The following is a 288,358-nucleotide window of genomic DNA, read 5'->3' as shown; positions in this document are numbered from 1 at the left end:
CCCCATTTTCAAGGTGAGAAAACAGAAGTGCGGAGAGGTTTAGTGGCTTGCCTAAGGTCACATACTTGTCAGAGCTAGAATTTCAATCCATGTAGTCAGCTCACAGTACATGTTGTGCATTTAACCATTATCATAACCAACAAACCATTCTACATTCCAGCATAAAGTCAGAAACCCTACTTTTCCATGCAGAAACATATTCATAAGCATTCATTTTAATGTCCATCAAACCACAATATCATGCATGGTTTCCTTAATCACTTCTCCTCTTTTGGGGCATTTATTTCTTTAATTTTTACTTCTATAAACAAAATGAGATAAATATCTTTGTACACAAAGTCTTTTCTGTGGTTAAGATTATTTCCCAGAAGTGCAGATACCAATTCAAAGGCAGGAACATGTACTTGGCGTCAGATCCTATCACTTAGTGACTTTCCAACTGGCCCACTCTCTGTCAGCAACTTCATGACCCAGCCCTGGATGTTCTGATCCAGTAGGTGCTGAGGGGTTCTCAGGAAGCTCTATTTTTTACCAACTCTTCCGGTGATTCTGATGCTGACCAATTTGGGGAACAGCTGACCTACCCAAGTGCCCTCCCTGCCCAAGCATATATTCTAGGGTTTATATGCATTCACTTTTTGTCATCACCTTCAGGAAAAACTCAATTGTATTATCTCCAATTATATAGATGTCATTACACACTCTAATTTGTTCAACCAGTTCCATAAATACATATGCAGTGCTGGTTTGGGTGCTGGATACACAACAGTGTACAAGACAAAGCCCCCAAAATCTCGGCAGTCACATTAGGGTATGATTTGACAGATATTATACAAGAAAACAAGTAAAGAAGATGATTTCAGAGAGTGTTATATGCTTTGGAGTCACCAAAATAGAAAAATGTGACAGAGAGTAGTGTGGGGGCACGGGAGAGCTACTTTATACAGGATGGTCAGAGGAGGTGACATTGTGTGAAACGGATGTGCAGATCTGCCAGAAAGTGTTCCAGGCAGAAGAAACTGCAAACTTAAAATGTTTGAGCAACAGAAGAAAAAAAGGTCAGCATGGGTGGAGTGTAGCTAGTAAATGCAAGAGTGTAGAGAAATTTGGAGAAGGAGACAAGGTTCGGATGACATAAAGATTGTGGCCTTTATAAGGAGTGACTCTGATTATATTAGGGACACCAATGATGGGCCTTAAGATGGGGAATGGCCCAATATGCTGCATGTTTTTAAAAGTTCACTCCAATCTTTATGTCTAGAAGACGGTAAAGACAGGGCAGGGGTGCATTTGAAAAACTTAGGAAACTCTTGAATTTCAGCCAAGAGATGATAGTGGTCTATGGAAATGGGAATGCAGAAAAGTGAATCAATTCCAACTATATCTAGAGGCAGAAGGATGGGGAGACTCTGCAGAAGAACTAATATCTCATATAGTTTGAGCCAAGAGCAGAAACTTAAGGTAATTCCTTTGATGAATGACTTGAACCTGAGGCTCTTACATGCTAGTCCTAGATGTCTTCTTGCCCAGCCATGTAACCTTGGACAAGATAGTTTATCACTCCTGGAAGTGTCTAGTTCCAACATTTTCTCATCCATTGGTGAATATAATAATCTCTACATCCCCTCCTTCTTTATTTCACAAATGTTTCTTGAATGGCTACTAAGGACTATACTAGATCCTGATGAATCACTCAGACACTAAACCTCCTCTGTACAGCTGACAGCTTGGGACAGGTGACTGATATTAAACAAATAATTGGGCAAATAATTATTTAAATGACTACTGGGATTAGGACTGCCAGGGAGAACCACAGGAATAAAATCACAGGGGACCTCATCTTGACGGGGGGTTATGGGAAGGTTTCCCTGAAAAAGAGGCATTTTAGCAGTGGCACTTGGTGAGGGCACAATCTGTTTAAGACAAATCAAAAACCTGATAGACCGTTTCATGAGCTTTGGATCCACAAGCACCAGTGACTTTAAGTTAGAGTCAGTTGCTTGTGAAACTGAAGGGACTCTACCTCAGGCCTGCCACAAGGGGCCACGTGATTCTGCGTACATTCTCTCCTGAGGTTAGCTAGTTCTCTTTGACAAAGCCAGGCATTTTTCCTAGAATTGAATGTCACAGGAGGCACATTAGATGACCTGATGTCATGATACCCAGAGTGAGGGAGGCACTTGGCAACACATAAGACAACTTGGCTTCTTTCTCTGCCTCCACCCCAGGGTTTTGGGACAGAATGCCAATTACTAAGTCTCCTAGGGTCGGATTTGGCCTATCCATTTGGAAAATAGGCACAGTCCCCAATTATCAATTCTGAGGGTTATCTCAGGAATTAATCTCTTCCATACAAGATCGCAAACAATGCTTGTAGTGTAGGTAACAATTGCACCCATATAAGAATCGCCAAGCACTAATCACTCCAGCATTTCCATCTTCCCCCATCCCAACACCAACTTTCACACAAAGACACTGAAACAGGATCTCCTTTAGGCAAGAGTTTCCAGGATCTTGGGGCTGCTGTCTTATCTGCCTTAGCAGCTGGAGCCCAAGAGTGATTACAATGGTTTTTTTTTTTTTTTTTTCTCCTCTTTGGAGGCTTCTAGACACTCTCACTGTGAGGGAGATCACCCACTGGTGAGATCCAGGGTATAGCCTGCCTATAAACACTGTGGAAGGAGGAGAAACCCTTTCTCAGAAGCTGGAGGGCATAGAGGAGAACTGGGTTTTGTCTCCAGGACCCTTTCCCAGAGTACCAAGGACAGCCACAGCTCCCTAGAAGGGTGCCCTATTGGCCAACTGGTTTTCTAATCAGGAATGCTGAGATTATTTAAAAAAAAAAAAAGAAGAAGAAGAAAAAGAAAAAGCAACTATCTTTATGGAATATTTCTATATTTCTGAGTCAGAGTCCATGGCCCCCACATACTCCTCCTAGCAAGGCAGTATGGTGCAATGGTTAGGTGAATAGATTCTGCACCTTGGGTTCAGCTATATCTGAAGGCATATAGATGGGGGAGGCTGTAGAAGAACTAATATCTCACATAGTTTGAGCCAAGAGCAGAAGCTAGAGGTAATCCCCCTTGATAAATAACTTGAACCTAAGGGTCTTTGATGCTAGCTCTAGATGTCAAATTTTAAACATGTGACTTCAGGCAAACCATGCTCTCAGCTCTACTTCCCACGTATTTATATTGAACCTAGGAAAACACACCTGTCATAGGCTTTGAATTTAAAAATTACTGAGCTGATGTAGGTAATGTGCATAGCACAGAGGGGGCTCAATCATCCATATCACAGCATAACTAGATGTCCACAGGAATCTGTATTTGCTATGCTGCTACCAATTGAGAGCTGGTCTAGTCATCAGCTACTGAATACAAGTGGCCATGTGAGCAGTGGAAAGAGCTACAGATAGGAGGCAGATCTGCCACCAGTTCTTCCTGTGGCCATGGGCAAGTCACTCGGGTCTGAAAATCCAGGCTCTGAAAAAGAAAAGCGTTAAATAAAACAAACTCCAAGATCCTGATTAGCACTTAACCATTTTTCAGAAGGGCTCTCATTAGGCACTAGGAAGAAGGTAAAAGCCCCAAATTAGTGGGGTGCTTTTCGAGTGCTTCCTTTGCCTTTCTGGCATCTTCACCCCCACCCCACCCTTCCCATGATGCGTTCTCAGCAGCTTCTGGTCGGAGATCTCCTGCTCTCACTGGAATGCTGTCTACAGAATGTGAGTGCTGTGGCTGACCCTGGAGATCATCTTTTCTGGCTTTCTCTTCAGGGAGATAAGAAAACTGAGGTTCAAAGACATGAAAGATTCTACCTACCATCACACAGTTAGAGGTCACTGGGCTCAGACTAGGACCCACCTTCTCCTATTCCAAGTTTGCCATAGCCACTGCTTCTCCTCCTCCATCCAAGTAACTGTTAGGGGCACAAGGAAGGAACAACAATGCCTAGACTTCCCAAGCAAAGGTAATTCCTCCCTGGGCCTCCAAAGAGGCCAAAATACAAGAATCAAGAGAACTGTCTTGCTTCCAGTCCCAGGGTACACTGGCTGTGCGCTTTTGAGTTAACTACCTAATTCCTCTGTGCCTTTTCCGTCACCTCAACCCCAGCTACTCTTAAAGCCTGACTTGTTGCTGACTAACCAAGCAATTATGCAGAAAGGCCCTCAGGTGAGAAACCTTGTTTTAGTTATAAAGTCACCAAAGGTATTACTCAGCCCCTGACTCCCATTGAGGGAATCCGCTGGAAGTTTTAAGCTCAGTTTCTGGGTTTTGTGCTCAGCTTTGGAGTTTTCTCTTCCAGTGAGTGAACAAAGCCCATTTAGAAACCCAAACCTACCCACCAGTCCCTGGGGTCTAGGCCCAACTCCTCTATCTGCACAGCCCAGAGAGGAAAGTGCCTGCTGCCTGATTCAATGGGCCCATTATGTATGGCTAATTCCACAGTAGAACACTGTGTCTTTGAGGACCTGGCAGCAACTGGTCGTACCTGTTTTAGAGTCAGTACATTGTGTTTGCTGGAGGGATGAAGGAGAGCAGCACACAGCACCATCTCATCATCGTAAATGCCATTTCAGGTTAATGATTACCACGTACAGTATTACTGTAGTCAAACTGAGCACACCAAGGGCCCTTCCCATGCAGCCTGGCAGACAGCATATAAAGGAGGTCATTGTGTGTGCCGGATAAAGGAGTGAGAGGTGCCTACATGCGCCAAGTGTGGTCTCATAGCTCATATGCTCAGGAGGGCAGAGGTTCACCAGAGGGGCGATACTGTGCACATATTTTCTCACTTTATAAGACAATCTATTTACATTCACATTGACACTGAGGTACTGTTACTGAAGCTGGAATTTGTGTCATTCAATAAAATACCCTATCAGCCTAACCTGACATTACAGAGCATCAACTAAATCCCACAAGAAACTTGCTTATCTCCGGCCAGAACTGGTTCTTTTGTAGCCAGAGACATCCTACTCCCGCTGGGGCGTTGTGTAGGCCTGCCTACAGGCCTACAGTTGGGGGGTGTTCGTAATCACCTGAATGACTGAAGTTGATGGCTATCAGGCCCCAGCCAGCCTTTTCTGTCTGCCAGAAACAAAGCAAGAATGTTCCCCTCCTGAGGTCTCAATTTACAGGCTTTTCACGTTGATAATTAAGCAAGGTTTGCCACCTGAACTTCTATTTAGCGGTTCCTCCCGAGACAGTCTTGACATTGCCTTTAATCAGCCCAGCTGTGACTACACCTGTTTTTATTGCCACCTTCAGCCAGGGATTGCTCTAGGGCTACAAGGCTATGACCTTGGTCATGTTCCTGGGTCAGTGAAACCAGTTGCATGATTTGGCAGAACCATAGAGACCCTCTTCTCCAAACAAAACAAAACACCCTAATACTGGAAATTCCATCTTTAGTTTCACAATTGCTTTGTGTCAAGCGTTGTCCTCTGTTGTAATTCTCACTTAAAGTCCAAAAAACGCTGGGATATATGTCTATATATACATATATGTAGTAATATATGTCTCCAGCATTGAAATGCAAATACATTTATCTGATTGGGACAGGTGGCATGAAAATCTTGGGTGTTGGAGGTGAGCGAGCTGCACTGAAAATGGGAGAAGGAAAATAAGTTGAGTGCTAAGAAAAAATTGTGGCATCAAAGACACAAGGAGAGTGTTTCCTGGTGGCCTGAGTTACCTCTTGTTTCCCCTTTCCTCTTAATAAATAAATAAATAAATAAGAATAGCAACAAATACCTAGCCTTTCATACACATAAAATCATAATGGCTATAATGGACTCTGTTGTTTGCCCACTAAGCAAACAGCATTCCCCTTTCTTTCGGGAAATTTTTCTTCCATACTTTAAGTGCATGTGATTCAGGTGAAGCTGACTTCACCCCCAGGATCCAGGCATCATCTAGGCCTAGATTATCAAATCACTGCATCCCACAGTGCCACTGGCTGAAGTCATTGTTACATGAATAGCCATGTGGCCTGAGCTAAGTCAATGAAACTCAAATGTAGGGATTTTGTAGAAACTCTTGGGGGAAAAAAAAAAAAAGGGCTTTCTGTTGATGGTGCTAAGCTGGTGGAATGCAGGCTTAGACCACTGAATGGACTTTATATCCTGGCATGTCAAGAGTCTGCCTGGAAGTGAAACCAATTCAGAGAAGCATGAACTAAAACTTTCAGAGAGCCATATTCCTAATGATATCATCCAAACACCTAGAACTGACTATACCTGACATTAACATGAACTCAGACTTTCTAGTTACAGCCAAAAACTTCCTTTGCCCTTTCCCTTGTTTCTGATGCAACAGAAGTTCTTAATATTACGATGACGTTACCATACAGTTCACAGTGGTGCTAGTTCCCAGCTGCTGGTAGTATTCTTCTCTACCTGATTCTGCTAGGTTCACTGAACTTGGCTCAAACCTGGGCTCAGTGTACCTCTCAGTGACTTGGATAATAGTAGGATAGACAGTAGGGAGGAAAAGAGAATTACTGATATGGAAGAACTTTGCTCTTCTTGGAAGAAACACGTTGTAAAACTCCCAAGTCTTATGTCGACAAAAGCAGACTTCCTCCTGTGGCTTTGAAAGTACTCTGGGGCTTTGCCACTCAAAGTGAGGTCCCTGGACCAGCAGTAGGCATCACCTAGAACTTGATAATTTGTTAAAACTGCGGAACCTCAGCCTTATCCCAGACCTATGAGTCAAACCTTCACAAGGTCTTCAGGTGATTTATATAACATGAAAGGTAGGGAACCACAGTTCAAGAGACTGCAGGAGGTCAGGACCCCAGGTACACTTATGTTTGTTTTATATCCTGGAGTACCATGTACGATCTCGGTTAAAAGTAGGTTCCATGCTTTCAAAAAGTTTGAAAAACACTGATCTACTTCAATCTTCACATTTCACAGAGGGGTAAACTAAGGCTGAGAAAGGATAAATTACTTGTCTAGCAACAGAATCAGTAACTGAGTCAGGATGAAAAGCAGATGTTCTGAAAATCTTTGTTGCCTTGGGTTAGGCAAAGATTTTTTAAAATATGGCAACAAAAGCATTATCCATCAAAGAAAAGAAATCGATAAATGACTACATCAACATTTAAAACATCAGCTTTTCAAAAGATACTGTCAGGAAAATAGAATGATAAGACATGGATTGGTAGAAAGTATTTACTAAATATACATTTGATAAAGGATGTTTATCCTGTCTAAACCAAATAATAAGAAAACAACCCAATTAGAAATAAGGAAAAGGTTTAAATCGATACCTCACAAGAGAAGTTATATAGATGCCAAATAACTACATGAAAAGATGTTCGACATCTTTAGTTATTAAGAAAATGCAAATTAAAAACAAAATGAAATACCTGTGTATACCTAGCAGGTTGACAAAACCAAAAAGCAAATAATATGAAGTACAATGAGGATGCGAAGCACTTAAATTTTCATATACTGTTGATGGGAATGCAAAAATGGAACAACCACTTGGAAATGATTTGGTAGTTTCTTACCAATTTAAACCTGCTTATCATATGAACCAGGAAATCCCCTAAATATTTATGCAAGAGAAGTGAAAACTTACATTCGCACACAAAAAAGTTGATACGTGAACGGCTATAGATGCTTTAGTCACAGCAACCAAATACTGGAAATAATACAAGTGTCCTTCAACTAGTGGGTAAATAAACTGTGCATCCATACAGTGGAATACTGCTCAGCAATTTTAAAAAGGAATGAAAAAGAAAAAAAATGGATCAATCTCAAAAGCTTTGTGCTGAATGATGGAGCTAGATTCAAAAGGCTGCATACAGTATGTGTGTGATTCCATTTATATAACATTCTGGGAAAAGCAAAACTATAGGGGCAAAAATCTGATCAGTGGCTGCCAGGGGCAGGGTCCGGGGAGGTGATTGACTATAAAGATATTGTGTTCATTTCCTAGGACCACCATCACAAAATACCCCAAACTGTGACTTCAACAACAGACATTTATTGTCCCAGAGTCCTGAAGCCTAGAAGTCTAAAGTCAAGATGTTGGCAGAGTTGGCTCCTTCTGAGAGCTGCAAGGGGAGGATCTGTCCAGGCTCCTATCCTTGGTGTCTCTTCGAATTATCTCCAGCCATGAAGATGGCTGCCTCCATGTTCACATCCTGTTCCCACTGTATGTGTCTGTGTCCAAATGTCCCTTTTTATAAGAGCATCAGTCATTTTGGGATAGGGCTTACCTTAATGATCTCATTTTAACTTGATAATTACCTCTGTAAAGACCCTATTTCCAAACAAGGAGACATTCTGAGGTAGTAGAGGTTAGGACTTCAACATAGGAGTTTTGGGGAACGTAATTCTACCCATGACAGGAGCACAAGAGAACTTTTTGGAGCCGGAACCATACTACTGTATCTTAATTGTGATGATGGTCCCGTGTATGCATGTATTTTTGAAAAGTCATAAAACTACACTTCTTAGTGTGAATTTAGGGTGAATTTTGCTGCTCATAACATAACTTGATTTTTTAAAGCAAAAAATAAAGCAGGTCTCCCAAATTTTTCCTCAAAAGATTATTACTCATTCTGATCTACTGCACTTTCCTGTCTATACTGTATGGTAAGAGATTGTTTTCCACAACCCTGAAGTAGGTCACAGTTTCATCCAAAAGAGGCTGTTTTGCGGCTCTATGAATGTCTCTGCAAGCAACATTCCACCAAAGCATAAAGATTTCATGAGCTGCCTTTCTTGTGAGGCATGAAGTAAGACAAAGTGAGGAGCAGCTGGGAAAATCTGGTTCAGGACCTGCAAAGGTGAGCTGGAGCTGCTCTCCACCCACTGCAGGTAGAAGCTGCACACTCTGCCCACAAGCCTCTGTGGTGTCAGCCCCCAACCTGAGGCCATTCAGAGGTCACCTGCAGGAGAGGGAGACAAGATATCAAATGACCTGCCAGCTATACTCAGATACACAGAAAAGAGCACAGCAGGTGACCTCATATTTTCACGGGAGGGGAATGTAAAGCAGAAGCCGGAGGGGGATGGGGATGTACTACATGTGGGTTAGACATAGACATCTTCACAAGGCAGGAAAAGCATTGGAAGGGGCCAAAAATAACAACCCTTGGGGCTCCTCTGTCTCCCCATCTCTCGCAGCTTCTCCTGCCTATGCATTCCCCTCTGTCTTTTCCTGCCACCATCTGACATGGAGCCATTCCCCAGGGTTACTTTCTATGTACCAGCTCAGGCCAAACAGAACCACCTGGCCAACAATGGAAGCAGAAAGAAAGACCAAGGTTTGTGACAGCATACCTAAAGCTGGCCCTCCACTTTCAGGAAAGGCATTCTCATTGCAGACAGCTCCTTCTTGGTCAGTCTGCACAGGGGTGGGGTGGTTGAGACTGGGGACTGAATGGGGAGTCAGTAGGAAAGAAAGGGGCACACAGCTTATCTCCCTCAAGGGGCTGGATCGGAATTCCCCAGAAGTGGGTGAGCTGGGTTTGAAGGCATATGGAGATACATGACTGTGAGCTAGGCCAGGCTGCTGTTGGCACTGGGCAGGCTGCCGGGAGGCCTCCGAGACACTTGACAGCACCACCTCCATTCTTTCCGGTTATCTGTCAGAAATGACATCACTGTTTTGTTAACCTTCTCAGCCTCCGCATGTTTGTGGATGCTCCATCTAGCTTCTATTCCATCTGGCCTTGCTGTTCTCTTTGTGTTTTTATTTCAGGTGCTTAAAACACACACACACACACACACACCACACACACACAACTCCTCCCCCTAATTTAGTTTCCTAAACTGAAACAAAAAACCTTCTATATTCTAAGGCTTAGTTTTCTCCTCTGTGAAAGGGGTAAAAGATGGGTATTTCTTTTAGTTCTATATTCAAAGAATAGATTAGACTCAGAGGGTCTGAATTTCTAAGTTGTTTTTTTTTCTTTTTTTTTTCTCACACGCTTATAAAGACTACTGGTAACTACTGTGTGTCACACACAACACACACACTCACACACGTTCATTTCATCTTCACAATAGCCCTGTCGGGTACTATGATTATCCCCTTGTGTGATATTCATTCCCTAGGGCTGCCATAACAAAGTACCCCAAACAGGGTGCAGTCACACATGAGGCAACCGAGACACAGAACTGAACAGATGTCTCTCACGTCACATAGCTGGTCCAAGGTGGCAGGCAGGCATGGATTCCAGGCTTCTTGACACCAGCATTAGTGCTCCTAACTATGCCACTCCGGTATTTCAAGGCCAGCTCGCATCTTTGCTGTGTGGTTGCTGGTGCATCATTTGGGCTGAGTTTAACTTTCCTCATCGGGCAGATGGAGACAGTCACACGGTTCTTGTCAGAAGTAGCAAGGTGCTCTGTGTGAAAGCTGCTGAGCCCACATAGATGTCCCCACTCCACAAGAACACTCCTTTTCATTCTCACTTGTTCTCTTCCCTTGCTTTTATGTTGGCTGCTATTTAGGAAATGATTGTGCTGCCTTTCCCTGGATATTCTAAATAACAAGAGCTAAACTTGTGGGGAACTCATTACACACCAGGTATTGCATTTAGCTCTTGGTATGCTTTGCCTCATCTGCCTTTTATTTAACCTCACAGGAACCCCAGGAGGCAGGTGCAACAATTATCCCCATTTTGCAGGTGAAGGTGAGGCACCAAGAGGCTGGGTAACTTGCCCCAGATCACACTGCCAGTTAGCGGTGGAGCCAGTACTCAAAATGATGTCTCTGTGACCCATTCTATTACCTAACTGCTGTTGCACCAAGAAAGGAACTAGGGTGAGGGCAGGGAGAAATTATGTGGCTCATGTTGGAGGCAGCTTGTAAGTTTCACCCACAAGCAATAGCAATAATCTAAGTTAGGGGAACATTCACACTTTTTAAAACTCGGCCCTCTCATCTTTTTCTCATCATTCATACTATTGATCAATAGTGGACTTCTTCACATATTCAGATATAAGAGAAGCCACTCTGATATGTAGTTCTAGATGTACAAACCCAGATATGTAAAGATATGGAGAAGAAAATAAACTTCGATGGCTCATAGCTCATTGATCTAAGTCAAACACAAGATTGAAAAGACCCCTGCTGCTGTCATTTAGATGTCAGGTCTTCACCTCCAAATCCCTGCTTAGCACTTTGCATTGTCCTGGGCAGAGAGAAAGTCCTTAATAAATTGTTTAGGGCTGGGTTTTTTTCTAGCCTTTTGTTCCCATTCACCACCAAAAATTTGAGTTTCCCATGTTCCAGGAAGTGGGGAGGCAGTGACTGGGAATGATCCATGACCAGCAGCATGGTGGGACCATTTTGCTCACAGACCCATGGAACCAGGGAGCACTTTTGGGTATGGGGTCACAGAGCTGAGCGGGATGAGTCAAGGCCTATCTCAGGTAGGGCCCCCTCCAAAACCTGAGATAGATAAGTCTAGCATCAATGCCTGGCAGCCTTCCTTAGCAAGCATCTCTCCATCCCCCTGTTAACTTCTCACCTCCAGGCACTTCTTCACCAGCTATTCCTGTGAGACCTTCTTCACCATCAACAATTTGCTACTAAGATAAGTAACTGTGGATTTGCTTACATGGACTAGCTACCTGAGAGTGTTTGAATTTTAATAAAGAATTTTTGGAGACTCAGAATCATCAAATTACAGTCTCTCAGAGGGAAAGCATTGAGCCATCAGCTAATCCAGGGATTACAGATTCACAGGTCTCCAGGGGCAAGCAGGTAACTGTAGACATGTGAAACAGCCTCCCAGCAATAGGGGATGGCAAAAGATTGTGGCAGAATAGAGAACCATGCCGCGTCTGAGGGCCTTCAAAGTCTGGCTTCTAAAACCACTCTTCAGGAAAATAGCAAACACAAACAGAAAGAAAAACAAAAACAAAAGCAAAAAAAGCTACACCCTATGTGCAATGTGGTTTGGATCCTGGAACAGAACAATGACAGTGAAACAACCAATGAAATGTGAATAAAACCTATCGTTTAGATAATAGTAACTGTTCCAATGTTAATTTCTTAGTTTTGACAAATGCACCACACTTGTATAAGATACTAATATTAGACGAAGTCGAGTTAAGGGTATATGGGAACTTATTGTACTATTTTTGCAACTTTTAATAAATCAAAATTATTCCAAAATAATATGTTTATTTAAAAAAATAAAAACAACTACATAGCAGGTGAGATCTATGGTAATAGCAGCTATCACTTAAACAGATGTGGTGCTTACTATTTCTAAGAGCTTTATATATATTAATCCATTTACTCCTCACAACAATTTTATCAGGTAAATAAAATTATTCTCCATTTGTGGGCAAGGAAACTTAAACACAGGCAGGTTAAATATTTGGCCCAGACTCACACAGCCAGTAAGTGGTAGAGCCAAGTTTGTAATCCAAATGCACAGTATTTTTTCCTATATCAGCCCAAGTGAGGGATGTAAAAACATGTCTGTCAGGATCAGAGGCTCAGCTGGGTGATGACTTATACCTAAGGGACAGAGCTGGAACTGCAGTGAGTCAAGTGAGACCCTCCCCTCCTTGGCTATAAAATCTAAGGGGGCACTACCATCTCACACCCATTAAGATGGCTACTATTTTTAAATTTAATTTTATTTTAAGGTTTTTTTTTTTTTTTAATTCCCTACCCCCTGCCAAAGAAAAGACTTGCTTTAACATGTTTTGGGGCAAACTGAGATCCAAAGAGGTTAACTTTTACTTACCGGAGGTCACCACTGTTTAGCAATATATATGCAGGACGTGCAGGTTTGTTACATAGGGAAAGGTGTGCCATGGTGGTTTGCTGCACCTATCAACCCATCACCTAGGTATTAAGCCCCGCATGAATTAGCTATATATCCTGATGCTCTCCTTCCCCTCCGCCACCCTGAGAGGCCCCAGTGTGTGTTGTTCCCCTCCCTGTATCCATGTGTTCTCATTGTTCAGCTCCCATTTATAAGTGAGAACATGTGGTGTTTTGTTTTCTGTTCCTGTGTTAGTTTGTTGAGGATAATGGCTTCCCGCTCCATCCATGTCCCTGCAAAGGACATGATCTCATTCCTTTTCATGGCTGTATAGTATTTCATGATGTATATGTACCACGTTTTCTTTATCCAGTCTATCATTGATTAGCATTTGGGCTGATGGCTACTATTTTTTAAAAAACAAAATAGACGATAACAGCATTTGAGATGCATAGAAACTGGAACTCTTTCACAACTGTTGATAGGAATGTACAATGGTTCAGTCACTATGAAACACTGTATAGCTGTTCCTCAAAAAATTAAAAATAGAATAACCGTATAATTTAGCAATTCCATATCTGTATATATACCAAAAAGAATTTAAAGTAGGATCTCAGATATTTTTACACCAATGTTCATGGTAGCATCATTCATAGGAATCAGAAGATGTAAGCAGCTCAAGTGTTTCTTAGCACATAAATGGATAAATAAAATGTACATACATATATGGGATATTTAAATGTACATACACACATAGCTACCATATATGTATACACATACATTCCATATATGGATATACATGTTATTTATCAATTTATTCAGCCTTTAAAAGGAAATTCTGACACATACTACAACATGGATGAAGCTTGAAGATTTTATGCTAAGTGAAACAAGCCCATCACAAAAAGACAAATACTGTATGATTTCACTTAAATAAGGCATCTAAAGTTATCAAATTCATAGAGACAGAAAGTAGAATGGTGGTTTCCAGGGACTTAAGAGGTGGGGAAATGGAGAGTTATTGTTTAATGGGCACAGAGTTTCAGTGTGGGAAGATAAAGAGTTCTAGAGATGGATGGTGGTGATGTGTGCACAACAGTGGGGACATACTTACTGCCAAAAGCTGTACTTTTGTGTTTTTTCTTTTTTTCTTTTGAGATGCAGTCTTGCTCTTTTGCCCAGGCTGGATGCAACAGCGTGATCTCTGCTCACCGCAACCTCCGCCTCTTGGGTTCAAGTGATTCTCCTGCCTCAGCCTCCCAAGTAGCTGGGATTACAGGCATCTGCCACCATGCCCAGCTAGTTTTTTTGTATTTCTAGTAGAGAAGGGGTTTCACCATGTTGGCCAGGCTGGTCTTGAACTCCTGACCTCGTGATCTACCCGCCTTGGCCTCCCAAAGTGCTGGGATTACAGGCGTGAGCCACCGCGCCTAGCCCAAGAACTGTACATTTAAAAGTGATTAAGATGGCAAATTTTATATTAGGAATATTTTACAACAATTTAAAATAAAATAAAATAATTTAAGGTGCACTGAAAAGCTCAGTCATCAAGATAAATAACATTTTGATGCAATATCTTATGAGATCAAAACTAATGCACCAGCCTGGGCAATAAAGTGAGACCCTGTCCCTACAAAAAATAGAAAAAAAAAATAGCTGAGTGCAGTGGCATGCTCCTATAGTCCCAGCTGCTGGGGAGGCTGAGGCAGGAGTATCACTTGAGCCCAGGAGTTTGAGGCTGCTGTAAGCTATGATGGCACCACTGTGCTGAAGCCTAGGCAACAGAGTGAGACCCCATGTCAAGACAAACAGCAACAAAACAAATGCAAAACAAATCATGAGGACAAAAATACCAAAATTTTAAATAAAGGCAAGTGTAGGGACAGTGTCCTTTCAAACTATATTGGACTTGAGACAAGAGGAAAAATCAGCAACATTGATCCTGAAGAACACAGCCCTTCCCATGTGTTTCAAGAGCATATGGGAAATTGAGCAGTGGATGGGACTTTGGATGTACAATAAAAAAACTCCCTAGATGATTCTGTTATTCAGTATTCCCTATTCCCTGCCAAAGAAAAGACTTACTTTAACATGTTTTGGAGCAAACCAAGATCCAAAGAGGGTAACAGTTACTGGAAGTTACCACCGTTTAGCAAAGAATTCATGGTGGAATGTCTGGGAGCTCAATGGCCAGCGGGGAGACCCTATTGTCCCATTCCAGGACAATTCTGCCTTAGGGGCCCTGTGACTCAGGCTGTGAGGTGCTCATTAGGACACCAAGCCTGCACAACACCTGCCAGATCTTTTGCACATTTTACCCAACTTCCAGCTCCAGGCTGATTCTAAAATGTATTTCAGGCCAGGCACAGTGGCTCACACTTGCAATCCCAGCACTTTGGGAGGTTGAAATAGGAGGATCGCTTGAGCCCAGGAGTTTGAGACCAGCCCTAGCAACATAGCAAGACCCCATCTCTAAAGAAAATTTAAAAATTAGCCAGGCAAGTGGTGCGCACTTGTAGTCCTAGCTACTATGCAGGCTGAGATGGGAGGATTGCTTGAGTCTGAAAGGTCGAGGCTGCAGTGAGCTGTGGTCCCACTACCACACTTCAGCCTGGGCGACAGAATGAGACCCTGTCTCAAAAAATAAAATGTGTTTCAGACCTAATCACTCAACACCCTGCTGCCCTTAGCCAACTCACTTGAGACATTTCAGATGGAAGGCAGCAGCGGGACAAGTCTCTGCAGCAACACCGGGTTTAGGTCCTGCCATTAACAATGCAAATTCAGGGGAGTGTCAGCTGATTTATTCAACAGCACCTTTGGCATGTCCTTGCACCTCACTCAGGTTCATCTATCATCCCCTGTCAGCCCTGGGAGCGGACTGGATGGGCTACATGTGCTAACCAAGTTCCACTAATATTATCTCAGGGTTCTGGATTTATGGAGGCTTATTTCTTAATTTTTGGATTCCAATGATTAGAGTTATGAGATCCTGTCATAGTCCTGTAGGCTCCCACCCTCTTTCCAAATGTTTCTGTTTTCTTTACCAAGGAGCAGACAATTCATTTCCTTCTTTTTCAGCCTGCAGGGTCTGGCCCTGTCTGCCTCTCAGAGTGCACTGCCAGCCCCTACTCTGGCCCCTCTCCAGCCTCCAGTAGTGCAGCTGACCCCGGGACCTTTGCAATGCTTCTCCTTTCTCCTTGTATACCTCTCCCCTTCCCACCTTTCTCCATTTCCCAGCCTTTTCTCCCAGTTCAGTGAGTCTCCACTGGGGGTAATGTTGCCCTGCAGGGACATCTGGCAATGTCTGCAGGCATTTTGACAGTCACAACTGGGGCTCGGGGGTGGTGCTACTGGCATCTAGTGGGTGGAGGTCAAGGCTGCTGCTCGATTCTACAATGCACATGACAGCCTCCCCTGCCTTCAAAGAATGATCCAGCCCAAAGCATGAATTAGGGGTGAGATTGAGAAATCCTGCTCCAGCTAAGCAAATCCACCAGCTGAAACTCAAGGATCACTTTCTCTCCCAGGGAAGCTGGCTCAGAGGGCATTCTCCTGCCATCCTCCCCCCAACACCACCACCATCACCACCCAAATTCACACCAGACTATGCCATTTTCAGGACATACCCCTTCTTCCCTTTAGGGTACTTATCTTAGTTTGTCCCCCATTACATTTCTGTGCTCTGTGTGATGAGTAGCTACTGCCACCCTCAAAGCTGCACAAGATTGGGGACTTCCTGCCGATCCTTTATCTGTGTCTGTGATAAAGTGTCTGTGTCTGTGATCAGCATTGGATCCCCAGAGCAGAGTAGGTTGCTTGATGCACAGTAGGTTCTCAACAAACAATTGAAACAATCAATGTATCCTCCTTCTATGTCCTCTTTGGAGGGCCCACCAGATTCAGGGCAGCCTCTATGACCTGCTGGACTGAAATAGTGGGGAAAGGGTCAGCCTGTGTGTACCACTGGAAGCTGAGAGTGAGGGGTGAACACATCTGAATAAACTTCCTCACCCCTCTGTCAGCAAATATTTATTGAGGCACTTATTTTATGCCAGGAACTGTTGGATATTAATTGCACAGTCATGCACAGGATGGACATAAGTCTTGATCTCACTGAGCTTCGATCTTTTGGAAAGACAGTCATCAAATGAGTGATGAATGCTTCAAAGGGAAAGGAAATGGGGCTGTGGACACCCATGCTCGGAGAATGTAAACTTGTCTAGGTGGGAAGGATAAAAGGGCTCTCTTTTCTTCTTCCTCTTTTGTGTGGTCCTTCTCTTTGGCCTCTACCTCCCACCTCAGGGCTGGGATTAATGTGACCTATGTTCAAAATTATCTTTGGGAATCAGCTCCAAAGCAGGTAGGCACAACCCAAGGGTGTACAAGACAACTACTGGGATATAAATACAAAATATTAGATCTTGTTATATTTATTTTAATGTCATCCTTGCTTGAATTTTTATTTGGGAGTATGTTTTATAATCTCCAAATTGGGTCTGTAGAAGCAGACTCTGAAACATAGAGTTGCAGGCAGGTTTGTTGGGGAGTAGTCCCAGTTGGTACGCTTGGGACTGTATCAACTTTCCACTATATGGAAGTGAGGAAGGCAGGACTGGGCATAGGGGAAAGCTGACCTAAAATGCACATGCAACAGAGGTCTCAACCAACCCTACAGGGAGCTCCAGGGCTGTGATAGCCCTTGAGAGTGCTCTTGCATTGAGGCAATGGAGTGGGGTCTTTATATCTCCATCAGACAGTCACTGGCTAGAAGCCACTATCTGGGAAGACACAGCCTTGGGTGAGCTGTTTATTATAGCCAAGGACAGTTTCCAATCAGGAATGTAGTTGTGAGGCTTTGGCAACAAATATTTCCAGTTGTTGGGAGGTGGTGGCATTAACTCTAAAGGGAGGGTCTAGACAGAGCACCACAGTGTCCACCACAAGAGTCTATTTCTACAGCAATACATGTGAATTTCACACATGTGTGCGCATGCACGTGCATGCACACACACACACTTCAAAAATTGTGTGTGTGTGCCCCAAAATGTTATGCTGGTAGGGGCATGCTGTATAGATAATTTGGTGACCACCAATTTAGAGTATGTGTACCCAATTGATAAAAGGACTTCTTTTTATCAGTCTGCCCCCACTGTCCCATTATCATTATGGGCATCATTTCAAAAACGTTTCTCCCAAGCTGTTATAATAAATAATGCATTTATTCCCTCATTTTGAAAATAATAAAAGACAAAACAACTGTGGGTGATAGAAAACAAGACAGAGAACAACCAAAACTAATGTGATCTGGAATTCTGATATGATTGTATTTTTGTTAGTGCAGTGGTTAGGAGTCTGGGTTTAAAACCTGGTGATCTGGGTTTAGATACCAGTTCTACTTACTATGTGAACTTGAGCAAGCTAGTTAATATGCCTCCTGCCTGTTTCTTCATCTATAAAACAAGGATTATAAAGCACCTATTTCATGGGATTATAATGAGGATTAAATGAACTAACACATTAAAGTGCTTAGGACAATGACTGAGACAGAGTAAGCACTCAATAGTTGTTACTCAACATCATTAGTCTACATGGCTTTCTTCCAGAAAAATGGAGGCTTGGGGCCCTTGAAACTATTATGGAGCTCTTTGTATCAGTTAAGAATAGGCTTGCCTGTGAGTGACAGAAAATTCAAAGCAAGAGGTAGAAGTTTATTTCCCTTTCATGGTAGGTTTTGCCAGCTGAGATGACAACCCCACAGTCTTGAAATACCATGAATCCTTCTAACTCTTAATGATCCTACCTCACAGTTCTATATAGCTGCTTCAGCCCCTGACATCACATCTGCATTCCAAGCCAGCTGGGAGGAGGAAGGCATGCTTCCTACCTTTAAGAACATTTCCTGGAAGTTGCACACCTGTTTCTGCATTCATTTTATGGACCAGAACTTAATCTTACAGCCAAGCTTAGCTGTAACTGAGTCTGGAAAACACAGTCTTTGTTCTGGGCAGCCACACATTTAGCTAAAATATGAGAGCAGCCTGTAGGTCAGAAAGAAGGACAGAGGAGGTATCAGAGAACAGTTAGCAGTCTCTGCCAAATGTCTTGACTTCGCTCTTAACATCAGAAGGGCAGGAAGGCGCAGCCCATTACCGACGATGCTTCACTGATAACTAACATTGAATCCATAACATCTGAACTATTCTTTCCTTCGGTCTGGAGCTGAACTCAGTGATCCCTTGGAGCTCACCTTTGGCATGGCACCTGGAACAGATTCTAACTAAACCACCAGTTGAAGGCCTTCTCCTCACTTGCTCCCTCAAGGGACCTCTTTCTTCTGCAGCGGCTTTCTAATCACACAACCCCTATAGGTCCCTGAATCCTCTAAATTATTCTACTTGTTCTCCCTCACCTGACCATTTCCCTTCTTTGGCCTTTAAGCTGGTTTCAGCCATTCCTTTTCATCCAGTTTTCAGTGTTGTGGTCATTTTTCCTGTCTCAAGATGGAGAGGCCTTGGAATGGCTGTGTTTCAGGAGAGGAGGGAACAGACAGACGTGTTCACGGCATAGGGGCCACCTCCTATAGCCACTCCTGTTACGCAAGGCCATCTCAGTGTCTTGCCACTTTGAGGTTCTTTTTACCAAAAGCTGCCTCTCTAGCCCAGCTAAGTGTAACGCCAGCCCCAGAAGGAGGTAGTGGTGGGTTGTGTCCTAGGACAGATTCCCCACTTCCCCTTCATGGACCAGTAAGGACTCTTCCTGGGAGCAGAGCACACGATGCCAGCGAGGCCCAGGTTACTCATGCAGCCCCTAGAGGGCAGTAGACTTTATTCCTCACCAAGGCCAGGCAATTAATTTCCTAGCCCTGCCAACACTTGCCTGATCTTTTACAACTTATCACTAAAGAGAATGGCAACTAAGAGTTACTGGGCATCCACTGTGTGCCAGGAATTGTGTCAGGGATTAAACTGGCTCATCAAATCCTAACAACAGCCCTGCAAGGTGGGGCAGTTTAACTCCATTTTACAAATGAGAAAATCAAAGACCAGAGAAGTTGAGTAACTTACCCAAGGTTATAGATCTAGAAAGTGGTAGGACCAGGGCTGGAACTCAGGTCTGATGCCCAGACAATGTTCTTTATCCTATGTGAGTTGTCTCTCATTAAATGCCTATGATTAGTCAGTGGTATGGAGAGTGGGGTATGGAGAATCAACACAATGATTGCAACGAGTATTTACTAAGCTTCTACTAAATGTCAGGTACCAGGGATACAAAGATGGATAAGACATGATAGGCCGGGCGCAGTGGCTCAAGCCTGTAATCCCAGCACTTTGGGAGGCCGAGACGGCCGGATCACGAGGTCAGGAGATCGAGACCATCCTGGCTAACATGGTGAAACCCCGTCTCTACTAAAAAATACAAAAAACTAGCTGGGCGAGGTGGCGGGCGCCTGTAGTCCCAGCTACCTGGAAGGCTGAGGCAGGAGAATGGCGTAAACCCGGGAGGCGAAGCTTGCAGTGAGCTGAGATCCGGCCACTGCACTCCAGCCTGGGCGACAGAGCCAGACTCCGTCTCAAAAAAAAAAAAAAAAAAGGCATGATAAGACATGGTCCTCAAGAAATGTCAGTTTAGCCAGGAATACAGTCATGGACATGGATTGCTTCAGGTCAGTGTATTAAAGGCAAAGATCTTATACTCAGCAGCATAATCCATACTTGGGTAGGAATTTAAGAGAGGGAACAGGAGGAATCACAGGAAGCTTCCTGGAAAGGACCATCTCTGAGCTGAGTCTTAAAGGGTGAATTTGAGTAGACAGGTAAAGAATGTAAAAGGCATTTCAGGCAGAGGACACAAAACATGCAAAGGTCAGGAGGTAGGGCCAGTGTAACATACCAGCCATAAACTCTGTACGTATAGGCTCCAGTGTAGCATTTGAGTATACACCCAGTAAGCTTTTTTCACCAAATAAATGCATTCTTCTCCTGCAATGGGTAGAAACACACACACACATGCACACACACACACACACCCCAAAAACCTTTCTGGTCACTCTGTTAATTTGTCAGTTACATTCTTCTTGTCTTTTCTCCTGCCTCAACCTGGCTCCCACTCCTGCCTCCTCCCCTGTTCTCAGATTCTCTATGTAGAATGTTCTCTTTTTCACCAGCAGACTTTTTTTTGCCATAGTCCTGAAACTCTATTTTGCTTGCATTCATTGGAAGCCAAATGAATGTTACACTTCTTGGAGTTCTGCTGAGATGCTGGGGGGCCAAAACCAGCATCTTGAGTGAGTGAGGTCTTCATAGAGACTTCAGGTTTAAGGAAGACTGAACCCATCTGTTTCCTCCATCCTTCCCAAACCTGATTCCCAAGCAGCACTGGTGTCAGCACAGCCTATTGAGGAGCTTTGCCTCCATTGGCTTCCAGATTTTAGTTGCCAGGGCACCTGAAAGAGAAGAAGGGTATTGGTCCTCAATTCCCTCCAGCCTCATGTTGCTGTGGTCTTTATCCACGCCTCCATGCTGGGTCCCAGCCTCTTGATTTCCCTTTCTCCACTTACTCCAGGCCTGCCTCCCCCATCCTCAGAAATAGTGTAACCTATACTTAGAAAATTAAGTTTTACAGGTTTCAGTCAGGGGCAGGCATTTCTAAAGGTGGGATTTTAATATCAGCGTTCTAGTTGTTCTCCCAGCATTTCTTGGGTTGGGGGCCTCCCCTAGCACCCCTGAAATAATACAAGCCTGTTAAGGCAGTGGAACTATATAGACTTGGGTAAATAACTCTCTCCTCACACAAACTTGAGTTCAAATATGGGCTCTGCTACTTCCTGGCTCGGGGACTTCAGCCAAGGAGCTGAAACTCTCTGAGCCTCTGTATTCTTGTCTATAAAGCAGGGATAATAGCACCATGATGTAAAGCACTTGGAGTGGATACTATTATTATAACACCCCTTGCTCGTTTGTAGGCATTGCTTGCTCATTTATTTATTTATTTTTTGAGACCGAGTCTTGCTCTGTCGCCCAGGCTGGAGTGCAGCGGCTCAATCTCGCAATCTCGCAATCTCGGCTTGCTGCAAGCTCCGCCTCCCGTGTTCACGCCATTCTCCTGCCTCAGCCTCCCGAGTGGCTGGGACTACAGGCGCCCGCCACCTCACCCGGCTGATTTTTTGTATTTTTTAGTAGAGACAGGGTTTCACCGTGTTAGCCGAGATGGTCTCAGTCTCCTGACCTTGTGATCTGCCTACCTCGGCCTCCCAAAGTGCTGGGATTACAGGCGTGAGCCACTACGCCCGGCCACATTGATTCATCTGACACAATTTTGTTAAGAGCAAAGTCTTTTTATAATTTAAAGCATATCAGGGAGTAATCAAATTTCCTCCTTAAAATAAATTTTAAAATGTTCAACCTTTTCTATTCTCTTTGGAAGTAACACCTTAATACATTGAGCATGCACAGCAGAGAGTAAGCTTCATTTCCATACATCTGCCTACTCTACTTCAATTTAAGGCAATATGTTGTGGGATGAATTGCTTTGGCTGGAAAGTTTCACCCAGTAACCTTCTTTCCTCGAACAAATTATAGTTCCTCTCCTCTGGGTCAATTTTAGTTGAGTGCTACAACCGCTAATGATTTCCAGAGAGAGCTATTGTAATTACTTTAAATCATTTTGTTTTTGCCATGGTTGTACATACTAATTTCCGGTAGTCCCCAGACACACATCTGAAATTCATAACTACATGGATTTTTTTTCCATCTTTTTCTATTTATCAATTAAAACTAGTTTACAAAGGGGACAAGCACAAGTTATTATTAAGAGGGAAGCCACTGCATTTTAAAGAATTACTGTTATTTAAGTCAGTAGCATTTCTCCAGGGCCAGCAATGCAGCCTCCTCTCTATTGTAATGTAGCTGTTGTGTTCCCCCTCTCATTAAACTTCAGCTAAGGAGAGGCATGGCTTTATTGTTAAGGCACCTAGTTCAATGTTTTCTTCTGTGTGGTAGGAATTGTCACATCAAAATATAAAGAAAAAAAAAAACCCTCAATTGTAACAAAATCTGTTTTCTTGGAAACAGGTTTTACAATTTTGCAAAGGGATGACTTTGTTGCTTTATAAAACAACCTTCCAATACAAAAGCTATTAGCCCAAACAAACCAATGTTTCTACTGCTAAAATGGTTACAATTAAAAATGAGCAAAAATCCAGCGCAAGTCCTGACATTCTGAGACTCTGAGACAATTCAAGGGAATGTCCAACAATGACAATAAAAATCAAGATATCTTGGGCAATGGAGTGAAGAAGAGATGATGTACCATGAAGTGATGAGGCCATCATAAGTCAATGTCTCCACAAACATCTCTGAGGCAGGAGAGCTCAGTGATATATATACTCCCTTGGTTCTCTCCTTTTATTCCCTTACTTGGACTCATAAACCTCTTTAAGACATCATCTACCTCCTCTAGAAGTAACTGAGACTTCAGTTATTGGGAGATAAGTGGGGCATAAGTTCAGAGATAGTGGCTTCAAGCAAATATCCCAGGCAGGAGTCAGGGTGACCCCCTCAATCTTGCTGGTGATCTCTGCAGTGACCACCACAAAGTCCTGCTAGTAGCCATCAAATTTAGGCAATGGGGAAGCTCCAGACTGACTGGCCCAAGCCAGAGCCTAGGCTGGGGCAGTGGCTATGCAGGGTGGAATCCTTGGGAGACACCCTCAAGAGCTGAGCCCATTTGACAAATATTGACTGGCTACTGTGTGTCAGATGCTTTACAGACCCTAAGTGTGACCAAAAGATTCCCTGGAGGTCCCTGGAACTCTTTCAAGGGGTCCACACGGTCAGAATTCTTTTCATAACAGCAAGCCACTATCTGTTTTGTTCACTCTTATTCTGTTATGAGTATACAGTGAAGTCTTCTAGAAGCTATGTGATATGTGATGACATCATTGGTCTAACAGCATGTGTGCGTGTGCATTCCTGCTTTAAATTTCCTTATTTTAATTTCGAATACAGTAAATACTGGTAGATACAACTCACAACAACAAAAATGCTTTGAGATCCTTAGTAATTTTCAAGAGCATAAAGGGATCCTAAGAGCAAGATGTCTGAGAACCCTTGGTTTAATGCTATGGTTTGGTTATAGTTTGTTTCTACCAAATCTCTTGTGGAAGTATTGGGAAATGGAGCCTAGCGGGAGATGTTTAGGTCATAGGGGATGACCCCTCATGAATAGATTAATGTCCTCTCTTGGGGGTAAGTGAGTTCTCACTCTATTAGTTCCCAGGACAGCTGATTGTTACAAAGAGCCTGGCACCTCTCGCTTCTCTCTCTCTTGCTTCTTCTCTCACCAGGTGATCTCTGAACAGTCTGGCTCCTCTTCACCTTCCACTATGAATGGAAGCATCCTCTGGCCTTCACCAGATGCAGATACGCAATCTTGAATTTTTCCACCATCAGAATCGTGGACCAAATAAACGCTTTTTCTTTATTAATTACCCAGCCTCAGGCATTCCTTTATAGCAACACAAAACAGACTAAGATATTTAGTGTACAGTAGATTTTGTTTTCCAATTGCTCTTTGGCGTATAACTATGTTTAATCATAAAAATTTGAGATCATATTATAGGTATACTTTGTATTTGTATAAACAACTGTGATAACATTTCTATGAGCCAGGCACTGCTCCAAGTACTTTCTGATAGCAACCCCTTGAGATAGAAATTATTGTAATCTCCATTTTAAAAAATTAATTAATGTTAATTGCCTTGTCAGGGTTACACAACTAGGGAAAGACAGAGTTGGAATTTAAGCCAAGGCAACTTCAAGGCATAGTATTTCAACATCTGGACCACATGTTCCAGAATTTATGTACTCATTTTATAATTTTGGGGCATTTAAGTTTTTAATTTTTCACCACTATAAAATAACACTATGGGAATGTCCTTGAATATACAGCTTTGTTGGGATCATAGATTATTTCTTTGTAATCAGTTCTTAGGAATGAAATTATTGGGTTGAGGACATATCAATTCTTTTCTGAATTTTGAGACACATCACCAAATGATCTTCCAAAATATATACTCCCATGCATACTTCCACCCTAAATGCTTAATTCTCGTGTAATTAATCCTCAGAGGTATTTTTACAAACATGAAGAAAACAGAAAAATATCTCCTATGCATTTTGAAAATCTCTAGGGAAGTCAAATACCATTTAAAAAATATTTTTCAAACATTTATATTTCTCTTAGTGTAAATTGTTTACTCCTTTTTATGATTTTTTTATTTGATGAGAATGATCTGATTTGTGTGCACACATTCATGAGCTTATGCCTAAAAGTGAGTTTTGCCCACATCAGGCTGATCAGTTAGACACTTAATCTAATGATAGTAACATCTGATAAAAGTATGTGGAACTCCTTTATGGGACTTACATGCAAAGTAGTTTATAAACCACATAAGAAAAGAGGAAAGTCTTTGTATAAAGCTTTGTTATCACCTTTAAAAAATGTTATTTGTATTTAAGAAAAACACACAACAATGCTATGTTGCTCATTCATCTTATTTGCCAGGTTGGATCCAAATAAATTTTTGGCTGTCTGCTAGTATCAAGTCTACTCTTAAGGGACTAGGAGTTATCATTACAGAAGTTATCTGTAGTGGACACTGTGGCTGTCCTGACTTGTTCACTCATCCCCCAGGGGCCATGAGTAAAGTCTTCTAATGACCTACAGCTGTCCTTCTTCATAGACTTCTCTGCTGAACAAGGGTGCCTGCCCACCAGGTTCTTACCCCCGGAGAGCAGCCAGCCAGTAGCCAATGACTGACACAGGGATACAAAAGGCTGACATCTTTCCCTCAAGGATGCCCAACTGTGTGCTGCAATTTGTGCTCCAAAGCTTTCTACTGGACCAGACTGATGCGGGTCTTCAGCTGAGACCACATCCTTACTTAGCTTTTCTTCCCTTGCTCTATTCTGCTTCCCTTACTTCCAATGTGTTGGGAACACTTTTCCAGTAAATTTTACAAGAATCTCCACCTCAAACTCTGCTTTTAGGGAAACCTACCTAAGAGTTGGTGTTAATAGTGGTCATAGGAAATGGACTGTAAGGTATGGGATCCTGGGGGTGGATCACTCACTGGCTGGATGACAATGAGGACCCCTCCTGGCTGTAGATAGAGTATTGATACTCTCTGATATGCTGTACCTTGGCTAAGAACTTCACGATGGTAATCTGAGGAAGGATGCAGGTAGAACGGAATGCACTGCTTAGTACAATGTCTCTGGCATTTGAGAGGTATGGATCAAATAGAAAATTTAGGACTGTGGAACTGGGAGACTGCTGTTAAGTGCCATTGATTCATTGAAAAGAGAAAATGCGAAGCTCAAATGTATTAACCAGCAATTTAAAACAGAGAACCCCTTTGATGGCACTTAGAGACACTCATCTTCTATAGCCAGACAGTGGACAGAGCTGAAGGGCAAGCAGATTGCTTTTCTAATGGCAAGGAAAGCAGAACTTCAAAACAGGTTGAATTCTTAGCTTAGGCAAATATCTTATGTGAATGTCAAGAACCTGATAGGAAAAGAGTGGGGCCCTAAGACAGGATACAGATATTGGGGTGGTGCACTTGAGAACCTTAGAACCCCCAGATTTCAGATTTCTCTGTACCTTCTTGGCATGCATAAATGGCCCACACCCCCTGTTGGAAGATAGAGCCCCCCTCCATTTTCTAGATAATACTGAGACATCAAATAAGGCAGATGCTTTATAATGTCTTATCTTCTTAGGATCAGTCATCACATTCTCTTCTGGACACAAGAGTTTTTAAATTAGGGTCAAATATCACCAAGTACTAGAGAGGTACCAGGCCTGCAAGGGGAGGAGAGAAATTATATTCCAAAGGAGGTGCAGGAATGGGTTCATGTATACTAGCAGGAACTAGATGAGTATGCCTAGAAGTGGATCATGAGGATTCTGGATGAAGGTGGGAAGATAAGGGAACGTTTGTCAAGATAGGGTTAAGGGCCTCAGGAAATATGCCTAATATACTGCTGGGGTGGTTGTTAGTAGCTCAGAAAAAGTGATTGGTTGCAATAAATGAGATAGAGATGCTAGATTGCCTGGAAGACTGAGAAGGAAGGGATTAAAAGTCTCAGAGAACTGAGTGTGCTAGAATGGGTCAACTAGATAATACTGGAAAACTCACCAGCTATGTTCCACTATTTACCAAGGTGAAAAGGAATGCACTGGGAGTGGCTGAGGGTGGATACCAGGACTGCTGAGAAGCGCTATAGAGGCTTTATCTTTAGGCTGGGGCTGACAGTAGAAGATGCTATTCCAGAACCAGGCTCCCTGAAGTCAATGAGAATAATTGGGCCTTGGCATAGCAGAGGCCAGGTGGGAACCCTTAACCATCAGAAGTAAGGTGGATATAATTACTATAACAGGCAGCAATATTGAAATGACATCCAAGGAAGCCTGACCTACAGGTATCAATGGAAGTGGTTAATGGGTCATATTGTTCCTAGGGGCAAGGTAGATTGTAGCTAATAATATTCACTTGAAGTGTAAAATCAAATGAGATTAAGAGTAGATGAACAGAAGGCTGAGGTCAGCTATCCCAATAGAAAACAGGATCTCTTGCCCAGTTTCTAGACCTAAGTCACTTCTCAGATCCCAAAACCCACTGACTGCAGAAAGGTTGGGTCCCTATGATATGGTTCAGCTGTGTCACCATCCGAATCTCATCTTGAATTTGTAGCGCCCATAATTCCCACGTGTTGTGGGAGGCACCCAGTGGGAGATAATTGAATCATGGGCGCGGTTTCTTCCATTCTGTTCTCGTGGTAGTGAATAAGTCTCACGAGATCTGATGGTTTTATAAGGGGAAACCCCTTTCACGTGGCTCTCACTTCTCTCTTGCCTGCCGCCACATAAGATGTGCCTTTGCTCCTCTTTTGCCTTCTGCCATGGTTGTGAGGTCTCCCCAGCTACGTGGAAATGTGAGTCCATTAAACCCCTTTTTCTTTATAAATTACCCAGTCTGGGTCATGCCCTTATTAGCAGTGAGAATGGACTAATACCATTCCCATGTGAAAAGACAGTGCAGCATCATAACAAGTATATACCAGAGTGATTCAGCAGGTCCTTCCCCAAAGGGACCCATGGCTATACACTAAGGAAAAAGAATACCCAGTTCTTTCAGATCCTGTAAGAACAGGTCAGAGATGATCCTGATACATGAGAACCCAAAGTGCTTTCATGACCGCTTTTATGCAAGTCAGGTAACAAGTGGAATTCTGACCCAGATTTGTCTCACAGTTGATAAACTGAGGCCATGGACCCACCCAGTGATCATGACCCCAGCTCCCGAATGTGTAAGTGAAATGAACATTCTTAGCAGTTGGTAGAACACTTACATTGGTTCTTTGACCTGTAAAGTAAAAGCAATTTTAATACAAAAGGCCATGTGAAAATTCCCAACACTTCACCCTTTGGCCAAGATAGGATATGAAACTGCACGGCATCCTAGAGGGGATGGCATATTGGTTCTACTCTTGAAGACATAAAGGATGTAGGAGTGGTGGGTCCCACAATATCCTCATTTAATATATCAGTCTAGTCCCTAAAAAAACTGGATCATAGGGGAAAATAATGTACTGCTACAAACATGACCAAGCAATTCCCCCAATTGTAGCTGTTTTTCACTAGAGCAGATTAACATATCCTCTTTTCCATAATATTAAGCTATTACCTAGCAAATATTTTAAATGCCCATCAGAAATAAGGATCAGAAGCACTTGATGTCATATGCAATGAACAACAATATACATTCAGAGTTTTGCTTCAGGGCTATGTTTGTTTCCTGGCTTCTCTATCACAAAATAGTCCAAAGAGACCTAGACCATCGGATGATTATGCAGAACTTTACATTGGCCCACTCTATTTGATGTCATCATGTTAACCAAGCCAGATGAGAGGTGGCAAATTATCTGAATGCCTTGGCAGGATACATATGCTTCAAGGGATGGCATTTGTACAGAAAAACACTAAAAAGATTCAGGGGTTCACTACACTGGTAAATTTTTTAGGGGTTTAGTGATCTGAGCATGCTGGGTTATGGGTTATCCTGCGCATGCTGGGTTATCCTATCTAAAAAGTTTTTGTGCTTTACACCTTACACAAATAAGAAAAAAGCACAATGCTTGACAGGCATCTCTGGGATTAGGAGGTAGCATACCCCATACAGGAATACTGATCTTTGTGTGGGGTGACCCAGAAGAATCCTAAATTGAGTGGGGTCTGGAACACTTCTCCAGTAAATCCCTTAAACTGGGATTCCCATCTCAGGCTGTGCTTCTAGGGAACCTGACCTGAGACAGGTGCTTCAGAAAAGACCAGGTTGTTTAGAGCCAGGAGACAGGACACCTGGGTCTTAGTTCTATTGTGTTTTTTCTGTCTGAATGACTGAGGCATGTTATTTTGCTCTCCAGGCTTCCATGTTCTTATTTGTAAAATGTAGAGTTTGTGTTGGTTCAGCATTTCTTAACTTTATTCCATCAGATAACAGACATGACAGATAAGATTTATATGCATGACACACTCCCAAGGGTGTGTCCCTCTGCACCCATAAGAGCAGCTGCAGGTTACGTGCAGTTCCCAGCAGGCTGGCTATAACTCCACCCCTCTTTTCTTTCCCACTCAGGAAAGGATATGGGAGTGCAGAGTGATAAAAGTGAAATCACAGGGTATGGACAACCTTGAATATGTTTTAGTTTGCTTTTTAAAACATCATTCACAATCTATCATACTTTAATGTGTTTTTAAAAATCATTTTAACAAACCTCACTATGGGTGTGTCTTGACAACAGAGTTCAAAACAAGTGGTTAAAAATACTCATTAAGGTTACTTTCTGTCTCTAAAGTTGAAATTCTGAAAACTAGTCCCCACGAAAGGACTTCTGAAATCTTTGCGTGCCAGTGCCCCTGTGATACCTGGAAGCAAGAGCACTCCTTTGTATACAGAAGTTTGATAAGCTGAATATGTATCCAATAAGAGCTTCATTCAGTCAATTACCTCCTGTTTACTGATTGCCTACTTTTGCACTATTTGTAAGATTCCAGAATTCCAAAATTTGCTTACTTGATTCAAATTTAGTGTCTTTATAGAGGCTTTTCAAGAAGTTCAGATTAATGAGTGTCAAAAGAGAAAAGGATTCTGTCGTTAAAGGAGTTTGGATAAATTAAGGTTAATCAAATGTCTTTGCTGCAGAACTTAAGTCCTTGAATCCGTTAAGATGCTTTGGGAATCTCTAGGAGACACATTTAGTCTGTGATGTTTTCCCAAGGTTTTGAACATGAAACCCCATAGAATAAATGCTCAAGGAACACACTTTAGGGGGAAAAAAAAAAAGGGGGGGGGCTTTACAGCAATATTAGGTTTCAATGGTTCCCAAGTAGTTTGAGATAATTCTGCAGTGATACTATCCATGCTGGCTTACCAACCACCAAGAGAAGTATGCTCCTGAGTGATATACAGTGTTGTCTACTCAGTATGTCTTACTCCCTTTCCCATCCACTGTCCAGATTCCCCAAAAGCAAACAGTAGCTCCACTCTAGAAAGTATATTGCTACCCTTCACAGGTACTGACAGGCTTTTTGTGAGAAAGTGAACCAGAGGTCATAAGATCCAGTTCTGCCCCAAAATAAGACCACACGTCTACAACTATCTGATCTTTGACAAACCTGACAAAAACAAGGAGTGGGGAAAAGATTCCCTATTCAATAAATGGTGCTGGGATACCTGGCTAGCCATATGCAGAAACTGGACCCCTTCCTTATACATATATAAAATCAACTCAGACAGATTAAAGACTTAAATGTAAAACCCAAAACTATAAAACCCGGAAGACAACCTAGGCAATACAGGACATAGACACAGGCAAAGATTACATAATGAATACGCCAAAGACAATTGCAACAAAAGCAAAAATTGACAAATGGGATTTAAACTAAAGAGCTTCTGCACAGCAAAAAGCAAAAATAAAAAAACTATCAACAGAGTATGCAGACAAGCTACAGAATGGGGAAAAAAATTTGCAAACTATGCATGTGACAAACGTCTAATATCCAGCATCTATAAGGAACTTAAATTTCCAAGAAAAAAACAACGTCATTAAAAAGTGGGCAAAAGACATGAACAGACACTTTTCAAAAGAAGACATACATGTGGCTAACAGTCAAATGAAAAAAAGTACAACTGATCATTAGAGAAATGCAAATCAAAACCACAAGGAGATACCATCTCACACCTGTCAGAATGGCTGTTATTTAAAAAGTCAAAAAATATTAATACCAGATGCTGGTGAGGGTGTGGAGAAAAAGGAACACTTGAACACTGTTGGTGGGAGTGTAAATTAGTTCCCCCATTGTGGAAGACGGTGTGGCAATTCCTCAAAAACCTAAAGACAGAAATTCCATTCAACCCAGCAATCCCATTACTGGGTATATACCAAAAGGAAAATAAATTTTTCTATTATAAAGACACATGCACATGTATGTTTATTGCAGCCTTATTCACAATAACAAAGACATGGAATCAATGTAAATGCCCAACAATGGCAGACTGGGTAAAGAAAATATGGTATGTATATACTACGTAACACTATGCAGTCATAAAAAACAATGAAATCATGTCCTTGGCAGGGATATAGATGGAGCTGGGGCCATTATCCTTAGCAAACTAACACAGGAACAGAAAACCAAATACCACAGGTTCTTTCTTATAAGTGGAAACTAAATGATAAGAACACATGGACACATAGTGGGGAACAACACATACTGGGGCTCTTGGAGGGTGGAGAATGGGAGGAGGGAGAGCATCAGGAAAAACAACTAATGGGTACTAGGCTTAATACCTAGGTGATAAAATATTCTGTACAACAAATCCCCATGACACAAATTTACCTGTGTTACAAACCTGCACATGTACCCCTGAACTTGAAATAAAAGTTAAACAAAACAACCCCAAACATCTGGTTCTGGACCTTGCTCTGGCACTAAGTAGCGAGGTGACCAGGAATGGGAGACTAAGAATTATATTAATGAAATGCAATATTTAAAATAAAAATAGTTGTGTTTGTGAAATGTGATGATGTTTTTTGTTCAGAGGTGCTTTTTTTTTCTTTTTTCTTTTTTTTTAGAGACAGGCTGATCTCAAATTCCTGGCCTCAAGCAATCCTCCCACTTCAGCCTCCCAAAGTGTTGGAATTACAAGCATGAGCCACCATGCCTGACCGAGGGATATATTTTTTAAAAGAAAGTCAAGCAAATACCACATTTCCAGGTACATAGTCTGTGAGCATCTTAAAGATGAGAACCTGGAAAGTAATATTAATTGTCCCATTTTTAAACATTCTATGCCTTAAATATGCTAAGTATTTTTCTTTTTTCTTTCTTTCTTTTTTTTTTTTTGAGATGGAGTCTTGCTCTGTTGCCCAGGCTGGAGTGCAATGGCATGATCTCAGCTCACTGCAACCTCCGCCTCCTGGGTTCAAGCAATTCTCCTGCCTCAGTCTACTGAGTAGCTGGGATTACAGGTGCACACCACCACGCCTGGCTAATTTTTGTATTTTTAGTAGAGATGGGGTTTCCCCATGTTGGTCAGGCTGGTCTTGAACTCCTGACCTCGTGATCCACCCACCTCAACCTCCCAAAGTGCTGAAGCATTTTTCATTCAGATCTTTGCTCATATGCTACCTCATCAAAGAGGGCTTTCCTAACTATCTTACTATATTTTATCAAATACTTTCCCTGCCATCCCTCTCTATCCCCAATCAGATTTATGCTTTGTAGACTGTATCACTGCCCAACATTTTATTCTATTATATTCCTGCTTATTGTCTATCTCCCCAACTGGAACTTAAGCTCCATGAAGACAGATATTTTGTATGTTTTGTTCCCTGTTGTATCCCTAATACCTAGAATAGTGCTTGGAACATTACGGATCCTCAATACGGTATTTATACAAGGAAGTAATCAATGACTGATCTTGTAGAATTCTAGCCACAACCCTATGAGCTAAGTCTGTTATTGTCTTCATTTGGTAATCAAGATGACCAGGCCACAAAGAGGTTATGTCACTTGCTCAAGGAGATAGTATGAAGGAGTAGGGCCTGTATTTAGATCCAGGTCTGACTTCACAGCTTCAGCTACCAGGCAATATAGCCTTTTAATGAATACATCGTTGCTTCTCAGAGGTTGGATCTGTGCTCCCCCCAGGAAGGGGGCTCATTAAAGTGTAGATTATTGGTGTTTACCTGATATAGTGAAACAGAATGGGTGGAGGGAGAGTAAATGGTAAGGAAAGGGATGAGGTGAAAATAAAAGAAAAGAACCATCTGTCACAGATATCAATTCCCAAATGGATGAGTCTGGCTCCTTGACTCCTGTCTAAACCCTCCCAGGGAGAAAGAGATGCAGAAGCAGCTGTTTTCACAGCAGACTCCATGAGATCTGGGATGCTTTGATGCCCAGGTAGGAAGATAAACACCAATTTGGCTTATTTTGAGTTACTGGCTCTGTGACTACCAAGAGACACAGCTCTGGCTGATACCAAAATTATTGTGAAGGGCATAGAGGGACTCTCAGGTATCAGACTTCAACACAGAGGCTGGAGTGGAAAACAATAAGGCTTTGTACAAATGCCTATGGAACATCACCTAGGACTCCCAGAAAGCCTTGGAAAGTGGGCAGAATTTGCCAGAATCTGAGTTTCCATGTTTAAGTAATTTGGGCAAGTGCTAGCTACTGACATTAGAATTATTATGGTGATTGTGATTTCATTAATAGCTACAAATATTATTTTTCCTCTTTCAAGGTCTTTTTTTCTTTGTGTGGTTGGATCTGGGGTGGTTCTGCTCCCTTGAGCCATGCTGGTCTACTGGGCTTTCCCCCTCATGTGAGCCAGAAGGGCAAGACCAAGGTGCAATATTAATCTTTTGTTCTCAGGGACTATCTGTATTTCCCTGGTGGTTTTAAACAGAAAACACACACACACAGACACACACACACACATACACACACATGCCTTGAATTACAAGTACACAGGAAGATTCAGAATCAACTCTAAAGTCCCACCTCCTAGTGTTCTCTCTCTTTGGACATGGGTGAACTGCAGAGAGAGAAAGGAGCCTTTTGTCCTTCCATTGGTCCAGGCCCAAGCATCTTGCTGTGCCTAAATTCCACGCAGTGTCACAGGATTTGAGTGAAGTTGCCCTTCATTTCTAGTAGCCAAGTTTTCTTGAGAGGCTGATTCTGCGTATTGGGCTGTTAACCCGCCACTCCTTTATTTACATATCAGTTAGATGAAGTTCACCCACTCAGATTGTGAAACACCTTTCATTGTTTTTGGCGAGTCACTCTTCAGGTGCAGTTAAGAAGTCTTCATTCTGGGGGGTTCAAAAGTGTTTCATACTAATGTCAACCCCATTGTTATGGCCTTAAATAAAAACCGTGACCTGAGAGATGAGAAAAAGTCCCAATAGGTGAGGTAAGTAATTAAACAAGTGACTGCATTTTATTGTGTAAATTACACTACATTTACTGTAAAGCTAAACTGCCAATAACCCTTATAAAGTCTCAAAGGCAATGACTTAACCATGAATAGTGAGTTCCAAAGATGCAGAACAGAACACGTTTGTCCTTTAAGTGCTATTGGGCAAGAGAAACTAGATTTGAAAAAGGCAGCTTTCCCAGTCTCCAGTCACTGAAGATTTGGCTTGGCTTCAGAGGTGGAATTCTGGTTTCCCCCAAAACCTCCCCAGTACTAAGTTATGCAAATCTTAGGTGTAGCAAGAGTTAGGCATGAAATCAACTGCAACTGTGGACTGTTAGTAGGTTACATGCGACTTGGTAGAATGTTCTTTCTCTTCTTCTGGGCCATTTTGCTCCTTATTTCCCTGGATATGATAGGCAGGTAATGATCACTCTCAGACCTATGTGTTTACAGAACTGCAGGGAGCACCACAACCATAGAATACAATTCAATGTTGCCCCCTAGAGTTCGACAATACACCAACCCTGATGCCTTTATAATGGGGCCATTCATTTGTCTGCCAAAAGTAATGTCTATAGCTGGTTGGATATTCCATTCTAGCATGCTTTTCTTACCATCTGGTTCAGGTTAAGTGATTCTCTTAGCCTCAGTTTTTTGTTTATCTTTTCCTGTTCTTCATTCAGATTGGGAGCATTCATCCAATACCAAGGGTTGTGATATGCAACATACGTCACAATGAAGACTGGTGGGGAGTGAAAGAAAGACTATTTTCTAAGCTTTTCTAAACAGGCTGGAACATTTGATCTGAAAAAGGTGTGAGATCTGGCTTTGTGATAGAAAGTAGTGTTTTGGATCCCAGATCTTGCACTGAGATGAAATAAGGGCATGGTGTTCCTTGCAGGTGATGGAAAAAGGCAATCTGTGCCCCCATATTCTCCAACCTAAATAGGCTGGTTTCTTTCAGCAGGCCTTTACTTACAATAACAGCTGGTTTCTTTTGGAAGCATGCATCCAACTAATCCTCCACACAGATACTTGGCTTCAACAGGGAAAATAAGTTTGCCATGTTCGGCATTAAACTTGATTGTACTTGCCTCTAGGCCTTTAAACAAGCAGGGTTGCTTTATCCATTAGGTTCTCTAGGCATAGTGCCTAGGCTGGGGCCCAAGAACATTTCAAGAGATGGTAAAATACTGGAGACCTGGAGAAGAAAAATAAAGAAATATTTCGATTCCATTGAACAATGTGATATCAAAATTTTTAAATGTGTAGTGACATAGCCGCAAATTATGACATAGGCCAGTTTCATCAATTATTAAATTCAGTATTCATAAACATCTCATTATCGTTGTAAGCAATTTGTGGATTAGTTTTTCTCACTTGAAATGCCTTATGGGTACATAGTGATTGCTAAGAAATCATAACCAATTGTGAATCAAAGGAATTACTAATACAAAAATAATTTGAAAACCAAATTAGAAAAAATTTTTTCTAATTTGCCCGCAAATTATATTGACCCCAAATTATATTGGATGTGTGTGCATTTGAATATGTCTCATAAGATTTGGGAGGAGCTGCTTAGGACTTAGGGACCCCCAAGTGTTCTCAGGAAGGGTCATTTCCCTTCCCTGGGATACTCTCTGTAATTCTCTCCATAGCTCATATTCTTTCTCTACTTTAAACTTTTAAAGGAAATTCCCTTTTCTTTATTCTAATCCACTGGGCTCCTTGACTATTTCTTTAGCAACCAAATGTAGAGAGACTTCACATTTGCTTGTGTTGTGGACAACTTACATTCTTATATTTTTATTTTGGGGGCCTTTCTTGAATCTATTATATGTATTTATGCTACATTTCAACTAAAGTGAGATACTTGGATGGAAAATCATTTATTTATTCATTCATTCAATGAAACTACCATGTGTTGGGTGCTAAAGTTGAGTAAAGCAAAATACTTGGCTTCTTCTTTCAATACATTCACAGTCTAGGAAAGAAGGTAGGCAGGAAAGCAGATAAATTATGGTACAATTGCCTCCTGGCTGTTGACTATCTGTTGCTCAGACTGCTTCTGCATTCAACAAGTTTTTATTTATTTAATAAGCATTTGCTGTGTGTCAGCACTAATCTCAACGCAGATGCTGTTTGACACTCTTATGAATTTATTTCTCAAAGCAGTCCTATGAGGCATTACCATTATTCCCATTTTGCAGATGAGGACATTGAGGCACAGAGAAGTTGAGTAATTTGCTCAGGGTCCTTTACACAACAAATAAGTAGCAGAGGTAAAATTTGAACGCAGCCAGCCTGGCCCCAGAGCCCATACTGCTGGCTCGTAGGTTATGAACTAAACCATGTGATCAGTACTAGTGGGGTTCAGAAAATGTTTCATAACAAATTAGGCACAGTTCAGATGAAATAGGCAGGGAAGTCTCCACTAAGGAAGTGATATTTCAATTGCTTTGTATGAACAGAAATTTGTCCAACAGGTACATTTGGAGTACAGGATTAAGGAAAGGCACTCCAAGTAGAAAGAAGAGCCTATGCCATAGTCTGTATAGCTAAAACAAACAGATGACAGTATTTGTTTTGAGAAATGCAAATAGTGTATATGGCTGGAACTTACTTTGCTTAGAGGGGATTGATAAAATCCTTTTTCTGCATAGTTAAACTGATCAATATTTTCTTTCATTGAAGGGATAGAAGGAGGGGGAGGCAATCAACATTTAACAGACCCAAATCAAAACTGAGCAAAAGCCAAACTCCTCACAATGATCAACAAGATTAGGTTTCCCTTGGTTTCCTTTCATCTCCCATCTCTGTTGATCAGTTTCATAGATTTAACTTTCCATAACACTACAAACTAGGATTCGGGGGAGAGGGAGGAGAGTGAAGAACTTGACCGCGATACGCTGGAGCTGCAGGTCAAAGATGGCTCGGGAGGTTACTGCTTCTTCCCTGCTGGTGTGGAGCCAAGGCACCAGCCTCCCTGCAGGACAGGCAGGTGGTAGAGAATATGGGTCTAGGGAAAGATGTGTGGTGGAGCTCCTTGGAAGACTTGTGTTTACACACCTTTCCCAATGCTGCCTTTTTGTTTAATTAAACCCGGAGATAAAGGTTGTGAAACTCCTGTCTGGCCTCAGTTTGCTTACAACCCTGAGTATGTGTCCCCTGACACATTCCAGCATGTAAGTAATCTTCACTGACCCTAATTGGAGCAAAGCTTTGCTGAAAGGGATGAATTATGTACCTATTTTTAGAGAAGTATCTGGTATCCGTCTGCTTTGGTTTAATATGCTTATGTAACCTCACTGAAGGACTGATTTCATCAGTTAATAAGGATGAGTGCAAAAGACCAGAGTGCCCACTTAAGAGAGACTATGTTTAGACCTCTCAAGGAATAATTAATAAAGGGAATCAAGGGTCAAAGATTATTTCAACTGACAAGTCCAGGCCCTTCTCATTAGTAAAAACTGCCCAGTTGCCTTGCAATATTTTCTTTGCCAAGAGACAACTCCTATCCTAAATGTTTAAGTGCCTTCTTGTTGAGCTGGTTTCAGAGGATTAAGCTCAGTGTAATTTCATCCTTCCCAGGTGTGAGACACTTGTGTGTGCAGTAATATGATTCTGTACTGTCAGGGAAAAGAGTGCGTCTTTGTCAGCAGTGTTTGACAGTCAAACCCCTGAATCATGACCTCACTTCCAGATAATCACTCTTTGCAGGCTTAAAACTCCTGGTGTTACCACTTGCCCTTACGCTGAGAGACTCAAAGGTTTGGTTGCTGGCACACGGTCCTGCTGGTCAGCAGAATGGAGATGATCTGTGCTGGCAACCCAGCTGGACTTCAGAAAGTATTCCCTTCCCAGCTGTTTGGAGTCAGTTTCTAAGTGCTGAGCAATACCATCTCTATGTTCAAGAAGGGCAAAAACCGAAATGAGTAGTAATTATTTGGATTTGCTTTAGCCAGTAGTTAGATCAACTCCTCTTCTGATGCTTTGGGTAATGTCCTCAAAAATGATTTCCTACTGAATGTTTACAATTTGGACATGTAATATATACTCTGGATAGAGCACTAGCTCACAAATCATCTGATCAACAAGGTGAATCCTATCTCTATCTTGGTCCACACGGAGACTAGCACATGTGATTGACAGGCAGATATGGACCATATTGTCATTTGGCTGCACCTGTCCATATGGTGAGGGATCAGAAATGAGAAATGGTTGTATTCTGAGCTGGGGATTATAGAGCTGTGTTACTCTAAGTCTTACAGTCTTACAGTAGCAAGGAGCAAGAAGAGTCTTAAAAGAATGACCTTAAATATCATAGGTCAAGTCCCATAGTTTCACCGATGAGGAACTATTGCCTCAGAGACAGAAAGCAATTACACAAAATCAGAGAAAATGCGAGTGGCCTTGCTGGGGTTAAAGTTTCCTGACACCCATCTAGTGGTCTTTCTGCTATACTTTTTGTTTCCACAGAGTTTTACTGGCCCCTGTATTAAAGAAAAAAAAAAAGATAAAGGAGGGAAATAAAAGCCTGTTTTGGCATGGCCCCTTATTCTATGGTTTAAGGTCAGTCTTGTTCTTCAGCATCAGCACTTTAAGGTTTTTTTGATCAGAAGTCTCCATATGGTTAGCCTGAACCAGATGAAATTGCTGCTTATATGAATCAAAAAGTTAAATACGGTAAATTTCAGATAGTTCTACCTGAGAGTTTTTCATTTAGAAAGTGGCAGTTAATATAGATAGTTGACCTTGAATTTAGCAAATCAGCAAATCATGTTCTCTTATTGGATTACTTATTTAACCAAACCCTGCCCCCTAAACCTACTTTTCCCTTTCCATCCAGAGGGAAACATGAAGCAATGTAAGAAGAATAGAGGAGGCTCACCATAGCTAAGAGTTTCACAAGGCTGCCAAATATAGGGTATTGCGAATGTCTTCTGTGTTCTTGGCCATTAAACTTTAAGATATCCCTTCATTAACTCCACTATTTATACCACCAAGACCAGGTCCAACTTCTTGATAGCACATTCTCATAGCACCTCATAGTTCTCTCTTGTAGCACTTCTACTTTTTCACTTACTTCTAAGGTTATTTTATGAACTTCTTCCAGATCCATGAGGGCAGGAACCTGACTGGTTTGCTTATGCTGCACTTGGAGCACTTAGCACAGTGTTCAGCATAAGATAGGTGCTCAGCAAGTATATGCTGAATGAATGAACAAAAGTCAAATGGTCTGATTTATTTCGATCCACCCCACTGAGTGAACCTTATGTCAGAACATTTTTGTTTATTTATTTATTCCTTTGTTTGTTTATAGACAGAGTATTGCTCTGTCACCCAAGTTGGAGTGCAATGGTACAATCATAGCTCACTGTGACTTTGAACTACTAGATTCCAGTGATCCTCCTGCCTTAGCCTTCAAAGTAGCTAGGACTACAGACACACACCATCATGCTTGGCCCAGAATATTTTATTTAAATTTAAATCCAATAATGGAAATTTGTGAGAAAACCTAATCATGTCACTTGGAGAGGTTTACCTGTCACAGGCCAGCCAGTGACCTATACCAGGTGCCAATGCATTCAGGAGGCAGGGCTCCCCTTGACATTTCTTTGTATATAAATGAGACTAATATGTAGAGTAACCTAAATTTGAATCTTAAGCTTTCAGGGACTTTAAAATCCATCAGCAAGCCATCCTCATAAACATTTGGTCATCATGCTTTCCAACTATTGGGAAGAGCATTCTGGAAGTCCTCATAACCCCCTTGGCTGGTACATATGAACATACAATGGGCCAAAGGAAAGTCCAGCTATGTGGACATCAGCTGGTAGAGCTACTTCAGCAAACAGAGGCAGGAGTTTGAAGTGAGAGGGGCAGAAATAGAAAGTCTGGTCTCCCCCAGTTCATGAGGGTCAGAGAAGTTTGTGTATATTGGGTGAAAGTTAGAGCCAGCTGGGGTATAGTAGAAGGTGCTCTATAACAGATCTGGGCTGGGGGGAGGTCCTTAGATTTTTGAGCCAAACCAGAGCCTTCACCCCTTATCACTGACTGGTCCTTTTTGAAGAAAATTACCTGACCGTAAGACTAATCCATAGACTGTCAATGACCTACGAAGGCCAAATCCACACAAACTAACCTAGATGCTGCCCTACCTACACTCCAGAGTGGGACCTGATCTCATACCTGATGTTCTTGGAGAGAATGAGACTTCTAGTGTTTGCTTGGTTTGCCTGATCTCAGGCACAGAGAAAGTGATCTTTTCCCAGCCAGAATAAGTACAGTGTGACCTGGTGCCTTAACTGCTCTTAACTACTTTATACTTTTCTGGTCAAGATCATTATCTGCAGGCTGGGCATGCTAGAAAGTGGAGTCTTCCTTACTGACATCTCAGCAGGGTTTATGATCCTTTCTGCTTGTGGAACACGAAAAAGCCAGACCTTGGGGTACAGCTGAGACAAAGTGCTTGCTTGAGAAACCAGCTCATCAAACAGGACTTATTTGAAATAATTGATCTAGGCTTCAGTTGAAATTGATGGTGGTATGGACAGAATTTCCTGTGTCTGTCTTTTCACTTCCAAACTTCTTCAAGGAGTGATCTATGTGGCTCCTCAAGGTCTTCTCCTTAACCCTCTAACATCTGGCTTCCATTTTTCAGTTGTCCTCCCCAGGTTGGGCAATCTATGCTGTTGGGTCTAGTTTGGTTGGAACTTTCTAAGGTTGCTACTGTCCTTGTCTTCAAAGTCCATCTAAAGGCAAGAGCAAATATTTTGCAGACTCCTGACTTGGGTTGAATCTGATGCTTGATTTATTTGAATGTTACACTGACTATGGGGGAGACAGATTCCAACTTCTGAGTTGGGTTGAATCTGATGCTTGATTTATCTGACTGCCACACTGTGGGAGAGACAAAGTCCAACTCAATCCCACATTCTGAATTGTGAGAACCAGGATATATACTTCATTTAAATTTCCACCTGTGTGATGGACCACATTCTCTAAATTAATAGGTAGAGGCAACTGAACACCAAATTGTAGCCCTGATTTGTTAAATCTAAAGTCCCCTTTGATTGTGCCCTTTCTACATCTTATCAGAGGGACACATAGTGGAAGATTGTTAGTCTGAGATTAATAAATACTGAAAGGTTGATAAACAGACACTGGAAGGTTATGTGAGAAAGCACGTGTTGGAGTTTAAAATTTAAGAACTTTAGGCAAATTTCCTAGAGTGCACCAATTCTCCTTTTTGCCAAATTCAAGAGTGAAATAGAAAAACAAAATTTAAAAATCAAACTACTGTTTATTAAACAGTATACTTGGACACTTTGCATATATTATTTTATTTAAACAACCCTTAAGGGAAGCATTTTTTGTCCCCACTAAAGGAGATTTGACCAAGGTCATATCACCAATAAATGGTGGAGGTAAGACTCAAAGTTAGGTTTTTCTGAAACTAGAGTCCATGTACTTAACACTACTATACTACACTTTTTTCCTGTTAGTCTTACTCTTGGTTTTTAGCAGCAGATGGTATTTTACATTCTCTCTTCTTTTTGAAACTCTCACAAGTTAAACTAAACGTTATGCTCCTCTGGTTTTCCACATACTTCCTCTTTCTCCATTTCCTTTGTTAGTTCCTATTCTCTCTCTTGAACTCCAGAATGTGCCCTAAAGCTTAGTGTTTCTTCACACCTTCGGAAAGATGACCTGTACACATGGCTTCAATTTACACTTCCACATCCCACCAAACTCTGAATTTCAGGACAATGGAGACCCGATCTATCTTATTCACTAGCAAATTCCTAGCATCTTGCAGAGTGCCTGATACATAGTAGATGTTTAATAAATGGTCAAATGAATGGATGCGTGAACCACAGATCTGCTGATAATTCTCAGATACTCTCCCAAAGTCCAGATACATATTCCTAGGTAACTATTAGATCTTTCCTCCTTAGTATCTTGCTATTGCTGTGAAATGGCAGTAAGAATTTGGTGAAGCCATTGAGGGTTTCAACAATTTGCTGGGGCTTCCACATCAGCTGGACTCTCTCATCTTTTCCCAATGGAGGTGGCTTTATTACCGAGCTGGGATATAGACCTTCTACAGAGGAAAATGGCAGACTGACTCCTTCCAATGATATGGGTTTGAGCTTCTTTGAGAGGGTCCCAGTGCAGCCTCTGGTTGGAGTCCTTGCTAAGTAGACATGGATAAAAGATGGCTGGATCCAAAGCAACTAGTAGCTCATTTGGGGGTGACAATACCACCACATTCATTTGGGTCAATACATGCTACTGTTAGGTGTCCAGGGAAGAGTTAATTCCAGGTGAAGTGTAGACATGGAAGAAGAATGAGCACCTAGCTGTGAAGAGTCACAGTCCTAGCAGGGCCTCCAGATCTGTCTCCTGGCTGCCTCCTCCTGCTTTGAGTCCTCAGATTTTCCAGGAAACTTGGCTGTGAATGCCAAAGTTGGTGGCTGTCCTTAATTACTAGGGGTGTGGTTCACTGAACATTTGCTTAGTCTGAAATAATCAAACGACTTTTTGTGGGAAGGATGATCAGAGAGGTCCTTAGAGGCTGGATGACCTCTACCTGCTGAGTCACCCTGCCCACCTAATTGCTTCATACTATTTCTGTACTATGGGCTCCCTGGTGGGCATTAACATGTGATCAGAGATCTTCATATTTCACGCTTGTTATCATATCTATTCTCACATTTTCTACCCTAAGACAATTTGATTCCAATTTTGCAATCTTTCTTCTTCCAGGCCCCTGATCAGCTAGCCAGGCCATTTGCCACTGCCAGTGAATCTGTAACTTTGGGCCATTTCTTTTGTCCGTACAAAGTGGATGACCAGATTCGTCTCTTGAAACTCTTTCTATTGGAAGAATTTTTCCCTGACCACTATCTTTCAAGGCCACCCCGAGGAGATATGTAGAGCAGCTGCTGACCATTTCTGGCTTGCACTACATACTGAGTGGGCCCATCTATAAATCAAGTCCAGGCTTTTTCCTCCTTGGTCAGCTGGTTGTAAGGAATCCCCCAAGTGACCACAGGGAGTTAAGCATGGAGCACTGGTGCAATAATAATGATTGACGTGAAAGCCTGGATAACTTGCTATTGCAACTTGCTCATGACCTCTGGCCCAGCTAAGGCTTGACCCCAGCTGTACCACTTCCATTCATGATTAATTGTGGCTGGGCCTGTCTAAACTATGACTTGTTGGGGTGGACCAGCGGCCTCCCACCACTGGGCCATAGGCTGATACTGATCCATTGCCTGTTAGGAACTGGACAGCACAGCAGGAGGAGCAAGCAAGCACAACTTTATCTGTATTTATAGCTGCTCTCTATCACTTGCATTACCTCCTGAGCTCCACCTCCTGTCAGATCAGCAGCGGCATTAGGTTCTCATAGGAATGTGAACCCTATTGTGAACTGTGCACTCAAGGGATCTAGGTTGCATGTTCCTTATGAGAATCTAATGCCTGATGATCTGTCACTATCTCCCATCACCCCAGATGGGACCATCTAGTTGCGTCTAGTAACGCAGGGCTCCCACTGATTCTACATTATGGTGAGTTGTGCTATTATTTTATAATATATTGCAATGGAATAATAATAGAAATAAAGTGCACAATAAATGTAATGCACTTGCGTCATCCTGAAACCACCCTCCTCACCCTGTCTGTGGGAAAACTGGCTTCCATGAAACTGGCCCATGGTGCCAAAAAGATTGGGGACCACTGGGTTTGACAAAACCCAGTTCATGATGATAGGTGTTCTGGATGCGGGGTCACTTGGTGCATTAGTCAGGGTTCCCCAGAGAAACAGATTCATAGATGGACACACACACACACAGAGTGCAGAAGTAGGTTTATTGTAAGGAATTGGCTCATGTGACTGTGTGAGCAGGCACCACCATAATTTACAGAGCAGGCCAGCAGGCTCTCAGAAACACACAGAAAAGCTGATGTTGCAATCTTGTGCAATCTTAACTCCAAAGGCAGTGTCGGTGCAGAATTTCTTTCTCCTCGGGGGACCTCCAACTTTTCCCTTTAGGTATTCAACTGATTGAATGAGGCCCACACTTATTATGGGGGGTAATCTGCTTTACTCAAAGTCTACTGATTTAAGTGCCCATCACATCTAAAAAATAGCTTCAAAGCAACATCTAGACTGATGTTTGCCCAAATATCTGGACACTGAAGCCTGGCCAAGTTGGCATATAAAATTAACCATCACCCTTGGTATCTCAGAGGCAAGTTCCATATTTATTAGGGCCCAGCAGCACACTAGAGTTTTTCAAAAGGCAAATAATTCTTCTTTGCAGATGGCATGGCTTTGCTCCAGAAATCTGGGATCTGCATAATGATTATCCCACTGGGACTTACCATAAACTAACAGGACATCTTTTCCCACCACAGGTACTCAAACATCATAGGGTCTTCTGGGTCACTGGCTCAAATGTTCAGGAGTTACTATAGAGCCCTCTTCTGCTCTGGGTTCCCTCAATGATGGTAACTTTCAAGACACCCAGAACATGGACTGGAGCCACATTCCCAAGTGTGAAATGTGCTGACTTTAGAACCTAAAGAGGTCCACAAGGCATTGTGCTTCCTTCTTCCTAATGGGGAGTACAAGATGTATTATCTGTCTTTCACTTTGGGTGGGATAAGCTAGCATGCCCCTAATCATTGGATCTTTAAAAAATTTCCCTGATGTTGAGCTCCTGAATCTTCTAGGACTTACTTCCCACTACTGGAGCAGATGCTAGCTGTTTCTTGATCATTCAGCCATTTAGTGCCATGTCATCAATGTAGTGGATCAATATGAGATCCTGTGAGATACTCAGCCCAAATTTCTTCAGATTGTATTACAAGAGTGAGAACTAACACAGCCCTGGAGAAAACTATAGCTCTGTTGCCTATTTCACATGAAACTAAACTGTTACTGGTCTTTTCTTTTTTTTTTTTTAGAGACAGGGTCTAGCTCTATAGCACAGGCTGGAATTCAGTGGTATAATCATAGCTCACTGTGGCTTCTAACTCCTGGGCTCATGTGATCCTCCTGCCTCAGCCTCCTGAGCAGTGGGGACTATAAGTGTGAGCCACTACACCTGGCTTCTGATCTTTTTACCGATAGAAATGGCTGGCTCCATGCTGTGTCTCCAAAGCCACGTTCACCTGCTCTAGCACAGTTGCCACAGCTGGCAGAGCAGCTGCAGCTGTGTTTGTGTAGTCTACTCTCATGCTCCAGGAGATCTGTCTAATTTCTGGAGGGGTCCAGACTGGTGAATTAAGTGGAGATAAAATGAGGATCTCTACTTTGGCCTCCTTTAGATGCTTAAGGGTAGCTAGCATTAATTTCTGTCATCCCTCCCAGGATACGAATTTGTTTTGTGTTTAGTATCTTGGCTGGGGGCAAGGTGGGAGTAGATGGAAAGTTCAAAGGCTGCTACTTGGCCTTCTCTGTTATGATAGGCTGCTTTTACCCGACAGGCCAAGGATTCAATGTGGGAGCTGCACCATCTAGCAACTGTGTCTACTCCAATTATATATTTGGATGTGATCAGTAGGTAGGCCCACTGTGAGCCAGACCTCAGTCAATAGTCCACTTGTAAACTGGTCTCATATGAGTCTCTTGTAATAGCGGGGATCAAGATGACATTTCAGGTCTCTAGCTGTCAATATCACCTCATATTCTATGTCCGACAGTAATCATATACTTGGGTATTCCCTCTGCTCCCACTGTAGAGTTATCCATAGGCCCCTTGGGGACAGGACTGAATCAATATCTCTTGTGTTGCCATGGTGTTACAAAGTCATTTTATCTGGAGACTATCCTCTCTTTTCATCAGAGGGTTCTGGGTCCAGATAACAGTTGAGGTCATGAAACTGGATAAGACATTGTGTTTTTACTGGGGTGACTGCACTCAGCCTCCTGATCATCCAGTCTTGATTTCTTCTGAAGGTACAAGTTGAGTGCCAGGCCTCTGAATATTTGCAGAGTTTATTTTGGGGTGACTTTGTTGACGGTCTCTCTGTCTTGTTCCTATGGATGCTGGGTTTTTTTGTTGTTGTTTGGGTTTTTCTTTTTCTTTTTTTTTTTAAACAGAATCTCACTCTATCACCCAGGCTGGAGTGTAGTGGCACTATCTTCGCTCACTGCAACCACTGCCTCCTAGGTTCAAGCAATTCTTCTGCCTCAGCCTCCTGAGTAGCTGGAATTACAGGCATGCACCACCATGCTTGGCTAATTTTTGTATTTTTAGTAGAGACAGGGGTTTTACCATGTTTGCCACGCTGGTCTCAAACTCCTGACCTCAAGTGATCCACCCGTTTCAGCCTCCCAAAGTGCTGGGATTATAGGCGTGAGCCACCGCACCCAACCTGAAGCTGTGTTGTTTTAATCATCTGTATAATTCTGCAGATGAGGCCCCCTTGGCTGTGATTTTGATCTTACCACTCATTATGAAATAATTGTATCACTTGGTTTTTGACGGTGAAAAGCTGCTGGCAGGTGTCTATTGATTTCTATTGTTTTGGGGTCTTATCACCATTGGTACGTGTGAGCTGAATGCTGTAATGATCTCTCCTACTTTCACCCTGGGATAGTTAGTAATGCTGGGATCCCTTTCACCAGTGCTTTCTGTAGCCTTGATAAATAGCATGTCCAGGCCTTCCCATGAACTGTAGTAATCTAGTGTGCTATCTGACCTTACACTGTACATCCACTCCAGCCTGCCCACGTCCCTACATCTTTCAATCTATTCTTCCACCATGTGCTATAGAAATTCTTATATCTTAGTTTCACTCAGCATGGGTCCTTGCTTTTGCCACGCTTCTAGGAGCCATCCATGTAGCAGACTGACCCCATCTGCTGGGATCCTAGCCAAAGTGTTAAATCTTGTATTTTAGGAAAATAAATGAACTCTTTCATAACCAGCCTTATGTCCCAGCTTTCTTGATTGAGCACTCTTGGGGTTCGTTTCCATGGACCTCCCGTGGCGCCTGCTGGTACCTGCTAGTTAGGTGTTGCAGTTTCTTTGGGGACTCTTTCCTTTCTTGTCAGACCTAGCACAATCGCGGCTGAGTTATTCTGTGACTTAACCCTCGTTATGCACCTAGTGGCCAGAAGGGGAAGTGAAACAGATACTGGGGACATTATATGTTGTCCTGAGCTGGAGAGGCAAGGAAGGAATGCTAACTCTTAACAGGGAGGGAATTCACTTTTGCAGGTTTGGGAAGTGCAAGAATCTGAGCATTAAAGATTTTCAGAGCCATCAATGCTGGTTTGCCCATCCCATGTGTCAGAGTCCTATTTTTTCCCGGCAAGGGCCTTGGCCTTGTCATGGTAGACCTGCCTTAGTTGGGAGTATAACATTCTGAATCTCAGGTATTCTGATGATTAAAACCTGAGCCTGTTCTTCAGCTTTCTCTGCTTTCCTACGGCAGAAGAGTCTCTTGGCTACCAAGGAAGCCCTCTGGCTTCCACTCTTCACTTTTAATTACCCATTAATCACTCTCAGCCTTTTGTTATCTTTAACAAAGCAACAATCACAGTAATCATCCGCTCCCACTGTCATTGTTGTGACTATTTCTTCCATAATTTTCAAATGCCTGATACATGGTGTGTACTGGTGTTTTTCCCTTCCTTAGTATGCTATCCCACTTCACCATTGGTGAAAGTTTCAATAATTGGACCATCACCTTATGCCAGGAGCTATCTATCCCACCCACCTCTAGATGGGGTCCTCAATGTCAACTTGGTGGTAAGATATTCAGCTCCAAAGCTATCTTACCACCTACTTTCTTAGACCACTCTTGCCATTGACTGTCATAGGCTAGTTCCCTAGGAAGCAGCCTCTGAGAGAAAGTTTAGTATGCAGGATGTCACCATTAGGTGGTGTCCTTGATATCAACACATGTGGATAGGATGACTCATTTGTCCCAGTTTTCCTCAAACAGCCTTAGTTTTAGCACTGAAAATCCAGCATCCTGGAAACCCCCTCAGTCCTAGGAAAACCAGGGCTGTTGGTGGCCCTGCCTGTGAAAGGGAGGAAGCAGAAGCAGGTTTGAATTGAGGGAGAAGTCAAGCTGCAATACAGGCCTGAGAGCCTCAGCTGCCCCAGGGAGAGTGCTGGAACTAAATTTGGCACATCAGACATGTCCAGCATCAGGGTGAAATGGCTGAGCCCTCATACCCCTGCTCCCAGTCACTGGATATGGGCTTCCCTGGGAAGGACACGGCCTTGGGTAAGCAAATCTGCAGCTGAGATCTCTGAATGGGGCTGACAGTACTCCTAAGAGTTGAAGCAATAAGTCCTCCCATGAAAAGGGATCTGGGTGGTGAATCCTTGTGTCCAATGCAGATAAGTGTAGATATATTTTTATATTTGCATAGACCATCTGTGAAGGGATTTGCAAGAAATTGATACTGAGGTTGCCTCCAAAGAGAAGAAGGATATATTTTAGATTTTGAATATGTACATTTTGAATTTTTAAAATCATGTCAAATGTACATGTTTATTACACACATGAATTTAAGCTGAAAAATCAATAAATAAACGTGGAAATAACTTAAAAGTTTTCACAGATCTAAATAAAAGTCTCTACCATATCCCTTGTTAACCAAAGGAGTAAAAATATTTAAATTCTCCTACCAAATTTATGCTCTTATTTTTAAATCTAACCCCAAATAGCCAACCTGATAGCATTGATACAGGAGCTAGAAAGAAATTCTTTAGAAATTATTTAGGCAGATAATGAAGGCAAAAGACTCCTTATCAAGATTACCCTTTTAACAAAAAGGAGCCCCCAAATAATTTCTTTTCTAACAAAAATAAGCCTGAAAAATTGAACTGCAGACATTGATAAGCAAGCTGGAAACTTGCACAGTGAATGCCAGCAGCTCTGCCAATAGAAAAGGGCTACCTGGGGCCAGGCATGTTCAACATGGAGGCTCCATCTTCCCTTTTCTTTGTCACCACATGTGCAGTAAAGGAACAGGCAACATGGCACCAGCCAGGTATAGAATCCATCTGCATAATAAAAGATTAAAGTGAGGGTGTAGGGTGGCCAGATTTTCACGTGCTATGCAAATGGCACACTTGGTCTGACCAATCTTTCATGCCCCATGTAAATCAAACACTGTCTACTCAATATAGGTCATCTATGAAACCTCCTGCACTTCATAACAGAAGTGCCCACTTCTCTTCTCTTTCTTTCGTCAACTATACTTCCGCTCTGAATCTCACTCTTTGTGTGTCCATGTCCTAGTTTTCCATGACCGTGAGACAATGAATCTCCAGTATTTAACCCAGACAATGACATTGTTCAGCATGAGATAAATAGTAATAGTAAAAAACTGGTTTGTTAAGGAATTGCCACTTTATTTGGCACAAAATCTGAATAGTTTATCTACTAACACAGGGCTTTAATTTTGTTTTAGCTTTAACCTCACCCTTCAACTTTAATATCTGTATTTCTGTTTCTTCCTTTCTTTCCCTTTTCCTCCCACATCTTATTATGTAAATTTTAATATTATCTTATCCTATGTTGTGAAATATATATTTTATCTTTGTCTCAGGTTTTCTGGCATACAACTCCTAAAAATCCTTGGACTCTTCAAAGTGATGTGTCTTTTTATATGCTAATGATTGCCTGATGGCTGGCAGTCTCCAGGTAGCTTCAGGATGGGGACTGGTCACCAGAAAGACCAAGGCAGGATTAGAGGGTTGAAACTCTCAACCCCACTTCCTAACCTCCAGGAAGGGAAAAAGGGGCTGAAGGTTGAGCTGATTACCAATGGCCAATGATTTAATCAATCATGCCTACATAATGAAGCACCCGTAAAAGCCCAAAAGGACAGAGTTTGGACAAACTTCCAGATACCTGAACACGTATAGAATTCTAGAGGATGGCATGCCTGGAGAGGATGTGGAAGCTCTGCACCCGCTTCCCCTGTGCCTTGCCCTATGCATCTCTTCATCTGTGCTCTTTGTAATATCCTTTATAATCAACTGGTAAACGTTTTCCCTGAGTTCGGTGAGTTCTGTGAGCCATTGCGGCAAGCTAATTAAATCCAAGGAGGGAATGGTGGGAATCCCAATTTATAGCAGGTCAGTCAGAAGCACAGGTCACAACCTGGGGCTTGCAATAGGCATTGGAAGTGGAGGGCAGCCTTCTGGGACTCAACCTTCCACCTGTGGAATCCGACGCTGTTTCTAGTTAGATATTGTTGAAATTGGATTGGCGGACACCCAGCAGATGGTGTCTGCTGCAGAACTGATTGGTTGCTGGTGGGGAAAAATCCCCGACATATGTCTTGGTAACCAGTAGTCACAGAAGTTTTCTGTGGTGTTATTGAGTGAGAGAAAGAAAAAACAGTTTGATTTTCCTCTGTATATCTTCCTCTCTATATCTTCAGAGATTCTCAATCCTTTTCAGAACGAGTATGCATGTATATAAATGTAATATAAATGCTTTAACACAGGGGTTCCCAACCTCCAGGCCATGGACCTGTACTGGTCTATGGCCTGTTAGGAACCAGGCCACACAGCAGATGAGCCACAGGTAAGCGAGGATTACCCCCCAAGCTCTGCCTCCTGCCAGATCACTGGTGGCATTAGATTCTCATAGGAGTGGGAACCCTATTGTGAACTGCACATGTGAGGGATCTAGGTTGTGCACCCATTATGAGAATCTAATGCTTGATGGTCTGAGGTGGAACAGTTTCATACTGAAACCACGCCCCCCACCCCCATCTGTGGAAAAATTGGCTTCTACAAAACTGGTTCCTGGTGACAAAAAGGTTGGGGACCACTGCTCTAACACCATATATGTGTTCCTGAAAAATCGATGCTGTACCAAAAATAATAAGGCAAATGGAGTAGACAAGGTTGAGGAAGACACTGAAAACTTATGAACTATATAACCAGAATACCAATAAAAATATTACTAATAAATATGTTAGCACAGTTAGCTTTCTTCTAGTATTCATGGCTGTTAATCATTTGCTTCCTTATAATTTCCTGGACTTGTGCTTCCTCCTTTAAGATGTAAGTATTAGAAGGCGTTTGCTTTGAAAAATTCAATGTTCATCAAATTTTAAAATCGTATCCAGTCTGTAGCCTTCCTAATTAATCCATTGTTTTATATAACTAGAAATAGCTTCTTAGTGTCTTTATCCATGCTTGCTCCAGATAGCTTAATAGAATGAAAAATACTGAAGGTCCCTAAAGCTACTAAATCAGGCTTTTTTTCCCCATAAAGAAGAAACTTCTGCAGATTTTCACCTTTTTTTTCAAAATGTTTTCATATATCTTTAAAGATTTCTCATTATGAGAAATCTTGCCCTGATTGCTTTAAAATAATGTGCTCAGAAAAATTGTGTATGAATCCATGCAATTTCCGTATTATACCAATGTACCAGTAACATTCCTTTATTTACCAGTTTTATATGAAGTAGTATGCATAAAAGGCTTGAGTGTCATCAAGATTAATGTGTTAGCCTTTTATTTCATACAATTGCATAGCATTTGGTTTGATATACTATTAGACATTGTGTAAGACTCTATTATGAAATAAATCATCTCAAAATAACGTTTAAAAAAGCAAATCTGTTCATCACTTCTGACTCAAAAGGCTGAAGGTGAATCCAAAGGTACTGCTAAATCCAAGTACTAAAACGCTGTAGTAGAACTATTTCTATATCTTGGCTCTGCTTTTTATACTTTTCTTTGTGTGTTGGTTTCATTCTCTTCAAACACAGATAGGTTTTCTTTATCTGGAAGTGGAGGTGGGTCCTGGCACCTCTCCTTGAGTTAGGAACCTAAGACTTGGAACCCCTCTGTAGGCAGGGAAACGGTGTGCCACGACTGGACAGGACTGGCCAGGTCGGGGTCACGTGGTTATGGCTGCAGCAAGAGGGCAGGTAGAACACTGTGACTGACATCATCCCAGAGCCTCGCGGGATGTGGGTGAGTGGAGGTGGGTCCAATGAGTGAGGGAAATTGGGTAGACACCAACAGCAGCTTAACTCTACACACGTACCAACACCTGAGCACTAAACAAGTACTGAGTACAAAAGAAGATTTGTGAAATTTGGAGTTACAAGACCCTTAGAAAATGCCAACCAGAAAATGAAAGTTAAGTGATTCTGCTCAAGGTCAATGTAAAATTATTAAAAATGCTAATGATATGGGCAGGAGGTGGGGAAATACTAAGTAGAAGAGGGCAGTTCCCCGGCAAAGGCCCCACCCTCAAGCCTGGAAACCCATGGACCTAAATGGGAACAAGCATTCCTGTTTTCACACCCAAATGTTGCCTTTTCTAAGACCACTCTGGCCTGCCACGCCCCTATCCTGTGCCCATATAAACCCCAAGCTCCACAAGCAGAGGATTAAGGCTTATAGTTAAGGCTTATACTTAAAATCACATTTATTGGTAAGCTTGATGAGTCAGAATCAATCAATGGTAAATGGTAAATGGCTAAATGGTAACATTTTTACCAAGTTACTATGGGCCAAAGTCATATCCTTCAAAGTGCCAGTTTTCACAACATAGCAAGGTTTTTAAACAATGTCATTCTTGGCTGCAAAGGGAGCCAGCAACTTGAAGTAGAAGTTCAAGTTTGCTTTCTGGATAAAAAGAAGTAAGGAGAAAATCAGAATAAAGTTCTGAAATTTAGGAAGATAGAGGAAAGAAGGGTTTTTCAGAGTGTTTCTATAAATGGCACACATTGATTGCTGATATGACATTGATTAATGTTGATCAAAATGAGTTAATTCATTCTATTGTGTGATAAGAGCACTAGAGATGTCATACAATTTAATTAACTGCAATAATTGCTAAAAAAAAAAAAAAAAGGAGATTTAAAGGACAGAATTATATCTGAAATCCTGTAAATGGCTTTGAAAGTACCTTTGGAAAGCATCACTTAGGTGCAAAGCCTTTAGAGGTTTTAATTTAAAGCAGAATCAACACATTTTTAAGCTACACTAACCAGTGGCCATCAGGATCTTCATATCTGTGAAAGACTACTAGAACAAAGTGGAAAGAGCAGAAATGTGCAGGCTTATCAGTTTAAGTTCATTCCTAAAAATTGTAGAGGGAGATAGAGAAATAATTGCTTCTATGATAACATCCTAATATTCTTTTTTTTTTTTTTTTTTTTTTTCTGTTCAGGATGGCTGGGCGGGGTTCTGCAACACAGCAGAAACCCCAGGCCTCCTGAGACCCAGGATCAGAACTGTATAATGTCCCTTCTGCCTCATTTTGTTGGACAAAGCATGTCACAAGATAATCTCAGTGGTGGTGAAATTATTATTGTTATTATTTTCAGACAGAGTCTCACTTTGTCACCCAGGCTGGAGTGCAGTGGCATTATCTTGGCTGCTCACTACAACCTCTGCCTCCCATGTTAAGTGATTCTCATGCCTCAGCCTTACCAAGTAGCTGGGATTACAGGTGCATGTCACCACGGTTGGCTACATTTTGTTTTTTTTTTAATGCTTTAAGTTCTAGGGTACATGTGCACAACGTGCAGGTGTGTTACATATGTATATATGTGCCACGTTGGTGTGCTGCACCCATTAAGTCATAATTTACATTAGGTATATCTCCTAATGCTACCCTTCCCCCTCTCCCTACCCCACAACAGGCCCCGGCGTGTGATGGATAACATCCTAATATTCTAACATGGTGATGTAAATCACCTCTATGCATATTGTTAAAATATGTATGCAGTTTTACTAAAATGTTAGAATACGCCTGAAATTTATGTAAGGAATAAAAACAGACAAATCAACCTGAAAATATCCCTATGTTTATTATCTTGAATAATTTGAAGATTCATGAATAAAATGCAGAGATGTGCATTTGCTGAGAGGGGTTCATTCATCCAGGTTGAGAAAATGCCACACAATTTACAGCCAAAGGCCTAGGACAAATTCCCCACTCCTGCTCACGGGTCTTGGGCAAGTTAACCTCTCTGAACCCGTGTCTCATTGTTAACATGAGGGTTTATTCAAAAAGCAAGTATTTTTTGGTTGTCTACTATGAGTAGACACAGGGCTATGGAAATAGGACATGGCCCTGTCTCTCGCCAGAAGCTTATGTTTTTTGGCAGATGGTGTTAACACTGACATCAGGATTGCTGAGATGACTAGAAGGGTGAAAGTGCTTGCTAAACTATAGTATTTCATGCAATTATTAAACACAGTTAACGTATAAAGTGATTCATAGTTTGCTATTGGGAAGACATACAAATTAAAGACATTTAGTAAAGAGATAGCAGATAAGCTCAACAAGATTTTATAATCCTACTCTTTCCAATTCCTTCCTTTGAGATGTAATACATTACTGATTTATTTATTAACCACCCCTTCCATTCTGGAATTTAAGACTTTCTCAGTCCTACTCCATTAACAACATTAACCAATTATGCCCCATAACATAAAAGTTAACATGACATTCATTCTTCTTAGGCTCAATTCTCTTACAATGGAATTTGGAGGAGGTGACCTAGACACTTCTTTTACTCTTCAATCCCGTTTAATATTGCTGGAGGGCCAAGAGTCATTCATTCAACATTTATTGATATCTACTTGCTAACGAAGGTTTACAGCAATATCCCTTGAGGGATAAAGATTTCCTACCCAGTCATAGGAAGAGATATTCAGCACCCTGAGGATGTCTACTCCATTCTCTTTCCTGTGCTGGGCCTTGCAGTCCTGCTTTAAAGAAACTTGGTGGGATAATTCAAATTGCCTCTTGAATAGTGATGTCAACATTATTAGTTCCACATCTGACCATCTTGACTACAGCTGCTGATGAGATATGGCAAAATTTTCTCAAAAGGGAAGTATTTGAACAAATTGAGATATAAAATGAACACTCCTTAAGATTATTACTTTACCTTTCTGATTTTGAGTCGTTCTCTGGGGAACTATGTTATTTTGAAGTATCTCTCACAAGAAAGCTGGGTGGGACCAAAAGGTTCTAGAATCATTTGAGAAACAATTGACAGTCTCTGGACTAAAATGTGTTAATCCTGATTTGTTTTTCTAAGACCACCAGAGCGGGCACAAAAGAACCAGCGACTAGGCAAGTGTAGGAGCAAAACTGCAAGTTTATTTTGGTCACCTAAGGTGTGGGGAAGAGGTCTGTCGGCCTCCGGCAAAGAAGGCCGACAGAGTCCCCCGGTGGGGCTCTCGGACGGAGTTCCTACAGTCCCAACATCCCGACAGGAGTGGGGCTGTGAGAAGTGTAGTTTTGCTCCTACACTTGCCTAGTCGCTGGTTCTTTTGTGCCCCCTCTGATGGTCTTAGAAAAACAAATCAAATCCCTTATTCAATCTGAGAGTGAATGGCATGTCCTGCACCTAATGAAATAAAAAATGTGTTTGATTTAGATCTCTTACCAGTTTAATCCTGCATTTGTAACCAAATTTTCCTCTTATTTAAAGAAGCTGGAATAACTGGGAGAACAACAGTCAACAAGGGCATGTAAAGAATGCCTGCTTCCCCCTCCCTCATTCACTGAACACCTATGTGCAGGCACTGAGGATTAGCTCCCAGCCTGGATTTGTATTCATCTTTGGACCTTGGCTCCTAGCAGTCACATAGAAAGGATCATATTCTTAAAAAAAAGGGATATTAACTAGGAAATATAGTCCTCCACCAGCTGTTCCCCCACTTCTAAAGCAGGTTTTGCAATCTTTTCTGCACTCTCAGGAAATATACAATTGGAGATGTGCTGCTGCTGCATACTCTAAATGGTTTACTTGCATGACAATTACTTTGAAGATAGCTAGGTGAGGGGTTTTTAGGAAATGAAGTTTATATTTTGAGTGCATACATAGTATATGACAGGTACTGTGTTAAGAAGTTTACCTATTTTCTCTTAAATTCTACATATTTATTATTCCTATCTGAGCCTCAATTTTCTCACCTAAGAAAATAGGTATAATATCTATCTCAAAAGACTATTATGAGGATTAAAAGGTATTTTAAAAAACACTAATATTTATTGAACATCTACACTGGATTAAGCACTTTATCTTATTCATTAGCTGCATTTTAAAACAAGGAAAATGAAGTTAACCAGAGGTGGCTAAAACTATTTTTCCCCAGTGGAAGAACCTCCGCCAAGAATCCAGAAAATAGGCTGAGGGCAGTGGCTCATGACTGTAATCACAGCACTTTGGGAGGCTGAGGTGGGCGGGTCACATAAGGCTAGGAGTTTGAGACCAGTCTGGCCAATATGGCAAAATCCTGTCTCTACTAAAATACAAAATTTAGCCGGACCTGGTAGCACGCCTGTGATCCCAGCTACTTGGGAGGCTTAGGCAGGAGAATCGCTTGAACCCAGGAGGCAGAAGTTGCAGTGAGCCAAGATTGCGCTACTGCACTCCAGCCTGGGGCAAGGTTGCAGGGAAAAGGGAACCCTTACACAGTGTTGGTATTATAAATTAGTGCAAACATTGTGGAAAGCAGCATGGCAATTTCTCAAAGAGCTAAAAGCAGAACAATCATTTGACTCAGCAATCGTATTACTGGGTATATACCTAAAGGAATATAAAGCATTCTACCGTAAAGATACAAGCACACAAATGTTCACTGCAGCACTCTTCACAAGAGCAAAGACATGGAATCAACCTAAATGCCCATCACAGAACGGATAAAGAAAATATGGTACATATACACCATGGAATATTATGCAGCCATAGAAAAGAACAAGATCATGTCTTTTGCGGGAACATGGATAGAGCTGAAGGCTATTATTCTTAGCAAACTAACACAGTAACAGAAAACCAAATACTGCATGTTCTCACTTATAAGTGGGAGCTAAATGGTAATAACTTATGACTACAAAGAAGGAAACAACAGACACTGGGGTCTACTTGATGGGGGAGGGTGGGAGGAGGAAGAGCATAAAAGATAACTATTGGGTACTGAACTAAATACCTGGGTGACATAATAATATGTACAACAAACCCCTTGACATGTTTGTCTATGTAACAAACCTTCATGTGTACCCCCAAACCTAAAATTTAAAACAATTTTAAAGAAAGTACTTTCTGATTACATCACTGGTTTGAACAAGATCTGTTTGGTTAAGGGAATTTGAGTTAACACCACCTGATCTGAATTTCACAACTGATCCCAATATAAAATGAGTGCCCTATTGCAGACTATAGGGAAACACTAAAGTTAATAGGGGAAATCTATAAAATTATTTTGACACTAACATTGAGGGATAAATTTGGACTTAATGTTTCACATATATTTTCTGACACCAACATTAAAACAAGAAAATGCTCATTCCACAATGAGGAAATTTTCCAATGAATTTTATTATCACCAGCATCTTTAAAAATTAAGAGGAATTTTCTGAGAGTATATATAAAAAAGAAATTAAAGGCAAATATTTTGCTCTTAAGGATTTAAAAATAAACAAAAACATAGAGTATAAAATTGTCATTTCACTGTCCCCTCATTTAAAATTATAAGAATGTAAGCAAATAACATCCAATGTCAGAAGAGATTCAGGGTGACCATTTGCAGTATTTAGTGGCAAATTAGTAGCATCATGAAAAATTTCAATTCATTAAAAAAATAGCTTTTATTTAAATAATAATTATGTTGAGCTTTATCTCTGTATATAATTAGACTTCCTTTCGGCTTAGACAATTCCATTTTCTCCAACTGGGAGCTGTGAAGGATCAAGTCCTACTTTCTTCATTGATATGGCAATATCAAATAAATAGTCATAACACTCACACCTGTAAAAGAAAAAGCAAAAGGAACCAGTGGTTATTGAACAACAGAGTTCTCCAATCCTAAAGAATCACATTTCTCCTTTCTTGCAGTTAACTCTTTGTTCCTAGTACGTATTTTCTCTCAATTCTAGGCCAAAACTTTATTTTGCCCTCAACATTTTTAAAACACAGAAAGGAATCATATTAAGTCATGCAACCATATTACATACCTCTCAGGAAATGAAAGAGAGTTTAAAATATACTGCCTACATAAATTTACATTTTTTTAAAACTAGATGTCACTTTCTGAAATAGAACTTTCGTAACTTGGGATCTGTGTCTTCTTCCTCTATCAACATTCCTAGAGCCTTGCCAAACAATAGCTCATCCAATCAATACTTCTTCACGAATGAATATATAATATAAATTAAGTATCTAGAAATAACGATAAACAATTTAAATTTAAACCAACTGACATACTTTATTTTCTTTCACATTTAGCGGGAGGTAACTTTTTTCCCCATGTTGATTTACACTTACATGGTTTTGGCCTTCTCCCATGTTTCCCCCCACACATATACTCCATGACGTCTGACCAGTACTGCACAGGAGTCTGGGTATTCATTCATTGCATGAGCCATTCGATCTTTGAGGTCTTTCTCCTCAGGTGTATTCTCAATAATGGGTACCACTAACATATCATCATATCTGTAAGACAAAACAAGCCATTTTTTTTTCCATTAAAAAAAATCAAGCATTGCTATGTGTATGATATGTAATTTTTTCAAGTAACCAGTTAGACACGCGCTTTGTATCTGGAAAGCCACTCCAAATTATGAACAGGATATTGCGTGTTATTCTATGTATCTTGTATAACCATCTCTATCAAACTTTGGGAATGTGGCAGGCTTGGTCTAATCCTAAACCTAAGTGGTAGAAATTTGTAAAATAAACCAAAACCTAACAAAGAAATCATCAAGATCATACAAACGTTTCCTCGAAGCAGGGACAATCATAATATTTACACAAGGATATGGCAAATGATATATTTCAGAATCAGAAGCATAGAAAGATTAAAAATTGAATTATATATTAAGAATTTCCCAATAATACAAAATCACTGTATTTCATTTCTGCGGAACCCCAAAGTATCTGAGATAGGCAAACCAATAAACACAAGCATGGTTTGTGGCACTAGTATCTCAGATACTTTGTAGTGCTAAAATTAAAAAAAAAAAAAATTCTAGCTAAAGTATTCAGAAATTGCTACTGCAGGGCAAGCATAGACTAAGTAGTCATCATGTGACTGATAACTTGGCCAACCATTATCATTAAGAGTATAGAGCTGCCCATTACTTCACTTAAGTAAAACAGTGGTAATTATAGAATATCCATAACTATGGCTGAGTGCGGTGGCTCATGGCTATAATCCCAGCACTTTGGGAAGCCAAGGCAGGTGAACTGCTTGAGCTCATGAATTCAAAACCAGCCTGGCCAACATGGTGAAACCCTGTCTCTACAAAAAATACAAACATCAGCCAGGTATGGTGGTGCATGCCTGTAGTCCCAGCTACTCGGAAGACTGAGGTGAGAGAATGGCTTGAGCCCGGGAGGCAGAGGTTGCATGAGTCAAGATCGAGCCACTACACTCTAGCCTGGGCAACAGAGCCAGACTTAGTCTCAAAAACAAACAAACAAACAAACAAACAAAAAAATACTATCCTTAATATTGAAGGAATGAATTGCTAGTCTCAAATCTTTCCTAATATTGGCCAAGAGAACCACAAACTTATATTTTTCTCTAGCATGCACTCAATAGTCAGATATATTTTCAGGAGCAAAATAATTTCACAGCAAAATAAGACCTGAAAGCGAATTCAAGCCAATCCTCCCACTTTACAAACATTGACACTGATCCAGACAAGTTAAATGAGAAAGAGAGCCAGGATAGCCCTTTGACCCTCAAAGAGTATTGTTTTCACTGTACCATAGATACGTTGCTTCTGAAAGGGAGTACAATTATGTTATATATATGTATACCATTATACAACTATAATATATGTATACATATATATTATATACACATGTGTATACGTATACATTATACAGATACATATGTTAACCTTCCCTGGTAAGAACTAGTACAGTCATGACAGAAAACATGTTTCTGTCAATGTCAGATCACAGATATGATAGTGGTCCTATAAGATTATAATGGAGCTGAAAAACTCCTAACCTGCACGGACCTGGTGGACTGAACAAAGGGGGTGAACGTGGGAATAAAAGATAAAGACAAGAGAGTACATTTGGAAGAAGGGGTCGGGGGCACCTTGCCTCTAGTGGACAAGGGCCCTGAGCTTTACATAGCCCTCCATATTTATTGGTAAAAGAGACAACGAGAAATAGGGGGTGATCGTGGGGGGGGTGATAGGCAGCTGTCAGGCAGCCGTTTGGTTCACAGCAGGCTTGCGAGACTGCATCCTTCAAACAATAGATGCTAGATTTCTCAACAGATAACTTCAAGGAGCCCTGCGCCAGGGAGGGATGTTCCTCAGCTAACCTTTTGGTGGCAGGCGCACGGTGAGTTTGCTCACATCCTGCATTCATGATAAACAGTTTGCTGTTTGATCACACAGCCTCCGGTGGAATGCTGAGTTGGTCACGATCCCTTTGGCATTTTCGGCTCCCAACAACTCCTATCGCCTAATGACTGCTTAGCTGTCATAAGGTTACAGCACAACATATTATGCAAATATCTGTGGTGATCCTGGTGTAAAGAAACCTACTGTGCTGCTAGCTCTATGAAAGTACAGCATATACAATTATGTACAGTATTTAATATTTGATAATGATAATAAATGACTATGTTAGTAGTTTATGTATTACACTATAATTTTAAAACACTATTTTAGGGTGTACTCCTTCTACTTACATAGTTTTTAAAAAGTTAACTGTAAAGCAGCCTCAGGCAGGTCCTTCAGGAGGTATTCCAGAAGACGGCACTGTTATCACAGGAGATGTCAGCTCCATGCATGTTACTTGCCCCTGAAGACCTTCCAGTGAGACAAGGTGTGGAGGTGGAAGGCAGTGATATTGATGACCCTGACCTTGTGTACACCTAGGCTAATATATGTGTTTGTGTCTCAGAGTTTAACAAAAAACATTTTAAAAGTTAAAAAAAATTAAAATAGAAAAAACTTACAGAATAAGGATATAAAGAAAATATTTTTGTATAGCTGTATAATGTGTGTTTTAAGGTACTATTACAAGAGTCCAAAAGTTAAAAAAAAAAAAGTAAAAGTTTGATAAACTAAAAAAGTTACAGTAAGCTGAGGTTATTATTAAGAAATGTTTTCAATAAATTTCGTGTAGCCTAAACGTACAATGTTTATAAAGTCTATAGCAGTGTAGTGTCCTAGGCCTTCACATTTACTCACCACTCACTCACTGATTCACCCAGAACAACTTCCAGTCCTGCAAGCTCCGTTCATGGTCAGGGCCTTAGACAGGTGTGACACTTTTTATCTTTTACATTGTATTTTTTTACCGAACCTTTTCTATGTTTAGATACACAAATACCTACCATTATGTTGCAATTGCCTACAGTACTTTGTACTGTAACCTGCTATGCAGGCTTGTAGCCTAGGAGCATTAGGCTATGCCCTGGGTGGGCAGTAGGCTATACCATCTAGGTTTGTGTGTGTATACTCTGCTGTTCAAGCAATGATGAAATCACCTAGTGACACATTTTGCAGAACATATCCCCATCCACAGTGACATGTGACTGTATTTTAAAGATGTTCTTTATATAAAAGATAAGCTTAAAAAAAATACAGTAGAGAATTTTAAACTCCATCCTTTCTTACCTCATCCAGCTGTCATTGCCCTTCTTTTGATTAGACTCAGGATTCTCTTCAAATTCAGACACAATAACACTGCCTCCTGAGCTGTGATAATGACTCTCTTACTCATTTCTCAGCTAGGCTCCAACAAAACTGCAAAGGGCCACCATGTTTGGCCTCTCTACAAAATTGCAAAGACTCTCTTATGCTCTGTTCCTCTACCTTACCTTTTCCCTCTTTTCAGAAAAACTGATTCTTCTGACCATTTTTATTTCTTCACCAAAACAATAAAATTCATATGAAACTGATAGCACCCGTAAGGCCTCTCCTTCAGCCCCAGATATGGAAGAGGCAATCTGGGACTCTACTTTCTTCAGTATGTACACTTCTCTTAATTTAAATATTTAACTTTTGTAAATTGGTGTTTCACGGTCCTGAGGAATGCTTTAAGCACACAATAAATATTAACTGAAATCAAATCAATATCTCAGTGCACTAGTTTAAACATGTACATTCCATTATGTGCAGTAAGAATACGATATTGTGGTAATAACACTTTAGTAAAACGGGCACCGTTTTCCTCTAAACAAGGCAAGGTAGAATCAAGCCCTTTAGGAAATTAAGAGTGAAGGTTCAGGAATGAGAATGCTAATAAACTCAAATGAAATGCTTAGCTTGTCCCTGAACACTGAGAACACATTTCTTCATGCCATTATATTCTAGAATTATGAAGAATTACTACACTTTTGTGGACCGGTGAATTTATTTAAACTGATCTAGAATGGTAATCTATACTTACTATCCATATCACCTTCCACAGTGAAAAATTCTAAAAATATAGAGATCTACTTTATTAAAAAAACTTAAATATGAAAATATTCCAAAAACACTAAATTAAATCATCATGAAATATAAACTTTAGTCACTGCTCAAATTTCTGAAGACAAAGTGAAGGTGAAGAGATCTTTGGGTGCCTCAATATAGGAACATAGTCTTTCCATCATGATAGAACTCTCAGTCAAGATTTTTTTCAGTTTACTTAAACAAACATTTCATTATTCATATTGCTAATAATTTACCATGGCTGGGATAGGGGCGGGAGAGGAGGGGAGACATCCCATTTGTGTCATGAGAATAGGTCTGGAAGTGTAATATTAAATGGAGTATTATTTAACACAGATCCCATGACATCTCATTATATGCATAAAAGAAGACATCCCATTTGTGTCATGAGAATAGGTCTGGAAGTGTAATATTAAATGGAGTATTATTTAACACAGATCCCACGACATCTCATTATACCCATAAAATGATCAGTGTTCTATTTATCAAAGAGAAGGAAGAATTCTTTTCAAATTATTTAAGAAAAGGAAAAAAAATACCTATAATACCCTCCGGAAGTACATTTCTTTATTCCTTTTATCATCTCTTGATGTGTAATTTTAAACTCCCGTCCTGGAAAGAGAAGGGTGGCCATCACAGCAGCTTTAGAGTGGGTATGAATCACTGCACCTGCTCCTGAAGGAGGAAGAAGAAAGCCGCATGCTCAATGAAGACCGAATTACAGCTTTTAAAGAAAAAAAGTCCATATAGTTATACATATGTATACATATGGTTATAGGCTTATTTTTCCTGGCATGGAATAAGTTGGTGGTGGGCACGAGGGTAAGTGGAATAATGGACCTTCCTCATAGGTTGATGTAAAAACTGAGTAAGTTCATGCACCAAATTCTTGCATATGGTGGGTATCCAAGAAATGTTAACTGAAATAATAATTACCATTATTTAGAGGAGCCTACTCTGCAAATATTCTTTATGTTGAATACATTTTCTGCATACCTCTCATTGTATAAGCATTCATGAAAAGAGGAGTACACTGGCTTTTTTTTAGCTTCTTAGATGGCAAAGGTCCACTTATGTCCTTTTCATTTATATCACAAACAAACATGTCTTCAGGCTATTTATAGAGGGAAAAAAAGAAAAAAAAGAAGGCTTATAAAATACCAACTAGAAATGTTTCTTTTCTTGTGTACATATACACAAGATACAAGAAAGTGTTTATAGTATACATACTTGTGTATATATTTAGTATACATATACATAGAGTGCTAATATATGTATATACTTTACATTTTAAATATATAGTTTCTCAAAATAACAATTTTGAGAAATAAAAAATGATTTCTACTAGTAAAAATATTCTCAAAAGTTTAATACAAATCTCAAAAATTAAAAAAAATTTGAAGACAAAAAATGATAAGGAAAATTACTATTTATGTAATGATTTTACTGCTGTCATTTCATCAATTTAGCTTCTCAACTTTGTCTTATAATTTCACAACTATATTTCAGAGAGCCTATATAAAGAAATCGACATTCCAAAGATGGGTGTTAATATTTTTTTCCCCACATTTTGTAAAATAAAACCAAAATTTTGAGTAAAATTTTCTAACTCTTGAGATCTACAGGTTTTTCTTTTTTTTTTTAACTTTTATTTTAGGTCCAGGGGTACTTGTGGAGGTTTGTCTTTTTTTTTTAACTTTTATTTTAGGTCCAGGGGTACATGTGGAGGTTTGTTACACAGGTAAATTGCACGTTACAAGAGTCTGGTGTACTGATTATTTTGTCACCCATGTAATAACCATAGTAACTGACAGCAGTTTTTCCATCCTAATCTCCTCCCACCCTTCACCCTCAAGTAGGCCCCAGTGTGTGGCCTACTTGAAGGCTCCCTTCTTTGTGATTGTATGTACTCAATGTTTAGCTCCCACTATAAGTGAGAACATGCGGTATTTGATTTTTCTGTTCCTGCACTAATTCACTTAGGATAATGGTTTCCAGCTCCACTCATGTTGCTGCAAAGGACGTGATCTTGTTCTTCATTATGGCTGCATACTAATCCATGGTATGTATGTACCACATTTTCCTTATCCAGTCTACTGTTGATGGGTATCTGATCCACATATAGTAATGCATGTGTACTTCTGATCTGTAGCTTTTATCTGCCAGGGTTTATCAAAAAACTACAACATAAATGTTTTATTAACAAAGCAGCTTTCCTTTTTTCTTGTATTAGAAGTTAAATAATTATGTGTTTGCTTTAACTACATTTGGGGTATTATTCCGGTATTAACACAGAATGAGACTTCTCAAAATCTGAAACAAAGTTTCACAACTTGAAATCTTGAAATTAGAGTAACTTTGCTATTATGAAATATGAATTAATTTGGTTCATCTGAGACCATCAATCTGATTATTCCACCAGCCTGATAAAGATCGTAGTGTTATAAAGCTGCAAAGTCATACTTGTTCTTTACTGTGATTTAAGATTGCACTATTCACTTTTGCCCCCTATAGGCTGAATAAGATTTCAAAACATACACTGGTTGTATGGAGGATATCTACCACCTTAAAAAACATTTAATAATTAATAAATGTTTGTTGATTATTCAAATTGTTGTGATAAAATGAACGTTTTCTCTTAAAATTAATTCCATTTCATAAAACAGTAATTAAGAAGATGAGACACTGAGGTTAAAGAATCCCTTTATCATACCTGAATTCGTTCCTTTTGCACTCCTGAAGGAGCAATGTAGATTTCATCGCTGGCAACACAAAACATACAAATTGGTATTTATTTATTTCCTGCTTTTGCACAAAGAAAAGTATATCTTCACAGTCCAATCATGCATGTTCTTTATAAATCAAGCAACACAGCCAGTTGCTTGATTTAATCATAGATTTTGGCTGCATAGAAAGAAAGTCAAACTACATCAATGCCTTTGTAGTGCTGGTGGCATAGTAGAATTATTAGTTGTTGCTTTTGTCTTCCACGTTTTCATATATATTTATTCTTTTTATAGTGCAAAGTTGGTGGTAACCAGGTTTTTATCCAGTTAGGGGAATAAAAATCTGAAAATGTAAGTCTTCAGTGTCTTTAAACATGAAAAAGCAGAGTTTAACCTATGTGAAATACAGTTATTCTAAAATCCAATCTGGAAAATATGCTCAATAGAAGTATATTTCTGTCATGCAAAGAATCAGGTTTGACTTATTGTTCGAAATGCTCTTATTAAACCATGAAGTTCAGAGACCTCTGCTGGATGGTTTCTTAAATTACTGTATTAACACTGCGCTACTTTTTGGATAGAATCACATGCTTCCCATTTGAAAAGCCATACATATCTTGGAAAAAATTTAGAAAAAATGTTAAAACAACTACAAAGAGTTCAAAATATAAGAATGGCTACATGTGAAGATTTCTTTGTTACAAGATGTTGGACTAAGGAAGATGCTATAGCCTACCATTTACCACAAGGTGCTCTCAAATTTGATTTGGAAATTAATTTCAAATCTTGTCTAAAGTCTCTCCACCCTCAACAACAACTAAACAAACGTCCCTTGGCTCACGTATCAGATTTTTTCTCTTCTCGTTGGATATCTTTGATAAATTACCAGTTTCAGTTGCCGCCAGAGAGTATTAATGAGCTGCCACGTATATGTAAACCAAGAAAATGCCAGTACCTGCATGCTCTAGTTTCTGCCAGTAAGGCACAGACATAGGGACATTGAACACACATCAAACATTTCATAGTGCAATAAGGATGATGGCCTATATATCAAGCTGCTGAAGTTCAGGTTACTAATAAACCTGTAGGCTTGGAATCGATAAAAATGTAGGGTGAAACAGAAGTTTCTTTAAGGTTCTATTGATGAAGTCTAGAAAACAAATGTCTGATAATGTGAGTGGAAATCCAATGCACTGTAAGCTGCATGCAAGCATTCGCTTTCATGAAGTGGTTATTGTTTCCAAGTTCTGCGACATAAGGATAACATAAAGGGACATTCCTCTGGAACCAGTGAGAATGGGTTGGGATCATACTATGAACAAGGGCTCTTTGTGAATACCAGTGATCCAAATCTTGTGTCCTTGTGTAACATGGAAGAAGCTCTAGACTCATGTATGGTACGTGGTCCACTCACCTGCATAGATAAGTGGACTTGTGAGTCTTCTTATGTGGGTAGAAATTTATGCAGTCCTGAGAATAGATTCAAATAAAGTACAAAATGGTCTGCTGGTAAGTAAAACTAATCTATAAAGTAGGGTATTCTGTTTATTCAGTGACTTGGTATGCTGAGTCCTGTAAATGTCTTTGTAAAACTGAAATTAATTTAGACTTTGATGAACTTTGGGTAATTAAAACATTAGCCAAATATGTTTTAGAAAAACATATTTATACCTACAAAGAACGAGATATCTGGATAAAAATATAAAAATGACAGTGTTTTTTAGAATAGAAACACGCCATATACTAAAGTGAAATATCTACTTGGTGCTTTAAGCCACACACAGAAAGCATTTTGAATTTCAAGTTACTAAATTTTGGAATATACTTCTCTGTACTCCTGCATTTTCACTGTGGTAAGCAAGGGCCAACCCCCAAGAGGTCAAAATACATCTATGTTCAGTTGCTTCTATTTTTATTTGCTTTCTGGTCATTTAAAAAATAATTTAAATCTTACAGTGCTTCAATTATTTTGTCTACAATATGACTTTATTAATTGTAGTCCTAATCACATGCAATAGGATCAGTCTCTTCGACACCTGTCAATATTACTCTGTGAAAATAGGAAATTATAAATTTGAAAGATAGGGATCTAACCTAAACCCAGTGGCTATTGAGTATCCTGGAATTGCCTTGATTACTATTATTTTTTCGGTCCTTTTTTTCCTTCTTGTGTCTTAATTTTTGGTACCACACACTTGTGGCATAAGCTGGAATGGCCGAGTCAAACCTTGGAATCAGTAAATCATTTTATGTTCCCAAAGAGCTTATTGTCTATATTATTCTGGAATCATAATTTATTGGGTTTGTACTTTATTCCAAATTTATTTGCCCTAGGCATCAAAGAGCCAAACTTTCACTAACAACATGAGAATAGTATTGCTGATAATGCTAGTGACTTATTAAGTCATTTAAATATTAGGGGAAAAAACCAACCTTTTACTACAAAGTATTCATTTTACTACATAAAGCACAAATTTAATAAGATTCCAAATACAGTTCGATATGACTGTGGCTCTTTCCATCCATGATCTCCACACCCATTAAGAACTAAGGATAAAGCATTTCACATATATGATGAAAATTTCCTATAAGCTGATTGTAGTGCTATAAAAACCCATTTAATTTTAAAAGATGTGCCAATGAGTGGTTTATGGTGGCCACATACAATGGTAGTGCATGGATTAGTAAAATTCTACTAGAAAGAACATAGTTCTTCATGTCTTTTTGATAAGAAAAGTTTCATCTTGAGTCCTGCATTCACCTATTTCTAACTTGGCTGGTTTTTTTAAAAGAGCCAGTTGGAAATGGTTATTTTAGCTCATTTGATAGAAAGCTTTATTTTATACATACATAAACTATTTCTGAACATGTAGATAAAAAGCAGTTAACTAAAGGCAGCATTTAGAATATGATTTATTATAAATAATACAGTTGGGAAACTGTATTACTGGGACTCAACTTCTAAATGGATACATGAAATAAGAATAAATGTTGTTATCATAGAGTTTGCTGTGAATAGGCCATCTTGAAAGTTTTGGCAAAATAATGTGAAAGCTCGAGCAATGCTGTATTTACACATCAGCAGCTAGGCTGATGGTAAGAGAGGAGGCACAGATGGATTTATTGATCTACCATGTGGAACATAATCTTACTAGACTGAGAGTACACTTATATCCCTAACTGTGCCAGAATGAAAATTTCATGAGTTAACTCAGTAATTTAAAGCAGATAAAATTATAATGGCATCATCTTGTGGTATACCATAGACTCCCTTTTGTTCAAAATGTTCTGATTATATTTAACATTCCATTCGTTAATATGTAATGCAGCCTCCTTGGGGGCATGCCTATATATACTTATCAGCACATAAATATTTTAATAATCCAATTTTGTTAAAGAAAGTGAATTAGAATGAAGTAATAAACCAACATCACTGAATTTAACACACAGCCTCCAGACAATAATATTCCTAACACATTTCAGGAGGAAAAAAAGATTAATCCTATGTTGGAAATCCTTGAATGAGATTCTATAATCTTAATTTCATCGATAGCAAGTTACTTCTTACTAACACTTACTGATACTTACTTTATTTCTTTATCTTCTTGAATAAATGACACTAAAGAAATACAATGAGCAATTGAATACTATTTATCCTTCCTGCTTCAATTTAAGTCCAGTACATCTTATTTTGTCCTCTGAGGAATACAGATTAGCAGGTATTATATTCATTAATGATACAGATGCTTAGAAAGCATACTCCCTTTCTTTTGATTCAATAAAAAAATTATTAGGATTTTTAATGATTAGTCATCTGTATTTAAGTGACTTTAAAATATGTATCTGGGAGTCCAAGGCAGGTGGGTTGCTTGAGCCTAGGAGTTCAAGACCAGCCCACGCAACACAGTGAGACCCAGTCTCTACAAAAAAAAAAAAAAAAAGAAAGAAAGAAAAAATTAGCCAGACGTGGTGGTGCATGCCTGTAGTCCTAGCTACCCAGGAGGATGAGGTGGGAGGATTGTTCAAGCCTGGGAAGTCAAGGCTGCAGTGAGCCATGACTGCACCACTCCAGTCCAGCCTGAGTGACAGAGCGAGACTCTGTTTCAAAAAACAAAGTACCTGAACCTTTGAAACAAATCCTATCTACCTAGAGAGGATCCGCTGGAATTTCAGGTATATGAACATACTTGGTAGCATGTTATTTAACTCTGGTACTCAAAAACTGAGGACTAAATTATTGTGATCTGAAATTGTGGTTCTTCAGTCTTTAGGTATTTGATATATCTGCAGCTTTTGTACATTGCTTCCATTCAGTTATACAAACGTCCACTTGTCCATTTAGAAACTAAAGACCTTCAGTATCACATAAAACTGACCATCAGTTGTTCTTTGGATATAAAACATTAAACTCGCTGTGGTCTACTCAAATGGAAAGTTCCTAGTAATAAAGGCTGCCAGAAACTTACCCATGCTTCAAGCTAATTCCTCCTCCAGTCCCAGTGACCCAGCCCAAATGGTAAAACTGTTTGCAAAGTTCTGGGATCAGGTATCTTGGATGCTCCTTGTCCTTAAAAAGAAGGCAATGATTTTTAAAACAGACATCATTTTATCAAGTAACTATTCCAGCTGGTGTTTCCAATAAGAAGCTAATTTAAGAAAGTTTAAGAAAACATACTATAGAAAGAGTACAGTGAGGGAAAAAACTATTACAGACATATTTTGTTTTTAATGTTTAGAAAGTGGATCTACTACATTATTTGGCAACCTGGGATTATTCAGTATAGGGCCATATAGTCCAACACTAAGGAACAGGCTGCAAAAACAAGGTGCGGAAATGCCCAGTATACATTACAAAGCATCAACTAAAATGGCTGAAAGAAAACAGAATCTCATGCTGAAGGAAGTCTGTCCAGAACATTTATTTACACAAAGCACCTTATTTAACTAAGGCTTGATGATATATATATATGAGATATTATGATAGTTACACGTTCAACACATACTCTGTGTGTTGGTTCAATTGTATTTTTATTCCAAAAAAGTCCTTTTTCCCATAATGATTTTAGTTTCTCATTGCAAAAGCAATATATACTCATTATAGAAAATAAAGTGAAGCAAATTACAAAAAACACTAAGAAACAATCTCAGTTAATACTTGCTTAACCCATTTTACAAAGATATGTGTTTATGAGTGTGTGTGTGTGTATGTATACAGACAAATACCAAGCCTTATTTTTGTAAGTCCAATGATTACCTCTCTAAAAAAAAAATCCATACCATTTTCTCCTGCTTTTTTGTGGTTTAAATAATGAAAACAAACAAAATAAATAAAGAAGAAATACAATGAATTCCATTTTGGGCAGTCTCATATACAATCCTTATCTTGAAAATAAGTACAAATGCTGAATAAATTATTTTAAAAAATATTTCAAAACAAGTTGTTGAGCTGGCAAGAAAGTAAGGTTTCACAGGGGCCATAAAAAATGAGAATGAGACTCTCACACTAGTTAGAACAGCGATCATTAGAAAGTCAGGAAATGATAGATGCTAGAAAGGATGTGGAGAAATAGGAACGCTTTTACACTGTTGGTGGGAGTGTAAGTCAGTTCAACCATTGTGGAAGACAGTGTGGCGACTCCTCAAGGATCTAGAACCCAGAAATACCATTTGACCCAGCAATACCATTACTGGGATTCTACTATAAAGACACACACGTATGTTTACTGCAGCACTATTCACAGCAGCAAAGACTTGGAATCAACCCAAATGCCCATCAATGTTAACCTGGATAAAGAAAATGTGGTACATATACACCATGGAATACTATGCAGCCATAAAAAAGGATGAGTTCACGTCCTTTGTAGGGACATGGATGAAGGTGGAAACCATCATTCTCAGCAAACTAACACAGGAACAGAAAACCAAACACCACATGTTATCACTCATAAGTGGGAGTTGAACAATGAGAACACATGGACACAAGGAAGGGAACATCACACACTGGGGCCAGTTAGGAGGCGGGGGGCTAGAGGAGGGATAGCATTAGGAGAAATACCTAATGTAGATGATGGGTTGAGGGGTGCAGCAAACCATGGCATGGGTATACCTATGTAACAAACCTGCACGTTCTGCACATAGATCCCAGAACTTATAAGTATAACAAAGCAACAACAACAACAACAAATGAGAATGAGACTACCTGGGAGAGAAGTGAGTTCCAAAGCCAGAATGTTCCTGAAGGTATTGCAAAACTCTGGTGACCTGGAGCTTCAATTCTGATAGCCATGTAAGCCACTAGAAGCATGAGATAAAACCCAGGCACTGATCAATTCGAGGGAACCTAATGAAAAATCCCCACATAAACTGGAGACCCCAATGAGGTCCACTTTCAAGGTAACAGTGAACAAAACAAGATTCACTGTGGAGAAAATCACAACAAGGAAGTATGCCTTTACAGGTCCAGTCACTGGGTAAAGGGGTAAAAACATCTCTGAGTTCAAAAAGGGATCATTATTTAACAGGCTGAATTCTCAGCTACTTAACTGAATACTTGAAATTGTGGTGTTTTTCCCCAGATTCAGTGCTAATGTTCTACTTACTCATTTTAAGTATTACAAATGATGACTGATGAAGTAACCTTCAAAACATAAAATTAGTAACATGAGAACCTAGAAACTGCTTAAAGTTCTGATTCAACTTAGACTTGGAGTTAGCTGACTTAAAAGTCAAATCCACACTACTGGATTTATTGCTTACATGACTTTGGGTGTCAGTTTACTTATCCCTACAATGAAAATGCTGTGAGGATTAAAATGAGCTACAATGGACATAACGCAATCAGCACAATATCTGACACCGTCAATGTCAGTTTCCTTCTCATTTTAAAGAGCTGAAAATTCCTGAATTAAAATAGCAGATTATAGGAATTATTAAGAAATTACTTTAGACAGAGAGGGTAAAGTTGGTAAGGTTTTGTTTTCTTTTAATAATGCAGCTTGGTAAGGTTTTTTTTTTTTCTTTTAATAATGTAGCAGCTTAAAGGGCCAGGTTGGCAAGCTTTGATATGCAAATGCCAGCCATTAGAAACTGGGTACATCCAATATGGTGATTCATACCCTCTTCTTGTCACCATGTGTGCCAAGCACCATAGTCACCCCAGATATCTTCACGTGTGCAGAACATCATGGTGGCCTGTATTTGAATATTAAAAGGCTAGTTTTGGCGTGGGCTACATGAATGACATATCTGGGCAAACCAATCCCTTGGGCCGTATGAAAATCAGACACCACCTCCTCCAGCCTCCTAATATAACCCAGAGTTTTCTGCTGCATGTGGGGTTTTCTCTCTCTGCTTAGAGCCACCTCCGTCTCTGTACAGGGGAGTTTCTTTCTTACCTATTAAACTCTCCATTCCTAAAACCACCCCATGTGTGTCCGTGTCATTTATCTAAATTGGTGCGAGAAAAAGGGCCCTGGTGTTCCCTCAGTCATCGGAGCCGTATCATTTTGGTGCCGGGAATCTGAGGTACAACATTTATCGGAGTGGTGAGTATAGGAGCAAACCTAAAATTTGTTCTATCATTCTGAGGGGCTCTTGGCCTCTATTTTAAAATCAAATCAAATCAATCAACAGACATCCTTCAGCTAGATAAAAATACGCTTATCATGACTGCCATTCTAAAGCCTCAGATGTTAAGCTTGCAGGTGAGAACATGGAGAATCCCCCAATACCCACGGGTCATTGGGAATGTTGGCCCTGTTTCGAATCAGTTTCCTTTCATGGGGAAATCTTACCATTGCCTGAGGCTGGGAAAAGTTCTGAGGCAACTGCAAATTTCTGGCCAGGACACACCCTGGCGTTATTCAAAGGCCTATGGATTGGACCCAGCCTCCAACAGCCCATTTCGGGTTTTGGCAGAGAATCCCCAGCTATCCTGTCACAAAACTTTCCTTCTTTTTCTATCCAGGGTCTCTTACCCTCTCTCTGTGTCGAATGTGCAGGAATTTAGTAACCAGGAGTTTAGCTCAGGAATGCTGTTGCAATCTTCTAGGAACAGAGGGTTCCTTTCCTCCCCCTTCTCCCCACCTCCACCCAGAGTGAGCGTCTCTCTCTCTCTCTGCCCTTGGTCTGGAGAGTGCAGGGTATTTCCAGGTCTCTCTACCGCTTCTCTGGCGAGCACATAGTATTTTTTTTTTTTTTTTTTGAGGCGGAGTCTCGCTCTGTCGCCCAGGCTGGAGTACAGTGGAGCCATCTCGGCTCACTGTAAGCTCCGCCTTCCGCGTTCACGCCATTCTCCTGCCTCAGCCTCCTGAGTAGCTGGGACTACAGGCGCCCGCCACCTCGCCCGGCTAGTTTTTTGTATTTTTGGTGGAGACGGTGTTTCACCGTGTTAGCCAGGATGGTCTCGATCTCCTGACCTCGTGATCCACCCGCCTCGGCCTCCCAAAGTGCTGGGATTACAGGCGCGAGCCACCCGGCCCAGCCGCCAGCACATAGTATTTCTAAACCAACAGTGCCACCTAGTGGAAACAGAAATCCTCTTCATGAGGCACTTTTTTTTTTTTAAACGGTAACACTGCAGCTTCCTTTTGCACCACTAGAAATCGGGCTCTAAGCCTCTTCCGTGAACAGGAAAATTCTGCTTTCAACAGATAGGGGTTAAATGTCTTCTGTGTGGCCAAATTTTAGTCTCAATATTGTCCCATCATCAGGAAAATGGTCATTTGGTTCCTACGTTCCTTAAAGGCACCTATTCTGTCTCCAATTAAGGTAGTACTTAACTAGTAAGGGGATTTTTAAGTCCAGAAGTTAACCGGAACCATTTTTCTAAGGGTAAATGTTTTAGCATGGGCCATAATAGCAGGATATAGAGTTCAATCTAGCACACCGCCTCCATTAAAGGGGCCTTGCCCCATTGCCTAGTTTTTCTTGAGATCCATTTCTTTTAGGGAGTTACACAGGTCACACAAGTCTAGGAGGTCGAAGGGAAATAATAAGCAGAGGACTAGGGCTGCTTGGGGAAGTGCAACTAGGCCTAAAAGTCTAGTTCCTCTGGTGCCATGGCTTGGAGGGTCATGCCTACAGTCATGGGCTGCACATTTAACAGGGAGGTGGGATCCAGGAACCAGGGAGGGAAAATAGTTGGGGGATGTCCCCACTGTTTTCTTCTCCACCCTGGGTCATATACAGAAAGGAAGGAGACTAAAAGGACACTTTTATTCTCACTTCTCTTTCTAAACGAGTAACAGATTGTCTTCAGCATGCAGTCCCCTGGAGAGGATTTTAAAACACTGGGACTGCTTCGACCTTGAGACTTTGAAGAAAAAGTGCCTCACAGTCTATTGCACAAGGGCATGGCCTTCTTACCATCTTGAGGACAGACAAACCTGGCCTTCTTGGAGGAGACTTGATTTTAATATCATCCAACAGTTAGAGCTTTTCTGTAGACAGAAGGGCAAATGGACTGTGGTCCCGTATGTATAGACGTTCTTTGCCCTGTGAAACCCAGATCTTTACAAGTTCTGCACAACTGACCCAGTTCCTTTACCAGCCATGGCAGGCAAGCCCATAGGCCTTCCCCAGAGCTAAAGCAGGTTCTGAAGGAGCAATCTGAGACAGCTATTGAATGTTCCAACCCTTCCAGTCCCCTCCAATTGTACCATCAGCTCCTCCAGCTCCACCATCTGCAGGATATCCTACTCTCCCCACTTCACTCTTACCTCTGCAGGAAATGCTTGATGGGAATGGTGCCATGAGGGTTCAAGTTCCCTTTTCATTACAGGACCTTAAGCAAATAAAGGGAGACTTAGGCCGATTTTCTGACAACCCAGGTACTTATATAGAAATTTTCCAAAATTTAACTCAGGTATTTGACCTCACATAGAGGGATGTTATGTTGCTGCTATGTTAGACGCTCATTGCAGCTGAAAAGCAGGCAGTTCTGCAGGCAGCAGAAAAATATGGAGACGAGTAACATGCCTCCTATAGCAGACCAAGGAGACAAAGAGGAGACAGGGAAGGTGAGGAAGAAGTGGAAACTCCATTCCCACTAGGAAGGGAAGCAGTTCTGGTAGACACCCCTGACTGGAACCCCAATAACTCAGGAGATGAATGGAAAAGGAAGCACCTTCAATGTGTGTATTAGAGGGCCCATGGAAAACCGGGGCCAAACCTCTCAATTACTCTAAACTGTCTATGATAGACTAAAGACCAGATGAGAATCCCACAGTGTTTATGGAAAGGCTGAGAGAGGCACTAATAAAACATACCTATTTATCCCCTGATTCAATCAAGGGACAGCTCATTCTCAAGGACAAGTTTATTACACAGGTACCTCCCGATATTAAAAGGAAACTATAAAAGCAAGCTACAGGGCCAGATAGTACCCTAGAAAACCTCCTGAGAAAGCCACTTTGGTCTTTTACAATAGGGATCAGGAGGAAGCCCAATAAAAGGAAAGGAAATACAAGAAGACAACAGAGGCTCTATTAGCAGTGGTGCAAGCTTGCAAAGTCCAGGATCCCCAAGGTGCATCCACTAGCTGTTATCGATGTGGCAAGTCAGGGCATTTTAAGAAAGAATGTCCAGGTAGCAAGACAAAGCCACCTCGACCCTGTCCAGCCTGTGGTGGAGGCCACTGCAGACAGAACTGCCCCCAGAGACGGAGGTCACTGGGTTCAGAACAAGTGTCACAGATGGTCCAGCAGGACCGATGGGTCCGGGGGCTTGAATCCCTGGCTCCAGCAACTTAGACTGCCACTACAGCATAGGAACCTCGGGTGATTCTGGAAAAGGGAGGGAGGGAGGGAGGGTGGAAAAGGGAGGGAGGGAAGGAAGGAAGGAAGGAAGGAAGGAAGGAAGGAACTCCTTCTGGATACTGGAGCCAGTCTCTCTCTCTTCTCCTCTCTAAACCTGGCCTCCCCTCTTCCCATAGTATGACTGTAAGGGGCATCTCAGGAAAAACTCTAACCTGATATTTTTCTCAACCTCTTAACCTGCAGATGGGAGAACCTACTATTTATACATGCTTTTAAAATCACAGCTGAAAGTCCTGCTCCTTTATTAGGGAGATAGTCTAGCTTGCATGAGGGCCAGCATCTGTATTGGCCCCAGGACAAACTCTGTCTCCCACTGATGGAAGCTAACATTAAGCTACAACTGTGGGCAACTCAAGGAAGAATAGGTCGAGCTATAACCACTAGGCCAGTCCAGATCTATCTTAAGGATCTCACTTCTTTTCCTAACCAGAGACAGTATCCCCTGGGCCCAGAGGCTAGGAAAGGGCTAGAAGCCATTATTAATAACCTAAAGATGCAGGGCCTCACCTCCTCAAACCCTTTCATAGCCCCTGAAACACCCCAATATTAGGAGTGCAGAAACCCAATGGGGAATGGAGACTAATTCAGGACTTTTGCCTCATTAATGACGCTGTAGTTCCAATCTATCCAGTGGTACCTAATCTGTATACCTTGTTAACTCAAATACTTGAGGGAACTAGATGCTTTACAGTCCTAGATTTAAAGGATGCCTTTTTCTGCATACCATTACATCCTGATTCTCAATATCTGTTTGCCTTTGAAGATCCCTCTGGCCAGACTGCCCAGTTAACACGGACAGTGTTGCCTCAGGGATTTTGAGATAGTCCTCATCTGTTTGGACAGGCACTGTCACAAGACGTTTCTGAATTCTCTCATTCTCAAGTTAGGGTCTTGCATTAGTTGATGATATTCTGCTCTGTGCCCCAACTGAGGAAGCTTCTCAGGAAGGCACTGAAGCTCTTCTCAACTTCTTAGCTAACAGAGGACATAAGGTTTCAAAATCCAAGGCCCAGCTCTGCAAAACCTCAGTGAAGTATCTAGGATTAGTACTGTCCAAGGGGACCAGAGTATTAGGGGAAGAGAAGATTAAGTCTATTTCCTCCTTCCCTCGCCCCCAAACCCTCAAGCAACTAAGAGGATTTTGGGGCATTACAGGATTTTGTAGACTATGGATACCTGGGTATGGTGAAATAGCCCGTCCATTACATAACCTCATAAAAGAAGCTCAGGGAGCTAAAACTCATCTTTTAACCTGGGAACCTGAAGCTCAAAACCCCTTCAACCAGCTAAAGCAAGCCTTGCTCAAGGCGCCAGCCCTCAGCCTTCCTGTAGGGAAGGCCTTCAATCTGTATGTATCAGAAAGGAAGGGAATGGCCCTGGGAGTTTTAACACAGGCCTGAGGACCAGCTCAACAGCCAATGGGTTGCCTAAGTAAGGAGCTTGATTTGGTGGCTAAAGGGTGGCCAGCATGTCTCTGAGCCATTGCCTCAGTGGCTCTACTGGTCTCAGAAGCCTCCAAACTAATCCTAGGAAATGATTTAACTGTTTACACCCCACATAACACGGCAGGACTATTGCACCCTAGGGGGGAGCCTTTGGGCTAACAGACAGCCAACTCCTTACACATCAGGCCCTGCTGTTAGAAGGTTCCAACATCCAATTAAAGACTTGTTCTCATCTAAATCCAGCCACCTTCTTCCCTGAGGAAACTGGGGAACCTGAGCATGACTATGAACAAATCATAGTACACACCTATGTGGCCAGGGAAGATACTGGAGAAACTTCCCTAGAAAACTCAGTCTGGGTTCCTCTTCACAGATGGGAGCTCTTTTGCAGAACAAGGAATATGCATATGCAGTGCATCTCTCCCTCCAGGCACAAGTGCTCAATTAGCTGAGCTAACAGCTCTTACAAAAAAAATCAAATTAAGCAAAGGAAAGATAACTAACATTTACACTGATTCCAAGTATGCTTTCCTGGTTCTCCATGCTAATGCTGCCATTTGGAAGGAAAGGCATTTCCTTAGCACCAATGGACTTCCTATAAAATATCACCAGGAAATTAACAGGTTATTATCTTCAGTTTTCCTTACACAAGAAATAGCAGTGATGCATTGTAAGGGACATCAAAAGGGAGCTGATGAAGTAGCCGAAGGATAGAGATTAGCTGATCAGTGGCAAGGCAGCCTCAAGGCATCAACACACTTCATAACCCTCTCATCTGGGAAGGCTCCATAAGAGAAATTAAACCTCAGTACTCCCCTACAGAAATACAATGGACTACTTTGTCTCGAGGGTATACCTTTTAGTCCTCAGGATGGCTACAGTCAGAGGATGGCAAACACCACTTGCCAGCCTCCAGCCAACGGAAAATCCTTAAAACTCTTCACCAAGCTTTTCACTTGGGAAAGGATAAAACTTATCAATGTGCCCAGAGATTGTTTTTGGGAGAGAACTTACTAAAAACAATCAAGCAAGTTGTTAATACTTGTGAAGTCTGTCTTAAAAATAATCCCCTGAACAGGTGACTCCTTCCTCCTCAAACCCAAAGAACGGCAAGTTACCCAGGGGAAGACTGGCAAATAGACTTCACCCATATGTCAAAGACAAAGGGCATTCAATACCTGCTGGAACAGGTAGACACCTTCACAACTGGGTAGAAGCATTTCCATGCCATACACAAAGAGCCTCTGAGGTAATAAAAATGTTAGCTAATGAAATAACTTCCTGCTTTGGTCTACCGAAGTACCTTCAAAGTGACAATGGGCCCTCGTTTAAGGCAGCTGTCACACAAGGGGTCTCGAAAGCACTAGGCATAGAATATCATCTCCACTGTGCTTGGAGACCCCAATTCTCAGGAAAGGTAGAGAAAACTAATGATATTATCAACAGATACCTCAGCAAATTATCCCAAGAAACTCACCTTCCTTGGATCACTCTTCTTTCCATGGCCTTACTATAAATAAGGAATACCCCTTCTAGGTCTTAGCCCTTTTGAGATGCTGTACAGATGGGCTTTCCTTACCAACGATTTTCTATTAGATCGGGAAACCTCTGAGCTAGTTAAGCATGTGAAAGAGATCAAATGAAAAGACTAAAACGCAGAAATGAAGTCCACAGGCAAAAAGCCCAGGCGGCGCCCTGAGCCTAGTTAAAGATCGACCCCGGACCTAACCGATTAGGTTATCTATAGATTCCAGACGTTGTAAGGACAAGCGTTGTGAAAGTCCCTGTCCTGCTCTGTTCTGTTCTAATTACCGGTGTCTGCCATATATCTCAGTCCTGGGCCCAGTACAAACACATTTCTCTATTTGTCCCAACTTCCTGAGCCCATCACAAACACATCCCCCCATATATCTCAGAAACACCACCTAGAGAGCCCCCGATAAGGTCACAACCGTTTGTAGTTTTACTAAATGCGTGGGAACAAATAAAAAAACTGTTAAATGTATAACTTAAAATATTAACCAATTGTGATGCTGCGACCAAAAGAATTCCTTTGTTCCTCTGTAACCTTACATATCCTGTATACATCGGGCTATAAAAAGCGGGCACATGCATCGTTCGGGGCCCTCTTGCATGTTGTGGAACGGAGGGACCAAGTTCGAACTTGCAGTAAAGATCCTTGCCGCTTGGCTTTGACTCTGGACTCTGGTGGTCTTCTCTGGGGAATAAACGGTCTGGGCATAACACATGTAACCTCTCTGGCTCACTTTCAACAGGAATTAGCACAACCAGCAAAAGCCCAACCCCAGGAAACTGGACTACCTCTATTTAATCCAGGAGATTTGGTACTGGTAAAGGCTCTCCCTTCTCTCTCTCTCTCCCTAAGCCCAAGCTGGGAAGGACCTTACACTGTTCCTCTTTCAAGTCCCTAGGCAATAAAAGTTACAGGAATCCACTCCTGGATATATTATATTCGTGTGAAAGCCTGGAGACCTGAGGGAGCAACCCCTGACAGCCCAGAGGAATGCCTTGAATATCAATGTAAAGAAATAGGAGATCTTAAGCTGAAAATCACAAAAGATAAATAACTGAATGAAAATAACTCATCTTAGTCTCACCCCTACCTCACCAAATACTTCTTGTCGTTTCCTCCTCTCCTTTTGAGATTCACTGCCAAATATTATATCTTCTTTTTGATGGGAATTATTTACTATGCCACCCCTGCAGGATTGTTTTACTCACTCTACTATTTGAAGTAGGACTATATGCTGTAGCACCCTCAGGGTGGCATATCAGACAGAGAATCTCAATTACTGTAGCATTCTGCTTAATTATTATCCTCATAGCAGGAATAACAGTTACGAAAAGGAAGTAAATATGAGCATTTTACTATCACTCAGTCTGTTAGGACTTTTTATCGGACTTAGCAATACCTCACACCCTTTAGCTCCTGCAATATCTGCCATGGTCCACTTGTACATCAAGACTAATGATTGGGTCTGTCCTCAGTGGTTTGCTCAGTTCAGTGACGCTAAAGAAACTTACAATGACCCGCAATTCACCGTCTTAGGATTCCCTTTATTGGCTTCACCTTTACCCTTAAAGACCTACCAGGCATAAATTGGACATGGTATGGGGGCAACACTCTGCTCCCAGTGCCGGAGAACACTCTGCCCAAAGATAAGCTTCATATCCTCAGTTGGGACAAAGCCCAGTAATAGCAAATGCCTCCCTCTGCTTTAAAAGCAGCGAGGAAGGACCATGCTTGGGGGATCTCAGATATTGTAACATCACACTTGTAATTGCTGATAGTTCAAATATTTTGGGAGGAGAGTGCAACAAGGGTGATCTAAAAGGATCAGAAGCCCTAGTTGGGGGGCTTTCAGAATCTAGCCTCTCATTCTGGTTGGAAGTCCTGATGGGAGTGGCACGCTCTAAGTAACCACCTTGACTATATTGTAAAGAATAACATGGGCCTTTCCGAATATGCCCCCTCATGGAATTCCAGGCCCTTGTATAATGTTTGCTAATAGTAACAGCTTACAGATCTGTGGGCGCACTGGAGGCATCTGGACTGACAGCCCCTGCCACAGGATCATCTGTGATATTGGCCAGGGCATATTATGTCTTTAATTTTTCGAAACTCCATTTGTCAGGTGGACGCTTCTCACTTGGCATGTCAAATTCCAAATGGCATCGTAAACATCATAACTATGGATATCCTCATCCTAAGGATGCCCCTATTATATGTAAAGAAGGAAAACTTCTAAGATACAAGAAAAATCTGCTGGTGTCTCTCACAAGCCACAACTTAGAACCGTCCCTTCAAGGAACAGTGCTATTTTTTTTTTTTTTTTTTTTGTGGCTCCTGGATATATTAATCCTCCCAAGGCATTGGAAGGAAACTTATACTATAGTAGCACTAGTATAAGTATAACTGAGCTAGTTAAGCATGTAACCTCTCTGGCTCACTTTCAACAGGAATTAGCACAACCAGCAAAAGCCCAACCCCAGGAAACTGGACTACCTCTATTTAATCCAGGAGATTTGGTACTGGTAAAGGCTCTCCCTTCTCTCTCTCTCTCTCCCTAAGCCCAAGCTGGGAAGGACCTTACACTTTACTTATTATTTTTAAATTCTACCAAGATGGCAGCATCATCTGGGGTCATCCCTAACTTAGGCTCTTTTCTAGAGACTACACTACATTGAATATGCTGGACAAAGAGATCTATCATTTCTTTGCCCTCATAGGGAGATTTAACTGAAAGAGCAGACTGGGGAGGGCATGCACAGGACTATCCCATCTTACAAAAACCATGAATGAGAAATTCTATAGCCAGATGTCTAGTCTGGATTATGGGCATCCCTCTCCTTGAAAGATCAGTACTTAATATTTCTATTACGATGCAACGAGGGTAGAAGGCAACTGTAGGTGCCATAGAGGCACAACAGCAATCTACAGACTGTTTCACCTCAGTAGTAGCACATGAAAGAAATCAGGCACATTCCTCAGTCCTGGGCCCAGTACAAACAACATATATCTCTCAATTTCCTGGGCCCAGTACAAACAACATATATCTCTCAATTTCCTGGGCCCAGTACAAACACCATATATCTCTCATATCTCTCAACTTCCTGAGCCCAGTACAAACACGTCCCACCATATATCTCAACTTTAGAAAAACACCACCTGGAAAAAATCCCTGATAACGACACAGCTGTTTGTAGTTTTACTGAAAGCACGGGAACCAATAGATCACCGCTAAATGTATAACTTAATATGTTAACCAATTGTAATGCTGTAACCTAAAGAATTCCCTTGTTCCTCTGTAACCTTACAAGTCCCATTTACATCGGGCTATAAAAAGCGAGCGCACGCATTGTTCGGGGCCCTCTTGTATGTTGTGGAACGGAAGGACCAAGTTCGAACTTGCAGTAAAGATCCTTGCCGCTTGGCTTTGACTCTGGACTCTGGTGGTCTTCTTTGGGGAATAAACGGTCTGGGCATAACATCTGGGGGCTCGTCCGGGATTCCCCAAGCCAACCAGACCCCTGGTCAACGGATCTCCCAGGATCGATCTGCTGATAGGTGAGCCGGCTCGTCTCTGTTTGTCTGTCTGTGTCTGTTCTGAACCTGTATCTGAGACTCGCGAGGTCTGTAACTGAAGCTGAAAGCTGACATAGTCCTGGCGGACGCGCTATAGGACAGCCAGCGGAGATCGGTGGGAGACGTCCCCTGGCTCTCATCTGATTCTTGTCTGAATTTATTCTGACCCAGATTTCTGGAGCGCGCCTGCGACTGACATAACTTGTTGTTGATATTCAGCAACTCACTTTCCCTTGCAGGACCTGTTCCAGCAACTCACTTTCCTTTGCAGGACCTGTTCCAGCAACTCACTTTCGCTTGCAGGACCTGTTCCAGCAACTCACTTTTCCTTGCAGGACCTGTTCCAGACGCCACTCCGGGCGCTACTGTTCAAGATGGGTAATGCCCAGAGCACTCCCCTATCTCTCCTTACAAGTAATTTCAAGGACGTTAGAGCGAGGGGCCATGATCATAGTATGGAAATCAGGAAGGAAAAGCTAATTACACTATGCCGCTCCGAATGGCCAGCCTTTGATGTAGGGCGGCCACCCGAGGGGACATTCCGCCTTCCTGTCATCAATAGAGTCAAGTCCAAGGTTTTCCTACCAGGGCGTGCTGGCCACCCGGATCATATCCCATATATCCTCATATGGCAGGACCTAGCTGAGAACCCGCCCCCTTGGCTGTCCCCTTTCCAATTAGCCTCTGAACCCTGTAAGGCACTGGTTGCTCGGCCGCTAAAATCCAAGCAACCGACTGCCCCCCCCATCCTGTTCTACCTGATAGCAGGGACCCACTGTCCACAGAACCCCCTCCGTACCCCTCCGGGCCCCAGGCCCCAGCCCCTCGGGCTAGGCCGCGGGAGGGAGCAGGCGGACGGGAGGCAGCCAGCGCACCCGGACCCGCTGAAAGTGAAAGTAACTCTGAAGGGCCAGCAGGGCGGACGCGAGGGCGCACTTTGCGGGCTAGCCCCCCCCCCCCCCCCCCGCCGCCTGACTCCATAGTGGCTCTACCCCTTCGGGAAATAGGACCCCCAGATGACACAGGAATCCCCAGGCTCCAGTACTGGCCATTCTCCACCAGTGATCTATATAACTGGAAGACTCAGAGCGCCCGGTTTTCAGACAACCCCAAAGATTTAATGGCCTTACTGGATAATGTCATGTTCACCCACCAGCCCACTTGGGATGATTGTCAGCAGCTCCTCCGAATCTTGTTCACAACGGAGGAGCGAGAGAGAATACAGGTAGAAGCTAGAAAGCTGGTCCCGGGGGACAACGGCCAACCGACTGCCAACCCTGACCTCATAAATGCGACTTTTCCTCTGACCAGGCCGGCGTGGGATTACAACACGGCAGAAGGTAGGGGACGGCTACGCCTTTATTGCCAGACTCTAATGGCGGGTCTCCGGACAGCTGCTCGCAAGCCCACTAATTTGGCTAAGGTATACTCTGTTTTGCAGGGAAAGACAGAAAGCCCAACTAACTACTTAGAAAGATTAATGGAAGCCTTTAGACAGTACACCCCCATAGACCCAGAGGCTCCAGGAAGTCAGGCAGCTATTGTAAAGCCTTTTGTAAATCAGGCAGCCCCAGACATTAGAAAAAAAACTCCAGAAATTAGAAGACTTGGAGGGAAAACAGATTCAGGGCCTCCTACAGATAGCCCAGCGTGTTTACAATAATAGAGATACTCCAGAGGAAAAAATGACCAAGGTCCTGGCACCAGTTGTACAAAAAGAGCATCTACAGCCAGAGAACACCCAACCTAAGCGGTCCCCCAGACATGATAACCTGAGCAAAGACCAATGTGCCTACTGTAAAAAAGCTGGCCACTGGGTAAGAGACTGCCCCAAAAAGAAACAACAAGGACGGGGACCCCCTAGGTCTACACCCGTACTAGTCACCCAAGACGAAGACTAGGGAAGACAGGGTTCGGACCCCCCACCCCAAACCTAGGGTAACTTTGCAAGTGGAGGGGACCCCAGTTCAGTTCCTGGTCGATAAGGGAGCACAGCACTCAGTCCTAGTTGAAACTAATGGAAAATTATCCTCCAAGTCCTCGTGGGTGCAAGGGGCCACAGGAATTAAGAAATACCCCTGGACAACACAAAGAACAGTAAACCTCGGAGCCAGGAATGTAACCCATTCTTTCCTGGTCATTCCTGAGAGCCCCTGTCCCCTATTAGGGAGAGACCTGCTGACTAAGATGGGAGCACAGATCCATTTCCTCCCTGAGGGGCCCATCGTGACCAATTCCCAAAATCAGCCCGTGCTCGTCCTGACTATAACCCTAGAGGATGAGTATTGGCTCCACCAGTGGGCAGAAACGGGGGGCTTAGGACTAGCAAAACACCGTCCTGCCTTGTTTGTCGAACTCAAGCCTGGGACAGACCCCGTTTGGGTACGGCAGTACCCAATGCCCCTAGAGGCCAAAGAAGGAATTACGCCCCACATCCGTCGGCTCCTCGACCAAGGGGTCCTTCGGCCCTGTCACTCACCCTGGAATACTCCCTTGTTGCCGGTACAGAAACCTAATAGCGGGGAGTACAGACCTGTACAAGACTTAAGAGAAGTCAATAAGAGGGTTATGGACATACATCCAACTGTGCCCAACCCGTATACCCTCCTGAGTACTCTAAACCCTAGACACCAATGGTACACTGTTTTCGATTTGAAAGATGCCTTCTTTAGCCCCTCAGAGCCAAAAGCTTTTCGCCTTCGAGTGGACTGACCCTGAAAGGGGCATAAGCGGCCAATTGACATGGACCAGGCTGCTGCAGGGCTTCAAAAACTCTCCTACCCTGTTCGATGAGGCCCTCCATGAAGACTTGGGTGAGTACCAACGCAAACACCCTGAAATAACTTTACTACAGTATGTTGATGACCTCCTGATTGCAGCCGAGACCCAAGAAGCTTGCCTCCAAGGGACCAAGGGTCTCTTGCAAGCTCTAGGTACTTACTTGTCTTTGTAGATACTTTTTCAGGGTGGATTGAAGCATTCCCAACCAAAAGGGAGACTGCTCAGGTTGTAGCAAAGAAAATCCTGGAAGATATCCTCCCCAGGTATGGCTTTCCCGTCCAGATAGGGTCAGATAATGGACCGGCCTTCGTTGCTAAGGTAAGTCAGGATTTGGCTTCCATCCTTGGGGCAAATTGGAAACTACATTGCGCTTACAGGCCCCAGAGTTCAGGACAGGTAGAGAGGATGAATCGGACCTTAAAGGAGACCTTAACTAAATTGACTATGGAGACTGGCGCTAATTGGGTGGTCCTTCTCCCCTACACTCTGTTCCGGGCCCGTAATACCCCTTACAGACTGGGCCTTACCCCTTATGAAATCATGTATGGCAGACCCCCACCCCTGGTTCCCAGCCTAAAAGATGATCTGCTCAAATCTGAAACAGAAAATGTCTCTGAACTCTTATTTTCCCTACAAGCTTTGCAGAAAATTCATCAGGAAATCTGGCCCAAGCTGAAGGAACTATATGAGACCGGCCCCCCACCGACACCCCATCCGTACCAGCCGGGAGACTGGGTCCTGGTTAAGCGACACCGACAAGAGACCTTAGAACCCAGGTGGAAGGGACCACTCCAGGTACTCCTAACCACGCCCACCGCCCTAAAGGTAGAAGGCATCGCGTAGTGGATCCACTACACCCTCATCAAACCAGTGGACCCGACCTCTGACCTTCTCGGACCAATCACGGCAGCGACTGAAGCTCCGACCACGTGGACTGTGGACAAAGCTAAGAACAACCCCTTAAAACTCACCCTGCGCCGGCAGCATAGCTCACTGCAAACATGCAGCTAGGTAGTCTAACCCTAACGTTAGTCACCCTAGTGGCCGCTGGGGCAAACACAAAACCAGTTCCTAACCCCTGTCTGGAGATTCTGGCTTTATGAAAACCGAACCCACCCTGGGCAACCTCGTAAGCCCGGGAAGCTATTGGCCAGTGCTGATTGCCCCTCCACAGGGTGCAGTGATCCAATTATGCTAAATTTTACTGGTTTTCAGATAGCCAAACCAGTGGTACCAATGATATGTTTTGAGTTTGATCAGACTAAGTACAATTGTAAACACTATTGGTGGCACCAAAACGCAGGCTGCCCCTACAGTTACTGTAAAATGCACTCAGTCAGAGGGTGGAACGAGCAATCCGGGTGGAACTTCTACCAGCAGGGTAGAGGCGGCATCTATACTTGGATAGTTAAGGATCCTTGGAACTCCCGCTGGACCATGCCTCAACATGGGGCTGTATACTATTCCTCTTCCTCCACGTGGCCTAGCAGTCACCTCTATCTGTGGCGTGGCCTAGTTCAGGTACGGCCCCGGTCCATGGGGATATCCAACGACAGGAAGACAGACTAACACAAGATTTACGTCCTTTCTCCTGGTTAGAATTATTACAAGAAGGATTAGAACTTGCTAACCTTACAGGACTTCACAGCTTGTCTGGCTGCTTTCTGTGTGCCACCCTAGGGCGTCCACTGCTAACCGCTGTCCCTCTGCCATGGGAATCCTTTACCCAAACTAACAACCTTCGGAATCTCTCGAATGCCCGTATTCTTAATGTGCCACTGTTCCGGAACCCCAGTCAGGAGAAGTTTCCCTACTGTTTTTCAGGCACTAACTCTAGCCTCTGCAACATCACTGTAACGCCCCCAATACCAACCTGAGGGCCCCACCAGGCATATTCTTTTGGTGTAATGGAACATTATCTAAGACCCTATCTGGTCCCTCTGTTACCAACCTACTGTGTCTCCCTGTCACACTAGTTCCCCGGTTAACTCTACTAACTGCCGGCGAGTTCCTGGGGTACACCGGTAACTGGACTAGCACTGCTATTCACCCAGCCCCTAGACCGAGACATGCACGAGCCACATTTCTCCCCCTCATTGCGGGAATCTCCCTCACCACATCCCTCATTGCGGCCGGACTGGCAGGGGGAGCCCTAGGTCACACCCTCATAGAAAGCAACAAGTTGTACCAACAATTTGCCGTTGCTATGGAGGAGTCGGCTGAGTCCCTTGCCTCCCTTCAGCGACAGCTCACATCCCTAGCTCAGGTAACCTTACAGAACCGGAGGGCCCTAGACCTACTCACTGCTGAAAAAGGTGGTACATGTATGTTCCTAAAAGAAGACTGTTGTTTCTACATAAATGAATCAGGGCTTGTAGAGAACCGGGTCCAACAGTTACGCAAGTTAAGCATAGAAGTAAAAAAAACAGCAGTTTGCTTCAGCTGCAGACCAATGGTGGAATTCCTCTATGTTTTCTCTGTTAGCCCCCTTCCTCGGACCCCTGCTAAGTCTACTATTTCTGCTTACCATAGGACCTTGTATTGTTAACAGAATTTTGCAGTTTGTTAGAGAGAGGTTTGACACCGTACAGCTCATGGTCCTCAGAGCCCAATACCAACCTGTACACGCTGAAACAGAATCAGACTTATAAGACCCAAGATTGGCTCTAGAGATACCTGAGAAAAGGGGGGAATGAAAGACATCAGGCACATTCCTCAGTCCTGGGCCCAGTACAAACAACATATATCTCTCAATTTCCTGGGCCCAGTACAAACAACATATATCTCTCAATTTCCTGGGCCCAGTACAAACACCATATAATCTCTCATATCTCTCAATTTCCTGAGCCCAGTACAAACACGTCCCACCATATATCTCAACTTTAGAAAAACACCACCTGGAAAAATCCCTGATAACGACACAGCTGTTTGTAGTTTTGCTGAAAGCACGGGAACCAATAGATCACCGCTAAATGTATAACTTAATATGTTAACCAATTGTAATGCTGTAACCTAAAGAATTCCCTTGTTCCTCTGTAACCTTACAAGTCCTATTTACATCGGGCTATAAAAAGCGAGCGCACGCATTGTTCGGGGCCCTCTTGTATGTTGTGGAACGGAGGGACCAAGTTTGAACTTGCAGTAAAGATCCTTGCCGCTTGGCTTTGACTCTGGACTCTGGTGGTCTTCTTCGGGGAATAAACGGTCTGGGCATAACACACAGAATAGACAGGGCTTAGACATCCTTACAGCTGAAGTAGGAGGTACCTGTGCACTTATAAATAAAACATGCTGCTTCTGGATTAACACCTTTAGTAAAGCAGAGGAAAATCTACAGGTACTTAAAGATCAAATCAAAATCATTAACTGCCTACAAGAATATGCAGGCTTCAGCCCCAGGTGCCTGTAATTCCTCTTTAATGAATTCTAGTCTTCTTTATGGAATTGGTTAGTCTTTATTAAGCCCCCTCTTACTTATATGTCTTGTATTAATATTTGGACCTTGCATACTCAATACTATGACTCAAATCATTTCCTCTTGCCTAGAAGCAATCAAACCAAATGGTGCTACAAACCGAGCCACACATGGACATGCCACTCTTCCGAGGACCCTCAGATCAACCCCAGGAGGAGCCCTAGCTGTTGTTCCCCACTTGATGTCCCTTTTCAGCAGGAAGTAGCCAGAAAGAGTCCTTGTCCCAAACCCCCAGCAGCAGTTAAGATGGCATCTCCTTAGGGAGGGAATACGACAGGAGTTATTAAGGAAAAACTGTTGGTATTTCTTATACTTGTCCTTAAGAAATCTAGCCCAAATTACCTATGCCTGCATAATTTCCTATTTCCTTATTTAGGGATATAAGTGATATTTTGATCATCTTAAAGTACAGCTAATGAGAAGACTCCTGCAGTCTTCCAACCCTTAAAACTATCAATCTGCACAGCAAATTGCAAACATTACAGAAAATGGTCTTTTATTACAGGTCTCCCCTTTCGCTTTTGTCTTTTCCAGTGCTGAGTATTACAGCAATTAGCCAGCTTCAAGCTACAGTAATAACAATGACAAGGCAGCTGCTGTTAATACATTTTCAATCCTTGAGACCCATAAAATTAAAATTTCAAAGAGAATTATCACTTAGCAGGCACCAACAGAGATATACTCGGTGAAAATGAAGTCATTTAAACTGTCCAGAAGAAAGGAACTGCCAGAACATATATTTTAACAAGAATTGACAAGAAGGAAAGGTTTAGTTGGTATCTAGTGCTCTACCGAATGTCAATATTACTTTCCTATTATTGTTAGATCTGGTTTTTAATTATAATAATAATTTTGAAATGTGTATCTAAAGATTGATTACAATCAACTATTTATAGTAGAGGTTATACAGTGAGGAGGAAACACATTTAACAGCATTTTATACATATCAAAATCATTAACGTCTAATAAGTTTTGATTCGGTACATTATTTTTCCAATTTTTCAATCTAGTTATTTTAAGGAAATCAGCCTGGCTTGTCTCTGAGATACTACTCACAGCCAACAATGGCTCTAATCCCTTCCCCCATCTTTTCTTTCAATTTAAGCAAATACAGGCATATATTCCTCAGATACATACATGTTTTCCTGGGAGACTCTCATACAAGTATAAAATAACATGCATGAAAGCTATTACTAACTCATCAATAAATGGGGAGACTAGTAAGATGTTACAACTGATTCAAAAGGAGAATTCAAAATATACATATATAAGTAATGAGGAATCCTGACTTAGCAAAATTGGACACTGTCCACAGGTTAACAATAATGAATCTCCACTGAACACAACTTGCATTTCCATAAACAATAATCACCTGCGTAACTGTCAGGATTTCACAACTGACAGTTGTAAAATAGCATAATGATAACTCCAAGACACCCAGTAAATACTCTTTTTGTTTGCTTCAAAGTCTTTCACTTATTTTCCTGACACTGGCCTCAGGAAGGGACTGAATGCAGGCACAGTAAGGATGTGTTGTACTTTCTGTCCTTGGTCTTCGTTTCACTCTGCACATTTGTTGCACTTGTCTCTCTGTGCATCTTGGTTTTCTTTACTTGAATGTCCCAGCTCTCCCTTCTACCTTCACTGCACTTAAAAACCCTCCTCCTCCTCCTTATCAGTCAAGTGTTGACTAGAAATCAGAAGACATGGAGCCTGTTTTTAGCTTTGACCCCCACTAGCTGTGTGCCCTAAGGTAAGTCAGTGATACTTTCTGGGCATCAGTCTCCTTCTATTAATAATCTGGATCAGTGATCTCCAGACTTCTGAATTAACACCAGTAGTTTGTTCTATGTAGTATTGTTTATGTCTGTCTTAATGAAGGACGGTGGGAGTATATGCTGGGTAGATGAAGAGGAGAAAGGGCATTTCAGTCAGAGAGAATGCTTAGTAGCCGGAAGTGGTTATAAATTACGTTCTGCAGGATGGAGGTAAAAGGGAGGCTAAGTCTAAAGGGTCTTCCATGCTATGCACAGGGCTTTGGCCTGTATTTTATGGATGACTGAAAACCACCAGGGAGTTTGAAACATAAGATATGTGATAAGAGTCTGTTTTTGAAACACTTGCACAATGGCAGTAAAAGAAAGAGGCTGAAAGGCAGTGGCCAAGAAAGCAAAAGCCCAGCCGAGCAGGGAGGCTGCTGAAAGAGTTTAAAAAGGAAGTGGGAAGGCAGGGACTCTGAAGATGCATTTGGAAGATAAAGGACTTGGGGTGAGAAAACTGAAGGAGAGAAAGGAAGGCTTCAAAGACTCCCAAGTGTGTGCTCAGCTGAGTAGCTGAGTGGATGTCATTCCCTGGGATGTGGGTCAGAAATATTACCATGTGCTGAACACTATTCTAGGCCCTGGGAATTCAGCCATAAACTAGACTTGAATTCCCAGGGCCTGACCTAAAAGAATTCACATTCTAGGGAGGAGTTTTTAAAAAGTAAACAGAAGAATTCACAAATAAATTGTAAAAAGTGCCAGGAAGGAAACAAACAAGGAACTTGGAGAAAAATGGCAGGGATCAACTTTGATTAAGGCAGTCAAGGAAGGCCTCTCTGATCAGGTGGCATTTAATCTAGGACCTAAAAGACATGATCTAAGTCAGCGTGTGATGAATGAGTATGTGTGCGTGTGCAAGGTTTTGTGCTGGGAGAGGCAAGAACACCAGGCAGAGGAAACAGCAAGTGTGAAGGCTCTGAAGTGAGGAAGTACTTCACAGGTAGAAGATCAGCTGGCTAGAGCAGAGTGAGGAAGTGCTGAGGGTGGCAGAAGATAAACTTGTAGGGGCCAGATATGGAAGGGCTTGAAAGCTGATAAGAACAGTCTTACCAGAAAGGAAATGATTCCTAATAGGAGACATGGGGAGAGGGAGAGAAATAATTATAGAAGGTGAGAGGGCTTGGAGATCCTGAGCTCTAGTGGAGGAACTGGGCTTCTTCCATTTCATGAAATAAGAGAGAGAAGCTGGGTTTACATTCCAGCAGATTGGTAGGTTTTCTGGTAGGAAGGCAAGGAAGTTCATTACCCAATGACTTCTACTGTCTTAAATATAAACAAAGTCATCAAGTCATCAGCTGAGAGTATGGCGACAGGGTATGAGAGGCCTGACAAGAGAATAAAAGGTATAAGATAGTCATCTTCGGAAGTGGAACAGCAAACTACTAAAGAAACAAAGAAGGGTTGTTGGGCAGCATTAAGTGCCGATCTGAGGTTGAAATCATGAAGCAAGGCCAGACAACAAAGTTGTGCAACATTCTCCAGCAATGTTCAGCTGCTCAACGCTGGCCCAAAGAAATGGGTGGCAGGGTTCATTCATCCTGGCTAAAGGTTTGGCTAGGCCAACTCCATATGTAAATTAGGTCAACCATGACCTTAAGTAACAACTGTTTCAATAGACTAGGTGCGGAAGCAAGACCACAGTGGGCTTCACTCACTTTCATTCAGAAGTAAATGAAACTTGGAGGCATGGAGTTCTAATGACTCTTTCAATAGTGTTGCTATAAAGAACGGCCAGACAGGGAAAAAGAAGGGAAAACTGGTTAATTCAGACAGTTTTCTACTACATGCTAAGGGGTAACATTAGGAGACAGGGAGAGATTAAACATATAGGAGAGCAGAGGTCTAAGAGGTCAGACTTTGTCGAGATAGAGAAGCCGGTATTAGAAAAACAGGAATGGGAGGAAAGGTAAAGATGCAGGTAAGTATGTAATAATATTAACAATGTAATATTAAATATGTAATAATACCACTGATAATAAGAATTGCTAACATTTCTTTATTGAGTGCTTATTTTGTGTCAGGCATTTTTCTAAAGACTTCATATGGACTACTTTACTTTATCGTTATAACAACCCTATTGTACTAAGAGAGATTAAGTAACTTGTCCAAGGCCACCAAGATAGCAGGTGGCAGAGCCAGAATTTGAACCCAGGCAGTCTGATTCTAGATCCTGGTCCTTAACCTTTACATTATACTGCATGTGGGAAGAGGAAGAAATTAAGAAGTTCACACCTAATAGCTTTCAGTTTCTTTGTGATTTTGGAGGAAAGGTCACCTTTGAAACAGGTGTGGGGTAAAGGATGAGGTGAAATGGTGAGGTTCTGGAACAGCTACTTGGGGGATTGTAAAAGGAAACTCCCCAGAGGACTGTCACATGCTACTCAGAGGCCAGCTGCAGTAGGACACCAGAATATTTGTAGAGACACTAATTCATATAGTTGAATATACCCAAAAGAGTGTATGGTAAAGGGGTAGGGGTTGGGTAGAGAAGGATATGACCATGGAAATGGGATGTTAGAGTGAGGGGGAGGTAAAGATGAACAGCACTGATGAGGTCGAGGAAAAAAACGGGCAAGGTCTTGGATGTCCTTGTGTTGCAGAAATATCAAAGAACAAATATTTGTTCAGCATCAACAGATATAGGACACTGTGATAGTTAAGGTAAAATTAAAAAACAGAAGTAGTCCCTACCTGGTTTTTCTCTGCAACTAAAAAGAGCTCCCTAAAGGGTAGGGAATGGGCTGTTGGTATAAGCTATACCTACCACAATGCTTTGCTCAGTAAACATTGGTTGCATTAAGATCATATCTCTTACATTTAAAAAAATCCTATATCAGAGGTTATGGTATTTTGTGGACTGCTTCAGGCTCACAGGAAGTTGTTTATTTGGTCTACACAATGCTTAGGAAGAGTCTGAGCCTAAATTTTAAAATCAAGAGATTTCATATAAAATCTGAGTTTCCAGTTTCCTTTAAAAAAGCAAAACTAAACAATGGGCTGATAATACTCCCACATAGCAAAAACGATCAGCGTTGTGTACTGCTGCCTTTTAAAACAGGGCATATGCTGGCCCTAGTATCTTCTTTTTGGTTTCCATCTGGCCAATCTAAAATGCCATAGTCTCCATAAAGTCTTCCATGAGTCACTGTATGAAATGACCTTCCCTTCCCTGTAAACTTGCAAAATACTTTGTCATCCTCTAACAGAACTCCGTACTTTCCCCCCATGCCCCACTGCCCATTACTCGTATATATTAATTATAAATATGCATTTGCAACTGCCCAAGTTTCTGAAGAGTAAGAACAACAACTTATTCGTGTTTGCATTTTTCAGCCTGGACTTTAATATACAGTTTCTGAGTAAATGCTTTCTCTTTTAGGGAAACACTCCGTGACTTTTGCTGATGCTAGAAAAAATCAGTTCAAGGGCCAGTAAGTAGGGATTTAATTTCAGAACTGTAAAGCCAGTTTAGAGATTATTGTTATAAGCTGAATCTGACCTGAAAATAACACACTTGACGCCTGAAGAATCTTTAGAATACAAGAAGAAAGTATATGAAACATAAATTACTTGGGAAAGTTACTGCAAAGGATAACAAAAATTACTGAAAGGGCTACAGAGGGAGGCAAATAATATGGGTTCAGAAAAGAGTGTTTATCAAAGACAGAATAATAAATAATGCACAGGTCTTGAGAGGGAAGGTTTTGGTGAGCAAGTCTTCCAAATCTTTATCTCCAATCCAGTTCTCTCTCCTAGCTTGAAAGCAATACCCAGTGTGATGATTAATACTGAGTGTCAACTTGATTGAAGGATAGAGTATTGATCCTAGGTGTGTCTGTGAGGGTGCTGCCAAAGGAGGATTAACATTTGAGTCAGTGGGCTGGGAAAGGCAGACCCACCCTTAATCTGGATGGACACAATCTAATTAGCTGCTAGGGTGGCTAGAATACAAGCAGGCAGAAAAATGTGATAAGGGAGACTGGCTTAGCCTCCCAGCCTACATCTTTCTCCCATGCATCAAACTCCAAGTTCTTCTGTTTTGGAACTCAGACTGGCTCTCCTTCCTCCTCAGCCTACAAACGGCCTAATGTTGGACCTCGGGTTCATGTGAGTTAATGCTTAATAAACTTCCCCATATATATACATATAATTCCATTAGTTCTGTCCCTCTAGAGAACCCTGCTTAATACACCCAGTGTATAGTACCACATGCTGAGGCTGTACCTCAAACTCAACATGTCCACAACACGCCCATGATAAACTGCTTCTTCCTCCTGTATTCTCTTTCTGGTGGACCACCAGGCCCCAATCACTAGATCACACACCTAAAAGTCATTCTTGATTTTTCTCACTACACACATCTAATCAACAGCCAAGACCTTCTGATTTTACTCCCTTACTCAGACCTCCAGCATCTCTTGCCTGGATTCTTGCCATGGCTTTCTAGTCTGTCTCCATGCCTCTAGTCTTTTTAACTCTAGCCAGCAATCCCCAGGCTTTCTTCAGTCGCCTTGCTGATTATCTCATTGCCCTTAGTTTAAAAATCTAAGATTTGCTTAGCAGGCCCTTTAGGTCTGGTCCTAGTGTGTCCAGAATTGGTTCCTTCCAATGGGTTTTTGGTCTTGCTGACTTCAATAATGAAGCCGTGGACCCTTGCGGTGAGTGTTACAGTTCTTAAAGATGGTGTGTCCGGAGTTTGTTCCTTCAGATGTTCAGATGTGTCCAGAGTTTCTTCCTTCTGGTGGGTTCGCAGTCTTGGTGACTTCAGGAGTGAAGTCGCAGACCTTCGCAGTGAGTGTTACAGCTCTTAAAGGTGGCGGTTCCGGAGTTGTTGGTTTCTCCTGGTGGGTTCGTGGTCTTGCTGACTTCAGGAGTGAAGCTGCAGACCTTCGCAGTGAGTGTTACAGCTCATAAAGGTAGTGCGGATCCAAAGAGTGAGGAGCAGCAATATTTATTGTGAAGAGCGGATGATCAAAGCTTCCACCGAGTGGAAGGTGACCCTAACCGGTTGCAGCTGCTGGTTAGGATGGCCAGCTTTTATTCCCTTATTTGGCCCCACCCACATCCTGCTGATTGGTCCATTTTACAGAGAGCTGATTGGTGCATTTACAAACCTTTAGCTAGACACAGAACTCTGATTGTTGCATTTACAATCCTTTAGCTAGACACAAAAGTTCTCCAAGTCCCCAGTCGACCCAGAAGCCCAGCTGGCTTCACCTCTCAGTAGCCTTTCTCTTTAGCTTCATCTCTTCTCAAGTCTCTGGCCCCTACTTTATGTTCCAGAACACCAAACTTAATATGGGAACACACCATGTCTATAATCAGAGACAACCCTGAGATTGTGTACATGCTACTTCCCCTACGTGGAATATCTTTACTTTCATTGCATGTGGTTATGTCTTCCTAATCCTTTAGGCCTCAGTAGATACTTTCACTTTGTCCTGAGGTATTCTCTAACCCATTCAAGTGTATGCTCCTAAACTACCTTGAACTTTCCCATCTAAGTCATATTGTCATATGTCATACTATGTCATATTGTCATACCATCCTTGTCTCTTTGCTAATTTGTCTCTCCCACTATACAGCATGTTCTAGGGGAGAAGGAACCAGATGCAGCTTGCACTCTTAAATCCACAATGCCTGGCACATAGTAGGCACTCACTAAATATTTGTTGAGTTAATCACTTACAGTTGAACGTTCCCCTTCCTTAAGGCCAAAGAGACTGCCTCTTTCAATTGCCCATGACCCCCTAAAACTACAATGAAATTTTATGACTTCTTAAAATTTTTCTTATTGCTGTTTTTATGTATTTGTACAAAAACCAGACAAATACAAATATCTAGAGGGGCTCATGTATTTAACTGGATATTCAAAGCCAGTGTGAGCAGTGGAAGCTGTGGTAACCTGGCCAGCACCCTCGGTAAAGGTAGTGTTCACTAGCAACCGCAATCCAGATCCCATGAAAAAATAAGGGCCCGATGTCACCGTATGTTCTGAGGTTTTAAAAGAAGCTGAAATGCTTCTGGATTTTGAAATGTTGACTTGGCTGGGCGTGGTGGCTTACACCTGTAATCCCAGCACTTTGGGCAGCTGAGGCGGGTGGATCACCTGAGGTAAGGAGTTCGACACCAGGCCGGCCAACATGGTGCAACCCCATCTCTACTAAAAATACAAAAATTAACTGGGCGTGGTGCCATGCGCCTGTAATCCCAGCTACTTGGGAGGCTGAGGCAGAAGAATCGCTTGAACCCAGGAGGCAGAAGTTGCAGTGAGCCGAGATCATGCCATTACACTCCAGCCTGGGCAACAAGAGCAAAACTCCGTGTCAAAAAAAAAGAAACGCTGGCTCAAATTTTTCATGAACATTGAGTTAGGCAAACGAAACATGCTTGTCCATCAAGCTGTCTGTGGGCTATGTTTGGTATGAGAATCCTAGTTTTTTCTGGGGTCCCTTAAGACTCTCTCTGATGCTCACATTACACTAAGATTTACTGATTGAGGGCATGAACACTTCTCCATACACACCTGCCTAGGAACGATCTCCAATTATCTGTCCTGTCTCCAAGATCTTCTCTCTCCCATCCAATCTTGCCTATCCACCATTCTATTTTCAGAGTAGTCTTTGCTAATTTGGGGAAGTCACTTATTCAAACAAGACAGTGGTTGACAAATACTTAGCAATGAAATCTCCTGCTAGTTACTACTTTTTAATTAGGATTTTCAACCCTAAGAAAGATATACATGGGAGGAATAAGATAGGGGGAATAAGGGAGATAATTTTGAGAGATTTCCCTGCCTCTTAGGTGGGGTTTATCATATTGTGCTGAAACTGCTTATTCGTCTACTTCTCCAGACCCTGGGCCATCTGTCTTATGTACCGCTATCTCTGAGTGCGGAGGTGCTCCATGAAACTGTTGGTTTGTGTAAATGACCGAAAACTACATGCAGAGTGAGGGTGGATTTCCCTTTGACTTCGGCTTAAGGAAGAATCGTTCCCATGATCATCCCACAATTCATCTAAAGGGAGATAGGCAAGGAGCAACTGTTCAAAGGCAAAGCGCTGGTAGCCGAGGCACAGCTCAGGTTCGGCAAATGTCTCCCGAGTGCCAAACGTCTCCCCAAACGCCTGACTGGTCAGGGCGCAGAAAAGAAGCTCGGGGAGCGCGGTCTTCGCCCCAGCTCCACTTCGGAGCTTCACGATTCCTTCTCTGGCCTGTCTTCCTGATAAATACCCGCTGAGGTCACCCAAACGCTATCCTCTCTCCGTTATTTGCTTCTTTCCAACGTTTGGCGCCCAGCTTCCGCCGTCAGAGCGCCCCGCCAGGGACCACTGATCGCCTGGGGCCGCAGCCTTGCTTCCCAACGCGAAGGCCGCGGTGCGCCAGGGTCGCAAACTGCCCGGCCCGAAGCCCCGCCCCGCACCCAAACGCCCGGCCCGCGACCCCGCGCCCAGCTCCCGCCGCCGGGTTCCGTCTAGGCCTCTACTCCTGGGAATACCCGGGACCGGTGGCCCCGCCCCTACCTGCGCGCCGCATCTCCGGGAATAACAGTCTCCCTCTCGAGCGTCACAGCCAGACATGGCCTAGACCAGGGACCCACGCGGCCTCCAATCTCCGCACGGCTTTGCTCGCGGCGCTCAGCCTGGGTTGAGGCAGCAAGGCCGCAAATGCAATCAGGCGGCGCTGAGGGCAGCCCGGGGGCGGGGCGAACAGGGTGGGAGGGGTCTGATAAGGCCCCTCCGGCTGGGGTATCCAGCAGCGCACCTGACTGCCCGGGAGGCGTGGCCAATGTGGTTGGAGGCGGGACTAGGAGGGCTTCAAGTCTGAGAGACCTAAAGGCACCTCGATCGTCTGGGGGCGCGGCCAACCATGTGGGGGGCGGGGCCTTGATGCTGGACATCAGGCTGTGCTGCGGGCAGCCGGTGAGAAGGCCGTGAAGATGGCGGCCTCCTGGAGGCTAGGCTGTGATCCGCGGCTACTGCGTTATCTTGTGGGCTTCCCTGGTTGCCGAAGCGTAGGACTGGTGAAGGGGGCTCTTGGGTGGTCTGTAAGCCGCGGAGCTTATTGGAGATGGTTTCACAGCACGCAGTGGCTTCGGGGTGAGTGGCCGGGGCTCGCTCAGCTTCTCTGTGTAGCTGAGTGATGGGCCTGGGACAAGGGCAGTCTTGATTGAGGACCTGCGTCTGGGTGTTGAGGTGCGCGGGCTCCCTATTCCTTTCCCTCTTTCCCTGGGTGGGGTCCGCTGACTCGGCCTAATGCATGCTGTGGAGGGCTTTCTTGGCAGCTGGGAGAACCCGACCCTACCCTAGGCCTCCTGGTTTGTATGACTTTGTGACCTTGCCTTGGAATTTGAGTTATTTGTGAGGCGCGGAGAGGGTTCCCAAACTCTCCTCCCTCAGCCCCCTTTCCAGTCAAGGCTCAGGTTTCTTTAGGGTTGTCAAACGTCTCATACGAGAAAAAGCTGCCCAAGGTTGCCGAGATTGAAAAGCCACTGTTGGGAGTTCTTACTCGTTCTCTAGGCCTCTCTCTTGGGAGGTGTTTTCATTGAGGCCAGTCGAGTTTTTACCCCACGCCATGACTCGTGGAAGACTTAAATTTGTAAATTCCTACGGCATCACAGACAAAGGTCCAGGAGAATGTTTCAAGCAAATATTCGCTTGAAAGAGCGAACATTTAGGAGATAAATCATACCAAAAAGTTTATTATAGAAAATTGTCGTTTAGTAATGATATTGATCGATTAACACAATTCTTGCAGTATTTAACAGTATGCAAAATGGCAGACTGGGTATTATTTTTCCTTATTTGGGGAGAGGGTTGGAGGGAGGCAGGGATGGAGAATAGGACTGACGTTTTTTAGTGTGACTATTACCTGCCAATCATCGTTCCTGGCACTCTACAGAATGAATTTTAATTTAAATAGGTCTAATAGACATTGCCTTCATATTCTGAGCTACCTGAGGCCCAGAAAGAAAAAAAAAATCACACAAAGTCATATAGTAAGATGAATGTATTGGGATTCCTAAAGATTCCGTAATGGGAACAATTTATTTCAGTTTTTTTGGTGTAATGTTTCATAACATATCCCTTGGAGCAGAGGTGCTTTAACAGTGTGTGCAGAATTCCCTCTCTTCCCTCCTCCAGGTTTGTTGAAATTAAATTTTTTTACGGCTCGTAGAGATTTGGTCTGATCTAGTGTGGGGCTCAGGAATCTGCATTTTACAAATGTTGGATGAGTTTTGATGTTTTATTTTATCATGGAATACTAAAAGTTTAGTATTAGATATAATCTGGGAAGAGTGTTCTTAATCTTGTTTATCAAGCAGATCCTTTTGAGAATCTTTGAAAATGCTGCAGACTCTCTATACAGAGAAGGTACCATAAATGGTTACACACAAAAATGTGCATGTGGTGGCTCATGACTGTAATCCCAGTACTTTGGGAGGCAAGACTGGAAGATTGCTTGAGCCCAGGAGTTGGAGACCAGCCCGGGCAACAAAGTGAGACCCCTGCCTCTACTTGAAAAAAAAAAAAAAATTAGCCAGGCGTGCTGGCATCCCCGCTACTCCAGGGGCTGAGGCAGGAGGATCCCTTGAACCCAGGAGTTAGATGTTTCAGTGAGCTATGATCCTACCATTGCACTTCAGCCTGAGTGACAGAGTGAGACCCTGTCTTAGAAAAAAAAAAAAAAAAAGAGTATACGTAGGCCCAGTTTAATGCCTTTAGGAACTCACTTAGGCAAGCAATCCTTATCTGCATCCTCATGATATTTTTTACCTATTGCCCATCCCCTAGACATATACCATGAACAACTTGTCTAACCCAGTTTGAATACCATCTGTCAGGAAGAAGGCACTGCATCTCAGGGAAAGCCAAATTAGTTTTCTAGTGCTGCTGCAACAGATTACCACCAATTAGTGGCTTAAAACAACACAAATTCACATCTCATAGTTCTGGAGGTCTGAAGTCCAAAATGGATCTTCTAGGCTAAAATCAAGCTATTGGTAGGAGCTGCATTCTTTTCTGGAGGCTCGAGACCCCATTCCCTTACGTTTTCCAGATTCTAGAGGTTTCAAAGATTCTTTGACTCATGGGCTTCGAAGTCAGCAATGACTGGTTCAGTCTTTATCACATTACATCACTTTTAATACTCCCCCCTGCCTTCTGCCACTTACAAGGACCCTTGTGATTACATTGGGCTCATCTGGATGATCCAGAATATTTTCCCCATCTCAAGGTTGAGTAGAAACCTTAATTCCATCTTTAACCTTAATTCCCTCTTGCCATGTAACAGCATATTCATAGGTTCTGGGTATTAGGACGTGAACCTTTTGAGACATGGCATTCTGCATGTGAAGCTGTGGAAAGTATTTGGAAATACTAAGTATTTAGAAACTTTGGACTTTTTTTCTAATACCGAGCCAAAATTTATCCGCTTCTGACTTGCACCTACATACAGGTTTTTGTTTTGCCATGCCGAAAACACATGACAATCCTTGGACTATTTGTTTTACAAAGTGTGAATTTACGATGGTATTTTTTCTCTGAGCTTGGTAGAAACTGTAGTTTCATAAAACTAATCAACTATTTGGATTACTGTAAACTGTATACATTAAGTACGTTTATTGAACTGTTTCCTCTTTCACACAAATATCCAGGATTTAAAAATTTGTTAGTTGGAACTACCTTTGGAGTTTTGGTTTCCTTAAAAGGTGTTGGCAGCATTTTTATTAGCTATGACATACGCCATTGTCTTAGCACTTCCTAGAATTTCTCATTCACTTCTCACATAACCTAGTAAAGTTGGCATCATCTGCATTTAGTTGGACAAAAACACCAAGACTTAAGAGAAATTGAGTCTCCTAAAGACACACAACTATGTTAATGAACTGAAGTGCATGTATGTATTTGTATACATATATTAATTTGCTTAACAAATCTTTAATTTGTATCATTCTCTCAATAGATTTATTGAGAATGTAGAGACTATCTTTCTCACCACTTATATTATTGAAGAATGGGTGAAGAAATTGGCATCTGTTAGCTGCCAGGCACATGGTAGCCTGCTTGGGAAGTAGTGGCCAGCTGAATCAAACAGATTCTCAGTATTTGCCACATGGCACATTTAATCATACTTAGTTTCTGGACATGCAATCCAAAATTCTATATAGGGCTGATCCTTAAGGTATTTGTAGTGTCTTTGGGAACGTAAACAATAAAGGCATGATTTCAGTAATGTTTGCAGTAAGCTCAGAGGGGGTAAGTTTGAGATGATCAGGAAATAATATATAAGGCAGCTTCTTAGAAGAAGAGGTGGCAGCCCTTACAGGCTGAAGGAACAGCATAAACAAAGACCCAGAGACCAGAGTGGTAGTTCTATAATTGACACAGCATCTGTAAACAGTTTTCAACCTACCCTAGACAGTTAACTTCAAAGAGTTTAAATTATGGTCCTTTCAGAGTAGGTAGTATGATTTGGCATATAATTGGTAAGATGTTAATTAATAATACTGGTTTTAAGTTGTCTCTGAAGAATAACATGTTGAATTTAAAATAACCTGTGAATAGAAAAATAAATGAGGTTCAATCTTGGTGGCGATTTGCCTAGTATGTAATTATAGGCCTTGCATATTATAGATGTTAAATAAACATACCTAAGGAAGCTAGAAATCTAGGAAGTTATAAAAGAACACTAGAGCCTACAGTAGGATTGCAAGTTGGCAGCCAGTGAACTGACCCACATTGTTTTAGCAGAAAAACTTATGGCAAAATTTTGAAATCAAGAGACTTTACAGACAAAACTAGATGTTTGTTTTCTCTTTAAAATTGGAAGTTAAACCCTATGTAGTGACAATTATCTAACACTATAATTGTTCTTTTTAGGTAGTAATAATTGTTCTTTTTAGGTAGGAAATTGCTTCCTACTTTGTCACTATCCCCCCTACATCTTAGCAAGGCTGAATGTCCCTTAGTATTTGCATCATCTCTAGTTGTCATTTTTTTCTTGTACCCTTATCTCTATGGAAAGCAGAAGACAAAAGACCAAGAAAAATGGGAGAAAGCAGATATTGTGTATTTGTGTAAAGGAGGAAAATGCTTATCCATTTAATATGAAAATAAAGAATGTCAGAATCTAAAGAAAAAAGCCTTAAGATGCTAGTCCTCTTTTCTCACCTGCCTGTTTTTTGTAGACATATGAGTTTTTGACAGCAGTGCTATAACAAGGAGAGAGGGAACTTCTTTGATAGAGTTAATGGTATGGTATTTCTGCCAAAACACAGATACTCTTTTAGGCCTGGTTCTTATTAAGTGCTTATACATTGATAACTGATCACATTGATACTGTCCTTCGAGTTCTCATTTACCTGTGGAAACAAACATGTAGAAAGCTGTAGTAAAAGTAGGATTTATTAAAAGGATAGAACATCACTTATAAAGTGCTGCAGGGCTATGGGGAAACCATAATTATTCCATCTATTTCTTCTAGAGCTCCTATTGTTTGTCTTCTTTCTCTTATTTACTTTGTTTTTCTGTGTAGACTTGTGATTATCAATCTGTTTACTCCTGGCTTTTCTTTCTCAATGTCAGCTTGCCTTGCTTCATTGGTGATTCAGGCCTTTATGCATGATGCTCTGTCAGTTCAGTTTAAGTGCCCACCATCATTTCTGTAATCTCTTTCCAAATTCCTTGAATAGAGTAACTGACTGACCCACTGTAGATCAGTTGTGCTATAGGGCCTGCAAGGCTTTCGAAGGCTATGATTTGGACATTTTCTTTAAGAAAGTAGCATACGTTGAGAATCGATGATTGACATGTCTGTTGCTATGACCACGTGACTAAAATAGTTCAGTAGTGCAGTAGTCCTTTATTTTAATTGTTTCTGTGCTAGGTAATGACCAAGCAAAATGCATCATCTAAGCAAAGCAGATCTAGACTACTCAGCTGAGATGTTTGCCCATCCAAAGAAAATAGGGCAGGGTAAATGAGATCTTACCACAGGCAGCAACAGGAGGGACTAAGAAGATTTAGATGATTAGGAAATATTTTGTATATGTTTACTTTGTTTTAAAGCATTTTATTCTGTATATGAAAGCAGCATATTAGAAGTAGCCATCATATACTGAGCTCTCACTATATTTGCATTACTTCTAACTGTCATAAAAACCCAGCAAAGGTTTGCCAGGTTTCATAGGAGAAGAAATAGAGACTCAGAGAGGTTTTAGCATTTTACCCAAGGTTAGTGGATAAGTGGATGACCACTTTGGAACTGTGCACCTGATGACGTCCAGAAGACATCTTCTTGGATGTCTTTTTTGCAGAACAAAGAAACATCTTCTGTTACCACAGCAGAATTTTCTTATATTGTATTGACCAGAATTGGGTCGTTTGCCCTTTCTTAAGTTAGTTACTGGCTTGACTTCACTGTGTGAAAAATGGATAAACTTTGGCTAATCATGGGGATGGGTGTGGAATCACTAACTCTTGAGTGTGTATGCCCAAGAAAAATATATAGCTGAACAAAGTTGAGCTTCTACCAGCAAGAAAGAAATTTGGGGAGTAGGTTTGGGAGTAATAAGTAGCATTTATCGAGAGCTTACTATATACTGTGCACTCTTGTAAGCACTTTACATGAATCAGCTCCATTTAATACTCACAACTAATGCTATACTCTGGTAGATAGTTCAAGTTTCAACCCAGATCTGACACCAATGCCTGTTTCCTTAACCATAGTTTACCTCAGTATCAAGTGATAGCTTGATTATAGATTTCAGCAGAACAGTGTCAGCATGCTGACATTTTGTTCACATGTGTACATTCTATATGAACATTTTTGCTTTTTTTTAAAAAAAATGAAATCAGACATAGTAATAACTGCATTGTAGACTAGCATTTCTGTGACAACCTGTCATTTTAGTACAATTAAGGACACCAAAATTCTTGAGTACGTATAAGGGTGGCATGACTATTTAAGAGAGAGTATATATTGACTTCTCCTACCTGTAAATTTCTAAGGTGACGTACTCTTATTGTTGTCTTGAGCTTAATTTGCCTTTTACAACAAAATGTGTAAGTTCCCATAAAGTATCGTGTGTGTGTGTGTGTGTGTGTGTGTTTTCTTTTGCTAGGCTATAAATGGAATGCTAATTTCTTTTTACTCTTCTCCCAAGATGGCAAAGTAAAGTGAGATTCATGTAGAATTTTAATTTTATAGTTTAATACCAAGAAGGCCAGTATTGCAAGCTGAAATCTCTTCTAAAATATTTGGTTTATTTCATTCCAAGGAAATGCATTCTACACCATATGCTATCTAAACATTCTGGCTAACCTCTTTTCTAATGTGCTGTTGGATACTAAGTAGAAGTATAATAATATGGAATCAGCAGATTCTATATTCTATAAACAAGATGGGGTATATGGTGATTCATTTTTTTGGTAGGCAGTACATTTACTATAGCTAGTGATCTGTTTGATACTTTTCCATTACTGTATAAATCAAGGACTTTATTATGTGAATCATTCGTAGGGAAAAATTAGGATCAGCAAATGTCTAATTCAGGAGAGATTGCTTGGGAATCTATTAGCCCTGGTTTTTGGAGGGGAAGAAATCTGTTAGAAAACTGATAAAAACTATACCACTTCTTCAGGAAAGCGTATACATACAAAATTTTATATATAATTCTGAGTCCAGAGGACTCAGATCTCCCTGTAATTTGTCCATAAGTACCACCTAGTCTAAAGCCTATTTCCATAAACATTTTCATCATTTCCTAGCTTTCTGTTTTTTGGATAATAGCCATCCTAATGGATATTAAGTAGTACTAGTACAGATTTTTTTTTGTTTTCCAGTCTTCATCAGGTAGAATCTCTTTGATTGTCTAATGGCACTTTTATCTACTACTGTCTAGTACTTGTGTATTTATCTTCTCATCTAAATTGTAATCCTTTTGAGGTGAAGAAGCTGGTTTGGTCTAGGGCTAGGATAACAAGTGTTCAGTAGGCATTTGTTGAATGCCTACTGAGTTTAATGAGATCTTGGTTTTCAAATATGAAATGTAGTTGGAATAGAGATTAAGAATTAGTGTACTTTAGTCATGAGAACACTGCTGAATTAGGTAGAGGAGAGAGTAAAAAGGGAACCTTCAAGTTTGGGCTGGGAAGGTGAAAGGAACCTGTGAATGCATCTCTCATTACTCCAAGTAGGAACTGTGATATTCTACAATACTGTGACATCTTAACAGTATTATAGGATATTGTGATACATCTAGCCAGCTATCTGAATGCCTCCAGCATATACCCTCTTAATTGTTTCTATGCAGCCCATCAAAAATAAATAGCTAACATTTTTGATACTTATTCTCTGCCAAGCCCCATGTGTTACCTTTTTTTTTTTTTTTTTTTTTTTGAGACGGAACCTTGCTCTGTCACCCAGGCTGGAGTGCAGTGGGGTGATCCCGGCTCACTGCAACCTCTGCCTCCCAGTTTCAGGCCTCCAAGTGCCACCATGCCTGGCTAATTTTTGTATTTTTAGTAAAGATGGGCTTTCACCATGTTGTCCAGGCTGGTCTTGAACTTCTGACCTCATGTGATCCACCTGCCTCAGCCTCCCAAAGTGCTGGGATTACACGCATGAACCACTGCTCCCAGCCTACCTTATTTCTTTACAAAAATCTATTTATGGCACCATTTTAGAGAAGAGGAAACAGACATGGATTGAATAAATAACTTGTAGGTGGTGGATCTGAAATTTGAGCCTAGGCAGTTTGATTCCAGTACCTGCTCTCTAAATCACTATGGTATTCTGCTTCTCCCTGAGTTTTTTAAATTAAATATTTAACTAAATAATAAAATATTTCATGTAGCACAATAGTACATGCCTGTAGTTTAAATAGTACTGAAAGGCTTGTAACAGTACAGTGGATCTCTGCCCCATCTCATCCAACTTTCCCAGTCTGCCTTAGAAGCAACCGGTTTTGTCTTTTAACTTCCTTCTGGCATTCGCCTATCTCCCTGTTTCTATTTTAGCCGTTATCTGTGGATGACTGACGGTCAGTGCCACTCTCTGTTTTCCCTCCCCAGTGAAATTGTTTTGTAAGTCTTGGTCAAATATTCACTGTTTACACTAAACAAATATTATTCACAATTGAGGATTGTCCCATATTTCGATTGTTAGCCTTCTTTTAGCTGCAGTTATTGCTGCCTTTTAAATTTTTAATTAGTTTTCTCTGTGATAATTTCTAATTTATCTAACACTATGTAATAGCTTCTCCACACAGTTTTCTGTAATGTCAGCCACATCAGATACTTTCTCATTTAACTTATTTTTGCAGTTTTTATATATCACCAGTTGTGTAGATTGAACTTCAAGCTCTTCTTTTTGCCCTCTGCAGAGAAAACAAGCTTCAGTCTTCTGTTGAATGAGGGTAGGTTCTGTTGAATGAGTTGTTACCTACCACTGGATTAAGAGAGGGGATCCAGGTATCTAGCTACTTTTCAAACAGCAGCCACCCAAATCCTCCCTGGCTTAGGATACGGCTTTCTAGGGTCTCTGTAGCTGATTATTATTTATCAATTTACTTTTCTGCTTCCAAAATTATGTGCCATTATTCCTTCTTTTCTCTCTGTCCTTGTGGGTTCTGTTTAAAAATAACAAAAACAAACAGCACATTTTTAAACTTGGTGTTAGGTAAGTTTGAAAGAGGAAGTAAGATTGGATAAATTTATTGTAGACATATATGAAAATGTAGGTTATCAGAAATAAAAGAAATAAAAAGCCCTTATAGTAATATCACTAGCTAGAGATGACTACTGTTGCCATTTTAGAGTATTTCATTTCAGTCTTTATGTGTGTATAAGCAGGGCAGGTAGAAGTTGGATGATATCGTCTATAGGTTTGAGCATCTCTACTCTGAAAATCTGACATCCAAAGCTTTTTGAGCACTGACCTGATGCTCAGAGGTGATACTTAAAGGAAATGTTCATTGGAGCATTTGGGATTTTGGACTTTGAGATTAGGGATGCTCAACCAGTAAGAATAATGCAAATATTCCAAAATCGGAAAAAATCTGAAATTAAGAATTCTTATAGTCCCAAGCATTTCTGATAAGGCATACTCAACCTATATATTGCTTATGGGTTGTCTTTTTTATGTTTGTTAGCATGCCAAGACCTGTAAGTGCTGTTTTCATACAAACTGTTGTGCATTCATTTTCTATTGTGGTCCATTGACATTTTCAGTCTATTTTTACTCCAGTACCATACCAGAATAACTCTTTGAACAAAGAAGACTTATATGACAAACGCTCATTTAAAATAAAAAATAACGTAACTGCCTTTATTCCAAGTGTTACTATGTGCCTAGTGCTGATTTTTAAATTACTTTTACTTTGTTCTGCTTTATTTTATCCAGCCTGCAGATGGCAGAATTGTTTTATTTGAACAGCAATTTTGAAGGCTCCGTTTTATTTAGTGTGTTGTGACATTGGAATGAGAAGCGATTAAATGAACAGTCTCTCTCCCTATTAGCGAAGAAGCAAATTAATGTTAGAGACAGGGAGCCACACTAAGAAAGTACTGGGTAATTTACTTTTTCATTTGGTCTGTCTTCATTTCATGATTTTTGCATGCTTGGATTATAAATGAACTAGAGCCTATAAATGAACTGGAGCATGATGTTTAAGCTGTACCATATGTAAACTGCTGAATACCCTTACTTACTTTAGTCAGAGTAATGGAGCTTAAATCTGCTTCATATTAACCATAAAACAGTTTGTTCTGCATTTGTATTTTAAGAGTTTGCGTGTATGAAATTTTTTTTTTTAATCTGGAGACCTTTTAGTGTTCATATATAGATCATCAATTTAAAGCTTTGATACAATTGAGTTTGCTGTGAAGTATGAGCATTTTGTTCTCAGGATAAAATAAATACTTTAGGGAATAAGAAACTAGAATTAGATTAGTGTACCATATTTGAAATTGAAGTCAGAATTATGCTATAGAAAAATTGGAAGAGCCCATTTGAAGAAATATAGGAATTGCTTAGAGGGATTACTGTAAAATTCAGTGATTGCTAAATTGCTCATGTAGCAGAAATGGCAGGGAAAACAGCAATATTCTAAGCAAAAAATTTTAACTTATTGTGTCATTCTGCTGATGTAAAAAAAGTAATATAGTTCTCATGAGTCATGAGACTTTACTTTTAAAATCAGCACGTTTAAATATAAACTACTGGACCACATACATTACAATAGTCATTTTAAAATTTTAAAAAATGTTTTGTAACTGCTATGGAAGGGTAGGTTTCACAAACCAATTCGGTATAATTTGTTAGCTTTATAAGAAGGAGCAGAACACTAAAGTGACTACAAAAGTGTTAAATTTTAACTAAATTTTGAGTACTTTATGAGTACTAATTGAAAAACCTTTATAATGAGTGCAGCAAACTACTTACCTGCAATTGTGGGAAACTAATATTAGTAGGAAACATAATTGGTGCATATCTTAAGGCCTTCTTAATTTGACAAGAGAATGGTAGAATGTACAGCTTACTGGAATGAGGAGGGAGTCTGCGTATAATTTCAAATGTAATTAATATTAGGTAAAGGATAAAATTCCATTCCAAGGAGTCTAGAAAAGTCCACACTATCTTAGTAGAGCTGGCAGCAGCTGTAAAGGGCAGATATTAATTATGTGCAGGCCTGTCACTTCCAGCTGATATTATGATTGTGTAATTACTTTCCCGTCAGAAAAATACATCTGGAAAAGATATCATGTAGTGTTCTAATCAAAAGAGGGTATACTAGAAAGAAATATGTACTTTTATTAACACATTAATGCTTATGAAATGATTTTTCTAGCATGAAAGCCTGAGGATAGATTAGTTAGAATCACCACAAAATATACTGCACATTTAACTCTCCGTAATAAGTGAGTATAATCTATCAAGAGATAGTATTGAATAATGGAAATGTCCAAAATATCTTTCTTTGGTTTTTGTCACCTTCATTTCAGAGTAAAGATAATGATCTACTACAGAATTGTTATATTATCATAATTCAGCTAAATAATTTCAGTTCATTTCATGAAGGGGGACTAAGGAACGATTATGTTCTTTTTATTTTTAAAATATGAAAAATTTTGAGGTTCTTGATTTGGTAACTTGAAAAATAATACTTAATAAATGCAGAGGCTTCATAATATTGTCCTTAATGTCAAGAGTAATGGAAATGTGAAGGTCTCTTAGGTGAGAGATTATAATAGGAGATAGAATCATAAAATAAATATGAATTGTGTCATGACAATTGGAACCAAAGCATACAAATATTGGAGAGAGACTTTAAGAGAATTAAGTTAGTATTTGTCGTAAATTGGAATCTGGCTATAATATCATTGAGGTCCATTTAGTTGCTTCTTTGAAATGGAACTCTTTGATATATAAATGTAATATGTATATATTGATGAAATATTCTGTTTATAATACCTGGCTTCAGCTTTTTGATAGAACACATTAGGACCTTTTTTTTTTTTTTTTAAGCTTTTGTTTTCAAAAAGAGGCTGGCCTCTTACCATGGTGTCATTTAAAAGGTGGGAGTTTTTTTGTCCACCCCCCACTCCTTTTTTTTTTTTTTCCCAAAACAAGTGCATTTGTTTTCTGAGCTTAAAAAAATAATGCTGAGGTTCAGGCTGACAGTACATTCTTTAAGCAACTGTTTTTGATTTCTTTATCAAGCCATGTAAAACATGAAAAAGGCAGTAAGACACACCACATAGTGTAGAGTATTAGCTCATTCTATTATCTCCAAATGCATTTAATGTGTTAAGCTTTATGCACATTTTAAGAATTCTTGCAATTAAGTTTAGGATTGTTATGGTTTGGATTTGGAGATGCATCACTAATGTTATAATCTTGCCTGTGTGTGAGAGAGAGAGAGTGTGTGTGTGTGTGTGTGTTTTCCCTAAGTGCACTTCCCTAATTTTAGTTCACTCAAGAATTTAGTTCTCCAGCGTTTTATAGACAAAACATTATGGTTGTACTTAGTAGTTTGCATTATTTTTTACCTATTTAATATTTTAATGTGCCTATTTTAGTTCACAAGGACTTATTTTACTAAGTAAAAAATGCAGAGTTTTTTTAAAGCTATCTTCTAGTTATAATTAGCATTTCAACTAGAGGTAGCTTGGGAATTAAGTGAAACTGTTGCAGCTACAGTTATTGAGAATCATGGTGGACTGGAGTTGGATGGCCTTTGTTCTTCAGTGTCTTCCAAAATAACCATCTTTCATAATTAGGAGTTAGGAAACTCATTGTGGCTATTTTTCCTCCTGTTTTTCAATATATAATGCACTTAGAGATAACCTGTTTTTGTGTGCATTTGAAATATTCATTGTCAGTAGTAAAGATGGTTTTTTTTGAGATGGAGTCTCGTTCTGTCGCCCAGGATGGAGTGTAGTGGGGCGATCTCGGCTCACTGTAAGCTCCGCCTCCCAGGTTCACGCCATTCTCCCGCCTCAGCCTCCCAAGTAGCTGGGACTACAGGCGCCCTCCACCACACCCGGCTAATTTTTTGTATTTTTGGTAGAGACGGGAGACGGGGTTTCACTGTGTTAGGCAGGATGGTCTCGATCTCCTGACCTCGTGATCCGCCCACCTCAGCCTCCCAAAGTGCTGGGATTACAGGCGTGAGCCACCGCGCCCGGCCTGTAAAGATGGTTTTTTTGTTTTGTTTTGTTTTTCTCAGGCAGAGTCTTGCTCTGTTGCCCATGCTGGAGTGCAGTGATCTTGACTCACTGCAACCGTCTCCCAGATTCGAGTGATTCTCATGCCTCAGCCCCCCAAATAACTGGGATTACAGGCATGTGCCACCACGCCTGGCTAATTTTTAAATTTTGATAGAGTGGGGTTTCACCACGTTGGCCAGGCTGGTCTCAAACTTCTGGCCTCAAATCTGCCCACCTTGGCAAAAGTGGTTTTTTAATACAAGAATTCTGCATGTTCAAGGTGGGGAAAAGGTTTATAAGGATATTTGATTAGACATATATGAAGAATGCCCACATGGATCTGATATGTCTGGTTTGCTATATTTGGATTTCTGAGTGAATATAAGCTATCAATAACCATTAATTAATTGATGATCCATGTTTGTAAGGAACATTGAGATGTTAAGTCAGCACAGCTTTGAGAGTTAAGCATGCAGATTCTCATGCTATAATCAGTCTGGATTGTGGTTTTCTCTTTGATGAAATGGGCATGTTTGACTTGGACTTTGGTTTGGGCTGTGTCATCGTTGGGGCACTAGGAGTGATAGTTCTACTTTTCCAACCTTCTTAGAATTTGGTGCCAATGGAGAGAGAGAAAGGATAAGACAGATGGAGATCAAATGCTGATAGTTACATTGGATTGGAGAATGTGCCTTAGATCTGTGGCCTAAGATTGGGCTTCTTAGTATAACCCCACTTTAGACTTTGAACTTTCTGTTTTAGAGGGAGACTGTGTGTGTCCAAAGCAAACACACATATCCGAATTGCTGCCTCATATCCATTGGGCCCTGATGGCAAGAACACAGAGAGGTGGGCCTGTGGAGCTGCTTTTGAAAGGCAGGGCCATGTGTGCCTAGCACGTGGGTGGAGGAGCTGAGAGGAGACTGCAGGTTGTCTATAATTAGGAAGTTGTTAAAATAAGGAAGGGACTGAGGCAGGTATACATGCTTGCATTCTTTCTCCAGACCTTCAGAGTGAGGGAAAAGTGGAGAGGTACAGAAACTTTCTCTTAAATACTTCAAAGAGGTGGAAGCGCCTTTATCATGAAGCCATGGGAAATCTCCATTTGAAAATGCAGTACAAGTTATTCAGCTTCCCAAGATAAATATTTATTCTCATTTACCATTAGTGCTAAATTTCCTTGCTTTTAACCCTAAAACATCAGTGGAGACAAAAGAAGCCCTGTTCTTCCATGTTTGAAGTATGTTAGCTATGCTACAGTGTTTTGCTTGTTTGAGTCTGGACAGTTGAACTATCTGAGGAGAGAATAGGGTCTGTGGAAAACTACAGGGGATGGATGTATTTGTTACCATGGTATTTTATTAGTAAATTGTAATCTAAAAGCCATGTTGCTCTTGATTGTAACCCTGGACGGTGGATTGGGAAGTGTTACTGGACAAATACATAGAGTTTCCTTTTTTGATACCTAAGGAAAATGTAGTTATGCTTCATTGGGAGATCATTCTGGTTTGAGGTCTACTTCTCTGGATCCCCAATTGAATTATGGTATACAACAAAAAGTGAGGTTAATTTAACCACTTAAATTCTGATCATTCTTGACAAGGCAAACTTTTCCTTTCACACTTGTTCGTAGGAACCTTTGATTCTTGAATACTATAATAGTAGAGGAAAATAAAAACAGCCAATTTCTTAAAGTCTGATCTTGATTATTCTGTTGTAGATCATCAGAACCATGTTTTTGTTGTTGCAGTTTTGTTGTTGTTGTTTTGTTGTTGTTGTTTTCTTATTTGCCTTTTTCTTTGGTCATTTTACCTATAAATCTTTTTTGCAGAAACAAAAGGGAAGGGAGGAGGTGAAACCTAAATCAATCCTAAATCAATTTTTCTCCTTTTTTTTTTTTTTTTTTTGACTTGTAAGCACCTGGCTTGAGAAGATGCATAGAACACTGGGGAATTATGAAAACAGAGTTTAAAATATTCCAAAAAACATTTTTATTGTTATAAAAAATTGAATTTTATGTTTCCATACTGTTTACTGGAGACTTAGTTTACCAGTTGGGAATCTTTCAGACTTTGGAATGCCTTCTTTTTCAAATTGAATTTGACATTAATTTACTTGAACTTATATTGATGCCTCAAGAGGTGCATTATTTGTTGTGGCTGATGTTTCCTTTTTTTCAATTTCAGGTGATCCCATTAAGATATTAATGCCGTCACTGTCTCCTACAATGGAAGAGGGAAACGTTGTGAAATGGCTGAAAAAGGAAGGTGAGGAGGTACCTTCCTAATATCCTGTGTGCTTTGTTATTTGGTTATTTTTTTTTTTCTAATCTGTCCTGTTATACAATATGTGTTATAAATTAAATAAATTGTGTCCGTTTGGTAGTTCATGTAAGTTTGGTTAAATAAAATTTTCCCATGATAATGTAGCAAAGGTTTTCTGGGTTCAGCCTATATCCTTACACAAGCACAGAATGGTGAAAAATATTTTAAGGCTTTTCCCTCAACTTTTAGTCCTTATACCCAGCTTTTAGTTTCAACATCATAATTTTGACATTCTTCTTAATTGATAACTTTATCATGATTGTGTGTGTGTGTGTGTGTGTGTGTGTGTGTGTGCGCGCGCGCGTGCGCAGGCGTGTGTGTGTTCCGGGAGGTAGCCAAGTTCATTATAAATTTTATTGGAAAGAACAAATAAGTAGAATACAAGGAAAACCCTCAAAAGCAGAGCAGCGGATGAGGGTTGTAGCCCTGCTAATTATTGAAACATAGTATTAAGCATTTCTAATTAAAACTCTGGGATTGGTGCTTAAAAGACAGACCTGTGCAGCTGAGTAGAGAATAAGGAAATAGATGCAGTTGCACATGGAATTTAAGTGTATAGTAAAGGAAGACGATATTAGATTTATTCTTTATATTATGTGAAGGATAAATTACAAATGAATTATACATTTAATGTATAAAAGTGAAACTGTGCAAGTCTTGAATTTCTCTGAACCTGGAAGTAGAATAAACACCCTAACTATAACTCAAAATCCAGATTATAATATGGGAAATAAAATTTGATACTTTTACATGGCTAAAAATACAAGTTAAGTAAAAAAAAGAAGTGACAAATTGGACAAGACTATTTGCGATTTCTATCACAAAGGGTTAATATCCCTAAAAAATCGATAAGAGTGTCAGCTCAACAAGAAAATGGGTAAGATACATGAACAGATGTTTTATGGAAAAATAATTGCAAATGGCTCTTAAACATAGAAAAAATTGCCTAACCTTTCAACTGATAAGAAATGTGCAGATACTTTACTGAAATGTCATTTCTTGCCGATTATATTGACAGTATTTAAAAAGTTTGACAAGCTGTTCTCTTGATGAGGCTGTGGAGGGAAGGGAAGAAGCAGGCACTCTCGGACATTGCTGGAGGAAATGCTAAATGGTGTAAATACTAGGGAAGAGAATTTGGCACTATCTGGAAAAATTACATTTATGTTTACCCTTTGGCCTAGCAGCTTTACTTCGAGGAATCTGTCTCAGTGTTACAGCAGCAAAAATAGGAAAAGTCACAAACACACACTAGGCTGTTTATCACAGCATTGTTTGAAATAGCAAAAGGTGGAAACAACCCAAATGTTGGTTAGTACAGGATTTGTTGAATAACTTTTACATATCCACAACTGTAAAAAGGAATGAGGAATATCTCTCTATACTGCTGTAGAGTGATGTTCATTGAAAAAAGCAAGGTACAGACAAGTGAGTATAGTATATATCATTTATCAAAGAAAGAGGTGGCAGTGCTAATATTTAAGAAATTAAAAAGAAAGGATAAAATAAAACTTTAAAAACAACAATAGATGGTTATTTACAGAGTAATGGAGGGAACAGTGTTGGGGAGAAACTGGAAGCTGGACTTCTCTGAATATATCTTGTTTTGTCTCTTTGACTTTGGGACCATATACATATTTTGCCCAAGTTTAAAACAAAATTAAAATGTAAACGAGTCCTAAAGATTGAAACAATGAGACAGGTGATTCTAATTCATTTTTTTCCTCTCTCTCTTTCTCTCTCTCAATTTGCTTACATAACCATACAGAAAGGCACTATTTCAAATGTCAGATATTTGATTATATGCCCTAATAGATTATAACTGAAGGATAAAGCATCTCCAAAAGTATAATCCTCAACTGTTAGAGTAATCATATTATGCTGGTTATGTTGGTGTTGTTATTCTAAGGCTTTTTTGTGTATTTTATGGGATAAAGCAAATGACTGGTTAAGATAGTATCATTGGAAGCTTGGATTTCTAGTGTAGTTTAAAAGGAGAAACAGGTAAAAGTTTCTAAGGTTAGGAAAGACTCTGTGATGGTAAATTTTCTAGCTCTTTCCCCTGGCAATGCCTGGAAACAAGGACCAATCCAGTCGCAGTGAGCACCCCTAGAACCCAGACTGTAGTCTCTAAATATCAGTTCCCACTAAAGTAAATGAAGGCTCCTTGGAGAGTAGCTACTTGCAGGTCTAGGGCAGGAGATGTGCAGATGAGCTTTTAATATCTTGTCAGTTCAGAAAGCAAGGAAGCTGTCAAAAACTCCTGAGGGCATCTTAAAGGACTCAGGAGCCATAGATGAGATAGTTTGAGGATCACTAAGGATAATAAGGATAATATATTTAATATATTTCAATACATTAAATATATTTGAACCCTAAGTTCACAGTAATACTAAAGGAAAAAAAAATAATTGGTTAGCTGTAGAGGGTGCTAAGAAATAACTCATTTTGAAAATGTAATAAATGGAAAGACTCAAGCATTTTTCTCTACCTTTTCTGCTATATAAACTGTAACTCTGAGTAACGAAGTAATTGATGAGAAGTTTCTCATTATTAGCATATCGCAGTTAAAAGATAGAAGAATCATAGAATGTCACTGTATCGCCATTTTGCAATCTCTGGTAAAATAGTATCATTAACAGCTGCTAACATCACAAAAAGAGAGATAACCAGATATTACATGCTTCCCACTGTGAAGCAGTCTTGCCAGAAAATTGAACCAAATACATTCAAGCCTATAGCTCTGTCATTTTCCAGGAAATGCAGGGGGAAATATAACATGTTCAGTGACACTATCAGAAGTATATCAGCAAAAGCTAAACTGAGGAATTCTATATGCCAGTTTCTTCAACCAATAAATTTCAGGGTGGCAGGGAAGAGCTCGGGGGAGGCGGGCGGGCGAACCTATAGCATACAAGAGATTTGAGACCAGTGCCAACGTATGGACCTTATTTTAATTATGATTCAAGCAAACAAAACAGATGGGGACATTTGAAAACTGGCTGGATATTTAATGATGCTAAGGTTTTTTTTTTTTTTTTTTTTTTGAGACACGATCTCACTCTGTTGCCCAGCCTGGAGTGTAGTGGTGCGATCTCTGCTCACTGCAGCCTCAACCTGGGCTAAGGGTGATTCTCCCACCTAAGTCTCTTGAGTATCTGGGACCACAGGCACGCGCCACCATGCCTGGTTAGTTTTTTGTGTTTTTTTAGAGACGGGGTTTCCCTGTGTTGCTCATGCTGGTTTTGAACTCCTTGGCTCAAGTGATTCTCCTGCCTCGACCTCCCAAAATGCTAGGATTACAGGCATAAGGCACTGCACCCAGCGTAGGGATTATTAATTCTAAAGGTTTAATAATATTTTGGTTATATTTTGATTATTTTTAAAAAATAATCTCACCTAGAAGAGATGTGAGATGAAATACTTATGTATGAAATGACAGTATCTCTAGGATTAGCTTCAGAATAACCCTGGTGGAGGTTGAGAGGGTAGGGAGGGGTATAACTGAAACAAGATCGGTCATGAATCACTTGGCAGTTGTATAAGTGATATGTGGTTTCATTGCCTTTTCTCACCACTTTTGTATAGTTCGAAATTTATTTTTTTATATATATATTTTTAAAAGTTGTACATAGTGCTTTCAGGATATAATTTGAAATGAGAAACTAGTACCAGATGAATTGGAATGTTGATATTATTAAGAGAATATTTGATGCAATACCATCTATAAAGCTGTGTTACGTCACTGTTTCTGGCAACCGTTTTGCCAGATTTTAAGTAACTAATATGGTGCTTAGAAAATACGAATGTGAATAAAAGAGGTGAGTATGTTACAGTGCTCATACAGAAGGATAGAGGAACAGTTAATGTGAAGGAAGCTGGAGAAAGGGACTTTTTGTTTTTCTGGCAGCTACTTTTCCTTTTCTTTTCCCCTTTTTCCTTTGCCATATGTGGTGGTAGAGTCACCCCTCTAGGTATTTGCCACTGGATAGCCTCTTTTAGCACCCTGTGTAGCTGTCTTTCTCTGTGCTTAACTCATTCAGTATCAGGTTAAACTATTGTGGAGGAAAGAGGATGAATCTGCAGTACCTATTAGGGAGTGTTAGACAGAAGAATAGAGAAATTAGAGGTGACTGGAGAAATTAGAGGTGACTGAATGAGTCCCCCACAGCCATTATGATGCTTCACCTGGAGCAATGGTAAGTCAAGTGTTAAAAAGGGAAAGAAAGAAGGAAAGAGCAAGTAGAGAATGAATAACATGGTCTGGGGAGGATTTGTCTAATACCAGAGACTAGCCCTGGCAAGGACTTCCAGGGTATCCTAATGTGATTTAGTAGGCACAGATGTCACTCACACGAATGTTGGTATTGAGTGGTCCAGTCTAGTGCTTATGAAATAGTATCAAGAGTTTAGGCAGTAGGCAGGACACCAGAGTCTGGAAGAGCCGTGTTGTAATTCTAGGAGGTCTAGCCTTTCATGGCATCACTTTTGCCACTAATGATAGGTTTGGGGATGAGGAAGAGGGCTGACAAGTATTTACTTGAGAACCCTAGCCAAATGAGCTGCGGAGTTTGGGACAAGGTCTCACTTCTTTCAGGTAGTCTGGGGTGTAAGGAAAGGCGAGAAAAATTGCTGTGGGTTGAGCCACTATGGAGGTTAGGAGGTATGGTGCCGTGAGGTTATCCAAATGAACATTACTGGTCCTTGATGGACCCAACCAAGTCTAATTGGACATACTACTAAATTTTATTCCTCAGCGGGGATTATGTCTGAGTTTGTTCTTGTTTGTGCTTCGCTTTGTGACTAACATGTTAATTGGAATAGAACTGCAGTGCTGTAAGTGGTCAGTTAGTAAAGGTATCGGCAGAGGGGAAAGTAAGCCAAAAGCAGGGTACATGACAAGGATCCAAGAAGGCTTTGCAGATGAGGTAGTATTTGAACTGGTCCTTGTAGAATAAATGGGCTTTTTAAAAAAGTGAGAAGGACATCCAGATAGAAAAACATGTGTAAAGTCTTGGAAGAAAGATGTCACTGAGACATACTTTAGCAACAACAGGTAGGTCTGGCTGCATTGGGGGCATAATGGCTGTAAGATCAGATAGATTATTAGAAGGATCTTGAATACGAATCTGCAGTTTATCAGTCTGTGAGGGTCCTTATCCTAAAGCCAAAATATATCCACATTCATGGTTTCTTAATAGGAAGTGATTTCTTTTTTCTTTCTTTTCTTTTTTTTTTGGAGACAGAGTCTCACTCTGTTACCCAGGCTGTAGTGCAGTGGCCCGATCTCGCTCACTGCAACCTCCACCTCCCAGGTTCACATGATTCTCGTGCCGCAGCCTCCCAAGTAGCTGGGACTACAGGCGAGCACCACTATGCCTGGCTAATTTTTATATTTTTAGTAGAGACGGAGTTTCACCATGTTGGCCAGGCTGATCTCGAACTCCTGACCTCAAGTGATCTGCCCACCTTGGTCTCCCAAAGTGCTGGGATTATAGGCGTGAGCCACTGTACCTGGGCAGGAAGTGGTTTCTACATACATTTCTGAGCCCTATTAGTAGCATTATGTTGAAAGGAACAGGCCCTAAGAGTAACCTGGTATGAAGAGATAACTATAGGCAATTTAAAGTAGCCTGAGGACTCCTAATCAATGCGACCATCTAAACAGATGGGGTAAAGCATTTGCTATCGGATATAATATTATAAGTAAATCTTTTCAATGTTAAGTGGTGCTGGAATGCAGAGAAAGGAAAAGGAAATCACCAAGTGTCCCCACATCTGGAGTGGTGAATGGGAGTTGAGGCCATGTGCATCACTAGGCCTGAGCTGGAAGGCTGGAGTTTCTGACCTTTTTTTTTTTTTTTTTTTTGGTGGTGGTGGGGTGGGTGGAAGGAGCAAGGAAGGGAAATCAAGAATCAGATTAAGATTTGGATGTGGTAAGATTTGAGATGCATATTAGACATTCAAGGGAAGGTGTTCAATAGACAATTGATTATAGGAGTTGAAGTTCAGGAGTGAAGTCTGACTTGGAGACAGAAATTTGAGAGTTAACAGCATGTGGATGGAATTTAATGCCATGTGATAACAGGCAAATCAATTTTGAATCTATATGGAATAAGAATGCCTACTCCCGTAAAGAGTCCTCCTGAGGGTCAAATTTATAGTACTTGCATTTTCTGGGAACCCACAGGTAGAAGTGAAGTTGTCCTGGGCTGATTGCCTCCGTGGGTTACCTGGTAGAAGCCATTATTCTGGAAGAATACAGCTTCTAATCCAAACCACACAGAATTTGCAGGTAAAGTCTCACTTAGCAAAAGTCACAATCCCACATTTACTAATGTGTGTAGAAGAAGTCTTTTAGGAGTGAAAGTCAGTAGGCATAACAAGCAGCAGGATCCCAGAACTTCAGTTAACTGGAATTACAAAAGTCCACGCAGATTTGAAAAGGATAAACAGAACTTCTAATAATGAAAAATGTCCCTCAAATTAAAAACCCCCAAACCTCAAGGGTGGGCTGAAGTGTGATTAGACAGGACTGAATGAAGAATTTGTGAACGGTAGGACAACTGGAGGAAATTAGGTTGCATGTAACACATAGAGACAGCACTGGAAAATATGAAAGAGAAGTTGACATATGAAGGGTAAAATGAAAATTATTCAGTAACCCAATAGGAATTTCAGAAGAATAAAAAAGAGGGAAATGGGAAGAGGTAATTTTCAAAGAAAAATTTGGCAGAGAATTTTCTAGAATTTAAGAAAGATGCGTATAATGTAAATGGAAGAGCCAGTACCCCATTGGAAAGCATTTTGAGCAATTGACTCTGCATGGCTGCTACCATATTTTAAAATAATTGTCAGTATCTAAGAAAGTTTTACCTTTATAAATAATGTAATGAATTGGAATCTATTTTTAGGTTTCTTTTCTCTGATGAATTATAGAGCTTTGGCTATTTCCATATTCAATATGACAGGGTGTTGGTGTCATTAAATAATTACTCAGACACAGAATAGTCTTTTAGGGATTATTTTAAAAAGATTAACTTTCTTCACACTTTGAGAATTTATAGGTAAGCAGATGAGGGGATTCTTGGGCCACATTTATCTTTCAGACTTCCAGCTCACTGGCAATCTAATAAGTTATTCACACCCGTTAGAATATGAGCAGTAAGATAAAGAGCCAGGAGACACATGGTCTCATTATTCTGTTCTTTTTCCCTTTTGATTACAGTGAGCTATTTTCATGTAGGATAGGCCAGGATATATTTTAGGTCCCTGGAGCATGTTTCCCTGAAGGTTGCTCTTAAAATTCTGTGTTCTGCCAACTGAAGGGAAATTTGTTTTTGCCAAAACACAGTAAATAATTGAAAGCAATCTTAATCCTTGGTTCTTAGTAGTTCACTGGCTTCTTTTTTAAGCTCATCACCTTTGTGATTTGTGATCTATAATTTGCTGCTTTTCATGAACACTTATGTACTGTATACATGGGTATCAATATATGTTTAAGTATGCCTGGTTCTTGGTATATTTATGATAACTTCCTTCATTTTATATTAAAAACATTTATATTCTGACACCATACTTTTCATAGATTTTTTCTCTTATTAACTGTTTTTTGTTTGTTTGAATTTTGAGATTTTTTAAAATGTATGGTCACCATAGAACAATGAGTTTAAACCTTTGTACATTAAGAAAATTGATATTTTCATGAAAAATGATAGTGTTGCATCTAATTATGAATCTAGTTTACTTCTAAGCAAAGACTAGATAAGTATTTGAGAACATTCAATGGACAGCAGTTCAGTCTTGAAACCATTAAGTTTTTTCAAAAATCTGAGACTGATTCACAGCTTCTTTTACTAATGCTGTGTGTGTGTGTGTGTGTGCGCGCGCGCGTGCACGCGTGACATTTTATGCCAAGGAGATAAGGGTGCAAAGAAAAACTCTGGCCCAGGAATCATGGTTTTTCCTTTGGGGTTCCTCCTCTGCCATGAACTACCTGGGAGTGAGTTGAACTAGATGAAATCTAAGGTACAGAATATCCTGGATTTATAATTCTGTGATAACTTATTTTTATTTTCTTTTTTTAAGTAACTGAAATATACTGTATTATAGCATATAAATTATTTCCATCTTTGTTGAACTCATGAGTCTAAGAAAATAAGTTCTATAATGACTCTTAGAGTACTTCATTTCAGTCTGAGGATTGACTAAAACATTATACATCATAAAATTAGTACAGAAAACACTCTGAAAGTGCTAGGTAACAGCCACAATTTCAAAATCTTTTGAAAGGTCAATTGAGCTATCATTCAGCATATTAATTACAAGTTTTTTATTTGGAGGGGGCATGTGCTTCAGATATTTTCAGTTTAAACTGGACCTAGTTTATTTTTTCATCAATTGAACTGTCAAATCTGTTAAAATAATAAAAAGAAAAAAAAAATTCTTGTTCCCCTTTCGTAAGAGAGTATTTGAGGTTGTGAAAAACCTTTTTTTTTTTCTCAAATTATTTGAGATTTTTCTGCTCTGCCATGAAGCACTATGGAACAAAACCAGGCTGAGATAATTCCATCAAGCACTTAGCTACACACACAGTGCCTAGAATGTACGTGGTAAGCATGCTTAACAGTGGTGCTTGTTGCTGCAGTGTTCCTTATGTCATGAGACAAGGGTTTTTTTTCTGAATTTCAAATAGTTTTTGTGAAAGTCTTATACTATGTCTAATATACTGTTACTGTTTAAAATTCAGAAATAAAACCATTTTGAAGAAAGCCTTATCCTGTATCACTAGATGCCACTAGAGAGTTATATGGGTCTCTGGATTCTGCTGTAGAAGACGCTTTGGTTCTATTATTTCTGGGAATATGTATATGTTTGTGGTGCTAAAATGGAAAATTTTGAAAAGTACATTTCACAAATAGCTTCCTTTTTTTTGGTGTACTATGGTTTTAACAGCTTTATTGAGGTATAATTTACATACCATAACATTTACCTATTTTAAGTATTCAGTGATCTTTAGTAAATATATAGAGTTGTGCAGCCATCACCACAATCCAGTTTTAGAACACATTTCTGTCACCCCAAAAAAGATCCCTGCTGCCTGATTGCAGTCATTTTTTTCTCCCATCTCTATCCCTAGACAATTCGCATCTGTTTTTTGTCTCTAAAGTTTTGCCTTTTGTCTACGTTTCATATAAATAGAAGCATGTAATATTTGGTCTTTTGTGACTAGATTTTTTCAGATTTAGCATCAAGGTTCATCCATGTCATAGCATTTATCAGCTGTTCATTCCTTTTGTTACTGAATTATATTCCATCATTATGCCTTTTTACACTTATTGCTAAATCTTTGTATTATATCAGAATTTTAAAATTAGTGAATGGAATTATACATTATAGTTTTATTCAGTAGAAGTTTCTGTGGTGATGGAAATGTTCTGTGTTAACCTGTCGAATACAGTAGCTACTAGACTTAGTGTAAGAAGCCAGAGGGATGTGTGGGTGGTTGACCTTGTCTAACAGGGCCCTTCTCAAACTACTACTCATGCTGTCACCCCTTAGGGCAGGACCTCAACTGGCCTAGCAACCAGGTTGCCTCAGGTCTTTGGCCATGCAAATATTATCCTTCTTTGTGTGTGTGTAGAGTGAAAAGGGATGACAAACACTGACTAGGGGCCCCTCCTCTATATTCCCATTCTGCTGTAGGTACTAGTTGGATGGGATTGTCATTGCCTGCTTGTTGTACTCTTCTTCAATCAGATTAGGAACTTCTTAAAGCAGGTCTGTCTTACTTTATTACTATTTTTATCATAGTGTCACACACAGTGTCATTCACATGGAGCAGCTAGTAAATATTTGTGGAGTAAACAATTGAATTATTTTTGTCTCTGATTATTGTTGTCATTATGGTTCAACATAGCACTAAGAAGAGGAATTTTTCTTTAATGTTCATGTTGATCTGATAACTTGGTCTTACAGATAAAAACTAGCTCTTCGTCCACCACTACCACCACACGCACATTTTACATAAAGACTTTTATTCTTAATTTTTGCCAGAACAAAATTATTTTGTGAAAGCCTCAGGACTTAGTCCATTAATAAAATAGACATCACCATTAACTGTGTTTGACCAAGGCTATACTTAATATCTAGAATTTAAAAAGAGAAAGGGAAGCCTCTGTATACTTCAGTCCTCAGCTCTGGCAGCTGCCCATCGGACAAATGAACAGGAGGATGATGCTGGCATCAGTGCTGGGGAGCAGCCCCCGAGCGGGCCTCTGCTCTGGCCCCTTCTGGGACCCGCACTCTTGCCCCAGGCCCGCTCCACTTCCGCCACTGACATGGACCACGAGAAGATGGTGCAGGAACACTCCAGGGCCGCCATCTCTTTCTTCAAACAGTCAGCTATGAACCTGACAGCTGAGAAGCCATCTGTCACCTCACGCTGTCCAGGACCCTCTATCCTAGCTGCTCAGTCTTTTCCACTCTTCTCCAACTTTAAACTCTTTGTGGACAGAACCTTCTCTTTTTGTTGTTTTCATACCCAGTGCTTAGTACAGTGCCTTATACGTTAATGTTTGTTGAATGATTTGGTAGAAATGACAGAATATGGAATAACTGTGTCTTGATTCTGGTAGAAATGACAGAATATGGAAAAAAAAACGTATCTTGATTCTGGTAGACATGACAGAATATGGAATAAATGTGTCTTGATTCTAAATGGTTATATAGCTAACATTTTATTTTTACCTGGAGATGTTGTAAAGTGTTACATAAAGATGTATATGTGAAGCGTTAACACTTCCAGCCCCAAGACTTAAAAAAATATATATATATATATATACACACACACACACACTTAAAATTTTCCTGAGAGTCAGAGAGATTAAGTAACTTGGTCAAGATCACTAGTAACTGTCAGAGCTTGGAATCAAACTCATATCTGAATTAGGAGAGGTTCCTTGTAACTACTCTGCCAAGGAATCGGTCTAAGCCACAGCTAGTGAAGAAGCTCATAGTCTAGTAAATAGAGGAACTCACAATTTAAAAAAGTAATTAGCAGTAATGTAACATTTTATATGCAATTAGTGATTTTTAAATAAATTAGACCTACTATAGGAATCTGGAATATGAACAAAATTATGTAGGTCAAGTTACTCAGAGAAAGTTATATGGCTGGAGTCGAATCTGTAGTTCTTAAAGTGTGATTGGAATTTGAATACTGATGAACACAAATGATGATATAGCATCATTTTGTTTTTCTGTGGCTCGAGTCTATTTTCTAGGCATCCAAGAGGTATTTAATTGCTGGGTTTACTAGTTCTATAGTTTCTTCCATGATTATAGCAGAAACCTTTGAGGGTGTGTTTTTTTTTTTTCCTTTTGAAGTACAATCTGTTTTAACCACTAAAACATCTGCCATTTAAAGAAGTATGTAAGATGATATAATCTGACACTGTAGCTTTCTCTATGACATACAAAGGTCATTTTTGGTCTCTTTCTGCATATCTTACCAGCCTAATCTCTCCTGACTTCTCTGCATACTATTTGCAGTTCCTCTGAAGTTTCCTGTTCTCTCTGCCTCCAGGACTCTAAGTATATTACCTTCTACCTGGATCACTGCCTGTTTGCAGATTGTCTCCTCCTTACCTCTTCAGGCTCAGATTAGGTGGTCATTGTATTCTAGGAAGCCTTTTCTCACCTTCCAAAAACTGAATTAGATGCCCCTCCTAAACATTCCCAGAGCATCCTGACTTCACCTTATCCTGCTGTATTTTCCAGTTTACTTGTCAATGGATATTAAGCAAGCTTCTTGAGGTCAGGAATCTTAAATCTATGATGTTATTACTGTCCACTGCTGTATAGTCAGTACCTCTCTCTCTCTCTATATATATATATAAAATATATATATATAATATAAATACATATATATATATATTTGTTTGGTTTGAGGTGGAGTTTTTGCTCTTGTCACCCAGGCTGGAGTGCAATGGTGTGATCTCGGCTCACTGCAACCCCCTTCTCCCAGGTTCAAGTGATTCTTCTGCCTCAACCTCCTGAGTAGCTGGGACCACAGGTGCCCACCATCTCTCCTGGCTAATTTTTGTATTTTTAGTAGAGACAGGATTTCACAGTGTTGGCCAGGCTAGTCTTGAACCCCTGGACTTAGGTGATCCACCCACCTTGGCCTCCCAGAGTTCTGGGATTACAGGTGTGAACCCCCACGCCTGGCCACCCCAATATATTTTTAATAAATGTTTGTTGACTAGGGACATCTCTTTGGGGTTAGACAAAGGACCTTTTAGGTGGTAAATAAATATCATTAACATATCAATTTATTTTTAAAAATAACTTATATTAGTGTCTCTGAACTATTTTACCTAAAAATGTAACTATCAGTTTGAACATCTTGATACACAAATGAAGTACTTTCTGTACTATGAACATTCAGAGCATATTTGTTAATTTAGTGTGTTAGATTTTCTTTTTTTCCTCTTATGATGCTTGCCTGTTAATATTGCTATTCCACCTATTTTTGATGTGTGAGGAGGTGTATTTATATGTTACCTATTTTTTATCCCCTTATTTTTTATTCTGTTTTTGTGTTAGGGCTATCTCTTGTAAGCTACATTTACCTATATTTTATTTTTGTATCCATTTTGATAATCTCTACTTTTAATGGGTGATTTTAATCCATTTATATTTATTGTGATTACTGATACATGTGGACTTATTTCTACCATTTTTTATGCATTTTTATTTTTATCCTCTGCCTTTTCTTTCCATGTGCCTGCCTTCAGTTAATCACCTTATTTTTTATTTTTCCTCTGTTTTTCTAATGCTGTAGATTATATTTCTGTTTTTAAATTTTAAATTAAATTTTGCCAATTATGTTTAGTGTTATTCAGTATTTTTTTTCCTATTATAGGTTGATGCAAAAGTAATTGGGATTTTTGAAAGTAATGTGGTAAAAATAAAATTACTTTTGCACCAACTGAGTATATCAAAGTTGTTAGCATGCATCTAAACATTTCCTTACCTATCTTATTATTGTTTAGAGTTTGAGTTTTACACTTTTTAAACCCTCAAACATTACTTTAAAAATACAAGTGGTTAACATTTTAGTAATTTTCACGATAACTTGTTTCTTATATCCCATGGGTTCCATCTGCTTCCACTTTTCTTCTTAATGAACTGCATCTTGTAAGAGCTTTTTTTTTTTTTTTTTTTGAGCCGAGTCTCGCTCTGTCGCCCGGGCTGGAGTGCAGTGGCTGGATCTCAGCTCACTGCAAGCTCCGCCTCCCGGGTTACGCCATTCTCCTGCCTCAGCTTCCGAGTAGCTGGGACTACAGGCGCCCGCCACCTCGCCCGGCTAGATTTTTGTATTTTTTTTTTTTTTTTTTTTTTTGAGGCGGAGTCTCGCTCTGTCGCCCAGGCTGGAGTGCAGTGGCCGGATCTCAGCTCACTGCAAGCTCCGCCTCCCGGGTTTACGCCATTCTCCTGCCTCAGCCTCCCGAGTAGCTGGGACTACAGGCGCCCGCCACCTCGCCCGGCTAGTTTTTGTATTTTTAGTAGAGACGGGGTTTCACCGTGTTAGCCAGGATGGTCTCGATCTCCTGACCTCATGATCCGCCGTCTCGGCCTCCCAAAGTGCTGGGATTACAGCTTGAGCCACCGCGCCCGGCCGATTTTTGTATTTTTTAGTAGAGACGGGGTTCACCGTGTTAGCCAGGATGGTCTCGATCTCCTGACCTCGTGATCCGCCCGTCTCGGCCTCCCAAAGTGCTGGGATTACAGGCTTGAGCCACCGTGCCCGGCCAAGAGCTTTTTAAAGAGATCTTTAATAGATGGTAAAATTTCTTAGCCTTTATATGTCTAAATAATACTTCTCTTTCATTCTCAAATGATGGTTTGGCAGCATATAAAATTCTAGACAGTTATTTTTCCTCAGTTTTTTGAAGATATTACTTCATTGTTTTCTGACCTTTATTGCAGCTGCTAAGTGTGCTCTCAGTCTTTCCATAGAGGTAATCTGTTTTTTTCCCCCTTTGATAGATTTTTAAAAGACTATGTTTTTATCATTGATAGTATGCTATCTCTTTACATTGTATCTAATATAGATTCGTGTTTATATGGTCTAATGCTCTTTCTTCTGTTTAATTTTTTTATCAAGGTATAACTTGCATAAACTTTAGGCTCAATTAAATTTTATATACATGTATACCCATGTTACCACTACCTAGGTCAAGATTTAGAACATGCTTAGCAAGCTACACAGATCCCTTATGCCCCCTGCTAGTCAGTACACCTGCCCTTAACTCCTTCAAAACTCTTTGATGATGAGAGTATACATCTCCAGTTCTGGGAAATTCTTAGCCACTGTTTCTTCAGGTATTGCTTCTCCACCATTACCTCTAGCATCTTCCCTCAGAACTCCATTAGCAAACATTGCAGCCTCAGTCTTTGTCACTTAACTGCTCTTTTCTGTTTTTTGTTTTGTTTTGTTTTTTGTTTTTAGTGTTTGTATCTTTTTGTCTGCCTGCATGAAATTCCGGGTAGTTCATTAGTGCGACCTTTCAATTTACTAATTCATACCTTCACTGTTCCCTGTCTAGAATGTATTCTGTTGTTTCTTTTTATTTCAATTACTTAATTTGTCATTTTTAAGATTTCTAATTTTTTTTTAATTTCTACCTGATACTTTTTTTTTTTTTAATTTCTTGTTCTTGTGATGGCTCTTTTACTTTCATTTATGTTTTTGGATATCCTCAAGTACTTATTTTACAATCTTTGACAGATGGCACTAAATAAATTGCTTCTGAAAGAATTTTTATTACAATTATTGATTTTGTGGCTTGCTTTCTTAGCATTTGATTTCTTCATGTGTCTCAGAACTTTCTTCTGCAATTTACTTTTAAGTGGAAAGTTTATGTTTTAATGTCTTCCCTCTTTTTTTTTTTTTTTTTTTTTTTTTTGAGGCGGAGTCTCACTCTGTCGCCCAGGCTGGAGTGCAGTGGCCGGATCTCAGCTCACTGCAAGCTCCGCCTCCCGGGTTTACGCCATTCTCCTGCCTCAGCCTCCCCAGTAGCTGGGACTACAGGCGCCCGCCATCTCGCCCGGCTAGTTTTTTTTTGTATTTTTAGTAGAGACGGGGTTTCACCGTGTTAGCCAGGATGGTCTCGATCTCCTGACCTCGTGATCCGCCCGTCTCGGCCTCCCAAAGTGCTGGGATTACAGGCTTGAGCCACCGCGCCCGGCTTAATGTCTTCCCTCTTACACAGTTCCCCCTCAATCCCCGCCACCACCCAAGGAGTTTTGCAATTGATATTGGGGACTTTGGTAGATACAGCCCTGGAGTCAGAGGGTGGCTTGACTCTGTTCCTGTTATTGAGGCAGTATTCTGGTCCCCACCTTCCTAGACCCATGGTTGCTGATTAAAATCATAGTCTTAGTCAACAGGTTTTGATTGTGCATTTTATCAGCCTCACGTTATGAGTAGAAGAACCCTGATGTAGCCCTAGCTTCAAGTAGTGAATTTGATTTGAGTCTCCTGTATCCAACAAACTACTTTTAGTTCCCTTTAATCCCTAAAGGAAACTGTTGTACCTCTTTCCCCCTGTTTACTCCAAACCTGCTCCTAGATCCAGAAGCCAGCAAGCCTGTAACTTCAGGTCTTCCTCAATATTTTTGAGTTTCCAGATATTTTCTTTTGCAGAGAAGTGATCCGTATTTGACTTCAGTTGTGTCTTTGATTTTCTGTTTTTATGCTTCATATGTTTTATTCATTTATACTGTGTACTGCCAACAGGTTTTTTGAATTTGCCCTAAGATGTGAACCCCGAAGTACTGCTAATTGTAAAACTTTTCTTCAGGGAATATAGTCAAAATGTTTGAAAAAGTAAGGGGGTATGGAGTCTGGAATTGATTTGTTCAGAGGTGAATACACATTTGTTGCTATTGTCTCTAAAGTTGACTTCATTTTTACATGCTCAATAATCTTTGTAGTAGCTTTTTTATTATCACAAGTATAATTTATGTCCGTTATAGAGCTTTTGGAAATTACGGCAAAGCATACACATACACACACACGCCCCCCCTCCCCCAAATAATGAGAATTACTTGAATTTACACAACCCAGAAATAGCTACGGAATATTTTGGTATTTATTTATGTTTTATTCGTATGTACATATATACATAGTAATATTTATATTTTAAAAGACAAAACAAACCCAGTCTTGTTTTGTAGGTGAAGCGGTGAGTGCTGGAGATGCGTTATGTGAAATTGAGACTGACAAAGCTGTGGTTACCTTAGATGCAAGCGATGATGGAATCTTGGCCAAAATCGTGGTATGTTTTTATTTTAATTGTCTTCAACAGGATGAAGATTTCTTGAGTGTAAAGTTCATTGTAGTAAAATTACCTTTTATTTTTGCCTCCTTATTTTTAATGTGTATGGTCTACTACATAATACATTTTTAACTCAAGTGTTTAAAATGTTTTAGAGTTAAGGTCTAGTAGCCTGTTTTTCTGTATTTTCTAAATTTTCTGTAATGTGGGTTATTTTTGTAATGGAATGTTAGAACTTATGTGAAAAGTAAGTGAAATAAAATGCTTAGAGCTACATATGGTAAAAACATGACTATTTAGCTTTATATGGTATATTCCCTGATTGAGCCAACCAGCATGTTTGTTTCTTAATTTCTAGAACGTTTACTAGATAATGTGGTGGAGCAGCTAAGACTGTGGACCCTGAAATCACCCTGCTGACTGATTCATATTATATCTAAAAAATTCTGCCAGTTATTAGTTATGTAATAATGGTTAGCAAAGTCTTCAACCCCTGTGCCTTTTTCTTCTTGTTAAAGTAGAATGATAAATACCTACCTCATGGGACAGTAGGGAAGACTGAGAGAGTACATACATGCTCATCTCAAGACCTGTTACTCAGTTGCTCAATAAATGTTACTTCTCCCATTATTACAATTGTTTCCTCAGCTCTTGTTGACCATCAGTCACCAAGTCAGTCTGTATGTTTGCCTAGTAATTTTATTGGTTGGTTGCAGCTGGATAATAAGTATCCATTTGCGCCTCTGGAGTTTGATTTGTACAGATGAGCTGCATGTCTATTAGCAGTCCCTTGTGGATGTGTTTTTAGTTCTGAGCCACCAGCTTACCTCTGCTTTGAGCATAGACATAATACCTTCCTTTGTATATTCTATTCAAAGACTACACTTCAGAATACTATACTCTAACTAGGTGCAAATCTAGAGACAGTTTTTTATTTGTTTTTCTTACTAGAAAATCCTCTTTTCCTTTTTTTTTTTCTAGCACTTATGTTGTATTTTAAACTTCTAATATGTTAAACTTCCTTTACTTGTCATCTCTGATATTGGATACTAGATATAACATTCCAGGTTGAAACATGTTGATAATACAGTTAACTTCCTTTTAGAAATATGAATCAAAGACTAAAATTTCTGTACATTTGTAACTGGGAAAATATAAATATTCATACCAAAAATAGTTTTCTTGACTAATTTATGCAGCATGTTGAAAAATATTGCTTGAATTACCATGTAATAAACCTACCTACTTTTTATTATGTGTGCTTTTGGCAAACTGTGTTCTTGGCCCCAATTTTGGATTGTTTGGCTGTGGAAATCTTCCAGAATCGATAACATTTTTCCACTTAGCTGCTAAGTAATACGTTTCAAATTGCTAATCATGTCAGTGGGTCAGCAGTGCCAATTCATCTGGCCCCTATGCTCTGAAAAAGGTTGGGAGTGGGAGTGCATATAGTTGATAGCGGCTTTAGTGGCACAACTATTTTTTTGCCAAAGAAAAGACTGTATATTTAGTCCTTCATGGCTTTATTATTATTCCACATGCCTTTTGGATAATATTTGGGAGTCTGTTCACAACAAGATGTTGCAATTTTATCAGGGAAAAACTAGTAAATTTTTTTTTTTTTTGAGATGGAGTTTCACTCTTGTTGCCCAGTCTGGAGTGCAATGGCACAATCTTGGCTCACCACAACAACCACCTCCTGGCTTCAAGCAATTCTCCTGCCTCAGCCTCCCAAGTAGCTGGGATTTCAGGCATGTGCCACCACACCTGGCTAATTTTGTGTTTTTAGTAGAGACAGGTTTCTCCATGTTGGTCAGGCTGGTCTCAAACTCCCGACCTCCAGTAATCCACCCGCCTTAGCCTCCCAAAGTGCTGGGATTACAGGCGTGAGCCGCCACGTCCTGTCAAAACTAGTAAATTTTCATACAAAAATACTTCAATTATTACACACTTAAAGATCAGTTCATCAGCTTATTCTTAAAGTTAGTATTTAGCAGATTGAACAGCTATTTTAAATGATAAATTAATAAAGTAGAATCTTAGGATGACGTATTTAGAGGGTTTATTAGAGGTTCTCTAATTTGGCTTCCAGTATATTTGGGGTTGCTATATAATTTGGCACACCAATTAGGATATTTGTGAGGATGAAAAGGGTATAAGATGTTAAAATTATTTACATTTATGTAATGTTTGCAATATATTTATTGACTAGCAATATATTTATTGATAGATTTTTATTGATAGACCTTTATTCAAAACAATTTTCAAAAGTAGAATTTTTTCCTAAAAAATAACATCCATGAGTATTAAAGCAAATTTTTTAAAAACACTTTTTTTAATTGATCATCTGAATACTAAAAACAGCAGAATAATTATTCTCAGTACTATTCACATTCTTTAGTTGGTTTCTTCACTTTATCTCACTCAAATACTGTGTCATTGGTTTTTTTCTAAAGAAGACATTTTTAAATACTGTATTCATTAGATTCCCCTTCTCCACCCTTATTTTTTCATTAAGTTGCCCACAATCCCATTCAAAGTTGCCTTTTAATGCTCTGAAAGTTTATGGTTGAAATTTGAAGTTGTAGAGCCTTTAATTGATTCTTCTCTCTAGACCATGATATTTTTAATTAAGAAAATAGCCTCTCAGAGCTCAGAGCAGATTCTATTAAATGGAAGATATTCTCGACTCTAATTTTTTCATATTGAAATAGTTATGACACATTGTAAGGAAAGATAGTTTATGTTCCCTATGAATCAAAAGCTAAATTGTTACATCTACTTTATACCTTTTAAATTTGTTTTTTGTAAATACCGGCACCATCTTGAGGTGCTGCACAATAAATTTTGATCAGTTGGATATAGTTTACAGATTTGGGAAATTATTGATTTGGTAGCGATTATATTGGATACCGTCTCTGATGTCAGACTACATTTAAATCCTGCCTCTGCTACATACTTGTCTTGTGATCTTGAGCAAGTTACATAACCTTTTTGTGCTTTAATTTTCTCATCTATAAATGGGAATAATGATAGTATTTACCTCAGAAGGTTGTTAGGATTAAATGAGTTAATGTTGTGCTAGAACAGTGCCTGAGACTTGAAAGCCAGACAGCTGTTATTCAAGGGCTTAATGAATGTTTCTTCTTCCCCTCTGTATTTTAGCTTATCATTGATTTGTTTTCATTTTCAGTACTTCTTATGTACTTCCTTATAAACCAAAGTTCATTGTCCATATAAGATAAACAGTATACATTGAAGAATAAAAACAGTTCAAAACTGTATAATGGTTCACACCATGATGGAAAATCATAGTGATGAACCAGGTAAGTCAGTCACGTGACCCAGGTCATCGCCACTAACTGCTGCACATGCTCTGTCAGTCGTCACTTGGTAGCTTTCAAACTGCTCTATTTTCAAGAATAAAAATACTTAAATAATTACTTAATGTACTGATTTTAAAATATCAGGATTAAAACAGACAGTATTTACTTGCACCTTTAATGGAATGAACCCCCTCAATTTCTCTGTTGGACATACTGCTGTAAATGTTTTGCCTCTCATATCCTTGTATACACAGATGAGCTTAGGTGAGCTGTTTGTAGCACATTTGCAGGTGATTCATTGGTTAAGATGTGAGAAGTCTCTGGTACAGAAGCCTCACACTAGTGACCTGGGCTTGAAGGATAGAATTCAGCCTCTGTATGAGAATTATGAAGAAATAGTTTGTCACAGGCCTTACTACCCATTATCGTGTATGTTGATATTTGCCCTTTAGTGATGCCAGCCACATGCTAAACCTTTAGGCATGAATTTCTAACCCATACCAAGGGGACAGTCCCCTGTAGTCTAATATTGATCCATGTTAAATGTATTGTTTTAAAAAAATCCGTAATTTGAAGGAAAACACCACAACAGTAACAACAATAATAATAATATCTTTAACAAATGAAAATGAAAACAAGTTACTAGCTACCAGACCCTATTCTAAGGGCCTTACATATAACTCATGTATTCCTTATAATAACAATGTGAAATAGCTACTGTTATTTGCATCTTACAGCTCAGAAAGCAAGCATGGTGAGATAAGGAAACTACTAAGGTCACATAACTAGTAAGTGGTGGAGCCAACATTGAAACTCAGGAATTCTGTACGCAACTGGGAGGGAAGGCTAATATTTGAAATGATAGACTCAACATTCAATATTTCAGCATTGATGAGCTCTAAGTTAATAGAGCTATGTGTAAAAACCCTACATTTAATATTAAGAAATCATTGGCACAAGAGTAAGAGAGGGCTTTGGTCAAGTAAGCTGAGTGCATAGGAAAACTCTGGCATTTGAGGTGTCCTTCGCTCCAGATGCTTTGGTAGAGCAGACTGTATCCATGGAGGTAGCTCGGAGAGGAAAGGGAACAGTAACAGAGGCCTGCTTGGTTTCTAAACAGTTTTGCAAAGAGTACTATTTACTCCTCTATACTAAGTCTTCACTGGTTTTGAATATTTGCCTCCTACAATGTAAGCAAATGTCTACAGGAAATTAGCATACCTCTGAAAGATCTCTGTTTATACCAAAGGAATAGGAAAAGTTGAATAAATTATCTTAAATTCATATAGAGATTTTAATGACTTTAAAAGGAATTATAATCAACTGTATTTTATCTTCTGTTATATATTTAAGTTGTATTGTAGTACATCACTTGTCCTTGTCCATTATATTTGGGTTTCATGCTTCATGGTGTCACTTTTTTAAATAAAAAAATGTGAATGGTTAAAAATAAATTTTATTTGATATTTAGATAATGTTAAAACTTGAAATGATGATAAATGCTGTTTATTGCCTACTTGTGAAGGTGTCAGTGTTATGCTGGTAGAGTATGTATGGAATCGTTTATATGATTTACAGTAAATGAAACAGAAGGTGAGGTATCAGTTTCAGATTTAGTATGGTTGTCTGGCTCAGATTTTAGAAATCTATTGATATTTTTAAAACAAAACTTTTTTTTAATGCTTTACATTTGAATGATGTTCTTTGTACTTGGATATTGATCCTATTTCTGATTCAGTTTTGAAAGGAATTAACGTCAAGTGGACTATATGTCAATAGTTTTTTTTTTGTATAAATTTTTAAAGAAAATTAGTCATTTTACTTTGATTTTTGAGTTAGCAATTCACACGCAGGTAATTACAAACACTTTTAGAAGACAAATATTGGTCTGATAATAATCTTAATTCATCTTTTGACATAGTAAAGAAAATGAACTCTGCAGAAACAAAATTTTTTAGTATGTGGCAAACAACTAAGCAACTAAATTTTTCTTGGATTTCTTAGTATTCTTCCATAGCTTGTAATTCATTAAACATTCCCATTCAGTTTTCTATACTAATTTCATATATATATATATATTGCTTCATCAAAGCATTGCTGCTTTTCTTCTTCTTCAGTAATTAGTAAACTTAGCTTCCTAACCCCTTATAACTTATGCCTTATTAACGATAGTGAACATACCAGTAAGCATTGAAATTAGTGTTACTCTGAAATGTCAAACTCATTCTAGAAGTTATGCTTTTCCTTATCATTACTGTATTAGTGGACACCCTGCAGCCTATCATTTTATTGTTCATTAAATATAGCTAATGAACCTTATTTAGAGTAATTGAAAGGGAATAATAGAAAATTTTAAGGGAATGACATTTTCTTCCAGTAGTGAACTTATAAAATATTGTTATCTGAAGGTTTTCTAGGGACTTATTTTTAATAAGTAAATCAGAATTAACCCTTTCTTTATGAATTAATGATGCTGAAATGCTTAAAATACACCTGTCTTAACTTTTAAAAACATTATCTTCAATTTAAGTGTTTAATTGGCATTATCTGTGAAAAAATGCTTTATTAACTGAGACACCACTGTGTTTCTGATATACTTATAAAAAATTCATGAGGTTTTATTTTATTTTTCAGGTTTTGTAAATAGATATAAAGGGAAATAATTAAATATAAAGAAATAGACTATATTTAACATTAACCGGAATAGTTAACCAGTTCTATCTATACATTGGAATGTTCATCTTTTCAGACTAAGTTTATTGAAAAGATTCTTGCATTAGGTAAATGTTAGTAGATTGGACTAAGTTGAAGGAGTTAATCCCTTCTGAGCTTTTGGAATTCTGAAGCCATTGCATAGAAACTGTCTGGGAAAGACAAATGGTTAAGATGTGTAGCCACAGGCTCCTGTTTTGGATTTGTATTGACATCAAAAAACAAGATGATAATGATGGATCTTATATGTTTATTTGAAGGCTCTCAGAGGATACATTGTAGATTTGTCCTTTATTTCAGAAGGTAGCATTAGCAACTGGGAAGAGGAGAATGGTGAAGGAAGGTATAAGTGGGAGAAAGTGGAGAAGGTGACAGGTGGAAGACTGAGGCAAACTGTTTTGGAAGCAGCTTTTAGCTCAAATTAAGATATCTTAAGGGGAGAATTTCCCAACAAAGGAATAAACTACTTAATGCAATCATGGGATTTTACTTTTCTACAGTTATTTCTTTTTTAAATATAGGTTGAAGAAGGAAGTAAAAATATACGGCTAGGTTCACTAATTGGTTTGATAGTAGAAGAAGGAGAAGATTGGAAACATGTTGAAATTCCCAAAGATGTAGGTCCTCCACCACCAGTTTCAAAACCTTCAGAGCCTCACCCCTCCCCAGAACCACAGATTTCCATCCCTGTCAAAAAGGAACACATACCCGGGACACTACGGTGAGTATATTTATTCAAAGGATGATGTAAAAAAAAAATGGTTACAGCAGTTCTTACGGAGTTGTAATCATTATATTCGCACATCGTTGTACATCATATAGAAGTTGCTGTTCTCAGCACACTCAGACCTTAGAGTGTGTGCTTTTTTTTTTCAACCATCATTGTTCATTCAGTAAATAGTTATTGAATATCTGCTATGTTCCAAGTACTCTGAAAGCCCTGCTTGCACAATGGAAAACCAAACAGTGTGTGTCCATGTTGAGGTTGAATTAGGTTTTAGAAGTCTAGAATGGAATTCAGTATACCAAACTTCATACTCTGTTACCATTTATGGAGTTCTAATTACTTACAGGAATTCCAAGCTCGAATGTCTGTCTGATATAAAATAGAATTCATGTTTTAACGTGCATTCGTTTTCATACTAGTCTGCATTATGAGTTTCTGGCACAGACTGGAGCTCAATTTTGTCTGTTCTGTAACAAAACAGACAACTTAATACACATCATTTCACTTTAGTTTTACATTGCTTTAATAGAAGAACTCTATAAATTCTAACGTTTCATTTATTTAGTATTCCATATAATTATACAACATTACTTTTTCTTTATGAGAAAAAGATCTTCATAAAGTAGACCTCTTCATTCTTAAACATTTTTTCCTTTACTTTATCATTGTCAGAAAAGAATCCACCGTGCTTTTTTTGTGGGGGACGGTGACGGAGTTTGTTCTCGTTGCCCAGGCTGGAGTGCAATGGTGCAATCTCAGCTCACCGCAACCTCGGTCTCCTGGGTTCAAGCGATTCTCCTGCCTCAACCTCCTGAGTAGCTGGGATTGCAGGCATGCGCCACCTTGCCCAGCTAGTTTTTTTGTATTTTTGGTAGAGACAGGGTTTCTCCATGTTGGCCAGGCTGGTCTCAAACTCCTGACTTCATGATCTGCCTGCCTTGGCCTCCCAGAGTGCTGGGGATTACAGGCATGAGCAGCCACATCTAGCCTACTTTTTGCAATACTGATTTTAAATTCCCTGTGCAAAATGTTTCTGACTCTGTTGCCTTGACTCCAATTTACTGTCTCCTCTTTGGTTTACCCTAAAAATTGGAAGACAGTCTCACTGATGTCTTCTAACTAATGGTCTTCTCCCCTTGCAAAGATAATAATAGTGTATACCCTATTTAAGATCAGTCATCATCAGAGACTTGCATGAATCTGAGGCCCCAGTATGTAGGTTAAAAACCTACTGACCTGTGAACTCTGCATACTTTTGGGCCCACACAGTGAATGAAAAAAAAAGTTTTTTATTTTGCTTGGTTGGTCACTAATCTTATATAAAAATCTAAAATTTCAGTTTCTCTTGAAAAGTCTAAAGATTTAATAACACTGGGCCCATATGAGAGTTATTTAATACTTCCCTGAAATGCAGCAGGTTCCACAGTTGTTTCTGTTTCTTAGCTTTAATTTCTAGACCCAGCCTGTTTTAATCTGTACTAATCGGGCTTATTTTCTTTATCTGACTGTGTAGTCATTTGTTTACTACTTTGCTTAAAGGAGATATACTGTTAGTCATGTAATCTTAGGTATGCTATATATATATATAAAATATATATATGTTTATATATACAATTCAACCTCAGCAAAACAACCCAATTAAAAATTAGGCAAAGGACTTTAATAGCATTTCTCCCAAGAAGATACATAGATGGCCAGCAGGCACATGAAAAAGATGTTCACCGTCACTAACCATTAGGGAAATGAAATCAAAACCACAATGAGACATCCCTTCATACCCTTCAGGATGGCAATTATCAAAACAAACAAACAAACAAAAACCAAACCAGACCCAGAATATGACAGGTGTTGGCAAGTACATGGATAATTTGGAACCCTTGTTGTTGCCTAGTGGAAGTGTAAAATGCTGCAGCTACTGTGGAAAACAGTATGGCAGTTTCTCAGAAAATTAGAATTACCATATCATCTAGCAGGTCCACTTCTGGATAAATATGCAAAATAACTGAAAGCAAAGACTGGAAAGAGATATTTGTAGGTATATGTTCATAGCAACATTATTCACAGTAGCAAAATGGTAGAAACAACTCATAAGTCCAAAATGCTATGAAATGTGATTCAGCTTTTTAGGAAGGAAATTCTGGTAAATGCTGCATAGATAAACCTTGAGAACATTATGCTAAGTAAAATAAGCCAGTCATAAAAAGACAAATACTGTATGATTCTACTCATGTGAGGTACCTGAAGTAGTCAAATTGATAGAGACAAAGAGAATGGTTACCAGGGGTTGGGAGGAGGGAGGAATGGAGAGTTACTGTTTAATAGATACAGAGTTCAATTTGGGAAAATGAAAATTTCTGGAGATAGATGGTGGTGATGGTTGCACAGTAGTGTGATTGTACTAAATGCCACTCAATTATACACCTAAAAATGCTTAAAATGGTAAATTTTAGGTATCATTTGCCACAATACAAAATATATGAAGCAACAATATAACAAAATATATGAAGAAACAATTGATGTTTGTGATGAGCACCCATGTGAAAGTAATTGGCTGAAATAGAAGCTCTTTCCCCAATGAATATTTATTCTTACTAAAATAATATTTAGAAATAGTAACTAAATTTTTATGAAAATGTTTAAAGAATAAAATAAATTGGTACAGATTATTTGACTGTGACCATCTGTGGGAGTCATTTTAACTTTATTATAAGATTTTAAAAATTATTTGCAAAACTGTTGACATTTAGATCTATTTGAATCAAATGTAAGTGTTAATTGGTTCTATTAACCTTCATATTTTTTTCTTAGGTTCCGTTTAAGTCCAGCTGCCCGCAATATTCTGGAAAAACACTCACTGGATGCTAGCCAGGGCACAGCCACTGGCCCTCGGGGGATATTCACTAAAGAGTATGTGTTTGCTTTTTGTAATAACCAATTCCATTATTTATTATGATCATGTTTTTTTGAAAGAAAATAAAAAGAGCTTATTCAGTCTTAAGATTTAAAAGGAGGTACACTGTTCTTTTGTACTTTTAATTGCTTTTATCATTGTAAATTGTGTGCAAGAGTTGTTTTCTGAATAATTATAGTATTACTGAAGAACAACTCTAATTTGGTAACTAAGCAAGATCCTTAGAAGTGGTAATAAATGCAGAAAATTAGAGTGCGGAACAGTGAAACTTTATACAGTATTAAGTGTATGAAATCATGCAGTAACATTTACATTTCTAAAACAAGGAAATATTTTAAAAAATTATTTTCATTATCCGTTTGAATTTTATTCACTTGTACTGTTATAAAGCAATTTCCATATACAGTTTGGTCTCTTTTTAGATTTTCTTTTCTATTTCATTGATCCGTCTGTTCATGAGTTAGTACCATACTTTTTTAGTACCACATTTTTAATTAGAAATGTTTTACTGTATGCTTTACATCTGGTAGCGATAGCCTTGCTCTTTTTTTTAATTAATGTTTTCTTAGTTCATTCTTATTTTATTATTCTTCCAAATGAATTTTAAGCAGTTCATCTAGCTCCGTGGGTAGGAGTAAGGGGTATTTTTATGGGATTGTATCACATTTTAAATAAACTTTGTGAGAACAGACATCTTTATGATGATGGGTCTTTCTATTCCGCAACACTGGTGTGTCTTTGCATTAGTTTAAATTTTTGGGTCTTTCAAAACAGATGGCCCCTTTTCTGTTGAAACTTAGTCTAGTAGGGTAGACAAAGATTAATCAAATAGGCTTATGAACTAATGTAAAATTTCAGTAGTTATGTGCCACATTTCTATTGGCAGTAATAGTAAATGTTTCAAATTGAGTTTATGTTTTAAAGCAATGTACTCATTCCATGTTTGTCTAATATTGATAGAAAATAATAAATAATATTGGCCAGAATTTTTATAAGTCAAGAGAGAGCAATGGTTATTAAATTATAAGTGGCAATGTTGGGCCAGGCAACTTCTTCTTTTTTCCACTGGGTGATTTTACTCTTCATGAAAGCATTGGCTTACTGTTGGGTGTTTATTTTATTGAAAGCAGTATGTAGCTTTAATTCTTAGATATCCTCATTTATCTATATTGCACTCTTACTGATTTGTTAACTGAATGTGAGTATGTGGTTCTATCACACACATACTGTGAAGTTCATGCCACACTGCATGAGTTGGAAATTAGCTGTCCTGAGAGCTGACTGAAAGGCAACATCCCAGACCGTGGGATTTTTAGTTAAAGGACTTAAAAGTTACACTTAGCTGTAAAAAATTAAAATTAAGAACCTTGGTTGCCAGTTAATCCCAGTTTCTTCCCCACACCAATCCCGATTTGTGTCTACTGTTAGTATCTTAATCTTGTTAGTCTCTACCAGTCTGTGCCTTAGTAGCACTCTCTGTAAAAATGGGAGAAAGCAACTATTTTTATAACAAAGTAGACTTGCCTTGCTCATAATTCTGAGGATTAGGAAGAAGAGTCTGTATTTAATTCATTAATCTTTGAGGATTTGGTGAAATGTAAAATAATGATTGTTGCACCTTAGGGGGATCAGTTCTGCAAATTTGTGTAAGATAAACTGGAGCAGAAAAAGATGAGTTAAGGAGATAAATTAATAGGCTCCTAAAGTAATCCAGGTAAGAGATAATGAATACTTGAATGTGGTTAGAAGATCTAAAAGGAAGATTCCTGATATAGACAACATTGTAAGGATAAAGTCCAGAAACCTTCACAGATTAAATGTGGAGTGTAGGCCAGAGTAGCAACAAATAAAGGAATGAATTTGGATCTGGTCTAGGTGATGATAGTTTTGTCTCCAGAAATAGAAATAAAGGATTTGGGAAGCATTTGTTTTGGTGGAGTTAGTAATGTTTGAAGCTTACTTTCAGGACTTAGAAGCCATGTAGGTATCAGGATCAGTGAGATGAAGATGTATCTCAGGAGACAGTTTGGGATTAGAGAGGTAGATTTGGTAGATAATAAAGCAGTTGTTGTAATTGAGTTCATAAATAGGGAAACTATTTAGAGGTTAAAATCCTTGAGTTGGAGGATACCTGGGACATGTGGGAAAAGTCAAGGATGGTAGGATCTAAGAAAAGACTCTTAAATTTGGTGATGTGGTAACCTTTTGGAGGGCAGTTCAGTAGTGTGACAGGAATAGAATAAAGAAATAAAGGTTTCTTCCTTCCTTTTCTTTCCATGTGTGCTTAATACATGTGTAGTGCACAAATATCTTTTTTTTAAACCTGAGTTGAAAGTTATAATATTAATGAAACATTTCTTAAGAACAAAATGGTATTATCTCCTGAATACCATAAGGAAGCAGTATTAAAGAGTTAGGCTTTTAGTATTATTGCCATCTTTTCTACCCTGTTACCCTTTTCTCTTCCCTGCCCTTATTCCTTAACTCTCCATGAGAAAGGCATCAACCTTTGGTCTTCAAAATAAGAACTAGTACAAAAGATTTTATGAGAAAAATGAATCCTGAAAGCATACATTATTGAGATTTTTGCTTTTCTATACTACTAAAAATGCCTGCATTTTAAGTTTATCATTAAGGTGAGCTTTGGAAAAATTGTAGCCTAATGTCATCTTCTGATACAGTTGAAAAAGTGCAGGCCTTGGCATAACTGTCCCCAAAATATCTTAGCACACTTTTTTATTTTTTATTTTTTGATTTTTTTTTCTTTAAGAGAGAGATAGGCTCTCACTCTGTCACCCAGGTTGGGGTGCCGTGGTGTGTTCATAGCTCACTGCAGCCTTGAACTCCTAGGCTGTAGTCCTATCACCTCAGCCTCTCAAATAGTTGGGACTACAGGTGTGCCACCATGCCTGGCTAAATTTTTTTAAAAATTTTGTAGAGACCGTTTCTCACTAGGTTGCCCAGACTGGTCTCAAGCTCTTGGCCTCAGGTGATCCTTCCACCTCAGCCTCTCAAAGTGCTGGGAATGCGGATGTGAGCCACCGTGCCCAGCCAGCACACATTCTTGACATGGTGAGGACATCCTCCATACCATGTCCACTAAAAGTGCGAGTAGAAAAATCAGTTCCAGATGCCTCCAGCCCACTGTATTTGTGAAAAAAATCTTAGGTATCAGGGCTACTATTTTAAATTTGCCTTAAAACAAGCATTGGTCAGAATACATATGTTGTACCAAAGCGTGTAGACTTGACTTCGCTTGTACATGTGACTGTTTTAAGAAAACAATGTCAAGGCCACAATTAGAAGCAGAAGACATTTAGGTTCTTTGCCTGCAGCCACAATGTCTTTGGTACATCTGTGTCTTAAATCATAGTTGTAGTAATATTTGTGTTCATCACACAGCAAAAAATTAGGTTAAGTATGACAGGCAAGTGGCTAGTGTGTTTTAGTGGCTTTTCTTTTCAAAATGAATTCATGTCACACCCAAATGAATTGTTCTCTCAGGGAAACCAGTAGAGAAGGTTCTACCTGAGTTAACCTCCAGAGCATCCTCTGCCTATCTGCAGATTTGTTTTTCTCCTAATTTTTATAGCTTTTAATGTCTACCTAACGCTCCGAGTTTAGTCTGATTATTTAATGTGCGGAAATCATTAAAACCATTTTCTGCCTTACAGAAAGCTAAATCGTTGGCTGTTACTAAAGAATAATTAAGATTTATACTTCATAGGTATGTAAGTATAAAATTGGTAATAAAAAGGCCAGGTGCAGTGGCTCACACCTGTAATCCCAGCGCTTTGGGAGGCCAAGGGTGGCTAATCACTTGAGTCCAGGAGTTTGAGACCAGTCTGGCCAACATGATAAAACCCCATCTCTACTAAAACTATAAAGCTTAGCCAGGTGTGGTGGTGCACACCTGTATTCCCAGCTACTAGGGAGGCTGAGGCATGCGAATCTCTTGAATCCGGGAGGTGGTGGTTGCAGTGAGCTGAGATTGTGCCGCTGCACTCCAACCTGGGTGACTGAGTGAGATTCTTTAAAAAATAAAAAAATAAAAAATAAAATCAGCAATAAAAGTTTTTGTGAGCCAGTGGCCAGAATGAATTTTCTTCCTGCTTCTTTATGATTAACCTACCCAAGAACCTACAGAGATAAAACTAAACTGCTTTTTAAAAAATAAAGTAACAAGGAATAGTTATGTTAAATATGTAATATTTAGCATAACTAAATATTACATATTACTAAATATGCTAATAAGTAATAGTTATGCTAAAAATGTGTCAATTTAGTGTCAGCAACCTTTTTTTTTAAATAGATGTAATCAGGCATTAACCATACAGTTTTTTGCACCTCAGTTAGAGTGTTCCTGCTTGTGTTGGTGTTCTATTATTGCATAACAAGTTACAATAAACTCACCGGCTTAAAATAATACCTGTTTGTTTTCTAACAGTTCAGTAGGTTAGAAGTCCTGGCATAGCATGGCCAGGTTCTGAACTCATGGACTCATAAGGCTGAAATCAAAGTGTTAGCCAAGGCTGGGGACTCATGTGAAACTTGGGGTCCTCTTCCAGTCTCATGCGGTTGTTGACAGAATGTATTTCCTTAGGACTGTAGGACTGTGGCCCTTGTTTTCTTTCTAGCTCTCAGCCAAGAACCCCTGACAGCTCCCAGAGGCCATGTGCAGGGCCTTGCCATGTGTGGTCTCCATAGGCAGTTCACAACATGCATGTTTGCTTCTCTCAGGCCAGTAGTTGAATCTCTTTACTTCAAGTCTCTTCTTCCAGGAAGGCCTAATTTCTTTTAAGAGATTACCTGGTGTATTTGCCCTCTCCAGGGTAGTTTGCCTTTTGATTAACTCAAATGCAACTGATTTGAAGTCTCATATATCTATAAAATGCCACCAATTTTGTCACATAATAGGACCTAATCATGGGAGTGACATCCATCATATTCACAGGCCAGATACCGTCAAGAGGGATTATATGGGGTGTGTACACCCGGGGCAGGAATATTGGGGCCATCTCAGAATTCTTCCTACCCATGTTGCCACAAGTAAAAAGGTCTTCTCAAATATGCTCAACAGGTTCTAGGTTTTAATCTTTCATCAGTTTTTTTGAAAAATAATACCAGAATATTAACTGAGAAATAATTTTTCTTCAGATTTTGTGTCACCCTGAATTTTTTTTAGGTTATATAAAACAATTTTTTTTTCTTAAATTGGAAAAAATACTTTCCTAAATACTTACTGGATATTAAAATGTTCCAAAAATTATTTTAAGAAAATATATTGCCTAATACCACTGTAACTTAGCATAGTGAGTTGAGGGCTTAGCGTATTTAGTAATCTAATTATATCCTCTTATAAGACAAAAATACCTTTGTTTTACAGAGTAATACAAAGGCAAGTCTGTAACTAGTTATTTTTCATTCTAAAATATATCATGGGTTAGATTTGTTATATTAGGTTGTACTGATGGCATATTGAGTAAAATTTAAAATGATTTGATTTCCTGGTCATAAATAAGCTGATTTGCACTATAATAAACAATAAATAAACAATAAGTGAACAATGATGTAGGAAGTATCCTGGTGAAAGCCATATTTACAATAGACTTGACACTTTTTGAATGCCATGTGAATATTATTTCATGAGTATGAAGGATGAGAGTATGGTTTAATTAATTGTTGATCTACCAAATAACATCCACTGTACAGAAAAAATACTAATTTCCTTTTTAAAAATCAATACTTATGCCCAATTTTAATAAAATTTTAGTTATTGTTTGGTTTTTGAAAATATGCAAATATTAAAACATGACAAATAATGGTCAGCAGACCAGGTAAGAGACAGGATTTAATTTTCTAGCTCAAATAATTGGTTTTTAATTATAACCTTGACATCTGTATATTTGTGTATCTTTTCTGCACATCTCATCTACATTTTCTGAAAGTTCTGTTATATTCCTATTGCTAATTATGGTTATCTACTTTGCTCTTATTTCCAGGGATGCTCTCAGACTTGTCCAGTTGAAACAGACGGGCAAGATTACTGAGTCCAGACCAACTCCAGCCCCTGCAGCCACTCCCACAGCACCTTCGCCCCTACAGACCACAGCTGGGCCATCTTATCCCCGGCCTATGATCCCACCAGTATCAACTCCTGGACAACCCAGTGCAGTGGTAATGTTCTCTAAGTGCATTTTTGTTTCTTTTTTTTTTTGAGACAGAGTCTTGCATTGTCACCCAGGCTGGAGTGTAGTGGCGTGATCTCGGCTTACTGCAGCCTCCGCCTCCCAGGTTCAAGTAATTCTCCTGCCTCAGCTTCCCAAGTAGCTGGGATTATAGGCGCACACCAGACGCCCACGTAATTTTTGTATTTTTAGTAGAGATGGGGTTTCACCATGTTGGCCAGGCTGATCCCAAACTCCTGACTTCAGGTGATCCACCCGCCTTGGTCTGCCAAAGTGCTGGGATTACAGGCGTGAGCCACCACGCCTGGCCTGGATTTTTATTTTTCAGATTTAAATGAGAGAGAAAATAAAAACAATTTCTGTGTGTTTTAAGAATAGATTTAAAACAGATTAGTTTTACTAATCTGTTTCAATAGTAACTCAGTGATAAAGAAAAAGCAGTCCAAATGCTTTGTTTTACAGATTTCCTATCAGAAACCAAAATTTGTTTGTACGTTAACTTCCAAATAAACGTTAGAATTATAATTCAATTTAAAGTTACCACAAGTTCCACAACGTCAGTAACATATATATTCCCTACAATCTCATGTTTTGTGTCTTTTCTTAAGTGTGATACTAATAATTAGTGGCTGACACTAGCTTCCTTTTGTGGATGTGTTCTACTTTTTAACTAGGGAATTGATAATCTCACTATAAAAAACTATATAGGTAGTCATTCTTTCCTTCTCAGGTGCATGCAGCATAACAGCCCCTTTTTGTTTTCAAATTCCTCCATTTTGTCTCTCTGTGCCTTTCCTATTCAGGTTATTTACTTCCTATCAGAAGAAGTGTAGGATAACCAAGTTTATTTAAAATCGAATAGGCACTTAAAAAAATAAAAAGCAAAATAAATAGATAAATCTGTACTCCTAGTGGAGAACTATATACCATGTGATACTTTAAAAGAGTTGAAAACAGTACAACTTTCATGGGAAACAGATTTTTAAATATCCATTAATGATTAATATACTGCATACTTGAATAACCTACTCTTTAAGAACATGCAGTTGGACAAGACACTATGTATATTGAGTGTATAGTCCACTCTTCGACTATATAACGTATATTGACTATAAAATATGTATAGTTCGATCATATGTCTTTAAAAAGTAGATTATTCAAGGCTGGGTGTGTTACCTTACACCTGTAATGCTAGCACTTTGAGAGTCTGAGGTGGGAGGATTGCCTGCACCCAGGCATTCAAAGACCAGCCTGGGCAACATAGTGAGACCTCATCTCTACAAAAATATTTAAAAATCCGTTGGATGTGGTAGCGTGTGCCTATAGTCCCAACTACTCAGGCAGCAGAGGTTGGGGAACCACTTGAGACTGGGAGGTTGAGGCTGTAGTGAGCTGTGTTCGTGCCACCGCACTCCAGCCTGGGTAATAAAGGAAGACCCTATCTCAAAAAAGAAAAAAAAAAAAGTTATTCAAGTTAGGAAGGTAAACCTTACTTTCGAATTCTTATAGTGTGTAGAGAGTATTTATTCTACTTGACCAAGTACTTTGCTAACATAAAGTGTTTAATTTCTTAATGATATTTGTAAAAATGAAATCAGCCTCACTTTCATTAGCTTTGTATTATCTTGAAGTGATTGTAATGAAATTCCAAAATAGAGTGAAGGACGAGAAAGGAATTAGATATAATTTAAAGCCTATCATGCTTTTTTGAGTGGTCCAAGGAACAGAATGAAAAAACTACAGAGAAGTTACAGGGATATTTTATTATCTCATTCATACTTTCTATTATGAATCTCTAAGAAATAAGATCCTCATGTTATTTTTTAAAATTACAAATCCAAATAGAAATAATTAAATTGCCTGTTTAGAAGGTCTCTGAGCTTCTTATGTCCCTTGTGATTTCTTTGATCCATGAGTTGTTTATAAGTGTGAATTTAATTTCAAAATATTTGAAGATGCTTCAGTTACCTTTCATGATTTCTAGTTTAACTCCACTCTGTTTAGAGAATGCACTTTGAGACACACTTCATTTTTAGAACAATCTTCTCAAATTTATTGAGATTTATTTTATATTTATAATATGACCTGTCTTGGTGGATGTTCCATGTGTGCTTGAAAAGATGGTTCGACTAACAATTTTTTGACTTTACGATGGTGTAAAAGTGACACACATTCAGTAGAAAGCAGTGCAGTATTTCCTTGCAATGCTGGGCAGCAGCAGCCCACCACAGCTCCCAGTTAGCCATGTGATCATCAGCGCAAACGACCGCTACTTTGCAATGTAGTGTGTAGCCAGATGATTTTGCCCAACTGTAGGCTAATGTAAGTGTTCTGAGCACATTTATGGTAGGCTAGGCTAAGGCTAAGCTGTGATGTTCAGTAGGTTATGTGTATTAAATGCACTTTGACTTATGATACTTTCAACTTACGATGGGTTCATCAGAGTGTCACCCCATCAAAATTCAAAGGGCAACTATATATTAATAGTTTGTTGATTTATTGGCTGTTTTATTTCAGGTTTTTTTTGTTTGTTTATTTTTTTTTCCCCCAAGACAGTCTTGCTCTGTTGCCCAGGCTGGAGTGCAGTGGCGCGATCTTGGCTCAGTGCAACCTCTGCCTCCCCAGTTCAAGTGATTCTCCTGCCTCAGCCTCCTGAGTATCTGGTATTACAGGCATGTGCCACCACACCTAGCTAATTTTTGTATTCTTAGTAGAGATGGGGTTTCACCATGTTGGCCAAGCTGGTCTTGAACTCTTGACCTCGTGATCTGCCCGCCTCAGCCTCCCAAAATAATCCTGAGATTACAGGCATGAGCCACCGTGCCCAGCCCATTTCAGTTTTATTAAGTGATATTTGTAACAAAAGCTGCTTACAGATGGCGTATGTCTGTGTCTCTCTTCTCACTCCTCCCTCTCTCTGTGTGTATGTATGTACACATACGTATATTGCTCCTTGTGTGTGTTTGGTGTATGTGTATGTATGTATACACACACAAATACACCTATGGAGGAATTATTATTTGGTAGGTTTCTTTTTTATCATCTTAAACATAGTAACATAAGATATCCCATTCACAATTGAAACATGGATTTTATTACTTTTTTCTGTAGTTACATACTATAAAACCAAAACATCCCAGTTTTTTTATATTCTTCCCTTATACTAAGAATTTTAATAGTGCTTTTCTTATATTAATCTTTAATGAATAAGTTAGGTCATCAAGAATGAATTTCATTTATAAAGTTGCTTGTTTTTTGTTTTTTCTATTCCACTTGTGGTTTAATGGACAGGTTGCTATCTTTTTGTAGGGCACATTCACTGAAATCCCCGCCAGCAATATTCGAAGAGTTATTGCCAAAAGATTAACTGAATCTAAAAGTACTGTACCTCATGCTTATGCTACTGCTGACTGTGACCTTGGAGCTGTTTTAAAAGTTAGGCAAGATCTCGTCAAAGGTTAGTAAAATTGAATTTACTTAATACAAAACACATGCTAACTTAACTGTCATGAAATCCTTTATAAAATTACACAACGTAGCTTTTTAATTTCAATTTCTACTCTGGGTATATTTGTGCTAGAGAAAAAAAAAATTAGTAATGTTTTCCTTGAAAAAGTGAATTGGTTCCACAGTATTAAATAAACCACAGATGCCTTTATGCAGAATAAAGGTTTCTGTTCTACTTTGCTTTTATTTCCTCTTTGTCATATTTGAATAATGTACATTTAGTTAACATTCATTTAGCAGGCAGTTACTGCATTCAATTCTCTGTTACATACTGAGCTTTAAAAATGCAGGTTGAGCACCCCAAAACCAAAAATTCAAAGTGCTCCAACATGTGAAACTTTTTGAGTGCCAACATGAAGCTCAAAGGAAGTCCTCATTGTAGCTTTTCAGATTTGGGGATTTTTGGACTAGAGATGCCCAAACAGTAAATGTAGTATTACAAAATCTGAAAAATTTTGAAATCTCAAACACTTCTGGTTCCAAGTGTTTTGGATAAGGGATATTGAAATCTAAAGTACTGTAATTTCTTTGGTTAGTTATTTTAAAAACAAAAGTGGTCTTAATGTTGTGGTGTGCTTTAGCATTTACATAGGTCAATTTTTTTGTAAGAACACATGAATGATTTGTGTAGACCAAATGGTTATTTTTTGTTTTGAATATTTTTTGGTATGGTATTTAAACAAAGCAGTCCTTAACATTTCATAAGTTTAAAATCCAAAACTTTTAAGGATGTTTTAGATTATAAATATCTTAGATATTCTTCTGTATGCAAATTTTGATTTTATATTTCTTGTTCAGAGTGCATTTGCAGATTATTAAATTTGTAATATTTCTTCCAAAAATCAATTATAAATAAGTTTGCTAAGAGACATACAGATTTTTTAGCATGAACTAATAGTTTTATTTCTTCATTTTTGACCTATATGGCCTTCATATTATTTTCTTGTCTTACTACACTGACTAGGACCTCTGGTATAATGAATATAGGTGGTAAAAGCAGATGTTTTTGCCTTGTTCTTGATCTTGGGGGAAAAGCATTCAGTCTTTTATGTTAGCTGTAGGTTTTTTGTAGAACATTATTTTCAGGTTGAAAGAATGTCCGTTCCTAGCTTGCAGAGAGTTTTAAACATGAATAGATGTTGAATTTTGTCAAATACTTTTTGTGCATCTTTTCAGATAACTTTTCCTTTTTCTGTCTGTTAATAAAGTGAATTACATTGGTTGATTTTCAAGTGTTGAATCAACTTTGTATTCCTCAAATAAAGCCCACTTAATGATTAACCTTCTCATATATTGTTTGATTCTGTTTTCTAAAATTTTGTTTAGAATCTTTACACCTATGCCCATGAGAAATGCTGACCTGTAGTTTTCTTTTCTGCAGACATTTTTTCGGATTTGTTATCTTATCTAGTGGAATGGGTTGGAAAACATTTCCTGCTCCTTTATTTTCTGGAAGAGTTTGGGTACAATTAGTATTATTTCTTTTTTAATTGTTTAGTAGCATTCACTAGTGAGTTTCTTTTTGGGAAGGTTTTTAATTATGAATTTTATTTTAAAAATGGATGCAGCTTTTGTTTTCTTGAATGAATTCTGGTAGTTTGTGTCTTTCAAGAAATTTGTTTGTCATCTAAGTCACCAGATTTATTGGCATAAAGTTATTCACCACATTACCTTATTATACTGTCATTTTATCTGAAGTAATGTTTCTGTTTTTGATATTAGTAATTTGTATGTTTTACTCTCTAGATCACTCTGGCTAAAGGGTTGTCAGTTCTATTGATCTCGATCTCTTCAAAGAACCAGCATTTGGTTTTATTAACTTATCTAGTATTTCTGTGATATTGATCTCATTGATTTCTGTTCTTTATTTTTTTTTTTCTCTTTGCTTTCAGTTTACTTTGCTATTTTATTTCTAGTTTTTTAAGGTGAAAACTTGGATCATTTATTTGAGACCTTTATTTTTTAATATAAGTATATAATACTCTTGAATTATCTTTAAGCACTGCTTTAGCTGTATCCCACAGATGTTGATTTTTTTTTTTCTTTTTTTCTTTTGAGACAGGTTCTTGCCCTGTCACCCAGGCTGGAGTGCAGTGGTGCGATCTCGCTTCACTTCAACCACCGCCTCCTGGATTCAAATGATTCTCTCACCTCAGTGCCTTGAGTAGCTAGGATTACAGGCACAAACCACCATGCCTGGCTAATTTTTTGTATTTTTACTAGAGACAGGGTTTCAGCATGTTGGCCAAGCTGGTCTCAAACTCCTGGCCTCAAGTGATCCACCTAACCTTGGCCTCCCTTAGTGCTGAAATTACAGGCATGAGACACCACGCCTGGCATTATTTTTCCTTTTATTCAATTAAAAATGTTTTCTCATTTATTTCTTTTGTGATTTCTTTGATCAATGAGTTATTTATAATTGTGCACTTAATTTCAAATTATTTGAGGACTATTCATTTCTCTTTCTTTTATGATTTCTAGCTTAACTCCATTGTGTTTAGAGAACACACTTTATGTGATTTCAATTTTCTTAAATTTGTTGATATTGATTTTGTATTTGTAGTATGGTCTATCTTTGTATGTGTTCTTGAAAAGAATTTTTTTATTTTTGCAAGGGAATGTTCTATAAATGTCAGGCCAAGCTGGTTAATAGTGTTGTTTATGTCTTTTGAGAGCAGTATTGATATTTCTCGTTATAATTGTTTATTTGTAGTTTTTCCTTTCAGCTCTGTCAGTTTTTGCTTCATGTATCCTGAAGATCTATTATTAGCCACATACATAGTTAGAAATTTTATCTTTTCTTGAACAGACCAGTCATGTCATGTCCTTATCTATTCCTTGTGATATTCCTTATCCTCAAGCCTTCTTTATCACATCTGTAGCCACTACAGATTTCTTTGACTTGTGTTTCTATAGTATATCTTTTTGCATCTTTTTACTTTTTAAATGTAAGTACGTTTATTTAAATAGGTTTCTTGAAGGCAGCATGTAGTTGGTTCTTGCTATTTTATCCAATTCTTTAGTCTCTTAAGATGTTTAGACCACTTACATTTAATGGGATAGTTGGATTTAAATCTACCATTTTGTTCTTTCTTTGTGTTCTCTTTGTCCCACCTCTTTTGTTCTTCTTTCCTTATCTTTTTGGTTACTTACTTTGTTATCATTCCATTGTATTTCTTCATTTTATCTCCTTTTTTCTCTTCTTATCTGTCTTTGCAGTGGTTTTCTTAGGGTTTACAATGTAATTCTTTAATTTATCACAGCCTGACTTCAAATTGTATTACACCCCACTCCATGTTTAATATAAGAACCTCATAACTATATACTTGCATCTCCTGCCTCTCATATTTTGTACTGCTGTTATCATGTTTTACTTCTATATGATATAAGCCCCAGAATACATGTTTAATGCTTTTTTTTTACTTTAGCAAATCAACTATTTTGGAGTTTTAAAATGAGGGGGAAAATGTCTTTTATATTTATCTGTACCTTTTTTCATTTCTTTGTGTAGAATTAAAGTGCTGTCTGCTATTATACTTCTTCTACCCGAAGAACTTCCTTTAATGCTTTTTATAGTACAGATTGACTGACAATAAATTTTCTGTTTTTGTCTGAAAAAGTCTATTTTGTCTTTCACATTTTTCCTTTTTAAAACAATTTTTTAAATTGTAGTTGAATATATAACATGAGTCTTCCATTTTCGGTGTACAGTTAGTTCATTGACGTTAAGTACATTTACATTGTTTGCAACCATTACCACCATTCATCTACAGAACGTTTTTCATCCTGCAAAATGGAAACTGTATACTCTTCATTCCTCTTTCCCACCACTCCTGACAACCACCATTCTTCTTTCTGTTCCTATAAATTTGATGATTCCAAGTACATCGTATTAGTGGGATCATATGGTATTGTCCTTTTGTGACTGGCTTATTCCACTTGGAATTATTATGTCTTCAGGGTTCATGCATGTTGCAAAATGTATCAAAATTTCCTTTTTAAGGCTGAACAATATTCCATTTTATGTATATACCCTACTTTGTTAATTCATGTGTTAATGGATAAATACATTAGGTTGTTTTTACCTTTTGACTATTGTGAATAATACTGCTACAAACATGGCTGTACAAATATCTCTTTTTGTCTCTGTTTTCAAATATTTTAGGTATATCCCCAGAAGTGGAATTACTGGATCATATGATAATTCTATTTTTAATTTTTTAAAGAACTACCATACTGTTTTCCTTAGTGACTGTGCCATTTTGCATTCCCACTAATGGCACACCAATGGGTCAGGCGTGATGGCTCATCCCTGTAATCCTAGCACTTTGGGAGGCTGAGGCGGGAGGATCACTTGAGGACAGGGGTTCAAGACCCACCTAGGAAACAGAACAAGACCCTATCTCTACAAAAAAATTGAAAAACTAGTCAGGCAGATGGCATATGCCTTTAGTCCCAGCTGCTTGGGAGGCTGAGGTGGGAGGATTGCTTGAGCCCAGGAGTTGGAAGTTACAGTGAGCTATAATTGCGCCACTTCACTCTAGCCTGGCTGACAGAGCAAGACCTGTCTCAGAAACAAAAATGAAGTGCACAAATGTTGAAATTTCTCCACATTTTTGCCAATACTTGTTATTTTCTGTTTTTTTTTATAGTAGTCACCCTAATGGATATATCTCCATCATTTTTAAGAAGAATTTTTGCTGGATATAGATTTTTGAGTTAATAGGGTTTTTTGTCTCAGTTCTTTAAATAAAGATACTATTTCATTATTTTCTGTCTTAGAATGCCTGCTGCCATTCTTAATATTTGTTCCCTTGTATATGTTGTTTTCCCCCTATCTGGTTGCTTTCAAGATTTTCTCCATTACCAATTTGGCTATTGTATGCCTAGATTTTTTTTTTTTTCTATTGTATTTATTCTGTTTGGGTTTCTCTCAGCTTCTTAGATGTATGGTTTGTTGTCTTCCTTTAATTGTGAAAATTTTCCAGTTATTTTTAATGATATCTTCTGTTTCATGTGGTTTCTCTTTGGGGCTCCAATTTTAAATGTTAGACTTTTTGAATTGTCCAAAGCTCTTAAATGCTGTATTCTTTTTGTTCATTCTTTTTTCTCTTTATGTTTCATATTGGATAATTTTTGTTTACCTAGCTTCAAGTTCACTGATTTGTTTTCCTAGTTGTGTCTGCAAAGCTTAGCAAAATATATATATTTTTTATCTTGGTTAGCATGGATTTTCCCCTCTGGATTTCCAACTGAATGTTTTTTTTGGTTTCCATTTCTTTGCTGCTAGTCCCCATCTGTTTGTGCATGTTGTACCATACTCTGCCCTCTTCACTCCTGTACTCTGACAGTGGGTATTTACTTCCTGTGTTTGTCTCTCCTCTGAGTGGATTATCACTCTTTGGCATTCAGTTCACCTGTTTGCTTTGTAACCTCAGCTCCCTAATGGGCTCAAGAAAAGTTATGATTTTGTAATTTATCCTGCTTTTTCTTTCACCCTGTCAGGATGGGAGCAGCTTTCTTTTGTAACTTTCTACATCCAAGGTGAAAGCAGGACGTTTTTCAGTTTATATATAGATCTTCAGGATTTCATATAAAGACAACTTGAGAGCTTTTAAAAATTCAAGGAACTAAATGGAAAGCTATATTAGAGAAAGTGATAAATCTCTAAAAAATGAACCCTGGAAACACTCCTGTAGTTCTCAGATCATACTTGCTTAGTCATGATATAGAGGTTAATGTGGAAATCACTTTCCTGTTTTCTTACTCTAATAAGGCAGAAAATAGCAATATTTCAGAGGAGATGTGGATTAGTTTATTGTCTTTGCATGGTCTGGTTTTGGTACACCCTTGTAATTAGGAATTTTCTTAAAAATCTTTACACCCCACATTGTCTTCACTCCTCTTTCTCATATAAAGTTACAATATATAACATTCTATATGCATGCTTCACACTTTGCTTTTCTGTCTTGACAATGTGTAAATGAGAATGTTTGATATTACCTTACAAACTATTTTCTACTCAGTAAATGTAACAACATCTCCTTTCAATATGTTTGGAAAATCTCCATTATAAAGAGTTAAAAATAAAGAATTCAAAGAGAAACCTATTTTACACATGTTAAATTTGAGATGCATGTTAGGGATGCAAGTAGAAATTTTTTGTGAGAAGTTGGATATACAAGTCTGAAGCTTCAGTATCTCAGAATTAGAGGTAGAATTTGGAAGAGTCATCATTATATAGATGGTATCAAAACCTTGGAATTGGAACTGGAACTTCCAGGCTGGGGAGATGCCAACATTGAGAGGAAAGGAATAAAAATGAGTGAGTGGGCAGAAAGTGGAAGAAAACCAGGAGAGGATAGTGACATAGGTAGGGGCCAGTAAAAGAATATGTTTCATTTAACTCAAGAATGTTCCTAAATGTGGGAGTATGCTGAATACAGAATTTTAAATGAGGACTGTGGACTTAGGTGGTAGGTTTGGGGGTTATTAGCTGGCAGATAGTTTTAGAAGTCTTCACTGTGAATACCTGTGGGTAAGTAGATAAAGTGAGGAGAAGGCTGAGAGAGCCATGAAAGGTAAGCAGAGTAAGTTCATGAGCTGTTACATTTGAATTTGTACAGACCAAATGTTTTCTATGTGGTTATCATTAAAAGCCTCTAAGCACTGTAAGTCCATTTATATCTCTATTCCTAAAGGGAATTTAAGCAAAAATGTTTATATATTTCTAGAATTCTGAATTAGAGGAGCTTTGATATTTTGCAGCTGACAGTTACTGTGACGGTTTGACAGTATTTAGGTTTATGGTAATTCATCTAATCCCTTTCTGAAGTCTCTAGGATGCCTTTGGAATGAGTTGTTATTTATGTAAATTCCATGATACTTTAGTAATAGGATAGGTTTTTTGCCACATACCATTGACTAGATTTTGATCTTAAAGTCTTTTTCTATAAGCTCTTGCAAGAAAAAATCAAGTGTTGTTTACATTTTCCAACACTGTTATACCCAGTGGCAAATGCAAAGACATAAACAAATACTTTAGTTATGATCAGCTCTGTAGGAAGTGGGAGGACCCTAGCTTTATCTTAAAATCATTATGTATACTGCAAAGAAATTGATTCAAATGCATTCACCATAAAAGTATGGACAGAGAACCTCATTTTATTCATCACACTAGGACCTAGGCCAGCATTGCTTCTTTGTCTTTTGTTATATCCTGTTTTGTTAAGTTAAAAAGCAGTTAAATTTGTTTTCACCTACACCCCGTTAGTAAAAAGAAATTTTTGAACACTCTCTCATATATGTATATATAACTGTTTATATAAAGTACCTACGTGTATCACTGTTCTAGTATAATCAATATATTATAAAGCATACAGAGAATAAGGGCATTTGAAAAGAACGAGGAAGAAAATGAATCATCTTATAAACTTCCTGACTGCACACACCACAGAGAGACCATTTGTCTTTTTCGAGACATAGGAGTTAGTTCTTTTTTTTCTGATTATGCTTGTAATATGTCCTTCAGGTTCTTGTGTATGATATCTAAGCAGTTTAAAAAATTGAACCAAAGCCCAGAAATAAACTTACATTCATGGTTAATAATATTTATCCAGGACCTCACGTAAGTTTTTCTAATCATGGGAACCTTATTGACTAAGCAAACAAAAGCCTGTAATTTTTTTATCATTGTTTGTCTGTACATTCCATAATTTACAAGTTTGAAGTTGTAATGGTCAATGTTAAAGTTATATTAGGAATACTAATTTTACTAAGCCATTTTTCTTTCAGATGACATTAAAGTATCAGTAAACGATTTTATCATCAAGGCAGCAGCTGTTACCCTTAAAGTAAGTAGCGGACTTCAAATGATTTTGTCTTCTAAAGTAGTTTCATGTCATGAAATTTTTACAATGACAAATAGAACTCTTATTTTTAAATCACAAAAATTTTATAATTGTCTTGCTCAAATATCCTACCATTTGATCTCTCTCATTTTTCTACTGAAGAAACTGTAAATCAAAAGGGCTCACAACGAAGTAGAGCAGAATAAAAGCCATTTATTCTAGGCATTAGAGATATAGCAGTAAACCAAAGCTTACATGATTTCTGCTCTCGCTGGGGCTTACATTCTAGTTGGAGGAGACAAATACTATTATATGTCAGATGATGAAAGTGCTGAGGAGAAAACGAAAGGATAAGGGGACAAAGTAATGAGGCATGCTCTTTCAAAAGGGAAGCTAGGGAAGCCCCTCTGACAGGGCGATAATTTAGATACGGCCTGAGAAAACAGAGGGAGTGAGCCACATAGGTATGTGGTGAAAGTGCGTTCCACACAGAGGGACCAGCAAACACCAAGGCTGTGAATAGAGGATTGCATTAACCCAAGATATGGTGCTGAGGGTGGAGTGTGCCTAGAATGGAGAGGGCGGGAGATAAGATTTAAATAACAGTGGGAGAGCATGAGAGGGAACCCAAGTACATGAGGCCTTGTTGGACATGGTGAGGACTAGGGATTTTATTATGGGTGAGAAGGAAGCCTTTGAAGGGTTTTGAACAAATAACTGATGTGATCGACTTACACTTTAGAAAGGAAAAGGAGAGGCTGCCCTGGGTGCTGTGTAGAATATGGCCTGTGGAGAGGCAAGGGAGGAGACAATGAGCTCCCCTGGGAGGCTTTAGAAGATGACTATGGCTTGGACAAATGTAGTAGCAAATGGAGCTAGGGTGAAGTGGAGATTTGGGTTATGTTTCAGAAGTAGAGCCAACAGGATTTGCTGATGGATTGGATATGGGGTGTGAGAAAAAGGAACAAGCATTTTGGCCCAAGCAATGGGAGAAATGAGTTTTCCATGTACTAAGATTGGGAAAACTGGGAGGGGTATAGCTTTGGGGTGAGGAATCTAGAGTTTGGTTTTAGACATGTTAAATTTGAGGAGCCTAACAGATATTCCAGTGGAGGTGGCAGGAAGGCAGGTGAACATATAAGCCTGCAGTTCAGTGAAGGTGATGTAAACCTAGCTGCCTTTACAGAACCCAGGCTTCCTGCCTTCCTGCCTAGCACTGTTTTTCATCATGCCTCCTTTCTGTAATGAGGCTATTTTCTGGGATCACTGCTTGTTAACAGACTGTATTTAAAGTACATTTATAATTAACTTGTTTTTATTTCTTGAAAAATACATTAATAAGGAGGGTTCCATGGTGTAATGGTTAGCACTCTGGATTCTGCAAAATACATTAATACAGAACTTAAAAATCATGCCTTTTCAGCATTATCTAATTATTCATGTAACTTTTCTCTTTTGATGAAATATTTTGAATTATATTAATGATTTAATTATTAATTGACTATTGTGATTAATATCATTAACTGTGAATCATTTTTGCACTCCTTAAATAAATCTCTAATAGGCATAAGCTATTTGTTAATGTTTCATGGGATAATTTTTGTATCTAGAGTCCTAAGTAGTGGTAATTTAAATTTTGTGCCAACATTATCAGACCTTTTTCCCCTAATCATTGGCTTCATTCAATGAATTTGGATTATTTCTTCTTTTCTTTCCTCTGTATTCATTTCAATATTATACAATTTTTTATATTTTCTAGTTTCATAGAATTCACCAGTAAAAATATCTGAACCTGCTTCTATTTTGAGGAGGGGATCTTGGCAGCTTTCCCTTTATTTTTTTTCCCGCCATAATTACTGATCTGTTTTAATTTTCAGCTTTTTAAAAAAAATCAATTTTAAAAGCTAATATTTTCCCAGAAAATCATTCATTTAATTTAGATTCCCAAACTTATTAGCCTAGAGTAATTTAAATTTGTTTCTTATAATTATTTTAACATCCTCAATGCCTGGGGTTATTCTGAACTCTCACTTCTATTACATATTTATATTCTTAGTTTATATTGTTTTGTTACATATTTTTCCTTCATTTCCTTAAATTCATTTTGGTTAGAAAACTTGAATGTGTAATTCATTTTAATTTTTTTTAATAAGGTTTAAGATAGTTGTTTTGTTTTGTTTTGGTTTGGTTTGGTTTTTTGTGAGCAGCAGCAAGATTTATTGTGAAGAGGGAAAGAACAAAGCTTCCATGGAAGCTTCCAAAGCATGGAAGGGGACCCAAGCGGGTTGCCCTAAGATAATAGATTTTTAATACAACTTTGACCATGTCCCATAAGTCTTCTTTACATTTTGTAATTAAATTTATTTGCCAGATATTCTTCATTCATGAGGGTTTTGTTTAGTTTCTCTTTTACTTTAGTGTTGTCTAAGAAGAATTTCAAATCTTCTGAGGGGTTGGGACTTTATTCTTTTAACATAGTGATATTGCTGAATGAATGAAGGAACTAAGCCTTGAAAGATGGAAAAATGGAAGAGCAATTGAAAAGCAATGTGAAGGTAGCCTTGAAATGGAAATGAGCGTAGCATGACAGTGGAAAATCCATCTCAGGGGAGTGGTCACAAGTAAAATGGGAATAGAGTGGAATCAAATTGTGTATTGCCATGCTTAAATGACACGCCAGGAGGCCTGGATCTTTTTCTTTAAAAAGCAAAGAATTTTTGAGAACAGAAATTCATTTCCAGTTTCTGTTTTTCAGCATCATTTTCACCTGTAATACAGGGCAACATTATTAATAGACAGGGTTTCCAGACATTTTGTCATTTGATGAAATCTCTTTTAAATAGGGAAGTAAATTATTGAGGGCCTGCTGATATATATCCCAGAGCTGGGCTAGAAAGTAAGGAATAATATGATCTAATGTCGTTACCCTTTTCCACTCTCCTCCTCACCTCAAGATCATGTTCGTTGTCATATGAGGTAGGAAGTACAACAGACATTAAATAACTTCTAGCAATCAGGAAAGAAAGCCCTTTTTTCCCCACTAGGATATAAAGAGATCAAAGCATGTACCTCATCAGAATTTCTTCAAACTTCCCTCAAAAAGGTAGTATGTTTAATTATTCTTGGCAGACATAAAAGATAATTGACAGAACTCCAAACCATTTTTTCAAACCAAATTTTTATTTATTTCCTCTTATCTAGCTATGTTCACTTTGGAAAATGCACAATACTTTTATTTTTCTGTAGCTGCCTTGGTCTAAAGCCACTTTTTTAGTAAGATTTTTTTTTTTTTTCTATTTCTAGCAAATGCCAGATGTTAATGTAAGCTGGGATGGAGAGGGCCCAAAGCAACTGCCGTTTATTGACATTTCAGTGGCTGTGGCAACAGATAAAGGCTTACTTACACCAATCATAAAAGATGCTGCCGCTAAGGGTATCCAGGAAATTGCTGACTCTGTAAAGGTATGTCTTAAGAAAGAGTGTGCTTTCAAAATGTTAGCATATACTTTTGGATAATTACTTTCTGATAAAGTCTTGACGTAATCTAGTCAGACTGTGATTTTTTTGTATGTGGGGAGAGTTATTTCATCAAATGATTGTCACGTATCTATAGGTTTTTAAAGTTTTTATCCAAGTATATGACCCATTGTAAGAAAATTTAATATTCAAAAATTAAGAGATAACATGTAAATAAATTAGGGAACAATTTCATGCTAAAGACAAACTCAACCATAAAGATGCTATATCAGGTAGGTTTTAAAGTTGAAGTTAAGCTGAAACTATATTTCTATGGAAGTGGTAATATACCTCAATATTAATAACATTTTATTCTTAAAGTATATTTACTTCTTCTCTAAAACTGAGACCATTAAAAGCACTTAGTGGCCATGCACAGTGGCTCACACCTGTAATGCCAGCACTTTGGGAGGCCGAGGTGGGTGGATCACAAGGTCAGGAGATTGAGACCGACCTGGCCACGTGGTGTAACCCCATCTCTACTAAAAATACGAAAATTAACTGGGTGTGGTGGCACGTGCCTGTAATCCCAGCTACTTGGGAGGCTGAGGTACAAGAATCACTTGAACCCAGGAGGCAGAGGTTGCAGTGAGCCGAGATTGCGCCACTGTATTCCAGCCTGGCAACAGAATGAGACTCCATCTTAAAAAAAAAAAAAAAAAAAGTGGACTTAGTGTTCCAGAGGCAAAGTTACTTTATTTTTTCAGGATTTCTTGAAAAGCAATTTTTGTAACTCCAATGTGTAGGAATCTTATTTCACCAAAAAATAGCACATCGAATAGGCAAGAACACAGGCAGTAGGGCAGCTTTGACAGCCTCAGTAATTTCCAAGGGTATTTTTTGACAGAAGTATCACAAGTCTTAAAGTGATTGCATCGAAAATTTCTGATTCATTTGGGTAAGTGATTCTCTTTCCATTTGCCAAGGACCTGTTGTATGTATCGTGGTAGAACAATTTAGAAGGTAAGATTTCTTTGGAGAGCTGACAGTACATAAATGTGTAGACCTTCTTGCTCAAAAGAAATAAGTACAAGTTAATCTGATTTTAAAAGCATACCCATAAGTACTGAGTTTACTTGGAATTTTAGAGGTAGATATAATTAAAGTGAACCTACTAGAATCAATATTTTTAGGTCTTTCTTCACTCCTCTTTGAAAAGATTTGCAGAAAGTGTTTGTATAGATAAAAATGGAATTGTTAATTGAAAAATGAGCTGCACATGGTGGCTTATGCCTGTAATCCCAGCACTTTGGGAGGCTGAGGCAAGCAGATCACTTGCAGGAATTCAAGACCAACCTGGCCAACATGGTGAAACCCCATCTCTACTAAAAATATAAAAATTAGCTGGGCATGGTGGCACACACCTATTATCTCAACTACTCGGGTGGCTGAAGCACGAGAATTGCTTGAACCTGGGAGGCAAAGGTTGCAGCGAAGCTGAGATCGTGCCATTGCACTCCAGCCTGGATGACAGAGCAAGATGCTGTATCTCAAAAAAAAAAGAAAAAGAAAGAAAAAAGAAGGATAGCATTAATTTGTCAATTCAAAAGTCAAAGTAATAGAGATTGGTTTGCTGAGATATAGTATGTTCCTTATATTTATCAAGGGTTTTCAGCAACAATGAGAATACTTGTGTCTGTGTTTTGTAAAGGTTAAATGAGATTAAGTGTTGAAACAACCTGTAAAATAAAAAGTACTATTATAATGTTATGGAACTTTACTGTGCAGCTAGAATTTCCTTAGTTTTATATACATTAAATTTAAAAAATTAACCATTATAGGAAGATTTCCTTGATTCTGAGCAATTTACCAATTTTACTACTATAATACATAACTCATAAGTAGTTATGTTAGCTTTCTCTATTCCTTGCATCCTGAAGACTCTAAGTTTAAGAGGTAAGGAGGCAGTCTCACCAGCCTCTCAGTTGGGTCTCACAGCAATGGGAAGGGCAGTCATAACCCTTTGGAGTGTAATGGTCTCTGGCGGGCCTTAGGCATTTCCTGTAACTCCCAACAGGGACTCAGGGTTTGCTGAGCTCTGGCGCCCCTGTTTGCTTCTCGTTCTACCTGCGTCTCTTTCCCACTCTGCTCTTTTCACTCTTGTTCTTAGTGATGCCAGGCACTGGGCTAAGCGCTTCATTTAATCCTATTAACCCAGTCCAATCGGAACCTTAATTTCTCCATGAAATTGAGGAGATGGAGTTTTGGCAACTTTGATAAATTTGCCCAAGGCAGTACAGCTAGAAAGCAGTGGCAGTGAGGACTAGTTAACCCAGGCAGTTTGATTCTAGAGCCACTACTTAATGATCTGTTATACCACCTCTCTCCTTGCTTTTACTGTTTACCTTTCTTTTTTCCTATCTAATCATTCACTTCTTTACCTCTCCTTTGTCTTTTTCTCCCTCAAGTTACCAAAAAGGAGGGTTTGATTTGGTTCCCCAGTAGTACTTTCTTGTATGAAGTACTCTAGCTGGGCAGGTCTCTCATGCCAGGCCACTGTGTCACGTGGTACAGAGCATAACAGCCAGATGCATGTAATCACTTTGGTTGTACTCAGAAAAAATAAGGGGACATTGAGGCCTCTCATGAGAAACAGGTGCCTTGCATGGCCTATTTAGCGTATTAGTTCTCTAGTTTACATGAGAGAGAGAGAAAGAGAAAGAAAGTGTGTGTGTGTGTGTGTGTGTGTGTGTGTGTATGTGTAAGAGAGAGAGATCTGAGCTCCTGCAAAATTAGTTTTTTGTTGAAATGGCTTATCTTGTAAGCATTATTATTTTAAAAACTTAAATCTTGGATTGTTTAAATGGTGGCTTAAAAACTAAGTATTTTAGATAGGCTCTATAGAGATACATTCATTTAGCTGCTGTGTACGAATAGGCGTTAAAAATATGTATGCACCAAGTAGAAACCCTGAGTGTATGTGTGTGTTTGTGTGTGTGTGTGTGTTCTTTACATCCAATGTAGATTTTGACTCAATTCCAAGTTAAGCAAGATTATATTGAATTCAACTTTACTGTGCAAAAAAAACAGCATCTGTCTGAGTGTCCAAGTATAGTAGTGAGTCATCTTTGGTAATAAATGCATTTTCTGTCCTGTGCTTTAGTGTTATTATATTTTATCCCATCCTCCAAAAAGGGTAGACAGTAAATGTTCCATTTATGGAGTAGTGCCATTTTATACAGTTTGAGTCTTGTCAATATTTCTGCATCAAGCTTTGTACCATGGCTTATTAAAAAGTTTTATGTATTAAAAAGTTTATGTTTTTAAAAAGTTTATGAATGTTTATGTATTTAAACAGATAAAACTTAGAATGATTTTAATTCCAGGGTAAAATCTGCTCTGACCAGAGAGAAATATATGAGTAATTCATATATGAATGTAGTATTTGTAATTCTCTTGTTTAAAGACATGCAAGTTCTAGAAGTATTTGTACAGTTTAACAGTTTTAACAACTCTAACAATAATAGCACCTGGCATACTTTGTACCAGGTTTTGCTGTAAGCCTTTTATATATATTAATCCTCTTTAAAACTACCCTATCAAGTACAAGGTAATAATTTGATATGGTTGATGAAGCAACTGATAGGAAAAAAAGAGAGGTTAAATAATTTGCCCCAAATCTTATTAAGTGATGTAGCCAGCATCTGAACCCAATCAGACTGTAGACTAGAGCCTGCTCCCAACCACTCAGCTTTGCTGCTTCTCTCACACTAGTTACATAACTGCTGTATGACTATAGTGGTCAGGTTATCAGCCTCTAGAATCAGTAATGTTTTCTCTAAAAAAAAAAATACTTGAGAAGCAGCTCCTGAACTTTCAGAAATGAACAAGAAGAATAGCTAAGGACTCAACAGTTATACCAAATGCACCATAATTAGTTGATTCACCAGGTAGAGGAAAGGAGTACAATCATTGGTTTTCTGTGTCTGTAAGACCAATCTTTTGGTTTGGAATTTGAGATATTGTAGTTCTGTCTTATCCAAGGTTTCACTTTGCATGGTTTCAGTTACCCGTGGTCAACCACAGTTGAAAATAGGTGAGTACTGTACAAGGTATTTTGAGAGAGACCACATTCACGTGATTTTTACATTGTTATAATTGTTCTGTTTTATTATTAGTTATTGTTAATCTCTTACTGTGCTTAATTTTTAAATTAAACTTTATCATAAGTATGTATGTATAGGAAAAAAAGTACAGTCATGCATCACAGCAGGGATACATTCTGAGAAATGCATGGTTAGGCGATTTTGTCATTGTGTGAACACCGTAGAATATACTTACACAAACCTAGATGGGATAGCCTACTACACGCCTAGGCTTTGTATGGTACAAACCTGCAATACAACCGATTACTGTACTGAATAGTATAAGGAAATAGTGCTACAATGGTACGTATTTGTGTGATAGGAATTTTTCAACTCCATTGTAATCTTAATGGGACCACTGTCATATATGTCTGTCATTGACTTAAGTGTCCTTAGACGGCACATGACTGTAGGTGTAGAGTTCAGTATTATCTGCCATTTCAGGCACCTACTGTGGGTCTTTGAAATATCCCCTACAGATAAGGGGGAACTACTGTATGCAACTGGGAGGAAAAAGAGTTAAGAAAGAAGAGACCTGAGTCACACGGGAGAGTACTCTGCCAAAGAAGCAGTGAAGATTCCCTGAGGAATGTGAGATTGTGGTCTTAGCAAGTAGGCAGTGGATAAGAGAACCTGCAGCAAAGAGACCAAGGCTCTCTACCTGGTGAGGCTGGAGCAGACTTTTTGAGAAGACTGTGGGATCATAGACAGGTTGAGCTCTGGATTCTCACTAAGAGACATACTATCCAGTATACACATCCCTCTGATCGTCACTTGGCTGGCCGTTTTTCATCATTGGTTTCTCAGTTCAGTTGCTAATGTCTTAGGCCTTCTGCAGCTTCCATAGCTGAAATAGTTTCCTAACACTCTTTATCTCATTACCCTGTTTTATTGTCTTCATATGGTTTATTAGTCTTTGAAATTACCTTGTTTATTTATTTGTTCACCCTTCTGTGTTCTCTACTGTCTGATGTGCACTGTCCATTGCCATTTTTCTAATTCTAGAGAGTGCTTGGGATACAGTAGTTGCTTGGTGAATTTATTTTAAAACAAATTTCAGTAAAACCTGTTTCATTGAAATTAACTTTTCAAGAGTTTGTGGCTCTCTGCAGATTCATCCATGAACCCCAGGTGAAGAACACCTGTACTATGCATTTACTTCTTGACCCTCAGTAATCCCAAGGATGCCAGTGTGGGGGCTGTAGGCATACTGCAGCCAAGTTCAAGTTGGTATTCCTTGAATAAAGTAATGTAGTAACACACCTTGGATCCCGTGTTATTCTTAATTCTTCATTACTTATAACAGTATTAAAAGGCAGAGGCAAAGTTTACCTTATAAGTACCCAGTAAATTTTTTTGAATGAATTAGCAAGGCATTTGATGTATTATAGAAATATTTAGTGGTCATTTTTTATTCTTTCAGCTGGATGCTTCAGGTAACATGTACTTTGATTTTGAGTCCACATTGCCAGGGGATCCCAGTGATAATTACAAATTTATAAAACCAACAATCCCTCTCAGACTCCATACCTATTTCAGACTCTTACTCGAGTTCACTGACAGGGATTTCCTATTGATATATTTAGGATCTACAGAGTTTTTGTTTTTAGTATGTGTGCTTGCAATCTAGTTATTAGAATGAATTTTTTTCATTTGTTGCAGTGTGGTAATTCATCAGGATAATGCTGAGATCATCTGCCTTTAGAAAATGCCTTTCAAAGTTCATATATGTGTCTTTTCAAATCATGTGAACAGTTACATTGCTTCAGGGAGGAAAAATGCATTTGTAGATTATTCTCTCTCCTGTTATTCCAATAACTATGTAAGTCAGAATTCATCTCATTTTTTGCAAACAGCATACACCTGTAATTTTTTCCATTGGCAGTACGTTGCAGTAATGTGTTTTTAGATTTTTGATATTTTTAAAGACTTTTAATTTTAAAAAATTAAATCAACTATGAGTTAAAGTTACCAACTGTGATTGTAATAGTGCCTATGTTGCCTATGCAATACAAAATATTAAGTAAACTCCACATTTATTTTATCTACCCAAATGACAGTGACCTAATTTTTCTGTATCCTTCCTCTTAAATTAATTCATTATTAAGTTTTTATATATGATGACTCAACCTCTGTTCCCTTGCTTTTAAGCACTGAAAACTAAAAATTAACAGAAATGTGGTTAATTCCAAGTACAAGTGAGAGGAAAATTTAACTAATGTGTCATCTGTCTTGTCTTCTCTAAGGTTTTTAGAAATCAGTATGGTCAAGAGTGATAAGAATCAAGTACATCCTTATATTCCTTGTGGCAGTATAAATTGGACTAGCGTATTCAGAAAGTGATTTTGCTGTAGAATCAGGAACCAAAAGAAGTCTATTCTCTAGGGCACTATAATTCCACTTCTGAAAATTTACCTGAAATAATTCAGAAGAAACCGTGAACCAAATTATAACACTGGGAAATAACCAAGTAAATTAGGCAGATGCATTCTTTAGGAACAAACATTAAAAAAATCATTTCTGAAGGCTGACAACACAGAAGATACATATAATACTGAACAATTAAATATAAAATTTATTTTTTATAATCATTGTGGGATTGAGATTGTGGATAAAGATGAAGCAAACTCTGAAAAATAAAAACGGAATGTTGGTTGAGGGATTGTGGATATGCTACTTTGGTTGCCATTGGATAATTTATTTAAAACACACTAGATTGGCCAGGCATGGTGGCTAATACCTGTAATCCCAGCACTTTGGGAGGCCGAGGCAGGTGGATCCCTTGAGGTCAGGAGTTGGAGACCAGCCTGACCAACGTGGTGAAACCCCATCTCTCCTAAAAATACAAAAAAATCAGCCGGGCGTGGTAGTGGGTGCCTGAAATCCCAGCTACTCAGGAGGCTGAGGCAAGAGAATTGCTTGAACCTGGGAGATGGAAATTGCAATAGGCCATAATCATGCCACTGCACTCCAGCCAGGGCAGCAGAGTGAGACTCCTTCTCAAAAAAAAAGCAAACAAAAAACAAAACAACAACAACAAAAACACTAGGTTGATGAGAATGTATTCTTGTGTTTTTTTTCTTACAATAAAGTTTTATAGGCAAAATAGAAAATTTCATTGTGCATATAGGAAGCTCTAAAGCATTCTGCATAGTAATTGATGGTACACAGGGTAATTCCCATATTTGAAAAATTATTAAAGGAAGTAATTTTTCTAGAGTTTTGATTAACAGCTTTAGTTTCTTGAATTATCTGTGCTCTTGTTTGTTCTTATAATTAGAGAAAATTATTTTTATATAGGTAACATAAAATCAAATCCAGGCATATCAGAGATGAGAGTGTATGACTTACAAATATTTTGAATGACAAGATCAACTGTGTAACATTTTGTTGGTTGTCCTATTCTGTTTGTATTTTTCTCAGGCTCTATCAAAGAAAGCAAGAGATGGAAAATTGTTGCCTGAAGAATACCAAGGAGGATCTTTTAGGTAAAATTTAAACTCTTAATTATCCATAGCATCAAACAGTTAGATATAAGACTTATAAAGACCCTGTCAGCCTTTCATTTATCTGAAATGTTTTTTAAAATTTAAGCTAAAAATATTTAGACGATAGAATATCTGGAAATATTCTTCAGACTAGTCAGGCTTTCATATTAAAGCTAGTAGGAACCTATTAGTGTTGAACTAAACATTCATTGGACATTGACTAACATGGAATGATAAATATTATGTATTCTTTAGTATCTGACCCCGCAGTATTAATATCTGTGATATTATATTGCTATGTGAAGCAACCACTTATTTGTTATTATTGCAGTATATAATATTCTATTGTATAAATATACCAGAATTCGTTTTACTGCTGATGGGCATTTGTGTTGCTTCCAGTTCGGTGCTATTACAAATTATGGTGCTATGAACATGCTTATTGGTGTCTTATGGTGAATATATGTACATTTTTTGTTGTATAGACCTAAAAGTAGAATTCCTAAGTTAGAAGTTTTAGCAGATACTGCCAAACAATTTTCCAAATGGTTATACAAATTTACACCTCCACCAACAGTCCTGAGAATTCCCGTTGCTCCACATTCTTGCCAGTGTTTAATAATGTTAGTTTTAAATTTTAACAATTATTGGGGTATGTAATGGTACTCTTTGTAGGGAAATGCAAATTAGTGATGTTGACTACTTTTCACTCATCAGCCATTTGGGTATCTGGTAATTCATGAGATAAAGTGCCCATTGCAGTCTGGTGTTCATTTAAAAAATGATGTATAGTTCTTATTTCTGGATACACAGACCTTTGTAGGATATATATTGTTTCAAATAGCTTTCACACTCTGTGACTTGCCTTTGCGACTCTCTCAGTGATTTTTTTTAATGAAAGGAAGTTCTGAATTTTAATGAATTCCTGTTTATCAGTATTTTTCTTTATAGTTGATACTGTTCGTTTTCTGTTAGGATTTTTTGCCTATCCCAGAGTCATGAAGTTACTCTTCTGTGTTATCTTCTAAAAGCATTTATGTTACTTTTCACATGTAGATCACAATTCATCTGAAATTGGATTTTGTAAATAATGTGAAGTTTAAAGTTCTCTTTTTTCCCCACATGGATAGTAAATTTACACAGCATCATGTATTGAATACTGATTTCTCCTTTTTCATAGCATTGAAAAGGTGATTATATATGTGTTGGTCTGGTTCTGTGCTATTCTTTTCCACTGGCCTGTTTGTTGATCCTTTGTTTACTACCACCAAGCTGCAACTCTTCATAGCTGGTAATGAAGGCTTCCAGTTTTATTCGCACTCAAAATTGTCTTCTGGCTTTTCGTATTTCCAAATAAATTGTAAAATTGATTTGCCATTTTTCACACACACACACACACACACACACACACACACCCTATCTTGCTGGAATCTTGATTGGGATTGCATTAAGTCTTTTGATGGTTTGGGAATTGACATTCTTACAATATTGAGTCTTCTAACCAGTGAATATGGTAGAAACCATTGTGTATTCAGTTCTTTGATTTCTTTCAGTTATGTTTTATAATTTTCTGTGTAGAGGTCTTGTATATGTTTCATTTGATTTATTCTTTGGTATTTGTTTTTTGATACTGTTATAAATGATACTGTTTTAATTTTTTATTTTCTAATTATAGCAACTTATATAGAGTAATGCGCCACTTTATGATGGGGATATGAGAAATGCATTGTTAGGAGTTTCATCATGCAAACATCATAGAGTGTACTTATGCAAACCTAAATGGTACAGTGTGTACACACTTTAGCTGTATGATATAGCCATTTGCTCCTAGACTGCAAACCTGTACAGCATGTTACTCTACTGAATACCATAAGCAGTTGTGACACAATGATGAGTATTTGGGTATCTAAACATTTTTAAAATGTACAGTAAAAATGTAAAAAGTAAAACATGGTACACCTGTTTAGGGCACTTACCATGAATGGAGCTTGCAAGACTAGAAGTTGCTCTGGATGAATCAGTGAATGAGTGAAGGTTTAGGACATCACTATACACTACTGTAGACTTTATAAACACTGTACACTTAGGCTGCACTAAATTTATTTTTAAAATAAAGTAATTGCTATATGATGATATGACAGCTATGATGCCACTAGGCAATAGGAATTCCTCAGCTCCATTATACTCTTGTAAGACCACCATTGGATATGTGATCTTTCATTATGTGGGACATGACTCTAGATATAAAATGGATTTTTATATTGACCTTTTATCTGATGACTTAACTAAATTGTTAATTTTACTGGTTGTCTGTGGAGTCTTATTTTTCCTATGTACACAATTAATTTATTTGTGAATACTAAATTTTTCCTTTTTTCATTACTTAATATATTTTTTTCTTGCCTTACTACACTGCCTAGTAAAATATATATAAAATATGTGCTTCGGGGAAAGGGAACTTTGATTAAGGATGTGCCTCCCTCAGAGCTTTTTCTTTCCCCCCTAGTATTTCCAACTTGGGGATGTTTGGCATCGACGAATTTACTGCAGTGATTAACCCTCCTCAGGCCTGCATTTTGGCGGTTGGGAGGTTCCGACCTGTGCTGAAGCTCACTGAGGATGAAGAGGGAAATGCCAAACTGCAGCAGCGCCAGCTCATAACAGTCACAATGTCAAGTGACAGTCGAGTGGTTGATGACGAACTGGCAACCAGGTTTCTTAAAAGTTTTAAAGCAAACCTAGAAAATCCTATACGACTTGCCTAGTCCTCAAAGATAAGAAGTTGCTGTTCAGCTTAGTTGGTTCAGTAGTTGTTACCAAGAAACATATGTTATAGGAAAACAACTTGGTATTTAAGTATGAAATGGATGAAATGTTTATTTATTTAAGATGAAAGCATTTGGCCCAGGGTGTCTTCATCTTCAATTTGGGTTTATTGTTATAGAAATAAATGATGATAAACTCTAACTATTAAAGGAAAGAGAATATTTGGTTACTCAGATCCATTTTTAACCTCTGGTGCTGTATAAAGGGAATATTAAACTAGATGTAAATCAAAGTATACGTTTGGCTCATTTGAGCATTTTAGAATATCTGAGAATGTATAATACATGTAAAATAAAAAAACTATTAGAACTCTACCATAATTGTGTTGAAGATAGAAGTGATCTTCAAAGAGATGGCCATTAACTTAGCAGTGGGACCTCACTTTTACAAGCACTGCTCTAGATATACTTGAAGAATTTAATATGTATAGAAGTTTATTCTGGATAATAAATAGGATCGCACTGTATTGGGGTTATGGCAACATTATTGAATTTTTCATGTACATAAAGCCTTATGTTTAGGGTGGTTTCTATCTGTCTTGTTTTTCACTTGTATAACACTGTGAACTTCTAAAGAGAGAGAATAAAAGAAGCAGGAATGAAAAGAATGACATTTCAGAAAAATGGTTCAATGAAAATCTATAGCTAAAATATGTAAACCTTTCTAGGTAAACTGCTTGCCTTCATCTTGAGTCAGAATATATTTAAATAAATTGTGTTATCTCTTGCCAAACATTTTGTTAGTGTTTATTTAAAAAGAAAATGTTGTTTCTTAATGCATTTAAATCAGTTTTGTATTGTGCAGTAAAATGTGAGAAAATATGAACATTTCGATTATATTTTAAATGTTAAAACACTTAGTTCAGTAAACCTTGAAGTTGATTAGTAGTTTTTCTAGAACACCTTAAAAAGGACTCTATAGGAGGAAAGAAGGAATTTCAAATTAGTATGACATTAGGAAAGTAACTGATAGGAAATGTAAAACTTTGGAAAGAGAATAGAAGACTTACGAAACCAAACAGATGAGAACTACTCTTTTTATTCCACTAATATGAAATTTTCACTAATTATTATAAAGTTTAGAAGAGCTGCTTCTCTCTTTTGGCAACTCTGCTATAACTGTCAAGATAACTGTATTTAAATTGGATGGTAATGAATGATAATTTAACTTGTCACAAAAAGATTTATGTTAGTGTCGGCTGACATGAATCACCAGAAGAAAGTCTATAGTACAAGTTGTGTGGTATGACATGATGAATTATAAACCCTAACAGAAGAGCCTTCTAAAATAGTTAGCACCCTGGTGTATTAATTAAGAAAATGCTTAATCCAACTATCCAACTCAGTTTAACAAGCCATTTAAAAAAATAGTCTTCAAAATTTTTGTCATATTAACAGTTACACTGAAAATTATAACCAAATGCTATTTTCAAAATAATTTTTATGTTACATTATTTCCAAGGTCAGTTTTAATCGAAATAATTATTATTTTTTTTTCTTGAGACAGAGTCTTGCTCTGTGGCCCAGGCTGTAGTGCAGTGGTGTGATCACAGATCACTGCAACCTCGACCTCCTAGGCTCAAGTGATCCTCCTGCCTCAGCCTCCCAAGTAGCTGAGGACTGCAGGCATGTGTCATCATGCCCGGCTAATTTTTCTACTTTTTTTTAGAGACAGGGTCTTGCCACGTTGCCCAGGCTGGTCTCAAACTCCTGGGCTCAAGCAGTCGACCCACCTTGGCCTCCCAAAGTGCTGGGATTACACAGGCATGAGCTACTGTGCTGGGCCATTGTTTTTGTTGTTTGTTTGTTTGTTTTAATTTTTATATCTGAGGAACAGAACATGATGAGGCAACCATAAATAAGCCTGGCTCAGAGTTCTGCTTTTCATGAACTGACATACATAAGCAGTAGTGCATCTGTTTCCCTGTAGGTGAAATGGGCATTAATATTTACTCAGCCTGCTTTAGAGAGTTGAACTGTACAAGGGAAATAGCTGTATAAATTCTAAGACGTTTTAATTCTTCATGGACCTCACAGTCAGGCTTTTCATATAATCACCTGCCTCTCATGGTTTGACTTCTCAGCTTTTGGTACAAATGCTTGTTCATTATGACCAAAAATACTTTCTCTGGTATTTCTATACTGATGAGGTGGTTTAGATAAGGAAGTTTTCATTTCTAAAAAGAATTTTGTTGTAGTTTGAGATCAAAGAATAACACTGAAAAAGGAGTATGGTACACTTGGTTTGAACTGTGTGCTGTACTACCAGGCCCCTTTCACATTATACTACTAATTTATTTATAATAGGTATCACACCGAGAGGATATAAAAATAATTTCTGCCTCTTCATTTTTGTTTCTTGTTTGAACAGAGAAAATGACTAACATATTGGGAATACTTCTAAGGAAAAGTCAACACATATTCCAGTCAACACTTAGATGTGAAAATATCAATGAATATTAGAATTTATAAGTCAGAATGGCTCTGCTCGCTGATTGCAATTTTTAGTTACATTCACTATTTTGTGCTAAATTTAAGTCATTGGTATATAACTGGCCAGACTCCTTGGTTTGAAACATTACTAAGAACTTTATATATACTGTTAATGGATGTTTTATATAGTGTTGAATGAAACTTTTATTTTTAGATTTTTAAAAAATATTTTGCACTTTGGACTTAATTTTACACTAAATTGTATCGGCCAGCCCACGGGCATTATGCTAAATGTAAATCTAGTTCTTGGTTAAGCTTTTATTGAAAGATAGGTGGTGCTGTAAGTTAATATATTGTAGTGAAAGTGTGGGAGAAAAGTTAAATTGGCACTTAAATCTTAGTTTTCAAGGAAATTGTGTCCTTCACATACTGCATTATGATGGACTTTGTCTCAGGTGAAGTGAAGAAGTGAAAGAATCAAGTGTATAGCTGGTAAGAACTAACCATTATTTAAGTGGGATGCTATTAGTGGGAAACTTTTACTGATTTTTGAAGAAGGAAGTGACAGTGCAGATTTACTTTTATCAGTCTGGCCATAATGTGCAAGTCAGTAGGTCAAAACAGGGCGAGGATAGCAGTCGTCAGAAAAGAACTGGAAGATTTTGCCATAATGAAAGCGTAAGTTGATTAGGATCTGCACTAGGTCAGCATCTTTAAAGGAGAAAATGGGTAAAAATTGACATGTTACCATGCTATGGTGTCTTATGAATATACGGGGTAGATGTATTCAGTCAGATAATGCACTTAAACTATAGATAAGTGATAGAATTTCCCATCCAAAACACAGTCCTCCATGGCTCACGTTCACTAGTATGAAAAGGAATAAGATTCCAGTAAGTTATGTACATTTATATTTATATTATGTACATTACATTTATATTATGTACATTAGTATATTTCAGTAGACATTTAAACTTTTAGTGAATAGAAAAGGCAATAGTCTTTCTATAAAATCATTTTACTTAGTTTTATGTTACAAAAATGTGTGTGTGTTTGTGTGTGTGTCTCCATTGGTTTCAGGAGATGGGGCAGACAGGGTTGGAGGGAGGATATAGTTTGTCTTGACTTGCAATATTGAAGCACCATGTAATTGAAACTATAAGGTATGCAGATGTATTTTGAAAAATTATTACCCTCTCTTAGTGGCAGTCTTGTTTCTGTGATTATATGAATTTTTTTTTTTTTTTTTTTTTTTGAGATGGAGTCTGGCTCTGTCACCCAGGCTGGAGTGCTGTGGCCGGATCTCAGCTCACTGCAAGCTCCGCCTCCCGGGTTCACGCCATTCTCCTGCCTCAGCCTCCCGGGTAGCTGGGACTACAGGCGCCCGCCACCTCGCCCGGCTAGTTTTTTGTAGTTTTTAGTAGAGACGGGGTTTCACCGTGTTAGCCAGGATGGTCTCGATCTCCTGACCTCATGATCCGCCCATCTCGGCCTCCCAAAGTGCTGGGATTACAGGCTTGAGCCACCGCGCCCGGCCGATTATATGAATTTTATTTTCACATTCTATCCTTATCTTTGCTTTTTTTGCAAGAAGTCCAAGCAGCTTTCTTCCTGGGAAAATGTTTTGTAAATCTCTCAGTTTAACCTCTGTTATATGATATATACCATTAAGGAAAATGAGTTTTCATTAAAAGTTGAGAAACTTTTAGCAAAATCATTAATTAGTCATGATTTGCTATTTTATATACCTAAAATGTATATTTTAAAATTTCTTAGTTTATGAAATTCTGTCACTCTTATTACTGAAAGATGAGCCTTTTAAAGATGAGACTCTTGTGATCAAGTAGAATAACATTGATTATAGCACTTTATAAAGCATGAAGTATTATGGAAATGTAAAATGTTAAATTTAAATATTTAATCTCATAAATTGCACTTAGTAGCTCATCAGTCTGATGGGGAATGGTATTTATCAGAAACTTATAAGATGGTACTTAATACCATAACTTAATAAGTTATTCTTCCCAGTAGAACTACTAGTCATTGTACATAACTTTGTTTCGCAAGTTTGCATACTCTTAAAATCAAGACTATTTTAAGCCTAATTTCAGCTTTGTAAGTTACTGTGCTCTTGGCAAAACCTTATTTCTGTGCCTCAGTATTCTTACCTATACAATGAGGAAGCAAAGGGGAAAATTAATCACTGTACTGGTTGCTTATCTTTTTAAATTTCCTCAGTTATATGCGGGAAGTGTATGCTACTTATCAATCATCATGGATGATGTAATGTTTACCTCCCACATAGAATCTCAGAGATTACACATACAAATTCAGAGATTATGTAAGTTGACCAAAGCTCAAAAGTACCACAACTGGGATTTGAACACAAATCTGTGCAGCACCAAAGCTCAGGCTCACTACATTGCAATGTATAGCCCTCTGAGTTGTGTTGCTGCAGCTGAAAGTTCTGTATGCAGAGTGTTTTCCATCTACAATAACTGAAGGTCCTGAGGTCCTGTTCTTCTGTATTAAAGCTAATGTGTTTATGACCTAACCACTTTTAAAATCAATTCATATTTTCTCTGTAGTGGCTCTTTGTGCCTTTCTAGTAAGTGTGCAGAAAGTACTGAGGGATTTTTTTATTGTTGTTTTCATTATGGACAGCTCTTAACCTGAAATAACTAATGTTAAGTGTCATCACTTGTACCTCTAAGTAGAAAAATAGAAGTTTATGGGGCTTAGTACCTCTAGGTATTAAAAAAAAAAATGACCTAGAAGCTGCTACTTTTAATAAATAGGTTGATTCTTGTCCAAGTTAAGACCAAAAGTGGTTACCATAGTTTTCATTTCCGAGGCCTCAGGCTTCTATATTGATTACTGTATCAGTCATGGTCTAATCAGTTAGGGTTCAGTAGTTTATGGTGGAGTTCATTGGGTCACCAGGTTGGATCTGTTCATAGTTGTCAAGTGAACGGGAAGCAACCATCCAGGGCACATGTAAGCCTCAGCTGGCACGCTGAGAGGGTCAGGGTACCACTGCAGGTGGGAGGCCTGGGGTATGTGGTGTCTGTTGAGAAGACCACGCAAAGGTGTGGATAAGGCCAAGCTAAGGCTGCTATTCTGGACAAACGGCAGGGTCAAAGCACCACTGGATGTCCACCATTTTAAGCTGAGAGTCACAAGTCTCCTTTTTAAAAACATTTATTTCTTAGAAAGTTTTGGAGTTCAGCACATTAAAAAGATTTTTATGAGTTGGGTAATAGCTCTCTTTTGATACAGTGAACACAGCCTGTCAAACTTCTCGGGAGCATCTTCTACAGGGATTGCACATGCCATAGAAACGTCTGTGGCTAAAACCACAGTAATTTGACATTTGGTTTCCTTTAGATTTTAATATTAATGTATAGTGTATTCCTTCAGCCTTCTGATTCATGAAGGGGTGGTAGCTGGTGTGAATTAATAATCAAGAATCAAACGGGAAAATAATACCTCAATGTTCTTATTTAAAGGGCATGTTATTGGGTGATGACCGAAGAGTTCTTTAGTTTTGCTCTGGGATGACAAGTTACAGAGGAGGAAAAGTAATAAATTTTTAAAAAGAAAATGTAATAAATGTCTTTGTGGTTGAAAGTACATGTTCTTTCTATGCAGTTAGCAGAGCTTGGCAGGTAGAAATACCTCCTTGGTTTTCCCCGGATTATTTTGCAAGTTTAAAGTATGTCACTTGTTCCCTCATCCTTACTATCACCAACACAATTATTTTGTACGGTATTAACACAAGGCTCACACCTTGTAAGGATGCCAGGCTGATTGGATTTCTCACTCTTCCCTGCTCCAACCCTTTCAGTGAGTCAGTCTGACCCCCACCAAATGCATTCCTTTTTTAAGGGACTGGGGGAATCTTGCTGGAGTGTTCTGTGCCTAGCTGTCAAAAACATACTGATTAAGTAAAAGCACTATTTGTCAAGACTAGCCCATAACATTATGCTTTTTTGTAAAATGTTCTGAGGCCAGTTTCCCTTTTATGGTGGGTGGGTATGTAACATTTTATGCTGGTAGCATTGACTCATTTCTTATTTGGAGGCCAGATAAGTCATCTTGTATATTTATTTTTTATGATACCGTAAATAAGACATTCAAAAGCAACTAACCTGAAGACTCCTTTTTAAAATATCCCCCAGTTGTGTTTTTTCATAAATGAAAAATTGCACTCCCTTTAATTGGGGAATGACTTTTTACCCAAGGTTTCTACCTTACGATACTCAGATAAAAGATATTTGGTGGACTTCTGCTTTTTTTAAGAGAAAAATTATTAAGGAGAACGTGTAGGGGGGAATAAGACTAACAAATGGAAAATACTCATGTTTCATGAAAACTATAGAACATACAATTTTGTGGAAGTATGTATAAAAAATATAATAGATACATGCACAGGAGCTCAAGAATAATATGGTCCGTCAGTCATCTGATTTAATGAGAGACAGAGCTGGCCATTCAAAAAGAAAAATTTAAAGTTTCACTGCGGTTTTTTTTTTTTTTTTTTCCTGCACTGAAGGACACTCCTTAGTGGTTAGTGTTGGTTATTAGCATTGGCCTAAAGACCAAACAACACCATTGAGTAACAGGATTTTTAAAGATTCCATATATTTGTCTGGTATTTGTTTTATTTCACCTTTACAAAGACGTTTTCTTTTTTGTTGTTGTTCTTGTTGTTTTGTTATACTTCAAGTTCTGGGATACACGTGCAGAACATGCAGGTTTGTTACATAGTTATACACGTGCCATGTTGGTTTGCTGCACCCATCAACCTGTCATCTACATTAGGTATTTCTCCTAATGCTCTCCCTCCCCTAGCCCCCCACCCCCAACAGACCCCAGAATGTGATGTTCCCCTCCCTGTGTCCATGTGTTGTCATTGTTCCACTCCCACTTATGAGTGAGAACATGAGGTGTTTGGTTTTCTGTTCCTGTGTTAGTTTGCTGAGAATGCTGGTTTCCAGGTTTATCCATGTTCCTGCAAAGGACATGAACTCATCATTTTTTATGACTGCAAAGTATTCCATGGTGTATATGTGACACATTTTCTTTATCCAGTCTATCATTGATGGGCATTTGGGTTGGTTCCAAGTCTACAAAGATGTTTTCAAATACAAGTATTGATGATTTTAAAATAATTGTACACAAAGCTGTGATGTTCATGTGTACTCCATTTGGTAGAAGGCAGAAATGCTCACTGATCTTTTGTTATGTACCCCCAGACATGTATGAGATCCCACCAGGAAGCAAGAGAAACTGCTTTTGTTCCCCGCTTCTCCCCCCGCTGTCCCCAAGGAGCCATCTGATGTGGACTCATTAAAAGGGAGAATATTTATTAGGCTACAGTGCCAAGGCTGCCATCTGTTAGGAGATTGCTCTCAGCTTTTCCACATGGTAGGTGTGGTCACATTAGCCTCAAGCCATTCCTACTTGAGAGGCGGCCTTCTTAGGAAGGGCTGAATTAGGCAGATTAAATTATCTGCCTTAGATCTTAGGGAATATTTCTTTTCCTTTTGATTTAATTGTACAAACGTTTCTATTCTTTGTTTTCTTCTTGACAGGAGAATGGTAAACTAAAGGGCTGATATAAGGGTGTGAACCTATGGGACAGAAGCCCAGGAGGCTGTTTAACCTGTTTCTGTTCTTGGCTTAGGCAGTGGTGTGCCGGTAAATATTTAACAACCAGCTCTTTGGAGAAGAAATACATGTGGATATATAACCAATTGTAAGTCTATTATAAATTTTACTGATTTACAAGTAGTAAAATATACAACTTAAAAGGACTATAGAACATACAATGCTCCTTATTGTATGTTATCACAGAATGCTTAACCTAATTTTATAGAACGCTTTTATTTGCAGCCAAACTGTGGTTGCAGTTGATGAATAAGTAGGTTACTGACCTGAATGTTGGTTGATATTTTCCTTTACACAAAAGAATAAGATAAAAGTTAAAACAACAATGACATAGAAGTTCACTTGTTTGTCAATGAAGAGAGTACTTTCTCTACTGAATAAGAAAATTTTCAAATACTGGAAGAATATTTTCTCAAATTCTGTGTTATTCACAGTGTACCAACTATAAACATGACATTTTAAGTTTAATCTGCATTATTTACATTTTCTCTATTATTTTCTTAAGTCTAGAGACAATCCACAATAAATCAATCCCTGATTTGTAGTATTTGTTGATTTCTGTGGTATAAATGCTCTGATTTAAAGCTTCCAATGTAATGTTACTGAGTGTAGAATTAGGAAGAGATGCATAGCTCTACATTATTTTACTATTTCCACCATTAAAGATACAATAGAGGTAAAAACCTCAAGAACATAGATAATAGTAAATGACTAGGAAGTGGTGAGCTTTGGCTATTTATTATCTTTGCTTTCGGTATAATTTATTGAATCCTAAGCTTATATAATTTAACTTTTAGTAATAACTGTTTAATAATCAGCTTGCAAAATTCTTAAAAGTTTAACAATCAGTTCTCACGAGCTGGTACAAGCCAGCTTCAGCACACCACTGGCCTTAGGCATTCCAATGGCAGTGGTGCTAGGGGTTGGGGAGACATATGCCAATATGCCATGCTTTTTAAAATATGAAACCCAGGACCCCACTCCTGGAGATAAGTCTAAGGTGAGATATCAGGGTTTGAGGTCGGAGCCCCATTAACAGCCTCGCTTTGCCAGGTCTTGTTCTCTGCTCATCTCCTTCGGAACCTCATGGGATAAAGGGTGGAATGGAGGTTTCAGGTGGGAAAGAGTTCATGTGCTCTAGATCCTGGGGCTCAGCCACTTTTTTCACTACTGCTAACTTGGGGTACTGGCCCAGCCCCCTTGACATCCTGTGGATATCTTGCTATCCTGTGGAAATGGAAATCAACCCAATTTCTCAGTTCCTAACCAGAAATTAGACCCCTAGAGACCACTGAGAAAGCAGAACTGAATGTGAAAGGCTGTGGGGTAGTTAGTTGGAACCATGAGATATTTTGCTGGGGCTGGCTGCTGACTCATGGGGGAACTTTTCTGTCTCAGTAGCCCACATGCTCAAATGTCGTTGTTTAGTAAAGCTTAAGGGCAAAGCGTGATGGCCTCTTGTGTTGGTGTAAAGCTTACTCAACAAATGAAAAAGAATGGTGACCTCCATCATTTTTTGAAATTAGTCCGTGAAAACCTCAACTTAGAACACACGAAATAAGGAATGATGTTAATTTTTAAAAGGGCTTTTGCTTTACAAAAAGATTCTGTTACTTAGAAAATACCCCTCAGGTAATTTTAAATGGTGCTTGCAAAATCCTCATTTACATACATATTTGCAGAAATACACCTATTACATTAAACCTATATTCATTGAACAGTACCCAGAGTCCATTGCATTATAACTGTAAAATAGGAAATGTGATCCTAATTGAGGGGACCTGAGGAGGTTGCATACTAGCGTAAGGGTATGTTCAGGACAGTAAACACAAGAACTTTTTTCTTCTCTTTTGCTAGGCTGAGAGTCAACTGTGGGCATCGTGACTGAGCAAGTAATTTTGAAACTATTTGGTAGTCTCTGTAACACCTCCTAGCCAATGAAGACACTAATGAAAATTGAGGCATCTTAGCTTGAGTGAAAGTGTTAAAGCTTTTCTTTCAGGTGCCTGGAAAAACCATCATAAAACACATGTGAGGGAAAAGACAGTGGGTTGTCATGGAGCAGGAAAGCCATGAAATCAGATGAAGCAAAAGTACCATGCACTCAGAAAATTATATTATTATTTATTAGTTAAATTGGCCCAGAATTCCATGTGGAAAAATTAAAAGGCTAATGTACACAGAAAAAAATAAAAATAATTGTTCAGGGATTATTAGGAATCCAGTTGTTTTCCCGAGCAGTTTCCAAATCCTGCAGATACAAACAATAATAGGAGATGATTAGGGCATTACTTGAGCTTTTTTTCTTTCTTTTCTTTTCTTTTCTTTTCTTTTCTTTTTTTCTTTCTTTCTTTCTTTCTTTCTTTCTTTCTTCTTTCTTTCTTCTTTCTTTCTTTTCTTTCTTTCTTTCTTTCTTTCTTTCTTTCTTTTTCTTTCTTTCTTTTCTTTCTTTTTTTCTTTCTTTCTTAAGACATTTCCACTTGAAAGCTTCCGTAAGCTCTGTAAATGCATGATTTCAAAGACAGAATGTCTAACTTGATTTCACAGACTCTTCTTGGCCATGGCAAACAGGTTAGAAACAGGCATGTGATTTGTTTTATTAATTTGCCGCGGCCTCATATCTGTGCTTAGACAATTTACACCTTTGTACTTTAGTGTCTCCAACTTGGAAATGTGTAATACTCTGTGCAGTAACATTTTCATGGAATACAGGGAACCAGTAAATCTTGACCTCTTGTACCATGTCCCCCACTTCTTCCCCTACTCCCTATATTTGACATGTCACATGTGGGGTCTGCTGACTTGTGTCTCTGCCTCTGCTCTTACTATTGTTCCATCTCCAACTGCCATTTACACTTCCCTGTACCATCTGGATCCCTCGTTTTATGACCCTGTGCAAAGGGATCCTGTTCAAGGAAGGCTTCCAGGACGATTAGTATCCTTTCACCTTCTGCAGACCAGAACATGGAACAAGGACAGCAATCTGAGAGAGCTTGGAGAAGGTCATGGCTGTAAGTGTCCTGGAGAGGTAGACTGGCTTCAGGAATTGGTGCTAAGCTTGAACTAGTTTTCCAGTGCTCTGTGTGCTATCACTGGGGCCAAGAAGCAATATTAGATGAAGCAGACGGGGACACAGAATCTTACTTTTAGGAAAGTAGCATGAATTTTGTCCTTTCATACATGATACAATGCTATATTACAATTCCTTGCTGTAGCTCGGAATTGGTGGCTCCTCTACTTTAAGATAAAGCTCAAATTTCTTAGCCCAAGGGACAAAACCCTTCATGATCTAGCCATGACTCTTTAACTATGTTCTTTGCTGTATCCACATCAACCCATCCATTGTTTGGACTCCCCCAACATGACTGCCACTTGTCTTTTAAGGTTCAGGTCAAGCATAACCTCTTTGTGGCTCTTGGATGGGTTTTGTTTGTTTGTTTGTTTGTTTGTTTGTGAGTGACAGAGTCTCCCTCTGTCGCCTAGACTGGAGTGCAGTGGAATGATCTTGGCTCACTGCAACCTCCGCCTCCCGGGGGGTTCAAGCGATTCTCCTGCCTCAGCCTCCTGAGTAGCTGGTACTACAGGCATACGCCACCACAGTCGGCTAATTTTCTGGTATTTTTAGTAGAGATGGGATTTCAACATGTTAGCCAGGCTGGTCTTGAACTCCTGACCTCAGGCAATCCGCTCACCTTAGCCTCCCAAAGTGCTGGGATTACAGGCATGAGCCACCATGCCCAGACTTGGATGAGTTTTTCAGGATTCTTCCAGGTTGGGTCAAGCAATCCTCTGCATACCTGTAAATGCCTTGCTCACCTTTCCTTGGAGTACTTCCTGCATTGCTTAATCATGACCTTAATGATCACATTCACCATACTGTGAGCTTCCTGAGAACAGATCATGTTTCTTCTCAGTATCTCCAGCACTCAGTACAGTGCCCAGCACATGGTAATTCCTGAACTAGTGTTTGAATGGTATCGGTGGCATTTTTTTGGAAATTAAAGTTAATGAGTAAGAAGGACAGGGTAAGAGATTGTCTTGGAGCTCCACTCCTAAAAGAAATCAGAATGTTAACACTGTTCAGCAACCCATGGAAGAGAAGAGAGAAAGGGCAATAACATCTGCCCCCTGCCTCGGATTGCTGAATGCTGGCAATCTGACCACTTGTAACTCGGGTATTCCTAGGAATATAAAGCACTGGGAAAAAGAAAATTAAAGAGCAAATGGACACCCAGGAAGAGCTTGAACAAAAAATTATCATTAAACAAACACTAAGGGAGAGTTGTCTTCAGTAAGAAATAATGCTCTAAGAATGTGTTAGGGTTCAGAACAAATAAATCTAGATGAAGAAGAGATTGTATTAAAAGTAACCTGTTCTGTGAAGCTGAAAAGTTAGGAAGGATGATTCATAGCCCTCTTGGGTTACAAAGTACAGTAGATAAATCAATGGCATAGCAGCAAAGAATCTATAGCTTATTATGTGCTTTTGGCTCAAGGGAAAGAAAGGTATTTCATTCAGTACTGTAGCATGTATGCCACAAAGCTGTTTGGTTGATAGAATCAAAGAAAGTATCAACATATAGAATTCCTTCCAAGTTGCAATGGTACATATCAGTGACCACTAGCAATCTGGAGCTGTGTCCACCAGCACTGTTACGTTGGTTTCCCCCCAAAGGTGGTGGTAACTTGTGGATATGCTGGTTTGCATAAGGACAGCTGCAACCAGAGTTATATGATATTGTTCCCAGCTCAGCCCCACCCTGTGCCAAGAGGATTAGTGATGGAAAAAACCCAAAGGGTAAAGAACTAACTGACACTTGGTGATGTTTCTATGAAACTATGGTAAATAAGCATTGAAAAGAGGCACCATTCGGGACCCTGGGCCCTAGAGCAATGAGCTCAGAATCTAGATAGTATTACAAGTTCTCATCACTACCTCTCTGTAGTAGACTGGCAAGCAACTTTTCTGGTTTTCTTGTTTGGTTTCAGAAAAAAAATAAGAATGTTGTCCTTTCTTCTGCAAATATCTCACTCAGCTAGGGTCAGACTCAGTGAAAGGCACTTGCTTCTGCAGAGGCTCATGCTGGAGATCAGAGAAGGGCAGTCAAGACTTCCAAGTGGCTGTGTTTTGAAGACCTTTGAAGTCGGTTTATTTCTCCAAACTAGTCAAGAGTCACTCTCTGGGGTTGGGCATGGTGGCTCACACTTGTAATCCCAGTACTTTGGGAGCCAAGGTGGGAGTTCGAGACCAGTCTGGGCAACATAGCGAGACTCTGTCTCTACCAAAAATAAATAAATAAATAATAAATAAGTAAGTCACTCTGCCTGACCTCTTGTATTCCCTCCTCAAGTATCATTTGACGTACTTCCCACCCCAAACTGCCTCAATACACTGACAGGTCAGTAGGTGGCCAAGAGATCCCAAACTGATGGTTTTATCTTGGAGTGGCTCTGGGCTTTACTGTCAGAATCCTCCTAATTTACACCATTGCCATAAAAGTACTTGTGTTTTTCTATGGTAATGTTGTGCACTAAATAATGCCAAGAGGATCCAACAGGTAATAGTGAGGACACTCTCTGGCTCCAGTCCTGGTTTTCTGTAAATACCATTGATTGGCAGATTAACTGTGATTCTCACACTCCCTCTGTAACCTTCTAAGCATGCAAATGTCAAGGAAGCTTAGTCCTCAGATCTGCCCATTATCCTGCATATGGTGGTTAAAAATACAAACCCCATCCTTAAAACTACCGGATAATGGGTCAAGTTACTCAACTTCTCTCTATTCTTTTCTCATCTAAAATATAGGGGTAATAATTATAACACCTACCTCATATGGTTATTGAAGGATTAAATGAGTTAATACACATCAAGTGCTTAAGTGTTAGGTACTATTATTTTTTAAGCCCCTTTGGCATGCACAAATTCTCAGATTGTCAACGTTGCAGTTGCAATGCGTTGAACATATACCTGAAAGAGACATGACTGATTGGCTAACCAGCTTCTCATTTCTAAAGAGGAGAAAACTAAAGTCCAGAGAAACGACAGGTCTTTTCCCAAAGTTAAATGGCTACTAGTGATAGTGTGTGAGCTAGCATGTGGGCTCCCTGCCATCTGAGGCAACTCTGCAGTATTCCATGGTTATTGGGCAATGAGAAGATCAGATTTCCATAAATAACCATTTCTTAGATTAAATAATCTTACTCAGGCTTTTGGGATGGACATATAGTGGAGGACTTTATAGCTTAAGAATATACTGCCAATTCTGAGTGTGTGAATTCAGAAAGAAATACAAGGATTTCAGAAGGCAAAATGATAAGTGGCCAATAGCCAGAGCTCCCACCCTTTGAGGGCCATGGACTTTTGCTTTGGCAGTAGCAGATGGTTGAATAGTGACCAAGTGATGCTGCCTAAGAAGAGCAGGTAGTGGGTTCGCCAGCTGGAGCTGAAAAAATTAAAAGACTAGTGGTTCGGGTGGAAACAGTGGCTCACACCTATAGTCCCAGCAGTTTTCCGAGGCTGAAGCAGGTGGATTGCTTGAGCCCAGGAGTTCAAGATCAGCTTGGGCAACATGGCAAAACCCTGTCTCTACAAAAAAAAAAATTATAATAAGATACAAAAAATTAGCCGGGCATGGTGGTGAATGCCTGTAGTCCCCACTACTCGGGAGGCTGAGACGAGAGAGTTGTTTGAATCTGAGAGATCAAAGCTTCAGTGAGGCTAAATGGCACCACTGCATTCCATCCTGGGTGACAGAGCGAGAACTTGTCTCAAAAAATAAAATAAAATAAAATAAAAATTAAGAAAAAAAATTTAGAATTAAAAAGCACCCTTTAGAATAAGCCAGCCTATAGGCCCACGTTTTCAGTGGAGCCAGGGTCATGCTATCAACCTTGCTGGTTAGGTAGTCTCCTAGAGCCTGGGACATAGAGGCACCCTTTCTTCCTACAGATATAATAAGCTGCAGAGCACATTATTCCTTTATTTTTGTTGCGTCGAGATAGTCTTTTCATTCGCCTGAAGGTTGACCATACCTCTTACTGTTTATCTGTGAGTTCTCAGGCAGTTCTCTGGCAGTTCTCAGGAACTGGCAGATTTTGTCAGTTAATATTGTTTAGACCTCACCACGCCCTAGCAGGTTGAGAAGTAAGTGGTGTTTTCTTCTAGGATTAGACCTGCTGACATTTTAGCCTAGGGCTGCTGGGAAGAGGTACCCAGGAGTTCTCTCCCTTTGAGGTCAGGACCACTTCCAGTTGACCTGTCTCCCCCTTTCCTTCAAACTAGGATGTTGGCAACAGAAGATGAGGCCTGATATGAAAATGAACAGCCTGTGAAAGCGTAACAGGATGTGAGTAAATTAAAGAATTGGGTTTTTTCCCTTTGGTTTTTTAGGTAGAGGGGAGCCCACCTACAATAAAAAGTTAAATAAAAAGTACCCACATGAATGAAGGCAGGGGCAAGTCCAAAGCCAAGATACCATTTCACTCTAAGTAAATCCACTGAGGGAATCCCCTCCCTTAAAAAGAAAAAAGAAAAAAAAAATGAAAGAAAACTGGTTGGGCACGGTGGCTCATGCCTGTAATCCCAGCACTTTGGGAGGCCAAGGCAGGCATATCACTTGAGGTCAGGGTTCGAGACCAGTCTGGCCAACATGGTGAAACCCTGTGTCTACTAAAAATACAAAAAATTAGCTGAGCGTGGTGGCGCATGCCTGTAATCCCAGCCAGGCTGAGGCAGGAGAATCGCTTGAACCTGGAAGGTGGAGGTTGCTGTGAGCTGAGATCATGCCACCATACCCCAGTCTGGGTGGCAGAGTGAGACTCTGTCTCAAAAAAATAAAAATTAAAAATTAAAAGTTTTTAAAAAAAGAAAACAATTTATTAGAAACTATGACCTTCATCGTCTTTTCTATGCCTATTCTCCACTGACTTCTGAGGGGGCTCTTAGAGTTTCACCCAGGAGAATATGTCCTTGGGTTACATGGTTGCAGAAACAAATGACTTGGTATTGATAGTCTTTATAGAAAGAGAAATCAAAGTGCTGCAGTTAACACTGGCCAGGGCACTTGAATGCAAAGCAAAAGTGACAAAAGGGACTGAGGTTGCAGTACAGGAAGTACACTACTATGTCAGTAATTAAAGGTGGTGGCCTTGATTTCTCAGAGGGAGAGGAATCAGCTTTGAAGATACTTGTCACAGACACTAGAAAATCCAACCATCTAGGGCATTGTATCTGCTGACTCTGTGCTGAGAGATAGACCTGGAACCCCAATTCCAGGTCCCTGTGTGTTGAAAAAAGTCAACCAACATTCTGACCCTGCCCTGATTACTTTGAATTTGGTGGCTTGGAAAACCCCATTGATTTCACTGTCTGATTTCTGAAGTCAGTTGAAAGAGAAACTTAACAGCAAGAACCTAAAAGAAAATATAAAGTTAGCACCTTCTAAGAATAACTTCTTGGTCTCAAATTGGTGTCTATACCTAGTCAGCGCCATTAATAGTCATCCCCATGGATGGGGGAAGGTAGGTAGCATTGTCGGCATGGGGCTTTATAACTTTTACTCTTTAAATTTTGCCTGCTTGCCAGAGATGTTGCTTCATTTATTGCTGTTGCTTTCAAACAGAGTTGCCTTTTATTTTCCTCTTGCCATGGAAACTGAAATAAATAAAGAGAAGCATGGTTTTTGAATGTTCTCCAGCTTTAGATGCATTATAGTTTTCAAGATCAGTCAATAAGCATTTTTCTGCCCAATTACCTGTGAGAAGATGTATCTATTGGGAATAAAAAAAAAAGATAAATATAAAAATATATATAAATATAAAAAAAATTTAAAAAAAGAGATAAATATAAAATGAAAAAAAGAGATAAGGTGGAGAAGGGAATGTTTGCTAATTAACTACCTGTGAGAAGACGTATCTATTGGGAATAAAGAATGGGGGTAGAGGAGAGTATTGGAAACGCTGGCAATAAGGCTGGGCTTCATGTCAATGTAGCCTTAGGCCAGTTTCAAATGTTTGGTGGCATTTTGTTCACGAAAGGATGAAGTGTGTGCATCATATTTGTTTTTTTGTGTGTTTTTACAAAGTTGAGTTAAATCCAGTGCTTTTGTTATTGGCTATTCTTCATGTAGCTTTCTTTAGGGTGGTTGTTTACAAAGACTTCAGGATGGTTTCACAGAGACTCATTCCAGTGGAATCCAGTTAGATGGTCCTAATGCTTTCGTTCCAGCTATGGACATATGTTTTGATTCACAGTATGCTTGGATGGACCGCGTGGATGCTTCATTCCTGTGAAAGACATAATTCATAACAGAAAACTTGTAACAGCAGCATCTTGCCTGCAAAATTATTTAAGAAAAAAAAAAAAGACTTTCTGATTAATACCAAAGTCTTTAACTGTCCTTTAGATAGGTAGTGTTTCAAGTAATAAACCCATTGTGATTCTCAACATTGGGTCCATAGTAGTCTTACCTGGGTAGAACATTAACTCCTCCTATTTGCCCCCATTACTCCCAGAGATTCCGGTATTTAGTGAGGCTTTGGTGGTGGTGTGTGTGTATGTATGTATGGGTATATGTTATGTATACACATGCACATATGAGGCTTGGGTGTATGTAACTATGTATGTATACACACACACATATTTTTAAACATAAATTTTTATAATATTCATTTTAAACCAAAGTATACAGATATATAATCTTAAGCACCACAGGTAAGTTTGAAGCTCGCTGTTGGAAACCATGGAATCAAACACAATTTTTTAAAAGCACTTTGTTTTCATGACAAATAATAAACTTAAGGATAAGAAGAGAAGGAGATGCTCACAGATACAAAGATGTTAAAAAAAAATGCCCGTGTTCATGAAGGGGCTTGTTGTAACCAATTGCTCTCTTATTTCACGGGCTCTTTTGATTTTACATAAAGTTCAGTGCTATAAAACTCTGTAAAATCTCACTATGTTTTTAAAGTCAGAGGCAGGGAAAAAGTCGCCTCCAGGTGTTTAGAAAAATAAAACAGACTGCCATTTCACTGAGCTAAGTTTGAAGCCCCGCAGATGAAAGTGACTTGTATTCATGAGTCCACAAATAAGGAGCTGTTAATGATCAGGATACTGGTTGAGTGGATCCTGGTAAATACAGCTTCAGTTGGAGATGGGCTCAAGCAGTTCAGCATATACAGCAGACACACAAGCTGATGATAACCACTTACTATGTGCTAGGTACTGTTCTGATGCTTTGCTTACATCACCTCCTGACATTTCGACAGCAAGGTAGGTATTATTATCCCTGCTTTATCAATGAGAATTTCAGTCACAGACCCTTGACCACATTTGCTCAGCTAGTAGGCAGGGATTGGAACTCAAATCCATGTGACTTCAAATCCATGCAGCAACCACTACACCAGTCACATGCTCTGCCCTGTGGATTGAGCCATATTGAAACAATAAAGACCATCGAGCTGATGGGTTTCTAACCACTTCAGAGAAATATGTAAAAGACTTACATGCAAAAATATGTTCAGAAGACAAGCTACAGCAAAAGGCCAAGTACCCTTGTAAATGTGGCAGTGATGACTAAAGAGTTTTACTAAAAATATATTAAGCATGTATGGTAGAGTGAACTGCTCATAAATCTAGGTGGTTCATTTACTTCTCTTTTTCTGTATGTTTGAGATATTTCATTGCTGATTATTTTTGGGCAACAGGACATGGAAAAAAATTGATAAGCTCTTCTGCATTATGAGTTATTCAGGTAGTTTTGCATAAACCGGAGGGCAGATAATTGCTGATATGACCTCAACAAAGAGATAAGGTGGAGAAAGGAATGTTTGCTAATTAACTACAAAGGAAAGAGAAAGGTGAGAAGTAATTAAGTTACCTGGTTCTCTGTGTTCTGCCCTTACTTGCTCCTCTAAAACATTCTCCCCAGCATGTCTCTTCCAGCTTAACAACTGGAAGCAATTAGTCAACAACAATACACTCTAGTGGAAAAGAGATCCTGTTAGTTTTCTAGACGATGCCTGTTATGGATATATTGTTTTCAAAATTATATTAGTGCTCATGAGCTGTAATCATTGCACTTTACACTCAAAATTATGAGACCATTTGTCCCCAGTGGTAGCTCAGTTTTTGGAGTGAACCTCAAAAGCAATCCTTGGCTAACGGAAGATTCTTCCTGATTCTAGCAGTGTTTGTTCAAAATGGGGCATATCTGGCCAGGTATAGTGGCTTATGCCTATAATCTCAGCACCTGGGGAGGCTGAAGCAGGCAGATCACCTGAGGTTAGGAGTTCAAGACCAGCCTGGTCAACATGGTGAAACCCCGTCTCTAGTAAAAATACAAAAAAATTAGCCAGGCGTGGTGCACTTGTAATCACAGCTGCTTGGGAGGCTGAGGCATGAGAACTGCTTGACCCCAGAAGGTGGAGGTTGCAGTGGACCGAGATTGCACCACTGCACTACAGCCTGGGCGACAGAGCGAGACTCCATCTCAAAACAAACAACAAAAAAACCCCAAAAACCAAAAAACAAACAAACAAACAAAAAGATGACAACAAAGTAGGGCATATCTTATTATCTTATTTACACTCACTTCCAGAGTTCACCGTAACACAGAAGGTTGTCCTTTGATTTTGACTTTTGATTCATGGAAATGTATGCATGAAATTTAATTTCCTAATCTTATGTTTCAGAACAGCTGACTCATCTCAGGCAATGTTTGCTGTGTGCGCATTATATTAGGAAGCAGTGGTTGTTTGTCTCATCATGTATTGGACTGTGAGGCATTAATGTATATGTCTTGTTCGTGGGAGCCGTTGATTTTACGAAAGCTACTTATGTAAATAAGCAGTAACAGAAGGCGCTCAGCCAAGCTTTAATATTAGAGACATCTCAGCTCTCCTCTGCTAAGTCAAAAAATCTACTTTGAGACTTTAATCTCCAGTAAAAGTGACAATGGAAAGAGCAATTTAAGAAACACTCCTTGCACATGTTCACAATGTTAATTTTTAAGACATCAAAGCCATATATACAATATAATTCTACTTTTGTTTTTTTAAAGTGCATAAATGGAATTAATTAAATAAGACGGCAAGAATATACAAACCAGAATGCTCACAGTTGTTAACTTTCTCTTGATGTATTTCAGATGATCTTAATTTAATTTTTTTACCTTTCTGTGTTTTCAGACTTATTTGTATTAAGCCTATATAGCTTGTTTAACAGGAGAAAAATATAATAAATGTTTAAAGGACATGAAAAAAGAAAAAGAAATGAGTATACTCCTTCATGCTACAAACAGACCATTTCTAGTACTGGAAATGTCTCCAGCTTTATTCCTCATTTTGCAAATGTAAACCACAGTACTGCCTATGATCATAGCCACTGAAGTGGTCAGGAAGAATCTTGTCAGTTCTCCAGCTTTTGCAGTGGAGTAAGTTGGATAGATTTCCTCCTCAAAGGACGTTTGGATGAGTGGGAGCTTCATTAGGGAAGAAGAGAAGCCTATAGGCAAGTCTAGAAAACCTATGTCCCATCACCATACTGTAAGACACATGAGGTCCAGACGAAGTGTGATACAGCCCGGTGTCTTGCACACAACAGATGCTCAGTAGTGTGTAATAAGAGCCATGACCCAGCTCTTTCAGGACACGGTCGAGCAGACATTTATGGGATTGTCGAAAGTCATTCAAAGAAGAGAGATGTCAGTAGTCACCTGGTTCAGCAGGCTCACTGGCTCCCCATCAGAATTTCCTGGGGAATCTTTTAAAATGCACATTTCTGGGTCCCACTTTCAGAATGCTGGGTTCAGGGTTCAAAGCTCTGCAAGTGATTCACATAGACTGGTTTGTTGGTGATCTACTTTGGGAAAACTCCTTTTACAAATGAACTGAATCAATTGAATAGTTTCTTTTTCCTTTTTACATTATGCTGGGTATGCTAAGTGCGTGTTCGGCCTTTTCAAGTGTCTCTTTTCAGAAATGCCATGTTTATTCCATTGCCTTTGCTCAAAACTCTGCTGGGACTCCCCTACTTTTCTTAACAGTGTTCAGAAATAGAATTCTTTTAACTGTCTTCAAAAATAGGGTGACAACACACTTTTGAGAGGAGAAAGAATGCTCAAATAATTTGTTATATATTTTTGAAATATTTGTCAAGTGAGAAAGGTTTTGTTTTATTGGTGGAATGACAGGAACTATGGTATTAAAATATTTTCAACAATAATTTCTAATAAACCAAATTATATATCCTTGTATATATTTGTATATATCCAAATGTACAATTTTACATTTGATGTAAAAAAATTTAAACATCTATATATTGGCTCTGTGACCAATAAAAATAATATAACCAGAAATTATTCTTGTTTTGTAATCACTTTCTTAGTTATTTTTTTCTTTGAAAATATTTTACTACTTCTAAAATGTGTTATGTGTAATTGTGATACACATAAGTATCACACAAAACAAGTAACAAAACAAACCTACAGAAATGTTATTTTTAGTGTCCGAATTTTATACAATACAAAAAGTAGTAGTACTTTATTAACATGATATCTTGACTGATGATAAAATTTTTCTCACTTGCATTTCTGCTAATTCATTTATTAGGTCATACCTTTAGCAACTTTTTTATGCTTTAATGTTTTTTAGTAGATTTTTAAAAGAGCAGTTTTAGGTTCACAAAAAAATTGAGTGGAAGGTACAGAGATTTCCCATATCCCCTCTGCTCCTACACATGGCATTGTCTCTGCCATTAGCACCATCCCGCACTAGAATGGTGGATTTGTTGCAACTGATCAAAATAGTTTATATATCATTATCCCAAAGTCCATAGTTTGCATTAGGATTCACCCTTGGTGTTATACATTCTATGGATTTGGACAAATGTATAATAACATGTATACACTATGACATGTATCTACTCATACAGAGTAGTTTCACTGTCCTAAAAATCGTTTTCTCTTCACCTATTCATCCTGAGCCATTTTTAACTCTAGCAGTGTGTCACTAATATTTTTCTGAAGGTTCTGTTTTTTAGTATGTTTTAATGTTTTGTGGTTTTTTAAAAATAAAGTTACTGAGATCTTCAAAGTTATAATCTATAACTAATAAATTTAAAATTATTGATATATCAATTGACTCTTCTTTGTAGCAAAAAGCATGTTTTTCAGTTGAGAAAATATCCAGTTTTACAGATGCTGAGGTAACTGGTAAGATCAGGGCAATTTATGCTGGATGGAGAATATTCTCAATTCTGTATTTAGTATTGATAAAACTAAATATTTCACAGATACTGTTCCACTTAGAGTAACTTTTTTGACAATTTAAAAAATGTTTTTGGGTACATAGTAGGTATATATATTTACGGGGTACATGAGATATTTTGATACAGGCATGCAATGTGAAATAAACACATCATGGAGAATGATCCCCTCAATCCATCCCCTCAATCCAATTCAATTTTATAGACAATCCAGTTACACTCTTTATTTTAAAATGTACAATTAAGTTATTATTGACTAGAGTCATTCTACTGTGCTATCAAACAGTAGGTCTTATTCATTCTTTCTATTTTTTTGTATACCTTATCCTCACCTCCCCCACAAATATTTTTAAAAACAAAATTTAGCAAAAAGGTGGTCTCTGTTTTAAATGCTTTATCAAATTTAGATGCTGAAAAACGGTAGGTTTTCTGAATTTTGCTTTATTCCAGCACAGAGTACTGATTTATCTAATTAATTAACAATAGAAGCTCATCAAAATATTCTTTCTAGATGTCAGGATACTTGAAGCTCAGTGACTAATTTTCCAAATGAAATCTCATATACTGTTTGATCATTATTTTATGTGTTTAGAAACACTTTGATTTAATATGAGTACATTTATTTATTTATTTATTTTTTGAAACAGAGTCTGGCTCTGTCACCCATACTGCAGTGCAGTGGCATGATCCAGGCTCACTGCAACCTCCACCTCCCGGGTTCAAGCGATTCTCCTGCCTCAGCCTCCCAAGTAGCTGGGAGTACAGGCACCTGCCACCATGCCCGGCTAATTTTTGTATTTTTAGTAGAGACGAGGTTTCACCATGTTGACCAGGCTGGTCTCAAACTCTCAGCCTCAGATGATCCGTCTGCCTCAGCCTCCCAAATAAGAATACATTTCAGTGTCTTCTTGTTTACTAGCTTTGTTTCTATTAATGGCAGTTCTCCAAAATCTTCAAGAGCTACACTTTGGCTACTTTCCATTTATTGTATAGTTTAATTAAAAGTTTCCAACTGATTTTAAATTAAATTGAATTTAGAGCTCTCATTTAAAAATAAGTAAATAAATAAAAGTTCAGTACATTATAAGACACTTACGTTGATTTCCAAAACAATAATTCAAAAGTTTAAAAATTTCTAACATCTGATTGATTATGGGCAGTGAAGAGATAAATCTCATACCATGGTATGCCAAGATTTTTTTCTAATTCAACATTAACCTTGTGGAAAAAAGTTGATAGTTTAGTTGCTGTGTGTGTATAAATTTCGACAAATACAGCTTCTGTTTTTATTAGCAGAATGTTGTAGCTTGTTTGTACAAAATGATGGCTTACATCTTTTTTTAACCAACCATAAGGACAATTTTGTAGTGTGATGAACCTATTGCTTTCGTTGAATGGGAGCAAGCGATGGGAAATGTCTACCATTTGACTTTAAAAGTCTGTAAGCAACAGTTACCCATGGTGTGTGAGTTTGGGGTAGCTTCCAATTCATCATTGCCCTAACACATGTCAGTTACCACATAGAAAGTCAAATACAATGTCAAATCCAAAGCCTCAGAGAAAAAAAAAAGAATCCAACTCCCAAGAAAACAGTGATAACTTAGTGTGAAACTAAAGTATATCAACATTAAATTAGTACTGCTGAAACAGTATATTGAGGATTTACAGTAACATCTGGAAATTCCTTCTAATGTACATATGAATAGAATCATGGAGCTTTTTATATTGCCTCTCCTGTGGTCTTATAGATTTAATAAACCAAATAAAACTGAACCTCCACTCCACATTTCATTCTTTATCTCTAGATAAGATAAAATATATTCTTATTTGTAAGGTAGGGTTTTAAGCGTTCATTGTTTTTTAAGCCACAGTTAAAGAAATTATGTCTTTAACTAATTTGGGGTGTTGTCTCTTCATTCTGTACACGGAACTCCAACAGATTTAATATCGGCATTTAGCATCTGGTCAAACCCTTTATACGTTCTTCAATCAAACTTAGGATTCTCAACATTTTCTGTATTAATAAAATAAGGTATGGAATGAAATTTGATGAAGACCTGCTTTTTCCTGGCCACACTGGACTTCTAGAAGACATTTGGATTAAGTTTAGAGGATGGGCAAGTATTGAAGTTTCTTGGTCTGAGTCTCTGTTTAACAGTTAGAGAAGCAGAAGGAGCAGGAGATCATGCAGACGGCTGACCTCCAGCTGTGCTGCCTGCCTTGGTAGTGGTGTGAGCTGGATTTGGGGTTGCAATGCTGTTCTGGGAGGGAGGAGTTCCTTGAAAGAGTTAACAACAGTTATTTGATTTGAACAAAACTGTGTGGTTAGTGGTAGTGCCAGAAGCAGCAGGCCCCTGTGCGAGCCTGGCCGTCATCATTCTGCCATGTGAGCATTAAACCTTCGCCCCCCAAGGGACAAGTTCCAAGATGGTCGAATAGGAACAGCTCTGACGTACAGCTCCCAGGGAGGTCAACGCAGAAGACGGATGATTTCGCCGGGCGCGGTGGCTCAAGCCTGTAATCCCAGCACTTTGGGAGGCCGAGACGGGCGGATCACGAGGTCAGGAGATCGAGACCATCCTGGCTAACAGGGTGAAACCCCGTCTCTACTAAAAAATACAAAAACTAGCCGGGCGAGGTGGCGGGCGCCTGTAGTCCCAGCTACTTGGGAGGCTGAGGCAGGAGAATGGCATAAACCCGGGAGGCGGAGCTTGCAGTGAGCTGAGATCCGGCCACTGCACTCCAGCCTGGGCGACAGAGCGAGACTCCATCTCAAAAAAAAAAAAAAAAGAAGACGGATGATTTCTGCATTTCCAACTGTGGAACCTGGTTCATCTCACTGGGACTGGTTGGACAGTGGGAGCAGCCCACGGAGGGTAAGTCAAAGCAGGGTGGGGCATCAGCTCACCTGGGAAGCACAAGGGGTTGGGAGATTTCCCTTCCTAGCCAAGGGAAGCCGTGAGTGACTGTACCTGGAGGAGCAGTACACTGCTGCCCAAATACTGTGCTTTTCCCATAGTCTTTGCAACCAGCAGACCAGGAGATCCCTTCCCATGCCTGGTTTGGCAGGTCTCACACCCACAGAACCTTGCTCGCTGCCAGCACAGTACTCTGAGATCGATCTGAGATACGGGAGCTTGGTGGGGGGAAGGGCGTCTGCCATTGCTGAGGCTTGAGTAGGCTGTTCTATGCTCACAGTGTAAACAAAGTGACAGGGAAGCTCGAACTGGGCGGAGCCCACCGCAGCTCAGCAAGACCTACTGCCTCTCTAGATTCCACCTCTGGGGGCAAGGCATATCTGAACAAAAGGCAGCAGACAGCTTCTGCAGACTTAAACATCCCTGCTTGACAGCCCTGAAGAGAGCAGTGGTTCTCCCAGCAAGGCGTTTGAGCTCTAATAATGGACAGACTGCCTCCTCAAGTGGGTCCCTGACTCCCTTGTAACCTGCCTGGGAGACATCTCCCAGTAGAGGCCGACAGACAACTCATACAGATGAGTGCCCCTCTGGGATGAAGCTTCCAGAGGAAGGATCAGACAGCAATATTTGCTGTTCTGCAGCCTCTGCTGGTGATACCCAGGCAAACAGTGTCTGGAGTGGACCTCCAGCAAACTCCAAGAGACCTGCAGCTGAGGGGCCTGTCTGTTAGAAGGAAAACTAACAAACAGAAAAGAATAGCATCAACATCAACAAAAAAGACATCCACACTAAAACCTCATCCATAGGTCTCCAAAAAGACCAAAGGTAGATATAACCACAAAGATGGGGAGAAAACAGAGCAGAAAGGCTGAAAACTCCAAAAACCAGAATGCCTCTTCTCCTCCAAAGGAACACAACTCCTCGCCAGCAAGGGAACAAAACTGGATGGAGAATGAGTTTGACGAGTTGACAGAAGTAGACTTCAGAAGGTCGGTAATAACAAACTTCTCCAAGCTAAAGGAGCATGTTCTAACCCATTGCGAGGAAGCTAAAAACCTTGAAAAATGGTTAGATGAATGGCTAACTAGAATAACCAGTGTAGAGAAGAGCTTAAATGACCTAGTGGAGCTGAAAACCCTGGCATGAGAACTTCGTGAAGCATACATAAGCTTCAATAGCTGATTCAATCAAGCAGAAGAAAGGGTATCTGTGATTGAAGATCAAATTAATGGAATAAAGTGAGAAGACAAGATTAGAGAAAAAAAGTGGAAAGAATGAACGAAACCTCCAAGAAATACGGGACTATGGGAAAAGACTAAATCTATGTTTGATTGGTGTACCTGAAAGTGACAGGGAGAATGGAACCAAGTTAGAAAACACTCCTTCAGGATATTTTCCAGGAGAACTTCCCCAACCTAGCAAGGCAAGCCAATATTCAAATTCAGGAAACACAGAGAACACCACAAAGATACTCCTCGAGAAGAGCAACCCCAAGACACGTAATTGTTAGATTCACCAAGGTTGAAATGAAGGAAAAAAAATGTTAAGGGCAACCAGAGAGAAAAGTCTGGTACACACAAAGGGAAGCCCATCAGGCTAACAGCAGATCTCTCTGCAGAAACTCGATGAGCCAGAGGAGAGTGGGGGCCAATATTCAACATTCTTAAAGAAAAGAATTTTCAATCCAGAATATCATATCCAGTCCAACTAAGATTCATAAGTGAAGAAGAAATAAAATCTTTTACAGACAAGCAAATGCCGAGAGACTTTGTCACCACCAGGCCTGCCTTAGAGGAGCTCCTGAAGGAGGCACTAAACATGGATGCGAAAAACTAGTACCAACCACTGCAAAAACATGCCAAATTGTAAAGACCATGGACACTATGAAGAAACTGCATTAATTAATGGGCATAACCAGTTAGCATCATAATGACAGGCTCAAATTCACATATAACAGTATTAACCTTAAATGTAAATGGGCTAAATGCCCCAATTGAAAGATACAGACTGGCAAATTGGATAAACAGTCAAGACCCATTGGTGTGCTTATTCAGGAGACCCATCTCACTTGCAAAGACACAAATAGGCTCAAAATAAAGGGATGGAGGCAGATCTACCAAGCAAATGGAAAGCAAAAAAGCAGGGTCTGCAATCCTAGTCTCTGATAAAACAGACTTTAAACGATCAAAAAGACAAATGATCAAACAGACTTTAAAAGATCAAAAGAGACAAGGCCATTACATAATGGTAAAGGAATCAATTCAGCAAGAAGAACTAACTATCCTAAATATATATGCACCCAATACAGGAGCACCCAGATTGATAAAGCTAGTTCTTAGAGACCTACAAAGAGACTTAGACTCCCACACAATAATAGTGGGAGACTTTAACACTATTAGACAGATCAACGAGACAGAAAATTAACAAGGATATCCAGGACTAGAACTCAGTTCTGGATCAAGCAGACCTAATAGAGATCTACAGAACTCTCCACCCCAAATCAACAGAACATATGTTCTTCTCAGCATCACATTGCACTTACTCTAAAATTGGCCACATAATTGGAAGTAAAACACGCCTCAGCAAATGTAAAAGTATAGAAATTACAACAAATTGTCTCTCAGACCACAGTGCAATCAAATTAGAACTCAGGATTAAGAATCTCACTCAAAACCACACAACTACATGGAAACTGAACAACCTGCTCTTGAAAGACTACTGGGTAAATGATGAAGGCAGAAATAAAGATTTTCTTTGAAACCAATGAGAACAAAGACACAACATACCAGAATCTCTGGGACACATGTAAAGCAGTGTGTAGAGGGAAAGTTATAGCACTAGATGCCCACAAGAGAAAGCAGGAAAGATCTAAAATTGACACCCTAACATCACAATTAAAAGAACTAAAGAAGCAAGAGCAAACAAATTCAAAAACTAGCAGAAGACAAGAAATAACTAAGATCAGAGCAGAACTGAGGGAGATAGAGACACAAAAATCCCTTCAAAAAATCAATGAATCCAGGAGCTGGTTTTTTGAAAAGATCAACAAAATTGATATTTTAATTAGTCAATATCAATTGATATTGATAATTAGTCACTAGCAAGACTAATAAAGAAGAAAAGAGAGAAGAATCAAATAGACACAATAAAAAATGATAACGGGGACATCACCACCGATCCCACAGAAATACAAACTACCATCAGAGAATACTATAAACACCTCTGTGCAAATAAACTAGAAAATCTGGAAGAAATGGATAAATTTCTGGACACATACACCCTCCCAAGACTAAACCAGGAAGAAGTTGAATCACTGAATAGGTCAATAAGAGATTCTGAAATTGAGGCAATAATTAATAGCCTACCAACCAAAAAAAGTCCAGGACCAGACAGATTCACAGCCAAATTCTACTAGAGGTACAAAGAGGAGCTGGTACCATTCCTTCTGAAACTATTCTGATCAATTGAAAAAGAGGGAATCCTCCCTTACTCATTTTATGAGGCCAGCATCATCCTGATACCAAAGCCTGGCAGAGGCACAACAAGAAAAGAATTTTAGGCCAATATCCCTGATGAACATCAATGCAAAAATCCTCAGTAAAATACTGGCAAACCGAATCCAGCAGCACATCAAAAAGCTTATCCACCACAATCAAGTCAGCTTCATCCCTGGGATTCAAGGCTGATTCAACATATGCAAATCAATAATCGTAATCCATCACATAAACAGAACCAACAACAAAAACCACATGATTATCTCAATAGATACAGAAAAGGCCTTCAACAAAATTCAACAGCCTTTCATGCTAAAAACTCTCAATAAACTAGGTATCGAAGGAACATATCTCGACATTATAATAAGAGCTATTTATGACAAACCCACAGCCAATATCATACTGAATGGGCAAAAACTGGAAGCATTCCCTTTGAAAACTGGCACAAGACAAGGATGCCCTCCTTACCACTCCTATTCAACATTGTATTGGAAGTTCTGGCCAGGGCAATCAGGCAAGAGAAAGCAATAAAGCGTATTCAAATAGGAAGAGAGGAAGTCAAATTGTCTCTGTTTACAGATGACATGATTGTATATTTTAAAAATCCCATTGTCTCATCCCAAAATCTCCTTAAGCTGAGAAGCAACTTCAGCAAAATCTCAGGATACAAAATCAATGTGCAAAAATCACAAACATTCCTATATACCAATAACAGACAAACAGAGAGCCAAATCATGAGTGAACTCCCATTCAAAATTGCTACTAAGAGAATAAAATACCTAGGAATACAACTTACAAGGGATGTGAAGGACCTCTTCAACGAAAACTACAAACCAATGTTTAAGGAAATAAGAGAGGACACAAACTAGGCCCCCCAAAACCCACCACCACTTATTAGATGGGATTAAGTGGGGTTGGGCCAGAACAGGGGAAGGTCTGAGCAAATAAAAATCTCAGAGATGGCATGTATCATTCCATCTTCAACCTGCAAACACTGAGACACAGACCTCCACGATCTCATGTGCGTTGTCACATCAAACACCGTTAAAGGGCGAGAGTGTGGCCTGTTTCACAGGACACCACAGCAGGGCATACTCTGCTTGTCTTAAGGATCCCATTACCCTAAAGAAGGAAACTAGACAGACAAAGGATTAACAGGAAACAGCTGCAAATATACCGTTAAAGAAAAATATGAAGGGGAAAACACTTTGACATTAGAACAGTTTTGTTTGTTGTTGCATTCCATGCTCATGGATAGGAAGAATCAATATCTTGAAAATGGCCTTACTGCCCAAAGTAATTTATAGATTCAATGCTATCCCCATTAAGCTACCACTGACTTTCTTCACAGAATTGGAAAAAACTACTTTAAACTTCATATGGAACAAAAAAAGATCCTGCCTAGCCAAGACAATCCTGGGCAAGAAGAACAAAGCTGGAGGCATCATGCTATCTGACTTCAAACTTTACTACAAGGCTACAGTAACCAAAACAACATAGTACTGGTGCCAAAATAGCTATATAGATCAATAGAACAGAACAGAGGCCTCAGAAATAACACCACACGTCTACGACCATCTGATCTTTGACAAACCTGACACACACAAGCAATGAGGAAAAGATTCCCTGTTTAATAAATGGTGTTGGGAAAACTGGCTAGCCATATGCAGAAAACTGAAACTGGACCCCTTCCTTATGCCTTATACAAAAATAATCCTCTCAAGATGGATTGAAGACTTAAACATAAGACCCAGGACCATGAAAACCCTGGAAGAAAACCTGGGCAATACCATTCAGGGACATAGGCATAGGCAAGGATTTCATGTCTAAAACACCAAAAGCAATGGCAACAAAAGCCAAAATTGAAAAATGGAATATAATTAAACTAAAGAGCTTCTGCACAGCAAAAGAAACTATCATCAGAGTGAACAGGCAGCCTACATAATGGAAGAAAATTTTTGCAATCTATCCATCTGACAAAGGGCTAATATCCAGAATCTACAAAGAACTTAAATAAATTTACAAGAAAAAAGCAACCTCATCAAAAAATGGGCAAAGGATATGAACAGACACTTCTCCAAAGAAGACACTTATGCAGCCAACAGACATATAAAAAAATGCTCATCCTCACTGGTCATTAGAGAAATGCAAATCAAAACCACAATGAGATACCATCTCACACCAGTTAGAATGGTGATTATTAAAAAGTCAGGCAACAACAGGTGCTGGAGAGGTTGTGGAAAAACAGGAACACTTTTACACTGTTGGTGGGAGTGTAAATTCAGTCATTGTGGAAGACATTGTGGCGATACCTCATGGATCTAGAACTAGAAATACCATTTGACCCAGCACTTCCAATACTGGGCATATACCCAAAGGATTATAAATCATGCTGCTATAAAGACACCTGCACACATATGCTCGCTGTGGCACTATTCACAATAGCAAAGACTTGGAACCAACCCAAATGTCCATCAATAATAGACTGGATTAAGAAAATGTGGCACATATACACCATGGAATACTATGCAGCCATAAAAAAGGGTGAGTTTATGTCCTTTGCAGGGACATGGATGCAGCTGGAAACCATCATTCTCAGCAAACTATCACAAGATCAGAAAACCAAACACTGCATGTTCTCACTCATAAGTGGGAGTCGAACAATGAGATCACATGGACACAGGGAGGGGGACATCACATACTGGGGCCTGTAAGGTGTGGTGGGCTAGGGGAGGTTTAACATGAGGAGAAATACCTAATGTAGGTGATGGGTTGATGGGTGTAGCAAACCACCATGGCACGTGTATACCTATGTAACAAAACTGCATGTTCTGCACATGTAACCCAGAACTTAAAGTATAAAAAAAAAAAAAAAATGTGTCCCCCGGTCACTAATGCCTATAACCATATGCAAAACTATGTGCCCACAGGCAACAATGTCAGCTTTTGCTTACTGCCATATAGTATGTTTGAGTTCTCTTTATTTTGCCCTTGGAGATTTCCTTTATGTCTCTTGAACTTGGCCATGTATTTCAGCCAGCATTTCTTTAGGTTTATAAAGGGAAGGACCCCATTTCTGTTACCTTAATCTGGCATGTTACAAGGAGTTCATTTTTTAATTATATAGAAACTTTGTATATCTGTTAATCTGTTGCTGTGTAAAAAAAAAAAATAGTAGCTTAAACAATCATTACTCACAAATAAGGGGATGGTTCTGATTCTCAGGGTCTGACCCAATTGATCTTGGCTGGAATCAGTCATGTGTTTGTGCTCAGCTGATAGGTCAGCTGGGTGCTGCCTGATCTGGGATGGCCTCACTCACATGTATGGCTATTAGCTATTTATTGACTGGGCTTAAAGTCTCTGGTAATGAGGTTATATGTTTCTCATCAACCAGAAGTCTAGCCCGGACTCATCCATTGGCAAGATTCTGAGAGTAAGATTGGAAGTGCACAGCCCCTTGATGCCAAGACTCAGAACTGTCACAGTGTCAATTTTGTGCCATTATAGTGGCCTAAGCAGATCACAAAGCCAGCCCAGATTCAAGGAATGGGGAAGAGTTGCACAGTAACATTATAAAGAGCTCTGTACCAAGAAGGGAACAACGTGGACATTTTGGCCACACTGTATCTCACATTGGAAAACTGAATTTTTAGACATATAATCATTCAAAACTATTTAACAGTCTTTATTCTAGCCAATCAACCATGAGTGCTGAGTTTTCCATTCATTTTGAAAGCCAATAGCTTTAAAATATATATATTAATTTAGAAGGATGCAGAAGTAAGCCAACAAAATTAATTCAAAAAAATTAGTACCAGTACTATTGGGCAAATGTAAAGGATTAACAATTACTTTAAAAAAAATCTAACATTTTGTATTGCATTAAGTTTTCCAGGTACTTTCATATATTTCATTGTTTCTGAACTGTACAATATATTTAGTTCTTTCTGCTTTATGGATAAACCTCTGAGTCTCAGAGGCTTGCCCTAAATCATTCAGTAAGTGACAAAACCATCACTTGAATCCTGGTCTTCTGACTATAACCCCATGCATGTCTACTTTACCCTGCAGCCTGCAGGTCAGAAAGGGTTGGTCTAAATGAAATTGTGTCTATTTTTATGCAATGAATACATTCTTGAAATTTTTCTTGAAAATCATAATTATAGCTTAAATGCTATGATAAAAGCTTTCAAAAAGTAAATAATCATAAATGGCCAGTGACTCTTAGCTGTCATTGAATGCTGTGGATAAAAAAAAAAAAAAAAATCCCTGAAAAAAAATGAACTCTGAGGTTTGTATATGAATTCAGAGGTAGCTTGGGAGTTTGAGGTTTTCTAACTACAGATCCCCCAAACCCTCTTTCTGGTGATAATGACAGCTTCTTGGGAAAAGTCAAGATGCCTCTGTTTTGGGTGTGGTTCCCGAATTTGCTTCTGCAAGCAGTGTGACTCATTTGTTGAGCTCACTTAATGCAAAGTGGTTGTGGGAAGTGAGCTACTTACCAGGAGAAAAATGTAGTATTTTGGGGGGTTTCTAATGGCTTTCCTGAGACGAGGTGTCTGCTGAGCTGGAACAGCATTAGCACTTTGAAGGGTGTATTCTGTGTCAGACAGAAATCCTAGAGTTAGTATCATCTGAGGACTTCTACCAGGAAGGAAGGAAACTGACATTTATTGATCATGACTCGTGGAGATCTTATGCCAGGTGCTTTGCATACATTATTATTTTTTAATCCTCATAAAAACCCCATTTTATAAATAAGGGGACTAAGGTTTAGAAAATTCGACAGGCTTGATCTTAGTCACACAGCCAGTAGGTAATGGAGACAGGATTTTAAGCCCCTTACTCTTTCTGAATCCACCAGACTGGGGAGGATGTGCGGTAAAGATCATAAATTTAAGTCAATATTGGGAAATTATGTGAAAGGCTTAAATTAGCAACTGTAGCACCTTAAAAAAATTAGAGAGAAATTGTGTGCGGTAAAGGGAATTTCTTTTTTCTAGTGAAATTTTGTATCAGTTTGCCTGGGCTTCCTGTGTGAGATGTTCTGTGTTCCTGGCAAGGCTGGCCCCAGCAGGCCTGTCCTTGTGCTCAGCGATTCTCCCTCCTCTCCAGACGATTCCCTCCATCCTTGTACGAGGCTGAATTCTAACGCCCAGAATGAACTCCAGCGGACGTCAAGCTGATGTGTCATCTTATGAGTGAGGGCTTCTGAGCTAGTGCCCAAGAGCTCTGACTCATCAGGCTTCTAATTATAACTTGTCCTGTCTTCTCAGATAATGAGTTTGTATCAATAGTTTCCAGGGACAGATTAGACCAGTCCTATATTTTGTGGGACTTGGGTGTTTAGGCAGCCTGTGGTGTTCTGGGCGGAAATAGAGAAGAAACTGACAAGCTCTCAAGAATTTGAGTGGTGCCCCTGAAAGTTGTCACAGCATCTTGAATACACCTCTAAGCAAATGGTCTTTGGCAGAGCTTGGCAATCCTACTTCAGGTTCCAACACTAGAGCGTACAATCCCTAAAAGAGCTTTGGCATCCCGAGGATGTTAATGTCCCATAATGCCCAGTGACTGTGGTGGTAATGATGGGTAATAGACTTTAGACCCCGCAGAACCAGTTACCCAGGGTACCCCACAGTGAACAGCAGTGGGCAAAATAGTGGGCAGAGCAGAGAAGGAAAGTAACATAGGATCCTACGTGTTTCCCACCCGCGGAAGTGAACAGGACCCTTGCAAGTCCATTTGGGACACCTCTAGTGACTCCTCGAAGACAAAGCAGATAAGGACAAAAGCTTCTGAAATAAAAACTGCATTGACCCGGAACTTTGGGACTGCAAGAGGCCTGAGAGGTGCTAAATTTAACCACTACATTTCACAGACCAACTAGAGCTCAGAGAGGCTGTGATTTTCCAGTATTGCACAGCTAGTTAGAACCTATAGCTTTTCAACCCTCCATCTAGCATCTTTGATGCCCAACAAATAGTAAGTATTCCTCCAAAATTAAAAAATTTCCTTGTGTTTATGATTCAGTTGATTAAAATTGAGGGTTTTTTTTTTTTTTTTTTGCCATTTTAAAAGACATTGACAATCATTCAGTGGTATATTTCCAACTGTAAGATCTTTTGAATTTGACACCACATCTAAAGTTCTTTTTCTTTCTTTTTAAAATTTTCTTTTAAAAGTTTACTTGAGTCGATGGATTCAACATGTAAAGTTAGTTCTGTCTTTACAGTTTTCACACAGAAATTTGTATTGATGGTGCAAAGCTTAGGATTCTTCGAATGAGTTTGTTATGGAGGCTTGTTTTTCTGTCCTGCCTATTGCTACTACATTATCTCTGCATCTCAGACACCCGTCAACACTGACTGAATCACAGAGCCAGCTTATGATAGGAATGTGATGATGAGTGGACCAGAAAAAGGGCAAGAGGGGCCTGGGGCTAAATCTTAGCCTGAGTCAAACTCGGGAAGAGACCAGGACTACATATTAAGTGTGGAGACCCAGAGTGAGAGTAGAACCAGTCTTTGGAGTACAGCAGAGACAAGGTTTGAGGGAGAACAGAAAGCAAAGAAGGAGGGTCTAAGGAACTGCAAAGAGATTTCCTTTCTAGTGCTCACACTCATCAACTGGTAGGAGTTCCCAGACCAATGGATTAATGATTAAGTTTGGTAGGATTATTTTGTAAATGACCAGTGGTGTCTGCTCTGGATGAGAAACGGAGAGTGCTGTGTATTTGCAGTCTGCGGCAGTATGGCCAAATGCTTACAAGTGCAAACTCCGCAGATGGTCTCATCTCAACCCCTTATAGCTGGTGACATTGGGCAAGTCACTTGACTCTTCATTGTCTCATTTTCCCAGCTTGAAAAATGGGTAAAAACTCAAAGGTTTTGTGAACATTAAATGGAATTATGTAGGAACATTGCCTAGAACAATGCCTGGGACACAGTCATCACTCAACACATGTTAACTATTATGACAGTGCTATCCCTGGTCTTGAACACTTGGTATGAAAAGCTTTGGAGTATCTGCGATATGTAAGAATGAGGATCAGATTTAAAAGGGAATAGCAAACTTGGGGTTAGTTGGACAACTTCCATTTTTCTGATAATGTCTATAAAGGTGTTTTGAACCAAGAGTACTTAAAACAAAACTTTAAAATGTGTTTTGTGCCTGAATGCTGGAGGGGATGCTTGAAAAACAATGTGGATTACCTAAAAGTAGCCTCCACCTTAATCCATGTTGGCCGCTAAGTGTGGGGTTTTGTTGAAACCACTCATACCACTTAATTAGCTTGCTCAATCATTATTTTTAGTCTGAAAATTTTTGAAAGTCCTCCCCCTGCACTAAAATTAGGGAATGGAGGAGTGGGAATAAGAGAAGCTCTAACCAAGCAGGCCTGACCTTGTATTGTAGAACAGACTTTGCCTTGCACCAATGGGGCTTGAAGATGGCATGACCTCTTCCCTGAACTCCATCTCATTGCCCTAATGAGGACCCAGCAGTCCCCGGGTCCACCACTTGACATCCAAGTCTCGTGATTAGAGGATCTTTATTTGCTCACACCTCACATACTTCAGGTTTAGGAAGTGGAGGAGGTGCCAGATCTCGTTCCTCATCCCTCCTGCCCCTTCAGAAGGTATACTTCCTTGCTACCTGTACCCTCTTTCCTTTCTGCCCTCAATCCTCAACCTGCTGGTCACACCTCATTCTCTGAGGACTTAAACCTCTGTCTTCCTCTCAAGGCCAAATTTCATTGTCAAAGAGAATGAGAGGATAATTTTTTCTTCTCTACCTTCTGAATAATTGGACATTGCAAGAGAAAACCAAAGAATGAAGTTCACTGGTTTCATGTAACATTCATGATCATCAGTCTCAAAAGACATCTAACAATCTTATCATTTTTCTCTAGAAATCTAGCCTTTCCAGTTTCAACGTGACTGTTTATACCCAAAACACATCCTGCTTTCTTCCACTTACCTCTGGGGGTACCTTTCCCCATACCTCACTAAGAAAATAAAAATGGGCAGACACGTGTCACCTGATTTCCCTAATACAAAAACAACAAACCTCTCTATGTGGCACTGATCTGCTACTTGCCTCCTGTTGCAAAGCACAAAGTGCCCCTCATCCCACCAAAGGCCAATCTCTCCTATCTCCTCCTGTCCTCTCAAAGACTTTGATGTCTTACTGCCTTCTTTCTCTCTGATAGCTATAAATGTTTCCTTTCTACTACAATATTCTCATCAGAATGTAAATATTATGTAGTGGTATTTCTCTAAAAAGCAAAACAAAAAGTCTCATCCCTCATTAACTGAACAGTCCTCCACCTGTTCTACTCTTAGCCAAAATTCATAAAAAGCTCCCACATATTCCATTTCCATGTGTTCTGCCATTTAATCCTCAACTCATTTCAGACTGACTTCCGTCTCCACCTCTTAACTGAAATTGCTTTTCTCGGAGTTACTCAGGACCTTGAAATTCAAGAAATCCTCTTCTTACTCAACCTTCCTCAAAATGCTTTCTTCTGTTGACTTTTCTCTCACTTCACTGCCCAGGCCTGCTCAGTCTCCTAGGCTGTTTCTTCTCCTTCCCTCAATATCCTAACAGTAGAGTACCCAAGGTTCAGTGCAGGACAATTTGTCTCCTCTGTCTATACACTCATCTCAAATTTAAATGCCATCTGACCACTCTCAAATTCATGTATTTTCAACCTTGATGGCTGTATTGACATCCTCATTCGAATAATAACAATAGTAAATAACAACAAAAGTAAGTGATATGCTACATACCAGGCCTATTTGGAGCACTTTACATGATTGGATAATTGATACTTATCACATACCTTTGAAGTAGATACATTGTCATCCCCATTTTATGATGGGAAAATGGAGGTATAGATACATGTTGTGTATCTTGCAACCTACAATTGATAAGCAGTAGATTGAGAACTAAAATCTATCTACTAGACAGAAATTGTTTTATATATCCTTCCAATATAGTCTCATGAGATGTTACTTAAGACGGAAATCTGAAAGCCATCTTTAGGTTCTTTGTTTCCCTTACTTTCACAAGTAATCTATTAAGAATTCCTAGTACTTTCAGCCTCACAGTGTATCTTGAGTTCAATTGCTTCTTTCCATTTCTCCTGCCATCACTGAGTCCAGAGTTTTTTGACTTTGGCACTGTAGACACTTTGGACTGGATAGTTATTTGGTGTGCGTATTTTAGGATGTTTAGCAGCATCCCTGGCCTCTACCTAGCTGATGCTGGTAGCATCTGTGATCATCAAAACATCTCCAGACATTGCCAAGTGTCCCCTAGGAACTGAGAATAACTAACCTAGTCTGAGACATCATTAACTTTTGCCTGAACTACACTAGTCTCTTACCTGTCCTCTTGCTTCCACTTTTATTTCTTTTTTTTTCAATTGTCCACAAAGCAAGCAGAAAATTGGAATAAGATTATGTTACTCTCTATCTAAAATGCGTTAATACTTTCCTATCAGATTTATTTAAAATGCAGGGAAAAATATGAGATTTTTACAAAGGTTTTGTGATCTGGCCTCTGCCAAACTCAGTCTCATCTCATATTATCTTCCCTTTTGCTTAACCCATATGGGAGTTCTTTCAGCTCTGGAATCAGTTGAACTTTCAACCAACTTGTTCTTCCCTGTGACAGAAAATCTGTCTCTTCTCCTTCTCCTCAGCATGCATGTGTGCATGTATGCGTGCACACACAGACACACACACTCATTCTACATACTACTCCTACCCCGTCCTGCATGTCACAAAACTGGCTCCTTATCATTCTTCAGATCTCAGCTTTAATATCACCTTCGTGGAGAGACTTTCTTGGATCACCCAATGCAAATAAGTTCCCCCCATTATTCTCCATCATGCCCCGTACCGTTTCCTTTGTTATACTCTTCATTGTATTTATATATACATTTGTGCCCATTTGCATGTTTTCCATCTACCATATTAGACTGTAAGTCCCACAGGGCTTGTTCACTGTGGGGTCTCTGAAGTTTTGCACAGTGCCTGGTGCATAAAGACAATAAATCACTCATTGAAGAGGCTGCTAATTGCATGTCACTTAGAGTGGTTGAATAATTTCAAAGATTTCCCAAAACAACACCAGATGATGGAATGCAATCTTGGGAAGAATAATATGAGTAAAAGAGAGGGATTTAGCCATAATCAGGAGTTTAATCAGAGCTGACATGGTTTGTCTTGGAAAAAGGGAAATCCTCGTTGCGCTGCCACTGTGCATTCTTGAGCTATGAACTGGCCAGACTTGTTATTTCTGGTCACAGTTATACACTACTGAATAAGTCATTGGTTAGCATGGTTTTCCCCCTTTCAGTTGGTGGTTGCAATATGGCGGAACTAATCCCATTATCAGTTCTTCTGGGCTTCACATTCAGGATGTGAGGAAACAGGAATTGAGTATAACTCCCTTGGGGCCATTTCAACAGCTGTGGTTTTTGAGGAAGTTCCCCTCTCCTAGAGCCAGCTTCAGGGGAAAAGGAGATGCACAGCAAGAATCATGCTCTGTGATTCTGGAATCACCCTGATGTGTTTGTGTCTGTATGTGTGTGTGCATGAACACATGTGCACTAGAAGTGGTTTAGTCATTTCTAAAGCTTGAAGAGTCTTTAGGCAATATTTAGCCCAACCTTCTCATTTTATAGAAGGAAATTGAGGCCGTGAGAAATCTGACTTTCCCAGTGTCACACAACTAGTTGATAGAAAAGCTGGATTTATTGGCAAATAACACTGATGTCTGAAGTAAAAAAAGACAAGAAAAAAGAAAGAAAAGAAAAGCTGGATTCAGACAAAAGCCAGGTCTCTTTTTATCACACTTCCATGTCTGGAAGGTCCATTTCAAAATACCATTTGATTGTTTTTTTCTGGTTAAAGAGTAATATGTAGAGGAGATTCACAACTGTCTTTCTGGGTGTTCTGGGTTCTGTCAAACCTTGGAAGGATGACTTCCAGCTGCCTTTCTAAGAGGCAGCACTTGGCAGAAGCCATTGTCAGCAAAAGTCATATCTTCTAGGTGAAATCCCAGCCTTGTCCTCTGACCTCAGTTCACCCTTTAGTTATTTTGGTTTCAGCCATGACTTATCAACCACCAGCCAACCTGCTGGGGTTCCTCCTCCAGCCTGTCCATTTGTGGTTCCCCATTAGTCATCTGTCCAACCCCTAGCTTGACTGTAGACCCCTTTACTAGCATAGTTCTTGCTCGTCCTGAACACACATTGGCCATTCCCAGTACCTGTAGACCCAACCAACTCAGCAGCCCATTGCCTAAAGGCTTACCCATCAGCACGGCACACCCCTCTGACCACCAAGAGAATGCAAGAGCCTAGACAACTTCTGTCCTCTTTTTTGACCTCTTACCCTAGAAATAATGAGAAGCAACCATCACACAGGTCCAAGGGCATTTCCCATTGCTACAATCTGTTTTCATTTTTCAGAGTATTAAAATTTGTGAGCCACCTCAAATATTTCTCAGAAGAAATAGACAAATATTCCTATTTATCAGGGAATAAATAGATGAGATGACAAACAATGTCTTTAATGTGACAGAATTTGCCAAAGACCAAATCATGTGAGAAGGACAGACTGTACAGCTCAAAACTGGATTCTTTGAGCGAAGAGTTTTTCTTATGCTCAGCATTGGATCTTTTTATAAGAGGACAAGATTTGGATACCGTTGTCTAAGGAATGAACTACAGATTTGACTTTTTGGACAAAACTGAAATATGTGATGGATGCTCCCTCCCTTTTCTATTTTTGGCTGTCCGCCATCCTACTCCTTCTATCTGGGGAGATTTTCTTACCCTATTGTGTTTTGTATTGGTAAAACCCAGTGCCCTATTTGCTATAGAAGTTGGACAGAGGAAACTTGTCTCTTCTCCTGAATTCTGGCAGTGTTGGTTTGTGACCTACACTTAGCTAATCAGATACTTGGATATGTAGGACTTGGAATCTTTTCAATGCGACACAAGACTGCAGGTATACATGGAAATAGGATCATCTCAGCAATAGTGGCACAGCAGTAATGGTGGTGACAGCAGCAGGAGATAATGGCTACAGCACTGGCAGCATCCACAGCACGTTTTAGACGTGTTCTTCTTAATACATGATCTTGATCGTATTTGCTGTTCCCTAACTCCCCAGAGTGGCTCAGTTCTTGCATTTTTCCGAGCCTCATTCTCCTGCCTTCCTGTCTATCCTGTGAACTTCCCTAAATTCTTCCAATAATTTTTTTTTCCTGCTTCAGTTAATCTAGAGTTGATTTTGGTTGTGCTTAAAGAATCTAGATCATACCATGTGGGTGAGATGAATCACTCCTTCTCAGGACTCTTCTAAATGGAACACTAGAAAGGCTCAATGGTGTACTTAAATAACTGGTTTTAGGGGAAAAAAAAAAAAAAGGTTGGAGAGGTGCTTGTATGACCAATGCTCTTCAAGGAGCTAGGAGGAATTGGTGATTGTTTATTGTCAGGTCTACAGGACTATACAAATCACATTAGTTGAGTGGTGAATAAAATCTTTCCTCAGAGAAAGTTTGGCTTGTCTTTGAGTTTCCTGCCCATGTAGTGAACGTAAGTGGGAAATAATGGTACATAATACCTTTTGTTTTTATAGTGCTATTTACTAAGTGCCCTGGAATCTTACTGAACAGCAAAAAATACTCCTTCTTTATCTGATAAATGTCTTGAGATGCACAAGAAAATTGGATCCTGGAAATCCTGATTCCATAAGGGCTGCATCCTTCAAAGGTTCTAGGAAAAAAAAGCATCAGAAAAGGGATTGATTTGTCTCTGGTTCCTTGGATCAGAAGGACTGTCTAACACTGGGCTTATGTAGTATTTACGGGTCAACCCTGAAACAGGCTTCTGTACTGCTGGGAAACTACCCAGAGTCAGAAGCTAGCTCCCAAATATGATGGAACATGTTGATAAAGAACCTTGATTGATCTGCAGTGTACTATCTGGAAGCCATGTGGAGGCCACATGAAATGCAAGTCCTTCATTGAGACCTGGTGACTCAATAAGCAAACTGCCGCCAGGGGTCCCATCCTAGCAACAGCCCCACCAGCATCATTTCAGTTGAAATGTCTCTATTTTGCTCACAGGGGACTGTCCCATATACCCTAGTTTGTTATTCATTTTGTTTTATTTCAGTGGTCTTGCAATTCTCTTAGATGAGAATCCTTTTCTAAATGCTGTAGACATTTTTTTTCTAAAATCTAAACCAAGACATAGAGAAGTTCTGGAAAACAAGAAGGAATTTCTTCTTCTGGAAAATGAAGGTGTGGTGGATCAAAAAAATTCTCAATAAATTCCTTCGGGAAGGCCAGTGCAGAACCATCAACACCTTTTTGGAGTTTTAAAGGCAAAGGTTGCCACACATGCTTCCCAGGTCACAGAGCCATGCACATCTTGGTAGAAAGAAAACCTGAGCGTATGCTGGGGTCAGTGCTGGAAATCGACAGGGAACTGGCTCAGTCTTGTTCAGAGAGGCAGGATGTGGGGGAGTATCCCAAGTTAATTCTGAGTCACCAAGAATGATTTTGCAGATTGGGGAAAGATTTAAAGAATTAATCCAGAGAAAAGAGTGTCTGGAGGTAGGAAGACCCAGTGAGAACAACCAAAGATGATACTCTGATTGATTTTGCTGAATATCACCTATCTCATGTATAACGTCATCCTCAAATGAGTGACTCTTACCCCACCATGTCCTAACGGTACTTCTTGGCATGGACCTGATAGAAGAATAAATATGTTTACATTTAACATAAAATTTTGAAAACCTTCACATGCTGCCTATTCAAGGATATGAATTACCCAGCTCCTTTTCAGCTACCCACGTTTAAATCTCTTGCTGCTTCTCACTAAGCCTGGGAGAACCATGCCAGCTATCTGATTCCTAGAAAAATCCTGACTCCTCCTTAGGTTATATTTTCCCTGCCCAGGTGAAGGTAAGATGGAATTGACTGCACTATTGTCTGTTTTTGTCAATGCCATTTCTCTAGGAGTCTTGGAGTCTTATTTTAGTAGCAGAAGTTTGTTTTCCTTTGTTGATCAAAATTTTCAGATGCAGAAAAAATCCCAAATTCTAAAGATTCTAGTTCCTTAAACTCTGCTTTCTTCAGAATTTTTGGAGGATAAGCATCAGAAGAGGGTTATGGGTACCAAAAAAGAGAAATAGTGAATAAGATTTACTATTTGATAGTACAACAAGGTGACTACAGTTAATAATAACTGTACATTTAAAAATAACTTGAAGAGTGTAATTGGGTTGTTTGCAACTCAGTGGATAAATGCTTGAGGGAATGGAAACCCCATTCTTCATGATATGCTTATTTCACATTGCATTCCTGTATCAATACATCTCATGTACCCCATAAATATATACATCTATGTACTCTCAAAAATTAAAATTAATAAAAAAATTAAAACAGAAGAGGGCTAGAGAGTGAAAGAGGGCTCCTCATTGAAAGATGAGGAGGGAATCCCCCATCAAGAGTCTGTTTATGTACATCGTGGCCCAGACCTACCGAAATCTGCATAGAGACAAGGTAAAATAAGACTGTGTTTTGGAAACTGTGGTAAGAAGAAGGCAATGAGTCAGTGCTTACTATCGCCAGAAAAAGATATTGCTCACTGGGGAGTCTTTGGGGCAAAGTCTGTACATGTATCTGGGGGTGGAGTTGGAAAGAGAGATTGGCACATGGGTATTTGGAAGAAAGCAGTGGGAAAGAGAGAATGTGAATGAATGAAAAGTGGGAAAACACATTGGGGAAATAGTACTGAAAGTGGGTCTCTGAGGCAGAAGGAGCCATCAAAGCAGAAGCAGAACTCAGTGCCGTGTTGATAGTGAAGGGAGATTTGAAGATTGTATAGGGAACACACAGACATTCATTTCATTTTTTTCATGCTTCTAATTTTAGTTTCTTTTCAGCTCAACACGTGAAATAATTGTGGTTTAGAGCAATGTAGTTTCGGTAACCTTAGGGCTATACTTATGTCCGAGTTTAGGGCTTAACCAAACATAGCATACCTGGAAATGGTCCTTTATTTATCAGTAGCTGAAATAGAAGCTGAGTCACAGTAGTGATACAAACACATCTGGTGTCTGTCTCATGCCTTCAAACTCCACAGGGTGTTGGCGATCTTTGCTTTTACTTGCTCAAGACTTGAAATATCCTTGGTTGATATCCACTCACCTTGCTCAGTGCAAATGCCCCTCAAACTGATCCTCCACCAGTTATTCTCCCAGATATAAGTGACTTTGTTTCTATGATTGATGTTCAGAGTTGAGCTATAGGGCATTTCATCAACTAAAGCATCTGCAATTCCGCTCATTATTCCAAACACTGGGAATTAAACGGAGCTCATCTTTGGAATTTCAAGTGTGCTTACATTGGATGTTATGTGTGGGAGGAAGAATCATCTTGTTGGGAAAAGAAAAACAAGTACCCTCTTCTCAGTTTGTAGTAATCAACTACAACTGCTCTCCTTTCTACCAGCTTCCTCTACCCCTAGCACAGAAGAAGAAATAGGCTAGGATAGGGAGTGCCATTATCTCAGTGGCTCAGAAGCCACTAAAAATCAGTGGGATGGATATACATCTGCAAGTCATGATAGGACATTCCCTTATTTCCATGCATTATTTCTATCACATTCAATACCATGAGAATCCTCTAATATAGGCTATGCCTACATTAGGGAAAATCAAGGTGATCCCTTGGACACAAGAGAAAATACTAGAGCTTCTATTATATTTATTTTTTATGTTATCCTTTTACATTTTCTATTTTTGTGTATATGTTTATATGTTTGTGTATTAGTATACTGGTAAATGTATATTATCTATCTACTCATCCCCTCTCTCTCTCTCTGTCTGTCCCCCACCTCTCTATCACATCTGCCATATGTCATCTATCTAGCCATCCTTCTATCAGGAGGTACACTGAGAAGTTTTTTTTAGAAATATACATCCATAAGAGATTCTATTCCAGCAGGTTTAGGTGAGACCTAGGAAACTGTAGCTATCAGCTCATTTATTTCTGTTAAAGAACCTTTTATTTGAGGTACCTTACACAAAATCTTACCATGTAAAACAGATCAAGATGGGCTGCTCTTTTGCAGGAGGGCTAGAAGCAGGGTTGGGATGGTCCAGTCCTCCAGGGTTCCCCTTTCATTTGCTCTCTCCTCTCCTCTCTGTGGTCAGTGTAAACTCCTGTTTGGAAACCACCGTGGAAACTACTGAAAGATGCATCCTTGGAGACTGGTTGGTTCAGTGATTGAAACTGGACTAACAACACAATTAGATCTTATAGAATTTCCCACTAGCTGTATTCATTCTCGCTGTTCTTCATGGCACGTGCTAAACACCTGTTCACCGTCGCAGCCCAGGATAAGAGAAAGGATTGTAGCTGCTCGGGTCTGACACTTGGAATAGATTCCTATTTCTAAAAGAACCTGTTCTCCCCATGCCATTTCCTGACTTCCCTTATTGCTTCATTTTTCTCGCACAATTTACTTCCCCACAGTGAACAGTCAATACGCATGATCATGTGCATTGCAGAGTATAACCAGACTCCTGCAGCCAGCATTTTTCTGATCTTGTTTCTGATTTCAGTTAGCTCCCTCTGCAGAAGGAGAGTCTGCTTAACCTAAATGCAATCCCATATCCTAGGAGCACTTCGCCCCCTGGCCAGTGCAATTAGGCTCATGTTTGGCTATGATTTTATTTTTGATTTTGCTGGTTTAGAGATGGCCTGTTTCCCAAGAGCACGTTACACTATCATTTATAGAGCCATGTTGTCTTCCTGAATAACCTTAAGGGGCAAAATTACCTTGTAGAATTAGGGGGAAATGTTCGATATGGCAGATGGAGATATATCACTTCTCTTCAAGAAAGGACTCACTGTGCAGCTACTAAAAGGGTAATCAGCAGACAGTATCCCTATTAGCAATTTTTGAGTCCATGTCATACTCTGCTCTGAATGGTCCCATGACTGAGCAGGACCACGAAGGGAGGGCTTGACTATTTCCATCCGGTGGGAACTCGGCTCCAACAGGCAATTAGGCAGGGTAGTCTAATAAAGATTGTATCATGATCGGGTGGCTCTCCCATGCCCAATCCTACTTCCTCCCATTTCCTTTCATAATTGTTACTTCCCCAAAAGCCTTATGCACTTGGAATTCTGCCTTAGCTTCTGCTTCCCTGAGAATAAGAGGTTGGGGATGAGGGAGAGGAAGTGACAACCAAATATAGATTGCAGTATGCTCCTAGACTCCTGAAGTATACTGTTCCCAACCTGTGGCTATGAATAGCCTCTGGGGAGCCTCAGAGTTATTGCAAGAGAGCTGCAAATATACACACATGCCCAACATTGCCTGTAACCTGAATACATAATATATCTAAGTATATTGAATAACATGCGTTCTATTTTTCAAATATGTAAATAACAATTCACTAAAATAGTTTTTCTAATACTGCATTTTTAGATCAGTGGGTACTAATAGTACCACACTCACGTGTGCCCGCACACACACCCACACCACACATACATCCAGGAAAATATTTTGTTTTGAAGAGGTATGTAAAAAGGGCTGTGAACCACTGTTTCAGATGTGATCCTCTTGTCTTCATAACATTAACGGAAACTTTCCCCAAAGACAAAAAAACAAACAAAATCTTTGAGAAAGGCTACCTGATTCTCAAATTGAACAGCTCTAATTTGATAAATCTTGATAACTAAGAGGTGCAAAATGACCAATTCTAGAGGATAATGAGACGTTGTGTGGCCTCTTAGTTCAATCTCAGACCTCTTAGAACATGTGCTTTTTTTACTGGCAGGCTGGGATCCTGACCCTCCTGTTCAGAGAGAGGATAGGTAAAAAGTGTTTGGCTTGAGTTAAACATCTCCGCTTGTGTTGGGACAAATTGCTTGGTCTTTGCATAGAATAGTTATTTTTAGGGAGCAGATACCATGTAATTTTGGACTGTCAGTTAGTAGAATCTTATAGCTGAAAAGGACCAGCTACCTACAGAGGAAGACACAGACTCATTCTGGGGAGTATAATAACTTGTCCAAAGCCACACAGATAATAAGCAGAGCATGTTTCTCTTAACAGCAGACAAGAACTGTTAAATCAAACTAACTTTAGGCTTAAGAAGCCTCCTCCAAGTCTTATGTAATAAACTACAACCTAATTTAGTATGTAAACAAATTGAAAACCCAACTTAGGAATTTGCCTTTGTAACATATAGCTGAGTCTCAGCCAATTACAGCAGCTGAACTTCAGCCAATCACAGCTGCCAAACTGTTCTCAGCCAATTACAGCAGCTGAGCTTTAGCCAATCATGGCTGCCAACTGATCAAACTAGGTTCAAGACAGACAGACACAAGCTGTAACCAATCAGTCTGCCTCTGTAGGCCACTTCATCTTTTTGTATGTCACTGCCTTTTCTCTGGAGATAAGTATAACCTGCACATATGGTGAGGCAGAGCATTTTTGGTCTGACATGCTGCCCAATTTTAGAATGGCAAATAAAAGCCAATTCAGATCTGCACAACAAATCTAGTTATGCAGATCTTGATTGATTTTTAATGAAGTAATTTTTAGTAGTTTTGTCTTTTATCAGAATCAAACTGTGGATTGTGATTTGAAGTGATCAAAAATTACTAACTTTATCTGTCAATATGCTAGATTATGTTGCTATAAAAAATAACCAAAAAATGTTGGTGGGTTAACATAAAGGAATTTTATTACTGTTTCATCCAAAGTCCATTGTAGCCTGGGATGATTCTCTAAGACTTTGGTCCTCCACATGGTGCCTCAGTGATGCAGGCTGCTTTAGTCTAACAACACTTCCATTTCAACAACAAAAAAAACCTTACAATTGTCACAGCAGAGAGGGAGAATACTGGAGGGTCACTCACTGGCAATTAAATGCCTTGGTCTACATGTGACACACAGACCACAGGCACATGACCCTTTCCAAAAAGAGAGGAGAATGGGATGAGAGGAAGCACTAAACATCTCCACCGTACCAACCTCCCAGGGAGCTAGAAAATTCCATTAGTTATTGTCAAGATAAATTGCAAAAGTTCTCTGACAGTATTAATTTATTAAGTCATTATCACCCAATAGCGTATAAATCATACATTATTTGATCAGTTTTGATTTAGTAACTAATATTTTGAAGGACTAAACAGCTGTGGGGAAAAATTAATTTTAAGATTCCTTCTCTAATTAAAAAAAAAAAAAAAAAAGCGGCCCAGAGGTTTAGTGAAGTGGGACAGAATTATATGGGAGGCACTTCCAAGGTGGGGGAACAGCACCAGAGACGAATGGTGGTTGAGGGTGTGAATGCCAGAGAGAGCACTTTCCAAGGGAAGAAGGTGCTGAAAGAGAATGGAGGCTGCCATGACCATTGTCTTTGAATTTGCTCCACGTTGTCCACGTGAGCAGAGCACCTTTCAAATGTCTGTGGGTATCACTTGAATGACACCAAGTCTTATCAAACCTTTGATTTTTCTGTCTATGATCTGCCTTCCCTCCCCATCACCTTAGCAACGCTTTGAAAATAACTTGCTAGGCTAGACGATTGGGTTTCCTGTCACATTTTAGTGTCTGCCATGCTGTGAAGACTGCGATGGCAGAGCTACACATTGCGGAAGGAAGTCAAGCTTGTTTTCAGCATCAGTTGATTTATTAGATCCTTGATATTTTCCAGGCTACTACAGATACTTCTGTTGACCTGGCATACGCAGGTGAGGTAACCCACCGAGACTGGGAGCTTTGTTAGTGTTTCACAGCTGAGTGTTTACCCAAGTCCTTTAAGCCATCTAGGACTATGGGATGGACTTAAACACTCTTCTCTTTGAGTTCTTCCACCTTTTCACTCTGAGTTGAGAATATTAATGAAGAGCCACTTCTGTCCTTAGCAGGTGTGATATATTTACTCTCAGACTAAAAATTGCTATAAATGTTATAAGAACAAGATCTAAGGCTCTTATCGACATATTCTAATGGAGTTTTCTTGAAAAAATGGGCTAACAGAGAGGTCACTTATTAGTCTAGTGCATGACTTTGGAGTCAGACTGCATGGATTCACATCCTGGCTCAACCACTTACTAATGATGTGGTTGTAGGTAATATACTTAATCTTTCTGAACCTCAGTTTCTTTAACTTTCAAATAAGGACAATTGCATCTACTTCAATGCATTCAAAGCACATAGGAGACATGCAATAAATGTGAACTATTATTGTTCTTGTGCTTTCAAGATATTTCTGGGCCAGAAAGCTCATGCCTTTAATCCCAGCACTTTGGGAGGCTAAAGCAGGAGGATCCCTTGAGGTCAGGAGTTCAAGATAAGTGTAGGCAACATAGCAAGACCCTTGTTCTACAAAAAAGAAAAAAAATCACCAGGTCTGGTGACACAAGCTTGTAGTCCTAGCTACTTGGGAGGCTGAGACAGGAGGAGTGCTTGAACCCAGGACTTTGAGGCTGCAGTGAGCTATGATTGTGCCACTGCACTCCAGCCTGGACAAAAGAGCAAGACTATATCTCTTAAAAATAATGAGTAAATTAAAATATTTCTGGAGAGCAGATCTGATAATTTGACATCTATGACTATCATTGTCATTGTCTACAAGATCTAATATGATACTACTGGCATGTTCTTCATTTTCCACATCCATAAAATAGGACTAATGTTGCTGGCCCTTCCTGCCTTACTGGATTATGATATATTAATACATAAGTGAGTAAAAGATGCCTTGAAAAATATATTTATACTATTGTAGATATGAGATATTGTCCATTGTCTTAGACCATTTGGGCTGCTATAACCAAACACCATAGATGGGGTGGCTTGTAAGCAACAGAAATTTCTTTCTCACAGTTCTTGAGGCTGGAAAGTCCAAGATCAAGGTGTAGGTAGATTTTTTTGTCTGCTGAGGGTCCACTTCATCATAGATGACAACTTCTCACTATGTCCTCACAGGATGGAAGCGGCAAGGCAGTCCTCAAGGTGTCTTGCAAGGGCACCAATTTTTTCATAAGGGCTCCACCTTCGTGACCTAATTACCTCCCAAAGGTTGCACCTCCTAACCATCACCTCCTCTCCTTTCTTTGGTAATTAGCTCTTACCTATCACCTTGGTAATTAGCTTTCAGCATATGAATGTAGGGGCACCCAAACATTCAGACTGGAGTACTCATCTCATACAAAGTAACAGCAGCAATGGCAGTGGTGGTGATCGAGTATCATTGTCCATCCTTTTGGCACCTATGTTGAGGCTGTCTCTGTGTGTGACTGGGATTGAGGAGGCCCTGTTTTATTAGGGGTGGGGGAAGCTGACTCTCACTGCACTGTCTTTGACAGAACCTAGTGCTGTTGAGAGCATTGCTTTTGACATCCAGTATTTCCATCATGGAGTCTGAGGCACTTCTGTCAGGGGTTGTCAGTCTCTGGGAGGTCAATGCCAGGATCTGGTTTCCAGCTCAAGAACCGTGGGGTCCTAGAACCACGTCAGACTCAAGTGATGGGGAAGACCTTGTTCCCTCTTCTGTCTGTGGTGGGGGACTCCTCTGAGGCTGCTGCTGGTTAGGAAATGGTAAGAAGCTTTCATTCGTAGAAAAAGGAAGGAAAACAAAGCACCAATGCTTTTATCAAATTCAGCATTACGCATTTCCTGTTTAAGGAAGTAGACTCATTTTCCCCTAAGTTGAGAATATTTAGTGAGGAGCAAAACTCTTCAGTTCAGAGCTAGGCACAGATTTGCATAGGCAGTGAAATATGTTGGGACTCTCATTTTTAGATAGGTTATTTTTTATTCCAAGCAAAAGAAACCAACTTTAGCTAATTTAAGAAAAAGAAAATTAAAACACACATACACATATCATAGCATACACACATACATATTAGAAGGCTACAGGATAGCTCACAGAATCAAATAAAAAGCTAAAGAATCTGGCTGCATATGGGACAGGAAATTAGGAACCTAGGTTGGAGACATTAATAGACTATTCATTAGCTAGGGGTTCCTCATGTCACTTTACTCAGGAATTCTCTTTTCTGGAGATAGTTAATTGGCCTTGCTTGGTGATATGGTTTGGTTGTATACCCACCAAAATCTCAACTTGAATTGTATTTCCCAGAATTCCCATGTGCTGTAGGAGGGACCCAGGGGGAGATAGTTGAATCATGGGGGCCAGTTTTTCCATGCTATTCTCATGATAGTGAATAAGTCTCATGAGATCTGATGGCTTTATCAGGGGTTTTCACTTTTGCTTCTTCTTCATTTTCTCTTGCTGCCACCATATAAGAAGTGCCTTTCACCTCTCGCCATGATTCTGAGGCCTCACCAGCCACATGGAACTGAAAGTCCAATTAAACATCTTTTTCTTCCCAGTCTCAGGAGTGTCTTTATTAGCAGCATGAAAATGAATGAATACAGTACATTGGGACCAGTAGAATGGGCGCTGCTGAAAAGATACCTTAAAATGTGGAAGCAGCTTTGGAACTGGGTAACAGGCAAAGGTTGGAACACTTTGGAGGGCTCAGAAGATGACAGGAAAATGTGGGAAAGTTTGGAACCTCCTAGAGAACTTGTTGAATGGCTTTGACAAAACTGCTGATAGTGATATCAATAATAAAGTCCAGGCTGAGGTGGTCTCAGATGAATACGAGGAACTTGTTGGGAACTGGAGCAAAGACAACTCACTGTGTTTTAAAAGAGACAGGCAACATTTTGCCCTGCCCTAGAGATTTGTGGAACTTTGAACTTGACAGAAATGATTTCGGGTATCTGGTAGAAGAAATTTTTAAGCACCAAACCATTCAAAAGGTGACTTGGGTGCTATTAAAAGCATTCCATTTTAAAAGGGAAACAGAGCATACAAGTTCAGAAAATTTGCAGCCTGATGATGCTGTAGAAAAAATATCCTATTTTTTGAGAAGAAATACAAGTTGGCTGCAGAAATTTGCATAAGTAGCAAAGAGCCTAACATTAATCCCCAACACCATGGGGAAATGTCTCCAGGCCATGTCAGAGACCTTCGCTGCAGCCCTTCTCATCACAGGCCTGGAGGTCCAGGAGGAAAAAGTGGTTTCATGGACTGGGCCCAGGTTCTCCGTGCTGTGTGCGGCCTAGGGACTTGATTCCCTTGTGTCCCAGCTGCTGCAGCCATGGCTAAAAGGGGCAACATAGAGCTTGGGATGTGGCTTCAGAGAGTGGAAGCCCCAAGCCTTGGCAGCTTACACGTGGTGTTGAGCCTGTGGGTGCACAGAAGTCAAGAACTGAGGTTTGGGAACCTCCGCCTAGATTTCAGAAGATGTATGGAAATGTCATCTATGGATGTCATCTAAGATGTATGGAAACGCCATGTATGGAAATGCTGCCAGGCAAAAGTTTGCTGCAGGGGCGGGGCCCTCATGGAGAGCCTCTGCTAGGGCAGTGTGGAAGGGAAATGTGGGGTAGGAGGACCTCCACACAGAGTCACTACTGAGGCACTGCCTAGTGGAGGGACACTGTCCTCCAGACCCCAGAATGGTAGATCCACTGACAGCTTGCACCGTGAGCCTGGAAAAGTCACAGACACTCAATGCCACTCTGTGAAAGCAGCTGGGAGGGAAGGTGTGCCCTGCAAAGCCACAGGGGCAGAGCTGCCCAAGACCATGGAAACCTACCTTTTGCATCAGTGTGACCTGGATGTGAGACCTGGAGCCAAAGGAGATCATTTTCGAGCTTTAAAATCTGACTGCCCTACTGGATTTTGTATATACATGGTGTCTGTAACTTCTTTGTTTTGGCCAATTTCTCCCACTTGGAACAGCTGTATTTACCCAAAACCTGTATCCCTGTTGTATCTAGGAAGTAACTAGCTTGCTTTTGATTTTACAGGCTCATAGGTGGAAGGGACTTGCCTTGTCTCAGATGAGACTTTGGACTATGGACTTTTGGGTTAATGCTGAAATGAGTTAAGACTTTGGGGGACTGCTAGGAAGGCATGATTAGTTTTGAAATGTGAGGACATGAGATTTGGAGGGGCCAAGGGTGGAATGATATGCTTTGGCTGTGTCCCTGCCAAAATCTCAACTTGAATTATATCTCTCAGAATTCCCATGTGTTGTGGGAGGGACCCAGGGGGAAATAAATTGAACCATGGGGGCCCATCTTTCCTGTGCTATTCTTATGATAGTGAATAAGTCTCAGGAGATCTGATGGGTTTATCAGGGGTTTCCACTTTTGCTTCTTCCTCATTTTCTCTTGCTGCTGCCATGTAAGAAGTGCCTTTTACCTCCCACCATGATTCTCAGGCCTCCCCAGCCGTGTGGAACTGTAAGTCTAATTAAGCCTCTTTTTCTTCCCAGTCTCTGGTATGTTTTTATCAGCAGCATGAAATTGAATTCATACACTTGGTAACATGCCAATTACTTGAACAAGGGAAGGTAAGGCACCTTGCTTTAAAAGTGAATGCCAAAGAGAATAGCAGCTCCTCAATGAAATAATGAAGCTGTGTTAGCTGATAGGAGAACAGGTTGCTGAGGAGGCCATAGGAACAGATGTCTGCCCAAGTATCTCTGTTTCTTGTCATCAGCCTCATTGCTGTAATAGCTCCCCAAGGCTGCCAGAGTTTACATTTATTTAAATGGTGTCAACAAGTTTCTGTTTCATAGCATCTCTGGCAAAATTAAACTATGTAAAAAGGGGGAATTACAGTTTTCTCATCAAAAGCAAGATCTTTGCCTTGTCTTTCTGGCCCATCCGGAGAGAAGGAGCTTGGGCCATCCCGAAGAGCTTTGGTTGCCTCACCTTTCTTTCTCTTTAAAAGCTCCATTCTGGGGATTCTAGGGGTTTGGGCCCCAAGGTCTCTAGTTAGTAAGCCTAGTGCTTCCTTAGGCAGTAAACTAAAAATAAGTGTCCTCAGCACCATTCATGCTGGCCATGACAGTTGGGCCATCACTTTACCACAAAGATACTTGTCATTTGGGGGTTTGGAAAAGGGAAACACTTAAGTGCTAGTTTATCCGCCAAAAGAAGCTGCAACAAAAAAACAGAACACTCACCCTACCCACAGACTTCTGGTCTGAGTATCAACTTACAGGAGAAAGTTTAGCCTGTTATAATTTAAAGGCACAGAGGCATTTCTTTATTTACACATTTGCTGGGGGAAGGACGGATGATGTGAGCCCACAGCAGCTGCCTTTTAGAAGTTCCCAAGGAAACTTTAAAAGAGAACAGAAGTGTATTTTAAAAGGTGTTGGAACATTTGCAAAATACAGAGGATCAAAGAAGGAAAGCTTGCAATGATGTATAGTATTAATATTTTGGTGTACTTCCAAACCTGAGTTTAGATCAAGAGGAAGAACTTAGGGGTCGACAGCACTGTGCCATGGATCAAGAGGTTCCCGTCTTGTTGCCGGGCTGGCCCTCCTGTATCACATTCGGAAATGATGCCTGAATGAAAGTAAATGTGCAGTCAGTGCAGCTACTGTGAAGACATGTTTTAATGACTTTCATTCATAGAATTCCTTCATTCGTTTAATATTACAACATTAAGGTTTTCCCCATGTTTTAAAATTTCTTTGTCCCTAATAGCTTTATAATATTTCATCAAATGGCTGTTCTATAGCTAATTGAACTAGGACCCCAGCATTGGACAGGGAATATTATAAATAATGCTGTGATAGGCATCTTTGTGCATAAATCAGGACACTGTTTGTCAAAGAAGGGTCCAGCCTCAAACCCTGTTGGGTGAGAGGCCATGGTGCTATCACTTTTAACTCTGTTAAAAGGCAGCTCTTCATTAGACAAAGTTTAATGATCTAGGTCATGGGTTATTCTAACCCAATTTATCTTCACCCTGTTTCTTTTTTTCATGTCTTCAGAAGTCGTTTCCTATTTTGTCAACAAGGAGACTAGAAATTAAAAAGATAAACTTTATTTTAGATATTTGTTGCTAAGTCAGAAAAAAACTTGATGAGGATCTGCAAGAGCTGGGGCAAGACCTGTTTAGGAAAATCAATCAGACAGGTCTGAACACTGCTTTTAAAAATATAGTTTAAGTGTTCTTGTATTTTTTAAAATATATTTTACACTACTATTGTAAAACATGCCTCCATTATGCACGTAGTACTTGTGTATGTGACAATCATAGCCATAACATTTATTTTTAAGGCAGGAAGGAGGATTTACAAGACTACATTGTTTCTCCTTTAAAAATATCTAAGCTGCCTCTCTTAGAAGCCCCTGGGGCCCAGATATTGATGCGATTTCTCTTCCCTACTCCATTTGTCTAATCATCTAGGCATGTATTTTTAGAATATTCACTATAACAACGGTCAAAACAAAAACAAAAGCTGACATTAATTGAGTACTTACTGTATGCCAGGTGCTAGTCTAAGACTTTGAAGGGGTGGATTTGATACACTGAATCTTAATAGAGGGAGGACATCTACTTCAGATTCATTGGACCTTTTTGAAGAGGTGACAGCCACGGGAAGAGGGTCAGGGGATGACTCTGGCATGGGCGAAGGATCCAAAGTGCAGAAGAGTGTGACCCATTCTGTTGTGGCTGGGGATTAGTGACAGCATGGGAAAGTGACATCAAATCCAGCTGGAAAATTCTTAAATAACCAAGGGACAAGATCCAATACACATCCTAAGAAAAGCATACACATCTCTATGAAGACAAATTGTGGGGTGGACGAGGTGTGCAGAGGAAGGTACTGTTGATGTAGTGTGGGCAATGGATGATGAGGCCTGGACCCAGGCCTGCTGGGGGGCGGGGTGCACAGAAATAGATGGGCTCATAATGTACTTTGGAGATAGAATTGACATAACTTGATGGTAAACTGCAGAAACAGAAGATAGATTAAGGGAGAAGGAACGGTCAAGTCTTGAATTTTTTATTTGGGCCCCTAGGCTAGTGGTAGAGCCATGGTCTAAAATGAAAAAATCTGGGGGAGTAACTGATTCATTGGTGAGGAAATGGAAGGTTCTATTCTTACCTTGTTATTTGCCAAAATTGGCATTCTAACTAAAAATAACACAAAACTAGAAGCTCTAACCTTTCTATAATCAAGTTTGTGTTGTAAAAAGAGACCAGGTGTTGGGTTCAGGCAGATCTGGGATGGCCATTTCAAGTTGTGTGACTTACGTTAATTACCTAGCCATTCACCACTTGATCCTTCAATTTCCTAATTTATTTAAGAGAGAGTTAATACTACCTGCCCTACATGGATGATGATATAGCACAAGTACACCTCCTAGCGCAATCTCTGGCACATAGTAATTCAATTTCCTAAATGTTAGTTGCATTTCTTTGAAATAACCTGCACAAGATATAGCTGCTGTATGCACTAAATTCTTCCTTGTGGGTGACCTGGGCATCCCTCAGCCTGGGTGATAGGATGTGATATGTATGAAGGGCACCTGGAAGGCAGGGGTGGCCCCAGATAGACCTGTCACTTGCCATCTGAAGTCCCAAATGTTTCACTCTTTCAGCTGAAGGCTTTTTGCCTTTCCAAAATACCAAAGGCCTTGAGAGAGAGAATAGTTTAAAGCAGGGGTCCCAAACACCTGGATGACTGACTGAAGCTTCGTCTGTATTTACAGCCATTCCCCATTGCTCACGTTACCACCTGAGCTCTACCTCCTGTCAGATCAGCGGTAGCACTAGATTCTCATAGCAACGCCAACCCTATTTTGACCTGTGTGTGCGAGAGATCTAGGTTGCATGCTCCTTATGAGAACCTAATACCTGATAATCTGCCACTGTCTCCCAACACCTCCAGATGGGACTGTCTAGTTGCAAATAAACAAGCTCAGGGCTCCCACTGATTCTACATTATGGTGAGTTGTATCATTATTTCATTATATATTACAATGAAATAATAAAAATAAAGTACACAGTAAATGCAATGTGCTTGAATCATCCCCAAACCATCCCTAACCCTGGTCCATGGAAAAATTGTCTTCCACAAAACAAGTCTTTAGTGCTAAAAGGGTTGGGAACTGCTGTTTTAAAGCATATTTGTCAGTCATAGGAAGTCATCATACTGTAGTGATTAAGAGCATGGATTCTGGAGCGATTGCCTGGGTTTTGAATCTCATCTTTGCCACTTATGAGCAAGATCCCTGAATTCTCTGTACCTAAGTTCCCTCATCAGTGAAATTGGGAAATTAATAATTTCTACCTCATAGGATTGTTATGAGTTTTAATGAAGCTCATGTTTATAAAACCATAAAACAATACCTGGAAAATAGTAATCACTATGTAAGTATATGTTAAATAAAATAGTAATCATTAAGGTGTTGGAAAACAGATTACTTTGAGAAGATGAGAGAAGGGCAAGGCTGAGGAAGAGAGAGGGAGGGCTCGGGAGTAGCTAGACACCCAGAGAAAGTAGAAACAAGGCTAAGACACTGTGGGCCACCATGAAAGGAGCTGAAGACAGACTTTTCTGCCTCTCTATTTTGTCTTCTGAAGCCCCTGAAAAAAGAAAATTCCAAGATGACCCCAATTTCAAACATTAAAGCTCAGTTTTTCCCTCTTAGAAGCAGCCTTTAATCCAGGTTGGGCTCAGGCAAGGTAACATGAATTCAGACGTGCATTTCTGCTGTTGCCACTTCCATCTGCAAAGTCCCTTTACCTGGAGTTTATAAAAAACATGGTCAAGGTGTGATATGGTCTGGCTGTATCCCCACCTGAATCTCATCCTGAATTGTAGTTCCCATAATCCCCCTTCATGGAAGGGACCCGGTGGGAGGTAATGGAATCATGGGGGCAGTTGCCTCCATGCTGTTCTTGTGATAATGAATGAGTTCATAAGAGGCTTCATAAGGGGCTTCCCCCCACCCGCCCCAGCTTCACTCCGTACTTCTTGATGCTTCCATGTGAAGGACGACATGTTTCCTCTTCCTTCCACCATGAGTATAAGTTTCCTGAAGCCTCCCCAGCCCTGCGGAGCTGTGAGTCAATTAAAATTGTTTCTTTTATAAATTACCCTGTCTTGGGCATTTCTTCATAGCAGCATGAGAGTGGACTAATACAAGGTGTCTCCTCCCTGCCTGATTTGACCTAAGTGTGTGGTATCCTATGGCTTATCAAGGTCTCAGCCTGTGTCCTGCCACATACTCTCCTCAAAAACCTCAAAGGATGGTTCATCTTTTCTGACATTATTTACAGTTAACTAGGAAGTTCAGAAAGTGTATGAGTTTCTTTTCTTGTTGTCCTAAAGGAAAATGGTGGACTTGGCTTGGTGGACTGTTTTATCTAGGTGGTGGTTGGCTTTTATCGTTAATGTAATCCCCCATCTGAGCCAAACTAGGGATGGAGCATCAGTCTTTTTAAAAAGTTGGGGGGAAAGAAAAGCTGTTAAGGAATCCCCAAACTTACCTGGAACTCTGGCAGGATCTAAATAACACTTCTCAATTTTTCCAAATGTGGTGAACATGTGTAGAAGCTGGATCACTTATATATTGCTGGTGGGACTGTAAAATGGTACAGCCACCCTATAAATCAATATGCAGTTTCTTAAATAAATATACAACCCAACAATGGTTGGGTTGTCTTTAATCATTTATCCCAGAAAAACAAAAACTTATATTTACACAAAACCTGTGCTTGAATATGTATAGCAACTTTATTCAAAATAGCCAAGACCTGGAAATAACTCATATGCCCTTCAATGGGCAAATGCTTAAACAAGCTGCGACACATTCATACCGTGGAATGCTACTCATCAATAAGAAGGAATGAATTACCGATGCGTGCAAACACCTGCGTGAATCTCCAGAGAACTGTGCTGAGTGAAAAAGGCCAATCTCAAACTGTCACATAAGGCTTTTGAAATAGGAAAATAGTAGAACTGAAGAACAGGTTAGGACTTGCCAGGGGTTAAGGAGGTGGTGGTAGGAGGGAGGTGGGGGTGGCTATAAAAAGAAAGCATGAAGAATCCTTACAGTGAAGGAATGCACTGTATTTTATTGTATCAATGTCAACATCCTGGTTGTGATATAACTTTTTTTTTTTTTTTTTTTTTTTTTTACCAGATGTACCACTAGGGGAAACTGGAGAAGGGTACAAGGAATCCCTGTATGATTTCTTAAATTAGATGCGAATCTATAATTATCTCAATTTTAAAAGTCTAATTTTAAAAATTGGGGACAGGAGAAAGGCTGTTAACTTATCCCTAAGCTCACCTTGAATGCTAGCAGGACCTAAATAATACCCTTCAATTTGCCCATATTCCCTGTTCCCAAAGACTTTTTAGTTGTAGAACAACCTAACCAGATAAAAATTCAGGCAAACATATGTATTCCTTGCCACACAGTTAATCCCTTAGTTCACCTGCAGTTCATCCTATCACTCATTCATTCAGCAAACACTTATGGAGGCCCTCCTATGTACCCAGGACTATACTAGGTGCTGTGGATACAGGGAGACAGATGATAGACCCTCTGTACCTAAATGGAGCTTACATTATAGTGGGAGAGAGAGACAGTACATTACACATACATAAAAAGATAATTTCAGAGAGTGGTAAGTACTAAGAATGAAATAAAACAGGGTAACACAGAGTGTCATGGAAGGGAAGGCTTTTTTGATAGTGGAGTCAGGGACAGCCTTTCTTAGTGATTTGATTTCAGGGCTACATGATGGGACAGAGCACCAGAGCTAAAGGGAACATTCCTGTATTCATTGTAAAAGGTCACTCTTGGCCCCAAGTGGTAGCTCATGCCTGTAATCCCAGCACTTTGGGAGGCCAAGGCGGATGGATCACTTGAGCCCAGGAGTTTGAGACCAGCCTGGGCAACATGGCAAAACCCTGTCTCTACTAAAAATCCAAAAATTAGCCAGTTGTGGTGGCACATGCCTATAGTCCCAGTTGCTTAGGAGGCTGAGGTAGGAGGATCACTTGAACCTGGGAGGTTGAGACTATAGTGAGCTGTGAATGTGCCAGTGTACTCCAGCCTGGGTGACAGAGGGAGACTCTGTCTTAAAAAAATAAAAATAAAAGGTCACTCTTTTTATGTGACAAATACGTAGAAAGGAAATAAGAGGGTAATGAGGGGACTGGCTCACAGGCTATTTCAGGGGCTTCTTCCTGAGTTGATAGTTTCATTGACCCAGGTTCAGCAATGGAGAAAAGAGTGCCAATTTCTGAGATGAGAAACACTATAAGGGAGGAGGGAATCAGTTCAGCTGGGAGACAGAAGTTGAGTTCTGTTTAGTCATGTTCAGTTTGAAATGTCTAGTAGACATCTGCATTGAGCCACAAACATTACATAGCCTCATTCTTTCTCTCTCTCCTGGCCAGGCCTCTATCAGCTCTGGGTCACTTTTTCACTTTCAGACTTGAATAAAACATCACACGACAAGGTGGCTTCATGCATAGTAAAGGAATAAATATTATGATAATGATTATGCATATGGGAAGTATAGAGTTAGCTCTTCAAGGGTAAATCTCAAAGGACAATGGGATCCAAAAGGGAGCCATCCAGCTACATTCTTCATTCCCTTCTCAACATCTTCCAGTAACTCTTCTGAAGAAATCCCACATGCTGAGTGAACACAACTTCCAAGTGACCTGCTGGGTCTCTTTGCAGCTCCCTGTGAAGAGGTGGGCAAAATGGTAATGTGGCTCACCACATCATATCATTCATCATATCACAATACATATATTATGTACTTTTCCTGATCTCCTTTCCCTTTTACTCCTACATGCAATACCTTGAACTTGCACCTCTCAATTAAACTGTTGGCACCTTAATTCTTGCTTCTGGCTTTGTTTTATAGAAAACTCAATTATGACAACATCCAAACAAAGATATGAAGTAAGAAGTTCAAAGCCTAGAACTCAAGAGCAAAGTCAGGATTGGAGCTATCAATATGGTTTGGCTGTGTCCCCACCCAAATATCCCCACATGTCAAGGTTGAAACTAGGTGGAGATAATTGAATCATGGTGGTGGTTTCCCTATACTGTTCTCATGGTAGTGAATAAGTCTCACGAGATCTGATGGTTTTATAAATGAGAGTTCCCCTGCACAAGTTCTCTTGCCTGCCACTGTGTAACATGTTACTTTGCTCCTCAATCACCTTCAACCATATCTGTGAGGCACATGTACCCTAGAACTTAAAGTATAATATAAAGAAAAAAAAAAAAAAGAAAGAGGAGAATAATCACGTGGGTTGAAGTTAGCTGAGAGGTTAAGGAAGATGAGAGAGAGGGGAGGCCACAGGGCTGTGTGACATGGAAGTCATGAGTGGAAGTCAGTGAGAGCAGTTGCAGTGAGGAAGTAAGATTGGAGTGGTCAAAGAGAGAACAGTAGATGAGGAAGTGGAAGTAGCTAACATCATAGACAAGACTAAAGAAATTTAAATGGAAACAGGAAGGAAGTAAATTGGGTAGGAGGAGACTAGTCTGTTTGCCGGGTGCTGAACCTGGGAAGTGTGTGTGAGAGAAGCACATTGTCGTGGAGTCAAGAGACCTGAATTCTAATCCTTTTTCTGCCAATAATGAGCTGAGGAGGCCCATGGTAAATCCATCCTCTCTCTGGGCATTCATTTCCTCATTTGTCAAATCAAATGTCTCTCAGGTCCCTTCTAGCTCAGAAAAGCTATATTCTATGGAAACATTGAAACTAACAGAGAAGGAAAAAAATGGGTGGGGAAATCAGGATCCTTGAGAGGATAGTGTAAATCCTTAAGGGGAAGGCAAAGGATATTTACTTCCTAGGGTGATGGTCAGGATTAAATAAGGTAATTCAGGCACAGCACTTAACACAATGCCTGACACAGTCAGAACACAATACATTTTATTTATTACTAGAAATACTAGAGGTAGTATTAGTAGCTGAAACTTGCAGAGTATTGTGGTGCATATATCTGCTGCACACAGGAAAGTGCCAGTGGAGGTAAAGCAGGAAGGATGAGAAGAACCAGGGGCCAGGCACTACCTGAAATGGGAGTGAGGCCTATGCTAGGGGCCACTTGAAGAATGAAGTGTGGATATGACTTTATGACATCCAGAGATGGTAGTCTAGGTGGATGTGAGGGCACCTCAAAATGATAAGACACTTTACCTTTAAAGAAGCTTTCTGCCAGGTGTGGTGGCTCACGCCTGTAATCCCAGCACTTTGGGAAGCTGAGGCAGGTGGATCACCTGAGGTCAGGAGTCAGGAGTGGTCAAGACCAGCCTGACTAACATGGTGAAACTCTATCTCTCCTACCAATACAAAAATTAGCTGGGCATCTTGGCAGGCACCTGTAATTCCAGCTACTTGGGAGGCTGCGGCAGGAGAATTGCTTGTACCTGGGAGGCATTGGTTGCAGTGAGCTGAGATGGCACCATTGCCCTCCAGCCTGGGCAACAAGAGTGAAACTCTGTCTCAAAAAGAAAAAAAAATGCTTTCTATCCTACATAAAAGTAAGGTAGTGAGACAAAGAGCCAAGGATAGCCAAGCTCACATCAAAGAAGAACAAAGTTAGAGGATATACTTGACCACACATCAAGATCTATTGTAAAGCTACAGTAATGAAGACCATGTGGCATCTGCACAACAAACAAAGAACAGTGCAACAGTGGAACAGGATAGAGAGCCCAGAAACAGACTCATGCCATATATAAGCACTTAATTTATGAAAAAGGTGGCACCTCAGAGTAGTGGGTCTTAATCAATAAATGGTGCTAAGTCAAATGGATATCTGAGTGGAAATAAGAATGAAACTCAACTCCTGCCTCACACCATACCAAAAAAAAAAATCAATTTTATTTGGTCTGTAGATTTAAATATGAAAGCTTCTAGAAGCTAATATAGGAGAATAGCTTCTTGGCCTAGGGGTAGGCAAATACTATTAAATAAGATACAAAAAAGTACTAATTATAAAGAAGAATATTTATACATTAAATTTCATAAAATTAAAAATGTTGTTTCATCAAAAGATACCATTAAGAAGATGTTTTAAAATATGTCATAGAGTGAGAAAAGAGACTCACTATACATATAACTGATAGAGGATTCACATTCAGAATATGTAAAGAACTCTTAGGCCAGCCGAAGTGACTGACACCTGTAATCCCAGTACTTTGAGAGGCTAAGGTGGGATGATCACTTGGGCTCAGGAGTTTGATAACAGTCTAGGCAACATAGTGAGACTCCATCTCTAATTATAAAATTAAGACATTAAGGAATTCTACAAAAAAAAAAAGAGAGAGAGAGAGAGAGACAGGCAGCCTAACTGAAAATAAATCAGGCAAAAGACTTGAGCAGTCACCTCATAGAAATAGAATGGCCAATGAACACGTGTAAAGGTGCTCAATCTCACTAGTCATCAGAAAAATACAAACGAAAATCATACTGAGGTATCACTATACACCCACAAGAATGAAAATAATTAAAATTTCAGATGATACTACATGGTGGTGAGAATGTGGAACAACTGAAACTTTCATTGGTGAGAACTTAGAATAAAACAACCATTTAGGGAAAAGTTTGGCATATCTACTAAACCTAAATGTAGTCTGTACAAAACCTTTCAAATCCATTCCTGGTATATATCAGGCAGAAATGAGAGCTTGTGTTCATCAAAGACATGCACAAAAATATTCATTGCAGTATTATTCATAAGAGCCCCAGATGGAAACAACCCAAAGTTCATCAAGAATAGAACAAACTGTGATATATTCATAAAATGGTATACTGTACACAATTAACATAAATTAACCACTGCTACGCATGACATTGATGAATCACACAAATATCATGTAGAATGAAGGAAGCTAGTTACAGAAGAATACATGTCATCTGATTCCATAAGGGGCACAGGGAGTGCTCTGGGTGCTGGCAATGTTCTATTTGTTGACTTGAGTGGTGTTTCTATGGGTGTGTTTACTTTGCAACAACTCATCAGTAATTCACTTAAGGTTTGTGGACTTTTCTGTATGTATTCTCTACTTTAAAAAAGAAAAGATAAAAACATTTATCTAAAAAAATGAAACAGGTGAGGTGATCTGTGTTTCAGTAAACAATAAAATGTTTCTCCCACCCTGCTTCTGACACCCTTCCTACATCTGAATTCCTCACTGCATGTGAACTTGTTGTTCTCATCAAATGAGTCAGGCAAAATGGAAAAAAAAATTAATGGATCTTGATAGATGTTTTCTAAGTTTAATGTTGTCCTTATAAGGTCATTAGAAGCTCTACCTTCAAATAAAACTATTAAACCTCACCCTCCCTCCCTTTATTTTTAAGGAAGCTGAAATTGTGGCTCCAGAAACAATAGGACTCCTGGGATCAGAGGGTGGGGGGAGATTAGAAATCCATTCATTTATTCATTCACTCATTCACTTGACAAATATTTATTAAGCAATTATTGTATCTCAGGCACTATTCTAGGCACTGCAGATAGAACAGTGGACGAAGAAAAAAAGTCCCTGTTCTCATGGAACTTACATTGTGGTAGTGATGGAGAATATACTGTATTGTAAGTATTTTAAATTTTTTGTATATTATGATGCTTTGACATCTTTAAAACCTTTTCTGGCTGGAGACAGACTGTCCCTCCTAGGCCTAGCTGATTCTTAAGAGGTAGCAAAATGCTCATCTGGCACAAGCTTTTGTTATGCAAACTAATGAATCCAGAGCTATAGCTCATTGATTTTGCCCATGCCCTCCAAAGAGGCAATATCCATCTGCCTTAATCATCCCAGAGCCAGGTATCAGGCAACTAGGCACCACCCCTAGAGTTTAAAGCCTGCTGGAAAGAGTCAAACTAGCCAATTCTGAACACGTTACCCCCCTTGCTTGCCTTTCCCATGGAAAGCCCCCAAAAGGCTCTGGCCTAATGTGTTTCCCTTTCTTTCGTCCTCTGCCTCCTGACTACCTCAGTGCTTCCCCATGTGGTCTTCCATGGAGTGGTGTATCTCCTGTCTGTAGAACCTGTGAGTAAAATAAACTTTGTTTCCCTGAACCTCTCTTGTGCCTCCTCTTGTGACCACACCTGACTGACCATCACTAAAAGAATAAAAGCATATATGAACGACGAGGAAATGCCACAGAGAATTGTTTATGCTGCAGTGATGGGATGACCAGTTCCAGAGGTATGATTTTGCTGTTGTATGGAGGATGGTCAAGGAAGATCTCACCCAAAGGAAAGGGACCCGAAGGAAAAGATGGAGTGACCACGTGAATATCTGGGAGGGAACTCCCGTGGAGGGAAACTGAGGTGAGAACAGCTAGGAGGTCAGAGTAGCAGAAGGGGAATAAGCAAAGCTGAGAGCCATGGGGGAATGAAGTCAGATAGGGAAGGGCCAGGGCAGATCATCAGAGCCTCTGGGGCTATTGTAAGGACTTTGGCTTTTTCTTTGCATTAGATGAGAGGTGCTGGAGGGTTCTGAATGGAAAGAGCGACATGACCTGACTCAAATGTTAAGAGTCACCCAGGCTGCTGGGTGTGAATAGACAGAAGACAGGTGGGGCAGAAGCAAGACCAGCTAGGAAGCCATGACAGTGACAAAGGCGAGACGGTGGTGCCTTGGACCGGGGAATAGCAGTGGAGATGGCAGAGAGCTGGATGTGTTTCATGGCAGTGAAAATGATTCACTTTGGAGGGGGGTTGTGAGACAAACGGAGGAATCAAGGTTTTTGGCCTGAGCAACTAGAAGAAGGATGTTCTTGAGATGTTGGTAGACAGTTCCGGAAGGCTGTTTACACATGTTTAGATATCCAAATGGAGATGACAAGGAGGCATTTGTAGATAATGAAGCTGAAGTTGAAAAGCAAAAGTCGGGACTGAAGATATAAATTTGGGTGTTGGTGTTTTAAGCCATGGGATTGGATGAGATCACCTTGGGAGAGGATATAGACAGAAAAGAGAAGTCATCCAGGCCTTGGTCCTCTGAGATCAGCCCTGCCCTAAATCCTGCTTCCGCTGCAAGAAGAGAATATCCTCATGGTGCAGGAATTGGCCCCATTTTGCCTTGTGCCAGATAGCTGATTCCTTAAGTTGTGAGGATAAATAGGCAACACCATGTCCTGGAAATTGAACCTCATTGGAGACCAACCATTCTGTGAGGGAAACAAATAAACATCCTCAGTGAACATCTCCTCTCCCTGTCCTCAGCTCAGTTTGAGATTTGAACTAGCAACCTAGGAGACAAGCTTCCTCATGCCTCTACTGGCTCTCCAAGCACCCTCAGCCTGCTCATGCTAGTCCAGCCCAGGGTATTCTGCTCCCCAGAAGAGAGCTTGGTCTCTAGGCAAGCAGGGTGTCCTTTCCACACTGAGCCAGAGACTGACCACCGAAAGAAAGTGAACTCCGAAGCAGCAGCAGCCTGGCTAGGAGCTGCCCCACACGTTTTACCCATTAGCTGAAAATCTTTTCTAACGATTTCCATTCCCCTTATAATGAATCATCAAATGAGCAGGGCCCCTGCTGGAAGGTTAATAAAAACCATACAGGATTTTATGGTTTGTGCAAAGAGAAAAATTGGCAGTCTGGGGCCCTGGAAGGCAGCAATCCGAATCTTTTTCCACAGTGGATCTTTAGTCCTGAAACCGGATTGCAGGAGGAAATAAAGAAGAGCGTGGGGGAAGAAGCTCTTGAAATACCTCCCAGTTTTCTCTCTTCCTCATCTTTTGTGTCACCACTCAGGCTCCCCAGGACTCGCCTGAGGGAATCCCAGCCACAGAAAGCACCCACGGAAGAGCAGAGAAGCTGGAGAAACAATAGCAGCAGAGATAGCATTTACTGTACTCAACTTTCTGGTCCTCCAGCTTGCTGTCCAGATACTCACTCATTTCCCACCTTAGCTGTCATTCTTTTAAAGGATTCTTCCATACACTTGGTTTCCCTATCCATGCCCTCCTACTCTCAGCTTGATCCCTTTTTCCTTCTCTCTGAATAGATACAACTATTCCATGATCATCAGAGTCTCAACTGGCTAGTACCTGTCTGAAGCCCTCCCATTCTTTCATCCTCTCACATTCACTAGAGACTCTACTCTTTGCTTTTCTGCCCAGAAGGAAAAGTGGTCCAAAGACCACACATCTCAAAGCTGGGGCAGTATTTATGCAACCAGTGTTTCATTTGTTTCAGGATGGAGTTCATTTTAAGTCGTCTCTGGGAGGTTGGTACACAGCAATAAAAAACGAGGAGTTTGATATCCCTCGAGAATTGGAAAGATGAGACTTCTTTTCTCTTAAAGTCCTGGAGCACAAAAATGAATTACAATTGGTTCTTTGCTTCTCGTAGCTGGTGAGATAGCTGTAGCCGAACTCCACGTACAAATGGTGATGTAAATCAATGGAAAGGGTGCCTTTCTTAATCTTCCTCCTCACGGTGTTCCCTGCTGGGCACCAGGGATCCTCAGCAGGACCTGCAGGGGCAAGCATTAAAAACAGTCCTTTGGGTTCAGTAAAAATTTGGTGAAGATGCTACTAGTGCTAGGTGCCTCTTCTGCTCTAAAGAGAGGCCTTGCAATTTACCAATCCAAAATTTTCATTCATTCCCTTATTCATTCAGCCTTTTTATTGAATGACTACTATGGCCAGGTTTGGTGCTACATGCTTCAGATAGAATGGTGAACAAGACAGATGAGCCTTACAGTAAAGGTGGAGGGAGAGGCAGAGAAATAAACAAATTCATCAAATCATTACACACTTTAGTAAGTGCTATGAGATATTTGTGGGCTGCTAGCCCAGAGGGTGAGGTTTGATGAACTGCAGGCTAAACATAGAAATAAAAGCAAGTTGCATTTTTTTAATGACTTGCTTTTACATGTAACTTAGGAAATGATTTTTGGAGAGTCACATCACAGCAGGAGTTTAAAATGGAATTGCTTACTCCTGAGCTAGGACATCAACAATATCCATGAGCTCATGGAGGCAGATTTAATCTCCTAAAATGCCTTTCAAATGATGTGGGTTTGCCTCTATTTGGGAAATAAATCAAAAGGACAGCCCAATTGCCCCAGCAACAGACACTACTGATTGTCTGCTCAACAGCTGTTCTATCCTTGCCCCATCCCCTTTACATGTCTGGGGAGGTCTTTGTGACATTGTGCCTGAGAAAATGGTCTAAAGCTCACTATTAGGCACTTGTTTGGGGAAAAGTGGATCGTGTCATCTACTTGAAGGAGATATTGGGAGGTCCAAATAAAGGCATGGAAGTTGAAGCTTGCCCTTCTTAAATTGTTTTCCCCTGGACTAAGAGAACAAAATCTATACCATAGGCCTATGACTTCTCAGTTCCTCTTAATAGGACTCAAGCCACAAATCCTCTTCTGTGGCAACCCAGACACGTGGCCATTTTCCTACTCTTTGGTAACTAAGGCTCTGCCTGGTGAGGAAAGGGTAAGTGATCATATTTTAGAGAGACCTGTAAACCCTAGTTGCCTTCCCCTAGCTGCCTTCCCCTAGCCTCCCCAATCTGACCTCACATGGTTGGAGTTCTAAGTGTGACATGGGCTCTTTAGAGACTTCATCTAAAACTGACTTGATTTTAGATCAACAGAAAGTGTATGTATCCTTTTCATGGAACCATTAAGTTTACTCTTGGGTAAACTAGGATAAGAAAGAGAAACTAAAGCTTTCCTATGTTAGGGGAGAAAGGTGGTCTGTAAAGTATATCTTTTTTGTTGTTGTTGTTGTTGTTGTTGTTGTTCCTGGTCTTTTAAACTGCCCCACCAGATCAAACCACATTTATACTCCAACTTGTCCACATATCCAAACCAGCAGCAACCCCTGATGGTTGAGGGATTTGATCAGGTCCTTACCTTATTGTTCTCCACCAGCTTCCATTCCCACCTTGTTCTACAGCCTCCATCTCCATCCCTCCTCTGGTTTCTTCAGATTTGATTACTTTCTATGGCTCTGCTTTCCCTGATTTTAGAGCCATGCTTTAGCTCTCAATGAGAGATCTACACCCCAACTTGACCCAGCTTGACATGAATCTCATTAGCATGGGACTTGCTGACCTGTTCCAGTGCTTTCTGTTTCTTCTAAGGCAACATTGGCAAATGCAGACTCCTATGAGTGGTGCTTCCTCTACCAAAGCACATCAGGCTAAGCATAAGAGGGATGCCACAGTGGGTAGGTCATGTTTGTAAAATTAGACCTTGAACTAGTTTTCAGTTTGCCCACTTCTCCTCTCATCTTGATAGTATCCATATCACCTTTGCTGTTATTCCTAGTCTTGTCTTAGGAAATGATCAACTTAGTCCTTAACCAAGCTGCTCTGCATCTTAGATTTGAACCAACATTCTCTCTCCTGATCTAGTGCAAAATGGGCTTGTGTTTATCTGCTGAGCACTCTTTGAGAGAAACCACTTCCCTCTCACTCTCCTTTTGCTCAGTCACAGGATCTCGCCCATCTCTAGCCACAAAAGTGGGAGTGAGACCAATCATACTATTCAAATTTGAATTCATCTGACCCCAAAGTTTCATTAGTACGTAGTTGTGCCTCTAGGTGTGAAAACTTGGAAGCAAGTAATTAGAACAAGGTTGGGCTGATAAACTCTGTGGTCGAAAGAAATGAGAAAAGAGCTCACTGAGTACTATAGGTAATATAGCAGCCAGTGGACAGTCCACTTGGGGAAATCGGAGGGGTTGGTGTTCCACTATAAAACAATTTTGTGTCTTAATAGAAATATCATCTTGTATTTCCTGGCCACCTAGAATCTCATCTAGAATCTGCTGTTGTTGGAACAACAGTTGTCACATAAAAAAAATCTTTTTTAAATTTTACCAATAGTTGTTTTATTATTATTATTATTATTATTATATTAACTTTTATTTTAAGTTCAGGGGCACATGTGCAGGTTTGTTATATAGGTAAACTCATGTCACGGGGGTTTGTTGTACAGATTATTTCATCACCGAGGCATTAAACCTAGTACTCATTAGTTATTCTTCCTGATCCTCTCCCTCCTGCCACTCTCCATCCTCTGATAGGCCCCAGTGTCTGTTGTTCCCCTCTATGTGTCCATGTATTCTCATCATTTAGCTCCCACTTATAAGTGAGACCATGCAGCATTTGGTTTTCTGTTCCTGTGTTATTTTGCTAAGGAAAAAGGCCTCCAACTCCGTCCATATTCCTGCAAAGAACATGATCTTGTTTCTTTTTTATGAATGCATAGTATTCCAAGGTATATATGTACCATATTTTCTTTATCCAGCCTATCACTGATGGGCATTTAGGTTGATTCTGTGTCTTTGCTATTGTAAATGGTGCTGCAATGAGCAAACACATGCATGTGTCTTTATGGTAGAACAATTTATATTCCTTTGGGAACTCTAATGGGATTGCTGGGTCAAATGGCATTTCTGTCTTTAGGTCTTTGAGGAATCACCACACTATTTTCCACAATGGTCAAACTAATTTTAAAGAATCTTCTTGGGGAATGATTATGCAGTTGTTATGTGACCTCCTATAATATATTGTTGTTGAGAGGACTTTCTTTTTGGGCACAAGTATATAATACTTAAAGAAAACCCAATATGAAAACTTTATTAGAGAAAAAGAAAGATTAGTAAACTGGGAATTAACTATTTGCGTTTAAAACAGAAGTCTCCACAGGACATGGGGGCTTATTCTTGTAATTCTAGCACTTTGGGAAGTTAAAGTGGAGAATTGCTTGGGCCCAGGGTTCAAGACCAGCCTGGGCAATATAGTGAAACCCTGTGCTAAAAAAAAAAAAGAAAGAAAGAAAGAAAAAGAAAAAAAGAAAAGAAAACAGAAGTCAGTGTTTAATTATTTTAAACCTGGGACAAAAATATTGCTTCCTGGAACATTATTTTTCACAATAAAATTTGAGAATAACTCCCTAAAAACCAAATGAGTGGTTCTGCTTCAAAAAGGTGTAGCAGGTACATGTTTTCCTATTTTTTGCCTCTAAGTGCAATGGAAAACTTTGGACATTATATATAAAACAAAGGTAGAAAGGCTCTAAAGGGAAGAAAAGAAGGTAGATTTGCTGGGGACTTAGGGACCATGGAACAAAACAGTGCTGAGTTCCCTGGGTTCCTGGGCTTTCTTTTTGCCACAGCTATTCCAGACTTGGGAATAAGGAAGATGATAACCTAGAAATGCCAATGGGCACAGACAAAAGAAGCCACAACAAAAGACTGTTCTCTTTAGCCAAGGAACAGGAAATGAGTAGCCCAGCAAGACAGAGGACTTTTAGACCTGAACCACTCTACTCCAGTGAGACACAACAGGGAAAAACAAAACAAAACAAAACAACAACAACAACAAAAAAAAAACACTGTAGCCCCATCTCCACTCATACCTGGAGAGGCCTAATGAGGAGTCTAGATTTCTACCCTAATTAGGCTGTGATAAGGCCCCCAACACTATTCCTTACCTCCACCATTCCTCCAGGGTGGTGTCAGAAAATGCTGAATAGAAAAATCAGGACTTTATTTCTGCCTGGTGAGCAGAAGTATCCACACCACAGTATCAGTGGAGACTGTGTGGGAGCCTGGAGTTTTACTTCTGCCCAGCAGTGAAGAGGTGCCTCTCCCTCCCTCTTTCCCCAAATGGTGTCATGTCAGAGGAGGCCTAGTGCAGGGTCAGGACCTTTGTCACAGCAGTAGTGTGACTCTCCCCATGGCATCAGTGGAGGCCATAGGGGATGCGGTAATAAGGCATTCCTACCCCTTCCAGTCAGGGAGGTATGAGTGGAGCCCTACTGGGGAGCCAAAACACTGTCCACCATCCAGCAGTAATGAGGAGCTTCCTTGAGTGTCCATAGAGGTTAAATTGGAGCATGAACTTCTATCCCCACATGGCAGTAATGAGAGGTGATCCTCTTTCCCCTGCCAGAGCAATGTCACAGGAAGCCAGTGAAAACAGAGGTTTAAATAAAATCCAGAGTCTCATAATACCACAGATATTCAGGTTTTAATTTAAAAATCATTCATCATACCAGGATCTCAAATGGAACAAGACAAAACAATAGATGCCCTTATCAAGATGACAGAAGTGTTAGAATTATCTGTAATTATTTTACAGTAGCCCTCATAAAAATGCTTCAAGAAGCAATTAGTAACACACTTGGAAAAAATGTAAAACTGGAATGTCTCAGGAAAATAATAGAAAGTCTCAGCAAAGAAATAGAAGGAATAAATGACTAAATGGAAATTCTAGGATGTAAAAATATAATAATTGATATAAAAACTCAGTGGATGAGCTAAACAGCAGCAGAATAAAGAGGAAAGAGGAAATAATCAGTGAACTAGAAGGGGGAATAATAAAAATTACCCAACCTGATAGAATTTTAAAAAAGAAATAAACAAATTCACAATTATAGTTGAATACTGCAATATTCCTTTCTTAACAATTGATAGATTACTTAGACAAAGAGTTAGCAAGAATATAGAAGAACTCAACAGAACTCAACACCATCAACCAATAGGATGGAATTGACATTTATAGTGCCCTCTACCAAACATCAGCAGAATACAAAATTCTTTTCAAGTGTGCGCAGAATATATAGCCAGATAAGCCATATCCTAGTGTATAAAAACAAAGCAAACAAACAAACAAAAAAACCCCAAAACTTAACAAATTAAAAAGAATTGAAATCATACTGAGTGTGTTCTGTAGTCCAAATGGAATGAAATTAAAAACAATAGAAAGTTACAGAAAATTCTCCAAACACTTGAAAACTAAATAACACACTTTTAAATAAACCTGGTTATTTAGAAAGAGGATCAAAAAGGAAGGCTCAAGAGAATTTTTAAAAAACTTCTCACCTAACTGAATGAAAATGAAAATACAAAGTATCAAAACTTGTGGAACACAGCCAAAGCAGTACTGAGAGGGAAATTTATAGCACTAAAGGCATAAATTAGAAAAGAGAAATGTCCTCAAATCAGTCATCTAAACTCACATGTCAATAAAAAAGAGCAAAAATAAATACAATACAAGTGGAAAGAAGGAAATAATAAAGAGCATAAATTAATGAAGTGGAAAACAGAAAACAATAGAGAAAAATCACCGAAACAGTTTGTTCCTTGAAAAGATCAATAAAACAGACAAACTTCTAGTAGAACTGATAAAGAAAAAAATAGAGAAGACACAAATGACTAGTATCAGGGATGAAACGAGGGAAATCTTTATAAAACCTCCAGACTTTAAAAGACAATAAGGAAATACTAAGAAATTAACAACTTCAATGAAATGGACAAAATTTTCAAAAAACACGAACTACCACAACTATCCAATATGAAATAGATAATTTAATAGCATTATAAATATTAAGGAAATTGAATTAGTAATTAAAATAAAAACTGTCCCTCACAAAGAAATTTTCACATACTGATGATGATTTCACTGAAGAATTTTACCAAACATTTGAAAAAGAATAACAATAACTTCCATAAAATAGAAAAAGTGAGGTGGGAGGACACATCCTAATTCATTTTCTGAAGCTACTGTTACCCTGATCCCAAAACAAGAGAAACACAGTTCCAAAAAAGAAGCTGCAGACCAATATCTCTCATATATATAAATGCAAAAACCCTTACCAAAATATTGGCAAATTGAATCTACAGTATATAAAAAGAATTATAGATCAGACCAAATGGGATTTATTCCACAGATGCAAAGCTGTTTCAGTATTTGAAAATCTATGTGGTCTATCATATTAACAGGTTAAAAAGGAAAAATCATATGATCATATTAAAATCATGCAGAAAAACTATTTGATAAAATTTAATACCCATTCATGATACTGTCAGAAAAATACAAAGAGAGGAAAACTTCTTCAACCTGATAAAGACCAGCTACAAAATACCTGCAGCTTCCATTATACGTAATAGCGAAAGACTGAATGCTTTACCCCTAAAATTGGAAAAGAGGCAAGGATGTCCACCCTTATTCAACATCATCTTTAGTCAATATTGTACCGTAAGTTTTAGTGAGTGCATTAAGGCAAAAACAAACAAAAAAACCCCCAAAAACAGAAATAGAAGGCCTATATATTGGAAAGGAAGAAGTAAAATCGTCCTTATGACATGAATGTATAGTAGAAGATGCCAGGGAATCTACAAAAACTTCCTAGAACTGAAAGGTGAGTTCAACAAGGTTACAAGATACAGGATAAACATAGAAAAAGCCATTTTGGCTGGGCGTGGTGGCTCACGCATGTAATCCCAGCACTTTGGGAGGCCAAGGTGAGCAGATGGCTTTGAGCTCAGGAGTTTGAGACCAGCCCGGGCAATATAGTGAAACCCCATCTCTGCAAAACCACAAAAAATTAGCCAGGTGTGGCTGCATGCGCCTGTGGTCCCAGCTACTCTGGAGACTGGGTGGGAGGATCACTTGAACCTAGGAGGCAGAGGTTGCAGAGGTTTCAGTGAGTTGAAATTGTGCCACTGCGACTCCAGCCAGGGTGAGAGTGAGACAGACAGACAGACAGAAAGAAAGAAAGAAAGAAGAAAGAAAGAGAGGAAAAAAGAAGAAAGAAAGGGGGAGGGAGGGAGGGAGGGAAGGAAGGAAGGACGGAAGGAAGGAAAGAAAGAAAAGAAAGAGAGAAGAAGGAAAGAAAGAGAAGAAAAGAAAAAGAAAAGACAATTTTATCTCTACAAACTAACAATAGGCATGTGGATATAAAATTTAACTATACAATATCATTTACAATTGCTAAAAAGAAGTAAAGTACTTAGGTGTAAATCCAACAAAACATTTGCAAGAAGTATATGCTAAAAACTACAAAAGCCTGATAAAAGAAATTAAAGAAAACTTAAATAAATGGACAGACATATATTGTGTTCATGTATTGGAAAACTTAACATGGTAAAGATGTCTGTTATCCTCAAATTGACATACAGTTTTAACGCAATTCCTATCAAAATCCCTGCAAGATATATTGTAAATACAGATAACATTATTTTAAAATTTATATGAAAAGGCAACATAACCAAAATAATTAAAACAATTTTTAAAAAGAAAATAAAGTGGCAGTGATCATTCTACTCCAATTCAAGACTATTTATCTGGCTATAGTAATGAAAACTGTGTGACATGGTTGAGGGACAGACACATAGATCAAAGAAACAGAACCCACCACTGCTCAGTGAAATAAAAGAGGACGCTAACAAATGGAAGAACATACCATGCTCATGGATAGGAAGAATCAATATCGTGAAAATGGCCAGACTGCCCAAGGTTATTTATAGATTCAATGCCATCCCCATCAAGCTACCAATGACTTTCTTCACAGAACTGGAAAAAACTGCTTTAAAGTTCATATGGAACCAAAAAAGACCCCACATTGCCAAGACAATCCTAAGTCAAAAGAACAAAGCTGGAGGCATCACATTACCTGACTTCAAACTATACTACAAGGCCACAGTAACCAAAACAGCATGGTACTGGTACCAAAACAGAGATATAGACCAATGGAACAGAACAGAGTCCTCAGAAATAATACCACACATCTACAGACATCTGATCTTTGACAAACCTGAGAGAAACAAGAAATGGGGAAAGGATTCCCTATTTAATAAATGGTGCTGGGAAAATTGGCTAGCCATAAGTAGAAAGCTGAAACTGGATCCTTTCCTTACTCCTTATACGAAAATTAATTCAAGATAGATTAGAGACTTAAATGTTAGACCTAATACCATAAAAAGCCTAGAAGAAAACCTAGGTAGTATCATTCAGGACATAGGCATGGGCAAGGACTTCATGTCTAAAACACCAAAAGCAACGGCAGCAAAAGCCAAAATTCACAAATGGGATATGATTAAACTAAAGAGCTTCTGCACAGCAAAAGAAACTACCATCAGAGTGAACAGGCAACCTACAGAATGGGAGAAAATTTTTGCAATCTACTCATCAGACAAAGGGCTAATATCCAGAATCTACAAAGAACTCAAACAAATTTACAAGAAAAAAACAAACAACCCCATCAAAAAGTGGGCAAAGGATATGAACAGACATTTCTCAAAAGAAGACATTCATACAGCCAACAGACACATGAAAAAATGCTCATCATCACTGGCCATCAGAGAAATGCAAATCAAAACCACAATGAGATACCGTCTCACACCAGTTAGAATGGCAATCATTAAAAGTCAGGCAACAACAGGTGCTGGAGAGGATGTGGAGAAATAGGAACACTTTTACACTGTTAGTGGGATTGTAAACTAGTTCAACCATTATGGAAAACAGTATGGCGATTCCTCAAGGATCTAGAACTAGATGTACCATATGACCCAGCCATCCCACTACTGGGTATATACCCAAAGGATTATAAATCATGCTGCTATAAAGACACATGCACACATATGTTTATTGCGGCACTATTCACAATAGCAAAGACTTGGAATCAACCCAATTGTCCATCTGTTACAGACTGGATTAAGAAAATGTGGCACGTATACACCATGGAATACTATGCAGCCATAAAAAAGGATGAGTTTGCGTCCTTTGTAGGGACATGGGTGCAGCTGGAAACCATCATTCTCAGCAAACCATCACAAGAACAGAAAACCAAACACCGCATGTTCTCACTTATAGGTGGGAACTGAACAATGAGATCACTTGGACTCGGGAAGGGGAACATTACACACAGGGGCCTATCATGGGGAGGGGGGAGGGGGGAGGGATTGCATTGGGAGTTATACCTGATATAAATGATGAATTGAGGGGTGCTGACGAGTTGATGGGTGCAGCACACCAACATGGCACAAGTATACATATGTAACAAACCTGCATGTTATGCACATGTACCCTAGAACTTAAAGTATAAAAAAAAAAAACAGAACCCATAAGTAGTCCTAAACAGATGCGCCAACTGATTTTTGACAAAGGTGCAAAAGCAATACAATGGAGGAAGAATAGTCTTTTCAAAAAGCAGGAACAACTGGACACTTACAAGCATAAGCAAAACAAAACAGAAAAACAACTTCCTCTTCAGTCTCATATCTTTTTTTAATTATTTTATTATTATACTTTAAGTTCTAGGGTACATGTGCATAACGTGCAGGTTTCTTACATATGTATACTTGTGCCATGTTGTTGTGCTGCACCCATCAACTCGTCAGCACCCATCAACTCGTCATTTACATCAGGTATAACTCCCAATGCAATCCCTCCCCCCTCTCCCCCCCCATGATAGGCCCCAGTGTGTAATGTTCCCCTTCCCGAGTCCAAGTGATCTCATTGTTCAGTTCCCACCTATGAGTGAGAACATGCAGTGTTTGGTTTTCTGTTCTTGCGATAGTTTGCTGAGAATGATGTTTTCCAGCTGCACCCATGTCCCTACAAAGGACGCAAACTCATCCTTTTTTATGGCTGCATAGTATTCCATGGTGTATACGTGCCACATTTTCTTAATCCAGTCTGTAACAGATGGACAATTGGGTTGATTCCAAGTCTTTGCTATTGTGAATAGTGCCGCAATAAACATACGTGTGCATGTGTCTTTATAGGAGCATGATTTATAATCCTTTGGGTATATACCCAGTAGTGGGATGGCTGGGTCATATGGTACATCTAGTTCTAGATCCTTGAGGAATCGCCATACTGTTTTCCATAATGGTTGAACTAGTTTACAATCCCACCAACAGTGTAAAAGTGTTCCTATTTCTCCACATCCTCTCCAGCACCTGTTGTTGCCTGACTTTTAATGATTGCCATTCTAACTGGTGTGAGACGGTATCTCATTGTGGTTTTGATTTGCATTTCTCTGATGGCGAGTGATGATGAGCATTTTTTCATGTGTCTGTTGGCTGTATGAATGTCTTCTTTTGAGAAATGTCTGTTCATATCCTTTGCCCACTTTTTGATGGGGTTGTTTTTTTCTTGTAAATTTGTTTGAGTTCTTTGTAGGTTCTGGATATTAGCCCTTTGTCTGATGAGTAGATTGTAAAAATTTTCTCCCACTCTGTGGGTTGCCTGTTCACTCTGATGGTAGTTTCTTTTGCTGTGCAGAAGCTCTTTAGTTTAATTAGATCCCATTTGTCAATTTTGGCTTTTGTTGCCATTGCTTTTGGTGTTTTAGACATGAAGTCCTTGCCCATGCCTATGTCCTGAATGATACTACCTAGGTTTTCTTCTAGGCTTTTTATGGTATTAGGTCTAACATTTAAGTCTCTAATCTATCTTGAATTAATTTTTGTATAAGGAGTAAGGAAAGGATCCAGTTTCAGCTTTCTACTTATGGCTAGCCAATTTTCCCAGCACCATTTATTAAATAGGGAATCCTTTCCCCATTTCTTGTTTCTCTCAGGTTTGTCAAAGATCAGATGTCTGTAGATGTGTGGTATTATTTCTGAGGACTCTGTTCTGTTCCATTGGTCTATATCTCTGTTTTGGTACCAGTACCATGCTGTTTTGGTTACTGTAGCCTTGTAGTATAGTTTGAAGTCAGGTAATGTGATGCCTCCAGCTTTGTTCTTTTGACTTAGGATTGTCTTGGCAATGTGGGGTCTTTTTTGGTTCCATATGAACTTTAAAGCAGTTTTTTCCAGTTCTGTGAAGAAAGTCATTGGTAGCTTGATGGGGATGGCATTGAATCTATAAATGACCTTGGGCAGTCTGGCCATTTTCACGATATTGATTCTTCCTATCCATGAGCATGGTATGTTCTTCTATTTGTTTGTGTCCTCTTTTATTTCACTGAGCAGTGGTTTGTAATTCTTCCTGAAGAGGTCCTTTACATCCCTTGTAAGTTGGATTCCTAGGTATTTTATTCTCTTTGAAGCAATTGTGAATGGAAGTTCATTCATGATTTGGCTCTCTGTTTGTCTGTTACTGGTGTATAAGAACGCTTGTGATTTTTGCACATTAATTTTGTATCCTGAGACTTTGCTGAAGTTTCTTATCAGCTTAAGGAGATTTTGGGCTGAGACAATGGGGTTTTCTAAATATACAATCATATCATCTGCAAACAGGGACAATTTGACTTCTTCTTTTCCTGATTGAATACCCTTTATTTCTTTCTCTTGCCTGATTGCCCTAGCCAGAACTTCCTGGACATTTACACTCCCAAGACTAAACCAGGAAGAAGCTGAATCCCTGAATAGACCAATAGCAGGCTCTGAAATTGAGGCAATAATTAATAGCCTACCAACCAAAAAAAGTCCAGGACCAGATGGATTCACAGCTGAATTCTACCAGAGGTACAAGGAGGAGCTAGTACCATTCCTTCTGAAACTATTCCAATCAATAGAAAAAGCGGGAATCCTCCCTAACTCATTTTATGAGGCCAACATCATCCTGATACCAAAGCCTGGCAGAGACACAACAAAAAAAGAGAATTTTAGACCAATATACCTGATGAACATCGATGCAAAAATCCTCAATAAAATACTGGCAAACCAGATCCAGCAGCACATCAAAAAGCTTATCCACCATGATCAAGTGGGCTTCATCCCTGGGATGCAAGGCTGGTTCAACATATGCAAATCAATAAACGTAATCCAGCATATAAACAGAACCAAAGACAAAAACCACATGATTATCTCAATAGATGTAGAAAAGGCCTTTGACAAAATTCAACAGCCCTTCATGCTAAAAACGCTCAGTAAATTCGGTATTGATGGAACTTATCTCAAAATAATAAGAGCTATTTATGACAAACCCACAGCCAATATCATACTGAATGGGCAAAAACTGGAAAAATTCCCTTTGAAAACTGGCACAAGACAGGGATGCCCTCTCTTATCACTCCTATTCAACATAGTGTCAGTCTCATATCTTATACAATAATTAACTGAAAATGGATTATGGATTTAAATATAAAACATAAAACTATAAAATATAAAGAAAAAAACAGAAGATAAAATATTTGAGATCTAAAACTAGGCAAAGAATTCCAAAAGCATGATCTATTAAAGAAAACATTTAAAAACTGGACTATATCAACAATTTAAAAAACTTTTTTGTGAAAAACTTTAAGAGGATAAAAAGACAAGCTACAGACTGGGAGAAAGTATTTGTAAATTATATAGTTATGATATCTGGATCCAAAATATATAAAGAATTCTCAAAACTGAAAACAAAAAACCTAATTAAAAAATTTTATATTTGGGAAGACATTTCACCAAAGAAAACATCAGAGTCAAACACACACATGAAAAAGTTCTTAACACTATTAGTCATTGGGACAATGCAAATTACACAGTGAAATGAATAATGAAATTGTATTAGTCCGTTCTCACATTGCTATAGGGAAATACCCAAGACTAGGTAATTTATAAAGGAAAGAGGTTTAATTGACTCACAGCTCTGCATGGTTGGGGAAGCCTCAGAAAACTTACCATCATGTTGGAAGGCAAAGGGGAAGCAAGCTTGGACCTTCTCACATGGCGGCAGGAGAGAGAAGAGTGAGTAAGAGAGGAAATGCCAAAGTTTTATAAAACCTTCAGATCTCGTGAGAACTCACTCACTGTCATGAGAACAGCATGAGAGGGACCACCCCCATGACCCAATCACCTCCCACCAGGTCTCTCCCTCAACACCTGGGGGATTATAATTCATGATAAAATTTGGGTGGGGACACAAAGCCTAACTATATCAGAAATATCTAATATAGGCACATATTGGAATGGCAAAAATTTTAAAAGACTGACCATATCAAATGTTAATAGGGATGTAGGAGAGCTGGGATTCTCATATATGGAACTCTCAGATATGGCTGGAGGGAGTGTAAAGTAGTGCAAACACTTTGGAAAACAGTTCAGCTGTGTCTTAGAAAGTTAAACACATATCTAACATATGACCCATTTATCTTAGGTAAATACCTAAGAATAGTTCTATTCTTAGGTATTTACCTAAGATAAATGAAAGCATACAGCCATATAAATATTTATGAATGTTCATAGCAGTTTTATTTCTAATAGCCCCAAACTGGAAACAACCCAAAAGCCCATCAGCAGATGAATGCACAAACTGTATTTAACAGTTATCAAACAAATTGGAATATTACTCATCAATAAAAAGGAATGAATGATTGATACACACATTAATATGGAGGAATTTGAAAATAGTTTTGCTAAATGAAAGAAGCCAGACAAGAAAGAGTACATAGTATGGGATTCCAGTTACATAAAATTCTAGAAAATGTAAACTAATCTGTAGTGACAGCAGATCAGTCGTTACATGGGGATAGGGGTAGGGAACGGATGGGAAGGCATGAGAGGGAGGGATTACCAAGGGGAATAAGGAAACTTTTAGGGTATATGGATATGTTCATTATCTTGAAGGTAGTGATTGTTTCATTGGTTTATACTTATGTCAGAATTTATCAGATTGTATGCTCTAAATATGTGCAGCCAATTGTATAATGATTATCCCAAATACACCTGTTAAAAAGTGTGTTCATAAAATTTTGACCATTGATCACAATTATTACATAGCCATTTACCTCAATTCACCAGTATATGTGGACCACTGGTGTAATGCAAATAGCTATAATCAAACCACAAAATGGCAGTAATGTAAATATCTGATGGTTTTAGATTTTTTCCAGAGTCATCATAATTAAATTATAATAGTTGACTGGTTTGAAGGATTTCAGATAACTCAAAGCAGATTCTTCCTAGGAAGGTATAGAGAGTTTCAATTTAGAGATATAATGGCTATTGAAAATCTGTTATAATGTAAGAAAATAAATTAAAAACACATTTTTTAAAATGAGGGAAGGACATCTCCAAAATTAAAAAATGAGCTCTCTGTATTTAAAATAGGATTTGGCTTACAAAACCTTCAATTGCACTTAACTTTTGTGAGAAATATTTATCCCATAAAAGGATGTGTAGTCAAAGTGGTCACACTGACCCGGAACAGTAGCCAGAGTCAATCAACATTATTTTTATAGGTTTTTGTGGACTTGGTTTCAAAATTGTTGTTTTTTCCTAATTTAAAATTTTATTTTTGAAATTCATTCATTAGGTTCCAAAGTCCTGCCCTTGTGAATAAATGGATGTATTCATACACATATTTAGTTGTTTAGAAAATCTGCTTTGCATGTTCACACCATAGCAAGGTCATTCTAGGGTCACAGAATTAATTTTAAGAACAGCATTAATACAATTCATAATGTTGATTTTTCTTCATGCTAAAATAAAGCACTTTACATGTATCCCTGTAGCCATTTACTAGCTACCTTTCCCTGGTTACTGCAAGGTATTTTTAATCATTTGAGAGAGATGGGTTTTTCTTTAAATCCATAGCTATTATAAGGCAAACCATTCTCAGCACTGGTGGGTAGTTTTGTGGACTTATTATGCAAAGGAAATCACATCAGCAGTGATGAGCAGTTGAAGATTTCTCAGGTAGAAGTACAAAGATGAGACAGACTTAGTCAAGAGCATTGGCAACTAAGTCTCAAAGTAAGGTAGCATTTGTGGAAATAAAGGGGGTAGTGGATCCTAGATATAGTGTGGAAACAAGTAGAAGCTGGCTTATTGAGTGTGCTCGTCATCAAGTCATGCAGGGACCTCAGAAGCTGGTAGAGGAGAAGAGAAGAAAGCTGGAAATTTCCAAGCCCAAGATGAGGGTGGCAAGACTGTAAAATAGGACTGGTCTCTGATGGAGGCATGGAGAGGCCATCAGCATCACATTAAGTAAACAATATGAACCTCATTGAGCTAATAGGCCAACATCTATATCTAAGTGGAACCTTTCTGGCAAGAAAAGCAAGATCCCAGGATCTTCTAGAACAGAGGTTAACAAACTATGGCCTTTGGTCCAAATACAGCCTGTGACCTGTCACAGCTTTATTTATAAATAAAGCTGTACAGAAACACATGCCTGTTCACATGTTACAATGGCAGAATTGAGGAGTTGTGACAGATACTGCAGGGTTTGCAAAGCCAAAAATATACTCTATCTAGCCCTTTGCAGAAAATCTTTGGCAACCTCTGTTCTAGAAGATGGTGTGACTTGGAGTCAGTATTGTGTTTCCAAGTGATATATTTGTCATGGACTGAGGGAAACCACTGAACAGAGGGAAATGGCAAGGTTTAGGCAGGATGTCAAGACCATATCTGAATAGTCTAGAGTCCAGGACCCCAGGTATAGGCAGAAACCAAAGCAAAAGATCACTCCTATTGCCTGGACAAACATGGAGAGGATTAGAGCAAGAATAAGGCTCATTAGGCTTGTGAAATCCAAGCTCACCTTATAACAGATATAGACAATTCCAAAGCAAGGACAGCAAGTCCAGTTTCAATGACTGGCTGATGAGTTTCAGTCAATGGTCAGTTTGAAATGCTCAATGCTGAGTGGAGCTGGGAAGGCAGAGGCTGCCCCGGGAGTAAGGAACTATCAAGTCCGAATAACCTGTATCTTTCTGCTAGACAATAGGAGGATGACGCTATCCGCTCTACTTCCTATTCAATATGGTAGCTCATCACTCTCACCAACAAAAGGAATGCAATGGAAATTAAAATATCTCCCAGATATGGTTGTCAGATTTAGCAAATAAAAATACAGAACACAAAGTTAAACTTGAATTTCAGATAAACAAAGAAAAAAATTTAATGTAAGTATGTCTGAAATATTGCTTTGGACATTATTATACTAAAATTATTTATTATTTGAAATTCAAATTTCACTGAGAGTCCTGCATTTTGTCTGGCAACACAATTCCCTGGAAACTGGCCGCCTTTGTGATAAATTATGATTAACAAACGATGTTTTAACTTCTGGAGCAGTAAGAAATTTCTAGACCTCTGGTCCTTTTTGTTTCTCCCTCTGTCTACACACTTCCTTTCCCACCTCCTTTTATCTCCTCTCTATCACTTCCATTTCAAGGCTTGTCCAGAAGGGAGGACCAGTCACATCTCTCAATACTTCCAAGAATTATAATGTGGCTTTAACTCTCATTGATTAAACCAGAGAAAGGCTGGAAACAGAGAAAGAAGAAGTCAGGCTTCTTAAAGTGACTCACAGGAAGGAAACCTGGTGGACGGACAGTTTGACGATTGGTTTCTGACTTACTGGAGGTTTCTTTGCTAGAGATATGCATCGTTAATTTGGTATCAACAAACCATTGACATTTCCCAGGCAGCACACAGAATGCTGTCTTGGTAAAAACAGGTTTAGATTAACTGCTGGGCACTTTCTGGTTCCAAACATTAAATTAAAATGGAGATTTTTGGGTTTCACAGAAATCTCTGAGATAAAAAGCAGAAGACTCTGTGAGGACCGTGCTCATGGTTTTCAGGCATTATCCCAGCACTATATTCTGTGAAGATGTTCTTGGGAAAGGCTCAAGAGAAGTCAAATCTGTGTAACTTGCTGTATGCTGTGGTCACAGTGGATAAACCTCACCTGCAGTGAAGAGGATGTGGGCTAAGATTATGTTCAGTGATGACTGTAACAGCTTGGGCAATATGTAAAGAACACTTATAAAATATTAAACTGATGGGATTTTCATTATTCCTCCCTACCAATCATTATCTAGTGACCTTTCCACCACTGTGACAGTATTGGAGGCACCCATGTGGATCGCCCTCTGAGAAAGAACTTGCTGTTCAGCTGTAAGGAGTGCAGTTAGTTTCTAGCCTCCAGCTGTTAACACCTTAGCATTGTCTCATCTTTGAAGCTAAGGCCATCCTCTTCTTGGGCAGCCCCCAGAGAAGGGCTGAGCACAAAGGGGTTGCTAGGACTTGTCCATTTCTTTCAACATGGGGCTCCTCAAATGAGCAATATTTGTTTTCGAAATCCCCATGAAGCGAGCCAAAACTTTGTCAGATCTGTACTGTGCTCTGACGCTCTTGCAGTCCAATCCTGTTTCCTCCTCATTTTGTCTTCATTTCCCAATGCGATGGATTCAATGATTGTGTCCCCTTAAATTCATGTGTGGAAATCCTAACCGCCAAGGTAATGGTATGAGCAGGTGGGGCCTCTGGGTGATAATTAGGTCATGAGTGTACAGCCCTTATGAATGGGGATCAGTGCCTTTATAAAAAAGAACCCCAGAGAGCTCTCTCACTCTTTCCACTATGGGAGGATACAATGAGAAGTTGGAATCTGCAACCCAGAAGAGGGCCCTGACCATAACCCAATCATGCTGGCACCCTGATCTTGGACTTCCAGCCACCAGAACTGTGAAAAATAAACTTTTGTTTCAGCCACCCAGTCTGTGATACTTTGTTATAGCAGCCAGAAATAAGACTCCCAAGAAACCTCTTGCTTTCCTAATTCTGCCTTCCTGGCCACTTTCCTGAGAGCACATGTGACACACTATCATGGCCCCAAGGAAGCAGGCAGAATGGGTGCCATTTTAACAAAAGAAAATATATTTGATGGGGAAAGTTCTTACCAGAAAGGAAGGGGACAAAAGGGTAAGTTCAGTCCTTCCTGCCCAAGAGAGACTGTGAATGAGAAAGAAATAGAGGCAGAGTATGAGCTTCAAATATTAGGGTCTTGCCTCCACTCTTTCTTGGGGTCAAGTCTTGTTGGGGGCAGGCTATAGAAGCATTTAGAAAGGTAGTAGGAACCTAAGAACATTGGGCGAGTGACATACTTTCCCACACATGGCCTGGAGAAGGCTGAAAGCACCTAGGAGAAGCCCCGTATTTGTCCTGGCGCCATGTCTAACATGGCTTGAATGAGACAGTGCACCATTAGCAGACAGAGGAACCTTCATAGACAGCAATGTGATGTTTCCCTATGTTCTTTTTTTTTTTTTTTTTTTTTTTTTTGAGATGGAGTCTCGCTCTGCCGCCCAGGCTGGAGTGCAGTGGCCAGATCTCAGCTCACTGCAAGCTCCGCCTCCCGGGTTCACGCCATTCTCCTGCCTCAGCCTCCTGAGTAGCTGGGACTACAGGCGCCCGCCACCTCGCCCGGCTAGTTTTTTGTATTTTTTTAGTAGAGACGGGGTTTCACCGTATCAGCCAGGATGGTCTCGATCTCCTGACCTCGCGATCCGCCCGTCTCGGCCTCCCAAAGTGCTGGGATTACAGGCTTGAGCCACCGCGCCCGGCCTCCCTATGTTTCTATAGGCTCTGGTAAAGGTCAGGGAAATTCAAGGGGGGATTGCTGAAAATGTAGAGGCCTGAGGTTGGGAAGTAGAAGCCACTGAGATCAAGGACTTTGATTTGTAGGGGCAACGACATTGTCAGTGTTCCACAGCTATGAATGCCATTGCATGCCAGTGGAGGGCCTAAACCAGGATCACCTCAGGGGAACTAGCATAGGACCTAAACCAACCCAGAGGTCACCATACTGATTTCCACATGCATAGTCACATGGTAATGCCACTCCTACCAACCATAGATGCAGATGCTAACGTTGGGGAACTTAAGGACGATGGAAGAGACCAAGATACCCTGATTGTGTAAGTCCAGTCTTTCCCTCTTTACTCCACAGGGTTAAGGATGCACAGGGAAGATTTGATCAGTTACAGAAAACAAAAAAGTTGCACAGCTTATTTTTACACAGCTGAGAGTGTGTGAATCAATGAGTGACCCCACTGCATTTGAATAAAACAGCTTACATTTTGAATTTTAGTCCAAGCTATACAGTTAAGGAGGCTCAAACTTAGGGTATCTTAAGTCACATCTGAATAACAGCCACCTGAAGAGAACCTCCATGGGCAGACAAAATTATAGTCTCTCTGTGTGGTGAACATTTGACCTTTCTCTAGACCACATTTTCCAAGCGGTGGGAAATGAAGCGCTGGTGATAACCAAGATGATTTTAGGTGGTGTGTGGACACCATTAATCAACACTGAATACGCCCAAAGTATTTCCAGTTTCTATCAGTCCTGATGACATAAGAGAAAGTTTTTGTGGCACTCTGGTCTTCAGCCTCTCTAAAACTTTCCAATTCCTGTCCTTCCCCCGGCCTTTTGTTTTTCGGAGACAGGGTCTATCTCTGTCACCCAGGTTGGAGTGTGGTGGCACCATCAGGGCTCACTGAAGCCTCAACCTCCTAGGCTCAAGTGATCCTCCCACCTCAGCTCCCTGAGTAGCTGGGACTACAGGCATGTGCCACCATCCCTGGCTAATTTTATTTTATTAGAGATGAGGTCTTACTATGTTGCCCAAGCTGGTCTCAAACTCCTGAGCTTAAGTAATCCTCCCACCTTGGCCTCCCAAAGAGCCAAGGCATGAATAAAGGTACGAGCCACGGTAAGCCACTGTGCCCAGCTCCATTTCCACTTTTTGACAATTAAATCAGACTTCAGAGGTTCAGCAGCACCCCCCATCCCAATGCTGCATCTCTTCTCCATGCAGGAGCCAAAGTGACTCTTAAGGAGACGTCAAATCGTGTCCATTCTTCACTTAAGAACCTCCCATGGCTCCTCATTTAACTCAGAGGAAAAGGCCAGTGGCCCTCACCGCCCATCCTGACCTGGCACTTCACACTCCAGCCTCAACCACTTCCCACCCCCTCACTTAACTGCTTCAGCCTCAGTGACCTCTTGATTGGTCTCAGAATGTTCTTTCCCCAGACACCATGACAGCTCACATCCTCTTCTGTCAAGACTTAACCCAGATGCCACCTTCACTGTGGGGGCTCCCCAGGTTATCCTGTCTTGGATTGCAAACCTTCCTCCACTCTATCTCTTGCTCTGCTTCATGTGTATGTGTGTGGGCACAATATCGTTTACTTACTTGTATCTTTGTTGTTTAAATAAATGTGTGACTTTTATTGCCTACTTCTGCCACTAGAATGGAAGCTCCACAAGGTCAGGAGCTTCTGCCTGTTGTCTTCATTTCTGTCCCCTCAACCTTTAAAGCAGAGCTCGGTACTTAGTGGTTACTCACACCATATGGACTAATTAACAAATGAATGTTCTCAGCTCCCACCAGCCCCTCCTATCTGTTATGGTCAATATCATGTCTTCTCTCCCTCAAGGCTCCCTTTCACCCCCTGCTTTTCCTGGCAAAGCAAACATAAATACAAACACAACAAACAAAAATCTGCAAGATGCTGGGAGGCCAAGACAGCTGGATCACTTGAGGTCAGGAGTTCAAGACCATTCTGGCCAACATGGTGAAACTTGTCTCTACTAAAAATACAACAATTAGCCAGGTGTGGTAGTGCACACCTGTGATCCCAGCTACTCAGGAGGCTGAGGCAGGAGAATCACTTGAACCTGGGAGGTGGAAGTTGCAGTGAGCGGATATCATACCGCTGCACTCCAGTCTGGGTGACAGAGTGAGACTCCATCTCAAAAAAAACAAAAATAAAAACAAAACAAAAAAACCTGCAAGATGCTATAGTGCTCCCTTCTCAACTTCATGGAAATTCTGAAACATATACAGGATTCATTTTTCCTTCCAGATGTGCGATTTGGGGCGTGGAATATCAAAGGAAGAGAACTGGGGGAATTCTTGACCTGGCTGGGCTCTTCTTTGGCCCCAGCTCCCAGTTCATCCTTCACCTCCCTCCCATCCCCGCTGCTCACATTCCTACGTGGTGAGTTCTGCTCCTCAGCAGTGGAGCAGGGGCTGGGCTGGGCAGGGGAGAGTCGCAGGCTCCATGTGTCCAGCCTGCGCTGGTGGACTGATGGACGAAAGGCGTGCGAGGCCATGGCTTCTGACAGTCACAATCTGGAGTTGCTGTTAGGTCTGAATGATTGACAAACCACAAGCAGAAATCTAGAACTCCGAAACGGCTCTGATGGAAGGAACCAACTCTGTTTGCAGTTTCCTCTTCTCACCACAGCACTGTGTCGGGTTACCATGGAGATAGGGAGGAACCTTCTGAGACCTCTCCAACGGTGGGTGGCAGCCACAGTCAGCCAGCGAGGACCCCACCCAATCCTTGGCTCCGCCCCTCCTCCCACACCCCAAAAGAAGCCACACAGGGAGCTGGAGAGGGGCTGCCTCTGGAATGCACACCAGGGCTTGTCCACACACACTCCCTGGCCCTCTGCGCCTCATTAGGGAGGTTCCTACCGCTGGATCTGCTGCCTTTTTCGCCTTGAGAATGCATTTTTGTAACAAGAAAACACCTGGGTGTTTTCACGGTTAGGAAGAGATTGGCGGCTGAGCTGTTCTGCTCTCGTTTGGATACAAGGCTGTGAGATGGGGCCCCTGATGGCCTAGAGGCCCTGAGAAATTGGGAGGAGAGGTGCCAGCAGCAAGCCCCAAGGTCGAGGTTACTCCTCTAACCTCTCTGTGGGGTGGAGGCATCCATACCCAACCTTAAGACGGAGCAATGGGTCTAACTGCTAATTCTGAAGGTGAGCGGGCCCGTTTCCACACACCAGTGTCAAAATCCAACCACAGTTCGACAAACCATTGGGAATATACAGTAATTACATAATAGCACTCCCAAACACGCCGAGTGCTTTCATCTTTACAAAGACTGTCCTGTCTGATCTCACTCTTCCCTGGGTATGAGTGGCTTCTCTTTCTTTCCCCCATTTTACAAATAAGAAGGTGGAGGCTCCTGAAGGTGGAGTGACTTTCTACTACTAAAGAACTAGCAGGGAAGTATTTCAAATTCAAGTCTCATGACCCTAAATGTAGGGTATTTCCCAGTGGCTCATGGTAAATGAGTTCCTTAAAAACGAGCCACTGCTGTCTCAGGCCTGAAACTACAGGTCTTACTGATGTGGCTGCAAGCAGCAGCTCTAAGCCAGAAAGGGGACAAGCTAAGGAGAAGAGGAACCACATTTGCATTGGCGGACCTCAGCGTGTCTCACGCATGCCGAATGTTTACATGTGTTCCCCACTTGGTCTCCATGGCAACTGGCAGAGGTGCAAAAATGCTTCATTGGTATTTGTGAGAGGATGAGAAAAGAGCCCTCCGAGATCCTCTTTCTCCCAGTGGGCAGGGCTATTTCCATCCATGGCTTCGTGACTTCTCCCAGCAGCCGTTTGGCATGAGGATTTCAAACAGCAGGGAGCCAGTGAGTCCACTGGATAAGTATTTGAAATGTACTGAATGGAAAGCCCTCATCTCCTGCTCCTTCTTCCAGGCAATTATTCATGGAGTCAGGAGAGGATTCTGTTATTCAAGGAGTCTCCAGAGTAAGGGGCTGAGAGGTTGTGGTTTCTAGCCTTTAACCACAACATTTAAGGCGTGGCTCCATTTTTCTTATAATTTCCAAGTGTACATCATTACCTAATTCTCCCTGAAGAATCGAAATTGCTTTATGATGCATATGCATTAGTGATGTGAGCTGAGGTTCTGAGCCAGCAAACATCTTTCTCAGAAACCTCCCTCTTGTTCTCCTCTCCCATGTTGCCCCTTGAAGTTACCCCTTCTACCAGAGACGCCCAAAGGTTCTTGGTCAGAAAGTCTATATTGGAGCAATTAAAACTGGGGTTCAACTCAACATGTGTGTAGCAGAATATTTTATCTCTCAGCATCTCAGCTTGTGACTTCTATGATTCATGAGATGTTTGTTAGTGCATTATGGTCAAAAGCACCTTTCTAAGTGCTTTGAGAGAAACAAGAATAAAAGCATTCCTAACCGCACCCCATCCCCTGCGATCCCACCAAGGATCTTACAAAACCCATTTAGCTAAGCTCTTATATAGTATTGAGCCAATCACTGCACACTCAGCACATGACCAACACATATACTGAAGCTACTGAAGCCCACGTGAAAAACTGAGCACCTATGCAAGTTTCCCAGGCAGGGCTAGATTCATGGGCAGGTAACCAAAGCAGTTGCACAGGGCCTCCTGCTCAGAGGGCCTTGCTTGGGGTTTACTGCACAACTCTTGATTTATCTTTCAATGTGTATTTTTTAAGAGGAGTCTTATGGGACAAGGAAGCTCACTCGTGGTCCTGCCTCCTACCCGCCCTCTGTTTGGGCCCTTAGTGTCCCAGGCTCCACCCTACCTCCTCCCCACCCTCTGCTCCACGACACTTGCTACCCTTCCCTCGTGGCTACTAGGTCAGGTTGGCAGACAAGGAGGCAATATTCTGCCCACACCCTCTGCAGGGGCCTGGGAGCAGTTGTGGGGGGAGGCTCTGCTGGGCATGCACGCAGTGACATCCTGGGAAAGAGCTTGGCAGTGCTGTCCCTACCCTGGGCTGGCAGCACGGTGTTATATTTGGAAGGCAACTGGATGGGGCCTTCTCACCCACTCCCATCCAGGCAACAGGTGCATCCTGGTGTGGAGGTTGCAATCCCTTGGTAGGGGCACTGTAGGTTGAGGAGAGACAGGCTGTGGGAAGGAGAAACCAACTTATCTTCCATGGCTAGGCCTCATTTTCACTTTGCATTTAGGTCCCACAATTATGTAGCCAGCTCTGGTCCTGGACCAAATAGCCTCTAATGACTCCCACTTTCTAATCTAAGCAGGTCTTGCACAACTGTAATGAATGAAGCTATTTCTGATTTCCTATCAGTTCAATTTTTTAAAAATTGCATTATGTTCCTCAGAATCCATTCCAACCATAAAAACATGAAAAATTGATTTTGATCTCAGTATAACATCACCTCATAAATATATTTGATATAGTCATGATCTTTAAAACTTGTTATCTGTATAAAATGGGTTTCACACCTCAACTCTTAAAGGCACTTGTTTATTACGGAAAATCAAGCACACTGTAAAATTTACATCGTAAGTGTGGCTCATGAGGGATTTTCCTGCAGAGACAGGACTGACTGAAGCTTTGTTCTCTAAACTTGGGCAGACATTTTTTGTGTTGAAAAGTATCATTATGATGATGATTTCTTTTCAACACTGTTCCAGCTTTCGAAGGAAAAATTACAAATAACAAGGCATGAGATTTCCCCCAAAGGTATATTTTTAGCAATTTAGCACCTGGTAAATTTTCCTTTCTTTTTGCTCAACAGCTAGGCGACTGCAAAGGAGATTGGTCCAAGCCAGCACACATTCATTGGACATCTGCCATGATGTGAGCCAAACCCTGGTTCCCAGGAAATATGGAAAATATACAGAAAAATTAGAAGGTCCATGTCCTTAAAAAGCATCTAAGACCCTCAGTTACTGAATAGACATAAATCTGTAGCTGCTGAAGGAGATGGCCAAGAGCTGGAGCAAGGCTGACAGGCATTGCTTAGTGGCTTACCCCTCTCTGAGCACCATATTGTCATCAGAAGAGGCCACTTGGCCCAGGCTGACTGCGGACAGGTCTTGATTACTTGAGGTCCACTGGGAGTTGCTGTCTGCAGCCTGACACACAGAGTGCCTTCCTTTCTGTTCTCTATTATAAGAAGTTGCTTTTGGAAAAGCATCATTTCTTGGGTCAGCATGAAGATTACCCCTGTGGTAGATGCTGCAAATACTAAATATTATTAACAAATGTTATTTAGGGCTTGCTATAGGTGAGGCACCATGCTGGATTCCAGGCCTATGGTCCCTGTTCTCAGGGCAGCATGGAAAATTGGAAAAGATATGTAAACAAATGACTAAAATGTGTATGGAACTTGGCACTGGGGAGGTGACAGTCAAAAGTTAGTTAAATCTCAGCTCTGGCTTCAGCTGGCCCAGTGCATTTGATAAATGCCTGCAAATTCTCTGGGCTCTGGTTTCTTTATTTGTAAAATGGATGTGTGGCCGAGGAGAAAGAACTTGTGTATCTGGTCTCCAAGTTGACTTTTCTGTTAAAATTCCCTGACTCTTTGAACCTCCTAGAAATAATCTGCACCCCACAGGCAAGCTTCCCTTAGACCTGTGTATTAGTTTTCTAGGGCTGCCGTAGAACGCACAGCAAACAGTGACCTAAACAACAGAAATGTATTGTCTCATGGTTCTGGAGTCTACAATCTGCAGGTTGGTTCCTTCTGAGGGCTGTGAGGGAGAATCTGTTCCATGACTCTTCCCTGGCTTCTGGTTTGTTGGAGATTTTTTACATTCCTTGGCTTATAGAGCCCTGTCTTCGTGTTCATATGATGTTTTCCTGTGTATCTGTGTCCAAATTTCCCCTTTTCATAAGGACACCAATCATATTAGACTACAGGCCCACCCTACATCATTATAAATTCATCTTAACTAATCACATTTGCAAAGACCCTAATTTCCAAATAAGGCCACGTTCTGGTGTATTGGCAGTAGGACTCCAACTTATGAATTTTGGAGGGACACAATTCAACCCATAACAACTTGGTTTATTTATTTCTAGAATCTTTGGTCCAATCTGACCCAAGATAGTAAATAGTTTTCATTTCAGTAGCTAAATCTGATAAATTGAAGTTATTACCTGGAGTGTTGCGTGAAGACACGTGAGTCAACATCTTTTTCCCTTTAGTGGGAAAGGCAACTGGAATTGGTTCAACCCACCTGAGAAACAGGAGATTTAAAAAAATACTGCTGTCTATCCTTGAACCAAGGACCCCACCCAAAAGTGAGAAACCTACAAATAACTGCTTTTTCTGGATCTCTCCAATTGAACTGTTTCCCAAAATGTGATTGCCAATTTGCAATCTTGCTACAAACAATCATGCTAGCAGGGCCATCAAGCCCATCCAGTGAGAATGATCAAATCTCCAATAAGACTCAGCTGTTCTATGGGGGAAGTGAGTGGAATGAAGCATTTAGAAAGATAAAATCATCTGGGTTTTCTGAATGTTTTCCCTGCTGAGGTTGAGGCTGAGAACTTGCATTGGCTGAAGACTTGCAGCTGGAGCCAGAGAGGAAGTAAGCTTCTGGAAGCACTTAAATGAATCGTCACTCCCACTCTTGATACCCACAGCATCAAAACCACCAGATGCTGACAGCTGCTGTGGAAATCTAAGCAAGTGGAGGGATGTCCAGATTGAGCTGGCCAAGTTTGGTACAAGAGCTAAGAGTTTGGGAACAATGGGAGGTCAGCTTTCTGTGTCACTGTGGATACAAAGGACGTACTTTTAAAACACAGACAGGAAGTGACTGAGGACTTTAAAGGCAGCTTGGGCTATCCAGGAAAGTTCTTTATTCTTGTTTTTTCTGCTGAGGCTCTAGAAGGACACCTGTCAGACTGACCAAGTCTGAAGCTGGCTCACTACTGAGAGATTCAACTGAGGGCTTGCTATAGGTCTTGAGACATTGCTATTGATCTTGAGACGTTCATCTGAAGCATGATTGTCACTGGCTTAAAACTTTCCCCATCATAAGAGAGGGACTGAGTCTACTTCAAATGTTTCGCACTGATGAAGTTACATTCCCTTTCATGGTGTGGTAAGTTGATTGCATTAACAGCCCCAGTTTTTCATTCTCCCCTGAGGCCATCCATTTGATAGTACCCTCCCACACTGATTCTTGGTTTAGTCATGTAACTTGCTTTAACCCCCAACAGAAGCTTGAAAAACACTTGTTCATTTCTGCTTGCCCTCCTTAAGCGCTGCCCTCATCATGAGACCATGCCCAGGCTAGTCTGCTGGAAGGAAATCAGAGGCACAGGGAAGAGAGCCACATTCAGCCAAGGCCATTCTAGACCAGTTGTTCCCTGTCACTTCACCAACTGGCCACAGCACAAGGTGAGTACAGCCAAGATCAGCAGAATCACCCAGCTGACCTGTTGAATTATGAGAAATAAGGAATGGTTGTTGTTTTAAGTCACTAAATTTTGCAGTGGTTTGTTATTTAGCAATAACTAGTAAAAATGGTCTTCTTCATGTAAGGGTAAAGAGGGAGGGATCATAGACTGGGCTTAAACTGTGTTCACTGTTGACATTCAATCTGACTAGGAAGCTCTGAGAAACTGATGGAGCAGGTCTGTTAGAAGGTTATTTGCATGTGGTGCCTCCAGGAAGAGAACATCCCAAGGCAAGAACAAGTCAAGGAGAGAAGGTTGGCCACGGAACAAAGACTTAGTCATAGAGAGGCTGAGAAAATCCACCCTAGTGTCTGTCATTCTAATGGGTCCTCTGGCTTAGGCTCAATAGATTCTTGTATGACTCTTACAGTTGAAGGTACAGGGAAGGTATAGGTAGAAAGGATTATTTCACTAACAGCTCCATAGGACTCTGAGACAAGCTCCACAGCATTAAGATTAGTGTAAAAAAAAAAATGTAACACAATTGCAGCAGGCTGGGTGTGGTGACTCACACCTATAGTCCCAGCACTTTTGAAGGCTGAGGTGGCAGGATTGCTTGAGGCCAGGAGCTTGAGACCAGTCTGGGCAACATAGTGAGATCCCATCTCTACAAAAAAAAATAAGTAATAGTCAGGCGTGGTGGCACACACCTGTAGACCCAGCGACTTACGAGGTTGAGGTGGGAGGATTGCTTGAGCCCAGAAGTTGGTGGCTGCAGTGAGCTATGATCATGCCACTGAACTCCAGTCTGGGCAACAGAGCAAGATCCCATCTCAAAAAAATAAAAATAAAAGCTGTTGCAGCAAGAGAGGATCTCTGTGAACAAACTACAAGTTCAGCACCCAGATGATTTCAGCATCTTAGTCAAAGGCCAATGCCCCAGAGGAGAAGGTGGTGCCCAGCAGAAAGAGACTTAGTAACATCTGTTTAAATAGCTACATTAATTTATTATTTCATTCATTTATGCATTCAACATTGACGGCTATCCTAATTACTTTATGTAAGGTTATGTTGAGCGGGGAGCAAATGTGTTCATAAGGTAGGATTCCTATCCATAAGAAGCCCAAAGATGGGTTCATATTAAAATATACTTTTTCTCTTGCATTCTCTTATTGATTGGTAATGACTGCTTACAGCACTCCAGGAACATTTGAGAGCCATATCCTGGTGCAGAGGAGTGCTGTGATTGATTAGCAATATCTGCTTTGGCCACATATTTGTAACCCTGATGGTCTGGGTTTCTGTCTGGCTCCATAAATAGCATGTAGTTTGAGACCTATGAACTAGGCCATTTGCATGTCTTATATGAAAAATCCCTCTCCCACTTCCTCTTCTGAGCCTAAGGGCCAAAGAGATGAACTGATCTCAAGAGAGGAGGTTCCAAGTTGGCACTCTTCTTTTTTTGACAAACAAAAGAGCATGATATTTTCTTTGTATCTACTTCCACTCCTCCCGCATAAGTCAGAAGGATAATCCTTAGGATGGGGTGGGTAGAGTAGGATGTGGAGAAAAATAAATCCATGTACAATGACAAAAAGTACTCCCCCTTCCACCTACAGAGTGATAAAGGATTTGAGGATGTGAGAGACCATAACCCAGCTTTGAAAATAAGCATGAAATAGTACCAGCCCATGTTGACTTGGTGGTGTATGGACAATGAAATAAAATCCAACCAGCCAGGTTTGTCTGGTATGAATGTGGTTAATCTCTTGACAGCTTGGGAGCCTACAAGAACTGTAGAGTGATGGGCAGAGCTCTCAAAGCACATTTAATAGTATTGTGGCTGACTTTTCAGTAGTCTCACTGGTAAGTTCCACCTAGATTTAGATGCTTAATACTCAGCCAATTGTGGGGAGACAAAAGATTTTCAATTCACTCTACTACTCTGTTATAGAAGATCTGTTTTGTGAGCCAGTAAGAACTCAAAAGGCTGAGAACTTAATCTAATATGGCTTTTGCCATCTGCAAGACCCATTCTCAAATTTCTGCTCTGTCATTCTTTACTCGTGTGACTTTGGGCAAATGCCATAAGCCTCAGAATCTTTATCTAAAACCCTCAAGGATAATAATGCTTGTCTCCAGGTTTTGTTGAAGACTGAATGAGTGTGTAAAGTGTCCAACAGAAAGTCTGGCACATGGTAAGTACTCAATGAATGGTAGATGTAATTATTAGCAGTAGTGTTTTGGACACTCGAATCATCACTCCCCTCATCTCCTTTCCACCTTCTCTTTTCTACTCACAAAAAGCCTTTGTGCTGTGGTCTGAATGTTTATGTCCCCCCAAAATTCATAAGTCAAAATGCTAACCCCTAGGTGATGGTAATAGGAAGTAGGGCCTTTTGGAACAGATTATTAGGCCATGCAAGTAGAGCCCTCATCAATAGGATTAGTGCACTTATAAAAGAGGCTCCAGAGGCACCCACCTTTGCTGAGGCTTGAGTAGGTAAACAAAGCAGCCAGGGAAGCTGAAACTGGGCAGAGCCCACAGCAGCTCAGCAAGGCCAGCTGCCTCTGTAGTCTCCACCTCTGGGGGCAGGGCATAGCTGAACAAAAGGCAGCAGAAACTTCTGCAGACTTCAGTGTCCCTGTCTGACAGCTCTGAAGAGAGCAGTGGTTCTCCCAGCATGGTGTTTGAGCTTGGAGAACGGACAGACTGCCTCCTCAAGTGGGTCCCTGACCCCCATGTAGGGACTCACTTGAGGAGTGGGAGACACCTCCCAGTAGGGGCCAACCAACACCTCATACAGACGGGTGCCCCTCTGGTACAAAGCTTTCAGAGGAAGGATGAGGGAGCAATATTTGCTGTTCTGCAATATTTGCTCTTCTGCAGCCTCCACTGGTGGTACCCAGGCAAACAGGATCTGGAGTGGACTTCCAGTAAACTCCAACAGACCTGCAGCTGAGGGACCTGACTGTTAGAAGGAAAACTAACAAACAGAAAGAAATAATATTAACATCAACAAAGAGGACATCCACACCAAAGCCCCATCTGTAGGTCACCGACATCAAAAAACAAAGGTAGATAAAACCACAAAGGTGGGGAGAAAGCAGAGCAGAAAAACTGAAAATTCTAAAAACTAGAGTGCCTCTTCTCTTCCAAAGGATCACAGCTCCTCACCAGCAAGGAAACAAAGCTGGACATAGAATGACTCTGACAAGTTAACAGAAGTAGGCTTCAGAAGATCGGTAATAACAAACTTCTCTGAGCTAAAGGAGGATGTTCAAACCCATCGCAAGGAAGCTAAAAACCTTGAAAAAAGATTAGACGAATGGCTAACTAGAATAAACAGTGTAGAGAAGACCTTAAATGACCTGATGGAGCTGAAAACCATGGCATGAGAACTGTATGACGCATGCACAAGCTTCAATAGCCAATTCAATCAAGTGGAAGAAAGGGTATCAGTGATTGAAGATCAAATTAATGAAATAAAGCAAGAAGACAAGGTTAGAGAAAAAAGAGTAAAAAGAAATGAACAAAGCCTCCAAGAAACATGGGACTGTGTGAAAAGACCAAATCTACACTTGATTGGTGTACCTGAAAGTGATGGGGAGAATGGAACCAAGTTGGAAAACACTCTTCAGGGTATTATCCATGAGAACTTCCCCAACCTAGCAAGGCAGGTCAACATTCAAATTCAGGAAATACTGAGAACACCACAAAGATATTCCTTGATAAGAGGAACCCCAAGACACGTAATTCTCAGATTTGCCAAGGTTGAAATGAAGGAAAAAATGTTAAGGGCAGCCAGAGAGAAAGGCCAGGTTACCCACAAAGGGAAGCCCATCAGACTAACAGTGGATCTCTCGGGAGAAACTCTACAAGCCAGAAGAGAGTGGGGGCCAATATTTAACATTTTTAAAGAAAAAAAAATCTCAACCCAGAATTTCACATCCAGCCAAACTAAGCTTCATAAGTGAAGGAGAAATAAAATCCTTTACAGACAAGCAAATGCTGAGAGATTTTGTCACCACCAGGCCTGCCTTACAAGAGCTCCTGAAGGAAGCACTAAACATGGAAAGGAACAACTGGTACCAGCCACTGCAAAAACATGCCAAATTGTAAAGACCATTGATGCTTGGAAGAAACTGCATCAACTAATGGGCAAAATAACCAGCTAACATAATGACAGGATCAAATTCACACATAACAATATTAACCTTCAATGTAAATGAGCTAAATGCCCCAATCAAAAGACACAGACTGGCAAATTGGATAAAGAGTCAAGACCCATCAGTGTGCTGTATTCAGGAGACCCATCTCACATGCAGAGACACATATAGGTTCAAAATAAAGGGATGGAGGAAGATCTACCAAGCAAATGGAAAGCAAAAAAAAAGCAGGGGTTGCAATCCTGGTCTTTGATAAAACAGACTTTAAAGCAACAAAGATTAAAAGAGACAAAGAAGGAGATTAAATAATGGTAAAGGGATCAATTCAACAAGAAGAGCTAACTATCCTAAATACATATGCACCCAATACAGGAGCACCCAGATTGATAAAGCAAGTTCTTAGAGACCTACAAAGAGACTTAGACTCCCACACAATAAAAATGGGAGACTTTAACACCCCACTGTCAATATTGAACAGATCAATGAGACAGAAGGTTAAGAGGAATATCCAGGACTTGAACTCAGCTCTGCACCAAGCAGACCTAATAGACATCTACAGAACTCTTCACCCCAAATCAACAGAATATACATTCTTCTCAGCACCACGTTGCACTTATTCCAAAATTGACCACATAGTTGGAAGTAAAGCACTCCTCAGCAAATGTAAAAGAACAGAAATCACAACAAACGGTCTCTCAGAGCACAGTGCAATCAAATTAAAACTCAGGATTAAGAAACTCACTCAAACCCACACAACTACATGGAAACTTCTCCTGAATGACTACTGGGTAGACAACGAAATGAAGGCAGCAATAAAGATGTTCTTTGAAACCAATAAGAACAAAGACACAATGTACCAGAATCTCTGGGACACATTTTAGGCAGTGTGTAGAGGTAAATTTATAGCACTAAATGCCCACAAGAGAAAGCAGGAAAGATCTGAAATCGACCCCCTAACATCACAATTAAAAGAACTAGAGAAGCAAGAGCAAACAAATTCAAAAGCTAGCAGAAGGCAAGAAATAATTAAGATCAGAGCAGAACTCAAGGAGATAGAGACACAAAAATCCCTTCAAAAATCAATGAATCCAGGAGCTGGTTTTTGAAAAGAACAACAAAATTGATAGACCACTAGCAAGACTAAGAAAGAAGAAAAGAGAGAAGAATTAAATAGACATAATTAAAAATTATAAAGGGGATATCACCACCAATCCCACAGAAATACAAACTACCATCAGAGAATGCTATAACCACCTCTATGCAAATAAACTAGAAAATCTAGAAGAAATGGATAAATTCTTGGACACATACACCCTCCCAAGACTAAACCAGGAAGAAGCTGAATCTATGAATAAACCGATAAGAGATGCTGAAATTGAGGCAATAATTAATAGCCTACCAACCAAAAAAAGTCCAGGGCCAGATGGATTCACGGCCGAATTCTACTAGAGGTACAAAGAGGAACTGGTACCATTCCTTCTTAAACTATTCCAACCAACAGAAAAACAGGGAATACTCCCTAATTCATTTTATGAGGCCAGCATCATCCTGACACCAAAGCCTGCAGAGACACAACAAATAAAAGAGAATTTTAGACCAATATTCCTGATGAATATTGATGCAAAATCCTCAATAAAATACTGGCCAACCAAATCCAGCAGCACATCAAAAAGCTTATCCACCATGATGAAATTGGCTTCATCCCTGGGACACAAGGCTGGTTCAACATACCCAAGTCAATAACCGTAATCCATCACACAAACAGAACCAATGACAAAAACCACATGATTATTTCAATAGATGTAGAAAAGGCCTTAAACAAAATTCAACAGCCCTTCATGCTAAAAACTCTCAATAAACTAGGTATTGATGGAATGCATTTCAAAATAATAAGAGCTATTTGTGACAAACCCACAGCCAATATCATATTGAATGGGCAAAAACTGAGAGCATTCCCTTTGAAAACTAGCACAAGACAGAGATGCCCTCTCTCACCACTCCTATTCAACATAGTGTTGGAAGTTCTGGCCAGGGCAATCAGGTAAGAGAAAGAAGTAAAGGATATTCAATTAGGAAAAGAGGAAGTCAAATTGTCCCTGTTTACAGATGACATGATTGTATATTTAGAAAACCCCATTGTCTCAGCCCAAAATCTCCTTAAGCTGATAAGCAACTTCAGCAAAGTCTCAGGATACAAAATCAATGTGCAAAACTTACAAGCATTTCTATACACCAATAACAGACGAACAGAGAGCCAAATCATGGGTGAACTCCCATTCACAATTGCTACAAAAAGAATAAAATATCTGGGAGTCCAACTTACAAGGGATGTGAAGGACATCTTCAAGGAGAACTACAAACCACTGCTCAATGAAATAAAAGAAGACACAAACAAATGGAAGAACATTCCATGCTTATGGATAGGAAGATCGTGAAAATGGCCATACTGCCCAAGGTAATTTATAGAGTCAATGCCATCCCCATCAAACTACCAATGACTTTCTTCACATAATTGGAAAAAATGACTTTAAAGTTCCTATGAAACCAAAAAAGAGCCTGTATTGCTAAGAAAATCCTAAGCAAAAAGAACAAAGCTGGAGGCATCATGCTACCTGACTTCAAACTATACTACAAGACTACAGTAACCAAACAGCCTGGTACTGGACCAAAACAGATATATAGACCAATGAAACAGAACAGAGGCTTCAGAAATAACACCACACATCTACAACCATCTGATCTTTGATAAACCTGACAAAAACAAGACATGAGGAAAGGATTCCCTATTTAATAAACGGTGCTGGGAAAACTGGCTAGCCATACGTAGAAAGCTGAAACTGGATCCCTTCCTTGAACCTTATACAAAAATTAATTCAAGATGGATTAAAGACTTAAATGTTAGATCCCAAACTATAAAAACCCTAGAAGAAAATCTAGGCAATACCATTCAGGACATAGGCATGGGCAAGGACTTCATGACTAAAACACCAAAAGCAATGGCAACAAAAGGCAAAATAGACACATGAGATCTAATTAAACTAAAGAGCTTCTGCACAGCAAAGGAAACTACCATCAGAGTGAACAGGCAACCTATAGAATGAGAGAAAATTTTTGCAATCTTCCCATCTAACAAAGGGCTAATATCCAGGATCTACAAAGAACTTAAACCAATTTACAAGAAAGAACAAACAACCCCATCAAAAAGTGGGCAAAGGATATGAACAGACACTTCTCAAAAGAAGACATTTATACAGCCAACCAATACATGAAAAAATGCTCATCATCACTGGTCGTTAGAGAAATGCAAATCGAAACCACAATGAGATACCATCTCACACGAGTTAGAATGGTGATCATTAAAAAGTCAGGAAACAACAGATGCTGGAGAGAATATGGAGAAATAGGAACGCTTTTCCACTGTTGGTGGGAGTGTAAACTAGTTCAACCATTGTGGAAGACAGTTTGGCGATTCCTCAAGAACTAGAAGTACCATTTGACCCAGTGATCCCATTACTGGGTATATACCCAAAGGACTATAAATCATGCTACTATAAAGACACATGCACACATATGTTTATTGTGGCACTATTCACAATAGCAAAGACTTGGAACAAACCCAAATGTCCATTAATGATAGACTGGATTAAGAAAATGTGGCACATATGCACCATGGAATACTATGCAGCCATAAAAAGGATGAGTTCCTGTCCTTTGTAGGGACATTAATGCAGCTGGAAACCATCATTCTGAGCAAACTATCACAAGGACAGAAAACCAAACACTGTATGTTCTCACTCATAGGTGGGAATTGAAGAATGAGATCACTTGGACACAGCGGGGGAACATCACACCCCAGAGCCTATCATGGGGTGGGGGGCAGGGGGAGGGATAGCATTAGGAGAAATACCTAATGTAAATGACAAGTTAATGGGTGCAGCAAACCAACAAGGCACATGTATACCTATATAACATACCTGCATGTTGTGCACATGTACCCTAGAACTTAAAGTATAATAAAATAAATAAATAAATAAGGCCCCAGAGAGACTCCTCACCCTTTCAACCATGTGAGGACACAGCAAAAATTGGCTGTCCATCAACCAGGAAGTGGGCTCTCATTAGACACCAATCTGCTGGTGCGGTAATCTTGGACTTCCTAACCTCCAGAACTATGAGAAATAAATTTCTGTTGTTTATAAGCCACTCAGTTTATGATGTTTTGTTATAGGGGTCCATCCATACTGTGTCAATTCGGCTTTAATGCCCCTTTGCCAGAAGCTCTGGGTACAGGCCCTGAGGAGGGCTGAGTCTCTCCTCTTCTCTTTCCTCCAGCCTGGCCTCAAGCTGCCCCGGTGAGCACAGGCCATGTGGTGGTACACTGGCTTCCGAAAGGTCATGCATCAAATGGTATTTCTGGTTCCAGTTCTTTGAGGAATTGCCACACTATCTTCCACAGTGGTTGAACTAATTTACATTCTCTCCAACAGTGTAAAAGCATTCCTGTTTCTCCACAACCTTGTTACTGGGTGTATACCCAAAGGGATATAAATCATTCTGTTACAAAGATATATGCATGCATATGTTTATTGCAGCACTATTCACAATTGTGAAGACATGGAATCAACCCAAATGCTCATCAATGATAGACAGCCTAAAGAAAATGTGGTGCATATACACTATGGAATACTATGCAGCCATAAAAAGTAATGTGATTTTGTGTTTTGCAGGTACACGGATGGAACTGGAAGCCATTATCCTCAGCAAATTAATGCAGGAACAGAAAACCAAATACTGCATGTTGTTACTTATAAGTGGGAGTTGAACAATGAGAACACATGGACACAGGGAGGGAAACAACACACACTGGGGCCTGTCTGGCAGTGGGGTTGAGGGAGGGAGAGCATTAGGAAAAACAGCTAATGCATGCTGGCTTAATACAGGGTGATGGGTTGATAGGTGTAGCAAACAACCATGGCATATGTTTACCTTTATAACAAACCAGCACATCCTGCACATGTACCTTGGAACTTAAAATTAAAATTAAAATGTTTTTTAAAAAAGGTCATGCTGTTTTCTCAGCAGCCCAGCTCACATTTCCAGACCCCTCTGGCTTGTGTTACTCCAGAAAAAGCCCAGTGTGTGCGAGACCCGGGCCACTGTGACACTGTATAATGAGAGGAGGGAGTAGGCTGCTCCAGCCAAAGCCAACAGCATCCTGGGAGCTGCTGCATCTGACCAAAAGCTGTTTACTCTTTGCTGCAGACATCGAGGCCTGCTGATCAGGGGAGGAGGATATCAGTATGTGACCCCACAAGGCACAAGCAGAGCCACCTCTATCAGACTGACCTGGACAAAGTGGTAGGGCCAAGTTTTAGAAAGAAGTTACATTAGAGAGGGAGGCAGGAAAGAAACACTTTGATTCTTGCTTTCTGAGCTTGTTTCCTGTACTCTTTGGAAAAACAAGACCAGAAAACAGAGCACTTCTCCAATTGTGTGACAGAGTGGGAAAAGAATCGGAATTGATGGCGGTGGCTCAGCTTCAGTACTGGCCGCTGCTGTCTTCCACCTACATATTCTCCTGCAAGTCCCGTAGTCTCTCTGTGCAGACTCAGATTCCACATCTATAAAATGGGAATAATAAAGTTGACACGAGGATCACATGGAATAATGTATGTCTTGGACTTTTTTAAAGCAGGAGGTTATGTGCACAAATATTTCATTTGCTTATTTGTCTTTTTCTCTGTAACTTTTCCCTTTGTCCTACCTAATCCCTATTTCTCTTTTTTTTCCATATGCCTATACCTCAGGCCAGAAATGTTCAAATGTTTCCACCAAAAGTCCCCTAACAAGCAAAAAAAGATGTAAAAAGGTTTAGCCCAAAGTGCGTGACACAAATGTGACATTTCATTCACATTTAATGTTTATTTTTAAGATGCATGTGAATCTTGCATTTGATTCCATAATATGTTCATGTGAATCATTTACATTTAGTTCTTGGTTGAAAATAATGGAGTCCATTCTAGGTAGCTCAGGCAGAACAAGAATTTAAGGGCAACCGTGGATCTTCTAGGAAACCTAAAGCATTGGGTTCCCCACATACTGGAAACACGATGAAGCCAGTACCCAGGGGCTGCCCCAGCAAATATCCAGTGGTGTTGGCCTTGGACACAAACACCCCAGCCTGCCCCAGACAGAGGTGCTTGCTCTGATCCCACTGGGGACTGGATACAGAGGCTCTGCCACTGCTGCATGTGGCTCTGTCACAGTGCTCCCCAAACAGATTCCTCAAGGCCCCTGCCTCATATCACTTTTGCCCAAACTGAAGTCTTTCGTGGTTGTGTCTGCATGGTATAGCCTAAGACCCAGCCTATAACCCAGCTACAAGGGAGGATGGAATAGTAAATTCCAGCCTCTACTTTATGAAGGCAGGATTCACAATGTAGGACATTTTCCCGATACAGAAAAGACTTTCAATGCACACTTAGTGGTCATAAACATTATATATCTTAACATTCTTTTTAAACCACCCATCTGCAAGTAAAGTGAATGTTTTGGAAACATACGCCCTGTTTTTCTAAGCTTTGTATATCTTTCATAATCTGTGTAATCCCAAGAATACATGCACTGCAGTTTGAAAATGCAGGCCCTAGGCCCTCCAGAGGCATTACCCATTTTCATGGAATGTACCTGAGGTTAAAGAGATGAGTCATCCTCAGAAAGAGAGTACAGTTTCCAGCGCCTAGGAGTGAAGGCACATTCAAAACAATTTGAATAATTCCAGGTATGAAATTGTCATATTAGGCTCACGAAACTGATACCCTTTAACTGCTTTAGAATCACCAGTCCCACTCTGAACACCCATCTCCTAATGCTTCCTCGATGTCGGTTTCCATGTCTTCGTCCCACCTTTTCCCAGTGCAGGCTTAGTTCCTATCTAGTCAGAGGAATTCAGGTCCATTTAGCACATTTCATGTCCAGTTTTGTTTACAGTAAAGGATCAAGCCCCTCCTCTATCATGGCTAATAATTCCTGTTAGAAATACAACCCACTGGGAAAAAGTCACAAAAAAGTCAGCACTCTTTTCTGGGAACTTCAACTTTTCTTATTTACATGACCTGAAGTTTCATCATCTTCATTAGCAGAGACCCCCAAGTCTGTAACTGAATCTTTGAGAGAAACAATACAATTCAAATTTCCCTGTGACTTGAAGGTAGTGGAATTGGCACTGTGGAGGTTAACATTCTGTCTGCCAGCTACGGGATGATATTCTCCTAACAGCACAGCCCTGTCATTGTTGGGAAACAATTCTGTCTTGCTAACCCTCTCCAGGGAGTGGACTGTAAAACCACTGGCCAAATTTCAAGTATGTCCATGCAGAATGAGAGTTATTTTTCCAGTTGGTCACTAGAAATAGAGCCCAGGAAAGGGCCGGAAAATTGGAAAGTATAGTTCATAGCAGTTTTTTATTCTAAAAATAGAATGATACTCACGCCTGTAATCCCAACACTTTGGGAGGCCGAGGCGGGTGGATCACCTGAGGTCAGGAGTTCAAGACCAGCCTGACCAAAATGGAGAAATCCCGTCTCTAGTAAAAATGCAAAATTAGCCGAGCGTGGTGGTGTGTGCCTGTAATCCCAGCTACTCGGGAGGCTGAGGTAGGAGAATCACTTGAACCCTAGAGGCTGAGGTTGTGGTGAGCTGAGATTGCACAAATGCATTCCAGCCTGGGCAACAACAGTAAAACTCCATCTCAAAAAAAAAAAAAAAATTGAAAGATAGCTTTGCTGCTCAAGAGATGGGATTTTAGGGCTCTAGCTCAGGGGTGAGAGGGAGACTGTCCTAGTCAGCAAGGCAGCAGTGTCTTAACCTGCGAGACACCACTTCCCTGCTAAGGTAGGAGCCTCATCTCTTGAAATCTGACTTCCAGACCCTGAGCACAGCCCTCCTGCTGCCCAGCCCAGCTATATTCCACAGGAAGGGTGGGACCCTTCCATCTCTCACCATGCTGCCCAGACCAGTGTGTTAGGTTGCTAAAGCTTGCTGTTGGGACAGACCTGGGGTCATTAATACAACTTGTACTAGCTCCAAGAATAACCAATACTTTGGAAGAGGTAATAGATAAATACTTAAGTTGATGACAGATATATTTGCTGGATGGACAGGATGTGGGCCCATATAGTCTCACATGAATTTGAAACATGACTTGTGTTTCCCCAAGAGGACATGAGTCAGGGTGGCAAAGGTGGGGTGCAGTAGACAGTCATAAATAGTGTTTCACTGGCCCTACCTGCTATTCATACTTCATCTCTTCTCAAAGTGTCACTCAAGTGTTTCTGAGAATTCTTAGGGGTATGTCAAACATGCTCCTAAACAAACCCTTGCCATTTCCATTTGGTGCCTGCCATTTTCCTCTTGTGCACCTCTGGCCCCTTAGTGGAGTCTCATGGCCATGATTCTTCAGCTGGCAACTACTGGGAGAACCCTCATACCCAGGGCTGCCTCTGTGCACTCAAGGCTCAGCTCCATGACAATGGGAAATCTCCGCTGCTCAGATTTTTCTCACAGCTTGTCTTTCCCAAGAATTTTCACATTGAGTCCACATGGCGCTGGACCCAATATTGACATAGTCATGATGTCACCATCCTGGATCCAAAATCATCCTGTCCTTCACACAACAAATACTTTGTCATCTGGGCCCGCTTCTCTGCTGAAATTCTCTCCTTAGAGTTCCAGTCCCAATCTGATGACTTATGGTGGGCAAAGCATTTAATCTCTCTGTGTTTCAATTTACTTATCTATAAAATAGGGGAGGTGACCTAGATATCTTCTAGAGTCCTTTCTATTCCAGGGTTTGATGACCCCTTGGAAGCATGATGCTTTATCAAGCAATACACAAGAAGATATATTCGGTACTTCCATGTATCAAGCACTAGCTAGGTGCTCTGTAAATGGAAAATTGCTATTTTCTTTCATCTTTCTGACAAGCACCCAGCCTCTCTGGTCATCACTTTGCTTAAAACCATTCAGTGACTTCTTGTCATATTTTGGAAAAAATCCAGGCTCAGTGGCATCCTACCTCAGTGCTTTCACCTCATTCTCTTCTCTCATTTTTCATTTCATATACTCCAGATGGCCAGTCTTCTTTCTGACCCTGGAATGTGCTAAGCCGCTGCACCCCAGAACTTCTGCAAGTGTTCATTGTCCTACCTGAGATGCTCATCTCCCAGGTAACCCATGACGGACCTCTTACCATTCGGGTCCCCAAGGTGCCTTGCTTGACATCTGCCCCACTTTCAGCCAACTTGCTGTGTCTCAAAGGTTGGCAAATTGTTGTCTCTGGGTCAAATCTATTCTCATTTATTCACACATTTTCTCTGGCTACTTTTGGGCTACAACAGCAGAGTTGAGTTCTACGTATGAGTAACAGCAAGAGAAATGGATGGCCCACAAAGCTGAAAATATTTACCATCTGGCCTTTACAGGGAAAGTTTAAGAATCCCTGCCTATCCCATACCATCTTTTATTCACACTGCTTATCAGTATCAGAACTGCTAACTCAATCTGCTTCTTTCTGTCTTCTTTTTCTCCCCCACTAGGATGTAAGTGCCTGGAAGAACTCATCTATCTTGATCCCGGTGCTTTTGTTAGTTCTTAGCACAGCGCCTGACACAGAGCCAATCATAACGGTAAGCTGGATGGATTTAGGTCTGTTTCCTTTTGCTCTGTTGAAGCAATAACAAAATTCAGTGCAAATCCTAAAATAAACTCCACCACCTCCATGGTTCTTGCTACACCCCCGTGACCAACTGTCAAGCTTCTCTCTGTTCCCACCTTCATCTTGTTGTGTCCTTTTCTGATTCTGCTCTGACACCCCTAGATACCAGTGTCTTCTTGCCCTTCACTCTTTATACTTTTCTAATCTGCTCTTGACCCTCCATGAAACCAGCAGCCCTCCAGGGAGGAGCTCATGGCTAGAAAACCAACCAAAGGGCAACAGTGCATTCCTCTAGGGTATTTCTGGGTAGGACTTGGAAGTCTGGTGGACTGAAACTCAGACACATGTTTGAGGGAGCTTCATACCTTCCTGAGTGAGCCTTTCTACTTGGGACCACTTGAAAAATGAATTTGGGCTCTCAGAGAATGGAACTCCAGGGCCAGGAGAAGTTTGAATCTAAGAAGCTCTGGCTATCAGATATGGGGGAGCTCCTAGGAATCATCTAGCACCTCTCAAACTTCCCCACCAAAACTAGCCTAGTAGCCGATAACAGTGACACATTTCCCCAGGAGGGAATGAGGTTGATACTTAAACTACACCACTCTAACTTCTTGTTATTTTAATAATCCATTAGAACATTGTATTCTATCTCATAATATATTTTTAAAGAAATAACGAACATTTTCCATTAAAATGTGTGGCTATGGCAACTACACATCTGCAATCTTTGAGCAAAAATCACAATCTACCTCTATCCTTAGCACACTCTTGCCTAGGCCCATATACCCACTGGTACTAAGACAGCTTGGAAAGCAGGAAATATTATCCAGTGTATCCTTTAACAAATGAGGATACTGAAGGCCCAACAGAGACAGCAATATAAATGGAGCGCCTTCCCTTTAGGAGAACTCCATTCCTACTTATTGGTAGGATAAACTAGTCTGTGGTGGGATTTGAAGTGTGTTGAACAGTCTCTGTCTGCCCTCCAGACACACCTGCCACCCTACCCACCTGCTCTGTGACCCTGCACGCTGATATCTGTGTACTGCGTAGCCAGCCTTCCTTGCCCTCTGACTTCTGGTAGGGTTTGACCAATGGCAAGCAAGGGAGGGAATTGGAAGGCAGGATGGGAGTGTGGTCAGGGTATTTGTTCCCCCAGCTCCCTCACTGCCAGGCCTCACGTTGGCAACGGCTGTGCTCCTCTACCAAAGCAGGCTGACCCCACAGCTAGAGATCTACTAGGTTCTGGGAACCACTCCATGCTCTCATTCTCCTCAGACCCAAGAGTGTAGTGGCTTCCTCATTTGTCAACCCCAGAGTTCTTTACTATCCCAGCCATACATTTTTAACTAACGCCATCATTAGACTTCCCTAATCTCTTTTATCAAGGAATCATTTGTTTCCTGCCAGGACACTTATAGTAAATGGCACCGGAAGTAGCCCAAAGAAACACCCCTCAAAATGGGATTCTGAGATTGGGTTGCTCACACATTCATTAAGCACACATTAGCACACTCTGTTTTGTGGCATGGGGAGGGGCATTTGTTATTGTCATTTGCAGTGACCTTATGATTACTTAAAACATCACCTGCTGTGGCCTGGGATGGTGTGGAATATGCATGAAGGGCATTATGTTTTGAGATCAGGAGCCCTGGGTCTTCAGTCACTCTGGTGACAATGATGATTGCAAAAATTATGGTGTGAGCTGGTTACCTCTGAAAACCCTACAGAATATTCGTAGAGAAAAGAACAAATGAAAAGCTTCAAATATCCAACTGAGAATACAAATAGAAAATCAGAAAGCCTCTGTGGTCTGAATGATGCAAGTAACCTGGAAAAGCAGATGGCCCAGACTCCTGTAACACTTACTTCTTCTCCTTGAAAGCATGTCTATGGCTCATGAGAAGTTTCTGATGGCAATGACAGACCAGTTTATACAGGGGTCTACAAGGTGTTCTGGAACCAACCAGAAGTACTGGCCACTACCTACAGACCTACTCAGGGGTGGCCCTAAAAAATAGTGATGATGGTGAATCTTCCAGGTGGGTAGAACTTTCAGAAGTTCAAGGACATGGAAAGAACAGAACTGGAAGATTAGTGACAAGGAGGTCTGGGGAGAAGTCTGTATATGGATCCCTGGGAATGGGTACTAAGTGTAAAGATATCTGTGTCCCATGTACATACCTACCTACTGAGGGCATTTACTGTAGATGATGCGCCAAGTAATTAGATGGACAAGATATCTGTCTAAGAGATGTCAGTCTCTCTTTTGGATAACTGTGTGCATACTCCATGTGCAAAATGCTCATGCCAGCAAAGATGGATGATATTTATGCATGTAGATAACAAAAAGACACACCCTTAACAAGGCTTATCAGGCTATCCTCATTGCTAAGACTGCTCTGCCACAAAAAAGAAGCCAGTATAAGCCTCTAATGTGGCACCATTCCCCAAGGGATCAGCTAACTACCTGGTGGCAAGATGATTTCATCGGATCCCTCCTGTTAGGGAGAAGGCAAGGTTTTTGTCTTCATAAGAAAATATGTCTACTTCACTTGCAGAATTTGCTTTCCTTACCCACAATACTTCTAACAGCGCTATCTTTTGCAGGCTGTATTGAGAGCTTTATCTATTGCCATAGTATTCCACACAACATTGGTGCCAAGCAAGGAGCTCATTTTATAACAACAACAGAAGTATAGCATGGGGCCCATGACTGCAGAATTCCCTGGTGTTTCCATTGATCCTCTCATCTATAAGGAGCTGACATTATGTATTAGTTGTTTATTATTGCATAACAAATTACCCCAAACTTAGCATCTTAAAACAACAAACATCATCTTCCAGTTTCTGTAGGTCAGGCATCTGACCTCTAACTCGGGGTCTCTCACAGGCTGCAAACATTGGCCAGGGCTGTAGTGATCTCAGTACTTGACTAAGGGAGTGGGCACTCCCAAGCTCACTCATGTGACTGTTGGCAGGCCTCAGGTCCTCACTGGCTGCCGGCTGGAGATATCAGTCTGTTGCCATGTAGACCTCCCTACAGAGCAACACACACCAGAGCAGCTGGATTCTATCAGAGCAAGCAAGCAGGAGAGTCAGAGAGAGCAGCAAGTCAGAAGCTGGAGTCTTTTTGTAACTTATTCTCTGAAAGTAACATCCCTTCATTTTCGCTATATTCTATTCATTAGAAGCAAGTCACTAGGTCCAGCCCACACTCAAGGAGAAGTAAATACACAAGGGCAAGGACACCTGAAAGAAAGGATCATTGGGAGCCCCTTTAGAGGCTGCCTATCACCCTGGAAATGAGAGCACAATAGCATGCCAAAGCCTCAGCTACGCTTCTGACGGGCAACACCCTGTGAGGGTTGGGTGCTACCCTACAGTCTGCAGTATATGGCAAACAGCCAGCATGTGGTACCATCTCCTCTATCCAGAGAATGCACATGTCTGGAAAACCAGGGGTAGAAGTAAAAGTGTCCCCTCTCCCCATTTTAAGAAATGATCTACTTAAAAAATGTTGCCTCTCTCTCCTGTGTCCTTTGGTTCAATGGGTTTAGAGGACCTAATGCCCAGGGATAGAAGGCTTCCTCTAGAGACCACATCCGTGGTTCTAACAAATTACAAGCTAAGCCTGCTTCTGGCCATGATGAGCACCTATCCTTAAACCAATGGAGAAGAGAGTCACCAAATTACCAAGGAAGAATTTGGGTACTGCTGCACAATGGAAGCAAGAAGGACTACGTTACAAATTTGGAAGATTTCAAACATAAAAGTCCAGGGGTGCCTTTTGGTAGTGTTGCCTCATAATCCTGATCATTTGGAAAACTATAGCTTCAAAATTAAGAAAGTACCACCGAGGACTTATATCCTGTGGCCATGAAGGTTTGGGTCACAACAGGTAAAGGACCATATTCAACCAGGATGCTGCAGAAGGTATAGAGAGCATAGAATGGGTAGTAGAAGAAGTATGGTTATAACCTTAATCCCAATGACTAGGCACAGAAACAGGGTCTGTAGAAGCTATATTTTATGTTAATTATATCTTTGCCTATGTTTCCTCCCACTACCTTCTAAGAAGAACGCAGGTAGTGACTAAAGTTTTAGATTGCAGGTGACAATGTGACTGAACTCACCCTGACATGATACAGCAGGCCAAAAGGTAAAAGAGATGGGCTAGGATGAAGAGTTATGATCTGCTCTTCCCAGTCTACTCTCTGCCCTTCTTGGTCTTTCTCTGGGTCCTGGGAGACTGGTCTCTACAGACCACATCAACGAGATGTTTTCACTTCTGGTTTCTGAGAGGAACTGGCAGGATATCAGAGGGTGGAAGGAGATAGATAGGGTTATTTATCCCTCATGTTTCCTCCATGTTTGGCTGCAGATTGTCAGTGATTGGGCTGCTCTGCCAAAAGTTGATTTTCTGTGTCTTAGTTTGGGTTCTTTTGAAAACAGTGCAACTTGAGTGTTGGGGGTTGACTCGGGAGGCAGAAAGAAGAAAGAAAAGCCAATGGAGTGTTTAAAAATCATCTGGTAATTGTTGTGGGCAATTGGGGTGCAATCACTCTGGGGACTCGCTGAGGAACTATGATCATGTGCCTCAGAATGATTTCCACAGAGGCTGATGGGCTCTGGGCATTTATCCATGGACTTTCACCCACTATCTATTGAGTTTGCACCTGGAGACATATATTCCATGAAATTTCTCCATTGTACCTACGCTGGCTAAGTGGCCTTCTGAAACTTTGGAAAAAGCCCCAAGGAGCACAATTGAGAAAGACCTTGAATAATCCATCTTTGCCCTTGAGGAGGGACTCAGGTAAAGTGTGTGGAACTGTCCACCCTGTGTTGCCAAAGTCAGGCAGACTGAGGGTATATGTTGTGGTACATCACCAGCACCTTCTTGCCCTCTGACAGATGCAGGACTCCTGGGTTTGCTTCTTCTCTTTGCTGTTTCAGATATAATCATAACACATCCTGTCCTTACTAGTCCCAGGGTATTTCATTATCTCTTTTTTGTTTCCTCTAAGGAGGTCTATGCCTTTGTAATAGCTCCTCCTAACTCTCTCTTCAATCATCCGTTGGATCTGTTTTGTGCTAAAACTCTGATAGATAAGATTAGTGAATTTTTAAAAGTGAACATATAGGCCGGGCGCGGTGGCTCAAGCCTGTAATCCCAGCACTTTGGGAGGCTGAGACGGGCGAATCACGAGGTCAGGAGATCGAAACCATCCTGGCTAACACGGTGAAACCCCGTCTCTACTAAAAAATACAAAAATCTAGCCAGGCGAGGTGGCGGGCGCCTGTGGTCCCAGCTACTCGGGAGGCTGAGGCAGGAGAATGGCATGAACCCGGGAGGCGGAGCTTGCAGTGAGCTGAGATCCGGCCACTGCACTCCAGCCTGGGTGACAGAGCGAGACTCCGTCTCAAAAAAAAAAAAAAAAAAAGTGAACATATAATGAACTAAAATCCAGATAGGTAGTCTAGACAAGGTCTACTGTTTCTACTCAGCATCCACATACTAGTTTCTTATTAAAATGTTCAAAGCCACAGAATCAATTTTTTTGGATTCCTCAAGATGCAGATACGTTGAGAAAGTACTTTTCATGCCAAGGAAACACTGGCTCCTTTGGGGCTAACGTGCAGATTTATTATTTTTTTAAATGTCTGTAATATGGTTTGGCTGTGTCCCCATCCAAATCTCATCTTAAATTGTAATCCTCACAATTCCCATGTGTCAAGGGAGGCATCCGGTAGGAGGTGATTGGACCATGGAGGTGGTTTCCCCCATGCTGCTCTCATGATAGTGAGTGAGTTCTCATGAAGTCTGATGGTTTCCTAAGAGACTTTTCCCCCTTTTGTTTGGCACTTCTCCTTGCTGCTGCCATGTGAAGAAGGACATGTTTGCTTCCCCTTCTGCCATGATTGTAAGTTTCCTGAGGCCTCCCCAGTGTGGTTGAACTGTGAGTCAATTAAAACTTTTTCCTTTATAAATTACCCAGTCTTGGATACACCTTTATTAGCAGTGTAAGAACAGACTAGTAAAGTAAATTGGTACTGGGTAGTGGGGTGCTGCTGTGAAGGTACTCAAAAACTTGGAAGTGACTTTGGAACTGGGTAACAGGCAGAGGTTGGAACAGTTCAGAGGGCCCAGAAGATGAAAGGAAAATATGGGAAAGTTTGGAACTTCTAGAGACTTGGAGGGCTCATAAGACAGGAAGATGTGAGAAAGTTTGGAACTTCCTAGATACTTGTTGAATGGCTTTGACCAAAATGCTGATAGTGACATGGACGATAAAGTCCAGGCTGAGTTGGTCTTAGATAGAGATGAGGAACTTATTGGGCACTGGAGTAAAGGCCACGCTTGCTATGCAAAGAGACTGACAGCATTTTGCTCCTCCCCTAGAGATCTGTAGAAATTTGAACTTGAGAGAGATGATTTGGGGTATCTGGCAGAAGAAATTTCTAAGCAGCAAAGCATTCAAGAGGAAGCAGGGCATGAAAGTTTGGAAACTTCACAGCCTGATGGGATGCAATAGAAAAGAAAACCCCATTTTCTGGGGAGAAATTCAAGCTGGTTGCAGAAATTTGCTTAAGTGATAAGGAGCCAAATGTTAATCACTAAGACAATGGGGAAAATATCTCCAGGGCATGTCAGAGACATTCACAGCCACCCCACCCATCACAGGCCTGGAGGCCTGGGAGGGAAAATGGTCTTGTGCATCAGGATCAAGGCCCCTGCTCTATGTAGCCCCAGGACATGGGACCCTGTGTCCCAGCTGCTTCAACTCCAGCCATGCCTAAAAGAAGCCAACTGACAGCTCAGGCCATTCCTTCAAAGGGTGCAAGCTCCAAGCCTTGGTGGCTTACACATGGTATTGGGCCTGTAGGTGTACAGAAGTCAAGAATTGAGGTTTGGGTGCCTGTGCCTAGATTTCAGAGGATATATGGAAATGCCTCTATTTACAGAAGAGGGAGAGGATTCCAGATACCTGTTAATGTGGACAGTAGAACTCCCTTCACTAAAGGACAAAAGTAAAGAAAGATTACATGGTGCCATGTTCGTACAAGGTGCTCAATAAATATTTGCTTCCACATGTCACTGAAACCCAATATTAGCTATATCTGCTGGAATCAGAACTCAAAGTGTTCTTTCATTTACCAATTCAAGAAAAGCACAGAGCATCTAATGTTTTCCAGAAACTGTGGTGCTCTGGGGCATGCAACAGCAATCACGCAGAATGTGTAGTCCCCCATGGGCTGAGCTTGCAGTGTGTGGGGAGTACATGCAAGTAACTGGCTCTTAAAATGCTGTGTGGTAAGTCCTTTGATGTAGGGGCAGAGGTGAGAAAGGCACTGACCCAATCTTTGGAAGAAAGGATATATTGCTTATAATTGTGCTTGTCTATAATAGTAAATTCTACTCACCTCCTACCCCCTGTGTGTCCCCCCACAAAACAGTGACTTTAACAATGAGAGATTATATACTTCCAGAAGTAGGTGGTCCATGCTTATATGGCAGCTCAAAAAATGCCATCAGGGCCTTTACTTCGTCATCCTTAGCAAATGGCCCTTGTCCTCATGGTGGCAAATGGCTTCTAAAGTTCCAGGGATTAATTCTACATTCCCAGCAGGAAAAAGAGGAAGAACAAATGGCCAAACACTAGATGAACCTGTCAGAGGTTTTCCAGGATCTCAACCTAATGTTTTATTTGTTTGGCTACACCTGTGTCCCGTGGCGGCTCTGGATCCAAAGGTGCTGAGAAATAAAGCTTCTGGCTCTAAACTTTGACAACTCAGACAAAACTGGATTTCTGTTAATCAGGAAGGCAAAATGGACACTGCAGAAGCGATTATAATTCTTTGCCTCATGGGTCAGAACAGAAGGAAGAAGTGAGCACTGAGTTCCTAGACCCCTTCTTTTGCCCCCAGGGGTCCCTTTTGCCACTCTGGACCAAGTCTCACTCTGGCCTTGTAGGTGATCACAAGGCTGGAGCAGGGAAGTGGGACTCGATAAGGCCTGAAGATGACTTCCTCCCACCCCTGCCATTTCAGGCAAAATCGCCTCCAAACATGCTAGGGAGGCATGCTCTGCATTGGCACGCAGCAGTGACCCCAACAAAGCAACTCCCGCCTCCAGAGAAGTCACATTTAGTGAAGTCAGATAACACAACCATTCTCAGTTAAGACCTTTCGATAAGTTTATATATTATATTCATTCCTCCAAGCCAACAGTAGGGAAAGCAAGTGTCTCATTATACAGATAAGGAAATGGAAGCCCAGAGAGAGTTGAAACTTGTGCAGTTCACACTACTGGTCAAGACTGGAATAGGGTTTGCTTCTCAGTTCAGTGCTTTCTCCTCTCCAGAACCGCTTTCTGCTCCCCAACCCCTACCCTAAGCCTTAGTCTGGTGAGAGAGAGAACTGGAAGAGAAGGTACTGTGGTTCCAGGCATTAGAGCAACTGAACATGTTCTGAACCAGGAGGCCTGATTAGGAGCCACTGCTCTGTTTTCATCGTATTCTTGCAAGAGGAAGTGGTGGTGGTTTTCCCCGCAATCAAGAAGGAATTCCATCGTTTGTCTGCTAGCACAGCACCTCCCTGAAATCATCTCTCTTCTCCTAGCAGGATTGGGAGGGTTGACCTTATTATGGTCCCTTCTTGCTCTTGATTCCTGTGGGGCCTTCTTGACTGCCAGTAGCACATTGGCTTGGTTCAGGGTGGAGTTGCTCTGAACTACCTTAGGAGGGAGAGGCCCTGGCCTTATCCCCGGCACTTTCCCTTTCCCTTCATTCCCTCCCAGCTGT

At 40.0% G+C, this 288,358-nt stretch overlaps 2 protein-coding genes and 2 long non-coding RNA genes across 8 annotated transcripts in view; 3 read left to right on the top strand and 1 right to left on the bottom strand.

Moving 5' to 3' along the window:
• Positions 1–57,660: 57,660 nt before the first annotated feature.
• On the bottom strand, positions 57,661–98,731 carry APIP (APAF1 interacting protein). Of its 3 annotated transcripts, XM_033207747.1 has the most exons (9): positions 98,468–98,574; positions 75,216–75,280; positions 71,696–71,790; positions 69,963–70,063; positions 65,484–65,532; positions 63,767–63,884; positions 63,310–63,445; positions 58,626–58,793; positions 57,661–58,109 (listed from the first exon to the last, which is right to left on the bottom strand). In XM_033207747.1, the coding sequence occupies exons 2-9, from the start codon at positions 75,247–75,249 to the stop codon at positions 58,010–58,012; spliced, it is 801 nt and encodes a 266-aa protein (XP_033063638.1). In that variant the 5' UTR covers positions 75,250–75,280; positions 98,468–98,574; the 3' UTR covers positions 57,661–58,009. The 3 variants fall into 3 exon arrangements, with proteins under 3 accessions (XP_033063638.1, XP_033063639.1, XP_033063640.1); XM_033207748.1 differs by lacking the exon at positions 75,216–75,280 and having other exon boundaries at positions 98,468–98,633; XM_033207749.1 differs by lacking the exons at positions 71,696–71,790; positions 75,216–75,280 and having other exon boundaries at positions 98,468–98,731.
• PDHX (pyruvate dehydrogenase complex component X) lies at positions 98,612–192,814 on the top strand. 3 transcript variants are annotated; one of them, XM_033207746.1, is made up of 11 exons: positions 98,612–98,723; positions 113,845–113,925; positions 130,231–130,331; positions 136,891–137,090; positions 139,905–140,003; positions 146,010–146,184; positions 149,505–149,652; positions 157,497–157,555; positions 160,856–161,014; positions 168,577–168,641; positions 171,148–172,199. In XM_033207746.1, the coding sequence occupies exons 1-11, from the start codon at positions 98,612–98,614 to the stop codon at positions 171,404–171,406; spliced, it is 1,458 nt and encodes a 485-aa protein (XP_033063637.1). In that variant the 3' UTR covers positions 171,407–172,199. The 3 variants fall into 3 exon arrangements, with proteins under 3 accessions (XP_033063637.1, XP_033063636.1, XP_033063635.1); XM_033207745.1 differs by lacking the exon at positions 171,148–172,199 and adding an exon at positions 191,759–192,814 and having other exon boundaries at positions 98,720–99,043; XM_033207744.1 differs by having other exon boundaries at positions 98,720–99,043.
• A 72,019-nt stretch (positions 192,815–264,833) lies between these two features.
• LOC117081258 lies at positions 264,834–267,867 on the top strand. Its single transcript, XR_004436144.1, has 3 exons — positions 264,834–265,368; positions 265,530–265,667; positions 267,809–267,867. It is a non-coding gene; the product is annotated as an uncharacterized LOC117081258 (long non-coding RNA).
• A 10,962-nt stretch (positions 267,868–278,829) lies between these two features.
• Positions 278,830–288,358, top strand: part of LOC117080592 — a 19,255-nt gene continuing 9,726 nt past the window's right edge. The window contains exons 1-2 of the long non-coding RNA XR_004435899.1: positions 278,830–279,063; positions 279,433–279,522. This is a non-coding gene — a long non-coding RNA (uncharacterized LOC117080592). The remainder of the gene's footprint in view (positions 279,064–279,432; positions 279,523–288,358) is intronic.

Source organism: Trachypithecus francoisi, unplaced genomic scaffold, assembly GCF_009764315.1.
Source record: "Trachypithecus francoisi isolate TF-2019V2 unplaced genomic scaffold, Tfra_2.0 Lachesis_group8, whole genome shotgun sequence".
In the NCBI taxonomy this organism is placed as follows: Eukaryota; Metazoa; Chordata; class Mammalia; order Primates; family Cercopithecidae; genus Trachypithecus; species Trachypithecus francoisi.
The sequence above is the reverse complement of the archived record's forward strand: the minus strand, read 5'-3'. Positions and strand labels throughout refer to the sequence as shown.

What these genes read in the sequence shown, in the direction of transcription:
- APIP (XM_033207747.1), bottom strand. Translation starts at nt 75,249, where the DNA reads ATGGCACCATTCCCATCAAGCATTTCCTGCAGAG. An exon ending in GGAACTCACTTCTCTCCCAG is followed by an intron (nt 70,064 to 71,695) that starts GTAGTCTCATTC and finishes CTTCTTTTTAAG; the next exon opens with GACAAGGAGCATCCAAGATA. An exon ending in ACTTCCGGAGGGTATTATAG is followed by an intron (nt 58,794 to 63,309) that starts GTATTTTTTTTC and finishes TTTGTCTTACAG; the next exon opens with ATATGATGATATGTTAGTGG.
- PDHX (XM_033207744.1), top strand. Translation starts at nt 98,884, where the DNA reads ATGGCGGCCTCCTGGAGGCTAGGCTGTGATCCGCGGCTACTGCGTTAT. An exon ending in CTGGACAACCCAGTGCAGTG is followed by an intron (nt 146,185 to 149,504) that starts GTAATGTTCTCT and finishes ATCTTTTTGTAG; the next exon opens with GGCACATTCACTGAAATCCC. An exon ending in TAGGCAAGATCTCGTCAAAG is followed by an intron (nt 149,653 to 157,496) that starts GTTAGTAAAATT and finishes TTTTTCTTTCAG; the next exon opens with ATGACATTAAAGTATCAGTA.